The sequence below is a fragment of the Coregonus lavaretus genome (assembly GCF_964263955.1).
Source record: "Coregonus lavaretus genome assembly, chromosome: 26".
Lineage (NCBI taxonomy): Eukaryota > Metazoa > Chordata > Actinopteri > Salmoniformes > Salmonidae > Coregonus > Coregonus lavaretus.
Window position 1 is genome coordinate 1,422,989 of NC_140013.1, and position 219,054 is coordinate 1,642,042.

At 43.3% G+C, this 219,054-nt stretch overlaps 4 protein-coding genes across 7 annotated transcripts; all 4 read right to left on the bottom strand.

Annotated features, from left to right (window-relative positions):
• Window positions 1-21,068: 21,068 nt before the first annotated feature.
• On the bottom strand, window positions 21,069-21,786 carry LOC311101467 (uncharacterized protein; the record flags this gene model as incomplete). The annotated part of the gene is made up of 1 exon (XM_084142624.1): window positions 21,069-21,786. One exon carries the CDS (start codon window positions 21,784-21,786, stop codon window positions 21,175-21,177), a length of 612 nt encoding a protein of 203 aa, XP_083998750.1. The 3' UTR covers window positions 21,069-21,174.
• Window positions 21,787-24,747: 2,961 nt separating this feature from the next.
• Window positions 24,748-92,760, bottom strand: LOC311102176 (interleukin-1 receptor accessory protein-like). Of its 3 annotated transcripts, XM_084143424.1 has the most exons (14): window positions 92,398-92,749; window positions 92,068-92,171; window positions 85,061-85,155; window positions 63,457-63,560; window positions 45,297-45,391; window positions 32,492-32,780; window positions 31,997-32,192; window positions 30,214-30,376; window positions 29,944-30,015; window positions 28,066-28,192; window positions 27,718-27,866; window positions 26,280-26,423; window positions 25,877-26,020; window positions 24,748-25,399 (listed from the first exon to the last, which is right to left on the bottom strand). In XM_084143424.1, coding segments are annotated over exons 4-14 (1,740 nt in total). In that variant the 5' UTR covers window positions 63,459-63,560; window positions 85,061-85,155; window positions 92,068-92,171; window positions 92,398-92,749; the 3' UTR covers window positions 24,748-25,040. The 3 variants fall into 3 exon arrangements, with proteins under 3 accessions (XP_083999550.1, XP_083999551.1, XP_083999549.1); XM_084143425.1 differs by lacking the exon at window positions 63,457-63,560 and having other exon boundaries at window positions 92,398-92,760; XM_084143423.1 differs by lacking the exons at window positions 63,457-63,560; window positions 85,061-85,155; window positions 92,068-92,171; window positions 92,398-92,749 and adding an exon at window positions 45,468-45,783.
• A 25,168-nt stretch (window positions 92,761-117,928) lies between these two features.
• Window positions 117,929-119,010, bottom strand: LOC311102178 (uncharacterized protein). Its single transcript, XM_084143428.1, has one exon. It carries the CDS (start codon window positions 118,992-118,994, stop codon window positions 118,383-118,385), a length of 612 nt encoding a protein of 203 aa, XP_083999554.1. The 5' UTR covers window positions 118,995-119,010; the 3' UTR covers window positions 117,929-118,382.
• Window positions 119,011-121,956: 2,946 nt separating this feature from the next.
• LOC311102177 (interleukin-1 receptor accessory protein-like) lies at window positions 121,957-153,557 on the bottom strand. Of its 2 annotated transcripts, XM_084143427.1 has the most exons (12): window positions 153,209-153,557; window positions 152,879-152,982; window positions 145,920-146,014; window positions 131,341-131,629; window positions 130,864-131,059; window positions 129,084-129,249; window positions 128,814-128,885; window positions 126,936-127,062; window positions 126,588-126,736; window positions 123,489-123,632; window positions 123,086-123,229; window positions 121,957-122,608 (listed from the first exon to the last, which is right to left on the bottom strand). In XM_084143427.1, coding segments are annotated over exons 2-12 (1,743 nt in total). In that variant the 5' UTR covers window positions 152,881-152,982; window positions 153,209-153,557; the 3' UTR covers window positions 121,957-122,249. The 2 variants fall into 2 exon arrangements, with proteins under 2 accessions (XP_083999553.1, XP_083999552.1); XM_084143426.1 differs by having other exon boundaries at window positions 152,879-153,528.
• Between the last annotated feature and the right edge of the window lie 65,497 nt (window positions 153,558-219,054).

Here is a 219,054-nt window from a genome sequence, read left to right on the forward strand (position 1 = left end):
TTGCCCTTGCTGCTGTAAAACACTGTTAACCACAGAAAAGTAAAACACTGCCCAGTACCCTTCAGCTGCAGACACAGAACTGGAAAAACAGCCTTAAAGTAGCAGTGCAGTTTGGCAAAGAGGAAATAGTGCTGGTGATCCAATACAAGGCTTACTGCTCCAGACCCCTGATAGGTCACACTGCCTAGTGCCCTAAGCCTTGAGCAATTTGAAAACTTCACCTGTACTGTAGAAGAACAACACAAATGTACAGATAAGGCAGGTAAACAGGTTGTAAAATGTAGCCTGTGGAAGTTGATCAAATGTACCTCTAAGCTATAACAATGTTATTAATGAGACATAAGCTGCCTAACATAAGTGCCAGACAGAAGTCTACTGGTTTAATTTTAATGTGTAAATAATCCTACTACATATTAACCCTACTTTGAGTGTCAATGATGATATAGGGACCAGAGTTTTTCTTAGACAGTTCAAATGGTCAGGAAAAACTTATTCTACAAGCCTTATACAGACCAAAAACAGAGCCTGTCATCCAATCAGGGCTCAATCAAACCTGGCACAGTACCTGACCAGTACCCAAGGAAAAGCTCCCTAGATATACACCATAGATACACTACAGTGCCTTGCAAAAGTATTCATCCCCCTTGGCATTTTTAATATTTTGTTGCATTACAACCTTTAATTAAAATGGATTTTTATTTGGATTTCATGTAATGGACATACACAAAATAGTCCAAATTCTGAAATGAAAAAAAATACTTATTTCAATAAATTCAAAAAAATAAATAACGGAAAAGTGGTGCGTGCATATGTATTCACCCCCTTTGCTAGGAAGCCCCTAAATAAGATCTGGGCAAACCAATTACCTTCAGAAGTCACATAATTAGTTAAATAAAGTCCACCTGTGTGCAATCTAAGTGTCACATGATCTGTCACATGATCTCAGTATATATACACCTGTTCTGAAAGGCCCCAGAGTCTGCAACACCACTAAGCAAGGGGCACCACTAAGCAAGTGGCACCATGAAGACCAAGGAGCTCTCCAAACAGGTCAAGGACAAAGTTGTGGAGAAGTACAGATAAGGGTTGGGTTATAAAAAAATATCAGAAACTTTGAACATCCCACGGAGCACCATTAAATCCATTATTAAAAAATGTAAAGAATATGGCACCACAACAAACCTGCCAAGAGAGGGCCACCGACCAAAACTCATGGACCAAGCAAGGAGGGCATTAATCAGAGAGGCAACAAAGAGACCAAAGATAACCCTGAAGGAGCTGCAAAGCTCCACAGCGGAGATTGGAGTATCTGTCCATAGGACCACTTTAAGCCGTACTCTCCACAGAGCTGGGCTTTACGGAAGAGTGCCCAGAAAAAAGCCATTGCTTAAAGAAAAAAATATGCAAACCAGTTTGATGTTCACCAAAAGCCATGTGGGAGACTCCCCAAACATATGGAAGAAGGTACTCTGGTCAGATGAGACTAAAATTGAGCTTTTTGGGCATCAAGGAAAACGCTATGTCTGGCGCAAACCCAACACCTCTCATTACCCCGAGAATACCATCATAATGTGGGGATGTTTTTCATTGGCAGGGACTGGGAAACTGGTCAGAATTGAAGGAATGATGGATGGTGCTAAATACAGGGACATTCTTGAGGGAAACCTGTTTCAGTCTTCCAGAGATTTGAGACTGGGACGGAGGTTCACCTTCCAGCAGGACAATGACCCTAAGCATACTGCTAAAGCAACACTCGAGTGGTTTAAGGGGAAATATTTAAATGTCTTGGAATGGCCTAGTCAAAGCCCAGACCTCAATCCAATTGAGAATCTGTGGTATGACTTAAAGATTGCTGTCCACCAGCGGAACCCATCCAACTTGAAGGAGCTGGAGAAGTTTTGCCTTGAAGAATGGGCAAAAATCCCAGTGGCTAGATGTGCCAAGCTTATAGAGACATACCCCAAGAGACTTGCAGCTGTAATTGCTACAAAAGGTGGCTCTACAAAGTCTTGACTTTGGGGGGGTGAATAGTAATGCATGCTCAAGTTCTATTTTTTTATTTTCTTATTTCTTGTTTGTTTCACAACAAAACTAAATTTGCATCTTCAAGGTGGTAGGCATGTTGTGGAAATCAAATTATACAAACCCCCCAAAAATCGATTTTAATTCCAGGTTGTAAGGCAACAAAATAGGAAAAATGCAAGCCACTGTACATGACCAAAAGTATGTGGACACCTGCTCGTCGAACATTTCCTTCCAAAATCATGGGCATTAATATGGAGTTGATCCCCCTTTTGCGGCTATAACATCCTCCACTCTTCTGGGAAGGCTTTCCACTAGATGTTGGAACATTGCTGCAGGGACTTGCTTCCGTTCAGCCCAAAAGCATTAGTGAGGTCGGGCACTGATGTTGGGCGATTAGGCATGGCTCGCAGTCGGCGTTCCAATTCATCCCAAAGGTGTTCGATGGGGTTGAGGTCAGGGCTTTGGGCAGGCCGTCAAGTTCTTCCACACCAATCTCAACAAACCATTTCTGTATGGCCCTCGCTTTGTGCACTGGGACACTGTCATGCTTAAACAGGAAATAGCCTTCCCCAAACTGTTGCCACAAAATTGGAAGCACAGAATCGTCTAGAATGTCATTGTATGCTGTAGCGTTAAGATTTCCCTTCAATGGAACTAAGGGTCCTAGCCCGAACCATGAAAAACAGCCCCAGACTATTATTCCTCCTCCACTGAACTTTACATTTGGCACTGATTCATCCATCGGACTGCCAGATGGTGAAGCATGATTCATCACTCCAAAGAACGCGTTTCCACTGCTCCAGAGTTCAATGGCGGCAAGCTTTACACCACTCCAGCCGTGTCTTGGCATTGCACATGGTGAGCTTAGGCTTGTGTGCGGCTGTTTGGCCATGGAAACCCATTTCATGAAGCTCCTGACGAACAGTTATTGTGCTAATGTTGCTTCCAGAGGCAGTTTGGAACTTGGTAGTGAGTGTTGGAACCGTGGACAGACAATATTTTGCGTTACGCGCTTCAGCACTCGGCAGTCTCGTTTTGTGAGCTTGTGTGGCCTACCACTTCGCGGCAGAGTCGTTGTTACTCCTAGACGTTTCCACTTCACAATAACAGCACTTACAGTTGAACGGGGCAGATCTAACAGGGCAGAAATTTGACGAGCTGACTTGTTGGAAAGGTGGCATCCTATGACAGTGCCACGTTGAAAGTCACTGAGCTCTTCAGTAAGGCCATTCTACTGCCAATGTGTGTCTACGGAGATTGCATGGCTGTGTGCTCGATTTTATACACCTGTCAGCAACGGGTGTGGCTGAAATAGCCGAATCCACTAATTTGAAGGGGTGTCCACATATTTTTTGTATATATTGTGTATCTATACTGTATTTCTAGGGAGTTTTTCCTGGTGTGAGAAAAAAAACCTGGTCCTACTGAAAGCTACAAATACAGAGCATTTTACACACTGCCAACAAAAACTAGAGTAAAATGTGCCCTTCCAGTCACTACAAACCACTGCAATACACTGTCCCTTGATTTTAGATGTGAAACTGTACACAATGTGATTTCATGATTTTGTAAGTTGACCTGAGTTTGTGATCAAAAAAAGAAATACTGATTAGCAATTTTCTCTGTGAATTTTGTTCCAAATACTGTGACATAATCCATTTTAAAGCCAGTTCTATCACATTTCACACTTTTTTTGTCTCCCCTTATTATCCCATGATGGTGTTAGATTTAGTCACTGTCCCAGAGTGGTCTTCACAGGACCAGTAGAATCTGCATCTTTTCATTGCTCTACCACTTTACACATTTTTTGTGGATATGATTCCTGTTCTCTCTTTAACCTTTTTTCATATGTCTCAATGGCTAATTGTCATGTCTTGTAGGCAGTAGGTTTGTTTGAACTGCATCAACGCTGAACAAACTGAGTAAAAATGTTGTCCTAAGACTAGTTTGAGAACCAATAGATTGCCCCAAGACTAGTCATCTGAAACTCTATGGCATAAGGGTGGAACAAAGTCCTTGGACTTGAGATTTATATATCGTCGCACCAAGCCAACCGTTTTTTTGTAAAGGAGTGGGGCAGTCTCACTCACACATTTTTTGTTTATTGGATAGAACAGACATATAGAGGAACAATAGAGCAGAGATTGTGCTGAAATAGCAGTGGGCATGATTCAAACCCATGCTGCAGTGGTGTATCTGATCAGAAGGAGTCGGCATAGACAGCTAGACCACCCTAGGCCACACCCAGCCAACCTTGTTACAGGGATGACCTGCCATGCTACATTAACTAAGCTCACTACGGCACTTGTCTCTCCATACTTTCCAGGAGCTTTTTGTTCCCCTTTACTAAAAAAACAAAAGACGACCAGCAGCTCCCGGGAGAGATACCCACCCTGATCCGCCCACCAAGGTAACGATGGGCCGCATCCCATGGGGGGAAAAAGACGGGATACTCCCCCGCTCTTGGGCTCCCCTGAGAGCTTACGGAGGGAAAGTTCAGTCTCAGAGTTAGCCATGGTGAGCGAGTGGTCTATCCTTAATGACAAGGTAAAGCCTCTACAGATGTCCACCAGATTGGGTTGGTAAGATGTATGAAAGGTAGACAGACCCTGAGACAGGAGGCTTGGCTGTTGAACCCACGGTCGGTCCTCTATTTCCTGGCTAAGTGTTGGGGAGGCAAAGGGGTCATTAAGTGGGCCTACCCTGCTGAAACTCAATATGGCCCGAGTGTTTCTGAGGAGGGGGATCATGTTGTCAATTCTCACCCAGCTGACATCCTTGCTAACTATCATCATCGCTGGCATATATTACACGTCTAGGGGGAATGGAATGACTGACATTAGTTAGTCACGTATACGAATGTACCTATGGCAGGTGTTCTTAAATGGAGAGAATTAATTGAACAGTTTGGCCCTCTATTACCTAACAGTCCTTCGACAAGAACGTTGAGTTAGACACTGAGTGCCGGTTTCCCGGATACAGATTAAGCCTTGTCCTGGACTAAAATGTTACTTCAGTGGAAATCTCAGCTAACCCAGAACTAAAATTGTGCATAATTTGGTCAACTGCGCGATTAAGTTCTGGGTCTATACATGTTAGAATTGGAGAGTTCCAGTTTGCAAAGTCTCCACCCTCGCAAAAGGAAACTCTCAGGCAAAGCCCAAAGTGGGGAGGGACCTACCTGAATTTGTCCAATAAGAAACTCTGTTTTTGTTGGGAAAATGTTTTCCTACAATATGCACTAATGAATACACCCCAGGTTTCACAGTGCAACAACCAACACTAGCAGGGTAGGGTAGAGTATATGTGAATAAAAGAGGGAGCGCAGGGGAAGCGCAGGGGGAGCGCAGGGGATTAGGAATGGTGGTGAACTGGAAATAGGTGTCCGGATAGCAGGTGCAGGTGGCTGATATAGTGGAGTTGAGAGGGATGAATAAGGTTGTTTTATGGTAGGACTAATGTAACCTACATACTGTAACACAGGTGGTTTGGTGATCAAGTTCGCCTGATTCCTGATGAAAAGTTGCACTAGCTCCCCGAGGCAATTCCCTAAGATTTGGCTAAAGGGGCTAATATGCTCTTCTGGTGTGCAGGAGACCCAGGTTCAAACCCTATTGGTCACAATAGGTTAAGGCTTTTATGATATAACCGCACACTCCTCTGCACAGTCCTTTTCCTCCATCATATCCACAGGGGGCAGCAGTGAGTTCAGCCCGCTATCAAACCCAACCCACTCACTCCAGCAGAAACTGGATCTGCACTTGATCATGCTCCTTCTCAGTGGAAGTCCCATGGTACGTGGGCAGGGGTAGACTACTGAGGTTATATCTTTCTATGATTAGAATGCAGTCGTTTAGTATTACTGTTAAGGCCACTGCTGCATACTGCACACAGGAGTGATCCTTACTATCTGTGTGGTTTACTCAGTAGAAAAAGGTGAGTGTAACATTAACAATGGGCCCCCAGTGGCTCCAACCACAAACATACTGGCTCACTACTCATTAACCTTTAATGAGCTGTCAAAGTGGATCAGTCGTCCCCCTAGACACCACACACACACACACACACACACACACACACACACACACACACACCAGATCATACCACTATGCCATCAGCATCACCAGCAGTGGATAAGGCAGCCGCTATGGTCCACCATAGCTAAGAGCCTGAGTTTTTCCCTGACCATCATGTACATGAGCAGGAATGGCTTGGGGCCCCGGACATAGGCTATAGCAATAGGATCCTGATTATGGTGGTGCAGTGGAATGGCTAAGTTGCCTGAGTAGTCATTGTGGTCTAGGAAGAGTTGTCACACATTGCTACAGTGCATTCGGAAAGAATTCAGACCACTTGACTTTTTCTACATTTTGTTACGTTACAGCCTTATTCTAAAATGGATGAAATTGTTTTTTTCCCTCATGAATCTACATACAATACCCCATGATGACAAAGCAAAAACAGATTTTTAGAAATGTTTGCAAATGTATTTAAAAAAAACAGGACATATCATATTTACAGTATTCAGACCCTTTACTCAGTACTTTGTTGCAGCACCTTTGGCAGCGATTACGGGCTTGAGTCTTCTTGGGTATGACGCTACAAGCTGGGCACACCTGTATTTGGGGAGTTTCTACCATTCTTCTCTGCAGATCCTCTCAAGCTCTGTCAGGTTGGATGGGGAGCGTCGCTGCACAGCTATTTTCAGGTCTCTCCAGAGATGTTCGATCGGGTTCAAGTCCGGGCTCTGGCTGGGCCACTCAATGACATTCAGAGACTTGTCCCGAAGCCACTCCTGCTTTGTCTTGGCTGTGTGCTTAGGGTCGTTGTCCTGTTGGAAGGTGAATCTTCACCCCAGTCTGAGGTCATGAGTGCTCTGGAGCAGGTTTTCATCAAGGATCTCTCTGTACTTTGCTCCATTCATCTTGCTCTCGATCCTGACTAGTCTGCCGCTGAAAAACATCCCCACAGCATGATGCTGCCACCACCATGCTTCACCGTAGGGATGGACCCAGGTTTCCTCCAGACGTGACGCTTGGCATTCAGGCCAAAGAGTTCAATCTTGGTTTCATCAGACCAGAGAATCTTGTTTCTCATGGTCTGAGAGTCCTTTAGGTGCCTTTTGGCAAACTTCAAGCGGGCTGTCATGTGCCTTTTACCGAGGAGTGGCTTCCATCCAGCCACTCTACCAAAAAAAGCCTGATTGGTGGCGTGCTGCAGAGATGGTTGTCCTTCTGGAAGGTTCTCCCATCTCCACAGAGAAATGTTGGAGCACTGTCAGAGTGACCATCGGGTTCTTGGTCACCTCCCTGACCAAGGCCCTTCTACCCCGATTTCTCAGTTTGGCCGGGTTGCCAGCTCTAGGAAGAGACTTGGTGGTTCCAACTTCTTCCATTTAAGAATGATGGAGGCCACTGTGTTCTTGGGGACCTTCAATGCTGCAGAAATGTTTTGGTTCCCTTCCCCAGATCTAGTGACATAATCCTGTCTCGGAGCTCTATGGACAATTGCTTCGACCTCATGGCTTGGTTTTTGCTCTGATATGCACTGTCAACTGTGGGACCTTATATAGACAGGTGTGTGCCTTTTCAAAATCATGTCCAATCAATTGAATTTACCACAGGTGGACTCCAATCAAGTTGTAGAAACATATCAAGGGTGATCAATGGAAACAGGATGCACCTGAGCTCAATTTCGAGTTTCATAGCAAAGGGTCTGAATACTTATGTTAAGAAGATATTTCTGTTTTTTAATTTATTTATAAATTAGCATATTATGTCATTATGGGGTATTGTGTGTAGATTGATGAGGAGTTTTATTTATTTAATCCATTTTAGAATAAGGCTGTAACATAACAAAATGTGGAAAAAGGGAAGGGTTCTGAATACTTTCCGAATACACCATATATCAAGATTGATGTTTTCGACTTTTATTTCAGCTAGCTAATGCTTTGATGTTGTACATTTTCAGAAGTTGTTGAATACATTCATTCTGATATCCATCAATTCCAACACTTAATTATTTTTAGCTGCTTGATGAGCGGATCATCTTGACAGACACACACACACACACACCCACACACACCCGAATGAGTCACAGAGCCATGACTAAAACACCAAGTGGTGTTAAAGATTCACAAGGCAGAGAGTCGGTCTCCAATTAATAACAAGTAGTTGTCTCTGGAGGTTGATTGGATTTTGGTAATATATGATGTATAACCTCTGTAGTCACTGACCCTCCTGCCCTTGGGAAGAGGAAGGGTGTGGCCACTGGACAGACATTGAATGTGTCCCAAATGGCACCCTATTCCTTATTTATTTAGTACTTTTGACAAAATAGGGTATATATAGGGAATAGGGTGCCATTTGGGACACAAGCTAATGCTGGGATCACAGCATGATATTTTGTGTTTAAAATGCGTGCTGCTGGGGAGCATTGCGTCTCAGAAAAAGTATAATTATTTTCACATTGAGAAGCCCAGAGTGCAAGTGCTAAAAGATGTGAGGCGTAACGTTTCGGAGGAGACGAGTGCCAATAGCGACCACATCTTTGAAAACAATTGATAAGAAGACTCAGGTGCTTTGAAAAGTGTGTCCTGTCCTGTTTGATCCCACCCTACAGGAGTAGTGCAGTGTCCCCAATCATATGCCCGGATTCCTCACGGCTTAATGGTTAATGTGTTTTTATGGCATTCTGACTGTGATGAGTAACCACATACAAACCACTAAAGTCTCCATCAACCCAATTAAACTAAACACACACACACACACACATAACCGATTTGTGCTCACGGGGTTGGGGTTGCCAAGGAGACATAACGGTTTACCATGCTTATACGTAGTATATGATTTGTTTGCTTTTTCACCTTTGTGACACTGATTGTAATTCATGCAATAGTAACGTTTCTCAATAGACACACACACAGAGGGACAAGTTGTGGGGTTGAGTGCGTGTACAGGAGGTCCATAATGGTGGGCCCTGCTCCTGAAATAAACCTGTTAAAACGGTGTGGACCCTGGCTGCCACCCTGCCTGTCTGTCTCCGATAGGTAACGATCCTGATTCCAGCGATGCCGCTAGAATTATACAACCTTGTTGACACAATAGAACTGCTGGAACGGACATTCCTATTCAATGCAATGTTCTGTGATTGGTTGACACCTCCTGGCTGGTGGACTGGTGGCATATTAAGTCTGCCCATGAGTTTTCCAGTCATGTTGCCTTTGTCTGAGGGGATTTGTCCCATCTAGTTATTATATTTCTATGGTTGACACCTCCTGTCTGCTGCCACTCTGACAGACAAACTGGGCTTTCTGTCCTCAGGTGAGCACCATGCTTATCTCCTAATGAAAAGGATAGCGAGGTGCCAGAGTCTGGTCTAGTGGTTAGCCCATTTACACAGGCAGTCCAATTCTGATCTTTTTTTCACTAATTGGTCTTTTGACCAATCAGATCAGCTCTGAAAAAGAGCGGATGTGAAAAGATTTCATGTGATTGGTCAAAAGACCAATTAGTGGAAAAAATATATTTGGGCTGCCTGTGTAAACGCAGCCATATAACCCCTAGTGACAGGGGTTCATGCCTCATCTCGACCACCTACCCATCTGTGCCCCCCTACACTTACCCGCTGTTCTTTCATACTTAAGGTAGATTTGACCTCCTATCTCCTTAAACAAAAGGGACAGCACGCTTTTGGGAAATCTCTAATGCTCTGTGTAAAAGTGATGCACTAGCATAGGGAATAGGGTTTCATTTGAGAGGCACATTCTAACCCCCGATAGGTCAGAAAAGAACCAGAGTTTAGTACCCTAATTCGCGTACAGGAAGGATAGAGGAGGATGCGAGCGGAGTGTACCACTGTTTTCACTACTGAGGATTGACATATCACACTCACCGATATACATATAGTGGATGTGAAACTCGCCCGTAGCATGTTAGCTGGCCAGTACATGGTAACATCACCTTCCCTAAGATCTAAAAGGCAACTGTCGCTCATGGAGTGCTCTGTAGGCTGAGGTGGTTGGTTGGCTTTGAGTGGGGTGTGTTGTGTAGAGTTCAAATCCCACTTGGGACAGAAGGGAAATGCACTATTATACATAGTGAAGCAGATGGAGTGTTTTGACAGAGAAGATTGTCTACCGCACACAACCCATCTTTAGTTTTTTAAAATTCACAATCGTGCCCTACTGTCAATCTGTCTCAGATCTGAATGTCAGTATTCTGTACTTTTGATGCTGTGATAACAACCACTCGATGACATGCCTCAAGTGAAATTCAGCATTACAGCAAGATTGAAATTGAAAGGCAATGTTCCGGCGTTAGCGGAAATGATTATCAAGAGCGAGGCACTGTGCCATGGTGGTGGTGGTGATGCTTTCCCATGGAATACGCCACCTACTGGTAATAGAACACATCACATGCCAGTCACAAAACGTCAGTACTCATAAATACTTTGTGAAAAGGCTGCATACTTCTTAACAGTGAATGCAAAGTATATTAAACAACATTATGGAACTATAGTGTCAATGTTATGAAAACCTAATAGAAAGTCAGACAGTAGGGAAAAAAACATGTTTCTTTTTTATTTTACCTTTATTTCAACAGGGACATCCAATTGAGACCAATGTTTATTTTACAAGGGAGCCCTGCATTGTACAATTTAGATATTTTATAGAATACAAGCAACAGTTAAAATACACAAAAATCTAATATACAATCTTAGATAACATCTACAATCAATGGTATTCAATCAATACCCTAAACTGTATTTAATCAATACCCTAAAATAGAGTCAAAAAGACTGAGTTAAAATGTTGCACAGAGCACTGTTCCAGGAGAGGGATCAAATAGCCGTGGTCATGTGTTGCAAGTGTATGAGGAATGTGACATGACCACATACCCAACCTTCATCATGGCAGGGGCGCTTGTGGCCCATCACAAACACGTGTCCAGAAAACTGCCCTTTGACTGGCACCCAGCCTGAAACACGAGGACACAATTCCGGCACAGTCGGGGCAAAAGTATGTTTTAATGAGGATTTTGATCCAGGCAAAATAAATTATTTTGTAATCTTGTATTGTAATGCATGTGATCCCATAGTGTCACACTTTAAAGAAACTACAACTTTAAAAGGTTTTATAGGACATTCATAAACTATTCATAAGCACTACATAAATACTTCATTTATAAGGAAAATTACACTACCTAAAGGGGGACATAAAAGACTAGTCATTATATCTGGTGCTTTGCCAAATGTAGCATAACCCTTTTGCCACTCTTTGTAAACCATTACATTTGCTTACAAATGATTTCTGAAGCATCTGTAAGCCGTACAAGGGGTTTATGAAGGCTCCATTTGTAGTTTGTTTGAAATGAGAATACATTTTAATACAATGTTGTATTATATATATTTTTTAAATATGACTGTGTGACTCCATTTGCAGCACCACTATGAGATTAATTTGATAATGCCTCATTAAACAAACCCGGGAACATAACCTGTTCGGGGAATATATTTATTTCAGAAAAAAACACACAATGAGAATACTTGGTCAGATTAGTTCAATGGATTTAGTCTCCTATTTGGCAGGCATCCCACAAAGTGCAACTATAATGATGTAGTGTGGTACAGTGGAAGGGAGAGCGGGACAAACGTGAATCACTATTCTCCCCTGAGGGACACAATGTGGCGTCTGGTAAGTAATTGTCATTTGATTGGTCGCGTGGCCATATGGATCCAGGAAGAAGAGTTGTATTGATCATTGTACAGAGACAGGCGTCCATTTCTGTGGTCAGTCTCACATACTGTACAGCAAGGGTATTGAATTCTGGGCCTGGAGGCCCACAGCAATGCTTGTTTTCAATATTTCCTTCTAATAGGGATTGATTTAAACCTGGAAGCCAATTGTGAGAGGGCTCTCTGACCAATCAATGACATTAATTGATTAAGTACCAGAGAGAATATAGAAGCAGTGGAGGAATATTGAATAGCCCTGGAGTACATTGGGGGTATGGAGGTTAGAGAGGCAGGCCATTTACAAAAGGGTTGGTGGTTCAAATCTCAGGACTGATGGGTAGTAAGCTGGTAGAGCACGGCGCTTGTAACGCCAAGGTAGTGGGTTCGATCCCCGGCACCACCCATACACAAAAAAACAATTTTTGCACGCACGACTGTAAGTCGCTTTGGATAAAAGCGTCTGCTAAATGGCATATTATTATTATTATTATAACCAGCTGGTTGCTTGCATCAGAATCTCAGGTGCCACCTAGTTGTCACGGATTCCGCCGAGGCTGCTCCTCCTCCTTGTTCGGGCAGGCTTCGGCGTTCGTCGTCCCCGGAGTACTAGCTGCTACCGTTGGATGTTCTCTGTGTTTGTTTGGTTTTGTCTGTTTGGTGCAGCTGTGTCTTATCCTGTCCTGATTATGTCACCTATAAGTTTCCTTTGGTGTTGTTTGTAGTTGTGTGTTGTTGTACGCCTGTCCGTTGGGGTTTTGGATTTTGCATTCTTGTTATTAAGTGTATTGACGCACTGTTTGCGCATCGCTTATGTTTAGTGTTTTACGCATTGTTTTGCGTATCGCTCGCCTCCGTTGTTTGAGGCCCTTTATTTTGTATTTGTCATTTGCTGACAAGTAAAGTCTGTTTGGACTAAGCTTCTGTGTCCTGCGCCTGACTCCAACACCACATCCACCTCAAAACACTGACACTAGTACCATTGTGCCCTTGAGCAAGGCACTTAACCCCTAACCTGCTAAGGGCATTGCTCTGTCAACTGACACTATGTGATTCCAGCCTCTTGGGTGTGTTGTCTGGGGAGAACAGGAATTACAGAACAGACACAAAAAAGACACAGTGACTGACCTACCCCTTTTATGGATTTCCCTATCATAGACATTACAGCTGCAAAAATATGCACTGATATAAGTTACAGTATCTATGTATGTGTATATACAGTGCATTCGGAAAGTATTAAGACCCCTTGACTTTTTCCACATTTTGTTACGTTACAGCCTTATTCAAAAATTGATTAAATAGTTTTTTTTCCCCTCATCAATCTACATACAATACCCCATGATGACTAAGCAAAAACTGGTGTTCAGTCATTGTCATTTGACTGGTCGCGTAGCCATATGGATCCAGGAAGAAGAGTTGTATTGATCATTGTACAGAGACAGGCGTCCATTTCTGTGGTCACACATACTGTACAGCAAGGGTATTGAATTCTGGGCCTGGAGGCCCACAGCAATTCTTGTTTTCATTCTTTCCTTCTAATAGGGATTGATTTAAACCTGGAAGCCAATTGTGAGAGGGCTCTCTGACCAATCAATGACTTTAATTGATTAAGTACCAGAGAGAATATAGAAGCAGTGGAGGAATCTTGAATAGCCCTGGAGTACATGGGGGATATGGACTTGTTTGAGCTATTTTTGCCATAATATGAACTTGGTCACAACACAACTGATTGGCTCAAACGCATTAAGAAGGAAAGGAATTCCACAAATTAACTTTTAAGAAGGCACACCTGTTAATTGAAATGCATTCCAGGTGACTAACTCATGAAGCTGGTTGAGAAAATGCCACGAGTGTGCAAAGCTGTCATCAAGGCAAAGGGTGGCTATTTGAAGAATCTCAAATCTCAAATATATTTTGAATTTGTTTAACACTTTTTTGGTTACGACATGATTCCATGTGTTATTTCATAGTTTTGATGTCTTCACTATGTTTCTACAATGTAAAAAAATTGTAAAAATTAAAGAAAAAGCCTTGAATGAGTAGGTGTGTCCAAACGTTTGACTGGTACTGTATATACAGTGGGGAGAACAAGTATTTGATACACTGCCAATTTTGCAGGTTGTCCTACTTACAAAGCATGTAGAGAGGTCTGTCCTGTTTATCATAGGTACACTTCAACTGTGAGAGACAGAATCTAAAACAAAAATCCAGAAAATCACATTGTATGATTTTTAAGTAATTCATTTGCATTTTATTGCATGGCATAAGTATTTGATACATCAGAAAAGCAGAACTTAATATTTGGTACAGAAACCTTTGTTTGCAATTACAGAGATCATACGTTTCCTGTAGGTCTTGACCAGGTTTGCACACACTGCAGCAGGGATTTTGGCCCACTCCTCCATACAGACCTTCTCCAGATCCTTCAGGTTTCGGGGCTGTCGCTGGGCAATACAGACTTTCAGCTCCCTCCAAAGATTTTCTATTGGGTTCAGGTCTGGAGACTGCCTAGGCCACTCCAGGACCTTGAGATGCTTCTTACGGAGCCACTCCTTAGTTGCCCTGGCTGTGTGTTTCGGGTCGTTGTCATGCTGGAAGACCCAGCGACGACCCATCTTCAATGCTCATACTGAGGGAAGGAGGTTGTTGGCCAAGATCTCGCAATACATGGCCCCATCCATCCTCCCCTCAATACGGTGCAGTCGTCCTGTCCCCTTTGCAGAAAAGCATCCCCAAATAATGATGTTTCCACCTCCAAGCTTCACGGTTGGGATGGTGTTCTTGGGGTTGTACTCATCCTTCTTCTTCCTCCAAACACGGCGAGTGGAGTTTAGACCAAAAAGCTCTATTTTTGTCTCATCAGACCACATGACCTTCTCCCATTCCTCCTCTGGATCATCCAGATGGTAATCGGCAAACTTCAGACGGGCCTGGACATGCGCTGGCTTGAGCAGGGGGACCTTGCGTGCGCTGCAGGATTTTAATCCATGACGGCGTAGTGTGTTACTAATGGTTTTCTTTGAGACTGTGGTCCCAGCTCTCTTCAGGTCATTGACCAGGTCCTGCCGTGTAGTTCTGGGCTGATCCCTCACCTTCCTCATGATCATTGATGCCCCTTGAGGTGAGATCTTGCATGGAGCCCCAGACCGAGGGTGATTGACCGTTATCTTGAACTTCTTACATTTTCTAATAATTGCGTCAACAGTTGTTGCCTTCTCACCAAGCTGCTTGTCTATTGTCCTGTAGCCCATCCCAGCGTTGTGCAGGTCAACAATTTTATCCCTGATGTCCTTACACAGCTCTCTGGTCTTGGCCATTGTGGAGAGGTTGGAGTCTGTTTGATTGAGTGTGTGGACAGGTGTCTTTTATATAGGTAACGAGTTCAAACAGGTGCAGTTAATACAGGTAATACGTGGAGAACAGGAGGGCTTCTTAAAGAAAAACTAACAGGTCTGTGAGTGCCGGAATTCTTACTGGTTGGTAGGTGATCAAATACTTATGTCATGCAATAAAATGCAAATGAATTACTTAAAAATCATACAATGTGATTTTCTGGATTTTTGTTTTAGATTCCGTCTCTCACAGTTGAAGTGTACCTATGATAAAAATGACAGACCTCTACATGCTTTGTAAGTAGGAAAACCTGCAAAATCGGCAGTGTATCAAATACTTGTTCTCCCCACTGTATATGTGGGTGTGTGTGTTCGCACACAGTGTGTGCTGACATGCTCTATTTGCTTGTACAAATCAACACTTGTGTCAGATCTGCCCTGCAACTGATCAGTTATGACTATGATTATGACTGATAAACATATCATCAAACATATATATGAAATAACACAAGATACAGCTATTCACGTACAGTAGTTCAGGTATAGGCAGGTATGGAAACACACACACACACACTCTCACGGACACACTCAAGGACACGCACACATGGACAATCATGGAAAACCAGAAACAAACACACAGACACACACACAGACATGGTCACACACACACCGACACATGGCTTCAACTTTAATAAACATTCCTATCTCACCATCATTTCTTTAACAGCCCTTTCCTTTTAGCAGTGTCAGGAAGAGAGGATCAGGAAATGTGGATGTAAATGACTGGCCTGAGGAAAGTAAAGTTTTGAATAGAGAATCATTTTTACGGAGTTATGAAAAGACATGCAGATCATGCGTGTGTGAGGGTGAGAAAGGAAGAGAGAGAGACAAAGGGAGAGTTGAAAGCAGTACGATGACAAAGCATGGGTGAGAGAGAAATGGTGTACGTGCTAAAGATGTAGAAATACTGAAAAGAATTTTGAAATAAATTGACCCCAGATGTATCTGAGTATTATAGAAGCAAGAAAATGCTGACATGTAGCCCTTATACAGTGCCTGTTGACTTTTCCACATTTTGTTAGGTTACAGCCTTATTCTAAAATTGATTAAATTGTTTTTTCCCCCTCATCAATCTACACATAATGACAAAGCAAAAACAGGTTCTTAGAAATTTATTAAAAATAAGAAACTGAAATATATGACATTTACATAAGTATTCAGACCATTTACTCAGTACTTTGTTGAAGCACCTTTGGCAGCGATTACAGTCTTCTTAACTATGACGCTACAAGCTTGGCACACCTGTATTTGGGGAGTTTCTCCCATTCTTCTCTGCAGATCCTCTCAAGCTCTGTCAGGTTGGATGGGGAGCGTTGCTGCACAGCTATTTTCAGGTCTCTTCAGAGATGTTAGATTGGGTTCAATTCCGTGCTCTGGCTAGGCCACTCAAGGATATTGAGACTTGTCCCGAAGCCACTCCTGCGTTGGCTTGGCTGTGTGCTTAGGGTCGTTGTCCTGTTGGAGGGTGAACCTTCGCCACAGTCTGAGGTCTTGAGCGCTCTGTAGAAGGTTTTCATCAAGGAACTCTCTGTACTTTGCTCCGTTCATCTTTTGCTCGATCCTAACTAGTCTCCCAGTCCCAGCCACTGAAAAACATCCCCACAGCATGATGCTGCCACCACCATACTTCACCGTAGGGATGGTGCCAGGTTTCCTCCAGACGTGACGCTTGGCATTCAGGCCAAAGAGTTCAATCTTGGTTTCATCAGACCAGAGAATCTTGTTTCTCATGGTCTGAGAGTCTTTAGGTGCCTTTTGACAAACTCCAAGCGGGCTGTCATGTGCCTTTTTACTGAGGAGCGGCTTCCGTCTGGCCACTCTACCATAAAGGCCTGATTGGTAGAGTGCTGTAGAGATGGTTGTCCCTCTGGAAGGTTCTCCCATCTCCACAGAGGAACTCTAGCACTCTGTCAGTGACCATTCTGTTCTTGGTCACCTCCCTGACCAAGGCCCTTCTCCCCCAATTGCTCAGTTTGGCCGGGCAGCCAGCTCTAGGAAGAGTCTTGGTGGTTCCAAACGTCTTCCATTTAAGAATGATGGAGGCCAGTGTTCTTGGGGACCTTCAATGTAGCAGAATGTTTTTTGTTCCCTTCCCCAGATCTGTGCCTCGACACAGTCCTGTCTCAGAGCTCTATGGACAATTCCTTTGACCTCATGGCTTGGTTTTTACTCTGACTATCACTGTCTGCTGTGGTAGCTTATATAGACAGGTGTGTGCCTTTCCAAATCATGTCCAATTAATTGAATTTACGACAGGTGGACTCCAATAAAGTTGTAGAAACATCTCAAGGATGATCGACGGAAACAGGATGCACCTGAGCTCAATTTCGAGTCTCATGGCAAAGGGTCTGAATACTTATGGAAATAAGGAATTTCTGTTTTTTATTATTAATACATTTGCAAACATTTCTAAAAAACTATTTTCGAGTTGTCATTATGGGATATTGTGTAGATTGCTGAGGATTTATATTTATTTAATCAATTTTAGAATAAGGCTGTAACGTAACAAAATGTGGAAAGAGTCAAGGGGTCTGAATACTTTCCGAAAGTACTGTTTAGTTATAGCCTCCATAATAATTATAGTGCCAATTGGCATATGGCTAGCTGGTCTGCATAAACCAATAGGGTTTTACTGATATATATATACACATTATCGTTCCAAAGTTTGGGGTCACTTAGAAATGTCCTTGTTTTCAAAAGAAAATGATTTTTTTATCCATTAAAATAGCATCAAATTGATCAGAAATACAGTGTAGACATTGTTAATGTTGTAAATGGCTATTGTAGCTGGAAACGGCTGATATTTTATGGAATAACTACATAGGCGTACAGAGGCCCATTATCAGCAACCAATGTGTTCCAATGGCACGTTGTGTTTGCTAATCCAAGTTGATAATTATAAAAGGCTAATTGATCATTAGAAAACCTTTTTGCAATTATGTTAGCACGGCTGAAAACTGTTGTGCTGATTAAAGAAGCAATAAAACTGGCCTTGAGACTAGTTGAGTATCTGGAGCATCAGCAATTGTGGGTTCGATTACAGGCTCAAAATGGCCAGAAACAAAGAACTTTCTTCTGAAACTCGTCAGTCTATTCTTGTTGTGAGAGATTGTGTATGTGTGCCATTCAGAGGGTGAATGGGCAAGATAAACGATTGAAGTGCCTTTGAACAGGGTATGGTCATAGGTGCCAGGATGCAACTCAATATTAGGAAGGTGTTCCTAATGTTTGGTATACTCAGTGTATATATCACAGAAACGTCCACCAAAAGGAAATATAAGATTCTGTTTGACAGTGTGTGTACAGGTATGTGTGTGGGAGGTTGGTGGGGGTTGTCAGATTCTGTTTGACAGTGTGTGTACATGTATGTGTGTGGGAGGTTGGTGGGGGTTGTCAGCCCATCACCCAATATGTGGGCCACATCCCAAATGGAAACCTATTCCCTTTATAGTGCACTACTTTTGACCAGGGTCCATATGGCTCTGGTCAAAAGTAGCGCACTATGTAAGAGTTGTGGTAAACATCCTGGGAAGTTGTTAGGTTAGGTCTTCAGGTGTTCACCATGTCCCTGAGTCCAGATAGAGTGGGATGCACACCCCCCCCGGGCTTCCCACCGGCCCCCCAATGGCCTTTTTACTGGTCCATGGGAGCATGCAGTAGGTCGCCAATAACTCCATAAAGACAGATAACGGTCGAGCCCTGCATAAACATGCACTTTGTCACCTTCGACACTCGCACCTGTCCACGGGGTAGAAAGAGCAGGGAGTATACACCTGCTACACCAGGGGTGTGTGTGTGATGGTATCTGCACCTGTACGCTACTGTTATACCCCTCTTACCCTGACACAGACACACACACACACACACCTCCAATCACAGTCCTTATCTGGTCGACCTTTCAGAAGCCATAAAGAAGCCAGGAAGATGTCAGTACAGGGTGGGGACAGACGCGGTGACATCAGGGCCTTCCTGTTACCCCTGCCTGCCTGCCTGCATGCCCACATGCCCAGGGACAGTTTTGTAACCACTGTACTGTCCATGGAGCATCCTATGTAATAGAACATAGTAGCTGTGGCATGGCCACCACTCACTGTGTTGTTTTAACTCTCTCATCATGTCACCACATACAACAATAATGTTGGGAAACCTCTGCCATGTTTTGATAACCCTGTATAATTGATGGTCAGTGATAATAGTGATAGCTGCCTGTAGTAGTTCTCTCGTACTGTATATTGTGTTTGATGATCCATCAGCAGCTGTGTGGAAATATCATTCCCTCTACCAGAGCGGACTGAGTTGGCCAACAAAATGAAATCCTTTTCTAAATGACCCTGGTCATCTCAATAAACATTCAAAATTAGATATCCTTATTTATATCCTTGTGTAATACTAATGTGGTATAAATAATATTCTCGTCACCTCCTGTCAAATCATTTCCCCTAATATATAAATTGCCCATTTCTCTTACGATGGCATTTCTGGGTTACTTTCCAGGCCCCTCGGTGGCCTAAATAAACCTCAGTGATTTGTTTGTGTTACTGTATATTTCTAAACCAATTTACTGCCACTCAATCTGAGCCGCGATTTGGTTAATGTCCGCCTTGCTCATGCTCGAATTGTATCTCAGGTCCTAAGAGGTTGATCAAATCAATTTCCAGGACTATTGAACAAAAAAAACAAAATCTCTAGGAGACTTACCTGATTAAATAAGGTTAAACGAAATACGTTTTTTAAGTGTAATGACTAAAGAGGGACTGTCTTCTGCACTATTCAGGTGCAAGCTTAAACAATTCCCTTCAATGTGTGTGTGTAATTTGCCTCGATTGTTGAAATGAAATGAGCACCTTCACCGAAAGCAGCCGTTTAGAAAACAGACCCTCCCACCCAGCACAATTTTCTCTACTCTCTCTTTCTGCACTTCAGCATTGTGAATGTGCTTCATAACACAGTATGTAGTCATTGAATTTGCCTCAATCTATTATCCATATGGAATACGGTTTCAACTTTTGTGCCGATTGATAATACAACACATTCATTTCATAAGGAAATACACTATAATGACATGGTGTCAAGGTAATGGTTGCTGTAGAATTCTATTGAGTTCTATTGAATTGCACCTTCATTGAGACGGGAATTTGTTGTATAGCACATCAGAACCCAGTCTTTAAAAAACGTGCATTGGTAGAGCTGTATGGATTTCTGAACATATGGCATACATAAACCAAATTTAAGTACCATTTGTCATGGGCTCAAAGGACCACCAAAGAAGTAACATGGACAGTAGATAGTATATTACGATAACCTAGACACTCAGCACAGAGCAGTTTGCTTGGCCAGGTAGTTAGTATCTGTCAGTCAGTTCCAACAACCTCTAATCGTTTATGGTCCTCATTGTCCCAGAAGCCTGTCTGACTGGCTGCTACCCCCCCCCCCCAACCCCCCCCAACCCCCCCACACACACACAGATAAACAGATTGCAGACAAACCAACCCAGGCCAGTGAATGGTGAAAGGGTGACATCTAGTGACGTCTGACATAGGTCAGTGAAGAACCAAATGAGATACAGAACAGACAATCAATCACATAAACACCTGCCTTTAATATTTCACGTCAAATGTTTCTCACTACATACCCATAAAATTCATTTTCCAAATTTCTCCACTTCAGAAACAAAGTTGTCTCCTCTGCTATTTCAATGCGATGTGTCCTTGGCATTTTGCCAGCAAGTTGTAAGTCAAGTCTATTGCAGTTGCCCCTGTCTTCAGCCAGTGTTCTACAGTGCACAGCCATGCCTGATATTGTTGCTGTTATTGTTATCTAGGTCACACACACAGTTGTCAGAGTTCTGTGGTTGGCTAGGGGAAGGATGTGGTTGTTCTGCTTGAGTCTCAGTACTCTTAGGGTTAAGTCCTGCTTGGGACTTCGTGCTGCTTGGATGAAGTCCTGGTTGGGTCTCTGTTCTGTTTAGATTAAGTCCTGCTTGGGTCTTCGTGCTGCTTGGATGAAGTGCTGGTTGGGTCTCAGGTCAGTTACTGTTTACTACGGGTTGATGATGAAGCTGAGTCTTCGCCGACGCCCTACCCAAGACCCCGCGAGGCTCCCTAAAACTCACACACACACTACAGTTCTTACCGTGGCCAACCTCTTTAACCTTCGACATCTCTCCTCTGCTGCGCGCCCCCTGTATCCTCTGTATCCTCCACTTGCGCCCCCTGCCTCTGCCACCGATGCCTGCATCACCCTTCCCATCCCTCTGCGGCTCCACAGCATCCTGCTGCTGGCGCTGAAGGAACAATGAAGCGGCCAGGTCGGAGTGGGACGAGGTACTGTCGATGAGCCTCCTCCCCAGGGCCAGCGGCCTCACAGGCAGGGCCAGGCGCAGGCGCTTCCAGAAGCGAGAGGTGGGCGGCTCCGACTGGCGTCCCCTCCAGGTGATGGTGGCGGTACTGCGGCGTAGCTGCTGGGCCTCAGTGCAGGAGGCCAATAGTCTCGGGAGGGGGCCGTAAAGGATGGTGATGATGTGTGCATGGCTGGTTAGCTGGATGTAGAGGCCCAGGCGACACTCCAGCAGGCTGACGCTCTTCTCTGTCAGATAGTCAGGGCTAAGGACCAGCAGGATCCGGCAGCTTGACTGCATACACCTGAGGACAGCCTCCGACACATCTAGGGGAGGGACTCATCTTAGGAACCCACCAGGACAGGACAATGACACTATTGGCAACATTCAATCAAAACCGCATTGCGGTATTTAAAGATACACTACGTACGTTTAGTTGCCATATTTTGGCTAGAATGCATGTGCTAATATATACAGTTGAAGTCGGAAGTTTACATACACTTAGGTCGGAGACATCTGAAAATGATCGGAGAGGTTGAGGGTAGAGGAAGTTCAGGAGTAAAAACAAACAAAATATAATTATTGTAAAATGTACTGTGTCCATAACATTTATATAGTATGAATAAGCTGGAAGTAGAGGCCTAAGCATCGTTGTTCACTAGTTTACTCCAATTAGGGAAGGTGTGGTGGGGTTTGAAAGTAATAAAGGGAAATATATTTAAAGAAAGGATATGTATATATATGTATGTATATGTATTTACATGTATGTATGTGTATATGTACAGTTGAAGTTGGAAGTTTACATACACTTAGGTTGGAGTCATTAAAACTTGTTTTTCAACCACTCCACACATTTCTTGTTAACAAACTATAGTTTTGGCAAGTCGGTTAGGACATCTACTTTGTGCATGACACAAGTCATTTTTCCAACAATTGTTTACAGATTATTTCACTTATAATTCACTGTATCACAATTCCAGTGGGTCAGAAGTTTACATACATTAAGTTGACTGTGCCTTTAAACAGCTTGGAAAATTCCAGGAAATGATGTCAAGGCTTTTGAAGCTTCTGATAAGTTAATTGACATCATTTGAGTCAATGGTCCCATGTAGCTCAGTTGGTAGAGCATGGCGCTTGCAACAACAGGGTTGTGGGTTTGATTCCCACGGGGGGCCAGTATGAAAAATAAAAATAAATGTATGCACTCACTAACTAAGTCGCTCTGGACAAGTCTGGTTCATCCTTGGGAGCAATTTCCAAACGCCTGAAGGTACCATGTTCATCTGTATAAACAATAGTACGCAAGTATAAACACCATGGGACCACGCAGCCGTCATCCCGCTCAGGAAGGAGACGTGTTCTGTCTCCTAGAGATGAATGTACTTTGGTTGCGAAAAGTGCAAATCAATCCCAGAACAACAGCAAATGTGAAGATGCTGGAGGAAACAGGTACAAAAGTATCTGTAAAACAAGTCCTATATCGACATAACCTGAAAGGCCGCTCAGCAAGGAAGAAGCCACTGCTCCAAAACCGCCATAAAAAGGTCAGACTACGGTTTGCAACTGCACATGGGGACAAAGATCATACTTTTTGGAGAAATGTCCTCTGGTCTGATGAAACAAAAATATAACTGTTTGGCCATAATGACCATCGTTATGTTTGGAGGAAAAAGGGGGTGCCTTGCAAGCCGAAGAACACCATCCCAACCAAGAAGCACGGGGGTGGCAGCTTCATGCTGTTGGGGTGCTTTGCTGCAGGAGGGACTGGTGCACTTCACAAAATAGATGGCATCATGAGGAAGGAAAATTATGTGGATATATTGAAGCAACATCTCAAGACATCAGTCAGGAAGTTAAAGCTTGGTTGCAAATGAGTCTTCCAAATGGACAATGACCCCAAGCATACTTCCAAAGTTGTGGCAAAATGGCTTAAGGACAACAAAGTCAAGGTATTGGAGTGGCCATCACAAAGCCCTGACCTCAATCCTATAGAAATTTGTGGGCAGAACTGAAAAAGTGTGTGTGAGCAAGGAGGCCTACAAACCTGACTCAGTTACACCAGCTCTGTGGGAAGCTTGTGGAAGGCTACCCAAAACGTTTGACCCAAGTTAAACAATTTAAAGGCAACACTACCAAATACTAATTGAGTGTATGTAAACTTCTGACCCACTGGGAATGTGATGAAAGAAATAAAAGCTGAAATAAATCACTCTCTACTATCATTCTGACATTTCACATTCTTAAAATAAAGTGGTGATCCTAACTGACCTAACACAGGGAATTATTCCTTGGATTAAATGTCAGGAATTGTGAAAAGCTGAGTTTAAATGTATTTGGCTAAGGTGTATGTAAACTTCCAACTTCAACTGTACATTTCTTATCCCATTAAACCACACAAATCTTACATTTTAAGCTAACAAACATGTATGATTTTGCTCATGAATGTGGGGAGGAGAGGTAGGCTCATTTATAGATAATATTTCTGTCTATTTAGGGGACCCCTTTTGGCTGAAGTGCACCCCTACAGGCAAAAATTCTGCAAAGCTAGATTTTTTCTGTCACAGATTCAGCCGAGGCTGCTCCTCCTCCTTGCTCGGGCAGGCGTCGGCGTTCGTCGTCACTGGAGTACTAGCTGCTACCGATCTATGTTTCTGTGTTCTACTTGTCTTGTCTTTATTGTTCACACCTGGTTCACATTAGGTATTGATTACTTCCCTATTTAACCCTCTGGCTCCCACTGTATGTTGTGCGTGTTTGTTCATGTTTGGTTGTCGTCTGGTGAGCGGGTTTGTTTCCTCCCTGCGTGGTTATGTTATTTACGTTACCTACGAGTAAAGTACGTTTTCGATTAGCTCTGTGTCCTGCGCCTGACTTCGTCCTACCGCATCACACTGACACCCTGACATTTTCCTACGGTCAAATAAAGTTACAGAATAGTTTTGATGTACTGTAAAAAACGTACTAACCACTAACAAGTGGACTCACCTCACAACTGTGCACATTAATCACACTGATTAAACATTGCTATGGCAGGTTCCACTGAATTTCAGCCTATACATTTCCCACGATCAAAAACAATGACAAATGCACAATGTCAACATACTCATAGCTATCATAGATATCACCTTCCAGAAATATATTTCAACCAGGAACTCCAAACACACAGCCATGTGAAAGATAATAATATACCATATGCATAATATGACAAACTTTAATGAAAATGTGATGAAATTAAATGACATGACATGGATGAAACGGATATTGAGATGTAAAAAAATGAATTTATTCAGATAAACATTTACATAATATGAAAGAATTATACAAAACGATATAACATGTGGGACTCTTTCAAAAGAGCATTTAACAGAATGCAAAACAAATGGATGAATAGCTTGTCACTCACAAAAAGGAAACAAGACGACAGTGAAATGATGGAACAATGGTGTGTGTGTATGTGTGTGCGTCCGTATGTCACGTATATCCTATGCCATTCTGTATTCTAAGCGCGAGTTGCATCTCCCCTATGTTATTATGCACGCTGTTTGTGTCTATAGCTATATTCTGCAGTGGTATCGCGTTACTTGGCTCTGTAGCGGGTCTTCAATCCTTCTGACAGGCAGCTCCACACGCAGTCGCTTCCAGAACCTAGAGGACAGATCACTGGATTTGTCCCCTTGCCAACGGACCAGCGCCAGGGCCACCCTCGCCCGCCTCAGCTCGCGCACCCAGCCGTCCCGCCTCAGTGGCTTATACTGGACCAGGATGACCCGTAGATGCCCACCCCACGCCATGCTGTCCAGCCCTGCCTTGAGCTCCAGCAGGGCCTGGGTCCCCTGGAGGCCGTATCCTGGGCTGAGCACCACCAGGAGGCGGCGACTGCGGCCCACAAAGGTCAGCGTCTCGTCTGTGATGGCTGGGAAGGGGGAGGGGATCACACCATTCTCACTCAGTCACACAGTGTGTTCGAGGGGGTCGGCCTGAACAAGGTACTATGCAGATTCGCTAATCTTGATCACATAATGAGTAGTAATTTGGGATGCAAGATGACTTGTAGATCAGTGATTCAGAGCAGAGCCTTTGTTCAGGCCAATCCTCCGAAACCTCTAATGGTAATAGCATGTGTCATTGTTAGGGCCAGAGGAGGTTTGCTGACCATGTGACCTGACCAGGGAAAACTCCAGGCCCTAGTTGTAGGCTATTAGGGACTAGAGTTTTTCCTGGTCAGGTCATGTGGTCAGGAAAACCTCCTGACTCCTGGTTTACTCTTACATTCTGTTCCCCTTTCTCTCATACACTCCTCATCCCGCTGTTGGACTGTTCCATACTGATATCAGTGCCTGAAGATAGACTATACCATTCTGTCTAAGCAGGGGGGTTATCCCATACTCACTCCCTCCAGGAAGGCTGTCCCTGTCGAAGATGCAGACAGTATATCCCAGCTCGTTCTCCAGGACCCTGCGCAGTGTCAAGAGGACAAATTGCTCCTCGTCGCTATTCCTTGCATACGAGATGTAGATGTCATACTCCTTGTCGTCTGAATGAGAGAGGAAGCAGAAACTCAGTAAATATGTATTTCACAGATGTCATTAGTAAGGTCAGGAGTTTCCTGACCACATGACCTGACCAGGCAAAATTCAGGGTAACTAACTAAGGCCTGGAGTGCTTGGTGTTTTTCCTGGTCAGGTTTAATAAGTTGGAGCCACACTTTCTTGGTCAGGTCAGGTGGTCAGGAAAAACTCCTGGACCTAGTTGGTTATTCTTAGCGAGGGCTGTCTGTACAGTAGGTGTGGCACCTGTACAGCGTTCGTCAGTTCCGAACCAGGAGCGATAGAGCAGCAGCAGCTCCAGCCAGAAGATGTTATAGACCAGGAACAGCACCAGCATCAGGAACAGAGTCACGCCCAGGCCACAGCCCAGCTCCACGGATGGCAGGTACACTGAAAATACATTACAATAGAGAATTGGGTGCCTAGGGCTGGCATAGTGGGTAACACAGTCACCTGCAGGATATACTGTACCTGTATTCAGGGAGACATTTTCGCAGTGCAAAATAATTGTGTAAAGTATGAAAAATAGCATAAACCTATTTAGTCATATTAAGATGGTCATACTATGGATTATTAAGCTATTTCATTTAGAATTGTATGACCCATTTAGGTATAAAAACAATATGTAAAAATGTTTTTGATAATATATTGATTTTGGCCTTTACTACTAAAGCCCATAAAAACACATTGAATAACACATTCATAAATGACAAAGAGGACAGTCAAAAAATCTATCATAGGAAACAAGGTTTTTAAGTGTCTGTCCTAAATCTAGGAGATATAAAAAATTAAAAAACTCTGGAAATATATATTTATATATATTTTTTTTTTACACATTCTTAGCACCTTTTTTGAGTAGGCACAAAACTACCTTCATACTTCCACTTTTTTTTTTTTTTTTACCCGTACCGGTTACCTTCAGACTAGTCCCGTGACACTTGTGGGGGTCCTAGAGAAAAACGGAGACGACCATCGTGTTTGTGAGAATCTCCCCTTTCCACAGTGGGGGTCCCATTAGTTTAGTGGTTCGGACACTACCAAACAGAAGTTGGCACATCGACGGTACCGACTACCGACTTCAGATATCTCTAGCTTAAATTGACAGATTTTGATGGGGATTTTTTTGTTGTGTCATTTAGATTGACGCACCGGTGCGTCAATCGACTCTATGGGGTTAAGCACCTTTCACACGAGTCATTGCAGCCCAATATGCTTCACAAGTTATTGTTTGAAATAATAAAACATAGTCGTACACTAAAGAATGCAGCATGTAAAAATAAAACAAAAAAAGCCAAGTGATAAAACAGAGCAAGATCTAAAACAATGGTATAAAATAATACTAATATATACTAAGATAATTTATCAAATGTTAAAAGCAATAAAACTGAGAATAAAAGGAAAACTAGTTAAAAATCAAGATAATTAGAATATTTTAATCATGTTACAGTAAACAGTTCACATTTGATCTCTGCTGCTTACCCTCTGCAGAGGTGAATGAAATAAATATTTCACAACTATTTCCATTGAGTGTTTAAAAAAAAAAATCTATCATGGAAACCATCACATAACAGTCCACAACATCAACCACAGAGCACTAGCTACACACTACTTTCCCATAGTGACTAATACGACACTCAGCACATTCCCACACAAATGCTCTGTGATGTGCTAACTCATTCCTCACCCTCCTCTTCTAGCACTGCCCTGCGGGTGGCCATGCCTCGGTTATTGCGTCCAGAGCAGTTGTATTCTCTGGTCAGGTCCTCTGAGCTGAAGTCCTGGATGTGGAGCACATTCTCAACTGTCCAGTCCCCATAATAAACCAACACCACCCTGTAGGATAGCGAGATGAGGGGAGGAGAGAGGAGATGAGGGGAAGTAATACATTGGACAGGAGTGACAGAAGAACGAGAGGAGAGGATAGAAACAATCAAAAAGAACAGTATAGAATAAGTGTAGAGAAGAATAGAGATGAGAAGAGAAAGTAACAGAAGAGACGAGACAAGAAAATACTAAAGAGGATGAGACTTACCTAGAAGTGAATGAGATGCGGGGGTCAGCTAGCTGCTCTACAGTCTTCCCATTGATGGTCCACCAGGTCTCCCTGGGTCCATCCAGGTAGGGCAACGACACTTTGCATATGAGATTCACCTCTGACCCTGCAACAGTCACCACGGTGATCAATACTGCTGCATTACCATGGGAACAATGTCTACTGTGCTACTGTGTCACCATGACAATATGGTGAAAAAAGAAATATCAACAACTCACAAAAAAATGCAAGTAACATTCTGTGAAATGGTAGTGATTTTACTCGAGTTGCCAATGATGTCCTGTAAAATGTTATACAGCATGAAGTTTTTTAATTACATCAATTTAATGTGGAACTGTCACTTTGGTCTGTGATGGAAATATTATTATTGACACAACCAAAGAACAGCTAAACTTGTACAACACTCTACTCTAACTGGTGCAACAACTAATAACCTATAACAAAGCACGCTGGGAAATATGTTAATGAGGCCCAGAAGTCACAATACCATGCACCCATAAGTGGTCAATAGGTTGGAAATGTATTCTATGTGGTAATATTTCTGTAACACCTGAAATACAGATATTCTTTCCTCACCCATGACAATTTTCCCACAATGCAGTGTAATATTTTGTCAAACGTTTACAGTGCCTGTAGCCTTGCTGTTAGAAAACAAATCAAAGTATCCGACTTTCTGTTATCACATATGCATCTCCCCAAACGCACTCAATAATCATCGCCCATCTCAACTTTCAAATTAGTGACAGCCAACACATAAGATATGTTTAGCAAACTCAGTTAACTTCTAAGTTCTAAAACTGATCTCAAGTCAGTTACTAAAAAGTTGGAGATGGAAAGGCCTCAATGTGAGATTCACCTCTGACCCTGCAACAGTCACCAAGGCGATCAATAATGCGGCATTACAAAGGGAACAGTCTACTGTGCTAGATATTGTCACCATGACAATACCACCGCTACAGACATAATTACAACATTGTCACATTAAACATTTGTATAATATGAAAGAAGGAATAGCCACAACTCTGATGTTGATGATTCAATGTGTCAATGTTTAGTATAATTATTTTTCTATATTTATTGAGACAACTGTGTCACATCCATAGGCTTAGTATTCATTCTAATTCTATGATCACAACAGTGAGTAGTGGGATTAGTGGGAAGTGATGGTTTAATCTTGAACTGAATTGTATGACTTGTTATGGGGAAAGGTTTGAATTTGAGTTGAGTAAGTTGAACTTGATATATGTTGATATGCACTGAGTGTACAAAACATTAGGAACACCTTCCTAAATATTGAGTTGCTCCCCCTTTTGCCCTCAGAACAGCCTAAATTTGTCAGGGCATGGACTCTACAAGGTGTCCGAAAGCATTCCACAGGGATGCTGGCCCATGTTGACTCCAATGCTTCCCACAGTTGTGTCAAGTTGGCTGGATGTCCTTTGGGTGGTGGACCATTCTTGATACACACGGGAAACTGTTGAGCGTGAAAATCCCAGCAGCGTTGCAGTTCTTGACACACTCAAACCGGTGCGCCTGGCACCTACTACAATACCACGTTCAAAGACACTTAAATATTTTGTCTTTCCCATTCACCCTCTGAATGGCACACATACACAATCCATGTCTCAATTGTTTCAAGCATTATAACTCCTTCTTTAACCTGTCTCCTCCCCTTCATCTACACTGGTTGAAGTGGATTGAACAGGTGACATCAATAAGGGATCATAGCTTTCACCTGGATTCACCTGGTAAGTCCATGTCATGGAAAGAGCAGGAGTTCCTAATGTTTTGTACACTCAGTGTATATCTTATAATATATTGATATGCTGATGTATCTGATAGTCCTTCTCTACCTACCTTGTTTGACAGGATAGAGTTGCTCCTTGGCAGGGTTGAGTATATTGGGCTCTTTGGGTAAACCACTGGAAGCTGAGAGAAACACAAAGTAGAAAATACGCCCAACTTGATAAACGTTTTTCATAGTTATCCACAAAACCTAACCACAGGAAATACTCAAAAACATACATATCATTGAATTTATTTCATGGTCGCAAATGTTAACAAAAGGATGTACAGTGCAAGGTTCATAGTCTCAAAACATTCAGATAGTTGTAAAAAAGGCCTTACACACTGCAGTTACATTGACCACTCTAGTGAAGTTGATGACTCTTCCTTTGGTCTCATAAGTGACCACACAGTGGTACAGTCCTTGGTAGTGCTCGAACATTATATAGATGACCAGCTTGTCTTCTTTGAGCACACGATCAAAGTTCCTGAAGGCCTTACAATCCTGCTCAAGGTCAACACAGATGGGGGGGAGGGGGGGGGGCAGTTACCACTTGATGTGAACACAGATACTGTACAGTGACAGCATGAAGAGAAAATAAAACAGCTGTAATGAGTTGTACACAGGCTGATGGAACTGAGCACCGTTTAAGTAAGTCACTCGAAGGGTACAAAACCCTGTGGTGATATAGTCCATCTACATTACCTCTTTCTGAACAGGCCCTGTGTTTGGCAACAGTTGGGCTATGTTATGTTGTGTGTTATGTCTGGTTCCTTCCTTCAGCAAATTAAGGTTACATTCATAAAGTGGTGTATTATTAAGTGATATTGCCCAAGAGGGGGTCTAATCTGGCCCGCTGGTGGTTTGAGTAAATTTGTTTATAATAATTAATAATAATAAAAAATTGGAACGAACTCAATACACTTGACTAAAACCAAATTGAAACTGTGTAGAAATTATAACCGACCTACATTCATACAGTTTGACTGTATCCAGCTCGCTAATAATCACAGAAATGAAAGCTAGACAGTCAGGGAGCCTCATAAATTCCGATGGATAGAGGACACTTGTGACAGTGAGGAAACATTTTTTTTAAATCATTGCGGTTCCGGATCTAGTTGAAAACCGAATGCGTTTGACAGCCCTGGCATAGTAGCTATAGTTCAGCACATCAGAGCTTGCCGAACAGTCTGACAATTTGGATTTCATACAACCATGACAGCAAAAACTTAAGATATGTTCAGCAAACTCAAAACGTAAAAGGTTGATTTAACTTAGAAAGTTCTAAAACTTAAAATACAGTTACTAAAACATTGGAGAGGCCTCAAATTGTGTCATCAGTCATGAAATCAGTCAAACTTTATAAATCAGTCTTGAAATGGCACAACATGGGCATTCATTTAGAAAATAAAAGAACTTACTGTAATTTACTATCCGGTATCTTAGCTGAACATTTGTTGTTCATTTTACAGCTAACAAATGTAATAATTTGCTAGACCAGAATGCATTGTGGTCTACAGTAATATATTGTAAACTGGTGTAGCAGCACATTACTGTATGATTTACTGTAAAAATAAAAATACATAAATCCGTTACAGTGCTGGTTTTCTTGTTGAGAAGACAAAATATATCCAGATTACAATGAACTGGTCTTTGTTAAAAGCAGGTCAAGTCAACATTTTCATTATGTGATCAAGACATCATGTTTTCTGGTATATTAATATTGTGGCATCTCATTAAATATGCGCACATTTGCATATCCTTTTTGAAAATACTAATATTAATAGACCAAAATACCAACAAATCTCAAAATGTATAGGTAGATGCAAAAATGTCATTTTAGCCTGTGGTGCCTGGCCTTAACCAAATTATAACCAAAAACATGTTTACAAAACTTCCTTGTACAACTTAGTATACAATCTGACAACAATGTTTTCCCCCCTGGGGTTTATATTGATGATAGCAGTGCCTTTAAATAAGGAACCTATTTTGTAAATTGTATCAAGTAATACACCATCTTAGCTGCTATTGGTACTATGTACTGTATACAAGTGATAGTACTAGCCATTCTCTCATATTGTTAGTGAAATTAGTTGTACACAGACAGACCGAGGGTCACCTTACATGGTACCAGGTGACAGAGTGGCTAGAGTTAGGTCGCTTGATGTCCTCCAGGTCAGGGCAGGTTAGGGTCTTGCCCTCCTGTATTGGCGCGATGACTAAGGTGGGAGGCACAGCAGACTTCACCTCACAGTTAGGGTTCTGGCCACGTGGCACCACCACCAGGCGCACGGCAATCTTGGCACACAATGTCCTGTTTCTGAGAGGGGAAAGTACACACACACACACACACACACACACACACACACACACACACACACACACAGATCATGTGAATCAGACAAACTTTGACTGTCATCCTTCTAAAAAACAGATATTGTAGGTCAGGAAGTTTTGGCTCAGGATATGACACACTTCCTGACCGTCCAACAGATAATGGATGGGTTCAAAAGATTAAAAGAATGTCTAACTTTTTATACAAACATCTGCTCATAGACCGGTTTTCTTGGTCGCATGGGTCAAAACCCCTGGCCCTACCGAGCCCAATCTCCATCCTACCTCAGCATGCAGATGTACTGGCCCGTGTCCTGCATGGTGGTTGGCTGCAGCCACAGCTTCTCCCTCTCCTTGCTGAGCCTCTGGTCGAGGTGGTGGAAGTCGATGGGCTGTTCCAGGTCCTGACCTGCAGCCACGTGGTACCACACCAGGTTGAGGCCCGCTGCCTGGGTCGAGTTGTAGTTGTAGACAGTGGGGTGGGAGAAGAGAGGGCAGGACAGCCAGCCTGCCTCCCCCTCCATCACCCACACGGCTCCATTGTCTGACTCGCCCCAGTCGTGGCACTGGGACTCTGAGAGAGGGATAGAGGGATTACTCTAGTCAGACAAAAACTCTCTCTCTCTCGGTGTGTGTGAGACAGTGTCACAGAAAACACAACACACATCCACAGAACATCAAAGAAGATTATGGACAAAGCTATTACAGTGGATGAATGATGATCATGATTATTATTATATAACCATGTTAATAAAAGTGAATGCGTTACTTTACATTGTACCCCACTTCACATTGTATTTAGGCACATTGGGCTTGGAGAAGTGGGGTAGGGAGAGGGAGAAGATGGGGGGCCTGTACTACTGTAGTAGTCATCCTCATATGTTTCTGTAAAGGGGTGGAGGTGGGGGGCTATGCTAGGCTGCACGACAGTTTGACGGTAATTGCCCTGTCAGATTCACACAGAGAGAGTATTAGTCTTCCTATTAAAATCCCCCATATGGAACGTTACACATTTCTGGAACCATCCATTTCCAACAACACCTCCTCCACACTGACACTTAACACAGACCCCCCCCCCCCTTTCACCCACAACTGCGTGGGTTAGAACGACACCAACGCCATCATCAAGTTAGCTAATGACACCACGGTTGTAGGCCTGATAACCAACAACTACGAGTCAGCCTATAGAGAGGAGGTAAGTGAACTGGCATTGTGGTGCAAAGACAAAAACCTCTCCCTCAACGCCAGCAAAACAAAGGAGTTGATTGTTGACTTCAGGAAGCAGAGGAAAGAAACATGCCCCGATCCACATCAATGGGACTGCAGTAAAGAGTCAGCAGTTTTAAGTTCCTCGGCATCCACGTCACCGAAAACATGGACCAACAACAGCACCACTCTTGTCATGAGGGAGCAACAGTGTCTCTACTTCCTAAGGCAACTGAAGAAATTTGGCATATCACCCCTGGTCCTCGCCAAAAACGACCGCTGCACCATCGAGAGCGTCCTGACTGGTTGCATCACAGCCTGGTACGGGAATTGCTCCGTCCACAACCGCAAGGCCCTCTAGCGGGCAGACGGTATTGGAGCATGACATCTGATAGAAACTGTCTCTGAGTCATTTGGTATTTACATTTTCATACATGAATATTTGAACTGGACTGACCTCCTGCTCCGATTCTCCGCACCTTAGCACACACACATTCACAACTTCTGCTACAAGATTTATTTTTAGGGGTAGATTAGCTTTAATATTGCAGATAGATTGTGGCTTCAATGTAATTGTCTGCATCATTTCCAATCCCCCATAGAGTGAGGGAAAAAAAGTATTTGATCCCCTGCTGATTTTGTACGTTTGCCCACTGACAAAGAAATGATCAGTCTATAATTTTAATGGTAGGTTTATTTGAACAGTGAGAGACAGAATAACAACAAAAACATCCAGAAAAACACATGTCAAAAATGTTATAAATTGATTTGCATTTTAATGAGGGAAATAAGTATTTGACCCCCTCTCAATCAGAAAGATTTCTGGCTCCCAGGTGTCTTTTATACAGGTAACGAGCTGAGATTAGGAGCACACTCTTAAAGGGAGTGCTCCTAATCTCAGCTTGTTACCTGTATAAAAGACACCTGTCCACAGAAGCAATCAATCAGATTCCAAACTCTCCACCATGGCCAAGACCAAAGAGATCGATTGACTGACTTTTTAAACCACCCAGCAGTGCTATTTGCAGAGTTAGCTCCAGGTAAATGTTGCAATTCTTCAGCTATTCCTGAACCTGCGACCAAAAACAAGCTACATATGGACAGTCTCTTCGCAGCAAAATCTGCAGAGGTGGGATGGTTGTATCCCCCATATATATAACATTCTATTGGTTGCAAGATTTTTTTATAATAATTTAAATGAAAAAAACTCTAAGTTTGGAATCCATCTTCATTTTGTGTATCAGTTCATAAACCATGTGCCATGGAATCGGTACATCGAAAATCTCTTCCCAACTATTCTGCAATCTATTTGGCACAGCTGTCCATTTTTTGGTCCTTAAATTAAACTGGTATACTTTTTTATTTATCACAGTCTTTTAAAACCAATTTTGGTCTTTAATGCTGGGGCGACAGACAGGTTCCTTATTTTCTCCCCTATCCACTTGCCTCTTAATTTTTGCAGTAATGCTGCAATTAGTTGGTTATAATTTTGAGTAGAGCAAACATTTCCATATATTTTTGTTAGCTGCATGTCTGACATAACTCCACCAATCCTATTTATGATATCATTTACAAAGATTATACTTTTATTTATCTCCAAAAATATAGTTGTTTTTATCAATTAGTATATTTGAGTCTTTTCTAGTGGATTAAACTGAAATAGCAACCAACTTTCTATGGCTTGTTTTAAAAATAACAATATTTTGGAGATTGTTTTATTTTCAAATAACCGAAAGTGAGAGGTTTTAATCTGAATAAGGGGAAAAAGGCCATTCTTGAACATGGGGTGAGACATTCTTAACAATCTCCTGGAGAACCAGTTTGGATTTTGTATGACTGAAGCCTTTAGTGAGAGGTCTAATGCTTTAATATTTAATAATTTCTGCACTCCAAATTCATATTAATTATATAAATAGGCCCGTTTAATTTTGTCTTTTGCTCATATAATTTAAAAAAACAAGTTGCTAGGTGTAGGCCATAAGCAAATAGGTAAACTGGGATAATACTAAAGAGTTAAATCAGGGTGATTTTTCCACAAATAGACAGGTATTTTCCTTTCCATGGTAGCAAGATCTTATCTATTTTTGCTAACTTTCTATTAAAATGTATTGTAATGAGATAATTTATTTATTTTGTGATATGAACACAGAGTATGTCCACATAGCCGTCAGACCATTTAATTGGTAAACTATACAGTAATGTAAAATTTATATTTTTTTGTGATCCAATACGTAATATAGTGCATTTATCATAATTTGGTTGTAATCCAAAGAGGTTAGAAAAATTATCTAGATCCTCTATGAGGCTAGGGAGGGATCCAAATTGTGGATTTAAAAGAAAACAATCATCAGCGTACAATAACACCTTTGTTTTAAAGCCCTGGATTTCTAGCCGCTTGATATTATTGTTAGATCTGATTTTAATAGCTAACATTTCGATGGCTATAATAAATAGATATTCCGATAGTGGACAACCTTGTTTTACTCCTCTTGACAGTTTAATACTTTCTGAGAAGTATACATTATTTACTGTTTTACACCTAGCTACTATACATAACTTTAACCCATTGTATAAGAGATTCTCCAAAATTGAAATATTCCAGGCATTTATATATAATTCCAGTCGTACTTTATCAAAAGCCATTTCAAAGTCAGCTATGAATACCAGGCCTGGTTTCCCAGACTTTTCCCAGTCCATTTAAAAAACATGTCTGATTAGGATTAATAATATCCGAGAATACCTTTTTAATTCTATGCGCTATGCATTTTGCTATCATTTTTTCAGCAGTGTAAGGGGTCTCCAATTTGTTTAATGGACTGGATCTTTATATTTAACACTTGGGTCCTGTTTCAATAATAATAAAATCAGACCTTCTTGTTGAGTATATGATAATCTACCATTTTTATAGGAGCGGTTAAAACATGCTAATAACGGTGCTCTGAGTACATCAAAAAAGGTTTGGTATACCTCAACTGGTATGCCATCCAGCCCTGGAGTTTTCCCGGACTTACAGTGCCTTGCAAAAGTATTCATCCCCCTTGGTGTTTTTCCTATTTTGTTGCATTACAACCTGTAATTTAAATTGATTTTTATTTGGATTTCATGTAATGGACATACACAAAAAGGTCCAAATTGGTGAAGTGAAATGAAAAAAATAACTTGTTAAAAAAAAGTATAAAAAATAAATAACGGAAAAGTGGTGCGTGCATATGTGTTCACCCCCTTTGCTATGAAGCCCCTAAATAAGATCTGGTGCAACCAATTACCTTCAGAAGTCACATAATTAGTTAAATAAAGTCCACCTGTGTTCAATTTAAGTGTCACATGATCTGTCACATGATCTCAGTATATATACACCTGTTCTGAAAGGCCCCAGAGTCTGCAACACCACTAAGCAAGGGGCACCACCAAGCAAGCGGCACCATGAAGACCAAGGTCGTGGAGAAGTACAGATCAGGGTTGGGTTATAAAAAATATCAGAAACTTTGAACATTACATTTACATTTACGTCATTTAGCTGACGCTCTTATCCAGAGCGACTTACATTATTATTTTCATACTGGCCCCCCGTGGGAAACGAACCCACAACCCTGGCGTTGCAAACACCATGCTCTATCAACTGAGCTACCTCCCTGCCTGCCATTCCCTCCCCTACCCTGGACGACGCTGGGCCAATTGTGCGCCGCCCCATTGGTCTCCCGGTTGCGGCCGGCTACAGCAGAGCCTGGATTCGAACCAGGATCTCTAGTGGCACAGCTAGCACTGCGATGCAGTGCCTTAGACCACTGCGCCACTCGGCACCACTAAATCCATTATTTAAAAATGGAAAGAATATGGCACCACAAAAAACCAGCAAAGAGAGGGCCGCCCACCAAAACTCACGGACCAGGCAAGGAGGACATTCATCAGAGAGGCAACAAAGAGACCAAAGATAACCCTGAAGGAGCTGCAAAGCTCCACAGCGGAGATTGGAGTATCTGTCCATAGGACCATTTTAAGCCGTACACTCCACAGAGCTCGGTTTTACGGAAGGGTGGCCAGAAAAAGGCCATTGCTTAAAGAAAAAAATAAGCAAACACGTTTGGTGTTCACCAAAAGGCATGTGGGAGACTTCCCAAACATATGGAAGGAGGTACTCTAGTCAGATGAGACTAAAATTCTGCTTTTTGGCCATCAAGGAAAACGCTATGTCTGGCGCAAACCCAACACCTCTCATCACCCCGAGAACACCATCCCCACAGTGAAGCATGGTGGTGGCAGCATCATGCTGTGGGGATGTTTTTCCATCGGCAGGGACTGGGAAACTGGTCAGAATTGAAGGAATGATGGATGGCGCTAAATACAGGGAAATTCTTGAGGGAAACCTGTTTCAGTCTTCCAGAGCTTTGAGACTGGGACTGAGGTTCACCTTCCAGCAGGCCAATGACCCTAAGCATACTGCTAAAGCAACATTCGAGTGGTTTAAGGGGAAACATTTAAATGTCTTGGAATGTCCTAGTCAAAGCCCAGAACTCAATCCAATTGAGAATCTAAGGTATGACTTAAAGATTGCTGTACACCAGCGGAACCCATCCAACTTGAAGGAGCTGGAGCATTTTTGCCTTGAAGAATGGGCAAAAATCCAGTGGCTAGATGTGCCAAGCTGATAGAGACATACCCCAAGAGACTTGCAGCTGTAATTGTTGCATAAGGTGGCTCTACAAAGTATTGACTTTTGGGGGGGGGGGGGGGGGGGGGGTGAATAGTTATGCACGCTCCAGTTTCCTTGTTTGTTTCAAAAAATATTTAGCATCTTCAAAGTGGTAGGCATGTTGTGTAAATCAAATGATACAACCCCCCCCCCAAAATCCATTTTAATTCCAGGTTGTAAGGCAACAAAATAGGAAAAATGCCGGGGGGGGGGGGGGGGGGTGAATACTTTCGCAAGCCACTTTATTTAAAAGCTTTAATTAAAACAAGAAGTTCCTTCTCTGTAATTTGGCTTTCACATGAGTCTTTCTGTACAGCTGTTCATTTTACATTATTAATAGAAAAAATATCCTTATATTAACTTTGTTTAGTAGAGATGGAGACTGAAATGAAAACATATGCATAAAGTACCTTGCTTCCTCTTTCAAAATATTGTGAGGTGAATCACGGGTGACGCCGTCATTTGTAACAAGTTTCAGTAAATTATTTTTAGTAGCATTTCTATGTTGAAGATTAAAAAATAATTTGGTGCAATTTTCTCCATATTCCATCCTGTTCGCTTTATTTTTATAATATACAGTGCATTCGGAAAGTATTCAGACCCCTTGACTTTTTCCACATTTTGTACGTTACAGCCTTACTCTAAAATTGATTAAATTGTTTTTTCCCCCCTCAATCTACACACAATACCCCATAATGCAAAAGCTAAAACATGATTTATTTTATATAAAAACAAAACTGAAATATCACATTTACATAAGTATTCAGACCCTTTACTCAGTACTTTCTTGAAGCACCTTTGACAGCGATTACCGCCTCAAGTCTTCTTGGGTATAACGCCACAACCTTGGCACACCTGTATTTGGGGAGTTTCTCCCATTCTTCTCTGCAGATCCTCTCAAGCTCTGTCAGGTTGGATGGGGAGCGTCGCTAAACAGTTATTTTCAGGTCTCTCCAGAGATGTTAGATCTGGTTCAAGTCCGGGCTCTGGCTGGGCCACTCAAGGACATTCAGAGACTTGTCCCGAAGCCACTCCTGCTTTGTCTTGGCTGTGTGCTTATGGTCGTTGTCCTGTTGGAAGGTGAACCTTCGCACCAGTCTGAGGTCCTGAGCGCTCGAGCAGGTTTTCATCAAGGATCTCTCTGTACTTTGCTCCGTTCACCTTCCCCTCGACCCTGACTAGTCTACCAGTCCCTGCCGCTGAAAAACATTCCAGCAGCATGATGCTGCCACCACCATGCTTCAGCGTAGGGATGGTGCCAGGTTTCCTCCAGACGTGACACTTGGCATTCAGGCCAAAGAGTTCAATCTTGGTTTCATCAGAGCAGAGAATCTTGTTTCTCATGGTCTGAGAGTCCTTTAGGTGCCTTTTGACAAATTCCAAGTGGGCTGTCATGTGCCTTTTATTAAGGAGTTGCTTGATTCTGGCCACTCTACCATAAAGGCCTGATTGGTGGAGTGCTGCAGAGATGGTTGTTCTTCTGGAAGGTTCTCCCATCTCCACAGAGGAACTCTAGAGCTCTGTCAGAGTGACCATCTGGTTTTTGGTCACCTCCCTGACCAAGGCCCTTCTCCCCCGATTGCTCAGTTTGGCCGGGCGGCCAGCTCTAAGAAGAGTCTTGGTGGTTCTCAAACTTATTCCAATTCAGAATGATGGTGGCCACTGTGTTTTTGGGGACCTTCAATGCTACAGAAATGTTTTGGTACCCTTCCCCAGATCTGTGCCTCGACAAAATCCTGTCTCGGAGCACAAATTTCCTTTGACCTCATGGCTTGGTTTTTGCTCTGACATGCACTGTCAACTGTGGGACCAAATCATGTCCAATTAATTGAATTGACCACAAGTGGACTCCAATCAAGTTGTAGAAACATCTCAAGGATGATCAATGGAAACAGGATGCACCGGAGCTACATTTTGAGCCTCATAGCAAAGGGTCTTAATACTTAGGTCAATTCTGTGCTTCTATGGTACAGTTTTTACTGCTATCCATTTGGAATGTTAGTCCCTCTATTTCCTTTGTTAATATGAATTATTTTCACCTAAATTCCTTTTGCTTTAAAGATGAGTATTGAATTGCATGGCCTCTAAAGGCACATTTAAAAGTATCCCATACAATAAGGGGATCTGCTGTACCTATATTATGTCGGAAAAAGTAAGTTATAAATGATTCTGTCCTGGTTCAAAACAAGTTGTCATCCAATAGGCTTTGAGAAAATCTACTATATCCTCACCCATGTGGAAATTCTGTAAGAGTAATGTACAGTACCAGTCAAAAGTTTGGACACACCTACTCATTCAAGGGTTTTTCCTTTATTTTTACTATTTTCTACATTGTAGAATAATAGTGAAGACATCAAAACTATGAAATAACACATATGGTATCATGTAGTAACCAAAAAAGTATTAAACAAATCAAAATATATTTTATATTTGAGATTCTTCAAATAGTCACCCTTTGCATTGATGACAGCTTTGCACACTCTTGGCATTCTTTCAACCAGCTTCATGAGGTAGTCACCACAAGTGTGCCTTCTTAAAAGTTAATTAGTGTAAGACATGAAGGTCAGTTAATCCAGGAAATGTCAAGAACTTTGACAGTTTCTTCAAGTGCAGTCGCAATAACCATCAAGCGCTATGATGAAACTGGCTCTCATGAGGACGGCCACAGGAAAGGAAGACCCAGAGTTACCTTTGCTGCAGAGGATAAGTTCATTAGAGTTAACTGCACCTCAGATTGCAGCCCAACTAAAATGCTTCACAGAGTTCAAGTAACAGACACATCAACATCAACTGTTCAGAGGAGCCTGCGTGAATCAGGCCTTCATGGTCGAATTGCTAAAAAGAAACCATGACTAAAGGACACCAATAAGAAGAAGAGACTTGCTTGGGCCAAGAAACACGAGCAATGGACATTAGACCGGTGGAAATGTGTCCTTTGGTCTGATGAGTCCAAATTTGAGATTTTTGGTTCCAACCGCCGTGGCTTTGTGAGACGCAGAGTAGGTGAACGGATAATCTTTGCATGTGTGGTTCCCACCGTGAAGCACGGAGGAGGAGGTGGTGTGATGGTGCTTTGCTGGTGACACTGTCAGTGATTTATTTAGAATTCAAGGCACACTTAACCAGCATGACTACCACAGCACTCTGCAGCGGTACGCCATCTGTTTTGCACTTAGTGGGCCTATCATTTGTTTTTCAACAGGACAATGACCCAAAACACACCTCCAGGCTGTGTAAGGGCTATTTGACCAAGAAGGAGAGTGATGGAGTGCTGCATCAGATGACCTGGCCTCCAAAATCACCTGACCTCAACCCAATTGAGATGGTGTGGGATGAGTTGGACAGCAGAGTGAAGGAAAAGCAGCCAACAAGTGATCAGCATATGTGGGAACTCCTTCAAGACTGTTGGAAAAGCATTCCTCATGAAGCTGGTTGAGAGAATGCCAAGAGTGTGCAAAGCTGTCAAGGCAAAGGGTGTCTACTTTGAAGAATTTAAAATACAACTTTTTTGGTTACTACATGATTCCATGTGTTATTTCATGGTTTTGATGTCTTCACTATTATTCTACAATGTAGAAAATAGTAAAAATTAAGAAAACCCTTGAATGAGTAGGTGTGTCCAAACTTTTGACTGGTTCAGTATATATTGTGTATATTTGTGTTGTATTGTGCAGTGCACATTTGAAAAATATATGTATTCCCTGGTCAAATGAAGTTCCCTTCAGTTGCTATAGAATACATTATAATTCCATTTAATAACATTGTTTTGTTTACCTTCATTTGTTTCCTTTGTAAACGCCATGTGGTTGTTGCTGAGGATCATTACTAATGGTTGGTAATATACAAAGAAAAGCCACGTAGGCTAATTAAATCGTTATGGAGCGTAGCGCAGACCAAGCCGTACCAGGTTGAATCTGACTCATGGCGCAATACTTGGCTGTCTCATCACACAGTTCCATGGTTAGTGCAGGCAATAGACAAGGGTATAGCTTACTATTGTACACTTTTATAATTATATGTACACTAATCTTCCAACATTACCAAGGGTTAAAGAACTGAATGTGGCAATTTTCTGAATGATTCAACCCATCGTTTTCTTTCTTTCATGCGTAAAGGCTTTCCAAACCTGTTTATGATTCATATATAAATAAATAATCAAATCAATTTTAATTTGTCAAATGCTTCGTACAGAAGAGGTGTAGACTAACAGTGAATCGCTTACTTACAGGCCCTTCCCAAGGAGTAAAATAGAAAAATAATAGAAAGATAATAAGACAAGGAATAAATACACAATGAGTAACGATAACTTGGCTATATAAAGGGAGTACCAGTAGAGTCGATGTGCAGGGGTACGAGATAATTGAGGTAGGTATGTGCATATGGGTAGGGGTAAAGTGACTAGGAAACATGATAGATAAGAAGCAGTAGCAGCAGCGTATACAATCAGTGAAAATAGTTAGTGCAAAGGGAGGTCAAGCATTCGGAAAGTATTGAGACCCCTTGACTTTTTCAAAATGTTGTTACGTTACAGCCTTATTCTAAAATTGATTAAATCTTTTTTTTCCCTCAACAATCTACACACAATACCCCATAATGAAAAAGCAAAAATAGGTTTTAAGAAAAATAATTCTAAAAAGTATAAAAAAATTATAATATGAAATGTACATAAGTATTCACACCCTTTGCTCAGTACTTTGTTGAAGCACCTTTGGCAGCGATTACAGCCTCGAGTCTTCTTGGGTATGACGCTACAAGCTTGGCACACCTGTATTTGGAGAGTTTCTCCCATTCTTCTCTGCAGATCCTCTCAAGCTCTGTCAGGTTGGATGGGGATCGTCGCTAAACAGCTATTTTCAGGTCTCTTCTGAAACGTTCGATCGGGTTCAAGTCCGGTCTCTGACTGGGCCACTCAAAGACATTCAGACTTGTCCCAAAGCTACTCCTGTGTTGTCTTGGCTGTGTGCTTAGGGTCATTGTCCTGTTGGAAGGTGAACCATCGCCCCAGTCTGAGGTCCTGAGTGCTCTTGAGCAGGTTTTCGTCAAGGATCTCTCTGTACTTTGCTCCGTTCACCTTCCCCTCAACCCTGACTAGTCTACCAGTCCCTGCCGCTGAAAAACATTCCCGCAGCATGATGCTGCCACCACCATGCTTCACCGTAGGTATGGTGCCAGGTTTCCTCCAGATGTGACACTTAGCATTCAGTCCAAAGAGTTTAATCTTGGTTTCATCAGACCAGAATATCTTGTTTCTCATGGTCTGAGAGTCCTTTAGGTACCTTCTGGCAATCTCGAAGCGGGCTGTCATGTGGCTTTTATTGAGGAGTGTCTTCAGTCTGGCCACTCTACAATAAAGGCCTGATTGGTAGAGTGTTGCAGAAATGGTTGTCGTTCTGGAAGGTTCTCCCATCTCCACAGAGGACCTCTGGAGCTCTGTCAGAGTAACCATAGGGTTCTTGGTCACCACCCTGACCAAGGCCCTTCTCCCTCGATTGCTCAGATTGGCCGGGCGGCCAGCTCTAGGAAGAGCCTTGGTGGTTCCGAACTTCTTCTATTTAAAAATGATGGAGGCCACTGTGTTCTTGGGGACCTTAAATGCTGCAGACATTTTTTGGTACCCATCCCCAGCTCTGTGCCTCGACACGGGGTATTGATGAACAAAAACATTTTTGCAATCCATTTTAGAATAAGGCTGTAACGTAACAAAATGTGGAAAAAGGGAAGGGGTCTGAATACTTTCCGAATACACTGTATCACACGACACGAGTCACGACCCCACGATCGTTCAAATTATAATAAACATAACATTTATTAACATCATCCAGTAGAACTGTAAAAAGAGAGATATAATTTGAGCTTTGGAAACAAGTGCTTTCATTTATGATGCATGGCGTGGGCCTCATTTCACAGGAGCATTGTAAAATAAGCTTTCTCTCAATGAACCAGCCTTAACGAATTTCGTTTATATACATAGAGTTTAATTGTCCAACATCAGTTTTATAATTCCTTCATTTTGTGGCCGCCTAGAGTGTCCTCTTTCCACTGCTGTGGTGCTGAATAGCAGCGGGAATGGGGAGTGGGGCGGGCCGCCCTGGTGTTCCTAGACAGCCATGTTTTATTATTTATTAGACCTAATTAAAATGTTAATTCCCAGGCTAAATTAAATTAGAGAGGCCTAGATTGTATTTGAAAACAGCTGTGTTTTGTTATTTATTAAAATGTTAATACAAATAGCCTATAGGACACGTCGTTTGCAAATTATATTAAGTTGTGTAGGCTAAATGTTTTTTTCTTTTTTTTAAATGATATTAATTTATGATTTATAGCAGGGATGAAGATGCAACACAATGATTTGCTTTTCAATAAAACCTGTCATGTTGGTATAAGAACATCGTTTTACTTAATTTTATTACAACTTTACAGGCTAATTTAGATTCTGTTAATAAGAATTACAATAATCTAAAATGTGATTTTGAGCACCGTGGGTGGACGCCCTAATGCATTACGCACCCAATGCATATGGATATCTGGTAAATTTCTCAGATGTCCGGTAAATTTAAATCTTGGCGGTCAAGTTGTCCAGTGCCAAATTTACCCTGAACTAAATATAATACCCACTGCTAGTAGCCATGTACTCATCCAACAGTACATTTAAAGGTCCTAAAGAACTTTGCAGTTGTAGGCTACTACCCATGATACCTATAGGCCTATGCCCTCGCAACGGTCATTGTGCATTTTGCGTGCGCACCATTCCATATCTCAAAGCCATATCAAATATATTGGTTGTAAAATAGTTGCGATTGAGCTGAATATTGAGAGTTGAGAAACAGGCACAGGGGCAGGGCACACACTTTCATTAGAGGAATCATGAGGATAATGCACTTTACCATTTGACCAAATCTAGTAATGACCAAAACTACCTCCATACTTCCATTTGTTTGTATGGTTTGCATTCAGACAGGTCCCGTGACCCCATCGTGTTCGTGAGAGTCTCCCCTTTCCATAGAGTGGTCATAATAGTTTTGTAGGCCAAACCGTTTTTGTGAGAAGACCGATTTTTAGCAAAGCGGAGCTATTCTCATATTCACATCCAATCTTTTCTAATCTACATTAATTTGCTACGGAGGGGACTAGGGGTCATATTTGGAGTGGAGCATAATACTGACCAATCAAAACCTTGTCTGAACTGCCACTCACCTGAGTGGACACTGGATTGAGTGGCGGCTGGAGTAGCCCCTCCTACTCCCACCATGGCGACTGAGAGAGACAGGAGAGCTGTGGTGAAGAGAACCCTGGGGAGGAAGAGGGAAATCATTACAATACGTCTGCCTCAATCTCTACAATAACTCAGCTATTAATTATACATACATTGATTTAGCACTCGGTCAGTTGTCACACTTTGGAGGGGGTTGAGGTGAAAGAGACAAAATGATGGGACAGGGTCATAGGAGAGGCAGATGGAGAGAGAGAGAGGGAGAGAGAGTTGGAGGGACAGGGTCATAGGAGAGGCAGATGGAGAGAGAGAGAGGGAGAGAGAGTTGGAGGGACAGGGTCATAGGAGAGGCAGATGGAGAGAGAGAGAGGGAGAGAGAGTTGGAGGGACAGGGTCATAGGAGAGGCAGATGGAGAGAGAGAGAGGGAGAGAGAGTTGGAGGGACAGGGTCATAGGAGAGGCAGATGGAGAGAGAGAGAGGGAGAGAGAGTTGGAGGGACAGGGTCATAGGAGAGGCAGATGGAGAGAGAGAGAGAGGGAGAGAGAGTTGGAGAGTTGAAGGTAAAGAGATAAAGAGAGAGATAGGGGTAAGGAGAGAGAAAGAGAGAGACAGATGGAGAGAAGGAGACAGAAAGAAAGAGAGCTGGAGAGAAGGAGACGAGATAGGGAATGTGAGAGAGAAAGAGAGAAGTGGAGGGAAGGAGAGAGTAAAGAGCGAAGTGGAGGAAAGGAGAGAAGGGGGATACAAAATGATGGTGATTTGCCACGCATGAAAGGACTGAGGTAGGTAATGGCGGGTGGCGGCTCCCCGGAGGCACATGGATGCCTCCACCTCCACAACAACAACATCGATCACCGCTTTTTACTGCAAAAGCACAGAGGGAGATGAACAAGAGGCTGCTACCTTCTGCCCAAAGTCTCTGTGCCATACTATCACTGACTGAGGCACTCAGAAAACTTGGCTTGGCTTGGTGTTATGATGAGTTTCTCTGGTATTCAAGTAATCAAGGATGTAAGAATTTACTTAGACAATCTGTGGAGATCTTATACCAAGTATTTATTGGATCACGAGCTTGTGGGTTCATCTAACAAACGGACATAGCTCTGCCCTTTGTCAGTTGAACTGCCCACACACACAAATCTCACAGCTTTTATACTCTTGGTTATCCTTCCTTTCACATACATCTGGCAACCATCATAGGCACTCCCTTTCTCTGTTGTTATTACCCTTTACCCCAAGTCATTATATCCTGTCCATCAATCATACTACCCTAAACATCAGTAATCTCCTTTGACATAAGGAATGTAGACTCCATGGCCCCAAACCAATTATTTCGTAACTCTACCTCGGTCCTCACAATACAATGACATCATTACAATCCACTTTTTTTTTTTTTTTGTGGTAAGTGACATGACTTAACCCCCAACCATTTACATATAACTTCAATATTTCCAATCAGTAGTACATATATATATATATATATATATATATATATATATATATATATATATATATATATATATATATATATATATATATATATATATATATATATATATCTCTGACCAGATCCTAAACTATGCTAGATAACTGAGAATTGACCCCTTTCTACCTTTTATACCTGAATCCAACCTGATTCTCAATATATTTAATCAACAAAGGTATAAATTCTCAGTCATCTATCTTATGCGATATCAAACCTCTCAAACCTCTATAAACTCAGTCTGAGTAAAAGATAAACACATAATTAACTACTATATATTCATGCTAATAATCTATGTAGTCAAAACCTTATTTTTATATATAAGGATAAATCCCACATAGACATCCCCCATTTTAAAATGACCTTTTGTATACATCATTTTCAAATATACCAATTTCTTAGACATGCTACCAAGAAAACATTCATCAAAATAAATTGTAACCATCATGACATCATCCCCACAAATACAAAGATCCATGACACTTTGTAAGTTACATGGATATTACAATCTATACACATGAATATAAAAATAACAAAAACATCCGTCTTCATCATCCCTGCGCCGTCAGATGAACCCCAAGCTTTTCACTGGTCACAAGGGGCGCTATCTGATCTACTGAGATAGTCTTCTATCCACATCTTCAATCCTGTAAACCTTAAATTCCATGATATACATTTCCAACTTAACATTCCCATTTCTCAATCAACATTATCAATGGACTCTAAACTGGAATAACATATAGATTAATAATGTATCCTTTCTCTCCTTGCATTAATTGACTGATACATCTCTATTCATACTCCTAATACCTTCCTATAAGTCTCTAATATTTCCCATAGCTTTATTTAAATTACCAATACCTTCCTAATCTTACTATCCAACATGTATCCCCCATATAATCACATATATTCCCTCTATCTACTATAATAGCATCCAATCCTAAGTGATTATCACTTGCATAGTCTAATGAGTAACATCTCAGACCCAATTGCTTAACAACCCATGATTGTTAATATATACAATGTTAAACTCTGACTTTGTCCTCCTAAGATACCTAATATGATATACACATTATAACACTCTATTATCACTCCCTGTTACATCAACACATCCCTAAACTATTCCTGCTTTAATAATTCAACCAAATTCAGATCATATGAAAATATCATAACCCCATGACAATAACTAATTAAGTACTTGCCTATCAACATAGATATTTACCACTCTAAACATCCATATCAATATCACCCAATACTTCAAAATATATATAATGACTAATATGTTAATACGTTAACCCAATCAATCAACATATTCATGACTTCATTCACAATCCTCACCTTAACTTCCATGTTTAAAACAGTATGATTCAACAATGTCTACTCAAAATAAATCATATAAATGTATCCTAAGACATTACCATAATGTATCACTGTTTTAACCCATAATATCTATATAAAACATTTCTCAATTTAACAATCACTATCCTTCATTTAGAAAATAATTACACTAAAACATATTTATTAAATTTCTCATTAATGTTATAAATTATAACCAACCAAATTACTTAACTCAACCAAATTTAAAATGACGATGCTTATTGATTCACTTTATCCTCATCAATGAAAATTTAAACCCTCAACTTTATCACCCATTTCAACTGTCATAATGCACACTTACAGTGGGGAGAACAAGTATTTGATACACTGTCGATTTTGCAGGTTTTCCTACTTACAAAGCATGTAGAGGTCTGTAATTTTTATCATAGGTACACTTCAACGGTGAGAGACGGAATCTAAAACAAAAATCCAGAAAATCACATTGTATGATTTTTAAGTAATTAATTTGCATTTTATTGCATGACATAAGTATTTGATACATCAGAACAGCAGAACTTAATATTTGGTACAGAAACCTTTGTTTGCAATTACAGAGATCATACGTTTCCTGTAGGTCTTGACCAGGTTTGCACACACTGCAGCAGATATTTTGGCCCACTCCTCCATACAGACCTTCTCCAGATCCTTCAGGTTTCGGGGCTGTCGCTGGGCAATATAGACTTTCAGCTCCCTCCAAAGATGTTCTATTGGGTTCAGGTCTGGAGAATGGCTAGGCCACTCCAGGACCTTGAGATGCTTCTTACGGAGCCACTCCTTAGTTGCCCTGGCTGTGTGTTTCGGGTCGTTGTCATGCTGGAAGACCCAGCCATGACCCATCTTCAATGCTCTTACTGAGGGAAGGAGGTTGTTGGCCAAGATCTTGCGATACATGGCCCCATCCATCCTCCCCTCAATACGGTGCAGTCGCCCTGTCCCCTTTGCAGAAAAGCATCCCCAAAGAATGATGTTTCCACCTCCATGCTTCACGGTTGGGATGGTGTTCTTGGGGTTGTACTCATCCTTCTTCTTCCTCCAAACACGGCGAGTGGAGTTTAGACCAAAAAGCTCTATTTCTGTCTCATCAGACCACATGACCTTCTCCCATTCCTCCTCTGGATCATCCAGATGGTCATCAGCAAACTTCAGACAGGCCTGGAAATGCGCTGGCTTGAGCAGGGGGACCTTGCGTGCGCTGCAGGATTTTAGTCCATGACGGCGTAGTGTGTTACTAATGGTTTTCTTTGAGACTGTGGTCCCAGCTCTCTTCAGGTCATTGACCAGGTCCTGCAGTGTAGTTCTGGGCTGATCCCTCACCTTCCTCATGATCATTGATGCCCCACGAGGTGAGATCTTGCATGGAGCCCCAGACCGAGGGTGATTGACCGTTATTTTGAACTTCTTCCATTTTCTAATAATTGCGCCAACAGTTGTTGCCATCTCACCAACCTGCTTGCCTATTGTCCTGTAGCCCATCCCAGCCTTGTGCAGGTCTACAATTTTATCCCTGATGTCCTTACACAGCTCTCTGGTCTTGGCCATTGTGGAGAGGTGTGTGGACAGGTGTGGACAGGTGTCTTTTATACAGGTAACGAGTTCAAACAGGTTCAGTTAATACAGGTAATGAGTGGAGAACAGGAGGGCTTCTTAAAGAAAAACTAACAGGTCTGTGAGAGCCGGAATTCTTACTGGTTGGTAGGTGATCAAATACTTATGTCATGCAATAAAATGCAAATTAATTACTTAAAAATCATACAATGTGATTTTCTGGATTTTTGTTTTAGATTCCGCCTCTCAAAATGACTTTCCCATTACACCTTTGACCTGTTGAAAACCCCCTAAAATCAGAATAACAACCATTTATAAACATCATACTAGGTGTGTTGTGTTTTATATGAAAAACCCAATTGAAAACAACAAACAAAAATAGCCAGGCCTTACTTAATTTGGTAGCTCCCTTTTACGACCTAAAAATAAGACTACTTAATTTTACTAACTGTTCCACCCTAGCCCTGGGCAATATTCCAATGAGATAAGGTAATCCCCTTGCTCCTGGAATATAAATTATACATGTTGTTAACATTCATTTACAATCAGTAATCCAAAGATAGTAAGTACACACAAAACATGATACAAATATACACCCCTTCCTATCTCACATCACTAATCGTTTGTATCAATCTAATTCCTCATAACTACTCCATAAGAAGATTCCCTAAAATGTCTAAAAAGATGAAAACCACTCAATGTTCTCTGAGTTTGCGATCATAATTTTAAATTGATTACCTTTCAGACTTCATCCTCTGTAATTCTCACACTGATTATTCAACCCCTGAATCTGCTCCTTTTGATCCCATGTCAAATTATCCTAGTATCGTTACTAGATCAATCAACATAGGAAATATCTGTTTCACCTGATATTGTTCCTAACTTCCCTCTAAATGTCTAATTTCATATATTATCCAATACAATCACGTACTCCTCTTAAGTAAGACTAGATATCTTATCCCCGGCATCGATTTAAAAATGGTTTGATACGTAGTCTCCTACTTTACCCCTAACATAATACTATAGGAGACTTCCATCAATCCTGGAGAAAAAAACTCCCACTTAGAAGACACTAGATAATAACACGTTTCATTAAGTACACCACACCTTCTAATATAAACCTATAACCACTTTCTATTAATTTAATCCTCGCAACCTGTCGTATTGATGTTATAAAATATAAACCTATTGTTTAATAACTTCATAACTCACAAAAAATTTAATAATCCATCATCCTAATAGTAAAAACTATATCCCATTATTCAACATAGCATAAACAGATTATCATTATTTTTTTTAGAAGTAATGAACTGTCTGCTTAACTCCTTGTTGTTTAAACAAACTATATAATGTAATAATAATTCCCAATGATCAAATAACGTTCCATATTCAACTATCTAGACATGATCTTCATATCATCCCAATGAACCTACTTAACCTTCTTCAAACAATCCAATTCAACATTAATTCAACATGTCTCATCACCCAATGAACTTACTTACTTTGTAAACCCTCTACAATATCTATTATTCTCTATCGCTACCTTTCCATATAACGGTACCTCAACCAAATATAAATTATTGTGAAGTTATAGTCAAAATTAACAAAACATCTATTCACCGATATGCAACTTTAATTACTATGTTATACTATTCGCTATGTGTTGGTAAGACAATTCCTTTCACGTCATGTTATCAATTCATCTAGTAATCTAGGTCAACAGCATCAATGTAAAATATTTGCTTTCTGTCCCTTCCTGGGCTCGAACCAGGGACCCTCTACACATAGACAACATTTACCATCGAAACACCATTACCAGTCGCTCCACAAAATCAGCCATCCTTTCAAAGCAACTACTTCCAGTTCATAGAGGAAGTGACGTCATCAAATGAAACCCCACTAGCTCTCACCGCTAACTAGCTAGCCATTTCACACAGATAACATTCAACCCCCTATGACTTCCTTCTCCACAGCAACCACAGATCCCTGTACTCCTAATTTAACCCATAATGTCCCTTACAGCACTCTCACGTTTCAGCAAGACACAGTTGCTAACACCCGCAGACAAAACATGGAAACCCCTTCTTACTAGTATACCAAATAACATCCATGCTCAAACCGCGTTCTGCATTTACCTCTATCGTAGGTTTTAAAAACGAATGTAACAACATTAACCATCCTAAATTGCTGTAGTAACGTCATGTTGGGTCAGTTTATCTATTACGATAGTATGTCCATAATATTTCTAACAAAGCTACGTTATCCCTAGTGTTTGTTTAATATTCCCATTATTCTATATGTTCCCTTGCTTCACTTTTCATGAATATAAGACATTCACTTCTCCATGCGTCGTAAACTATATCCTATTTCCCTTGCCATCAACTAAGATTATAGTCACAGCTCATCTTAAAACAACACTCCTCCATTATCAGAATATAGCAGATGTAGGTAACTATCCTTTCTACGTAGGCTACAAGTAACACCAAACACTTGCTGTAGTTTACCATCATATGAATTACACTCCAAAACCCAGATTTTAGTCAGTACCATGGAACCCATGCCTTTTGAAAAGACAATAAGTCCCACAAATAGCCCAACTACAATGGTTTGTGGTCTTAACCTCTGGTACATAATAACGACACAATTACAAGAAAATAGCCTTAAAAAGTATTTCAAGTGTTTATTTGCAAAGATCTCACGTGCTCAAAATGAATAAATTAGCAGTCAACGAGTCAAATCCACATTCATTGATTTGGAAATAGATCTGGCGATTTTAATAAAACGTATTATGTTTCCCTTGCGACATAATGAAATTCCTTTATTACATCATATTCGCTCCATAATGAGTTTTATTTAGATGGAAACCCTAAATTGGCTTTGTACAATATTATAACTTGTCTTAAACCACTTTACTCACGGTCAGTTTATTCCTTAAATCTTATCTCGATCACATTATCCAGCTACGGTACAAACTTAGAAAACCCATATTAATTACTTTTCCACCCCCGACGTACGTCTACGTTGTGGGTGAGCAAGCCTATATATAATTATTATTCCAATTATTATTTTATGAAATCTCTAATAATCACCTACCCACACGTAAAATGGATCATATTTTCACATTTGTCACAAACTCCATATAGACCGTTAGAAACTTCTAGGTACTCACATCAAAGAATCCCTTCGTTAGTTTAACAATCCTCATTCAACCCAAATCAGCCTCTCATTCATTCTCCCAGCGGAACCAAAAAAACTGCCTGTAATTTCCAAGGACACTGCCATGCCTGTCCCAGAAAACACAGACTTTCCACTACTCTCTAAAATAACATCAAGCTCTATTTACCACTCCTTGGTACCTTATTATGTTATATATTGTAACTTCTTATCCAAACTTATATCAAATTATTATACCAATTTTTGAACTTATTTTGCAACCTTCAGATTCAAATTACCTTCTGCTCTTTGCTCATAAAATTGCCAATTTTGTCCCATTCAATTACTTAATTTTACATTACTTTTACAAAATACTTATTCTAACTGCGGATTTGCCTGTAATAATTTCGTCACTTCCTGTCTCTCTCTTCAAGTTAAATGAAGCTCTGCTTTACTCTTAATGGTGACTTTTTTTTATATATACCAGTGTACTAAGCTGGCCATTCATTACTGTTATTAGTACATGCAATTATTAGTAATTAAATACTTATATTAAAATCTCCATCCTGATATGTATTAAAATGTAGTTTTCCTTTAAATGTCATTTTGGTGCTATGATTCAATATGTTACATTTCATCGGCTCTCTCACCTGGCCGTTTTGAGTTTTGCATCATCTATTTCATTTTATGATGTCCTCCCACATCTACAAGGTCCGTAACCTATTTTTTTATAATGTCTTACACACTACGGGTCTAAAAACCCACTCTATTCCATTTTATTATGTATCCTAGCTCACATCCTAGCTCACATCAAGGGTTCCTTGCCCCCTCTTTATGACGTATCTAACATCAAGGGTTTACATTTACATTACATTTACATTTTAGTAATTTAGCTGACGCTCTTATCCAGAGCGACTTACAGTTAGTGAGTGCATACATTTTCATACTGGCCCCCCGTGGGAAACGAACCCACAACACTGGCCTGAGCCCACTAATTTTGTAATATACTGTTTATTTATTTATTTTTTATTTTTTTTAAAGTTTTTTTAGTTTTTATTTTTTCGGGGGGAATGGATCAGCTTAATATTGCAGATAGATTGTATCTTCTATCAATGTAATTGTCTGCATCACTTCCAATCCCCCATGTTTTATTTTTATATATATACTCCCCTTTATTACTTTTCAACCCCACCATCCTTTCCCTATTTGGAGTAAATTAGTGAACAACAATGCCCAGGCCTCTACTTCCGGTCTATACTTACTATCTACACCTTATGGACAGAGTTAATTTTACAATAATTCTATTATATATATATATTTTTAATTTTATTTAATTTTTTTGCTCCTGAACTTCTTCTACTCTCAACCTCTCCGATCATTTTCATGATGTCCATCCGGTTTGCTTCTATATGCCATATCTTTCTAACTGTGCTCTTTCCCAAAAGCTCCCAACATACAACCTATATACTTATTATGGACACAGTATGCTTACATTATTAGCTATCTTTGTTATTATTTGTTGTTATTTGTTATTAGTCCCATCCTTCAACTCTATTCAATACCTCCCATCTATCTCTTAACACCATCCATATAGGATTTCTATTTGCCATATATATTTCAACCGTACTGTGATGTTTTACAAAAGTTCTGAACCTTTCTATTCTCATTGCTTCTACAGATTGTGAATTAAAAATAAATGTTTTTGCTAAAAGTATTATTATATTATTGATTGATTGACTATGACTTTTCAGATCACCCAGTAATGCCATCTGCAAGGTTAGTTCCAGGTAAATATTGCAATCCTTTAGCCATTCCTGGACCTGTGTCCAAAAACAAGCTACAAATGGACAGAACCAAAACAAATGATCTAATGATTCTGTCTCTTCACAGCAAAATCTGCAGAGCTGGGAAGATTGTACCCCCATATAAATAACATTCTATTGGTAGCAAGAATTTTTGAATCCGGTGTCGTTTTGCGTGTCAGTTCATAAACACTATGCCATGGGGTCGGTACGTCAAAGATCTCTTCCTAACTATTTTGCAATCTATATGGGACGGCTGTCAATCCTTTGGTCCTTAAGTGAAACTGATATACTTTTTTTATTCATCACAGTTTTCCTTAACCAATTATGTTCTTTAATGCAAGGCCGACAGACAAGTTCCTTACTTTCTCCCCCTTCCACTTTCCTCTTCCACTTTTGCGGTAAGGCTGCAATTATTTGGTTGTAATTTTGGGTAGAGCAGACATTTCCATATGTTTTTGTTAGCTGCATGTGCGTCATAACTCCACCAGTCCTACCGATGATATCATTTATGAAGATTATACCTTTTTTAAACATTCTGTCAAAAAATAAAGGTTTTTTGTCAATTAGTATATTTGAATTTAACCACAATATTTGTTGCATTATTTGTTCTGTCGTTTCTGGAGGATTAAATTGAAATTGCAACCAACTTTCTATGGCTTGTTTTAGAAATAGTGACATTTGGGAGATTATTTCCTTTTCAAATAACTGAAAGTGAGAGGTTGTAATCTGAATAAAGGGAAAAAAGGCCTTTCTTGAACATTGGGTGAGACAATCTTACTAATTTGCTTGAGAACCAGTTCGGATTTAAGTATAACTTTTGTATGACTGAAGCTTTTAGTGATAGGTCTAATGCTTTAATATTTAATAATTTCTGTCCTCCGAATTCATATTCATTATATAAATATTATCTTTTAATTTTGTCTGGCTTGCCATTCCAAATAAAATTGAATATTTTTTTCTCATATAATTTAAAAAACTGTTCGCTAGGCGTAGGCAAGACCATAAGCAAATAGGTAAACTGGGATAATACTAAAGAGTTAATCAGGGTGATTTTTCCACAAATTGACAGGTATTTTCCTTTCCATGGTAGTAAGATCTTATCTATTTTTGCTAACTTTCTATTAATTTTTTTAAAAGTGAGATCATTTATTTCCTTTGGGATATGTATTCCGAGTATATCCACATCACCATCAGACCATTTTATTGGTAAACTACATGGTAATGTAAATTTTTTATTTTTTAGTGATCCAATACGTAATATAGTACATTTGTCATAATTTGGTTGTAATCCAGAGAGGTTAGAAAATGTATCTAGATCCTCTATGAGGCTGTGGAGGGATTCTAGTTGTTGATTTAAAAGAAAACATGAATCATCAGCGTACAATGACACCTTTGTTTTTAAGCCCTGTATTTCTAATCCTCTGATATTATTATTGGATCTGATTTTAATAGCTAACATCTCGATGGCCACAATAAATAGATATGCCGATAGTGGACAACCTTGTTTCACTCCTCTTGACAGTTTGAAACTTTCGGAGAAATAGCCATTATTTACTATTTTACACCTAGGGTTACTATACATGATTTTGGCCCATTTTATAAGAGATTCTCCAAAATTGAAATGCTCCAGGCATTTATATATAAACCCCAGTCGAACTTTATCAAATGCCTTTTCGAAGTCTGCTATGAATAGCAGGCCTGGTTTCCCATATTTTCCATAGTGTTCTATTGTTTCCAATACTTGCCTTATATTATCTCCAATGTATCTTCCATGTAAAAAACCTGTCTGATTAGAATGAATAATATCCGACAATACCTTTTTAATTCTATGCGCTATACATTTTGCTAGGATTTTTGCATCACAACACTGAAGTGTAAGGGGCCTCCAATTTTGTAAATGGACTGGATCTTTATATTTTCCACTTGTATCCTGTTTCAGTAATAATGAGATCAGACCTTCTTCTTGAGTGTCAGATAATCTACCATTTACATAGGAGTGGTTAAAACACGCTAATAACAGTCCTCTTAGTATATCAAAAAAGGTTTGGTATACCTCGACTGGTATGCCATCCAACCCTGGAGTTTTTCCGGACTTAAAGTCTTTAATTGCATCCAGAAGTTCCTCCTCTGTAATTTCACCTTCACATGAGTCTTTCTGTGTGGCTGTTAATTTGACATTATCAATAGAAAAAAAATCTCTACAATTAGCTTCAGTTAGAGGAGATGGAGGCGACTGAAAAGAAAACATATGCTTAAAGTACTTTGTTTCTTCCTTCAAAATATAATTTGGTGAATTATGGGTGACTCCGTCAATTGTAACCAGTTTCATTAAGTTCTTTTTGGTAGCATTCCTATGTTGAAGATTAAAAAAGAATTTTGTGCATTTTTCCCCATATTCCATCCAGTTTGCTTTATTTTTATAATATATTACACTTGATCTTTCTTGAATAAGTTTCTCCATTTCTTCTTCTTCCTCTAATTTATTCTGAGCCTCTATGTTACAGTTTTTATTGCCATCTATCTGTTCTGTTAGACTTTCTATTTCCTTTCTTAGTATAAACTCTTTTGACCTAAATTGCTTTTGTTTTCGAGATGAGTACTGAATTGCATGGCCTCTAAAGGCACATTTAAAGGTGTCCCATACAATAAGGGGATTCGCTGTACCTATGTTATGTTGGAAAAAGTCAGTTATAAATTCCTTTGTTCTAATTATAAATAAATGATCATCCAATAGGCTTTGATTACATTTCCAATATCCTCGCCCACGTGGAAATTCAGTAAGAGTAATGTATATGCCTATTATATGATGGTCCGACCGTACTGTTTTACATTAATGGATGAATCCACTCTCTCTACATGATGTACTTAACATCATAGATGCTCTGCGACTATTCGTTTGTCCACTTATTGCCTTTACTCAGTACTTTAAAACACACTATTTTTGAATCATAACACCATATCATAGTCCAATTTGATATTCTCCTTACATCCCTTACATAACTCAACACCACTCATCGTCCCCCTTTAAAATATAGAATTTTAAACGTTTGTTACAGTTCAGCTTTACCACAGATAAGCAGATTTTAACATTATAATAGAATGAAAGTCTGCTTACCTGTTAGCTAAGCTGTAGACTGTATCCTGTTCATGAAGACGGCAATCTGTTATGATGAGTTTCTCGCGTATTCAAGTAATCAAGAATGTAAGAATTTACTTAGACATTCTGTGGAGATTTTATACCAAGTATTTATTGGATCACGAGCTTGTGGGTTCATCTAACAAACGGACATAGCTCTGCCCTTTGTCAGTTGAACTGCCCACACACACAAATCTCACAGCTTTTATACTCTTGGTTATCCTTCCTTTCACATACATCTGGCAACCATCATAGGCACTCCCTTTCTCTGTTATTACCCTTTACCCCAAGTCATTATATCCTGTCCATCAATCATACTACCCTAAACATCAGTAATCTCCTTTGACATAAGGAATGTAGACTCCATGGCCCCAAACCAATTATCTCGTAACTCTACCTCGGTCCTCACAATACTATGACATGACATCATTACACTTGGCTTGGTCTGCCTGTCCAGATACACTGGCACTGAACAGAGATGTAGAATTAAACATAACTTGGAGACACTTAGGGCTCAATTCGATCAAACCCGCTTTGCAGTATTTAGAGCATAGCTCTTGATTCCCATAGTCAAATAAAATCAGATTTTTTTTCTAAGAGTATAAAACGAAGTGCTATCTAGAACCGAAAAGGGTTATTTGGCTGTCCCCATAGGATAACCCTTTGAATAACCCATTTTGGTTCCATGTAAAACCATTTCCACAGAGGGTTCTACATGGAACCCAAAATGGCTCTCCTATTGGGGACAGCCGAAGAACCCTTTTGGAACCATTTTTTCTAAAAGTGTACTTTAAAATCTACAACAACAACCAGGTAGACTACCCACATATAGTATAGATATTCATCAGAATAAAAAGTATGCATGCATGAGCATTAGTTTGTAATTAAAGAAACTGTTGAGGCGGTTTTGATTGAATTCCAGCCTGAGACACAGTGACATGTGGAATAGGTATATTAGAAACACAGAAATGAAGATGAGAGGACTCTATGACCAAGACTAGCTTTGCACTTGGCTAGCTAACAGTAGCTGCTAGGGGTAAGTCATAACCTACAGTTGTGTTTTGTTTTTTACATATTGGTAGCCCGAGTCGTTCAAGGAATTCGGGACATGGGTGACTAGTTAACGTTAGTTTGGCTCTCTCTGTGTGTTCGTGCAGTGAAAGGAGGGGTTCTTCTTTGTCTGAAAGCAATGGCTAGCTAGTTTGCTAACTATTCTAGCTAACTAACTGGCTGAATAAGTTGACGACGGACTCGCTCAAGCTGTCGGGACTAACCCACAACGTTAGACACAGACACGAACGATCTGCTTGCGTGTTGATACACTGGTGGTTTGTTGTGGCCGAGTATTGGCGCTAAACCGTGTTGTTGGAGTCCGGCATGCTAGCTGGCTGTGGCGTCTTATGACTAGGTGCCCGGGCGATTTTCACGGAATAATACTGTACCTAGTTAGCTAGCTGAATAAACTAAGTTAGTCTATTCCTAGAAAACATTGAACCGCTGTAGTTTACAACAATTATAGTTTCTGAGGTGGAAGTTGGGAGAGTTATATTTGGGAGTTGTGGTGAGGGAGGCCCCGCTCTCTCCTTTCCCAGATGTTTAGTTCATTTCATTCCGATCTCCTCTGCATTATTGTAGCCATTTGCTGCAGCCTGTCAACTATGCCTCTGCCTATCCCTGTTCTCTCCTCTCCGCACAGGCTATACAAACGCCTCACACCGCGTGGCTGCTGCCTCTCTAACCTGGTGGTCCCTGCACGCACCACCCAGGTGGAGTTCCAGGTCTCAGGCAGCCTCTGGAACTGCCGTTCTGCTGCCAACAAGGCAGACTTCATCTCAGCCTATGCTACCCTCCAGTCCCTCGACTTCTTGGCGCTGACGGAAACATGGATTACCACTGAAAACACTGCTACTCCTACTGCTCTCTCCTCGTCTGACCATGTGTTCTCGCATACCCCGAGAGCATCTGGTCAGTGGGGTGGTGGCACAGGAATCCTCACCTCAAGTGGACATTCTCAATTTTTCCCCTGACCCATCTGTCTATCTCCTCATTTGAATTCCATGCTGTCACAGTCACTAGCCCATTTAAGCTTAATATCCTTGTCATCTATCGCCCTCCAGGTTCCCTTGGAGAGTTCATCAATGAGCTTGACGCCTTGATAAGTTCCTTTCCTGAGGATGGCTCACCCCTCACAGTTCTGGGGGATTTCACACTACCTACGTCTACATTTGACTCATTTCTCTCTGCCTCCTTCTTTCCACTCCTCTCCTCTTTTGACCTCACCCTCTCACCGTCCCCCCCTACTCACAAGGCAGGCAATACGCTTGACCTCATCTTTACTAGATGCTGTTGTTCTACTAATCTCACTGCAACTCCCCTCCATGTCTCCGACCACTACTTTGTATCCTTTTCTCTCTCGCTCTCCTCCAACACTACTCACTCTGCCCCTACACAGATGGTAATGCGCCGTCGCAACCTTCGCTCTCTCTCTCCCGCTACTCTCTCCTCTTCCATCCTATCATCTCTTCCCTCTGCTCAATCCTTCTCCCTCCAATCTCCTGATTCTGCCTCCTCAACCCTCCTCTCCTCCCTTTCTGCATCCTTTGACTCTCTATGTCCCCTATCCTCCCGGCCGGCTCGGTCCTCCCCTCCAGCTCCGTGGCTTGATGACTCATTGCGAGCTCACAGAACAGAGCTCCGGGCAGCTGAGCGGAAATGGAAGAAAACTAGACTCCCTGCGGACCTGGCATCTTTTCACTCCCTCCTCTCTACATTTTCTTCATCTGTTTCTGCTGCTAAGGCCACTTTCTACCACTCTAAATTCCAAGCATCTGCCTCTAACCCTAGGAAGCTCTTTGCCACATTCTCCTCCCTGCTGAATCCACCCCCCCCCCCCCCCCTCTCTGTGGATGACTTCGTCAACCATTTTGAAAAGAAGGTTGACGACATCCGATCCTCGTTTGTTAAGTCAAATGACACTCCTGGTCCTGCTCACACTGCCCTACCCTATGCTTTGACTTCTGTCTCCCCTCTCTCTCCAGATAAAATCTTGCGACTTGTGACGGCAGGCCGCCCAACAACCTGCCCGCTTGACCCTATCCCCTCCTCTCTTCTCCAGACCATCTCCGGTGACTGATCAACTCATCCTTGACCGCTGGCTATGTCCCTTCCGTCTTCAAGAGAGCGAGAGTTGCACCCCTTCTCAAAAAACCAACACTCGATCCCTCTGATGTCAACAACTACAGACCAGTATCCCTTCTTTCTTTTCTCTCCAAAACTATTGAGCGTGCCGTCTTTAGCCAACTCTCTTGCTATCTCTCTCAGAATGACCTTCTTGATCCAAACCAGTCAGGTTTCAAGACTGGTCATTCAACTGAGACTGCTCTTCTCTGTGTCACGGAGGCTCTCCGCACTACTAAAGCTAACTCTCTCTCCTCTTGTCCTTCTAGACCTGTCTGCTGCCTTTGATACTGTGAACCATCAGATCCTCCTCTCCACCCTCTCCGAGCTGGGCATACATATCAGTATGGATGACGGATCACCACCTCAAGCTGAACCTTGGCAAGACGGAGCTGCTCTTCCTCCCGGGGAAGGACTGCCTGTTCCATGATCTCGCCATCACGGTTGACAACTCTGTTGTGTCCTCCTCCCTGAGTGCGAAGAGCCTTGGCGTGACCCTGGACAACACCCTGTCGTTCTCCGCTAACATCAAGGCGGTGACCCGATCCTGTAGGTTCATGCTCTACAACATTCGGAGAGTACAACCCTGCCATACACAGGAAGCGGCACAGGTCCTAATCCAGGCACTTGTCATCTCCCGTCTGGATTACTGCAACTCGCTGTTGGCTGGGCTCCCTGCCTGTGCCATTAAACCCCTACAACTCATCCAGAATGCTGCAGCCCGTCTGGTGTTCAACCTTCCCAAGTTCTCTCACGTCACCCCGCTCCTCCGCACACTCCACTGGCTTCCAGTTGAAGCTCGCATCTGCTACAAGACCATGGTGCTTGCCTACGAAGCTGTGAGGGGAACGGCACCTCTGTACCTTCAGGCTCTGATCAGTCCCTACACCCAAACGAGGGCATTGCGTTCATCCACCTCTGGCCTGCTGGCTCCCCTACCTCTGCAGAAGCATAGTTCCCACTCAGCCCAGTCAAAACTGTTCGCTGCTCTGGCACCCCAATGGTGGAACAAGCTCCCTCACGATGCCAGGACAGCGGAGTCACTCACCACCTTCCGGAGACATTTGAAACCCCACCTCTTTAAGGAATACCTGGGATAGGATAAATTAATCATTCTACCCCCCCCCCCCCTTACCCCAACCCCCCCCCCCCCAAAAAAAAAGAATGACAAAAAAAAACACAATAAAAGTATAAATATATATAAAAATAAAAATAAAAAAACAGAAGAAAAAAAAACATTGTAAAGTGGTTATCCCACTGGCTATAAGGTGAATGCACCAATTTGTAAGTCGCTCTGGATAAGAGTGTCTGCTAAATGACGTAAATGTAAATGTAAGGCACAAAACATGGTCAAATATAAACACAGATACACTGACGCTGTACGTAACATGAAAAACAAAAAGAACACTAAACTCACACAGATGTGTAATCTGAAAACAGATGTTTATCTTAAAGGGATAGTTCAACCAAATTACATATTGGTTTTCTTACCCTGTAAGCAGTCTATAAACAGGGTAAGGAAACCTATATGTAGGCCTCCTGTAGCTCAGTTGGTAGAGCATGGCGCTTGCAACGCCAGGGTTGTGGGTTCGATTCCCACGGGGGGCCAGTATGAAAAATGTATGCACTCATTAACTGTAAGTCGCTCTGAATAAGAGCGTCTGCTAAATGACTAAAATGTAATTTGGGTGAACCATCTCTTTCAACTCTCCCTTTATATTCACTTTAGTTTCTGCTCAAATGTAACATAAGCTGACTTGTGCAAAATAAAGTTAGGCTACTTAATTTGATGTACAATACAATATTGGACACAACAGCATTTTAATTTAAGGTTAGGCTACTTAGGCTAATTTAACTAAAAACCACTATCTTCTTTCTGCTTATCTGAGTGTCACAAATGACTGCTTTAGTAGCCAATTTTCTGGAAACATCGCTTATACTGCCTGAATTAGCCTTAGAATTTCTCATTATCATTCAACCACAGGATGATAGGGAGAAGTTTTCTAATGAATCACGAAATTACTTAAAACGGGACTTGCATCTATATCTTAAATTAATTGATTCTGCTTCCACAAAAGAGCACTCATGTCTGAAAGAAAATCTAATTATCTGCTATAATCGATATTGCACTCTTCCTGTGTCCTCTAGCAAGCTCAGACAACAGCGAGACAAACGCCAATGTCTCAGTCTGTCATTTGCTTAACCAGGTCCAATCACAATCTGATGGAGAAGAGGAGGGTCTTTCTGTCAAAACTGACAAACTGTATGAAAACGCATAAATTAATTACAATAGATGTATAGAGATTTCTCTGCTTGCACTGTATGGGAAAAGCATTATTGCTTGAATTGTTTGGATTATAGGCTGAGAGTGAATAAAAGGAAAGCTATTGTCTATACATGCAACTAGTACAGCAACAGTGCACAATAGGTAATAAACGGCAACAGAGCACAATGTGGTAATACTTACATCTCCACAAATCCACCGGTTCCCTCTGTAGCGCTGAAGACTGCGACCAGAGGTGACACGCCGTGTAGGGCAGAGTGGCTATTGTAGGGTGAGGTGACAGCCGGCTGCAGTTGAGTCAGACAAATTTATGATCAGAGAGGAACGAGGGACACGGCGGCCGTGCCAGTACCGGGCTTGATTTACTGGACCATTCAGCACGTGTCAGTAAATCATATGGAAAACGGCAACCACACGGTCTTGGGAATCCTTCCAATTAAAACACAGTCGAGCACCCTCAAGATTATCTAGGCAGTAGGCTACAGAGTATAGCCTATTACACATAAAACGTACCTGTCCGTTTGACAAATGACTGCCAGCCGTCGTAAACTACTTTGAGGTATCTTGATATGCAATTCACCGCGAGCCCCCCTTGCGATCTCCCAGGTACCACTGGTAATTTAAGTTAAATAACACTCCTCGCATTGTGTTGTTGGATTTAGGAGTAGATAAAGCCACCAAAGAAATACTTCTTTCAGCAGGCTATTCGATACCTCAATCAGACACCATTCTTTCTTCTAGACTTCAACATAAGCTGCATTATTGGCTTATAGGTACAGGCTAAGTGCTACGACAACATATTTAAATTTAAGGAAATAAATAATGCTCTGCGTACTGCCATGATGAAGGAAGTGAATCATGTACCAGAAAGTTCAACTCCTCCCCTCCACGGAAAACCCAAATTGCGAAATCTCCAAAATAGGGCGGGTTTTTTCTATTATGCGGTGACTGAAGTCTATGGGTATTTCTCAACTTTACTTGCAGCTTCAGCCTGGTATCAGCCGTTAACCGTAAATCAGGTATGGTGTTGCGAAAAGAGAGCCGTCACAATACATGATGCCTAAGTGAATACATTGCATTCAATGTGGGAAGATTACACACAATTGCTGCTTAGAGAAATGCTTCACATTTACATTTTACATTTACATTTTACATTTACGTCATTTAGCAGACGCTCTTATCCAGAGCGACTTACAAATAGGTGCATTCACCCTATAGCCAGTGGGATAACCACTTTACAATGTTTTTTTTTTTTTTTTTGGGGGGGGGGGGGGGGGGGGGGGGGTTGGAGTAAAGGGGGGGGGGGGATTACTTTATCCTATCCCAGGTATTCCTTAAAGAGGTGGGGTTTCAAATGTCTCCGGAAGGTGGTGAGTGACTCCGCTGTCCTGGCGTCGTGAGGGAGCTTGTTCCACCATTGGGGTGCCAGAGCAGCGAACAGTTTTGACTGGGCTGAGCGGGAACTATGCTTCCGCAGAGGTAGGGAAGCCAGCAGGCCAGAGGTGGATGAACGCAGTGCCCTCGTTTGGGTGTAGGGACTGATCAGAGCCTGAAGGTACGGAGGTGCCGTTCCCCTCACAGCTCCGTAGGCAAGCACCATGGTCTTGTAGCAGATGCGAGCTTCAACTGGAAGCCAGTGGAGTGTGCGGAGGAGCGGGGTGACGTGAGAGAACTTGGGAAGGTTGAACACCAGACGGGCTGCGGCATTCTGGATGAGTTGTAGGGGTTTAATGGCACAGGCAGGGAGCCCAGCCAACAGCGAGTTGCAGTAATCCAGACGGCATTTTACCTTTTTTGACTGTACCTGCATGACTAGAACAAGGGTGGCACAGGAGAAAAATATGTGCGCATTTATCTATATGCCAACAGTGAACAACAATGCCTAATGTATCATTACCATTACAGATAACAAATCCTAAATTGTTAAATTGCCTCATATACATTCAGTCAATAAAAAAACAAGGGCCATTTAAGATTAATTTATTGAAACTCTAATATCAACTGATTATATTATATCTTGGAACACAATCTTCAAAAAGGTAGTAACCTCATTAATGTGACGCTTGCTTGTATAAGCCTATGGCTGTGCAATGGCATAACCTTGTTTTGTTAATTTAGCAGACAAGACGCTCTTATTTCCAGAGCCCTTATCACATTCAAGACACCTAAACTGAACAAAAATATAAATGCAACATGTAAAGTGTTGGTCCCATGTTTCATGAGTTGAAATAGAAGATCCCAGAAATGTTCCATACGCACAACAAGCTTATTTCTCTCAAATGTTGTGCACAAATTTGTTTACATCCCTGTTAGTGAGCATTTTTCCTTTGCCAATATATTCCATCCACTTGACAGGTGTGGCATATCAAGAAGCTCATTGAATAGCATGATCAATATACAGGTGCACCTTGTGCTGGGGAGAATAAAAGGCTCATTTTCGTGCCATTCATCTGCCACCATTACCTAATGTTTCAGCATGATAAGGCACGGCCCCATGTCGCAAGGATCTGTATTCAATTCCTGGAAGCTGAAAATGTCCCAGTTCTTTCATGACCTGCATACTCACCAGAGATGTCACCCATTGAGCATGTTTGGGATGCTCTGGATCGACATGTACGACAGCGTGTTCCAGTTCCCGCCAATATCCAGCAACATTGCACAGCCATTGAAGAGGTTTGAGACAACATTCCACAGGCCACAATCAACAGTCTGATCAACTCTATGTGAAGGAGATGTGTTGTGCTGCATGACGCAAATGGTGGTCACGCCCCTACCTTTTTTTTAAGGTATCTGACCAAGTCATGTGAAATCCAGAGATTAGGGCCTAATTAATTTCAATTGACTGATTACCTTATATGAACTGTAACTCAGTAAAGTCTTTGAAATTGTTGCATGTTGCGTTTATATTTTTTGTTCAGTATATTTTATAGAAAAAATATAAAATATAACAGAATAGTGCGAAGTGATTTGCATTTGCATCTGGAACAGTTATTCTCAAAGAGCGATATTTTTCAAGGTTACAAACCGAAAGATGTCTTATTTTCGATGTACAGATGTTTGATTTAGTTAATTATGCGTGTTCCTTGGAATTTTCTAAATGGATTAACAATTCTACATTGAACACTGCATGGGGATGAATTATGGCCACGACATCTGTTTGGTGAGTAGGCCTAGGCTTAATGATTCTGATGAAAGTACGCTGTCAGCGTGGAACCTGTCTATGTTTAGGGGGGTAGTAGCCTAGGCTAACCAATTCTAAATGCCAACAGCAGTTCGCAAAGTCGGGTCGTCACTAACGTTAGTTACCACAGCCACAAAGCCATTAACCCTGCCTCTTTCTACAATTTCGCTTTTTAAAATCTGATTTCAAACCTAACCCTTAACGCTAACCTTAACCACACTGTTAATTTTATGCCTGATCCTAACCTTAAATTAAGACCAAAAAGCAAATAAATTAATAAAAACATGCATTTTTACGATATAGCCAATTTTGACTTTGTGGCTTTGGTAACTAGTGACAACTGCAAAGTAGCCTGTAAACGGTAAATTATGCAATTATTCCAAAACTGCAGCTCATTGTTGGAAAACATATTTCCCTACTTCAGTCAACCAGTCCATTTAGAATTTGTGATAAAACTGTCGTCATTTGGCAAGGAATGTAGCTTGTGTATCCCATCAGTTATAAATGTTTTTATAGGCAGAGGCCGGATCATTCTGGTGATTGTGATAGGGAGTTCAATGGTGAGGCATATATCTGTACCTGGGGCAAAGACTTTGTGTTTACCTGGGGCAAAAGTTCAGGATATCACCAGGTTGATTCCCAAGGCTGTGAGTCAGTCACCGGGGGCTGATACTTTCATGGTTCATGTGGGGTCAAATGACATAATGAAGGGCAGCTCAGAACACCTGAAGATTTATTTTAAAGAACTGATTGGGTCTCTACTTGACACCAACAAATGCCCCATAATATCTGACCCTCTGCCCTCCCTAAATCGTGGCATTGAACGGTTCAGCAGACTTTTAGCCCTCCATAACTGATCCTACAGCTATTGTATGCAGTACTTATATGCATATGAACCAGAGTAATACTGTTAGCACTGAGGTGGTGTGCCCTAGTAGGAGTCCACTGTGTGCAGCTCACCCTGCAATAAGAAAAATAACCAGAGTATGTCTACCTCTGCTAAGCTTCCCAGTAAAGCAAGAAAAATAATTAAGCATTCCAGAAAAGTGTTATAAATAACCCACGTTAACATATGTAGCTTAAGAAACAAGGTTCATGAAATCAATCATTTGCTAGTAACATATGACATTCATATTCTGACAATCTCTGAAACTCACTTAGAGAATACCATTGATGATACAGTGGTAGCAATACAAGGTTATAACATTTGCAGAAAATACAGAAATGACAACGGGGGCGGTGTTGCGGTCTATATTCAGAACCACATTCCTGTAAAACTTAGAGAGGATCTCAGGTTAAATACTGTTGAAGTAATATGGCTACAGGTTCATCTGCCTCACCTAAAGCCCATTCTGGTGGGAAGCTGCTATAGACCACCAAGTCAGTATCTGGATAACGTGTGAAATGCTTGATAAAATATGTGATATCAATAGAGAGGTATACTTTCTGGGTGATTTAAATATTGACTGGCTTTCATCAGGCTGTCCACTCAAGAGAAAGCTTCAAACTGTAACTAGTGACTGCAACCTGGTTCAGGTTATCAATCAACCTACCAGGGTAGTTACAAACAGTTCAGGAATGAAATCCTCAACATGTATTGATCATATCTTTACTAATGCTGCAGAAATTTGTTTGAAAGCAGTATCCAAATCCATAGGATGTAGTGATCACAATATAGTAGCCATATCTAGGAAAACCAAAGTTCCAAAGGCTGGTCCTAATATAGTGTATAAGAGGTCATACAATAAGTTTTGTAGTGATTCCTTTGTTGTTGATGTGAAGAATATTTGTTGTATGTAATGACGAGCAACCAGACGCTGCACTTGACACATTTAGGAAATTGCTTATGTGAGAGTTCAGTGACCAGCCGGAGGAAGACGACACGACAGCACCCTCCTCAGGGGATAGGTACTCAGTGTCAAGCCAATTAGTACACAGCTGGAGCCACTAATTGCTTTGTGTCTTACTCTATATAAGTGTGCCAGGAGAGGAGCTGAGGGGAGAATTGGGAGTAGAGACATGTTCATGTGAGGACGTCGGATTGCCTACCTCAGAGAAAGCGTCTTTGACTGGGGCACCCTGTCTCTTTGTTAACCAATTTAGGCTATAGGTAGAGAGAAGCATTCCTCCTGTAACTATAATGTGTAGACGATAGTCTAAAGATAGGATTAGCCGTTTTTTGTTTTGCTTTCCCTTTTTGGCCATGGCCTTTTGGTCAACGGCTTAGTTTATGTTTTTTTGTTTTGTTACGCTGGTGTCTCAGCGTTGGACATTACCCTGTACTGGAGTTATTTTGTTGGGCGAAAGAAGACCCGTTTGGTAAACAATACAAAAAGAAAAGGAACCAGCACCACTGCCTCTGGTCTGTTCATTTTATGCCTCCCGCCTGTGTTAGGGTGTTTCGGACAAGCTGATGCGTTCACACTAATAAGCATGCACCCATTAAGAAAATGACTGTAAAAACGGTTAAATCCCAGTGGACTGATGAGGAATTGAAAAAATGGTATGGTTGAGAGGGATGATGCAAATAGATTTGTTGAACATGCAGCTAATTGAGAAATCATGTGATTAAACTGAATAAAAAGAAGAAACTACACTATGAAACAAAGATGAATCACATAAAGAATGATTGTAAAAAGCTTTGGTGCACCTTAAATGACATTTTGGGCAAAAAGGTAAACCCCACTCCATCATACATTGAATCAAACTGCTCATTCATCACAAAACCCACTGATATTGCCAAATACTTTAATTATTTTTTCATTGGCAAGATTTGCAAACTTAGGCATAACATGCCAGCAACAAATGCTGACTCTACACATCCAAGTATATCTGACCAAATTATGAAAGACAAACATTGTAATTTTGAATTCCGTAAAGTAAGTGAGGAAGAGGTGAAAAAATATTATTGTCGATCAACAATGACAAGCCACCGGGGCCTGACAACTTGGATGGAAAATTACTGAGGATAATAGCGGACGATACAGCTACTCCTATTTGCAATATATTCGATTTAAGCTTACTAGAAAGTGTGTGTCCTCAGGCCTGGATGGAAACAAAAGTTATTCCCCTACCTAAGAATAGTAAAGCCCCCTTAACTGGCTCAAATAGCTGACCAATCAGCCTGTTACCAACCCTTAGTAAAGGTTTGAAAAAAATGGTGTTTGACCAGATAAAATGCTATTTTACAGTAAACAAATTGACAACAGACTTTCAGCACGCTTATAGGGAAGGACATTCAACAAGCACAGCACTGACACAAATTACTGATGATTGGCTGAGAGAAACTGATGAAAAAAACGATTGTGGGGGATGTTTTGTTACACTTCAGTGTGGCTTTTGAGATTATCGATCATAGTCTGTTGCTGAAAAAACGTATGTCTTATTTACATAAAAAAAAAAAAAAGTTTTAATCATTTAGCAGACACTCTTATCCAGAGCGACTTACAGTTAGTGAGTCTATACATTTTCATACTGGCCCCCGTGGGAATCGAACCCACAACCCTGGTGTTGCAAGCACCATGCTCTACCAACTGAGCTACCAGGGGGGCTTTACACCCCCTGCTATATTGTGGATGAAGAGTTACCTGTCTAACAGAACACAGAGGGCGTTCTTTAATGGAAGCCTCTCCAACAAAATCCAGGTAGAATCAGGAATTCCCTCGGCAGCTGTGTATGCCCCTTACTGTTTTCAATCTTTACTAACGACATGCCACTTGAGTAAAGCCAGTGTGTCTATGTATGACTCAACTCTGTACACGTCAGCTACCACACAGACTGAAATGACAGCAACACTTAACAAAGAGCTGCATTTAGTTTCAGAATGGGTGGCAAGGAATAAATTAGTCATAAATATTTCAAAAACTAAAAGCATTGTATTTGGGACAAATCATTTACTAAAACCTGAAATAAATATTTTTAATGAATAATGTGGAGATTGAGCAAGTTGAGGAGACTATAGTTAGCCATTTGATTAGCTGTTCAGGAGTCTTATGGCTTGGGGGTAGAAGCTGTTAAGAAGCCTTTTGGACTTAGACTTGGCACTCCAGTAGCGCTTGCCGTGCGGTAGCAGAGAGAACAGTCTATGACTAGGGTGGCTGGAGTCTTTGACAATTTTTAGGGCCTTCCTCTGACACTGCCTGTAATAGAGGTCCTGGATGGCAGGAAGCTTGGCCCCAGTGATGTACTGGGCCATACACACTACCCTCTGTAGTGCCTTGCGGTCAGAGGCCGAGGAGATGCCATACCAGGCAGTAAAGCAACCAGTCAGGATGCTCTCGATGGTGCAACTGTAGAAGTTTTTGAGGATCTGAGCACCCATGCCAAATCTATTCAGTCTCCTGAGGGGGAATAGGCTTTGTCATGACCTCTTCATGACTGTCTTGGTGTGTTTGGACCATGATAGTTTGTTGGTGATGTGGACACCAAGGAACTTGAAGCTCTCAACCTGCTCCACTACAGCCCAGTCGATGAGAATGGGGGTGTGCTCGGTCCTCCTTTTCCTGTAGTCCACAATCATCTCCTTTGTCTTGATCACGTTGAGGGAGAGGTTGTTCTCCTGGCACCGCACGGCCAGGTCTCTGACCTCCTCCATATAGGCTGTCTCATCATTGTCGGTGATCAGGCCGACCACTGTTGTGTCGTCTGCAAACGTAATGATGGTGTTGGAGTCATGCCTGGCCATGCAGTCATGGGTGAACAGGGAGTACAGGAGGGAACTGAGCCCGCACCCTTGAGTGGCCCCCATGTTGAGGATCATCGTGGCAGATGTGTTGTTACCTACCCTTACCACCTGGGGACGGCCCGTCAGGAAGTCCAGGATCCAGTTGCAGAGGTAGGTGTTTAGTCCCAGGGTCCTTAGCTTAGTGATGAGCTTTGAGAGCGCGATGGTATTGAACGCTGAGCTGTAGTCAATGTGTAGTGTCAGCGTTTGTTGCTGGCATGTCATGCCTAAGTTTGCTAATCTTGTCAATTAAAAAATAATTAAAGTAGTTTGCTATATCAGTGGGTTTTGTGATGAATGAGCCATCTGATTCAATGGAGTGGAGTTTGCCTTTTTGCCCAAAATGTCTCACGCAGGTGGGAAAGGGCAGTGTGGAGTGCAATAGAGATTACATCATCTGTGGATCTGTTGGGGCGGTATACAAATTGGAGTGGGTCTAGGGTTTCTGGGATAATGGTGTTGATATGAGCCATGACCAGCCTTTCAAAGCACTTCATGGCTACAGATGTTAATGCTACGGGTCTGTGTTCTTGGGCGCAGGGACTATGGTGGTCTGCTTGAAACATGTTGGTATTACAGACTCAGTCAGGGACAGGTTGAAAATGTCAGTGAAGACACTTGCAAGTTGGTCAGCACATGCTCGGAGTACACTCCTGGTAATCCGTCTGGCCTTGCGGCCTCACTACTTGTATTTGTGAGAGGTATTGACATGTTGAATGCACCAAGCTGTCTGTTTGAACTACTGGCACACAGCTAAGACACCCACAAGACATGCCACTCGAGGTTACGTCACAGTCCCCAAGTCAAGAACAGACTATGGGAGGTGCACAGTACTACATAGAGCCATGACTACATGGAACTCTATTCCAGATCAAGTAACTCATGCCAGCAGTAAAATTTGATTTAAAAAACAGATAGAAATACACATTATTGTCAGGTGTTGAGTGTGGATGCGGTGAGGAATCAAGCGCAGGAAACACGGGCGTTCGTCAACAGACTTTAGTAACCAAAAATGCAGCACCAAAACAGGCGAACAGCCAACCCAACCGGGAGTCAAAGTACAAAATTACGCACAACACACACAGTGCGTAAAAATGAATAAAGCGCACACAGTGCGGACTCTCGGTAAAACAACAAACACGAGAGTAAACAACAGAGCAACAGCTTGACAATGAACAATCACACAAAACACCTGACCCAACACACGATAACTAAATAGGAAACAAAATCAGACACTAACAAGGGACAGGTGTACAACTAGACAAAACCAAACAAACATGAAACATCGAACGGTGGTAGCTAGTACTCCGGGGACGACGACCGTCGAAGCCTGCCCGAACAAGGAGAAGGAGCAGCCTCGGCCGAAACCGTGACAGTACCCCCCCCTTGACGCGCGGCTCCAGCCGTGCGCCGATCCCGGCCTAGGGGACGACCAGGACGACGCGGAGCAGGGCGCGTAGGATGACCCCGATGGAACTCGGTCAGCAGGGACAGGTCTAATATGTCCCTCCTCGGCACCCAGCACCGCTCCTCCGGGCCGTACCCCTCCCACTCCACGAGATATTGGAGACCCCCCCATCCGGCGTCTCGAATCAAGGATGGACCTCACAGTGTACGCCGGAGCCCCCTCGATGTCCAACGGGGGCGGAGGAATCTCCTCTATCTCATAATCCTGGAGTGGACCAGCTACCACCGGCCTGAGGAGAGACACATGAAACGAGGGGTTAATATTCCTGTAATCAATAGGCAGTTCTAACCTGTAACACACCTCGTTCAACCTCCTCAGGACTTTAAATGGCCCCACAAACCGCCGACCCAGCTTCCGGCAGGGCAGGCGGAGGGGCAGGTTTCTGGTCGAGAGCCAGACTCGATCTCCAGGTGCGTACACAGGCCCCTCACTGCGGTGGAGATCGGCGCTCGTCTTATGCCGACGGATGGCCCGCTGCAGATGAACGTGGGCAGCGTTCCACGTCTCCTCCGAGCGCCGCACCCACTCATCCACCGCAGGGGCCTCGATCTGGCTCTCGTGCCAAGGTGCCAGAACCGGCTGGTACCCTAACACACACTGGAAAGGGGTTAGTTGGGTGGAGGAGTGGCGGAGAGAGTTCTGCGCCATCTCGGCCCACGGAACGTATCTCGCCCACTCCTCCGGCCGGCCCTGGCAATAAGACCTCAGAAACCTCCCCACATCCTGGTTGACACGTTCAACCTGCCCATTACTCTCCGGGTGGTAACCCGAGGTAAGGCTCACCGAAACCCCCAACCGTTCCATATACGCTCTCCACACTCTGGAGGTGAACTGGGGGCCTCGATCAGACACTATATCCTCGGGTACCCCGTAATGCCGGAAGACATGGGTAAACAGAGCCTCAGCGGTCTGTAGGGCAGTAGGTAGACCCGGCATGGGTAGGAGACGACAGGCCTTCGAGAACCGATCCACAACGACCAGGATGGTGGTATTCCCCTGTGAGAGGGGAAGGTCTGTAACAAAATCCACCGAGAGGTGGGACCAGGGTCGTTGTGGAACGGGCAGGGGTTGTAGCTTACCCCTGGGCAAATGTCTGGGCGCCTTACACTGGGCACACACCGAACAGGAGGAGACATAGATCCTCACATCCCTGGCTAACGTTGGCCACCAGTACTTAGTGCTAAGGCAGTGAACTGTCCGGCTGATACCTGGATGTCCAGAGGAGGGGGACGTATGAGCCCAATAAATGAGGCGATCGCGTACCTCGAGCGGAACGTACGTCCGACCCACAGGGCACTGGGGAGGACTTGGGTCGGTGCGTAACGCCCGCTCGATCTCGGCATCAACCTCCCATACCACCGGTGCAACCAGACACGACTTCGGTAGTATGGGAGTGGGCTCAACGGACCTCTCCTCCGTGTCATATCGCCGAGACAGGGCATCTGCCTTCCCGTTCTGGGACCCAGGGATGTAAGTGATTTTAAACACAAACCGGGCTAGAAACATAGTCCAGCGGGCCTGGCGAGGATTCAGTCTCCTAGCTGCCCGGATGTATTCCAGGTTACGGTGGTCAGTTAGAATGAGGAAAGGGTGTTGAGCCCCCTCAAGCCAATGCCTCCACACCTTTAGGGCCTGTACCACGGCTAACAGCTCCCTGTCCCCTACGTCATAATTCCGCTCCGCCGGACTGAGCTTCTTAGAATAAAAAAAGAACGGCCCCAATACCAGCCTCGGACGCGTCTACCTCTACCTGGAAAGGCAAAGCGGGATCCGGATGCGCCAACACCGGCGCCGAGGTAAACAGGTCCTTCAGTTTCCCAAAAGCCCTGTCCGCCTCAGCTGACCACTGCAAGCGCACCGGACCCCCCTTCAACAGAGACGTAATGGGAGCTGCCACCTGTCCAAAACCAAGATTTTTGTATAATAATTTAAATGAAAAAAACTCTAACTTTGGAATCCATCTTCATTTTGTGTATTAGTTCATAAACCATGTGCCATGGAATCGGTACATCGAAAATCTCTTCCCAACTATTCTGCAATCTATTTGGCACAGCTGTCCATTTTTTGGTCCTTAAATTAAACTGGTATACTTTTTTATTTATCACAGTCTTTTAAAACCAATTTTGGTCTTTAATGCTGGGGCGACAGACAGGTTCCTTATTTTCTCCCCTATCCACTTGCCTCTTCATTTTTGCAGTAATGCTGCAATTAGTTGGTTATAATTTTGAGTAGAGCAAACATTTCCATATATTTGTTAGCTGCATGTCTGACATAACTCCACTAATCCTATTTATGATATCATTTACAAAGATTATACTTTTATTTAATTTATCTCGAAAAATATAGTTGTTTTTATCAATTAATATATTTGAGTCTTTTCTAGTGGATTAAACTGAAATAGCAACCAACTTTCTATGGCTTGTTTTAAAAATAACAATATTTTGGAGATTGTTTTATTTTCAAATAACCGAAAGTGAGAGGTTTTAATCTGAATAAGGGGAAAATGGCAATTCTTGAACATGGGGTGAGACATTCTTAACAATCTCCTGGAGAATCAGTTTGGATTATGTATGACTGAAGCCTTTAGTGAGAGGTCTAATGCTTTAATATTTAATAATTTCTGCACTCCAAATTCATATTAATTATATAAATAGGCCCGTTTAATTTTGTCTGGTTCCAAATAAAATGTAATATTGTTTGCTCATATAATTTTTAAAAACAAGTTGCTAGGTGTAGGCCATAAGCAAATAGGTAAACTGGGATAATACTAAAGAGTTAATCAGGGTGATTTTTCCACAAATAGACAGGTATTTTCCTTTCCATGGTAGCAAGATCTTATCTATTTTTGCTAACTTTCTATTAAAATGTATTGTAATGAGATAATTTATTTATTTTGTGATATGAACACAGAGTATGTCCACATAGCCGTCAGACCATTTAATTGGTAAACTATACAGTAATGTAAAAATTGTATTTTTTTGTGATCCAATACGTAATATAGTGCATTTATCATAATTTGGTTGTAATCCAAAGAAGTTAGAAAAATTATCTAGATCCTCTATGAGGCTATGGAGGGATCCAAATTGTGGATTTAAAAGAAAACAATCATCAGCGTACAATAACACCTTTGTTTTAAAAGCCCTGGATTTCTAGCCGCTTGATATTATTGTTAGATCTGATTTTAATAGCTAACATTTCGATGGCTATAATAAATAGATATGCCGATAGTGGACAACATTGTTTTACTCCTCTTGACAGTTTAATACTTTCTGAGATGTAGACATTATTTACTGTTTTACACCTAGCTCCTATACATAACTTTAACCCATTGTATAAGAGATTCTCCAAAATTGAAATTTTCCAGGCATTTATATATAATTCCAGTCGTACTTTATCAAAAGCCATTTCAAAGTCAGCTATGAATACCAGGCCTGGTTTCCCAGACTTTTCCCAGTCCATTTAAAAAACATGTCTGATTAGGATTAATAATATCCGAGAATACCTTTTTAATTCTATGCGCTATACATTTTGCTATCATTTTTTCAGCAGTGTAAGGGGTCTCCAATTTTTTTGATGGACTGGATCTTTATATTTAACACTTGGGTCCTGTTTCAATAATAATAAAATCAGACCTTCTTGTTGAGTATATGATAATCTACCATTTTTATAGGAGTGGTTAAAACATGCTAATAACGGTCCTCTGAGTACATCAAAAAATGTTTGGTATACCTCAACTGGTATGCCATCCAGCCCTGGAGTTTTCCTGGACTTACAGTGCCTTGCAAAAGTATTCATCCCCCTTGGTGTTTTTCCTATTTTGTTGCATTACAACCTGTAAATTAAATAGATTTTTATTTGGATTTCATGTAATGGACATACACAAAATAGTCCAAATTGGTGAAGTGAAATTAAAAAAATAACTTGTTAAAAAAAAGTATAAAAAATAAATAACGGAAAAGTGGTGCGTGCATATGTGTTCACCCCCTTTGCTATGAAGCCCCTAAATAAGATCTGGTGCAACCAATTACCTTCAGAAGTCACATAATTAGTTAAATAAAGTCCACCAGTGTTCAATCTAAGTGTCACATGATCTGTCACATGATCTCAGTATATATACACCTGTTCTGAAAGGCCCCAGAGTCTGCAACACCACTAAGCAAGGGGCACCACCAAGCAAGCGGCACCATGAAGACCAAGGTCGTGGAGAAGTACAGATCAGGGTTGGGTTATAAAAAATATCAGAAACTTTGAACATCCCACAGAGCACCACTAAATCCATTATTTAAAAATGGAAAGAATATGGCACCACAAAAAAACAGCAAAGAGAGGGCCGCCCACCAAAACTCACGGACCAGGCAAGGAGGGCATTCATCAGAGAGGCAACAAAGAGACCAAAGATAACCCTGAAGGAGCTGCAAAGCTCCACAGCGGAGATTGGAGTATCTGTCCATAGGACCATTTTAAGCCGTACACTCCACAGAGCTCGGTTTTACGGAAGGGTGGCCAGAAAAAGGCCATTGCTTAAAGAAAAAAATAAGCAAACACGTTTGGTGTTCACCAAAAGGCATGTGGGAGACTCCCCAAACATATGGAAGGAGGTACTCTAGTCAGATGAGACTAAAATTCAGCTTTTTGGCCATCAAGGAAAACGCTATGTCTGGCGCAAACCCAACACCTCTCATCACCCCGAGAACACCATCCCCACAGTGAAGCATGGTGGTGGCAGCATCATGCTGTGATGATGTTTTTCATCGGCAGGGACTGGGAAACTGGTCAGAATTGAAGGAATGATGGATGGCGCTAAATACAGGGAAATTCTTGAGGGAAACCTGTTTCAGTCTTCCAGAGCTTTGAGACTGGGACTGAGGTTCACCTTCCAGCAGGCCAATGACCCTAAGCATACTGCTAAAGCAACACTCGAGTGGTTTAAGGGGAAACATTTAAATGTCTTGGAATGTCCTAGTCAAAGCCCAGAACTCAATCCAATTGAGAATCTGTGGTATGACTTAAAGATTGCTGTACACCAGCGGAACCCATCCAACTTGAAGGAGCTGGAGCATTTTTGCCTTGAAGAATGGGCAAAAATCCAGTGGCTAGATGTGCCAAGCTGATAGAGACATACCCCAAGAGACTTGCAGCTGTAATTGTTGCATAAGGTGGCTCTACAAAGTATTGACTTTGGGGGGGGGGGGGTGAATAGTTATGCACGCTCATGTTTTCTTGTTTGTTTCACCCAAAAAATATTTAGCATCTTCAAAGTGGTAGGCATGTTGTGTAAATCAAATTATACAACCCCCCCCCAAAATCCATTTTAATTCCAGGTTGTAAGGCAACAAAATAGGAAAAATGCCGGGGGGGGGGTGAATACTTTCGCAAGCCACTGTAAAGGCTTTAATTAAAACAAGAAGTTCCTTCTCTGTAATTTGGCTTTCACATGAGTCTTTCTGTACAGCTGTTCATTTTACATTATTAATAGAAAAAATATCCTTATATTAACTTTGTTTAGTAGAGATGGAGACTGAAATGAAAACATATGCATAAAGTACCTTGCTTCCTCTCTAAAAATATTGTGAGGTGAATCACGGGTGACGCCGTCATTTGTAACAAGTTTCAGTAAATTATTTTTAGTAGCATTTCTATGTTGAAGATTAAAAAAGAATTTGGTGCAATTCTCTCCATATTCCATCCTGTTCGCTTTATTTTTATAATATACAGTGCATTCGGAAAGTATTCAGACCCCTTGACTTTTTCCACATTTTGTACGTTACAGCCTTACTCTAAAATTGATTAAATTGTTTTTCCCCCCCCTCAATCTACACACAATACCCCATAATGCAAAAGCTAAAACATGATTTATTTTATTTTATATAAAAACAAAACTGAAATATCACATTTACATAAGTATTCAGACCCTTTACTCAGTACTTTCTTGAAGCACCTTTGACAGCGATTACCGCCTCAAGTCTTCTTGGGTATAACGCCACAAGCTTGTCACACCTGTATTTGGGGAGTTTCTCCCATTCTTCTCTGCAGATCCTCTCAAACTCTGTCAGGTTGGATGGGGAGCGTCGCTAAACAGCTATTTTCAGGTCTCTCCAGATATGTTCGATCGGGTTCAAGTCCGGGCTCTGGCTGGGCCACTCAAGGACATTCAGAGACTTGTCCCGAAGCCACTCCTGTGTTGTCTTGGCTGTGTGCTTATGGTCGTTGTCCTGTTGGAAGGTGAACCTTCGCCCCAGTCTGAGGTCCTGAGCGCTCGAGCAGATTTTCATCAAGGATCTCTCTGTACTTTGCTCCGTTCACCTTCCCCTCGACCCTGACTAGTCTACCAGTCCCTGCCGCTGAAAAACATTCCAGCAGCATGATGCTGCCACCACCATGCTTCAGCGTAGGGATGGTGCCAGGTTTCCTCCAGACGTGACACTTGGCATTCAGGCCAAAGAGTTCAATCTTGGTTTCATCAGAGCAGAGAATCTTGTTTCTCATGGTCTGAGAGTCCTTTAGGTGCCTTCTGGCAATCTCGAAGCGGGCTGTCATGTGGCTTTTATTGAGGAGTGTCTTCAGTCTGGCCACTCTACAATAAAGGCCTGATTGGTAGAGTGTTGCAGAGATGGTTGTCGTTCTGGAAGGTTCTCCCATCTCCACAGAGGACCTCTGGAGCTCTGTCAGAGTAACCATAGGGTTCTTGGTCACCACCCTGACCAAGGCCCTTCTCCCTCGATTGCTCAGATTGGCCGGGCGGCCAGCTCTAGGAAGAGCCTTGGTGGTTCCAAACTTCTTCTATTTAAAAATGATGGAGGCCACTGTGTTCTTGGGGACCTTAAATGCTGCAGACATTTTTTGGTACCCATCCCCAGCTCTGTGCCTCGACACAATCCTGTCTCGGAGCGCTATGGGCAATTCCTTCGACCTCATGGCTTGGTTTTTTTCTCTGACATGCACTGTCAACTGTGGGACCTTATATAGACAGGTGTGTGCCTTTCCAAATCATGTCCAGTCAATTGAATTTACCACAGGTGGACTCCAATCAAGTTGTAGAAACATCTCAAGGATGATCAATGGAAACAGGATGCACCTGAGCTCAATTTCGAGTCTCATAGCAAAGTGTTTGAATACTTACGTAAATAAGGTTTTTGTTTTTCATTTTTTTATACATTTGCAAAAAATCTAAAAACCTGTTTTTGCTTTGTCATTATGGGGTATTGATGAGCAAAAACATTTTTGCAATCCATTTTAGAATAAGGCTGTAACGTAACAAAATGTGGAAAAAGGGAAGGGGTCTGAATACTTTCCGAATACACTGTATCACACGACACATGACCCCACGATCGTTCAAATTATAATAAACATAACATTTATTAACATCATCCAGTAGAACTGTAAAAAGAGAGATATAATTTGAGCTTTGGAAACAAGTGCTTTCATTTATGATGCATGGCGTGGGCCTCGTTTCACAGGAGCATTGTAAAATAAGCTTTCTCTCAATGAACCAGCCTTAACGAATTTCGTTTATATACATAGAGTTTAATTGTCCAACATCAGTTTTATAATTTCTTCATTTTGTGGCCGCCTAGAGTGTCCTCTTTCCACTGCTGTGGTGCTGAATAGCAGTGGGAATGGGGAGTGGGGCGGGCCGCCCTGGTGTTCCTAGACAGCCATGTTTTATTATTTATTAGGCCTAATTAAAATGTTAATTCCCAGGCTAAATTTAATTAGAGAGGCCTAGATTGTATTTGAAAACAGCAGTGTTTTGTTATTTATTAAAATGTTAATACAAAATAGCCTATAGGACACGTCGTTTGCAAATTATATTAAGTTGTGTAGGCTAAATGTTTTTTTCTTTTTTTAAATGATATTAATTTATGATTTATAGCAGGGATGAAGATGCAACACAATGATTTGCTTTTCAATAAAACCTGTCATGTTGGTATAAGAACATCGTTTTACTTAATTTTATTACAACTTTACAGGCTAATTTAGATTCTGTTAATAAGAATTACAATAATCTAAAATGTGATTTTGAGCACCGTGGGTGGACGCCCTAATGCATTACGCACCCAATGCATATGGATGTCCGGTAAATTTAAATCTTGGCGGTCAAGTTGTCCAGTGCCAAATTTACCCTGAACTAAATATAATACCCACTGCTAGTAGCCATGTACTCATCCAACAGTACATTTAAATGTCCTAAAAAACGTTGCAGTTGTAGGCTACTACCCATGATACCTATAGGCCTATGCCCTCGCAACGGTCATTGTGCATTTTGCGTGCGCACCATTCCATATCTCAAAGCCATATCAAATATATTGGTTGTAAAATAGTTGCGATTGAGCTGAATATTGAGAGTTGAGAAACAGGCACAGGGGCAGGGCACACACTTTCATTAGAGGAATCATGAGGATAATGCACTTTACCATTTGACCAAATCTAGTAATGACCAAAACTACCTCCATACTTCCATTTGTTTGTATGGTTTGCATTCAGACAGGTCCCGTGACCCCATCGTGTTCGTGAGAGTCTCCCCTTTCCATAGAGTGGTCATAATAGTTTTGTAGGCCAAACCGTTTTTGTGAGAAGACCGATTTTCGGGATGTCTCATGGTCTGACAAATCTCTAGCTTAAATTGACGGATTTTGATGGGGATTTTATTATTATATTACTTAGATTGACACACAGGTGTGTCAATCGACTCTTAAGGATTAATGCGAAATTCCAGTAATGTTTTGAAGATTTCTCACAAAAACAAGCGTATCTCTATGAAATGTCAACGGAGCACTGAGAATACTGCAAGGTTTTTATTTTCAAACCCTTTTACATTTAATTCAGCTTGTGTCATGTTCATTTTGCGACTCGCGGATACAACTTTGCAGACGACCACCACAACATGAAAAATACTCAACAGTTGCAGCAAGAAAGTGGCACCGCTCTGTCAACAGAGCTCGGTGCTTATTATCAGATGTTTTAGGTTACGAAATCTGAACTTTTTTTATATAATGTTAATGATTTGTTAGAGAAAGATCACACTGAACGATTCAGAACATGAAAAATCATATTTGTCTTGGTAAAATGTTTTTTATAACATAAGGAAGTCACCAAAGCGAGTTTTCACCCACTCTTTTTGCAGCAGGCAGGTTACAACATGCTAAAACCAACTGATGAAATCACTGGTGACCAATATACTTGCACATATTTTGTGCAGGAGTAGAGAGATGTGGGTTTATTTTTACAACTTTCTCACTGCCTATCGGAGTATGCGTCTGTGTCATGCTACAACAATTTAATTACATTTTTATTCAACCTTTATTTAACTAGGCAAGTCAAGAAGACAGGTCACAGGAGACAATGTTCGCGAATGGATTTTGAAATTTGGAATATTGACAAGTGGCAGTTGGGACGTTGAGTGTGCATCTTGCAGACTCAAGTGATCACTACCGAACACAACAGCAAGTGGCCACTCGATAAAGGGCTTAGGGGCCAAGTGTTCGGTTTGAGATTCAGCCAGAGAATGTGCTAATTCAACCAGAAACATAAAGGGCCTGTCAACCTATTCTCGAATTCCCAATGCCAAGTCAACCCCAAGCTAGAGTCCTGCAAACATTTTAAATCAAGAAAATACACTTCCAAATACAAATTTCATTCTGTGAATGGCGAGGCAGACATAAGGCTACCAGCCACGCATGCATTGAGAGTGTGCGGAACCAGGAACTGTCCCTTACAGTGAGGGAAAAAAGTATTTGATCCCCTGCTGATTTTGTACGTTTGCCCACTGACAAAGAAATTATCAGTCTATAATTTTAAAACAAAAAAATCCTGAAAAACGCATGTCAAAAATGTTATAAATTGATTTGCATTTTAATGAGGGAATAAGTATTTGACCCCCTCTCAATCAGAAAGATTTCTGTCTCCCAGGTGTCTTTTATACAGGTAACGAGCTGAGATTAGGAGCACACTCTTAAAGGGAGTGCTCCTAATCTCAGTTTGTTACCTGTATAAAAAAAGACACCTGTCCACAGAAGCAATCAATTAATCAGATTCCAAACTCTCCACCATGGCCAAGACCTACACAAGGCTGGAATGGGCTACAAGACATCGGCAAGCAGCTTGGTGAGAAGGTGACAACAGTTGGTGCGATTATTCGCAAATGGAAGAAACACAAAATAACTGTCAATCTCCCTCGGCCTGGGGCTCCATGCAAGATCTCACCTCGTGGAGTTGCAATGATCATGAGAACGGTGAAGATTCAGCCCAGAACTACACGGGAGGATCTTGTCAATGATCTCAAGACAGCTGGGACCATAGTCACCAAGAAAACAATTGGTAACACGCTACGCCGTGAAGGACTGAAATCCTGCAGCGCCCGCAAGGTCCCCCTGCTCAAGATATCACATATACATGCCCGTCTGAAGTTTGCCAATGAACATCTGGGTGAAAGTGTTGTGGTCAGATGAGACCAAAATCGAGCTCTTTGGTATCAACTCAACTCGCCGTGTTTGGAGGAGGAGGAATGCTGCCTATGACCCCAAGAACACCATCCCCACCGTCAAACATGGAGGTGGAAACATTATGCTTTGGGGGTGTTTTTCTGGTAAGGGGACAGGACAACTTCACCGCATCAAAGGGACGATGGACGGGGCCATGTACCGTCAAATCTTGGGTGAGAACCTCCTTCCCTCTGCCAGGGCATTGAAAATCGGTCGTGGATGGGTATTCCACCATGACAATGACCCAAAACACATGGCCAAGGCAACATAGGAGTAGCTCAAGAAGAAGCACATTAAGGTCCTGGAGTGGCCTAGCCAGTCTCCAGACCTTAATCCCATAGAAAATCTGTGGAGGGAGATGAAGGTTCGAGTTGCCAAACGTCAGCCTCGAAACCTTAATGACTTGGAGAAGATCTGCAAAGAGGAGTGGGACAAAATCCCTCCTGAGATGTGTGCAAACCTGGTGGCCAACTACAAGAAACTTCTGACCTCTGTGATTGCCAACAAGGGTTTTGCCACCAAGTACTAAGTCATATTTTGCAGAGGGGTCAAATATATATTTCCCTCATTAAAATGCAAATCAATTCATAACATTTTTGACATGCGTTTTTCTGGATTTTTTTGTTGTTATTCTGTCTCTCACTGTTCAAATAAACCTACCATTAAAATTATAGACTGATCATTTCTTTGTCAGTGGGCAAACGTACAAAATCAGCAGGGGATCAAATACTTTTTTCCCTCACTGTATTTGTGTGGTGCTAAAACTTTCTAATTCGTCCACGCTCAGAGTTTATGTTCATTCTCCCCATGTGAGAATACGGCACGTTGCCAAGTTTACTTTTCTTGGATAGCCGAGCTCACTCAAAAATGGCTAACGTAGGCCTAACCGGAGAAATATAAAGAAAGGTTATGATAAGGGAATAGTGCTGCGCGAGTGAAATCCCCAGTTTGGAAGGTCAACAACGCGATAGATGGATACACAGCCTACACAAAGTACAAGCAGGTAGGCCTATTTGTTTTCGATAATTCTGTTAATTATCAGTTAATCATTACATGAATTCAGGCATACGCAGGCCATATGAAGTATTAACCGGTGGGGGTGATCAGATTTAGAGTAGCCTACTAAATAAATGTAGCCTATTTTTGCAGCCTATATTCTATCCTGGGAATGGTTTCTTTAAGTTTGAATTAGGCCTAAACTATTTGATTATCTAAACAATATTGAATGTAAAGGTATTGTTTTATTATGTCGGCTATAGGCTTTCATTAGGTAAGAAGGCTAATTAGAATCAGAATCACCTTTATTTGCCAAGGACATTTGCACATACTCAGAATTTTACTTGGTGATAGAAGGCAATGTTTCTTAAAGCGATTTGAGTGACGCATCACATTGTGAAAATAAAAACATATTGTTCTTAATTCATGGTATGGTTTCCTTTTATCCAAATGTTGAATAAGGGGACTAGTAATAATAGCCTAATAGTAATAATTATAATAAAGCCTACTACTCTGGATTCATTTTTTTTTTTAAATCATTAAATTAATGTCATATGGCGGGTAACGGATCAGCTCTCGGAACAATTCAATCCGGGTGGGTCGGGTTGTGGAGAAAAATCTGTCCTGGTGTCGGGTATCTGGTGGGGCTCGAAATTGATGTGGCTGGCGTGGGGCGGGTGTGGCTCAAAAAAACTGACCCGTGTAGGACTCTACCCCAAGCCCCTACACCCTAAACACGTAGATGTGGGACAGTTTGGGAAGGACTGGATAGGTGTAATAAATATGGTGTGAACTCCATTTAGCAAAGCGGAGCTATTCTCATATTCACATCCAATCTTTTCTAATCTACATTAATTTGCTACGGAGGGGACTAGGGGTCATATTTGGAGTGGAGCATAATACTGACCAATCAAAACCTTGTCTGAACTGCCACTCACCTGAGTGGACACTGGATTGAGTGGCGGCTGGAGTAGCCCCTCCTACTCCCACCATGGCGACTGAGAGAGACAGGAGAGCTGTGGTGAAGAGAACCCTGGGGAGGAAGAGGGAAATCATTACAATACGTCTGCCTCGATCTCTACAATAACTCAGCTATTAATTATACATACATTGATTTAGCACTCGGTCAGTTGTCACACTTTGCAGGGGGTTGAGGTGAAAGAGACTAAATGATGGGACAGGGTCATAGGAGAGGCAGATGGAGAGAGAGAGAGGGAGAGAGAGTTGGAGGGACAGGGTCATAGGAGAGGCAGATGGAGAGAGAGAGAGGGAGAGAGAGTTGGAGGGACAGGGTCATAGGAGAGGCAGATGGAGAGAGAGAGAGGGAGAGAGAGTTGGAGGGACAGGGTCATAGGAGAGGCAGATGGAGAGAGAGAGAGGGAGAGAGAGTTGGAGGGACAGGGTCATAGGAGAGGCAGATGGAGAGAGAGAGAGGGAGAGAGAGTTGGAGGGACAGGGTCATAGGAGAGGCAGATGGAGAGAGAGAGAGGGAGAGAGAGTTGGAGGGACAGGGTCATAGGAGAGGCAGATGGAGAGAGAGAGAGGGAGAGAGAGTTGGAGGGACAGGGTCATAGGAGAGGCAGATGGAGAGAGAGTTGATGAGTTGAAGGTAAAGAGATAAAGAGAGAGATAGGGGTAAGGAGAGAGAAAGAGAGAGACAGATGGAGGGAAGGAGACAGAAAGAAAGAGAGAGCTGGAGAGAAGGAGACGAGATCGGGAATGTGAGAGAGAAAGAGAGAAGTGGAGGGAAGGAGAGAGTAAAGAGAGAAGTGGAGGAAAGGAGAGAAGGGGGATACAAAATGATGGTGATTTGCCACGCATGAAAGGACTGAGGTAGGTAATGGCGGGTGGCGGCTCCCCGGAGGCACATGGATGCCTCCACCTCCACAACAACAACATCGATCACCGCTTTTTACTGCAAAAGCACAGAGGGAGATGAACAAGAGGCTGCTACCTTCTGCCCAAAGTCTCTGTGCCATACTATCACTGACTGAGGCACTCAGAAAACTTGGCTTGGTGTTATGATGAGTTTCTCTGGTATTCAAGTAATCAAGGATGTAAGAATTTACTTAGACATTCTGTGGAGATCTTATACCAAGTATTTATTGGATCACGAGCTTGTGGGTTCATCTAACAAACGGACATAGCTCTGCCCTTTGTCAGTTGAACTGCCCACACACACAAATCTCACAGCTTTTATACTCTTGGTTATCCTTCCTTTCACATACATCTGGCAACCATCATAGGCACTCCCTTTCTCTGTTGTTATTACCCTTTGCCCCAAGTCATTATATCCTGTCCATCAATCATACTACCCTAAACATCAGTAATCTCCTTTGACATAAGGAATGTAGACTCCATGGCCCCAAACCAATTATCTCGTAACTCTACCTCGGTCCTCACAATACTATGACATGACATCATTACACTTTGCTTGGTCTGCCTGTCCAGATACACTGGCACTGAACAGAGATGTAGAATTAAATATAACTTGGAGACACTTAGGGCTCAATTCGATCAAACCCGCTCTGCAGTATTTAGAGCATAGCTCTTGATTCCCATAGTCAAATAAAATCACAGATTTTTTTTCTAAGAGTATAAAACGAAGTGCTATCTAGAACCTAAAAGGGTTATTTGGCTGTCCCCATAGGATAACCCTTTGAATAACCCATTTTGGTTCCATGTAAAACCATTTCCACAGAGGGTTCTACATGGAACCCAAAATGGTTCTCCTATTGGGGACAGGCAAAGAACCCTTTTGGAACCATTTTTTCTAAAAGTGTACTGTAAAATCTACAACAACAACCAGGTAGACTACCCACATATAGTATAGATATTCATCAGAATAAAAAGTATGCATGCATGAGCATTAGTTTGTAATTAAAGAAACTGTTGAGGCGGTTTTGATTGAATTCCAGCCTGAGACACAGTGAAATGTGGAATAGGTATATTAGAAACACAGAAATGAAGATGAGAGGACTCTATGACCAAGACTAGCTTTGCACTTGGCTATCTAACAGTAGCTGCTAGGGGTAAATCATAACCTACAGTTGTGTTTTGTTTTTTACATATTGGTAGCCCGAGTCGTTCAAGGAATTCGGGACATGGGTGACTAGTTAACGTTAGTTTGGCTCTCTCTGTGTGTTCGTGCCGTGAAAGGAGGGGTTCTTCTTTGTCTGAAAGCAATGGCTAGCTAGTTTGCTAACTATTCTAGCTAACTAACTGGCTGAATAAGTTGACGACGGACTCGCTCAAGCTGTCGGGACTAACCCACAACGTTAGACACAGACACGAACGATCTGCTTGCGTGTTGATACACTGGTGGTTTGTTGTGGCCGAGTATTGGCGCTAAACCGTGTTGTTGGAGTCCGGCATGCTAGCTGGCTGTGGCGTCTTATGACTAGGTGCCCGGACGATTTTCACAGAATAATACTGTACCTAGTTAGCTAGCTGAATAAACTAAGTTAGTCTATTCCTAGAAAACATTGAACCGCTGTAGTTTACAACAATTATATAGTTTCTGAGGTGGAAGTTGTGAGAGTTATTTTTGGGAGTTGTGGTGAGGGAGGCCCCGCTCTCTCCTTTCCCAGATGTTTAGTTCATTTCATTCCGATCTCCTCTGCATTATTGTAGCCATTTGCTGCAGCCTGTCAACTATGCCTCTGCCTATCCCTGTTCTCTCCTCTCCACACAGGCTATACAAACGCCTCACACCGCGTGGCTGCTGCCTCTCTAACCTGGTGGTCCCTGCACGCACCACCCACGTGGAGTTCCAGGTCTCAGGCAGCCTCTGGAACTGCCGTTCTGCTGCCAACAAGGCAAAGTTCATCTCAGCCTATGCTACCCTCCAGTCCCTCGACTTCTTGGCGCTGACGGAAACATGGATTACCACTGAAAACACTGCTACTCCTACTGCTCTCTCTTCAACTGACCATGTGTTCTCGCATACCCCGAGAGCATCTGGTCAGCGGGGTGGTGGCACAGGAATCCTCATCTCTCCCAAGTGGACATTCTCAATTTTTCCCCTGACCCATCTGTCTATCTCCTCATTTGAATTCCATGCTGTCACAGTCACTAGCCCATTTAAGCTTAATATCCTTGTCATCTATCGCCCTCCAGGTTCCCTTGGAGAGTTCATCAATGAGCTTGACGCCTTGATAAGTTCCTTTCCTGAGGATGGCTCACCCCTCACAGTTCTGGGGGATTTCAACCTCCCTACGTCTACATTTGACTCATTTCTCTCTGCCTCCTTCTTTCCACTCCTCTCCTTTTTTGACCTCACCCTCTCACCGTCCCCCCCTACTCACAAGGCAGGCAATACGCTTGACCTCATCTTTACTAGATGCTGTTGTTCTACTAATCTCACTGCAACTCCCCTCCATGTCTCCGATCACTACTTTGTATCCTTTTCTCTCTCGCTCTCCTCCAACACTTCTCACTCTGCCCCTACACAGATGGTAATGCGCCGTCGCAACCTTCGCTCTCTCTCTCCCGCTACTCTCTCCTCTTCCATCCTATCATCTCTTCCCTCTGCTCAATCCTTCTCCCTCCAATCTCCTGATTCTGCCTCCTCAACCCTCCTCTCCTCCCTTTCTGTATCCTTTGACTCTCTATGTCCCCTATCCTCCCGGCCGGCTCGGTCCTCCCCTCCAGCTCCGTGGCTTGATGACTCATTGCGAGCTCACAGAACAGAGCTCCGGGCAGCTGAGCGGAAATGGAAGAAAACTAGACTCCCTGCGGACCTGGCATCTTTTCACTCCCTCCTCTCTACATTTTCTTCATCTGTTTCTGCTGCTAAGGCCACTTTCTACCACTCTAAATTCCAAGCATCTGCCTCTAACCCTAGGAAGCTCTTTGCCACATTCTCCTCCCTGCTGAATCCCCCCCCCCCCCCCCTCCTCCCTCTCTGTGGATGACTTCGTCAACCAATTTGAAAAGAAGGTTGACGACAACCGATCCTCGTTTGTTAAGTCAAATGACACTGCTGGTCCTGCTCACACTGCCCTACCCTATGCTTTGACTTCTTTCTCCCCTCTCTCTCCAGATAAAATCTTGCGACTTGTGACGGCAGGCCGCCCAACAACCTGCCCGCTTGAACCTATCCCCTCCTCTCTTCTCCAGACCATCTCCGGTGACCTTCTTCCTTACCTCACCGATCAACTCATCTTTGACCGCTGGCTATGTCCCTTCCGTCTTCAAGAGAGCGAGAGTTGCACCCCTTCTCAAAATACCAACACTCGATCCCTCTGATGTCAACAACTACAGACCAGTATCCCTTCTTTCTTTTCTCTCCAAAACTATTGAGCGTGCCGTCTTTAGCCAACTCTCTTGCTATCTCTCTCAGAATGACCTTCTTGATCCAAACCAGTCAGGTTTCAAGACTGGTCATTCAACTGAGACTGCTCTTCTCTGAGTCACGGAGGCTCTCCGCACTGCTAAAGCTAACTCTCTCTCCTCTGCTCTTGTCCTTCTAGACCTGTCTGCTGCATTTGATACTGTGAACCATCAGTTCCTCCTCTCCACCCTCTCCGAGCTGGGCATCTCCGGCGCGGCTCACTCTTGGATTGCATCCTACCTGACCAGTCGCTCCTACCAAGTGGCGTGGCGAGAAGCTGTCTCCGCACCACGTGCTCTCACCACTGGTGTCCCCCAGGGCTCAGTTTTAGGCCCTCTCCTATTCTCGCTATACACCAAGTCACTTGGCTCTGTCATATCCTCACATGGCCTCTCCTATCATTGCTACGCAGACGACACACAACTAATCTTCTCCTTTCCCCCTTCTGATAACCAGGTGGCGAATCGCATCTCTGCATGTCTGGCAGACATATCAGTATGGATGACGGATCACCACCTCAAGCTGAACCTTGGCAAGACGGAGCTGCTCTTCCTCCCGGGGAAGGACTGCCTGTTCCATGATCTCGCCATCACGGTTGACAACTCCGTTGTGTCCTCCTCCCAGAGTGCGAAGAGCCTTGGCGTGACCCTGGACAACACCCTGTCGTTCTCCGCTAACATCAAGGCGGTGACCCGATCCTGTAGGTTCATGCTCTACAACATTCGGAGAGTACGACCCTGCCTTACACAGGAAGCGGCACAGGTCCTAATCCAGGCACTTGTCATCTCCCGTCTGGATTACTGCAACTCGCTGTTGGCTGGGCTCCCTGCCTGTGCCATTAAACCCCTACAACTCATCCAGAATGCCGCAGCCCGTCTGGTGTTCAACCTTCCCAAGTTCTCTCACGTCACCCCGCTCCTCCGCACACTCCACTGGCTTCCAGTTGAAGCTCGCATCTGCTACAAGACCATGGTGCTTGCCTACGGAGCTGTGAGGGGAACGGCACCTCCATACCTTCAGGCTCTGATCAGTCCCTACACCCAAACGAGGGCATTGCGTTCATCCACCTCTGGCCTGCTGGCTCCCCTACCTCTGCGGAAGCATAGTTCCCGCTCAGCCCAGTCAAAACTGTTCGCTGCTCTGGCACCCCAATGGTGGAACAAGCTCCCTCACGACGCCAGGACAGCGGAGTCACTCACCACCTTCCGGAGACATTTGAAACCCCACCTCTTTAAGGAATACCTGGGATAGGATAAAGTAATCATTCTACCCACCCCCCTTACCCCAACCCCCCCCCCAAAAAAAAAAATTAATGAAAAGAAAAAAAGAAAAGAAAAGAAAAAATACAAAGATAAAAAAAAATTATAATAATAATTTATACAAAAAATTACATTGGAAAGTGGTTATCCCACTGGCTATAAGGTGAATGCACCAATTTGTAAGTCGCTCTGGATAAGAGCGTCTGCTAAATGACGTAAATGTAAGGCACAAAACATGGTCAAATATAAACACAGATACACTGACGCTGTACGTAACATGAAAAACAAAAAGAACACTAAACTCACACAGATGTGTAATCTGAAAACAGATGTTTATCTTAAAGGGATAGTTCAACCAAATTACATATTGGTTTTCTTACCCTGTAAGCAGTCTATAAACAGGGTAAGGAAACCTATATGTAGGCCTCCTGTAGCTCAGTTGGTAGAGCATGGCGCTTGCAAAGCCAGGGTTGTGGGTTCGATTCCCACGGGGGGCCAGTATGAAAAATGTATGCACTCATTAACTGTAAATCGCTCTGGATAAGAGCGTCTGCTAAATGACTAAAATGTAAATGTAATTTGGGTGAACCATCTCTTTCAACTCTCCCTTTATATTCACTTTAGTTTCTGCTCAAATGTAACATAAGCTGACTTGTGCAAAATAAAGTTAGGCTACTTCATTTGATGTACAATACAATATTGGACACAACAGCATTTTAATTTAAGGTTAGGCTACTTAGGCTAATTTAACTAAAAACCACTATCTTCTTTCTGCTTATCTGAGTGTCACAAATGACTGCTTTAGTAGCCAATTTTCTGGAAACATCGCCTATACTGCCTGAATTAGCCTTAGAATTTCTCATCATCATCAGGATGATAGGGAGAAGTTTTCTAATGAATCACGAAATTACTTAAAACGGACTTGCATCTATATCTTAAATTAATTGATTCTGCTTCCACAAAAGAGCACTCATGTCTGAAAGAAAATCTAATTATCTGCTATAATCGATATTGCACTCTTCCTGTGTCCTCTAGCAAGCTCAGACAACAGCGAGACAAACGCCAATGTCTCAGTCTGTCATTTGCTTAACCAGGTCCAATCACAATCTGATGGAGAAGAGGGTCTTTCTGTCAAAACTGACAAACTGTATGAAAACGCATAAATTAATTACAATAGATGTATAGAGATTTCTCTGCTTGCACTGTATGGGAAAAGCATTATTGCTTGAATTGTTTGGATTATAGGCTGAGAGTGAATAAAAGGAAAGCTATTGTCTATACATGCAACTAGTACAGCAACAGTGCACAATAGGTAATAAACGGCAACAGAGCACAATGTGGTAATACTTACATCTCCACAAATCCACCGGTTCCCTCTGTAGCGCTGAAGACTGCGACCAGAGGTGACACGCCGTGTAGGGCAGAGTGGCTATTGTAGGGTGAGGTGACAGCCGGCTGCAGTTGAGTCAGACAAATTTATGATCAGAGAGGAACGAGGGACACGGCGGCCGTGCCAGTACCGGGCTTGATTTACTGGACCATTCAGCACGTGTCAGTAAATCATATGGAAAACGGCAACCACACGGTCTTGGGAATCCTTCCAATTAAAACACAGTCGAGCACCCTCAAGATTATCTAGGCAGTAGGCTACAGAGTATAGCCTATTACACATAAAACGTACCTGTCCGTTTGACAAATGACTGCCAGCCGTCGTAAACTACTTTGAGGTATCTTGATATGCAATTCACCGCGAGCCCCCCTTGCGATCTCCCAGGTACCACTGGTAATTTAAGTTAAATAACACTCCTCGCATTGTGTTGTTGGATTTAGGAGTAGATAAAGCCACCAAAGAAATACTTCTTTCAGCAGGCTATTCGATACCTCAATCAGACACCATTCTTTCTTCTAGACTTCAACATAAGCTGCATTATTGGCTTATAGGTACAGGCTAAGTGCTACGACAACATATTTACATTTAAGGAAATAAATAATGCTCTGCGTACTGCCATGATGAAGGAAGTGAATCATGTACCAGAAAGTTCAACTCCTCCCCTCCACGGAAAACCCAAATTGCGAAATCTCCAAAATAGGGCGGGTTTTTTCTATTATGCGGTGACTGAAGTCTATGGGTATTTCTCAACTTTACTTGCAGCTTCAGCCTGGTATCAGCCGTTAACCGTAAATCAGGTATGGTGTTGCGAAAAGAGAGCCGTCACAATACATGATGCCTAAGTGAATACATTGCATTCAATGTGGGAAGATTACACACAATTGCTGCTTAGAGAAATGCTTCACGGATAGAGATGGGCATTTTACCTTTTTTGACTGTACTTGCATGACTAGAACAAGGGTGGCACAGGAGAAAAATATGTGCGCATTTATCTATATGCCAACAGTGAACAACAATGCCTAATGTATCATTACCATTACAGATAACAAATCCTAATTGTTAAATTGCCTCATATACATTCAGTCAATAAAAAAACAAGGGCCATTTAAGATTAATTTATTGAAACTGTAATATCAACTGATTATATTATATCTTGGAACACAATCTTCAAAAAGGTAGTAACCTCATTAATGTGGCGCTTGCTTGTATAAGTCTATGGCTGTGCAATGGCATAACCTTGTTTTGTTAATTTAGCAGACAAGACGCTCTTATTTCCAGAGCCCTTATCACAGTCAAGACACCTAAACTGAACAAAAATATAAATGCAACATGTAAAGTGTTGGTCCCATGTTTCATGAGTTGAAATAGAAGATCCCAGAAATGTTCCATACGCACAACAAGCTTATTTCTCTCAAATGTTGTGCACAAATTTGTTTACATCCCTGTTAGTGAGCATTTTTCCTTTGCCAATATATTCCATCCACTTGACAGGTGTGGCATATCAAGAAGCTCATTGAATAGCATGATCAATATACAGGTGCACCTTGTGCTGGGGAGAATAAAAGGCTCATTTTCGTGCCATTCATCTGCCACCATTACCTAATGTTTCAGCATAATAAGGCACGGCCCCATGTCACAAGGATCTGTATTCAATTCCTGGAAGCTGAAAATGTCCCAGTGCTTTCATGACCTGCATACTCACCAGAGATGTCACCCATTGAGCATATTTGGGATGCTCTGGATCGACATGTACGACAGCGTGTTCCAGTTCCCGCCAATATCCAGCAACATTGAACAGGCCACAATCAACAGTCTGATCAACTCTATGTGAAGGAGATGTGTTGTGCTGCATGACGCAAATGGTGGTCACGCCCCTACTTTTTTTTAAAGGTATCTGTGACCAAGTCATGTGAAATCCAGAGATTAGGGCCTAATTAATTTATTTCAATTGACTGATTACCTTATATGAACTGTAACTCAGTAAAATCTTTGAAATTGTTGGATGTTGCGTTTATATTTTTTGTTCAGTATATTTTATAGAAAAAATATAAAATATAACAGAATAGTGCGAAGTGATTTGCATTTGCATCTGGAACAGTTATTCTCAAAGAGAGATATTTTTCAAGGTTACAAACCGAAAGATGTCTTATTTTCGATGTACAGATGTTTGATTTAGTTAATTATGCGTGTTCCTTGGAATTTTCTAAATGGATTAACAATTCTACATTGAACACTGCATGGGGATGAATTATGGCCACGACATCTGTTTGGTGAGTAGGCCTAGGCTTAATGATTCTGATGAAAGTACGCTGTCAGCGTGGAACCTGTCTATGTTTAGGGGGGTAGTAGCCTAGGCTAACCAATTCTAAATGCCAACAGCAGTTCGCAAAGTCGGGTCGTCACTAACGTTAGTTACCACAGCCACAAAGCCATTAACCCTGCCTCTTTCTACAATTTCGCTTTTTAAAATCTGATTTCAAACCTAACCCTTAACGCTAACCTTAACCACACTGTTAATTATATGCCTGATCCTAACCTTAAATTAAGACCAAAAAGCAAATAAATTAATAAAAACATGTATTTTTACGATATAGCCAATTTTGACTTTGTGGCTTTGGTAACTAGTGACAACTGCAAAGTAGCCTGTAAACGGTAAATTATGCAATTATTCCAAAACTGCAGCTCATTGTTGGAAAACATATTTCCCTACTTCAGTCAACCAGTCCATTTAGAATTTGTGATAAAACTGTCGTCATTTGGCAAGGAATGTAGCTTGTGTATCCCATCAGTTATAAATGTTTTTATAGGCAGAGGCCGGATCATTCTGGTGATTGTGATAGGGAGTTCAATGGTGAGGCATATATCTGTACCTGGGGCAAATACTTTGTGTTTTCCTGGGGCAAAAGTTCAGGATATCACCAGGTTGATTCCCAAGGCTGTGAGTCAGTCACCGGGGGCTGATACTTTCATGGTTCATGTGGGGTCAAATGACATAATGAAGGGCAGCTCAGAACACCTGAATCTAAATCGTGGCATTGAACGGTTCAGCAGACTTTTAGCCCTCCATAACTGATCCTACAGCTATTGTATGCAGTACTTATATGCATATGAACCAGAGTAATACTGTTAGCACTGAGGTGGTGTGCCCTAGTAGGAGTCCACTGTGTGCAGCTCACCCTGCACTAAGAAAAATAACCAGAGTATGTCTACCTCTGCTAAGCTTCCCAGTAAAGCAAGAAAAATAATCAAGCATTCCAGAAAAGTGTTATAAATAACCCACGTTAACATATGTAGCTTAAGAAACAAGATTCATAAAATCAATCATTTGCTAGTAACATATGACATTCATATTCTGACAATCTCTGAAACTCACTTAGAGAATACCATTGATGATACAGTGGTAGCAATACAAGGTTATAACATTTGCAGAAAATACAGAAATGACAACGGGGGCGGTGTTGCGGTCTATATTCAGAACCACATTCCTGTAAAACTTAGAGAGGATCTCAGGTTAAATACTGTTGAAGTAATATGGCTACAGGTTCATCTGCCTCACCTAAAGCCCATTCTGGTGGGAAGCTGCTATAGACCACCAAGTCAGTATCTGGATAACGTGTGAAATGCTTGATAAAATATGTGATATCAATAGAGAGGTATACTTTCTGGGTGATTTAAATATTGACTGGCTTTCATCAGGCTGTCCACTCAAGAGAAAGCTTCAAACTGTAACTAGTGACTGCAACCTGGTTCAGGTTATCAATCAACCTACCAGGGTAGTTACAAACAGTTCAGGAATGAAATCCTCAACATGTATTGATCATATCTTTACTAATGCTGCAGAAATTTGTTTGAAAGCAGTATCCAAATCCATAGGATGTAGTGATCACAATATAGTAGCCATATCTAGGAAAACCAAAGTTCCAAAGGCTGGGCCTAATATAGTGTATAAGAGGTCATACAATAAGTTTTGTAGTGATTCCTTTGTTGTTGATGTGAAGAATATTTGTTGTATGTAATGACGAGCAACCAGACGCTGCACTTGACACATTTAGGAAATTGCTTATATGAGAGTTCAGTGACCAGCCGGAGGAAGACGACACGACAGCACCCTCCTCAGGGGATAGGTACCCAGGTGTAAAGCCAATTAGTACACAGCTGGAGCCACTAATTGCTTTGTGTCTTACTCTATATAATTGTGCCAGGAGAGGAGCTGAGGGGAGAATTGGGAGTAGAGACATGTTCATGTGAGGACGTCGGATTGCCTACCTCAGAGAAAGCGGCTTTGACTGGGGCACCCTGTCTCTTTGTTAACCAATGCAGGCTGTAGGTAGAGAGAAGCATTCCTCCTGTAACTATAATGTGTAGACGATAGTCTAAAGATAGGATTAGCCGTTTTTTGTTTTGCTTTCCCTTTTTGGCCATGGCCTTTTGGTCAACGGCTTAGTTTATGTTTATTTGTTTTGTTACGCTGGTGTCTCAGCGTTGGACATTACCCTGTACTGGAGTTATTTTGTTGGGCGAAAGAAGACCCGTTTGGTAAACAATACAAAAAGAAAAGGAACCAGCACCACTGCCTCTGGTCTGTTCATTTTATGCCTCCCGCCTCTGTTAGGGTGTTTCGGACAAGCTGATGCGTTCACACTAATAAGCATGCACCCATTAAGAAAATGACTGTAAAAACTGTTAAATCCCAGTGGACTGATGAGGAATTGAAAAATTGTATGGTTGAGAGGGATGATGCAAAATAAATGGCAAATAGATTTGTTGAACATGCAGCTAATTGAGAAATCATGTGACTAAACTGAATAAAAAGAAGAAGAAACTACACTATGAAACAAAGATGAATCACATAAAGAATGATTGTAAAAAGCTTTGGTGCACCTTAAATGACATTTTGGGCAAAAAGGTAAACCCCACTCCATCATACATTGAATCAAACTGCTCATTCATCACAAAACCCACTGATATTGCCAAATACTTTAATGATTTTTTCATTGGCAAGATTTGCAAACTTAGGCATGACATGCCAGCAACAAATGCTGACTCTACACATCCAAGTATATCTGACCAAATTATGAAAGACAAACATTGTAATTTTGAATTCCGTAAAGTAAGTGAGGAAGAGGTGAAAAAATATTATTGTCGATCAACAATGACAAGCCACCGGGGCCTGACAACTTGGATGGAAAATTACTGAGGATAATAGCGGACGATATAGCTACTCCTATTTGCAATATATTCGATTTAAGCTTACTAGAAAGTGTGTGCCCTCAGGCCTGGATGGAAGCAAAAGTTATTCCCCTACCTAAGAATAGTAAAGCCCCCTTAACTGGCTCAAATAGCTGACCAATCAGCCTGTTACCAACCCTTAGTAAAGGTTTGAAAAAAATGGTGTTTGACCAGATAAAATGCTATTTTACAGTAAACAAATTGACAACAGACTTTCAGCACGCTTATAGGGAAGGACATTCAACAAACACAGCACTGACACAAATTACTGATGATTGGCTGAGAGAAACTGATGAAAAAAAAACGATTGTGGGGGATGTTTTGTTACACTTCAGTGTGGCTTTTGAGATTATCGATCATAGTCTGTTGCTGAAAAAACGTATGTCTTATTTACATAAAAAAAATATATAACAGTTTTAGTCATTTAGCAGACGCTCTTATCCAGAGCGACTTACAGTTAGTGAGTGCATACATTTTCATACTGGCCCCCGTGGGAATCGAACCCACAACCCTGGTGTTGCAAGCACCATGCTCTACCAACTGAGCTACCAGGGGGGCTTTACACCCCCTGCTATATTGTGGATGAAGAGTTACCTGTCTAACAGAACACAGAGGGCATTCTTTAATGGAAGCCTCTCCAACAAAATCCAGGTAGAATCAGGAATTCCCTCGGCAGCTGTCTATGCCCCTTACTGTTTTCAATCTTTACTAACGACATGCCACTTGAGTAAAGCCAGTGTGTCTATGTATGACTCAACTCTGTACACGTCAGCTACCACACAGACTGAAATGACAGCAACACTTAACAAAGAGCTGCAGTTAGTTTCAGAATGGGTGGCAAGGAATAAATTAGTCATAAATATTTCAAAAACTAAAAGCATTGTATTTGGGACAAATCATTTACTAAAACCTGAACTAAATATTTTTAATGAATAATGTGGAGATTGAGCAAGTTGAGGAGACTATAGTTAGCCATTTGATTAGCTGTTCAGGAGTCTTATGGCTTGGGGGTAGAAGCTGTTAAGAAGCCTTTTGGACTTAGACTTGGCACTCCAGTAGCGCTTGCCGTGCGGTAGCAGAGAGAACAGTCTATGACTAGGGTGGCTGGAGTCTTTGACAATATTTAGGGCCTTCCTCTGACACTGCCTGTAATAGAGGTCCTGGATGGCAGGAAGCTTGGCCCCAGTGATGTGCTGGGCCATACACACTACCCTCTGTAGTGCCTTGCGGTCAGAGGCCGAGCAGTTGCCATACCAGGCAGTAAAGCAACCAGTCAGGATGCTCTCGGTGGTGCAACTCTAGAAGTTTTTGAGGATCTGAGCACCCATACCAAATCTTTTCAGTCTCCTGAGGGGGAATAGGCTTTGTCATGACCTCTTCATGACTGTCTTGGTGTGTTTGGACCATGATAGTTTGTTGGTGATGTGGACACCAAGGAACTTGAAGCTCTAAACCTGCTCCACTACAGCCCAGTCGATGAGAATGGGGGTGTGCTCGGTCCTCCTTTTCCTGTAGTCCACAATCATCTCCTTTGTCTTGATCACGTTGAGGGAGAGGTTGTTCCCCTGGCACCACACGGCCAGGTCTCTGACCTCCTCCATATAGGCTGTCTCATCATTGTCGGTGATCAGGCCGACCACTGTTGTGTCGTCTGCAAACGTAATGATGGTGTTGGAGTCATGCCTGGCCATGCAGTCATGGGTGAACAGGGAGTACAGGAGGGAACTGAGCCTGCACCCTTGAGTGGCCCCCATGTTGAGGATCATCGTGGCAGATGTGTTGTTACCTACCCTTACCACCTGGGGACGGCCCGTCAGGAAGTCCAGGATCCAGTTGCAGAGGTAGGTGTTTAGTCCCAGGGTCCTTAGCTTAGTGATGAGCTTTGAGAGCGCGATGGTACTGAACGCTGAGCTGTAGTCAATGTGTAGTGTCAGCGTTTGTTGCTGGCATGTCATGCCTAAGTTTGCTAATCTTGTCAATGAAAAAATAATTAAAGTAGTTTGCTATATCAGTGGGTTTTGTGATGAATGAGCCATCTGATTCAATGGAGTGGAGTTTGCCTTTTTGCCCAAAATGTCTCACGTAGGTGTTCCTTTTGTTCAGGTGGGAAAGGGCAGTGTGGAGTGCAATAGAGATTACATCATCTGTGGATCTGTTGGGGCGGTATGCAAATTGGAGTGGGTCTAGGGTTTCTGGGATAATGGTGTTGATATGAGCCATGACCAGCCTTTCAAAGCACTTCATGGCTACAGATGTTAATGCTACGGGTCTGTGTTCTTGGGCGCAGGGACTATGGTGGTCTGCTTGAAACATGTTGGTATTACAGACTCAGTCAGGGACAGGTTGAAAATGTCAGTGAAGACACTTGCAAGTTGGTCAGCACATGCTCGGAGTACACTCCTGGTAATCCGTCTGGCCCTGCGGCCTCACTACTTGTATTTGTGAGAGGTATTGACATGTTGAATGCACCAAGCTGTCTGTTTGAACTACTGGCACACAGCTAAGACACCCACAAGACATGCCATTCGAGGTTACGTCACAGTCCCCAAGTCAAGAACAGACTATGGGAGGTGCACAGTACTACATAGAGCCATGACTACATGGAACTCTATTCCACATCAAGTAACTCATGCCAGCAGTAAAATTTGATTTAAAAAAACAGATAGAAATACACATTATGGAACAGCGGGAGACTGTGAAGCAACACAAACATAGACACATGCATACAAACACACAGTAACATACTCACCATACACACATGTACACATGGATTTGCTGTCTTGGCAACAGCTTATGGGGATCCATAATAAATACAAATACAAATACAAATAGGCATTTATTTCTGTAGGTGCACACAGCACGGGTGTGTAGATGGAGCGGTCGGAATGCAATTGAGTGAGTGAGACATGCAGGGAAGGGAAATTTAAGGAGCAGAACTGTGATGCTTGGCTTGGTTTATTTTTTGTTGTGGCCCGCAAATGCACATGTACAAATTGAACAGTCAAAGCAAATTAACGTTGTCTTCTAGACAAAATTTAGACCAAATAGTTAAAAATATTACATGACATTTCATATCACTTTACCCGTTACATTTAGTGTGTTCCCTCAGGCCACTACTCCACAATCACATATTTACAATATCCATGTGTATGTGTGTGTAGAGTGCGTGCCTTATCGTGTGTATGTGTGTCTGTGCCTGTGTGTGTCTCTTCACAGTCCGTGCTGTTCCATAACGTGTATTTTTATCTGTTTTTGAAATCGGATTAAACTGCTTGCATCAGTTACCTGATCTGGAATAGAGTTCCATGTAGCCATGGCTCTATGTATTACCTCCCATAGTCTGTTCTTGACTTGGGGATTGTGAAGAGACCTTTGGTGGCATGTCTTGTGGGGTGTCTGAACTGTGTGCTAGTAGTTTAAACAGTCACCTCAGTGCATTCAGCCTGTCAACAATGTTAGCTCTCCATGTACATTTAAGGACCAGCCATGCTGCCCTGTTCTGAGCCCATTGTAATTTTCAGAGGTCCTTCTTTGTGGCACCTGACCACACGACTGAACAGTAGTCCAGGTGCGACAAAACAAGAGCCTGTAGGACCTGCCTTGTTGATAGTGTTGTTAAAAAGGCAGAGCAGTGCTTTATTATTATTATTATTTTTTTAATTATTTATTTCACCTTTATTTAACCAGGTAAGCCAGTTGAGAACAAGTTCTCATTTACAACTGCGACCTGGCCAAGATAAAGCAAAGTAGTGCAATAAAAACAACACAGAGTTACATATGGGGTAAAAAACATAAAGTCAGAAATACAACAGAAAATATATATACAGTGTGTGCAAATGTAGCAAGTTATGGAGGTAAGGCAATAAATAGGCTATAGTGCAGAATAATTACAATAGTATTAACACTGGAATGCTAGATGTGCAAAAGATTATGTGCAAATAGAGATACTGGGGTGCAAAAGAGCAAAATAAATAACAATATAGGGATGAGGTAGTTGGGTGGGCTAATTTCAGATGGGCTGTGTACAGGTGCAGTGATCGGTAAGGTGCTCTGACAACTGATGCTTAAAGTTATTGAGGGAGATAAGAGTCTCCAGCTTCAGAGATTTTTGCAATTCGTTCCAGTCATTGGCAGCAGAGAACTGGAAGGAATGGCGGCCAAAGGAGGTGTTGGCTTTGGGAATGACCAGTGAGATATACCTGCTGGAGCGCAGACTACGGGTGGGTGCTGCTATGGTGACCAATGAGCTAAGATAAGGCGGGGATTTGCCTAGCAGTGATTTATAGATGGCCTGGAGCCAGTGGGTTTGACGACGAACATGTAGTGAGGACCAGCCAACAAGAGCGTACAGGTCACAGTGGTGGGTAGTGTATGGGGCTTTGGAGACAAAACGGATGGCACTGTGATAGACTACATCCAATTTGCTGAGTAGTGTGTTGGAGGCTATTTTGTAAATTACATCGCCGAAGTCAAGGATCGGTAGGATAGTCAGTTTTACGAGGGCATGTTTGGCAGCATGAGTGAAGGAGGCTTTATTGCGAAATAGGAAGCCGATTCTAGATTTAACTTTGGATTGGAGATTCTTTATGTGAGTCTGGAAGTTGAGTTTACAGTCTAACCAGACACCTAGGTATTTGTAGTTGTCCACATACTCTAGGTCAGACCCGTCGAGAGTGGTGATTCTAGTCGGGTGGGCGGGTGCCAGCAGCGTTCGATTGAAAAGCATGCATTTAGTTTTACTAGTGTTTAAGAGCAGTTGGAGGCTACTGAAGGATTGTTGTATGGCATTGAAGCTCGTTTGGAGGTTTGTTAACACAGTGTCCAATGAAGGGCCAGATGTATACAAAATGGTGTCGTCTGCGTAGAGGTGGATCTGAGAGTCACCAGCAGCAAGAGCGACATCATTGATATACACGGAGAAAAGTGTCGGCCCAAGAATTGAACCCTGTGGCACCCCCATAGAGACTGCCATAGGTCCAGACAACAGGCCCTCCGATTTGACACACTGAACTCTATCTGAGAAGTAGTTGGTGAACCAGGCGAGGCAGTCATTTGAGAAACCAAGGCTATTTAGTCTGCCAATAAGAATGCGGTGGTTGACAGAGTCGAAAGCCTTGGCCAGGTCGATGAAGACGGCTGCACAGTACAGTCTATTATCAATCGCGGTTATAATATCGTTTAGGACCTTGAGCGTGGCTGAAGTGCACCCGTGACCAGCTCGGAAACCGGATTGCATAGCGGAGAAGGTACGGTGGTATTCGAAATGGTCGATGATCTGTTTGTTAACTTGGCTTTCGAATACTTTCGAAAGGCAGGGCAGGATGGATATAGGTCTGTAGCAGTTTGGATCTAGAGTGTCACCCCCTTTGAAGAGGGGGATGACCGCGGCAGCTTTCCAATCTCTGGGGATCTCAGACGTTATGAAAGAGAGGTTGAACAGACTAGTAATAGGGGTAGCGACAATTTTGGCGGCTAGTTTTAGAAAGAAAGGGTCCAGATTGTCTAGCCCAGCTGATTTGTAGGGGTCCAGATTTTGCAGCGCTTTCAAAACATCAGCTGTCTGAATTTGTGTGAAGGAGAAGCGGGGGGGGCATGGGCAAGTTGCAGCAGAGGGTGCAGAGTTGGTGGCCGGGTTAGTGGTAGCCAGATGGAAAGCATGGCCAGCTGTAGCAAAATGCTTGTTGAAATTCTCGATTATTGTAGATTTATCGGTGGTGATAGTGTTTCCTAGCCTCAGTGCAGTGGGCAGCTGGGAGGAAGTGCTCTTATTCTCCATGGACTTTACAGTGTCCCAAAACTTTTTGGAGTTAGTGCTACAGGATGCAAATTTCTGTTTGAAAAAGTTAGCCTTTGCTTTCCTGACTGCTTGTGTATATTGGTTCCTAACTTCCCTGAAAAGTTGCATATCGCGGGGGCTATTTGATGCTAATGCTGTACGCCACAGGATGTTTTTGTGCTGGTCAAGGGCAGTCAAGTCTGAGGAGAACCAGGGGCTATATCGGTTCTTAGTTCTGTATTTTTTGAATGGGGCATGTTTATTTAAGATTGAGAGGAAATTACTTTTAAGGAACAACCAGGCATCCTCTACTGACGGAATGAGATCTATATCCATCCAGGATACCTGGGCCAGGTCAATTAGGAAGGCCTCCTCGCTAAAGTGTTTTAGGGAGCGTTTGACAGTGATGAGGGGTGGTCGTTTGACCGCGGACCCGTTACGGACGCAGGCAATAAGGCAGTGATCGCTGAGATCCTGGTTGAAGACAGCTGAGGTGTATTTAGAGGGTATGTTAGTCAGGATGATATCTATGAGGGTACCCATGTTTACGGATTTAGGGTTGTACCTGGTAGGTTCGTTGATAATTTGCGTGAGGTTGAGGGCATCTAGCTTGGATTGTAGGATGGCTGGGGTATTAAGCATATCCCAATTTAGGTCACCAAGCAGTACAAACTCTGAGGATAAATGGGGGGCAATCAATTCACATATGGTGTCCAGGGCACAGCTGGGGGCTGAGGGGGGTCTGTAGCAAGCGGCAACAGTGAGAGACTTATTTCTGGAAAGGTGGATTTTTAGAAGTAGAAGCTCAAACTGTTTGGGCACAGACCTGGATAGTATGATAGAGCTCTGCAGGCTATCTCTACAGTAGATTGCAACTCCACCCCCTTTGGCAGTTCTATCTAGACGGAAAATGTTATAGTTGGGGATGGAAATTTCAGAATTTTTGGTGGCCTTCCTGAGCCAGGATTCAGACACTGCTAGAACATCAGGGTTGGCAGAGTGTGCTAACGCAGTGAATAACTCAAACTTAGGAAGTAGACTTCTGATATTTATGTGCAAGAAACCAAGACTTTTGCGATTACAGAAGTCATCAAATGATAGCGCCTGGGGAGTAGGAGTGATACTGAGGGCTGCAGGGCCTGGGTTAGCCTCTACATCACCAGAGGAACAGAGGAGGACTAGAATAAGGATACGGCTAAAGGCTTTAAGAACTGGTCTTCTAGTGCGTTGGGTACATAGAATAAAGGGGGCAGATTTCCGGGTGTTATAGAAAAGATTCAGGGCATTATGTACAGACAAGGATATGGAAGGATATGAGTAAAGTGGAGGTAAACCTAAGCGTTGGGTAACAATGAAAGAGATAGCATCGCTGGAGGCATCAATTGAGTCGGTCTCCGCGTGTATTGGGGGAGGGGCAAAGGAGCTATCTAAGGCAGGTTTAGCTAGGCTGGGGGGTCTACAGTGATATAGTACAATTAGAAATAACCGAAACAACAATAAACTAACCATGTTTGGGCTGAGGCTAAACATAAACAGGATGTAGTACCGTAAAAAGGAACAGTCCAGCAGATATCAGCTGTATAGCTGAGTTATCATAAGGTCCGGTGGTGAAGTACTAGTGAGTAAGAGGCCACGGCTAGCGTGTGCTAGCGGGCCAGGGCTAGCAGATGGATGGAATCTTCGTGGTTAACGTCGTAACCACATCAGACGATTTCTCGGCAGACCAGTCGTGTAGGATCGGCGGGGCTCCGTGTCAACACTAGGTGGTCCCGTCCGGTTGACAGAGAGGTAGATAGCCGGGAGATGGGCCTAGCTCAGGATGATTAGCCAGACCACAGCGTCCGTTTTGTTGTAGCTAGCTGGCAGGTTTAGCTAGGCTGGGGGGTCGTAAAAAGGAACAGTCCAGCAGATATCAGCTGTATAGCTGAGTTATCATAAGGTCCGGTGGTGAAGTACTAGTGACTAAGAGGCCACGGCTAGCGTGTGCTAGCGGGCCAGGGCTAGCAGATGGATGGAATCTTCGTGGTTAACGTCGTAACCACATCAGACGATTTCGTCGGCAGACCAGTCGTGTAGGATCGGCGGGGCTCCGTGTCAACACTAGGTGGTCCCGTCCGGTTGACAGAGAGGTAGATAGCCGGGAGATGGGCCTAGCTCAGGATGATTAGCCAGACCACAGCGTCCGTTTTGTTGTAGCTAGCTGGTAGCGACGAATCCGGAGTTAAAGGTCCAGTGATTCAGTGATTCCGGCGGAAAAACTGATATGTTCTGGGTCGATAACGCGCTGTGCAGACTGGCCGAATATCCGGTGATCAATGTCCAGTGATTAAAATTAATCCCGCAGAAAAAAATCCAATGTTCTGGGTGAAACACCACTAGCTGTGGCTAATAGCAAGTAGCTAGTTAGCTGGCTAGCTAGTTTCAACTGGAGATTCTAGATTCTAGATAAAGGTAAGTCAATAATAGAATCAGTTCCAAATTGAGTGAGGCGGGTTGCAGGAAAGTATATCTTGTAGAAGGATGAAAAGTCTGATAGGGAAATATGTACGAAAAATAGGGTATTTACAGGCTATTTACAGACATTTACAGACATACGATAAAAATTATGAACAGACTTCTCCCCATCTTAGCTACTGTTGTTTCCAAATGTTTAGACCATGACAGTATACAATCCAGGGTTACTCCAAGCAGTTTAGTCACCTCAGCATGCTCAATTTCCATATTATTTATTACAAGATTTAGTTGAGGTTTAGGGTTTATTGAATGATTTGTCCCAAATACAATGCTTTTAGTTTTTAAAATATTTAGGACTAATTTATTCCTTGCCATTCATTCTGAAACTAACTGTAGCTCTTTGTTAAGTATTGGAGTGATTTCACTCGCTGTAGTAGCTGACGTGTATAGTGTTGAGTCATCCGCTTACATAGACACACTGGCTTTACTCAAAGCCAGTGGCATGTCATTAGTTAAGATTGAAAAAAGTAAGGGGCCTTGACAGCTGCCCTGGGGAATTCCTGATTCTACCTGTTGGAGAGGCTTCCATTAAAGAACACCCTCTGTGTTCTGTTAGACAGGTAACTCTTTATCTACAATATAGCAGGGGGTGTAAAGCCATAACTCATACGTTTTTCCATCAGCAGACTGTGATTGATAATGTCAAAAGCCGCACTGAAGTCTAACAAAACAGCTCCCACAATATTTTTATCATCAATATCTCTCAGCTAATCATCAGTCATTTATGTTTGTGCCATGCTTGTTGACATCAGTTCTCAACTAAATTATTCATGGACATGACTCAGCCCCGAAACCTGAAGGATCTGGAGAAGGTCTGTTTGGAGGAGTGGGCCAAAATCCCTGCTGCAGTGTGTGCAAACCTGGTCAAGACCTACAGGAAACGTATGATCTCTGTAATTGCAAACAAAGGTATCTGTACCAAATATTAAGTTCTGCTTTAATTACTTAAAAATCATACAATGTGATTTTCTGGATTTTTGTTTTAGATTCCGTCTCTCACAGTTGACGTGTACCTATGATAAAAATTACAGACCTCTACATGCTTTGTAAGTAGGAAAACCTGCAAAATCGGCAGTGTATCAAATACTTGTTCTCCCCACTGTAAATGTCTTGGAATGGCCTAGTCAAAGCCCAGACCTCAATTCTGTTTTTTTGTCTTATTTCTTGTTTGTTTCACAATAAAAAATATTTTGCATCTTCAAAGTGGTAGGCATGTTGTGTAAATCAAATGATACAAACCCCCCCAAAATCAGTTTGTAAGACAACAAAATAGGAAAAATGCCAAGGGGGGTCAATACTTTCGCAAGCCACTGTACACCTTAGCCAAATACATTTAAATTCAGTTTTTCACAGTTCCTGACATTTAATCCTAGTAAAAATTCCCTGTCTTAGGTCAGTTAGGATCACCACTTTATTTTAAGAATGTGAAATGTCAGAATAATAGTATAGAGAATGATTTATTTCACCTTTTATTTATTTCATCACATTCCCAGTGGGTCAGAAGTTTACATACACTCAAGTAGTATTTGGTAGCATTGCCTTTAAATTGTTTAACTTGGGTCAAACGTTTCGGGTAGCCTTCCACAAGCTTCCCACAATAAGTTGGGTGAATTTTGGCCCATTCCTCCTGATAGAGCTGGTGTAACTGAGTCAGGTTTGTAGGCCTCCTTGCTCGCACACGCTTTTTCAGTTCTGCCCACAAATGTTCTATAGGATTGATGTCAGGGCTTTGTGATGGCCACTCCAATACCTTGACTTTGTTGTCCTTAAAACATTTTGCCACAACTTTGGAAATATGCTTGGGGTCATTGTCCATTTGCGACCAAGCTTTAACTTCCTGACTAATGTCTTGAGATGTTGTTTCAATATATCCACATAATTTTCCTTCCTCATGATGCCATCTATTTTGTGAAGTGCACCAGTCCCTCCTGCAGCAAAGCACCCCCACAGCATGATTCTGCCACCCCCATGCTTCACGGTTGGGATGGTGTTCTTCAGCTTGCAAGTACCCCCTTTTTCCTCCAAACATAATGATGGTCATTATGGCCAAACAGTTATATTTTTGTTTCATCAGACCAGAGGACATTTCTCCAAAAATTACAATCTTTGTCCCCATGTGCAGTTGCAAACCGTAGTCTGGCTTTTTTATGGCGGTTTTGGGGAAGTGGCTTCTTCCTTGCAGAGTGGCCTTTCAGGTTATGTCATTATAGGACTCGTTTTACTGTGGATATATACTTTCGTACCTGTTTCCTCCAGCATCTTCACAAGGTCCTTTGCTGTTGTTCTGGGATTGATTTGCACTTTTCGCACCAAAGTACGTTCATCTCTAGGAGACAGAATGCGTCTCCTTCCTGAGCAGTATGACGGCTGCGTTGTCCCATGGTGTTTATACTTGCGTACTATTGTTTGTACAGATGAATGTGGTACCTTCAGGCGTTTGGAAATTACTCCCAAGGATGAACCCGACATGTGGAGGTCTACAATTTATTTTCTGAGGTCTTGGCTGATTTCTTTTGATTTTCCCATGATGTCAAGCAAAGAGGCACTGAGTTTGAAGGTAGGCCTTGAAATACATCCACAGGTACACCTCCAATAGACTCAAATTATGTCAATTAGCCTATCAAAAGCTTCTAAAGCCATTACATAATTTTCCTGAATTTTCCAAGCTGTTTAAAGGCACAGTTAACTTAGTGTATGTAAACTTCTGACCCATTGGAATTGTGATACAGTGAATTCTAGGTGAAATAATCTGTCTGTAAACAATTTTTGGAAAATTTACTTGTGTCTTGCACAAAGTAGATGTCCTAACTGACTTGCAAAAACTATAGTTTGTTAACAAGAAATTTGTGGAGTGGTTGAAAAATGAGTTTTAATGACTCTAACCTAAGTGTATGTAAACTTCAGACTTCAACTGTAGATATACAAGCAGTCAATACATGGCATTCAAGGCAAAAAAGTTGGTGTTAAAGCTGCAATGGGTAAAATGGTGAAGTACTCAGACAGACAGACATATCCACTTACAGACACATACAGACATATACACAGACAGACAGACAGACATATCCACTCACAGACACATACAGACATATACACAGACAGACAGACAGACAGACAGACAGACAGACAGACAGACAGACAGACAGACAGACAGACAGACAGACAGACAGACAGACAGACAGAGACAGACATATCCACTCAAAGACAGACAGACACAAACAGTTTCAAGTTTCAAGTCAATCAAAAAAAATATCCTCTTCAGAATTCATTAGTTTCTAGAACTGCAAGACCAATGTGTCTAGTGAAGGTCAAAAATGCTTTTGGGTTTTTAACCCTTCGAAACTGCCCCTATGACCCCCAATTAAGTCACTTCCTGTAATCACAGGAAGCTGAAATTCAATGTACTTTTTAACAATGCCCTGAGTCTTTACATTACGAATTGACCGTTGTTCCATGGGATGGAAGACAGTGTTTTTGTGTAACTGCAGGGAGAGAATGAAGGACCATGTTGATGATTAATTAAGCCATTTTCTGTTGCCACAGGAAGCTTAATCTCAGCACAGGGCATCCCTATAAGGTCACGATGGGTTGTGTAAAGACGTTTAGCTAGCTCAATCACAGTCCACGGGAGCGTCATGGTTATGTAAGTAATGCTTTTCTATGGAAGAAAGTTTTCACTTTGAAAAGTTAATTTCACATGGTCAGGTGTAGGCTTGCGTTCATCGGGAGCGTCTGTTGAACGATACCATACTTACATTGTGTTTAAAGCCACAACCGTTCTGCCGATTTCACTCAAAAGCACATTAACTATAGTTTAGGCTTCAAGTGAGGCTTACTTTTCTGCCATGTAGTAGGGGGAAGGGTGAATTAATTAATTATTAATTGGATTAGGGTTAGGGTCATGTCTAGGGTTGAGGCTCTAACCCTAGCTTTCTGTCCACTCCCGGCTTAACCCTACACCTAACTCTAACCGTAACATGCTGACTAGACCAGGCACGCGCGTGTGTCCGCGTACGTCCGTGTGCGCCATCACACACATGTTGATTTTGTCCATCCACACCAGACGCGATCAGGACACACAGGTTGACATATCTAAACGAACTCTGAACCAACTATATTAATTTGGGGATTATGGATATTTTTTAGTGGACTATGAGATAAAACTGGGTTAATCATGAACATAGAGTTAGAATTCTTTGTTGCTGGGCCAGGAACTTAATTGGGTCATTTCACTGTGTGTGTGGGTAAAGTGGGAATCTGACCTACGGTCGAATTGCTCGCTCTTGCTTAAATTCATGGCTGTCCTACTTTATCAGAGACTGAAACCAGACTGTGGCCTTTTGCCTCTCTCCTCAAACAAAGTGGAAAGAGCGGCCAGGGTTGGACAGAGTTCAGGCTAAACCTTTGTCTCTCCTGGGCTATCTTCTTGATTGATTACGGCATGATGGGGTGGGGTTTGTGTATGTTTGAAAGATTTAAGTATGGACCTGACATGTTCAACAATCAGTCTTCAGGTCAAGCCCGGGAGAGCCGGGGTTGAACAGAGTTTAAACTAAACATAAGTGTTTTTGTAAGATAAGGAATTGATTGATTGTATTACTATTGATTCTGAACTGAATGAAAGTGGAATTTAACCGCCATCAGACAAAGGAAGTGGGCGGAGAAATAAAGAGCGGGAAACTGAAGAGGGAGGGGTTTTGAGTTAGAAGGGATGAGAATGGGACTATATAGATGGGGAGCAAAAAGAGAGAGGGGGCCTAATCTGCAGATTAGCCTGGCTTTGTTGAAATTGTAATAAAGTCATTCTTGATTCCACAAAAACTCTGGAAGAACTTTGATTTTTAATAAAGTATAGTGATTATTTTCCACAACAGGGACAGGTCGAAAAGCATGAAACATTCATAGCAATTTAATAAACATTGGGTTGTTATTTTACCTGAAATGCACAAGGTCCTCTACTCCGACAATTAATCCACAGATAAAAGGGTAAACCTAGTTCGTTTCTAGTAATCTCCTTCGTCTTCTTCTTCTTCTTCTTCTTTTGACTTTATATGGAGGTTGGCAACCATCTTTAAGGTGCATTATCACCACCAACTGGACTGGAGTGTGGCCCTCAGTTCATCTTTCAATCACCCAGGTGGGTATATGCTCCTAAAAACCAATGAGGAGATAGGAGAGGCGGGACTTACAGCGCGTCAAGTGTCAAAAATAGAACCAAGTTCTATTTTAGCGCCTGGCTACGCAGACGCTTGTTGACGCACACGAGCAGTTTGGATGAAATGATTGAATAACATATACAGTGGGGAGAACAAGTATTTGATACACTGCCGATTTTGCAGGTTTTCCTACTTACAAAGCAAAAATCCAGAAAATCACATTGTATGAATCATTTGCATTTTATTGCATGACATAATTATTTGATACATCAGAAAAGCAGAACTTAATATTTGGTACAGAAACCTTTGTTTGCAATTACAGAGATCATACGTTTCCTGTAGGTCTTGACCAGGTTTGCACATACTGCAGCAGGGATTTTGGCCCACTCCTCCATACAGACCTTCTCCAGATCCTTCAGGTTTTGGGGCTGTCGCTGGGCAATACGCACTTTCAGCTCCCTCCAAAGATGTTCTATTGGGTTCAGGTCTGGAGACTGGCTAGGCCACTCCAGGACCTTGAGATGCTTCTTACGGAGCCACTCCTTAGTTGCCCTGGCTGTGTGTTTCGGGTCGTTGTCATGCTGGAAGACCCAGCGACAACCCATCTTCAATGCTCTTACTGAGGGAAGGAGGTTGTTGGCCAAGATCTCGCAATACATGGCCCCATCCATCCTCCCCTCAATACGGTGCAGTCGTCCTGTCCCCTTTGCAGAAAAGCATCCCCAAATAATGATGTTTCCACCTCCAAGCTTCACGGTTGGGATGGTGTTCTTGGGGTTGTACTCATCCTTCTTCTTCCTCCAAACACGGCGAGTGGAGTTTAGACCAAAAAGCTCTATTTTTGTCTCATCAGACCACATGACCTTCTCCCATTCCTCCTCTGGATCATCCAGATGGTAATCGGCAAACTTCAGACGGGCCTGGACATGCGCTGGCTTGAGCAGGGGGACCTTGCGTGCGCTGCAGGATTTTAATCCATGACGGCGTAGTGTGTTACTAATGGTTTTCTTTGAGACTGTGGTCCCAGTTCTCTTCAGGTCATTGACCAGGTCCTGCCGTGTAGTTCTGGGCTGATCCCTCACCTTCCTCATGATCATTGATGCCCCTTGAGGTGAGATCTTGCATGGAGCCCCAGGCCGAGGGTGATTGACCGTTATCTTGAACTTCTTACATTTTCTAATAATTGCGTCAACAGTTGTTGCCTTCTCACCAAGCTGCTTGTCTATTGTCCTGTAGCCCATCCCAGCGTTGTGCAGGTCAACAATTTTATCCCTGATGTCCTTACACAGCTCTCTGGTCTTGGCCATTGTGGAGAGGTTGGAGTCTGTTTGATTGAGTGTGTGGACAGGTGTCTTTTATATAGGTAACGAGTTCAAACAGGTGCAGTTAATACAGGTAATAAGTGGAGAACAGGAGGGCTTCTTAAAGAAAAACTAACAGGTCTGTGAGTGCCGGAATTCTTACTGGTTGGTAGGTGATCAAATACTTATGTCATGCAATAAAATGCAAATGAATTACTTAAAAATCATACAATGTGATTTTCTGGATTTTTGTTTTAGATTCCGTCTCTCACAGTTGAAGTGTACCTATGATAAAAATGACAGACCTCTACATGCTTTGTAAGTAGGAAAACCTGCAAAATCGGCAGTGTATCAAATACTTGTTCTCCCCACTGTATATGTGGGTGTGTGTGTTCGCACACAGTGTGTGCTGACATGCTCTATTTGCTTGTACAAATCAACACTTGTGTCAGATCTGCCCTGCAACTGATCAGTTATGACTATGATTATGACTGATAAACATATCATCAAACATATATATGAAATAACACAAGATACAGCTATTCACGTACAGTAGTTCAGGTATAGGCAGGTATGGAAACACACACACACACACTCTCACGGACACACTCAAGGACACGCACACATGGACAATCATGGAAAACCAGAAACAAACACACAGACACACACACAGACATGGTCACACACACACCGACACATGGCTTCAACTTTAATAAACATTCCTATCTCACCATCATTTCTTTAACAGCCCTTTCCTTTTAGCAGTGTCAGGAAGAGAGGATCAGGAAATGTGGATGTAAATGACTGGCCTGAGGAAAGTAAAGTTTTGAATAGAGAATCATTTTTACGGAGTTATGAAAAGACATGCAGATCATGCGTGTGTGAGGGTGAGAAAGGAAGAGAGAGAGACAAAGGGAGAGTTGAAAGCAGTACGATGACAAAGCATGGGTGAGAGAGAAATGGTGTACGTGCTAAAGATGTAGAAATACTGAAAAGAATTTTGAAATAAATTGACCCCAGATGTATCTGAGTATTATAGAAGCAAGAAAATGCTGACATGTAGCCCTTATACAGTGCCTGTTGACTTTTCCACATTTTGTTAGGTTACAGCCTTATTCTAAAATTGATTAAATTGTTTTTTCCCCCTCATCAATCTACACATAATGACAAAGCAAAAACAGGTTCTTAGAAATTTATTAAAAATAAGAAACTGAAATATATGACATTTACATAAGTATTCAGACCATTTACTCAGTACTTTGTTGAAGCACCTTTGGCAGCGATTACAGTCTTCTTAACTATGACGCTACAAGCTTGGCACACCTGTATTTGGGGAGTTTCTCCCATTCTTCTCTGCAGATCCTCTCAAGCTCTGTCAGGTTGGATGGGGAGCGTTGCTGCACAGCTATTTTCAGGTCTCTTCAGAGATGTTAGATTGGGTTCAATTCCGTGCTCTGGCTAGGCCACTCAAGGATATTGAGACTTGTCCCGAAGCCACTCCTGCGTTGGCTTGGCTGTGTGCTTAGGGTCGTTGTCCTGTTGGAGGGTGAACCTTCGCCACAGTCTGAGGTCTTGAGCGCTCTGTAGAAGGTTTTCATCAAGGAACTCTCTGTACTTTGCTCCGTTCATCTTTTGCTCGATCCTAACTAGTCTCCCAGTCCCAGCCACTGAAAAACATCCCCACAGCATGATGCTGCCACCACCATACTTCACCGTAGGGATGGTGCCAGGTTTCCTCCAGACGTGACGCTTGGCATTCAGGCCAAAGAGTTCAATCTTGGTTTCATCAGACCAGAGAATCTTGTTTCTCATGGTCTGAGAGTCTTTAGGTGCCTTTTGACAAACTCCAAGCGGGCTGTCATGTGCCTTTTTACTGAGGAGCGGCTTCCGTCTGGCCACTCTACCATAAAGGCCTGATTGGTAGAGTGCTGTAGAGATGGTTGTCCCTCTGGAAGGTTCTCCCATCTCCACAGAGGAACTCTAGCACTCTGTCAGTGACCATTCTGTTCTTGGTCACCTCCCTGACCAAGGCCCTTCTCCCCCAATTGCTCAGTTTGGCCGGGCAGCCAGCTCTAGGAAGAGTCTTGGTGGTTCCAAACGTCTTCCATTTAAGAATGATGGAGGCCAGTGTTCTTGGGGACCTTCAATGTAGCAGAATGTTTTTTGTTCCCTTCCCCAGATCTGTGCCTCGACACAGTCCTGTCTCAGAGCTCTATGGACAATTCCTTTGACCTCATGGCTTGGTTTTTACTCTGACTATCACTGTCTGCTGTGGTAGCTTATATAGACAGGTGTGTGCCTTTCCAAATCATGTCCAATTAATTGAATTTACGACAGGTGGACTCCAATAAAGTTGTAGAAACATCTCAAGGATGATCGACGGAAACAGGATGCACCTGAGCTCAATTTCGAGTCTCATGGCAAAGGGTCTGAATACTTATGGAAATAAGGAATTTCTGTTTTTTATTATTAATACATTTGCAAACATTTCTAAAAAACTATTTTCGAGTTGTCATTATGGGATATTGTGTAGATTGCTGAGGATTTATATTTATTTAATCAATTTTAGAATAAGGCTGTAACGTAACAAAATGTGGAAAGAGTCAAGGGGTCTGAATACTTTCCGAAAGTACTGTTTAGTCTCAAGAAGGCCAGTTTTATTGCTTCTTTAATCAGCACAACAGTTTTCAGCTGCGCTAACATAATTGCAAAAGGGTTTTCTAATGATCAATTAGCCTTTTAAAATGATAAACTTGGACAAGCAAACACAATGTGCCATTGGAACACAGGACTGATGGTTGCTGATAATGGGCCTCTGTACGCCTATGTAGATATTCCATTAAAAATCAGCCGTTTCCAGCTACAATAGCCATTTACAACATTAACAATGTCTACACTGTATTTCTGATCAATTTGATGTTATTTTAATGGACCAAAAATTTGATTTTCTTTCGAAACAAGGACATTTCTAAGTGACCCCAAACCTTTGAACACACACACACACACACACACACACACACACACACACACACACACAGTACCAGTCAAAAGTTTGGACACACCTACTCATTAAAGGGTTTTTCCTTTATTTTTACTATTTTCTACATTGTAGAATAATAGTGAAGACATCAAAACTATGAAAGAACACATATGCAATCATGTAGTAACCAAAAAAGTTTAACAAATCAAAACATATTTTAGATTTTAGATTCTTCAAAACATTAAGAACACCTGTTCTTTCCATGACATCGAGTAACCAGGTTAATCCAGGTGAAAGCTATGATCCCTTATTGATGTCACTTGTTAAATCCACTTCAATTAGTGTAGATGAAGGGGAGTAGACAGGTTAAACAAAGATGTTTAAGCCTTTAGACTAATGAGACATGGATTGTGTATGTGTGCCATTCAGATGGTGAATGGGCAAGATAAACGATTGAAGTGCCTTTGAACAGGGTATGGTCGTAGGTGCCAGGATGCAACTCAATATTAGGAAGGTGTTCCTAATGTTTGGTATACTCAGTGTATATATCACAGAAACGTCCACCAAAAGGAAATATAAGATTCTGTTTGACAGTGTGTGTACAGGTATGTGTGTGGGAGGTTGGTGGGGGTTGTCAGATTCTGTTTGACAGTGTGTGTACATGTATGTGTGTGGGAGGTTGGTGGGGGTTGTCAGCCCATCACCCAATATGTGGGCCACATCCCAAATGGAAACCTATTCCCTTTATAGTGCACTACTTTTGACCAGGGTCCATATGGCTCTGGTCAAAAGTAGCGCACTATGTAAGAGTTGTGGTAAACATCCTGGGAAGTTGTTAGGTTAGGTCTTCAGGTGTTCACCATGTCCCTGAGTCCAGATAGAGTGGGATGCACACCCCCCCCGGGCTTCCCACCGGCCCCCCAATGGCCTTTTTACTGGTCCATGGGAGCATGCAGTAGGTCGCCAATAACTCCATAAAGACAGATAACGGTCGAGCCCTGCATAAACATGCACTTTGTCACCTTCGACACTCGCACCTGTCCACGGGGTAGAAAGAGCAGGGAGTATACACCTGCTACACCAGGGGTGTGTGTGTGATGGTATCTGCACCTGTACGCTACTGTTATACCCCTCTTACCCTGACACAGACACACACACACACACACCTCCAATCACAGTCCTTATCTGGTCGACCTTTCAGAAGCCATAAAGAAGCCAGGAAGATGTCAGTACAGGGTGGGGACAGACGCGGTGACATCAGGGCCTTCCTGTTACCCCTGCCTGCCTGCCTGCATGCCCACATGCCCAGGGACAGTTTTGTAACCACTGTACTGTCCATGGAGCATCCTATGTAATAGAACATAGTAGCTGTGGCATGGCCACCACTCACTGTGTTGTTTTAACTCTCTCATCATGTCACCACATACAACAATAATGTTGGGAAACCTCTGCCATGTTTTGATAACCCTGTATAATTGATGGTCAGTGATAATAGTGATAGCTGCCTGTAGTAGTTCTCTCGTACTGTATATTGTGTTTGATGATCCATCAGCAGCTGTGTGGAAATATCATTCCCTCTACCAGAGCGGACTGAGTTGGCCAACAAAATGAAATCCTTTTCTAAATGACCCTGGTCATCTCAATAAACATTCAAAATTAGATATCCTTATTTATATCCTTGTGTAATACTAATGTGGTATAAATAATATTCTCGTCACCTCCTGTCAAATCATTTCCCCTAATATATAAATTGCCCATTTCTCTTACGATGGCATTTCTGGGTTACTTTCCAGGCCCCTCGGTGGCCTAAATAAACCTCAGTGATTTGTTTGTGTTACTGTATACTTCTAAACCAATTTACTGCCACTCAATCTGAGCCGCGATTTGGTTAATGTCCGCCTTGCTCATGCTCGAATTGTATCTCAGGTCCTAAGAGGTTGATCAAATCAATTTCCAGGACTATTGAACAAAAAAAACAAAATCTCTAGGAGACTTACCTGATTAAATAAGGTTAAACGAAATACGTTTTTTAAGTGTAATGACTAAAGAGGGACTGTCTTCTGCACTATTCAGGTGCAAGCTTAAACAATTCCCTTCAATGTGTGTGTGTAATTTGCCTCGATTGTTGAAATGAAATGAGCACCTTCACCGAAAGCAGCCGTTTAGAAAACAGACCCTCCCACCCAGCACAATTTTCTCTACTCTCTCTTTCTGCACTTCAGCATTGTGAATGTGCTTCATAACACAGTATGTAGTCATTGAATTTGCCTCAATCTATTATCCATATGGAATACGGTTTCAACTTTTGTGCCGATTGATAATACAACACATTCATTTCATAAGGAAATACACTATAATGACATGGTGTCAAGGTAATGGTTGCTGTAGAATTCTATTGAGTTCTATTGAATTGCACCTTCATTGAGACGGGAATTTGTTGTATAGCACATCAGAACCCAGTCTATAAAAAACGTGCATTGGTAGAGCTGTATGGATTTCTGAACATATGGCATTCATAAACCAAATTTAAGTACCATTTGTCATGGGCTCAAAGGACCACCAAAGAAGTAACATGGACAGTAGATAGTATATTACGATAACCTAGACACTCAGCACAGAGCAGTTTGCTTGGCCAGGTAGTTAGTATCTGTCAGTCAGTTCCAACAACCTCTAATCGTTTATGGTCCTCATTGTCCCAGAAGCCTGTCTGACTGGCTGCTACCCCTCCCCAACCCCCCCACTCACACACACACAGATAAACAGATTGCAGACAAACCAACCCAGGCCAGTGAATGGTGAAAGGGTGACATCTAGTGACATCTGACATAGGTCAGTGAAGAACCAAATGAGATACAGAACAGACAATCAATCACATAAACACCTGCCTTTAATATTTCACGTCAAATGTTTCTCACTACATACCCATAAAATTCATTTTCCAAATTTCTCCACTTCAGAAACAAAGTTGTCTCCTCTGCTATTTCAATGCGATGTGTCCTTGGCATTTTGCCAGCAAGTTGTAAGTCAAGTCTATTGCAGTTGCCCCTGTCTTCAGCCAGTGTTCTACAGTGCACAGCCATGCCTGGTATTGTTGCTGTTATTGTTATCTAGGTCACACACACAGTTGTCAGAGTTCTGTGGTTGGCTAGGGGAAGGATGTGGTTGTTCTGCTTGAGTCTCAGTACTCTTAGGGTTAAGTCCTGCTTGGGTCTTCGTGCTGCTTGGATGAAGTCCTGGTTGGGTCTCTGTTCTGTTTAGATTAAGTCCTGCTTGGGTCTTCGTGCTGCTTGGATGAAGTCCTGGTTGGGACTGTTCAATCCTGGTCAGTTACTGTTTACTACGGGTTGATGATGAAGCTGAGTCTTCGCCGACGCCCTACCCAAGACCCCGCGAGGCTCCCTAAAACTCACACACACACTACAGTTCGTACCGTGGCCAACCTCTTTAACCTTCGACATCTCTCCTCTGCTGCGCGCCCCCTGTATCCTCTGTATCCTCCACTTGCGCCCCCTGCCTCTGCCACCGATGCCTGCATCACCCTTCCCATCCCTCTGCGGCTCCACAGCATCCTGCTGCTGGCGCTGAAGGAACAATGAAGCGGCCAGGTCGGAGTGGGACGAGGTACTGTCGATGAGCCTCCTCCCCAGGGCCAGCGGCCTCACAGGCAGGGCCAGGCGCAGGCGCTTCCAGAAGCGAGAGGTGGGCGGCTCCGACTGGCGTCCCCTCCAGGTGATGGTGTCGGTACTGCGGCGTAGCTGCTGGGCCTCAGTGCAGGAGGCCAATAGTCTCGGGAGGGGGCCGTAAAGGATGGTGATGATGTGTGCATGGCTGGTGAGCTGGATGTAGAGGCCCAGGCGACACTCCAGCAGGCTGACGCTCTTCTCTGTCAGATAGTCAGGGCTAAGGACCAGCAGGATCCGGCAGCTTGACTGCATACACCTGAGGACAGCCTCCGACACATCTAGGGGAGAGACTCATCTTAGGAACCCACCAGGACAGGACAATGACACTATTGGCAACATTCAATCAAAACCGCATTGCGGTATTTAAAGATACACTACGTACGTTTAGTTGCCATATTTTGGCTAGAATGCATGTGCTAATATATACAGTTGAAGTCGGAAGTTTACATACACTTAGGTCGGAGACATCTGAAAATGATCGGAGAGGTTGAGGGTAGAGGAAGTTCAGGAGTAAAAACAAACAAAATATAATTATTGTAAAATTGACTGTGTCCATAAAATGTATATAGTATGAATAAGCTGGAAGTAGAGGCCTAAGCATTGTTGTTCACTAGTTTACTCCAATTAGGGAAGGTGTGGTGGGGTTTGAAAGTAATAAAGGGAAATATATTTAAAGAAAGGATATGTATATATATGTATGTATATGTATTTACATGTATGTATGTGTATATGTACAGTTGAAGTCGGAAGTTTACATACACTTAGGTTGGAGTCATTAAAACTTGTTTTTCAACCACTCCACACATTTCTTGTTAACAAACTATAGTTTTGGCAAGTCGGTTAGGACATCTATTGACATGACACAAGTAATTTTTCCAACAATTGTTTACAGATTATTTCACTTATAATTCACTGTATCACAATTCCAGTGGGTCAGAAGTTTACATACATTAAGTTGACTGTGCCTTTAAACAGCTTGGAAAATTCCAGGAAATGATGTCAAGGCTTTTGAAGCTTCTGATAGGTTAATTGACATCATTTGAGTCAATGGTCCCATGTAGCTCAGTTGGTAGAGCATGGCGCTTGCAACAACAGGGTTGTGGGTTCGATTCCCACGGGGGGCCAGTATGAAAAATAAAAATAAATGTATGCACTCACTAACTAAGTCGCTCTGGACAAGTCTGGTTCATCCTTGGGAGCAATTTCCAAACGCCTGAAGGTACCACGTTCATCTGTACAAACAATAGTACGCAAGTATAAACACCATGGGACCACGCAGCCGTCATACCGCTCAGGAAGGAGACGTGTTCTGTCTCCTAGAGATGAATGTACTTTGGTTGCGAAAAGTGCAAATCAATCCCAGAACAACAGCAAATGTGAAGATGCTGGAGGAAACAGGTACAAAAGTATCTGTAAAACAAGTCCTATATCGACATAACCTGAAAGGCCGCTCAGCAAGGAAGAAGCCACTGCTCCAAAACCGCCATAAAAAGGTCAGACTACGGTTTGCAACTGCACATGGGGACAAAGATCATACTTTTTGGAGAAATGTCCTCTGGTCTGATGAAACAAAAATATAACTGTTTGGCCATAATGACCATCGTTATGTTTGGAGGAAAAAGGGGGTGCCTTGCAAGCCGAAGAACACCATCCCAACCAAGAAGCACGGGGGTGGCAGCTTCATGCTGTTGGGGTGCTTTGCTGCAGGAGGGACTGGTGCACTTCACAAAATAGATGGCATCATGAGGAAGGAAAATTATGTGGATATATTGAAGCAACATCTCAAGACATCAGTCAGGAAGTTAAAGCTTGGTTGCAAATGAGTCTTCCAAATGGACAATGACCCCAAGCATACTTCCAAATTTGTGGCAAAATGGCTTAAGGACAACAAAGTCAAGGTATTGGAGTGGCCATCACAAAGCCCTGACCTCAATCCTATAGAAAGTTTGTGGGCAGAACTGAAAAAGTGTGTGCGAGCAAGGAGGCCTACAAACCTGACTCAGTTACACCAGCTCTGTGGGAAGCTTGTGGAAGGCTACCCAAAACGTTTGACCCAAGTTAAACAATTTAAAGGCAACACTACCAAATACTAATTGAGTGTATGTAAACTTCTGACCCACTGGGAATGTGATGAAAGAAATAAAAGCTGAAATAAATCACTCTCTACTATCATTCTGACATTTCACATTCTTAAAATAAAGTGGTGATCCTAACTGACCTAAGACAGGGAATTATTCCTTGGATTAAATGTCAGGAATTGTGAAAAGCTGAGTTTAAATGTATTTGGCTAAGGTGTATGTAAACTTCCGACTTCAACTGTACATTTCTTATCCCATTAAACCACACAAATCTTACATTTTAAGCTAACAAACATGTATGATTTTGCTCATGAATGTGGGGAGGAGAGGTAGGCTCATTTATAGACAATATTTCTGTCTATTTAGGGGACCCCTTTTGGCTGAAGTGCACCCCTACAGGCAAAAATTCTGCAAAGCTAGATTTTTTCTGTCACAGATTCAGCCGAGGCTGCTCCTCCTCCTTGCTCGGGCAGGCTTCGGCGTTCGTCGTCACCGGAGTACTAGCTGCTACCGATCTATGTTTCTGTGTTCTACTTGTCTTGTCTTTATTGTTCACACCTGGTTCACATTAGGTATTGATTACTTCCCTATTTAACCCTCTGGCTCCCACTGTATGTTGTGCGTGTTTGTTCATGTTTGGTTGTCGTCTGGTGAGCGGGTTTGTTTCCTCCCTGCGTGGAGGTTATGTTATTTACGTTACCTACGAGTAAAGTAAGTTTTCGATTAGCTCTGTGTCCTGCGCCAGACTTCGTCCTACCGCATCACACTGACACCCTGACATTTTCCTACGGTCAAATAAAATTACAGAATAGTTTTGATGTACTGTAAAAAACGTACTAACCACTAACAAGTGGACTCACCTCACAACTGTGCACATTAATCACACTGATTAAACATTGCAATGGCAGGTTCCACTGAATTTCAGCCTATACATTTCCCACGATCAAAAACAATGACAAATGCACAATGTCAACATACTCATAGCTATCATAGATATCACCTTCCAGAAATATATTTCAACCAGGAACTCCAAACACACAGCCATGTGAAAGATAATAATATACCATATGCATAATATGACAAACTTTAATGAAAATGTGATGAAATTAAATGACATGACATGGATGAAACGGATATTGAGATGTAAAAAAATGAATTTATTCAGATAAACATTTACATAATATGAAAGAATTATACAAAACGATATAACATATGTGGGACTATTTCAAAAGAGCATTTAACAGAATGCAAAACAAATGGATGAATAGCTTGTCACTCACAAAAAGGAAACAAGACGACAGTGAAATGATGGAACAATGGTGTGTGTGTATGTGTGTGCGTCCGTATGTCACGTATATCCTATGCCATTCTGTATTCTAAGCGCGAGTTGCATCTCCCCTATGTTATTATGCACGCTGTGTGTCTATAGCTATATTCTGCAGTGGTATCGCGTTACTTGGCTCTGTAGCGGGTCTTCAATCCTTCTGACAGGCAGCTCCACACGCAGTCGCTTCCAGAACCTGGAGGACAGATCACTGGATTTGTCCCCTTGCCAACGGACCAGCGCCAGGGCCACCCTCGCCCGCCTCAGCTCGCGCACCCAGCCGTCCCGCCTCAGTGGCTTATACTGGACCAGGATGACTCGTAGATGCCCACCCCACGCCATGCTGTCCAGCCCTGCCTTGAGCTCCAGCAGGGCCTGGGTCCCCTGGAGGCCGTATCCTGGGCTGAGCACCACCAGGAGGCGGCGACTGCGGCCCACAAAGGTCAGCGTCTCGTCTGTGATGGCTGGGAAGGGAGAGGGGATCACACCATTCTCACTCAGTCACACAGTGTGTTCGAGGGGGTCGGCCTGAGCAAGGTACTATGCAGATTCGCTAATCTTGATCACATAATGAGTAGTAATTTGGGATGCAAAATGACTTGTAGATCAGTGATTCAGAGCAGAGCCTTTGTTCAGGCCAATCCTCCGAAACCTCTAATGGTAATAGCATGTGTCATTGTTAGGGCCAGAGGAGGTTTGCTGACCATGTGACCTGACCAGGGAAAACTCCAGGCCCTAGTTGTAGGCTATTAGGGACTAGAGTTTTTCCTGGTCAGGTCATGTGGTCAGGAAAACCTCCTGACTCCTGGTTTACTCTTACATTCTGTTCCCCTTTCTCTCATACACTCCTCATCCCGCTGTTGGACTGTTCCATACTGATATCAGTGCCTGAAGATAGACTATACCATTCTGTCTAAGCAGGGGGGTTATCCCATACTCACTCCCTCCAGGAAGGCTGTCCCTGTCGAAGATGCAGACAGTATATCCCAGCTCGTTCTCCAGGACCCTGCGCAGTGTCAAGAGGACAAATTGCTCCTCGTCGCTATTCCTTGCATACGAGATGTAGATGTCATACTCCTTGTCGTCTGAATGAGAGAGGAAGCAGAAACTCAGTAAATATGTATTTCACAGATGTCATTAGTAGGGTCAGGAGTTTCCTGACCACATGACCTGACCAGGCAAAATTCAGGGTAACTAACTAAGGCCTGGAGTGCTTGGTGTTTTTCCTGGTCAGGTTTAATAAGTTGGAGCCACACTTTCTTGGTCAGGTCAGGTGGTCAGGAAAAACTCCTGGACCTAGTTGGTTATTCTTAGCGAGGGCTGTCTGTACAGTAGGTGTGGCACCTGTACAGCGTTCGTCAGTTCCGAACCAGGAGCGATAGAGCAGCAGCAGCTCCAGCCAGAAGATGTTATAGACCAGGAACAGCACCAGCATCAGGAACAGAGTCACGCCCAGGCCACAACCCAGCTCCACGGATGGCAGGTACACTGAAAATACATTACAATAGAGAATTGGGTGCCTAGGGCTGGCCTAGTGGGTAACACAGTCACCTGCAGCATATACTGTACCTGTATTCAGGGAGACATTTTCGCAGTGCAAAATAATTGTGTAAAGTATGAAAAATAGCATAAACCTATTTAGTCATATTAAGATGGTCATACTATGGATTATTAAGCTATTTCATTTAGAATTTTATGACCCAACAATATGTAAAAATGTTTTTGATAATATATTGATTTTGGCCTTTACTACTAAAGCCCATAAAAACACATTGAATAACACATTCATAAATGACAAAGAGGACAGTCAAAAAATCTATCATAAGAAACAAGGTTTTTAAGTGTCTGTCCTAAATCTAGGAGATATAAAAAATAAAAAAACTCTGGAAATATATATTTATATGTCATAAGCCATCGTGGATGTGGTGGAGGAGTCAAGCGCAGGAAGCAGAGGTTAGTCCAACAAGACTTTTAATAGTGTCCAAAGCAAGTGTACAAGCCCCGACCTCGAAAACACGAAGAGGCGAGGAACATTACGCACACGCGTAAAACACTTCAACAAGGAAAAATGACACGGAAAAATAAACACGTATCATAACAACGTGGCAACGGACAACAACACACAAATACCCTAGATACAACATGGAACTTATAAGACACGTAATCAACTCTAAAACAAACACAGGTGTGACAGACAGACAAAAGCAATGGAACACAGAAACATAGAGCGGTGGCAGCTAGTACTCCGGGGACGGCGAACGCCGAAGCCTGCCCGAACCAGGAGGAGGAGCAGCCTCGGCCGAAACCGTGACAGTACCCCCCCCTTGACGCGCGCCGACCCCGGCCTCGGGGACGGCCAGGAGGACGCGGACCCGGGCGCGTGGGATGCCCATGGTGAAACTCAGTCAGGAGGGATGGATCTAGTATGTCCCTCCTGGGCACCCAGCACCGTTCCTCCGGACCGTACCCCTCCCACTCCACGAGATACTGGAGACCACTCATCCGGCGTCTCGAGTCCAAGATGGTCCGGACTCTGTACGCCGGGGCCCCCTCGATGTCCAAAGGGGGCGGAGGGGTCTCTCCTGTATCATCCTCCTGGAGTGGGCCAGCTACCACCGACCTGAGAAGAGACACATGGAACGAGGGGTTAATATTTTTATACTCTATAGGCAGTTGTAATCTGTAACACACCTCGTTCAATCTTCTCAGGACTTTGAAGGGCCCCACAAACCGCTGACCCAGCTTCCGGCAGGGCAGGCGGAGGGGCAGGTTTCGAGTCGAGAGCCAGACTCGATCTCCCGGTGCGTACACCGGTGCCTCACTGCGGTGACGGTCGGCGCTCGCCTTTTGGTGACGGATGGCACGCTGCAGATGGACATGGGCAGCGTCCCACGTCTCTTCCGAGTGCCGAATCCACTCGTCCACCGCAGGGGCCTCGATCTGGCTCTCGTGCCACGGAGCCAGGACCGGCTGATAACCTAAAACACACTGGAAAGGTGTTATAAGGGTCCTCAGAGTTCACCAAATGGCGCAGGGTGTTGGACACCTTGTCCATAGCGGTCCCGAGTTGCTGGATCATGGCGTCCTGGAAATTGATCCGGTCCAGCAGGGATTCGGGAGACGCCGCTGATCCTGCTGACTCCATGAAGGTGTGTTGTTCTGTCATAAGCCGTCGTGGATGTGGTGGAGGAGTCAAGCGCAGGAAGCAGAGGTTAGTCCAACAAGACTTTTAATAGTGTCCAAAGCAAGTGTACAAGCCCCGACCTCGAAAACACGAAGAGGCGAGGAACATTACGCACACGCGTAAAACACTTCAACAAGGAAAAATGACACGGAAAAATAAACACGTATCATAACAACGTGGCAACGGACAACAACACACAAATACCCTAGATACAACATGGAACTTATAAGACACGTAATCAACTCTAAAACAAACACAGGTGTGACAGACAGACAAAAGCAATGGAACACAGAAACATAGAGCGGTGGCAGCTAGTACTCCGGGGACGGCGAACGCCGAAGCCTGCCCGAACCAGGAGGAGGAGCAGCCTCGGCCGAAACCGTGACATTATATATATATATTTTTTTTTACACATTCTTAGCACCTTTTTTGAGTAGGCACAAAACTACCGTCATACATCCACTTTTTTTATTTTCTTACCCGTACCGGTTACCTTCAGACTAGTCCCGTGACACTTGTGGGGGTCCTAGAGAAAAACGGAGACGACCATAGTGTTTGTGAGAATCTCCCCTTTCCACAGTGGGGGTCCCATTAGTTTAGTGGTTCGGACGCTACCAAACAGAAGTTGGCACATCGACTGTACCGACTACCGACTTCAGATATCTCTAGCTTAAATTGACAGATTTTGATGGGGATTTTTTTGTTGTGTCATTTAGATTGACGCACCGGTGCGTCAATCGACTCTATGGGGTTAAGCACCTTTCACACGAGTCATTGCAGCCCAATATGCTTCACAAGTTATTGTTTGAAATAATAAAACATAGTCGTACACTAAAGAATGCAGCATGTAAAAATAAAACAAAAAAAGCCAAGTGATAAAACAGAGCAAGATCTAAAACAATGGTAAAAAATAATACTAATATATACTAAGATAATTTATCAAATGTTAAAAGCAATAAAACTGAGAATAAAAGGAAAACTAGTTAAAAATCAAGATAATTAGAATATTTTAATCATGTTACAGTAAACAGTTCACATTTGATCTCTGCTTCTTACCCTCTGCAGAGGTGAATGAAATAAATATTTCACAACTATTTCCATTGAGTGTTTTTTTTTTAATCTATCATGGAAACCATCACATAACAGTCCACAACATCAACCACAGAGCACTAGCTACACACTACCTTCCCATAGTGACTAATACGACACTCAGCACATTCCCACACAAATGCTCTGTGATGTGCTAACTCATTCCTCACCCTCCTCTTCTAGCATTGCCCTGCGGGTGGCATTGCCTCGGTTATTGCGTCCAGAGCAGTTGTATTCTCTGGTCAGGTCCTCTGAGCTGAAGTCCTGGATGTGGAGCACATTCTCAACTGTCCAGTCCCCAAAATAATCCAACACCACCCTGTAGGATAGCGAGATGAGGGGAGGAGAGAGGAGATGAGGGGAAGTAATACATTGGACAGGAGTGACAGAAGAACGAGAGGAGAGGATAGAAACAATCAAAAAGAACAGTATAGAAGAAGTGTAGAGAAGAATAGAGATGAGAAGAGAAAGTAACAGAAGAGACGAGACAAGAAAATACAAAAGAGGATGAGACTTACCTAGAAGTGAATGAGATGCGGGGGTCAGCTAGCTGCTCTACAGTCTTCCCATTGATGGTCCACCAGGTCTCCCTGGGTCCTTCCAGGTAGGGCAACGACACTTTGCATATGAGATTCACCTCTGACCCTGCAACAGTCACCACGGTGATCAATACTGCTGCATTACCATGGGAACAATGTCTACTGTGCTACTGTGTCACCATGACAATATGGTGAAAAAAGAAATATCAACAACTCACAAAAAAATGCAAGTAACATTCTGTGAAATGGTAGTGATTTTACTCGAGTTGCCAATGATGTCCTGTAAAATGTTATACAGCATGTAGTTTTTTAATTACATCAATTTAATGTGGAACTGTCACTTTGGTCGGTGATGGAAATATTATTATTGACACAACCAAAGAACAGCTAAACTTGTACAACACTCTACTCTAACTGGTGCAACAAATAATAACCTATAACAAAGCACGCTGGGAAATATGTTAATGAGGCCCAGAAGTCACAATACCATGCACCCATAAGTGGTCAATAGGTTGGAAATGTATTCTATGTGGTAATATTTCTGTAACACCTGAAATACAGATATTCTTTCCTCACCCATGACAATTTTCCCACAATGCAGTGTAATATTTTGTCAAACGTTTACAGTGCCTGTAGCCTTGCTGTTAGAAAACAAATCAAAGTATCCGACTTTCTGTTATCACATATGCATCTCCCCAAACGCACTCAATAATCATCGCCCATCTCAACTTTCAAATTAGTGACAGCCAACACATAAGATATGTTTAGCAAACTCAGTTAACTTCTAAGTTCTAAAACTGATCTCAAGTCAGTTACTAAAAAGTTGGAGATGGAAAGGCCTCAATGTGAGATTCACCTCTGACCCTGCAACAGTCACCAAGGCGATCAATAATGCGGCATTACAAAGGGAACAGTCTACTGTGCTAGATATTGTCACCATGACAATATCACCGCTACAGACATAATTACAACGTTGTCACATGAAACATTTGTATAATATGAAAGAAGGAATAGCCACAACTCTGATGTTGATGATTCAATGTGTCAATGTTTAGTATAATTATTTTTCTATATTTATTGAGACAACTGTGTCACATCCATAGGCTTAGTATTCATTCTAATTCTATGATCACAACAGTGAGTAGTGGGATTAGTGGGAAGTGATGGTTTAATCTTGAACTGAATTGTATGACTTGTTATGGGGAAAGGTTTGAATTTGAGTTGAGTAAGTTGAACTTGATATATGTTGATATGCACTGAGTGTACAAAACATTAGGAACACCTGCCTAAATATTGAGTTGCTCCCCCTTTTGCCCTCAGAACAGCCTAAATTTGTCAGGGCATGGACTCTACAAGGTGTCCGAAAGCGTTCCACAGGGATGCTGGCCCATGTTGACTCCAATGCTTCCCACAGTTGTGTCAAGTTGGCTGGATGTCCTTTGGGTGGTGGACCATTCTTGATACACACGGGAAACTGTTGAGCGTGAAAATCCCAGCAGCGTTGCAGTTCTTGACACACTCAAACCGGTGCGCCTGGCACCTACTACAATACCACGTTCAAAGACACTTAAATATTTTGTCTTTCCCATTCACCCTCTGAATGGCACACATACACAATCCATGTCTCAATTGTTTCAAGCATTAGAACTCCTTCTTTAACCTGTCTCCTCCCCTTCATCTACACTGGTTGAAGTGGATTGAACAGGTGACATCAATAAGGGATCATAGCTTTCACCTGGATTCACCTGGTAAGTCCATGTCATGGAAAGAGCAGGAGTTCCTAATGTTTTGTACACTCAGTGTATATCTTATAATATATTGATATGCTGATGTATCTGATAGTCCTTCTCTACCAACCTTGTTTGACAGGATAGAGTTGCTCCTTGGCAGGGTTGAGTATATTGGGCTCTTTGGGTAAACCACTGGAAGCTGAGAGAAACACAAAGCAGAAAATACGCCCAACTTGATAAACGTTTTTCATAGTTATCCACAAAACTTAACCACAGGAAATACTCAAAAACATACATATCATTGAATTTCTTTCATGGTCGCAAATGTTAACAAAAGGATGTACAGTGCAAGGTTCATAGTCTCAAAACATTCAGATAGTTGTAAAAAAGGCCTTACACACTGCAGTTACATTGACCACTCTGGTGAAGTTGATGACTCTTCCTTTGGTCTCATAAGTGACCACACAGTGGTACAGTCCTTGGTAGAACTCCAACATTATATAGATGACCAGCTTGTCTCCTTTGAGCACACGATCAAAGTTCCTGAAGGCCTTATTACAATCCTGCTCAAGGTCAACACAGATGGGGGGGGGGGGGGGGGGGGGGGGGCAGTTACCACTTGATGTGAACACAGATACTGTACAGTGACAGCATGAAGAGAAAATAAAACAGCTGTAATGAGTTGTACACAGGCTGATGGAACTGAGCACCGTTTAAGTAAGTCACTCGAAGGGTACAAAACCCTGTGGTGATATAGTCCATCTACATTACCTCTTTCTGAACAGGCCCTGTGTTTGGCAACAGTTGGGCTATGTTATGTTGTGTGTTATGTCTTGTTCCTTCCTTCAGCAAATGAAGGTTACATTCATAAAGTGGTGTATTATTAAGTGATATTGCCCGAGAGGTCCGGCCCGCTGGTGGTTTGAGTAAATTTGTTTATAATAATAATAAAAAATTGGAACGAACTCAATACACTTGACTAAAACCAAATTGAAACTGTGTAGAAATTATAACCGACCTACATTCATACAGTTTGACTGTATCCAGCTCGCTAATAATCACAGAAATGAAAGCTAGACAGTCAGGGAGCCTCATAAATTCCGATGGATAGAGGACACTTGTGACAGTGAGGAACATTTTTTTTTAAAATCATTGCGGCTCCGGATCTAGTTGAAAACCGAATGCGTTTGACAGCCCTGGCATAGTAGCTATAGTTCAGCACATCAGAGCTTGCCGAACAGTCTGACTATTTGGATTTCATACAACCATGACAGCAAAAACTTAAGATATGTTCAGCAAACTCAAAACGTAAAAGGTTGATTTAACTTAGAAAGTTCTAAAACTTAAAATACAGTTACTAAAACATTGGAGAGGCCTCAAATTGTGTCATCAGTCATGAAATCAGTCAAACTTTATAAATCAGTCTTGAAATGGCACAACATGGGCATTCATTTAGAAAATAAAAGAACTTACTGTAATTTACTATCCGGTATCTTAGCTGAACATTTGTTGTTCATTTTACAGCTAACAAATGTAATAATTTGCTAGACCAGAATGCATTGTGGTCTACAGTAATATATTGTAAACTGGTGTAGCAGCACATTACTGTATGATTTACTGTAAAAATAAAAATACAGAAATCCGTTACAGTGCTGGTTTTCTTGTTGAGAAGACAAATATATATCCAGATTACAATGAACTGGTCTTTGTTAAAAGCAGGTCAAGTCAACATTTTCATTATGTGATCAAGACATCATGTTTTCTGGTATATGAATATTGTGGCATCTCATTAAATATGCGCACATTTGCATATCCTTTTTGAAAATACTAATATTAATAGACCAAAATACCAACAAATCTCAAAATGTATAGGTAGATGCAAAAATGTCATTTTAGCCTGTGGTGCCTGGCCTTAACCAAATTATAACCAAAAACATGTTTACAAAACTTCCTTGTACAACTTAGTATACAATCTGACAACAATGTTTTCCCCCCTGGGGTTTATATTGATGATAGCAGTGCCTTTAAATAAGGAACCTATTTTGTAAATTGTATCAAGTAATACACCATCTTAGCTGATATTGGTACTATGTACTGCATACAAGTGATAGTACTAGCCATTCTCTCATATTGTTAGTGAAATTAGTTGTACACAGACAGACTGAGGGTCACCTTACATGGTACCAGGTGACAGAGTGGCTAGAGTTAGGTAGCTTGATGTCCTCCAGGTCAGGGCAGGTTAGGGTCTTGTCCTCCTGTATTGGCGCGATGACTAGGGTGGGAGGCACAGCAGACTTCACCTCACAGTTAGGGTTCTGGCCACGTGGCACCACCACCAGGCGCACGGCAATCTTGGCACACGATGTCCTGTTTCTGAGAGGGGAAAGTACACACACACACACACACACACACACACACACAGATCATGTGAATCAGACAAACTTTGACTGTCATCCTTCTAAAAAACAGATATTGTAGGTCAGGAAGTTTTGGCTCAGGATATGACACACTTCCTGACCGTCCAACAGATAATGGATGGGTTCAAAAGATTAAAAGAATGTCTAACTTTTTATACAAACATCTGCTCATAGACCGGTTTTCTTGGTCGCATGGGTCAAAACCCCTGGCCCTACCGAGCCCAATCTCCATCCTACCTCAGCATGCAGATGTACTGGCCCGTGTCCTGCATGGTGGTTGGCTGCAGCCACAGCCTCTCCCTCTCCTTGCTGAGCCTCTGGTCGGGGTGGTGGAAGTCGATGGGCTGTTCCAGGTCCTGACCTGCAGCCACGTGGTACCACACCAGGTTGAGGCCCGCTGCCTGGGCCGAGTTGTAGTTGTAGACAGTGGGGTGGGAGAAGAGAGGGCAGGACAGCCAGCCTGCCTCCCCCTCCATCACCCGCACGGCTCCATTGTCTGACTCGCCCCAGTCGTGGCACTGGGACACTGAGAGAGGGATAGAGGGATTACTCTAGACAGACAAAAACTCTCTCTCTCTCTGTGTGTGTGTGAGACAGTGTCACAGAAAACACAACACACATCCACAGAACATCAAAGAAGATTATGGACAAAGCTATTACAGTGGATGAATGATGATCATGATTATTATTATATAACCATGTTAATAAAAGTGAATGCGTTACTTTACATTGTACCCCACTTCACATTGTATTTAGGCACATTGGGCTTGGAGAAGTGGGGTAGGGAGAGGGAGAAGATGGGGGGCCTGTACTACTGTAGTAGTCATCCTCATATGTTTCTGTAAAGGGGTGGAGGTGGGGGGCTATGCTAGGCTGCACGACAGTTTGACGGTAATTGCCCTGTCAGATTCACACAGAGAGAGTATTAGTCTTCCTATTAAAATCCCCCATATGGAACGTTACAAATTTCTGGAACCATCCATTTCCAACAACACCTCCTCCACACTGACACTTAACACAGACCCCCCCCCCCCCCCTGTTCACCCACAACTGCATGGGTTAGAACGACACCAACGCCATCATCAAGTTAGCTAATGACACCACGGTTGTAGGCCTGATAACCAACAACTACGAGTCAGCCTATAGAGAGGAGGTAAGTGAACTGGCATTGTGGTGCAAAGACAAAAACCTCTCCCTCAACGCCAGCAAAACAAAGGAGTTGATTGTTGACTTCAGGAAGCAGAGGAAAGAAACATGCCCCGATCCACATCAATGGGACTGCAGTACAGAGAGTCAGCAGTTTTAAGTTCCTCGGCATCCACGTCACCGAGGACATGGACCAACAACAGCACCACTCATGTCAGGAGGGAGAAACAGTGTCTCTACTTCCTAAGGCAACTGAAGAAATTTGGCATATCACCCCTGGTCCTCGGCAAAAACGACCGCTGCACCATCGAGAGCGTTCTGACTGGTTGCATCACAGCCTGGTACGGGAATTGCTCCGTCCACAACCGCAAGGCCCTCTAGCGGGCAGATGGTATTGGAGCATGACATATGATAGAAACTGTCTCTGAGCCATTTGGTATATACATTTTCATACATGAAAATTTGAACTGGACTGACCACCTGCTCCGATTCTCCGCACCTTAGCACACACACACACACACACACACACACACACACACACACACACACACACACACACACACACACACACACACACACACACACACACACACACACACACACACACACACACACACACACACACACACACACACACACACACACACACACACACACACAAACTGCTGCTACAAGATGTATTTTTAGGGGTAGATTAGCTTAAATATTGCAGATAGATTGTGGCTTCCATCAATGTAATTGTCTGCATCATTTCCAATCCCCCATACAGTGAGGGAAAAAAAGTATTTGATCCCCTGCTGATTTTGTACGTTTGCCCACTGACAAAGAAATGATCAGTCTATAATTTTAATGGTAGGTTTATTTGAACAGTGAGAGACAGAATAACAACAAAAACATCCAGAAAAACACATGTCAAAAATTTTATTAATTGATTTGCATTTTAATGAGGGAAATAAGTATTTGACCCCCTCTCAATCAGAAAGATTTCTGGCTCCCAGGTGTCTTTTATACAGGTAACGAGCTGAGATTAGGAGCACACTCTTAAAGGGAGTGCTCCTAATCTCAGCTTGTTACCTGTATAAAAGACACCTGTCCACAGAAGCAATCAATCAATCAGATTCCAAACTCTCCACCATGGCCAAGACCAAAGAGCTCTCCAAGGATGTCAGGGACAGGATTGTAGACCTACACAAGGCTGGAATGGGCTACAAGACCATCGCCAAGCAGCTTGGTGAGAAGGTGACAACAGTTGGTGTGATTATTCGCAAATGGAAGAAACACAAAAGAACTGTCAATCTCACTCGGCCTGGGGCTCCATGCAAGATCTCACCTCACAATGATCATGAGAACGATGAGGAATCAGCCCAGAACTACACGGGAGGATCTTGTCAATGATCTCAAGGCAGCTGGGACCATAGTCACCAAGAAAACAATTGGTAACACACTACGCCGTGAAGGACTGAAATCCTACAGCGCCCGCAAGGTCCCCCTGCTCAAGAAAGCACATATACATGCCCATCTGAAGTTTGCCAATGAACATCTGAATGATTCAGAGGAGAACTGGGTGAACATGTTGTGGTCAGATGAGACCAAAATCGAGCTCTTTGGCATCAACTCAACTCGCCGTGTTTGGAGGAGGAGGAATGCTGCCTATGACCCCAAGAACACCATCCCCACCGTCAAACATTATGCTTTGGGGGTGTTTTTCTGCTAAGGGGACAGGACAACTTCACCGCATCAAAGGGACGATGGACGGCGCCATGTACCGTCAAATCTTGGATGAGAACCTCCTTCCCTCAGCCAGGGCATTGAAAATGGGTAGTGGATGGGTATTCCAGCATGACAAGGCAACAAAGGAGTGGCTCAAAAAGAAGCACATTAAGGTCCTGGAGTGGCCTAGCCAGTCTCCAGACCTTAATCCCATAGAAAATCTGTGGAGGGAGCTGAAGGTTCGAGTTGCCAAACGTCAGCCTCGAAACCTTAATGACTTGGAGAAGATCTGCAAAGAGGAGTGGAACAAAATCCCTCCTGAGATGTGTGCAAACCTGGTGGCCAATTACATGAAATGTCTGTCCTCTGTGATTGCCAACAAGGGTTTTGCCACCAAGTACTAAGTCATGTTTTGCAGAGGGGTCAAATACTTATTTCCCTCATTAAAATGCAAATCAATTGATAACATTTTTGACATGCGTTTTTCTGGATTTTCTTGTTGTTATTCTGTCTCTCACTGTTCAAATAAACCTACCATTAAAATTATAGACTGATCATTTCTTTGTCAGTGGGCAAACGTACAAAATCAGCAGGGGATCAAATACTTTTTTCTCTCACTGTATATATATATATTTTTTTTGTAAATATATTTTTTGTACATATATTATTTGTGTAATATATATATATATATATATATATAATTTTTTTAAAATGTATTTTTCCTTTATTATTTTCCCCTAACCCTACCACCCCTCCCCTAATTGGAGTAAACTAATGGACAACAACACTTAAGACTTCTACTTCCAGCTTATACATACTATATACATTTTACGGACACATTATATTTTACAATATTTATATTTTGTTTGTTTTTAGTCCCATCCTTCAGCTACCCTCAACCCCTCCCATCTATCTCTGAACACCATCCAGTTTTGATTTTTATTTGCCATATATTTTTCAACTGTGCTGTGATGTTTCACAAAAGTTCTGAACCTTTCTATTCTCATAGTTTCTACAGATTGTAAATTGATGATAAACATTTTTGCTTATTATATTATTGATCGATTGACTGACTTTTTAAACCACCCAGCAGTGCTATTTGCAGAGTTAGCTCCAGGTAAATGTTGCAATTCTTCAGCTATTCCTGAACCTGCGACCAAAAACAAGCTACATATGGACAGTCTCTTCGCAGCAAAATATGCAGAGGTGGGATGGTTGTATCCCCCATATATATAACATTCTATTGGTTGCAAGATTTTTGTATAATAATTTAAATGAAAAAAACTCTAAGTTTGGAATCCATCTTCATTTTGTGTATCAGTTCATAAACCATGTGCCATGGAATCGGTACATCGAAAATCTCTTCCCAACTATTCTGCAATCTATTTGGCACAGCTGTCCATTTTTTGGTCCTTAAATTAAACTGGTATACCTTTTTATTTATCACAGTCTTTTAAAACCAATTTTGGTCTTTAATGCTGGGGCGACAGACAGGTTCCTTATTTTCTCCCCTATCCACTTGCCTCTTAATTTTTGCAGTAATGCTGCAATTAGTTGGTTATAATTTTGAGTAGAGCAAACATTTCCATATATTTTTGTTAGCTGCATGTCTGACATAACTCCACCAATCCTATTTATGATATCATTTACAAAGATTATACTTTTATTTTATTTATCTCCAAAAATATAGTTGTTTTTATCAATTAGTATATTTGAGTCTTTTCTAGTGGATTAAACTGAAATAGCAACCAACTTTCTATGGCTTGTTTTAAAAATAACAATATTTTGGAGATTGTTTTATTTTCAAATAACCGAAAGTGAGAGGTTTTAATCTGAATAAGGGGAAAAAGGCCATTCTTGAACATGGGGTGAGACATTCTTAACAATCTCCCGGAGAACCAGTTTGGATTTTGTATGACTGAAGCCTTTAGTGAGAGGTCTAATGCTTTAATATTTAATAATTTCTGCACTCCAAATTCATATTAATTATATAAATAGGCCCGTTTAATTTTGCCTTTTGCTCATATAATTTTAAAAAAACAAGTTGCTAGGTGTAGGCCATAAGCAAATAGGTAAACTGGGATAATACTAAAGAGTTAATCAGGGTGATTTTTCCACAAATAGACAGGTATTTTCCTTTCCATGGTAGCAAGATCTTATCTATTTTTGCTAACTTTCTATTAAAATGTATTGTAATGAGATAATTTATTTATTTTGTGATATGAACACAGAGTATGTCCACATAGCCGTCAGACCATTTAATTGGTAAACTATACAGTAATGTAAATTTTTTATTTTTTTGTGATCCAATACGTAATATAGTGCATTTATCATAATTTGGTTGTAATCCAAAGAGGTTAGAAAAATTATCTAGATCCTCTATGAGGCTATGGGGGGATCCAAATTGTGGATTTAAAAGAAAACAATAATCAGCGTACAAAACACCTTTGTTTTAAAGCCCTGGATTTCTAGCCGCTTGATATTATTGTTTGATCTGATTTTAATAGCTAACATTTCAATGGCTATAATAAATAGATATGGCAATAGTGGACAACCTTGTTTTACTCCTCTTGACAGTTTAATACTTTCTGAGAAGTAGACATTATTTACTGTTTTACACCTAGCTACTATACATAACTTTAACCCATTGTATAAGAGATTCTCCAAAATTTAAATATTCCAGGCATTTATATATAATTCCAGTCGTACTTTATCAAAAGCCATTTCAAAGTCAGCTATGAATACCAGGCCTGGTTTCCCAGACTTTTCCCAGTCCATTTAAAAAACATGTCTGATTAGGATTAATAATATCCGAGAATACCTTTTTAATTCTATGCGCTATGCATTTTGCTATCATTTTTTCAGCAGTGTAAGGGGTCTCCAATTTTTTTAATGGACTGGATCTTTATATTTAACACTTGGGTCCTGTTTCAGTAATAATAAAATCAGACCTTCTTGTTGAGTATATGATAATCTACCATTTTTATAGGAGTGGTTAAAACATGCTAATAACGGTCCTCTGAGTACATCAAAAAAGGTTTGGTATACCTCAACTGGTATGCCATCCAGCCCTGGAGTTTTCCCGGACTTACAGTGCCTTGCAAAAGTATTCATCCCCCTTGGTGTTTTTCCTATTTTGTTGCATTACAACCTGTAATTTAAATTGATTTTTATTTGGATTTCATGTAATGGACATACACAAAATAGTCCAAATTGGTGAAGTGAAATGAAAGAAATAACTTGTTTAAAAAAATTCTAAAAAATAAATAACGGAAAAGTGGTGCGTGCATATGTGTTCACCCCCTTTGCTATGAAGCCCCTAAATAAGATCTGGTGCAACCAATTACCTTCAGAAGTCACATAATTAGTTAAATAAAGTCCACCTGTGTTCAATCTAAGTGTCACATGATCTGTCACATGATCTCAGTATATATACACCTGTTCTGAAAGGCCCCAGAGTCTGCAACACCACTAAGCAAGGGGCACCACCAAGCAAGCGGCACCATGAAGACCAAGGTCGTGGAGAAGTACAGATCAGGGTTGGGTTATAAAAAATATCAGAAACTTTGAACATCCCACGGAGCACCACTAAATCCATTATTTAAAAATGGAAAGAATATGGCACCACAAAAACCAGGAAAGAGAGGGCCGCCCACCAAAACTCACGGACCAGGCAAGGAGGGCATTCATCAGAGAGGCAACAAAGAGACCAAAGATAACCCTGAAGGAGCTGCAAAGCTCCACAGCAGAGATTGGAGTATCTGTCCATAGGACCATTTTAAGCCGTACACTCCACAGAGCTCGGCTTTACGGAAGGGTGGCCAGAAAAAGGCCATTGCTTAAAGAAAAAAATAAGCAAACACGTTTGGTGTTCACCAAAAGGCATGTGGGAGACTCCCCAACCATATGGAAGGAGGTACTCTAGTCAGATGAGACTAAAATTCAGCTTTTTGGCGATCAAGGAAAACGCTATGTCTGGCGCAAACCCAACACCTCTCATCACCCCGAGAACACCATCCCCACAGTGAAGCATGGTGGTGGCAGCATCATGCTGTGGTGATGTTTTTCATCGGCAGGGACTGGGAAACTGGTCAGAATTGAAGGAATGATGGATGGCGCTAAATACAGGGAAATTCTTGAGGGAAACCTGTTTCAGTCTTCCAGAGCTTTGAGACTGGGACTGAGGTTCACCTTCCAGCAGGCCAATGACCCTAAGCATACTGCTAAAGCAACACTCGAGTGGTTTAAGGGGAAACATTTAAAATGTCTTGGAATGTCCTAGTCAAAGCCCAGAACTCAATCCAATTGAGAATCTGTGGTATGACTTAAAGATTGCTGTACACCAGCGGAACCCATCCAACTTGAAGGTGCTGGAGCATTTTTGCCTTGAAGAATGGGCAAAAATCCAGTGGCTAGATGTGCCAAGCTGATAGAGACATACCCCAAGAGACTTGCAGCTGTAATTGTTGCATAAGGTGGCTCTACAAAGTATTGACTTTGGGTGAATAGTTATGCACGCTCAAGTTTTCTTGTTTGTTTCACCCAAAAAATATTTAGCATCTTCAAAGTGGTAGGCATGTTGTGTAAATCAAATGATACAACCCCCCCCCCAAAATCCATTTTAATTCCAGGTTGTAAGGCACACGTGTCAAACTCATTCCACGGAGGGCCGAGTGTCTGCGGGTTTTCGCTCCTCCCTTGGACTTGATTGATGAATTAAGGTCAGTAATTAGTAAATAACTCCCCTCACCTGGTTGTCTAGGTCTAAATTTACAGGAAAAACCAAAAACCAGCAGACACTAGGCCCTCCATGGAATGAGTTTGACACCCCTGTTGTAAGGCAACAAAATAGGAAAAATGCCGGGGGGGGGGTGAATACTTTCGCAAGCCACTGTAAAGGCTTTAATTAAAACAAGAAGTTCCTTCTCTGTAATTTGGCTTTCACATGAGTCTTTCTGTACAGCTGTTCATTTTACATTATTAATAGAAAAAATATCCTTATATTAACTTTGTTTAGTAGAGATGGAGACTGAAATGAAAACATATGCATAAAGTACCTTGCTTCCTCTTTCAAAATATTGTGAGGTGAATCACGGGTGACGCCGTCATTTGTAACAAGTTTCAGTAAATTATTTTTAGTAGCATTTCCATGTTGAAGATTAAAAAATAATTTGGTGCAATTTTCTCCATATTCCATCCTGTTCGCTTTATTTTTATAATATACAGTGCATTCGGAAAGTATTCAGACCCCTTGACTTTTTCCACATTTTGTACGTTACAGCCTTACTCTAAAATTGATTCAATTGTTTTTTTCCCCCCTCAATCTACACACAATACCCCATAATGCAAAAGCTAAAACATGATTTATTTTATTTTATATAAAAACAAAACTGAAATATCACATTTACATAAGTATTCAGACCCTTTACTCAGTACTTTGTTGAAGCACCTTTGGCAGCGATTACAGCCTCGAGTCTTCTTGGGAATGACGCTACAAGCTTGGCACACCTGTATTTGGAGAGTTTCTCCCATTCTTCTCTGCAGATCCTCTCACGCTCTGTCAGGTTGGATGGGGATCGTCGCTGCACAGCTATTTTCAGGTCTCTTCAGAAACGTTCGATCGGGTTCAAGTCCGGTCTCTGACTGGGCCACTCAAAGACATTCAGACTTGTCCCAAAGCTACTCCTGTGTTGTCTTGGCTGTGTGCTTAGGGTCTTTGTCCTGTTGGAAGGTGAACCTTCGCCCCAGTCTGAGGTCCTGAGTGCTCTTGAGCAGGTTTTCATCAAGGATCTCTCTGTACTTTGCTCCGTTCACCTTCCCCTCAACCCTGACTAGTCTACCAGTCCCTGCCGCTGAAAAACATTCCCGCAGCATGATGCTGCCACCACCATGCTTCACCGTAGGTATGGTGCCAGGTTTCCTCCAGATGTGACGCTTGGCATTCAGTCCAAAGAGTTTAATCTTGGTTTCATCAGACCAGAATATCTTGTTTCTCATCGTCTGAGAGTCCTTTAGGTACCTTCTGGCAATCTCGAAGCGGGCTGTCATGTGGCTTTTATTGAGGAGTGTCTTCAGTCTGGCCACTCTACAATAAAGGCCTGATTGGTAGAGTGTTGCAGAGATGGTTGTCGTTCTGGAAGGTTCTCCCATCTCCACAGAGGACCTCTGGAGCTCTGTCAGAGTAACCATAGGGTTCTTGGTCACCACCCTGACCAAGGCCCTTCTCCCTCGATTGCTCAGATTGGCCGGGCGGCCAGCTCTAGGAAGAGCCTTGGTGGTTCCAAACTTCTTCTATTTAAAAATGATGGAGGCCACTGTGTTCTTGGGGACCTTAAATGCTGCAGACATTTTTTGGTACCCATCCCCAGCTCTGTGCCTCGACACAATCCTGTCTCGGAGCGCAATGGGCAATTCCTTCGACCTCATGGCTTGGTTTTTTTCTCTGACATGCACTGTCAACTGTGGGACCTTATATAGACAGGTGTGTGCCTTTCCAAATCATGTCCAGTCAATTGAATTTACCACAGGTGGACTCCAATCAAGTTGTAGAAACATCTCAAGGATGATCAATGGAAACAGGATGCACCTGAGCTCAATTTCGAGTCTCATAGCAAAGTGTTTGAATACTTACGTAAATAAGGTTTTTATTTTTCATTTTTTAATACATTTGCAAAAAATCTAAAAACCTGTTTTTGCTTTGTCATTATGGGGTATTGATGAGCAAAAACATTTTTGCAATCCATTTTAGAATAAGGCTGTAATGTAACAAAATGTGGAAAAAGGGAAGGGGTCTGAATACTTTCCGAATACACTGTATCACACGACACGAGTCACGACCCCACGATCGTTCAAATTATAATAAACATAACATTTATTAACATCATCCAGTAGAACTGTAAAAAGAGAGATATAATTTGAGCTTTGGAAACAAGTGCTTTCATTTATGATGCATGGCGTGGGCCTCGTTTCACAGGAGCATTGTAAAATAAGCTTTCTCTCAATGAACCAGCCTTAACGAATTTCGTTTATATACATAGAGTTTAATTGTCCAACATCAGTTTTATAATTTCTTCATTTTGTGGACGCCTAGAGTGTCCTCTTTCCACTGCTGTGGTGCTGAATAGCAGCGGGAATGGGGAGTGGGGCGGGCCGCCCTGGTGTTCCTAGACAGCCATGTTTTATTATTTATTAGGCCTAATTAAAATGTTAATTCCCAGGCTAAATTAAATTAGAGAGGCCTAGATTGTATTTGAAAACAGCTGTGTTTTGTTATTTATTAAAATGTTAATACAAATAGCCTATAGGACACGTCGTTTGCAAATTATATTAAGTTGTGTAGGCTAAATGTTTTTTTCTTTTTTTAAATGATATTAATTTATGATTTATAGCAGGGATGAAGATGCAACACAATGATTTGCTTTTCAATAAAACCTGTCATGTTGGTATAAGAACATCGTTTTACTTAATTTTATTACAACTTTACAGGCTAATTTAGATTCTGTTAATAAGAATTACAATAATCTAAAATGTGATTTTGAGCACCGTGGGTGGACGCCCTAATGCATTACGCACCCAATGCATATGGATATCTGGTAAATTTCTCAGATGTCCGGTAAATTTAAATCTTGGCAGTCAAGTTGTCCAGTGCCAAATTTACCCTGAACTAAATATAATACCCACTGCTAGTAGCCATGTACTCATCCAACAGTACATTTAAATGTCCTAAAAAACGTTGCAGTTGTAGGCTACTACCCATGATACCTATAGGCCTATGCCCTCGCAACGGTCATTGTGCATTTTGCGTGCGCACCATTCCATATCTCAAAGCCATATCAAATATATTGGTTGTAAAATAGTTGCGATTGAGCTGAATATTGAGAGTTGAGAAACAGGCACAGGGGCAGGGCACACACTTTCATTAGAGGAATCATGAGGATAATGCACTTTACCATTTGACCAAATCTAGTAATGACCAAAACTACCTCCATACTTCCATTTGTTTGTATGGTTTGCATTCAGACAGGTCCCGTGACCCCATCGTGTTCGTGAGAGTCTCCCCTTTCCATAGAGTGGTCATAATAGTTTTGTAGGCCAAACCGTTTTTGTGAGAAGACCGATTTTCGGGATGTCTCATGGTCTGACAAATCTCTAGCTTAAATTGACGGATTTTGATGGGGATTTTATTATTATATTACTTAGATTGACACACAGGTGTGTCAATCGACTCTTAAGGATTAATGCGAAATTCCAGTAATGTTTTGAAGATTTCTCACAAAAACAAGCGTATCTCTATGAAATGTCAACGGAGCACTGAGAATACTGCAAGGTTTTTATTTTCAAACCCTTTTACATTTAATTCAGCTTGTGTCATGTTCATTTTGCGACTCGCGGATACAACTTTGCAGACGACCACCACAACATAAAAAATACTCAACAGTTGCAGCAAGAAAGTGGCACCGCTCTGTCAACAGAGCTCGGTGCTTATTATCAGATGTTTTAGGTTACGAAATCTGAACTTTTTTTATATAATGTTAATGATTTGTTAGAGAAAGATCACACTGAACGATTCAGAACTAAAATGTTTTTTATAACATAAGGAAGTGAAATGTCATCACCAAAGCGAGTTTTCACCCACTCTTTTTGCAGCAGGCAGGTTACAACATGCTAAAACCAACTGATGAAATCACTGGCGACCAATATACTTGCACATATTTTGTGCAGGAGTAGAGAGATGTGGGTTTATTTTTACAACTTTCTCACTGCCTATCGGAGTATGCTACAAGAATTTAATTAAATTTTTATTCAACCTTTATTTAACTAGGCAAGTCAAGAAGACAGGTCACATGAGACAATGTTCGCGAATGGATTTTGAAATTTGGAATATTGACAAGTGGCAGTTGGGACGTTGAGTGTGCATCTTGCAGACTCAAGTGATCACTACCGAACACAACAGCAAGTGGCCACTCGATAAAGGGCTTAGGGGCCAAGTGTTCGGTTTGAGATTCAGCCAGAGAATGTGCTAATTCAACCAGAAACATAAAGGGCCTGTCAACCTATTCTCGAATTCCCAATGCCAAGTCAACCCCAAGCTAGAGTCCTGCAAACATTTTAAATCAAGAAAATACACTTCCAAATACAAATTTCATTCTGTGAATGGCGAGGCAGACATAAGGCTACCAGCCACGCATGCATTGAGAGTGTGTGGAGCCAGGAACTGTCCCTTACAGTGAGGGAAAAAAGTATTTGATCCCCTGCTGATTTTGTACGTTTGCCCACTGACAAAGAAATTATCAGTCTATAATTTTAATGGTAGGTTTACTTGAACAGTGAGAGAGACAGAATAACAAAAAAAAATCCTGAAAAACGCATGTCAAAAATGTTATAAATTGATTTGCATTTTAATGAGGGAATAAGTATTTGACCCCCTCTCAATCAGAAAGATTTCCGTCTCCCAGGTGTCTTTTATACAGGTAACGAGCTGAGATTAGGAGCACACTCTTAAAAGGGAGTGCTCCTAATCTCAGTTTGTTACCTGTATAAAAAAGACACCTGTCCACAGAAGCAATCAATTAATCAGATTCCAAACTCTCCACCATGGCCAAGACCTACACAAGGCTGGAATGGCCTACAAGACATCGGCAAGCAGCTTGTTGAGAAGGTGACAACAGTTGGTGCGATTATTCGCAAATGGAAGAAACACAAAATAACTGTCAATCTCCCTCGGCCTGGGGCTCCATGCAAGATCTCACCTCGTGGAGTTGCAATGATCATGAGAACGGTGAAGATTCAGCCCAGAACTACACGGGAGGATCTTGTCAATGATCTCAAGACAGCTGGGACCATAGTCACCAAGAAAACAATTGGTAACACGCTACGCCGTGAAGGACTGAAATCCTGCAGCGCCCGCAAGGTCCCCCTGCTCAAGATAGCACATATACATGCTCGTCTGAAGTTTGCCAATGAACATCTGGGTGAAAGTGTTGTGGTCAGATGAGACCAAAATCGAGCTCTTTGGCATCAACTCAACTCGCCGTGTTTGGAGGAGGAGGAATGCTGCCTATGACCCCAAGAACACCATCCCCACCGTCAAACATGGAGGTGGAAACATTATGCTTTGGGGGTGTTTTTCTGGTAAGGGGACAGGACAACTTCACCGCATCAAAGGGACGATGGACGGGGCCATGTACCGTCAAATCTTGGGTGAGAACCTCCTTACCTCTGCCAGGGCATTGAAAATCGGTCGTGGATGGGTATTCCAGCATGACAATGACCCAAAACACATGGCCAAGGCAACATAGGAGTAGCTCAAGAAGAAGCACATTAAGGTCCTGGAGTGGCCTAGCCAGTCTCCAGACCTTAATCCCATAGAAAATCTGTGGAGGGAGATGAAGGTTCGAGTTGCCAAACGTCAGCCTCGAAACCTTAATGACTTGGAGAAGATCTGCAGAGAGGAGTGGGACAAAATCCATCCTGAGATGTGTGCAAACCTGGTGGCCAACTACAAGAAACTTCTGACCTCTGTGATTGCCAACAAGGGTTTTGCCACCAAGTACTAAGTCATATTTTGCAGAGGGGTCAAATATATATTTCCCTCATTAAAATGCAAATCAATTTATAACATTTTTGACATGCGTTTTTCTGGATTTTTTGGTTGTTATTCTGTCTCTCACTGTTCAAATAAACCTACCATTAAAATTATAGACTGATCATTTCTTTGTCAGTGGGCAAACGTACAAAATCAGCAGGGGATCAAATACTTTTTTCCCTCACTGTATTTGTGTGGTGCTAAAACTTTCTAATTCGTCCACGCTCAGAGCTTATGTTCATTCTCCCCATGTGAGAATACGGCACGTTGCCAAGTTTACTTTTCTTGGATAGCCGAGCTCACTCAAAAATGGCTAACGTAGGCCTAACCGGAGAAATATAAAGAAAGGTTATGATAAGGGAATAGTGCTGCGCGAGTGAAATCCCCAGTTTGGAAGGTCAACAACGCGATAGATGGATACACAGCCTACACAAAGTACAAGCAGGTAGGCCTATTTGTTTTCGATAATTCTGTTAATTATCAGTTAATCATTACATGAATTCAGGCATACGCAGGCCATATGAAGTATTAACCGGTGGGGGTGATAAGATTTAGAGTAGCCTACTAAATAAATGTAGCCTATTTTTGCAGCCTATATTCTATCCTGGGAACGGTTTCTTTAAGTTTGAATTAGGCCTAAACTATTTGATTATCTAAACAATATTGAATGTAAAGGTATTGTTTTATTATGTCGGCTATAGGCTTTCATTAGGTAAGAAGGCTAATTAGAATCAGAATCACCTTTATTTGCCAAGGACATTTGCACATACTCAGAATTTTACATGGTGATAGAAGGCAATGTTTCTTAAAGCGATTTGAGTGACGCATCACATTGTGAAAATAAAAACATATTGTTCTTAATTCATGGTATGGTTTCCTTTTATCCAAATGTTGAATAAGGGGACTAGTAATAATAGCCTAATAGTAATAATTATGATAAAGCCTACTACTCTGGATTCATTTTTTTTTTAAATCATTAAATTAATGTCATATGGCGGGTAACGGATCAGCTCTCGGAACAATTCAATCCGGGTGGGTTGGGTTGTGGAGAAAAATCTGTCCTGGTGTCGGGTATCTGGTGGGGCTCGAAATTGATGTGGCTGGCGTGGGGCGGGTGTGGCTCAAAAAAACTGACCCGTGTAGGACTCTACCCCAAGCCCCTACACCCTAAACACGTAGATGTGGGACAGTTTGGGAAGGACTGGATAGGTGTAATAAATATGGTGTGAACTCCATTTAGCAAAGCGGAGCTATTCTCATATTCACATCCAATCTTTTCTAATCTACATTAATTTGCTACGGAGGGGACTAGGGGTCATATTTGGAGTGGAGCATAATACTGACCAATCAAAACCTTGTCTGAACTGCCACTCACCTGAGTGGACACTGGATTGAGTGGCGGCTGGAGTAGCCCCTCCTACTCCCACCATGGCGACTGAGAGAGACAGGAGAGCTGTGGTGAAGAGAACCCTGGGGAGGAAGAGGGAAATCATTACAATACGTCTGCCTCGATCTCTACAATAACTCAGCTATTAATTATACATACATTGATTTAGCACTCGGTCAGTTGTCACACTTTGCAGGGGGTTGAGGTGAAAGAGACTAAATGATGGGACAGGGTCATAGGAGAGGCAGATGGAGAGAGAGAGAGGGAGAGAGAGTTGGAGGGACAGGGTCATAGGAGAGGCAGATGGAGAGAGAGAGAGGGAGAGAGAGTTGGAGGGACAGGGTCATAGGAGAGGCAGATGGAGAGAGAGAGAGGGAGAGAGAGTTGGAGGGACAGGGTCATAGGAGAGGCAGATGGAGAGAGAGAGAGGGAGAGAGAGTTGGAGGGACAGGGTCATAGGAGAGGCAGATGGAGAGAGAGAGAGGGAGAGAGAGTTGGAGGGACAGGGTCATAGGAGAGGCAGATGGAGAGAGAGAGAGGGAGAGAGAGTTGGAGGGACAGGGTCATAGGAGAGGCAGATGGAGAGAGAGAGAGGGAGAGAGAGTTGGAGAGTTGAAGGTAAAGAGATAAAGAGAGAGATGGGGGTAAGGAGAGAGAAAGAGAGAGACAGATGGAGAGAAGGAGACAGAAAGAAAGAGAGCTGGAGAGAAGGAGACGAGATAGGGAATGTGAGAGAGAAAGAGAGAAGTGGAGGGAAGGAGAGAGTAAAGAGAGAAGTGGAGGAAAGGAGAGAAGGGGGATACAAAATGATGGTGATTTGCCACGCATGAAAGGACTGAGGTAGGTAATGGCGGGTGGCGGCTCCCCGGAGGCACATGGATGCCTCCACCTCCACAACAACAACATCGATCACCGCTTTTTACTGCAAAAGCACAGAGGGAGATGAACAAGAGGCTGCTACCTTCTGCCCAAAGTCTCTGTGCCATACTATCACTGACTGAGGCACTCAGAAAACTTGGCTTGGTGTTATGATGAGTTTCTCTGGTATTCAAGTAATCAAGGATGTAAGAATTTACTTAGACATTCTGTGGAGATCTTATACCAAGTATTTATTGGATCACGAGCTTGTGGGTTCATCTAACAAACGGACATAGCTCTGCCCTTTGTCAGTTGAACTGCCCACACACACAAATCTCACAGCTTTTATACTCTTGGTTATCCTTCCTTTCACATACATCTGGCAACCATCATAGGCACTCCCTTTCTCTGTTGTTATTACCCTTTGCCCCAAGTCATTATATCCTGTCCATCAATCATACTACCCTAAACATCAGTAATCTCCTTTGACATAAGGAATGTAGACTCCATGGCCCCAAACCAATTATCTCGTAACTCTACCTCGGTCCTCACAATACTATGACATGACATCATTACACTTTGCTTGGTCTGCCTGTCCAGATACACTGGCACTGAACAGAGATGTAGAATTAAATATAACTTGGAGACACTTAGGGCTCAATTCGATCAAACCCGCTCTGCAGTATTTAGAGCATAGCTCTTGATTCCCATAGTCAAATAAAATCACAGATTTTTTTTCTAAGAGTATAAAACGAAGTGCTATCTAGAACCTAAAAGGGTTATTTGGCTGTCCCCATAGGATAACCCTTTGAATAACCCATTTTGGTTCCATGTAAAACCATTTCCACAGAGGGTTCTACATGGAACCCAAAATGGTTCTCCTATTGGGGACAGGCAAAGAACCCTTTTGGAACCATTTTTTCTAAAAGTGTACTGTAAAATCTACAACAACAACCAGGTAGACTACCCACATATAGTATAGATATTCATCAGAATAAAAAGTATGCATGCATGAGCATTAGTTTGTAATTAAAGAAACTGTTGAGGCGGTTTTGATTGAATTCCAGCCTGAGACACAGTGAAATGTGGAATAGGTATATTAGAAACACAGAAATGAAGATGAGAGGACTCTATGACCAAGACTAGCTTTGCACTTGGCTATCTAACAGTAGCTGCTAGGGGTAAATCATAACCTACAGTTGTGTTTTGTTTTTTACATATTGGTAGCCCGAGTCGTTCAAGGAATTCGGGACATGGGTGACTAGTTAACGTTAGTTTGGCTCTCTCTGTGTGTTCGTGCCGTGAAAGGAGGGGTTCTTCTTTGTCTGAAAGCAATGGCTAGCTAGTTTGCTAACTATTCTAGCTAACTAACTGGCTGAATAAGTTGACGACGGACTCGCTCAAGCTGTCGGGACTAACCCACAACGTTAGACACGGACACGAACGATCTGCTTGCGTGTTGATACACTGGTGGTTTGTTGTGGCCGAGTATTGGCGCTAAACCGTGTTGTTGGAGTCCGGCATGCTAGCTGGCTGTGGCGTCTTATGACTAGGTGCCCGGACGATTTTCACAGAATAATACTGTACCTAGTTAGCTAGCTGAATAAACTAAGTTAGTCTATTCCTAGAAAACATTGAACCGCTGTAGTTTACAACAATTATAGTTTCTGAGGTGGAAGTTGTGAGAGTTATTTTTGGGAGTTGTGGTGAGGGAGGCCCCGCTCTCTCCTTTCCCAGATGTTTAGTTCATTTCATTCCGATCTCCTCTGCATTATTGTAGCCATTTGCTGCAGCCTGTCAACTATGCCTCTGCCTATCCCTGTTCTCTCCTCTCCACACAGGCTATACAAACGCCTCACACCGCGTGGCTGCTGCCTCTCTAACCTGGTGGTCCCTGCACGCACCACCCACGTGGAGTTCCAGGTCTCAGGCAGCCTCTGGAACTGCCGTTCTGCTGCCAACAAGGCAAAGTTCATCTCAGCCTATGCTACCCTCCAGTCCCTCGACTTCTTGGCGCTGACGGAAACATGGATTACCACTGAAAACACTGCTACTCCTACTGCTCTCTCTTCGTCTGACCATGTGTTCTCGCATACCCCGAGAGCATCTGGTCAGCGGGGTGGTGGCACAGGAATCCTCATCTCTCCCAAGTGGACATTCTCAATTTTTCCCCTGACCCATCTGTCTATCTCCTCATTTGAATTCCATGCTGTCACAGTCACTAGCCCATTTAAGCTTAATATCCTTGTCATCTATCGCCCTCCAGGTTCCCTTGGAGAGTTCATCAATGAGCTTGACGCCTTGATAAGTTCCTTTCCTGAGGATGGCTCACCCCTCACAGTTCTGGGGGATTTCAACCTCCCTACGTCTACATTTGACTCATTTCTCTCTGCCTCCTTCTTTCCACTCCTCTCCTTTTTTGACCTCACCCTCTCACCGTCCCCCCCTACTCACAAGGCAGGCAATACGCTTGACCTCATCTTTACTAGATGCTGTTGTTCTACTAATCTCACTGCAACTCCCCTCCATGTCTCCGATCACTACTTTGTATCCTTTTCTCTCTCGCTCTCCTCCAACACTACTCACTCTGCCCCTACACAGATGGTAATGCGCCGTCGCAACCTTCGCTCTCTCTCTCCCGCTACTCTCTCCTCTTCCATCCTATCATCTCTTCCCTCTGCTCAATCCTTCTCCCTCCAATCTCCTGATTCTGCCTCCTCAACCCTCCTCTCCTCCCTTTCTGTATCCTTTGACTCTCTATGTCCCCTATCCTCCCGGCCGGCTCGGTCCTCCCCTCCAGCTCCGTGGCTTGATGACTCATTGCGAGCTCACAGAACAGAGCTCCGGGCAGCTGAGCGGAAATGGAAGAAAACTAGACTCCCTGCGGACCTGGCATCTTTTCACTCCCTCCTCTCTACATTTTCTTCATCTGTTTCTGCTGCTAAGGCCACTTTCTACCACTCTAAATTCCAAGCATCTGCCTCTAACCCTAGGAAGCTCTTTGCCACATTCTCCTCCCTGCTGAATCCCCCCCCCCCCCCTCCTCCCTCTCTGTGGATGACTTCGTCAACCAATTTGAAAAGAAGGTTGACGACAACCGATCCTCGTTTGTTAAGTCAAATGACACTGCTGGTCCTGCTCACACTGCCCTACCCTATGCTTTGACTTCTTTCTCCCCTCTCTCTCCAGATAAAATCTTGCGACTTGTGACGGCAGGCCGCCCAACAACCTGCCCGCTTGACCCTATCCCCTCCTCTCTTCTCCAGACCATCTCCGGTGACCTTCTTCCTTACCTCACCGATCAACTCATCTTTGACCGCTGGCTATGTCCCTTCCGTCTTCAAGAGAGCGAGAGTTGCACCCCTTCTCAAAATACCAACACTCGATCCCTCTGATGTCAACAACTACAGACCAGTATCCCTTCTTTCTTTTCTCTCCAAAACTATTGAGCGTGCCGTCTTTAGCCAACTCTCTTGCTATCTCTCTCAGAATGACCTTCTTGATCCAAACCAGTCAGGTTTCAAGACTGGTCATTCAACTGAGACTGCTCTTCTCTGAGTCACGGAGGCTCTCCGCACTGCTAAAGCTAACTCTCTCTCCTCTGCTCTTGTCCTTCTAGACCTGTCTGCTGCATTTGATACTGTGAACCATCAGTTCCTCCTCTCCACCCTCTCCGAGCTGGGCATCTCCGGCGCGGCTCACTCTTGGATTGCGTCCTACCTGACCAGTCGCTCCTACCAAGTGGCGTGGCGAGAAGCTGTCTCCGCACCACGTGCTCTCACCACTGGTGTCCCCCAGGGCTCAGTTTTAGGCCCTCTCCTATTCTCGCTATACACCAAGTCACTTGGCTCTGTCATATCCTCACATGGCCTCTCCTATCATTGCTACGCAGACGACACACAACTAATCTTCTCCTTTCCCCCTTCTGATAACCAGGTGGCGAATCGCATCTCTGCATGTCTGGCAGACATATCAGTATGGATGACGGATCACCACCTCAAGCTGAACCTTGGCAAGACGGAGCTGCTCTTCCTCCCGGGGAAGGACTGCCTGTTCCATGATCTCGCCATCACGGTTGACAACTCCGTTGTGTCCTCCTCCCAGAGTGCGAAGAGCCTTGGCGTGACCCTGGACAACACCCTGTCGTTCTCCGCTAACATCAAGGCGGTGACCCGATCCTGTAGGTTCATGCTCTACAACATTCGGAGAGTACGACCCTGCCTTACACAGGAAGCGGCACAGGTCCTAATCCAGGCACTTGTCATCTCCCGTCTGGATTACTGCAACTCGCTGTTGGCTGGGCTCCCTGCCTGTGCCATTAAACCCCTACAACTCATCCAGAATGCCGCAGCCCGTCTGGTGTTCAACCTTCCCAAGTTCTCTCACGTCACCCCGCTCCTCCGCACACTCCACTGGCTTCCAGTTGAAGCTCGCATCTGCTACAAGACCATGGTGCTTGCCTACGGAGCTGTGAGGGGAACGGCACCTCCATACCTTCAGGCTCTGATCAGTCCCTACACCCAAACGAGGGCATTGCGTTCATCCACCTCTGGCCTGCTGGCTCCCCTACCTCTGCGGAAGCATAGTTCCCGCTCAGCCCAGTCAAAACTGTTCGCTGCTCTGGCACCCCAATGGTGGAACAAGCTCCCTCACGACGCCAGGACAGCGGAGTCACTCACCACCTTCCGGAGACATTTGAAACCCCACCTCTTTAAGGAATACCTGGGATAGGATAAAGTAATCATTCTACCCACCCCCCTTACCCCAACCCCCCCCCCCCAAAAAAAAAATGAATGAAAAGAAAAAAAGAAAAGAAAAGAAAAAATACAAAGATAAAAAAAAATTATAATAATAATTTATACAAAAAATTACATTGGAAAGTGGTTATCCCACTGGCTATAAGGTGAATGCACCAATTTGTAAGTCGCTCTGGATAAGAGCGTCTGCTAAATGACGTAAATGTAAGGCACAAAACATGGTCAAATATAAACACAGATACACTGACGCTGTACGTAACATGAAAAACAAAAAGAACACTAAACTCACACAGATGTGTAATCTGAAAACAGATGTTTATCTTAAAGGGATAGTTCAACCAAATTACATATTGGTTTTCTTACCCTGTAAGCAGTCTATAAACAGGGTAAGGAAACCTATATGTAGGCCTCCTGTAGCTCAGTTGGTAGAGCATGGCGCTTGCAACGCCAGGGTTGTGGGTTCGATTCCCACGGGGGGCCAGTATGAAAAATGTATGCACTCATTAACTGTAAATCGCTCTGGATAAGAGCGTCTGCTAAATGACTAAAATGTAAATGTAATTTGGGTGAACCATCTCTTTCAACTCTCCCTTTATATTCACTTTAGTTTCTGCTCAAATGTAACATAAGCTGACTTGTGCAAAATAAAGTTAGGCTACTTCATTTGATGTACAATACAATATTGGACACAACAGCATTTTAATTTAAGGTTAGGCTAATTTAACTAAAAACCACTATCTTCTTTCTGCTTATCTGAGTGTCACAAATGACTGCTTTAGTAGCCAATTTTCTGGAAACATCGCCTATACTGCCTGAATTAGCCTTAGAATTTCTCATTATCATTCAACCACAGGATGATAGGGAGAAGTTTTCTAATGAATCACGAAATTACTTAAAACGGACTTGCATCTATATCTTAAATTAATTGATTCTGCTTCCACAAAAGAGCACTCATGTCTGAAAGAAAATCTAATTATCTGCTATAATCGATATTGCACTCTTCCTGTGTCCTCTAGCAAGCTCAGACAACAGCGAGACAAACGCCAATGTCTCAGTCTGTCATTTGCTTAACCAGGTCCAATCACAATCTGATGGAGAAGAGGGTCTTTCTGTCAAAACTGACAAACTGTATGAAAACGCATAAATTAATTACAATAGATGTATAGAGATTTCTCTGCTTGCACTGTATGGGAAAAGCATTATTGCTTGAATTGTTTGGATTATAGGCTGAGAGTGAATAAAAGGAAAGCTATTGTCTATACATGCAACTAGTACAGCAACAGTGCACAATAGGTAATAAACGGCAACAGAGCACAATGTGGTAATACTTACATCTCCACAAATCCACCGGTTCCCTCTGTAGCGCTGAAGACTGCGACCAGAGGTGACACGCCGTGTAGGGCAGAGTGGCTATTGTAGGGTGAGGTTACAGCCGGCTGCAGTTGAGTCAGACAAATTTATGATCAGAGAGGAACGAGGGACACGGCGGCCGTGCCAGTACCGGGCTTGATTTACTGGACCATTCAGCACGTGTCAGTAAATCATATGGAAAACGGCAACCACACGGTCTTGGGAATCCTTCCAATTAAAACACAGTCGAGCACCCTCAAGATTATCTAGGCAGTAGGCTACAGAGTATAGCCTATTACACATAAAACGTACCTGTCCGTTTGACAAATGACTGCCAGCCGTCGTAAACTACTTTGAGGTATCTTGATATGCAATTCACCGCGAGCCCCCCTTGCGATCTCCCAGGTACCACTGGTAATTTAAGTTAAATAACACTCCTCGCATTGTGTTGTTGGATTTAGGAGTAGATAAAGCCACCAAAGAAATACTTCTTTCAGCAGGCTATTCGATACCTCAATCAGACACCATTCTTTCTTCTAGACTTCAACATAAGCTGCATTATTGGCTTATAGGTACAGGCTAAGTGCTACGACAACATATTTACATTTAAGGAAATAAATAATGCTCTGCATACTGCCATGATGAAGGAAGTGAATCATGTACCAGAAAGTTCAACTCCTCCCCTCCACGGAAAACCCAAATTGCGAAATCTCCAAAATAGGGCGGGTTTTTTCTATTATGCGGTGACTGAAGTCTATGGGTATTTCTCAACTTTACTTGCAGCTTCAGCCTGGTATCAGCCGTTAACCGTAAATCAGGTATGGTGTTGCGAAAAGAGAGCCGTCACAATACATGATGCCTAAGTGAATACATTGCATTCAATGTGGGAAGATTACACACAATTGCTGCTTAGAGAAATGCTTCACGGATAGAGATGGGCATTTTACCTTTTTTGACTGTACTTGCATGACTAGAACAAGGGTGGCACAGGAGAAAAATATGTGCGCATTTATCTATATGCCAACAGTGAACAACAATGCCTAATGTATCATTACCATTACAGATAACAAATCCTAATTGTTAAATTGCCTCATATACATTCAGTCAATAAAAAAACAAGGGCCATTTAAGATTAATTTATTGAAACTGTAATATCAACTGATTATATTATATCTTGGAACACAATCTTCAAAAAGGTAGTAACCTCATTAATGTGGCGCTTGCTTGTATAAGTCTATGGCTGTGCAATGGCATAACCTTGTTTTGTTAATTTAGCAGACAAGACGCTCTTATTTCCAGAGCCCTTATCACAGTCAAGACACCTAAACTGAACAAAAATATAAATGCAACATGTAAAGTGTTGGTCCCATGTTTCATGAGTTGAAATAGAAGATCCCAGAAATGTTCCATACGCACAACAAGCTTATTTCTCTCAAATGTTGTGCACAAATTTGTTTACATCCCTGTTAGTGAGCATTTTTCCTTTGCCAATATATTCCATCCACTTGACAGGTGTGGCATATCAAGAAGCTCATTGAATAGCATGATCAATATACAGGTGCACCTTGTGCTGGGGAGAATAAAAGGCTCATTTTCGTGCCATTCATCTGCCACCATTACCTAATGTTTCAGCATGATAAGGCACGGCCCCATGTCGCAAGGATCTGTATTCAATTCCTGGAAGCTGAAAATGTCCCAGTTCTTTCATGACCTGCATACTCACCAGAGATGTCACCCATTGAGCATGTTTGGGATGCTCTGGATCGACATGTACGACAGCGTGTTCCAGTTCCCGCCAATATCCAGCAACATTGCACAGCCATTGAAGAGGTTTGAGACAACATTCCACAGGCCACAATCAACAGTCTGATCAACTCTATGTGAAGGAGATGTGTTGTGCTGCATGACGCAAATGGTGGTCACGCCCCTACCTTTTTTTTAAGGTATCTGACCAAGTCATGTGAAATCCAGAGATTAGGGCCTAATTAATTTCAATTGACTGATTACCTTATATGAACTGTAACTCAGTAAAGTCTTTGAAATTGTTGCATGTTGCGTTTATATTTTTTGTTCAGTATATTTTATAGAAAAAATATAAAATATAACAGAATAGTGCGAAGTGATTTGCATTTGCATTTGGAACAGTTATTCTCAAAGAGCGATATTTTTCAAGGTTACAAACCGAAAGATGTCTTATTTTCGATGTACAGATGTTTGATTTAGTTAATTATGCGTGTTCCTTGGAATTTTCTAAATGGATTAACAATTCTACATTGAACACTGCATGGGGATGAATTATGGCCACGACATCTGTTTGGTGAGTAGGCCTAGGCTTAATGATTCTGATGAAAGTACGCTGTCAGCGTGGAACCTGTCTATGTTTAGGGGGGTAGTAGCCTAGGCTAACCAATTCTAAATGCCAACAGCAGTTCGCAAAGTCGGGTCGTCACTAACGTTAGTTACCACAGCCACAAAGCCATTAACCCTGCCTCTTTCTACAATTTCGCTTTTTAAAATCTGATTTCAAACCTAACCCTTAACGCTAACCTTAACCACACTGTTAATTTTATGCCTGATCCTAACCTTAAATTAAGACCAAAAAGCAAATAAATTAATAAAAACATGCATTTTTACGATATAGCCAATTTTGACTTTGTGGCTTTGGTAACTAGTGACAACTGCAAAGTAGCCTGTAAACGGTAAATTATGCAATTATTCCAAAACTGCAGCTCATTGTTGGAAAACATATTTCCCTACTTCAGTCAACCAGTCCATTTAGAATTTGTGATAAAACTGTCGTCATTTGGCAAGGAATGTAGCTTGTGTATCCCATCAGTTATAAATGTTTTTATAGGCAGATGCCGGATCATTCTGGTGATTGTGATAGGGAGTTCAATGGTGAGGCATATATCTGTACCTGGGGCAAAGACTTTGTGTTTACCTGGGGCAAAAGTTCAGGATATCACCAGGTTGATTCCCAAGGCTGTGAGTCAGTCACCGGGGGCTGATACTTTCATGGTTCATGTGGGGTCAAATGACATAATGAAGGGCAGCTCAGAACACCTGAATCTAAATCGTGGCATTGAATGGTTCAGCAGACTTTTAGCCCTCCATAACTGATCCTACAGCTATTGTATGCAGTACTTATATGCATATGAACCAGAGTAATACTGTTAGCACTGAGGTGGTGTGCCCTAGTAGGAGTCCACTGTGTGCAGCTCACCCTGCACTAAGAAAAATAACCAGAGTATGTCTACCTCTGCTAAGCTTCCCAGTAAAGCAAGAAAAATAATCAAGCATTCCAGAAAAGTGTTATAAATAACCCACGTTAACATATGTAGCTTAAGAAACAAGGTTCATGAAATCAATCATTTGCTAGTAACATATGACATTCATATTCTGACAATCTCTGAAACTCACTTAGAGAATACCATTGATGATACAGTGGTAGCAATACAAGGTTATAACATTTGCAGAAAATACAGAAATGACAACGGGGGCGGTGTTGCGGTCTATATTCAGAACCACATTCCTGTAAAACTTAGAGAGGATCTCAGGTTAAATACTGTTGAAGTAATATGGCTACAGGTTCATCTGCCTCACCTAAAGCCCATTCTGGTGGGAAGCTGCTATAGACCACCAAGTCAGTATCTGGATAACGTGTGAAATGCTTGATAAAATATGTGATATCAATAGAGAGGTATACTTTCTGGGTGATTTAAATATTGACTGGCTTTCATCAGGCTGTCCACTCAAGAGAAAGCTTCAAACTGTAACTAGTGACTGCAACCTGGTTCAGGTTATCAATCAACCTACCAGGGTAGTTACAAACAGTTCAGTAATGAAATCCTCAACATGTATTGATCATATCTTTACTAATGCTGCAGAAATTTGTTTGAAAGCAGTATCCAAATCCATAGGATGTAGTGATCACAATATAGTAGCCATATCTAGGAAAACCAAAGTTCCAAAGGCTGGGCCTAATATAGTGTATAAGAGGTCATACAATAAGTTTTGTAGTGATTCCTTTGTTGTTGATGTGAAGAATATTTGTTGTATGTAATGACGAGCAACCAGACGCTGCACTTGACACATTTAGGAAATTGCTTATGTGAGAGTTCAGTGACCAGCCGGAGGAAGACGACACGACAGCACCCTCCTCAGGGGATAGGTACCCAGGTGTAAAGCCAATTAGTACACAGCTGGAGCCACTAATTGCTTTGTGTCTTACTCTATATAAGTGTGCCAGGAGAGGAGCTGAGGGGAGAATTGGGAGTAGAGACATGTTCATGTGAGGACGTTGGATTGCCTACCTCAGAGAAAGCGTCTTTGACTGGGGCACCCTGTCTCTTTGTTAACCAATGCAGGCTATAGGTAGAGAGAAGCATTCCTCCTGTAACTATAATGTGTAGATGATAGTCTAAAGATAGGATTAGCCGTTTTTTGTTTTACTTTCCCTTTTTGGCCATGGCCTTTTGGTCAACGGCTTAGTTTATGTTTATTTGTTTTGTTACGCTGGTGTCTCAGTGTTGGACATTACCCTGTACTGGAGTTATTTTGTTGGGCGAAAGAAGACCCGTTTGGTAAACAATACAAAAAGAAAAGGAACCAGCACCACTGCCTCTGGTCTGTTCATTTTATGCCTCCCGCCTGTGTTAGGGTGTTTCGGACAAGCTGATGCGTTCACACTAATAAGCATGCACCCATTAAGAAAATGACTGTAAAAACTGTTAAATCCCAGTGGACTGATGAGGAATTGAAAAATTGTATGGTTGAGAGGGATGATGCAAAATAAATGGCAAATAGATTTGTTGAACATGCAGCTAATTGAGAAATCATGTGACTAAACTGAATAAAAAGAAGAAGAAACTACACTATGAAACAAAGATGAATCACATAAAGAATGATTGTAAAAAGCTTTGGTGCACCTTAAATGACATTTTGGGCAAAAAGGTAAACCCCACTCCATCATACATTGAATCAAACGGCTCATTCATCACAAAACCCACTGATATTGCCAAATACTTTAATTATTTTTTCATTGGCAAGATTTGCAAACTTAGGCATGACATGCCAGCAACAAATGCTGACTCTACACATCCAAGTATATCTGACCAAATTATGAAAGACAAACATTGTAATTTTGAATTCCGTAAAGTAAGTGAGGAAGAGGTGAAAAAATATTATTGTCGATCAACAATGACAAGCCACCGGGGCCTGACAACTTGGATGGAAAATTACTGAGGATAATAGCGGACGATATAGCTACTCCTATTTGCAATATATTCGATTTAAGCTTACTAGAAAGTGTGTGTCCTCAGGCCTGGATGGAAACAAAAGTTATTCCCCTACCTAAGAATAGTAAAGCCCCCTTAACTGGCTCAAATAGCTGACCAATCAGCCTGTTACCAACCCTTAGTAAAGGTTTGAAAAAAATGGTGTTTGACCAGATAAAATGCTATTTTACAGTAAACAAATTGACAACAGACTTTCAGCACGCTTATAGGGAAGGACATTCAACAAGCACAGCACTGACACAAATTACTGATGATTGGCTGAGAGAAACTGATGAAAAAAACGATTGTGGGGGATGTTTTGTTACACTTCAGTGTGGCTTTTGAGATTATCGATCATAGTCTGTTGCTGAAAAAACGTATGTCTTATTTACATTAAAAAAAAAAAAAAGTTTTAGTCATTTAGCAGATGCTCTTATCCAGAGCGACTTACAGTTAGTGAGTGCATAAATTTTTATACTAGCCCCCGTGGGAATCGAACCCACAACCCTGGTGTTGCAAGCACCATGCTCTACCAACTGAGCTACCAGGGGGGCTTTACACCCCCTGCTATATTGTGGATGAAGAGTTACCTGTCTAACAGAACACAGAGGGCGTTCTTTAATGGAAGCCTCTCCAACAAAATCCAGGTAGAATCAGGAATTCCCTCGGCAGCTGTGTATGCCCCTTACTGTTTTCAATCTTTACTAACGACATGCCACTTGAGTAAAGCCAGTGTGTCTATGTATGACTCAACTCTGTACACGTCAGCTACCACACAGACTGAAATGACAGCAACACTTAACAAAGAGCTGCAGTTAGTTTCAGAATGGGTGGCAAGGAATAAATTAGTCATAAATATTTCAAACTAAAAGCATTGTATTTGGGACAAATCATTAACTAAAACCTGAACTAAATATTTTCAATGAATAATGTGGAGATTGAGCAAGTTGAGGAGACTATAGTTAGCCATTTGATTAGCTGTTCAGGAGTCTTATGGCTTTGGGGTAGAAGCTGTTAAGAAGCCTTTTGGACTTAGACTTGGCACTCCAGTAGCGCTTGCCGTGCGGTAGCAGAGAGAACAGTCTATGACTAGGGTGGCTGGAGTCTTTGACAATATTTAGGGCCTTCCTCTGACACTGCCTGTAATAGAGGTCCTGGATGGCAGGAAGCTTGGCCCCAGTGATGTGCTGGGCCATACACACTACCCTCTGTAGTGCCTTGCGGTCAGAGGCCGAGCAGTTGCCATACCAGGCAGTAAAGCAACCAGTCAGGATGCTCTCGATGGTGCAACTGTAGAAGTTTTTGAGGATCTGAGCACCCATGCCAAATCTTTTCAGTCTCCTGAGGGGGAATAGGCTTTGTCATGACCTCTTCATGACTGTCTTGGTGTGTTTGGACCATGATAGTTTGTTGGTGATGTGGACACCAAGGAACTTGAAGCTCTCAACCTGCTCCACTACAGCCCAGTAGATGAGAATGGGGGTGTGCTCGGTCCTCCTTTTCCTGTAGTCCACAATCATCTCCTTTGTCTTGATCACGTTGAGGGAGAGGTTGTTCTCCTGGCACCACACGGCCAGGTCTCTGACCTCCTCCATATAGGCTGTCTCATCATTGTCGGTGATCAGGCCGACCACTGTTGTGTCGTCTGCAAACGTAATGATGGTGTTGGAGTCATGCCTGGCCATGCAGTCATGGGTGAACAGGGAGTACAGGAGGGAACTGAGCCCGCACCCTTGAGTGGCCCCCATGTTGAGGATCATCGTGGCAGATGTGTTGTTACCTACCCTTACCACCTGGGGACGGCCCGTCAGGAAGTCCAGGATCCAGTTGCAGAGGTAGGTGTTTAGTCCCAGGGTCCTTAGCTTAGTGATGAGCTTTGAGAGCGCGATGGTATTGAACGCTGAGCTGTAGTCAATGTGTAGTGTCAGCGTTTGTTGCTGGCATGTCATGCCTAAGTTTGCTAATCTTGTCAATGAAAAAATAATTAAAATAGTTTGCTATATCAGTGGGTTTTGTGACGAATGAGCCATCTGATTCAATGGAGTGGAGTTTGCCTTTTTGCCCAAAATGTCTCACGTAGGTGTTCCTTTTGTTCAGGTGGGAAAGGGCAGTGTGGAGTGCAATAGAGATTACATCATCTGTGGATCTGTTAGGGCGGTATGCAAATTGGAGTGGGTCTAGGGTTTCTGGGATAATGGTGTTGATATGAGCCATGACCAGCCTTTCAAAGCACTTCATGGCTACAGATGTTAATGCTACGGGTCTGTGTTCTTGGGCGCAGGGACTATGGTGGTCTGCTTGAAACATGTTGGTATTACAGACTCAGTCAGGGACAGGTTGAAAATGTCAGTGAAGACACTTGCAAGTTGGTCAGCACATGCTCGGAGTACACTCCTGGTAATCCGTCTGGCCCTGCGGCCTCACTACTTGTATTTGTGAGAGGTATTGACATGTTGAATGCACCAAGCTGTCTGTTTGAACTACTGGCACACAGCTAAGACACCCACAAGACATGCCATTCGAAGTTACGTCACAGTCCCCAAGTCAAGAACAGACTATGGGAGGTGCACAGTACTACATAGAGCCATGACTACATGGAACTCTATTCCACATCAAGTAACTCATGCCAGCAGTAAAATTTGATTTGAAAAAACAGATAGAAATACACATTATGGAACAGCGGGAGACTGTGAAGCAACACAAACATAGACACATGCATACAAACACACAGTAACATACTCACCATACACACATGTACACATGGATTTGCTGTCTTGGCAGCAGCTTATGGGGATCCATAATAAATACAAATACAAATACAAATAGGCATTTATTTCTGTAGGTGCACACAGCACGGGTGTGTAGATGGAGCGGTCGGAATGCAATTGAGTGAGTGAGACATGGAGGGAAGGGAAATTTAAGGAGCAGAACTGTGATGCTTGGCTTGGTTTATTTTTTGTTGTGGCCCGCAAATGCACATGTACAAATTGAACAGTCAAAGCAAATTAACGTTGTCTTCTAGACAAAATTTAGACCAAATAGTTAAAAATATTACATGACATTTCATATCACTTTACCCGTTACATTTAGTGTGTTCCCTCAGGCCACTACTGCACAATCACATATTTACAATATCCATGTGTATGTGTGTGTAGAGTGCGTGCCTTATCGTGTGTATGTGTGTCTGTGCCTGTGTGTGTCTCTTCACAGTCCGTGCTGTTCCATAACGTGTATTTTTATCTGTTTTTTAAATCGGATTAAACTGCTTGCATCAGTTACCTGATCTGGAATAGAGTTCCATGTAGCCATGGCTCTATGAATTACCTCCCATAGTCTGTTCTTGACTTGGGGATTGTGAAGAGACCTTTGGTGGCATGTCTTGTGGGGTGTCTGAACTGTGTGCTAGTAGTTTAAACAGTCACCTCAGTGCATTCAGCCTGTCAACAATGTTAGCTCTCCATGTACATTTAAGGACCAGCCATGCTGCCCTGTTCTGAGCCCATTGTAATTTTCAGAGGTCCTTCTTTGTGGCACCTGACCACACGACTGAACAGTAGTCCAGGTGCGACAAAACAAGAGCCTGTAGGACCTGCCTTGTTGATAGTGTTGTTAAAAAGGCAGAGCAGTGCTTTATTATTATTATTATTATTTTTATTATTTATTTCACCTTTATTTAACCAGGTAAGCCAGTTGAGAACAGGTTCTCATTTACAACTGCGACCTGGCCAAGATAAAGCAAAGTAGTGCAATAAAAACAACACAGAGTTACATATGGGGTAAAAAACATAAAGTCAGAAATACAACAGAAAATATATATACAGTGTGTGCAAATGTAGCAAGTTATGGAGGTAAGGCAATAAATAGGCTATAGTGCAGAATAATTACAATAGTATTAACACTGGAATGCTAGATGTGCAAAAGATTATGTGCAAATAGAGATACTGGGGTGCAAAAGAGCAAAATAAATAACAATATAGGGATGAGGTAGTTGGGTGGGCTAATTTCAGATGGGCTGTGTACAGGTGCAGTGATCGGTAAGGTGCTCTGACAACTGATGCTTAAAGTTATTGAGGGAGATAAGAGTCTCCAGCTTCAGAGATTTTTGCAATTCGTTCCAGTCATTGGCAGCAGAGAACTGGAAGGAATGGCGGCCAAAGGAGGTGTTGGCTTTGGGAATGACCAGTGAGATATACCTGCTGGAGCGCAGACTACGGGTGGGTGCTGCTATGGTGACCAATGAGCTAAGATAAGGCGGGGATTTGCCTAGCAGTGATTTATAGATGGCCTGGAGCCAGTGGGTTTGACGACGAACATGTAGTGAGGACCAGCCAACAAGAGCGTACAGGTCACAGTGGTGGGTAGTGTATGGGGCTTTGGAGACAAAACGGATGGCACTGTGATAGACTACATCCAATTTGCTGAGTAGAGTGTTGGAGGCTATTTTGTAAATTACATCGCCGAAGTCAAGGATCGGTAGGATAGTCAGTTTTACGAGGGCATGTTTGGCAGCATGAGTGAAGGAGGCTTTATTGCGAAATAGGAAGCCGATTCTAGATTTAACTTTGGATTGGAGATTCTTTATGTGAGTCTGGAAGTTGAGTTTACAGTCTAACCAGACACCTAGGTATTTGTAGTTGTCCACATACTCTAGGTCAGACCCGTCGAGAGTGGTGATTCTAGTCGGGTGGGCGGGTGCCAGCAGCGTTCGATTGAAAAGCATGCATTTAGTTTTACTAGTGTTTAAGAGCAGTTGGAGGCTACTGAAGGATTGTTGTATGGCATTGAAGCTCGTTTGGAGGTTTGTTAACACAGTGTCCAATGAAGGGCCAGATGTATACAAAATGGTGTCGTCTGCGTAGAGGTGGATCTGAGAGTCACCAGCAGCAAGAGCGACATCATTGATATACACGGAGAAAAGTGTCGGCCCAAGAATTTAACCCTGTGGCACCCCCATAGAGACTGCCATAGGTCCAGACAACAGGCCCTCCGATTTGACACACTGAACTCTATCTGAGAAGTAGTTGGTGAACCAGGCGAGGCAGTCATTTGAGAAACCAAGGCTATTTAGTCTGCCAATAAGAATGCGGTGGTTGACAGAGTCGAAAGCCTTGGCCAGGTCGATGAAGACGGCTGCACAGTACAGTCTATTATCAATCGCGGTTATAATATCGTTTAGGACCTTGAGCGTGGCTGAAGTGCACCCGTGACCAGCTCGGAAACCGGATTGCATAGCGGAGAAGGTACGGTGGTATTCGAAATGGTCGATGATCTGTTTGTTAACTTGGCTTTCGAATACTTTCGAAAGGCAGGGCAGGATGGATATAGGTCTGTAGCAGTTTGGATCTAGAGTGTCACCCCCTTTGAAGAGGGGGATGACCGTGGCAGCTTTCCAATCTCTGGGGACCTCAGACGTTATGAAAGAGAGGTTGAACAGACTAGTAATAGGGGTAGCGACAATTTTGGCGGCTAGTTTTAGAAAGAAAGGGTCCAGATTGTCTAGCCCAGCTGATTTGTAGGGGTCCAGATTTTGCAGCGCTTTCAAAACATCAGCTGTCTGAATTTGTGTGAAGGAGAAGCGGGGGGGGGGGCATGGGCAAGTTGCAGCAGAGGGTGCAGAGTTGGTGGCCGGGTTAGTGGTAGCCAGATGGAAAGCATGGCCAGCTGTAGCAAAATGCTTGTTGAAATTCTCGATTATTGTAGATTTATCGGTGGTGATAGTGTTTCCTAGCCTCAGTGCAGTGGGCAGCTGGGAGGAAGTGCTCTTATTCTCCATGGACTTTACAGTGTCCCAAAACTTTTTGGAGTTAGTGCTACAGGATGCAAATTTCTGTTTGAAAAAGTTAGCCTTTGCTTTCCTGACTGCTTGTGTATATTGGTTCCTAACTTCCCTGAAAAGTTGCATATCGCGGGGGCTATTTGATGCTAATGCTGTACGCCACAGGATGTTTTTGTGCTGGTCAAGGGCAGTCAAGTCTGAGGAGAACCAGGGGCTATATCGGTTCTTAGTTCTGTATTTTTTGAATGGGGCATGTTTATTTAAGATTGAGAGGAAATTACTTTTAAGGAACAACCAGGCATCCTCTACTGACGGAATGAGATCTATATCCATCCAGGATACCTGGGCCAGGTCAATTAGGAAGGCCTCCTCGCTAAAGTGTTTTAGGGAGCGTTTGACAGTGATGAGGGGTGGTCGTTTGACCGCGGACCCGTTACGGACGCAGGCAATAAGGCAGTGATCGCTGAGATCCTGGTTGAAGACAGCTGAGGTGTATTTAGAGGGTATGTTAGTCAGGATGATATCTATGAGGGTACCCATGTTTACGGATTTAGGGTTGTACCTGGTAGGTTCGTTGATAATTTGCGTGAGGTTGAGGGCATCTAGCTTGGATTGTAGGATGGCTGGGGTATTAAGCATATCCCAATTTAGGTCACCAAGCAGTACAAACTCTGAGGATAAATGGGGGGCAATCAATCCACATATGGTGTCCAGGGCACAGCTGGGGGCTGAGGGGGGTCTGTAGCAAGCGGCAACAGTGAGAGACTTATTTCTGGAAAGGTGGATTTTTAGAAGTAGAAGCTCAAACTGTTTGGGCACAGACCTGGATAGTATGATAGAGCTCTGCAGGCTATCTCTACAGTAGATTGCAACTCCACCCCCTTTGGCAGTTCTATCTAGACGGAAAATGTTATAGTTGGGGATGGAAATTTCAGAATTTTTGGTGGCCTTCCTGAGCCAGGATTCAGACACTGCTAGAACATCAGGGTTGGCAGAGTGTGCTAACGCAGTGAATAACTCAAACTTAGGAAGTAGACTTCTGATATTTATGTGCAAGAAACCAAGACTTTTGCGATTACAGAAGTCATCAAATGATAGCGCCTGGGGAGTAGGAGTGATACTGAGGGCTGCAGGGCCTGGGTTAGCCTCTACATCACCAGAGGAACAGAGGAGGACTAGAATAAGGATACGGCTAAAGGCTTTAAGAACTGGTCTTCTAGTGCGTTGGGTACATAGAATAAAGGGGGCAGATTTCCGGGTGTTATAGAAAAGATTCAGGGCATTATGTACAGACAAGGATATGGAAGGATATGAGTAAAGTGGAGGTAAACCTAAGCGTTGGGTAACAATGAAAGAGATAGCATCGCTGGAGGCATCAATTGAGTCGGTCTCCGCGTGTATTGGGGGAGGGGCAAAGGAGCTATCTAAGGCAGGTTTAGCTAGGCTGGGGGGTCTACAGTGATATAGTACAATTAGAAATAACCGAAACAACAATAAACTAACCATGTTTGGGCTGAGGCTAAACATAAACAGGATGTAGTACCGTAAAAAGGAACAGTCCAGCAGATATCAGCTGTATAGCTGAGTTATCATAAGGTCCGGTGGTGAAGTACTAGTGAGTAAGAGGCCACGGCTAGCGTGTGCTAGCGGGCCAGGGCTAGCAGATGGATGGAATCTTCGTGGTTAACGTCGTAACCACATCAGACGATTTCGTCGGCAGACCAGTCGTGTAGGATCGGCGGGGCTCCGTGTCAACACTAGGTGGTCCCGTCCGGTTGACAGAGAGGTAGATAGCCGGGAGATGGGCCTAGCTCAGGATGATTAGCCAGACCACAGCGTCCGTTTTGTTGTAGCTAGCTGGCAGGTTTAGCTAGGCTGGGGGGTCGTAAAAAGGAACAGTCCAGCAGATATCAGCTGTATAGCTGAGTTATCATAAGGTCCGGTGGTGAAGTACTAGTGACTAAGAGGCCACGGCTAGCGTGTGCTAGCGGGCCAGGGCTAGCAGATGGATGGAATCTTCGTGGTTAACGTCGTAACCACATCAGACGATTTCGTCGGCAGACCAGTCGTGTAGGATCGGCGGGGCTCCGTGTCAACACTAGGTGGTCCCGTCCGGTTGACAGAGAGGTAGATAGCCGGGAGATGGGCCTAGCTCAGGATGATTAGCCAGACCACAGCGTCCGTTTTGTTGTAGCTAGCTGGTAGCGACGAATCCGGAGTTAAAGGTCCAGTGATTCAGTGATTCCGGCGGAAAAACTGATATGTTCTGGGTCGATAACGCGCTGTGCAGACTGGCCGAATATCCGGTGATCAATGTCCAGTGATTAAAATTAATCCCGCAGAAAAAAATCCAATGTTCTGGGTGAAACACCACTAGCTGTGGCTAATAGCAAGTAGCTAGTTAGCTGGCTAGCTAGTTTCAACTGGAGATTCTAGATTCTAGATAAAGGTAAGTCAATAATAGAATCCGTTCCACATTGAGTGAGGCGGGTTGCAGGAAAGTATATCTTGTAGAAGGATGAAAAGTCTGATAGGGAAATATGTACGAAAAATAGGGTATTTACAGGCTATTTACAGACATTTACAGACATACGATAAAAATTATGAACAGACTTCTCCCCATCTTAGCTACTGTTGTTTCCAAATGTTTAGACCATGACAGTATACAATCCAGGGTTACTCCAAGCAGTTTAGTCACCTCAGCATGCTCAATTTCCATATTATTTATTACAAGATTTAGTTGAGGTTTAGGGTTTATTGAATGATTTGTCCCAAATACAATGCTTTTAGTTTTTAAAATATTTAGGACTAATTTATTCCTTGCCATTCATTCTGAAACTAACTGTAGCTCTTTGTTAAGTATTGGAGTGATTTCACTCGCTGTAGTAGCTGACGTGTATAGTGTTGAGTCATCCGCTTACATAGACACACTGGCTTTACTCAAAGCCAGTGGCATGTCATTAGTTAAGATTGAAAAAAGTAAGGGGCCTTGACAGCTACCCTGGGGAATTCCTGATTCTACCTGTTGGAGAGGCTTCCATTAAAGAACACCCTCTGTGTTCTGTTAGACAGGTAACTCTTTATCTACAATATAGCAGGGGGTGTAAAGCCATAACTCATACGTTTTTCCATCAGCAGACTGTGATTGACAATGTCAAAAGCCGCACTGAAGTCTAAAAAAACAGCTCCCACAATATTTTTATCATCAATATCTCTCAGCTAATCATCAGTCATTTATGTTTGTGCCATGCTTGTTGACATCAGTTCTCAACTAAATTATTCATGGACATGACTCAGCCCCGAAACCTGAAGGATCTGGAGAAGGTCTGTTTGGAGGAGTGGGCCAAAATCCCTGCTGCAGTGTGTGCAAACCTGGTAAAGACCTACAGGAAACGTATGATCTCTGTAATTGCAAACAAAGGTATCTGTACCAAATATTAAGTTCTGCTTTAATTACTTAAAAATCATACAATGTGATTTTCTGGATTTTTGTTTTAGATTCCGTCTCTCACAGTTGACGTGTACCTATGATAAAAATTACAGACCTCTCATGCTTTGTAAGTAGGAAAACCTGCAAAATCGGCAGTGTATCAAATACTTGTTCTCCCCACTGTAAATGTCTTGGAATGGCCTAGTCAAAGCCCAGACCTCAATTCTGTTTTTTTGTCTTATTTCTTGTTTGTTTCACAATAAAAAATATTTTGCATCTTCAAAGTGGTAGGCATGTTGTGTAAATCAAATGATACAAACCCCCCCAAAATCAGTTTGTAAGACAACAAAATAGGAAAAATGCCAAGGGGGGTCAATACTTTCGCAAGCCACTGTACACCTTAGCCAAATACATTTAAATTCAGTTTTTCACAGTTCCTGACATTTAATCCTAGTAAAAATTCCCTGTCTTAGGTCAGTTAGGATCACCACTTTATTTTAAGAATGTGAAATGTCAGAATAATAGTATAGAGAATGATTTATTTCACCTTTTATTTATTTCATCACATTCCCAGTGGGTCAGAAGTTTACATACACTCAAGTAGTATTTGGTAGCATTGCCTTTAAATTGTTTAACTTGGGTCAAACATTTCGGGTAGCCTTCCACAAGCTTCCCACAATAAGTTGGGTGAATTTTGGCCCATTCCTCCTGATAGAGCTGGTGTAACAGATTCAGGTTTGTAGGCCTCCTTGCTCGCACACGCTTTTTCAGTTCTGCCCACAAATGTTCTATAGGATTGATGTCAGGGCTTTGTGATGGCCACTCCAATACCTTGACTTTGTTGTCCTTAAAACATTTTGCCACAACTTTGGAAATATGCTTGGGGTCATTGTCCATTTGCGACCAAGCTTTAACTTCCTGACTAATGTCTTGAGATGTTGTTTCAATATATCCACATAATTTTCCTTCCTCATGATGCCATCTATTTTGTGAAGTGCACCAGTCCCTCCTGCAGCAAAGCACCCCCACAGCATGATTCTGCCACCCCCATGCTTCACGGTTGGGATGGTGTTCTTCAGCTTGCAAGTACCCCCTTTTTCCTCCAAACATAATGATGGTCATTATGGCCAAACAGTTATATTTTTGTTTCATCAGACCAGAGGATATTTCTCCAAAAATTACAATCTTTGTCCCCATGTGCAGTTGCAAACCATAGTCTGGCTTTTTTATGGCGGTTTTGGGGAAGTGGCTTCTTCCTTGCAGAGCGGCCTTTCAGGTTATGTCATTATAGGACTCGTTTTACTGTGGATATATACTTTCGTACCTGTTTCCTCCAGCATCTTCACAAGGTCCTTTGCTGTTGTTCTGGGATTGATTTGCACTTTTCGCACCAAAGTACGTTCATCTCTAGGAGACAGAATGCGTCTCCTTCCTGAGCAGTATGACGGCTGCGTTGTCCCATGGTGTTTATACTTGCGTACTATTGTTTGTACAGATGAATGTGGTACCTTCAGGCGTTTGGCAATTACTCCCAAGGATGAACCCGACATGTGGAGGTCTACAATTTATTTTCTGAGGTCTTGGCTGATTTCTTTTGATTTTCCCATGATGTCAAGCAAAGAGGCACTGAGTTTGAAGGTAGGCCTTGAAATACATCCACAGGTACACCTCCAATAGACTCAAATTATGTCAATTAGCCTATCAAAAGCTTCTAAAGCCATTACATAATTTTCCTGAATTTTCCAAGCTGTTTAAAGGCACAGTTAACTTAGTGTATGTAAACTTCTGACCCATTGGAATTGTGATACAGTGAATTCTAGGTGAAATAATCTGTCTGTAAACAATTTTTGGAAAATTTACTTGTGTCTTGCACAAAGTAGATGTCCTAACTGACTTGCCAAAACTATAGTTTGTTAACAAGAAATTTGTGGAGTGGTTGAAAAATGAGTTTTAATGACTCTAACCTAAGTGTATGTAAACTTCCGACTTCAACTGTAGATATACAAGCAGTCAATACATGGCATTCAAGGCAAAAAAGTTGGTGTTAAAGCTGCAATGGGTAAAATGGTGAAGTACTCAGACAGACAGACATATCCACTCACAGACACATACAGACATATACACAGACAGACAGACAGACAGACAGACAGACAGACAGACAGACAGACAGACAGACAGACAGACAGACAGACAGACAGACAGACAGACAGACAGACAGACAGACAGACAGACAGACAGAGACAGACATATCCACTCAAAGACAGACAGACACAAACAGTTTCAAGTTTCAAGTCAATCAAAAAAAATATCCTCTTCAGAATTCATTAGTTTCTAGAACTGCAAGACCAATGTGTCTAGTGAAGGTCAAAAATGCTTTTGGGTTTTTAACCCTTCGAAACTGCCCCTATGACCCCCAATTAAGTCACTTCCTGTAATCACAGGAAGCTGAAATTCAATGTACTTTTTAACAATGCCCTGAGTCTTTACATTACGAATTGACCGTTGTTCCATGGGATGGAAGACAGTGTTTTTGTGTAACTGCAGGGAGAGAATGAAGGACCATGTTGATGATTAATTAAGCCATTTTCTGTTGCCACAGGAAGCTTAATCTCAGCACAGGGCATCCCTATAAGGTCACGATGGGTTGTGTAAAGACGTTTAGCTAGCTCAATCACAGTCCACGGGAGCGTCATGGTTATGTAAGTAATGCTTTTCTATGGAAGAAAGTTTTCACTTTGAAAAGTTAATTTCACATGGTCAGGTGTAGGCTTGCGTTCATCGGGAGCGTCTGTTGAACGATACCATACTTACATTGTGTTTAAAGCCACAACCGTTCTGCCGATTTCACTCAAAAGCACATTAACTATAGTTTAGGCTTCAAGTGAGGCTTACTTTTCTGCCATGTAGTCATTAACTATAGTTTAGGCTTCAAGTGAGGCTTACTTTTCTGCCATGTAGTAGGGGGAAGGGTGAATTAATTAATTATTAATTGGATTAGGGTTAGGGTCATGTCTAGGGTTGAGGCTCTAACCCTAGCTTTCTGTCCACTCCCGGCTTAACCCTACACCTAACTCTAACCGTAACATGCTGACTAGACCAGGCACGCGCGTGTGTCCGCGTACGTCCGTGTGCGCCATCACACACATGTTGATTTTGTCCATCCACACCAGACGCGATCAGGACACACAGGTTGACATATCTAAACGAACTCTGAACCAACTATATTAATTTGGGGATTATGGATATTTTTTAGTGGACTATGAGATAAAACTGGGTTAATCATGAACATAGAGTTAGAATTCTTTGTTGCTGGGCCAGGAACTTAATTGGGTCATTTCACTGTGTGTGTGGGTAAAGTGGGAATCTGACCTACGGTCGAATTGCTCGCTCTTGCTTAAATTCATGGCTGTCCTACTTTATCAGAGACTGAAATCAGACTGTGGCCTTTTGCCTCTCTCCTCAAACAAAGTGGAAAGAGCGGCCAGGGTTGGACAGAGTTCAGGCTAAACCTTTGTCTCTCCTGGGCTATCTTCTTGATTGATTACGGCATGATGGGGTGGGGTTTGTGTATGTTTGAAAGATTTAAGTATGGACCTGACATGTTCAACAATCAGTCTTCAGGTCAAGCCCGGGAGAGCCGGGGTTGAACAGAGTTTAAACTAAACATAAGTGTTTTTGTAAGATAAGGAATTGATTGATTGTATTACTATTGATTCTGAACTGAATGAAAGTGGAATTTAACCGCCATCAGACAAAGGAAGTGGGCGGAGAAATAAAGAGCGGGAAACTGAAGAGGGAGGGGTTTTGAGTTAGAAGGGATGAGAATGGGACTATATAGATGGGGAGCAAAAAGAGAGAGGGGGCCTAATCTGCAGATTAGCCTGGCTTTGTTGAAATTGTAATAAAGTCATTCTTGATTCCACAAAAACTCTGGAAGAACTTTGATTTTTAATAAAGTATAGTGATTATTTTCCACAACAGGGACAGGTCGAAAAGCATGAAACATTCATAGCAATTTAATAAACATTGGGTTGTTATTTTACCTGAAATGCACAAATGCACAAATTAATCCACAGATAAAAGGGTAAACCTAGTTCGTTTCTAGTAATCTCCTTCTTCTTCTTCTTCTTCTTCTTCTTTTGACTTTATGTGGAGGTTGGCAACCATCTTTAAGGTGCATTATCACCACCAACTGGACTGGAGTGTGGCCCTCAGTTCATCTTTCAATCACCCAGGTGGGTATATGCTCCTAAAAACCAATGAGGAGATAGGAGAGGCGGGACTTACAGCGCGTCAAGTGTCAAAAATAGAACCAAGTTCTATTTTAGCGCCTGGCTACGCAGACGCTTGTTGACGCACACGAGCAGTTTGGATGAAATGATTGAATAACATATACAGTGGGGAGAACAAGTATTTGATACACTGCCGATTTTGCAGGTTTTCCTACTTACAAAGCAAAAATCCAGAAAATCACATTGTATGAATCATTTGCATTTTATTGCATGACATAATTATTTGATACATCAGAAAAGCAGAACTTAATATTTGGTACAGAAACCTTTGTTTGCAATTACAGAGATCATACGTTTCCTGTAGGTCTTGACCAGGTTTGCACATACTGCAGCAGGGATTTTGGCCCACTCCTCCATACAGACCTTCTCCAGATCCTTCAGGTTTTGGGGCTGTCGCTGGGCAATACGCACTTTCAGCTCCCTCCAAAGATGTTCTATTGGGTTCAGGTCTGGAGACTGGCTAGGCCACTCCAGGACCTTGAGATGCTTCTTACGGAGCCACTCCTTAGTTGCCCTGGCTGTGTGTTTCGGGTCGTTGTCATGCTGGAAGACCCAGCCAAGACCCATCTTCAATGCTCTTACTGAGGGAAGGAGGTTGTTGGCCAAGATCTCGTGATACATGGCCCCATCCATCCTCCCCTCAATACGGTGCAGTCGTCCTGTCCCCTTTGCAGAAAAGCATCCCCAAAGAATTATGTTTCCACCTCCATGCTTCACGGTTGGGATGGTGTTCTTGGGGTTGTACTCATCCTTCTTCTTCCTCCAAACACAGCGAGTGGAGTTTAGACCAAAAAGCTATATTTTTGTCTCCTCAGACCACATGACCTTCTCCCATTCCTCCTCTGGATCATCCAGATGGTCATTGGCAAACTTGAGACGGCCCTGGACATGCGCTGGCTTGAGCAGGGGGACCTTGCGTGCGCTGCAGGATTTTAATCCATGACGGCGTAGTGTGTTACTAATGGTTTTCTTTGAGACTGTGGTCCCAGCTCTCTTCAGGTCATTGACCAGGTCCTGCCATGTAGTTCTGGGCTGATCCCTCACCTTCCTCATGATCATTGATGCCCCACGAGGTGAGATCTTGCATGGAGCCCCAGACCGAGGGTGATTGACCGTCATCTTGAACTTCTTCCATTTTCTAATAATTGCGCCAACAGTTGTTGCCTTCTCACTGCTTGCCTATTGTCCTGTAGCCCATCCCAGACTTGTGCAAGTCTACAATTGTATCCCTGATGTCCTTACACAGCTCTCTGGTCTTGGCCATTGTGGAGAGGTTGGAGTCTGTTTGATTGAGTGTGTGGACAGGTGTCTTTTATACAGGTAACGAGTTCAAACAGGTGCAGTTAATACAGGTAATGAGTGGAGAACAGGAGGGCTTCTTAAAGAAAAACTAACAGGTCTGTGAGAGCCGGAATTCTTACTGGTTGGTAGGTGATCAAATACTTATGTCATGCAATATAATGCTAATTAATTACTTAAAAATCATACAATGTGATTTTCTGGATTTTTGTTTTAGATTCCGTCTCTCACAGTTGAAGTGATAAAAATTACAGACCTCTACATTCTTTGTAAGTAGGAAAACCTGCAAAATCGGCAGTGTATCAAATACTTGTTCTCCCCACTGTATGTGTACATTTATTTTGCAACGCTCGCGCACGTAACGTATGCCGTGTGGTCAGCATGTAACCCAATCTAGCTTCATGTCCACATCTCTGCTAAACCCTGCCCGCCTGCCTGCCTGTCTGTCTCTCTGTTTGCGTCTTTTAGCAATTTACCCATTGCAGCTTTATAACAAACTTATTTGCCTTGAATGCAACGCACTGACTTATGTGTCAATGCTCTTGACACATACTGTATCTATGTGTCAAAATCCTGTCTGTGGAGGTGGGAGAGAGGAGAGAGATGTGGAGGTGGGAGAGAAGAGGGAGAGAGAGGAGGGTGAGAGAATGGAGGGGGGAGGAGAGAGAGAAGGGGGAGAGTGAGGGAGGTGGCGAGAGGGGAGATAGAGGCTGAAGGAGGGAGGGGGAGAGAGAGGAGGGAGGAAGAGAGAGATAGATGAGTGAGAGAGAGAGTCAACGGACAGATTATGTGTCAATATCCTGTAGAGATGGGAAAGAGGAGGGAGAGAGAGAGAATGGGGGGAGGAGGGAGAGAGAGAGAAGGGGGAGTGAGGGAAGGGGAGAGAGAGAGAGGGAGAAAGAGAGAAATATAAGAGATCGAAGGAGAGAGAGGAGGAGGGAGAGAGGGGAGAGGGTGGAGGGGTGATAGAAGGGGGAGGGAGAGAGAAGAGAAGGAGGGGGAATACATAGGAGGTAAAGAGAGACAGAGGAAGGCAGAGAGAGAAGGAGGGAAGGAGAGAGAGAGAGGAGAGAGAGAGAGAGAGAGAGAGAGAGAGAGAGAGAGAGAGAGAGAGAGAGAGAGAGAGAGAGAGAGAGAGAGAGAGAGAGAGAGAGAGAGAGAGAGAGAGAGAGAGAGAGAGAGAGAGAGAGAGAGAGAGAGAGAGAGAGAGAGAGAGAGAGAGAGAGAGAGAGAGAGAGAGAGAGAGAGAGAGAGAGAGAGAGAGAGAGGAGAGAGAGAGAGAGAAGAGAGAGAGAGAGAGAGAGAGAGAGAGAGAGAGAGAGAGAGAGAGAGAGAGAGAGGTCTGTGAGTTTATATAAATGTGTACCCTTTTATTATCTGTAATAATGATACTATTTCATCACCCAAGGTACACAATTGTCTCTTTTAAAGTACAAACTGTAAGAATACAATTATGTACATCTGACAAAAGGTACAATTGACATACATACCTGTCAGTGCCTACCACTCAGTGACAAGCAGGGGTACCACTCAAGTGACAATTCGGTACCAATTGATAATACCTTTTTTTTCCTGAGTGTTGGGTGAGCAAGCTGTGGGTGACATCTAGTGGACATACAGTAGTGTGTGTGTGCGTGTGTGTGCATGCCTGCATATGTGTGTGCGTCCATCTGACGCATGCCCCCCCCCCCCTTTTGCCCTCAGAACAGCCTCAATTCGTCAAGGTGCCGCAAGCGTTCCACAGGGATGCTGGCCCATGTTGACTCCAATGCTTCCCACAGTTGTGTCAAGTTAGCTGGATGTCCTTTGGGTGGTGGACAATTCTTGATACACACAGGAAACTGTTGAGCATGAAAACCCCAACAGCGTTGCAGTTCTTGACACAAACCGGTACGCCTGGCACTTACTACTTTACCCCGTTCAAAGGCACTTACATTTTTGGTCTTGCCCATTCATCCTCTGAATGGCACACATACACAATCCATGTCTCAATTGTCTCAAGGCTTAAAAATCCTTCTTTAACATGTCTCCTCCCATTCTACACTGGTTGAAGTGGATTTAACAAGTGACATCAATAAGGGATCAAAGCTTTCACCTGGATTCACCTGGTCACTCTATGTCATGGAAAGAGCAGGTGTTCTTAATGTTTTGTATACTCAGTGTAGACGGAATGCAAACTCAGGGTGAATATCCTAGATTCCTAGTGTCCTCTCTCCTCCTCTCCTTCTCAAAACATCAAGAGGGAAGGGGAGAAGATTATATAACTCCTGTCTGAACAGACTTGAATAAAATCATTCAAAAAACACAAGAGAGCATAATTTATCCACAGAGGATCAATAGCTTCTAAAAAATAGCTGTGGAGTTTTATCACAAGCATTTACAGTCAGGAAGGCTGCTATTTGGGCAGCACACGAGCCAAATATAGAACAGCTTGTTACTTTGTGGCCATAGACATATAATCCATAGAAGGGTTAGGGAATCTCTAACCCTGGCAAATCATGGGTACACTAGCAATGGCTGCCAGTCCTGACTTGAATGGGAACTGCTATCTATGGATTATATTCCTATGGCTGATTGCGGCTGTCAGTTTGCCTTTTGCAAATTTCAAAATACAATTGCGAGAAAAAAGTACAGTTTGGAAAGCAAATGCCTACTGCTGAAAAGAGAAGCCTAATCTGTCTTTAGAAGCAACAGTTTTGTGTTCTCAATAACTTTTGAGCAATTCTGAGCGAACAGCACTGTTTCTCAAAGTAGCTTATTTTGAAATAGGCTATTGGCACGAGCACATCGGCCATCACTGGTGAGTAGCCTACACTCTTAGAATAGAAAAAAGGTGCTATCTAGAACCTAAAAATGTTATTCGGCTGTCCCCATAGGAGAACCCTTTGAAGAACCCTTTTTGGTTCCAGGTTTCAAGAATTCAAGGCACACTTAACCAGCATGGCTACCACAGCATTCTGCAATGATACGCCATCCCATCTGGTTTGGGTTTAGTGGGACTATGATTTGTTTTTCAACACACCTCCAGGCTGTGTAACGGCTATTTTACCAAGAAGGAGAGTGATGGAGTGCTGCATCAGATGACCTGGCCTCCACAATCCCCCAACCTCAACCCAATTGAGATGGTATTGGATGAGTTGGACCGCAGAGTGAAGGAAAATCAGCCAACAAGTGCTCAGCATATGTGGGAACTCCTTCAAGACTGTTGGAAAAGCATTCCAGGTGAAGCTGGTTGAGAAAATGCCAAGAGTGTGCAAAGCTGTCATCAAGGCAAAGGGTGGCTATTTGAAGAATCTCAAATATAAAATATATTTTGATTTGTTTAACACTTTTATGGTTACTACATGATTCCATATGTGTTATTTCATAGTTTTGATGTCTTCACTATTATTCTACAATGTAGAAAATAGTAAAACAATTAATTGTGTTGAATGTATTGTTGGACATAAGACCGTAAAAACACTAGGAAAATCAGCTCCAAGTGATTTTATTTTAAGAAATATGTTCCTAATTATTCCCACGCATAATGGAGAGACGTGAATATATACAAATGTAAACAAGGTTTGAAATTATGTTTTAGTCAAACATTATACACTATATATACACAAAAATGTGGACACCCCTCAAATTAGCAGATTAGCTATTTCAGCCATATCCTTTGCTGACAGGTGTATAAAATCAAGTACACAGCCATGCAATCTCCATAGACAACTATTGGCAGTAGAATGGCCTTACTGAAGAGCTTAGTGACTTTTAATGTGGCAACATCATAGGATGCCACCTTTCCAACAAGTCAGTTCGTCTAATTTCTGCCCTGCTAGAGCTGCCCCGGTCAACTGTAAGTACTGTTATTGTGAAGTGGAAACGTCTAGGAGCAACAATGGCTTAGCCGCGATGTGGTAGGCCACACAAGAAAGAAAAACCCTTGAATGAGTAGGTGTGTCCAAACTTTTGACTGGTAGTGTATATATATATTCCTCCGTATATTGTACAATCTGTGTGTCCCTTCATTAGCCTGGGCTATTGTTTGCATTTGTCAATGGCTGAGGTGAATGTGGTGTGGGAGTCAGGCGCAGGACACCGAAGCTTAGTCCAACAAAGTTTACTAGTGCAACACAAGGCACAATAAAAATTAACGGCCTCAACACAAACCAGAGGCGAGCGATGACGCAAACTCTGCGTAAACTACAAAAACAATAAACAGAGAAAACGCGCAGCACTAACGGACAGGCGAATAACAACACACAAACTAACCAACACAAAACATGCAACTTATAGGACACATAATCAGACACAAACGGACACAGGTGCAATAGACAGACAAAAGCAATCAAACACTGAAACATCTAACGGTGGCAGCTAGTAGTCCGGGGACGGCGAACGCCGAAGCCTGCCCGAGCAAGGAGGAGGAGCAGCCTCGGCAGAATCCGTGACAGCATTCAAGACCATGTCGTTTTTATTGATCTCAGTTTGTCACTGTCAGTGTAGCCACTCATTTCAGTCATTTGTGTAGTATAAAAAAATACTCTGCTAATGTTTTCTATCATGTAAATGATGTAGAATTGCATGAAATGTGTTTATAAAAGGCATTTTCTTCCCAGACCCCAGCACCCCCAACTCAAAACATCTTCCCGCCTGTAGTGTATTGCGTAGTGAATACATAGGCATAGATTAATAGTGTTAGACATTGATTGACCTCTCTGATGATGTCATCATTATAATGTTTTATCTCTCAAGCTTTTACTTTTGACTAAACTCATTGAAATGGTACTCCTGCGTCCCGCTTGGTTATTTTGCCTTGTAAAAGTTAATCAACAAACACAACAGTGAGATGATTAAAAAGGACCTAAAACGACTCAACTAATGAGCAGAGTGGACGTTTCATCTCCCGAGAGAGGACAAGGTCGTGAAAGTGAACTTGCCGATGGTAGATGGAGATCATCTTCCTCCGAGGAGGAGGAGGAGAGAGAGAGAGAGGAAGAGGAAAACATGCTAGCAATGAACGTCGCGGCTATAGCGAGAAGACAATAAAAAAGAGCTATGGCTGGCTACATTGGGGAACATGTATGCATTTGATAGCACTATAAATTATTGGAATATGTACTGTGAACGGATTGAGCAATATGTTGATAGCGTGAGTGCAATCAGAATGAAGGAGAATCTATTGCAGCCTACGTAGCTGAGCTGAAGAAGTTGTAAAAACACTGCCAGTCTGGAAAGGGACTGAATGATGCATTGAAAGACCGTTTGGTATGTGGAATACTGAAAGAGAGTACCCAAAAGAGTCTGCTGACAGAGGCTGATCTCACTTTCAAGCGGGCAGTAGAAATCGCTGTAGCCATGGAAACAGCAGCCAGAGATGCTATAGAGCTACGGTCAGGAGTGAAAATACCTATGAACAAGATGACAGCGGTAAAACATGCCGGAAATGTAACAAAGTAGGGCACATTCAGAGAGTTTGTCATCCTGAGACAACTAAAAGTGCTAAAGACAGAGAAAGACATGTTTCAAGAGTAAGAAGTGCAGTGATGTGCATGCTGTTGATGAGGAATCAGACAAAGAGAGTGACAATGGATTAGCTAGCCTGGAGATCTGCAATGTGAAAAGTGACTTGAAACAAGCTATCTGGCTAACACCACAAGTGAATGAACAGTGAAAATGGAGTTACACACAGGCTCTGCTGTATCAGTGATGTCACAAAGTGAGTTCAAGAGGCATTTCAAGAATGCAAAGTTGAAGCCATCAACTGTACAACTGAGAGTGTACACAGGTGAGAAGATAGTTCCTCTCAGAGTGACGTCTGTGACCGTGAAGTACAACGACCAACAGTGCGAGTTGGGATCTGTACGTGGTCAAGTCCGGTGGCCCAGCGCTCTGGCGTCGTGACTGGCTGAGGAAGTTGCAGTTGGACTGGAGATCTATAAAGAGTTTGCATGCCACACCGTCTGCCCTGCAGTCTACTGAGAGGAAATTGGAAGGAGTTTTGGATGGTGCTGCAACTGTGTTCAAACCAGGCATTGGAACACTGAAACACATCAAAGGGAAAATAGTTCTCAACGACAATGCCACACCCAAGTTCCACAAGGCACGCCCAGTTCCATACGCTATCCGCCAGAAAGTGCAAACTGAGCTGGATAGGTTGGAAGCCGAAAGGATACTGTCCAAAGTGGACTGGAGCCCCTGGGCTTCTCCAGTTGTGCCTGTGGCAAAAAAGATGGAGCGATGAGACTGTGCAGTGATTTCAAAGTCACTGTCAACCCAATGCTGCAATCAGAGCAATATACACTACCGAGAATAGAGGATATCTTTGCAACACTCTCAGGGGGACAGCACTTCAGTAAGGTGGACCTGGCCAAAGCTTATCTACAGATGGAGATAGAGGAAAACTCCAAGGTGTTTCTGACTATTAACACACTCAAGGGGTTGTATTCGCTACAACAGGCTAGTCTTTGGCATTGTGTCCACACCAGCACTGTGGCAGAGAGCTATGGACCAGGTGTTACAAGGCTGTCCCAACACACAATGTTATCTGGATGACATTATAGTTACTGAGGGAAATGATGACATTCACCTGGAGAACCTCACATGGGTCTTGAAGAGACTGGAAGTTTTCACATACTGTGGACACACAATTCATGTGAGTGGACTGCACAAGTGTCAAGGGAAGATACAGGCCGTCGTAGAGGCTCCACGGCCGAAAGATGTGTTACAGTTCCTAAAATTTGTCAACTACTACAACAGGTTCTTACCAAACCTAGCCACAGTCCTCCACCCACTCAATGAGTGGCTACAAGCAGGAAGGAAGTGGATGTGGACAAAGCAATGTCAGCAAGCATTCCAAGATGCAAGAAGATGGTGATGTCAGACACAGTTTTGACCCACTTCAATCCACACAAACCTGTGAAGCTAGCATGTGATGCCTTACCAAATGGCGTCGGCGTCTCCAACATAATCCAGGTAGAATCAGGAATTCCCCAGGGCAGTTGTCTAGGACCATTACTTTTTTCAATCTTTCCTAATACTAACTGGCTCAGTTAGTTTCAGACTGGGTGGCAAGAAATACGTTAGTACTAAATATTTCTAAAACTAAAAGCATAGTATTTGGGACTAATCATTCACTTAACCCTAAACCTCAACTAAATCTTGTAATAAATAATGTGGAAGTTGAGCAAGTTGAGGTGACTAAACTGCTTGAAGTTACCCTGGATTGTAAACTTTCATGGTCAAAACATATTGATACAACAGTAGCTAAGATGGGGAGAAGTATGTCCATAATAAAGCACTGCTCTACCTTCTTAACAGCACTATCAACAAGGCAGGTCCTACAGGCCTAAGTTTTGTCACACCTGGACTACTGTTCAGTCGTGTGGTCAGGTGCCACAAAAAAGGACTTAGGAAAATTGCTATTCGCTCAGAACAGGGCAGCGCAGCTGGCCCTTGGATGTACACAGAGAGCTAATATTAATAATATGCATGTCGATCTCTCCTGGCTCAAAGTGGAGGAGAGATTGACATCATCACTACTTGTGTATATGAGAGGTGTTGACATGTGGGGTGCACCGAGCTGTCTGTTTGAGCTACTGGCGCACAGCTCAGTCACCCATGCATACCCCACAAGACGTGCCACCAGAGGTCTCTTCACAGTCCCCAAGTCCAGAACAGACTATGGGAGGTGCACCGTACTACATAGAACCATGACTACATGGAACTCTATTCCACATCAGGAAGCAGGCAGTAGAATCAGATTTTTAAAAAAACAGATACAAATATACGTTATGGAACAGCGGGGACTGTGAAGCAACACAAACATAGGCACAGACACATGTATACACACACATGATAACATACGCTCTATACACACACGTACACATGGATTTTGTGTTGTAGATATGTGGTAGTGGAGTAGGGGCCTGAGGGCACACATTTAGTGTGCTGTGAAATCTGTTATGAATGTATTGTAATGTTTTACATTTTGCTGGACCCCTTGGCAGCAGCTAATGGGGATCCATAATAAATACAAATGCAAATACAAATGTGGTGCTCAAGAGTCATCATTCCACCCAAATTGTGAACCGGGGGCCTTGGAAGAGCTCCATGTAGGGCACCTCGGATTCATGAAGAGGAAGTCACTCGTCAGAAGTTTCGCATGATGGCCAGGAATGCAGAGAGGAAATGACGGGTGTGGGTAGACTGTATGCAGATGTTCCTCTGCTGGAGGCCGGAGATTCATCTTATATGGCGACACCCCCGTCAAACTCAAGCCCTGGGTGTGAGCTGGTAGAGTTGCCTGATGGCACGTGTCCCATGAAGCAGATGACATCACGGATTGTCGTCACCTATAAAGGAATCAATGTGTTACCTGACATCACGTGTAAAGGAGACAATGTGTTATGTAACTTTGCTTAGATGTCACGTGTAAAGGGGAGGATGTGTTGTGTGGCTGTAGTCAAAAGAGGCATGGGTTTGGGCAAAAAAGTGTATAAAAACCAATGTAAAAGATAGGGAAAGTATGATTTGCTGGGGAAGACAGATCCGGAGCTGATTTATGTATTAGAAGTTAGAAGACTTTGGGGCAAGGTAAGAACAGAATATAATTGTTATTGTCAGAAGATACTGCATTATAATTGCGATATAAAAAAATCTATAAAATCCATAAGTTGTGAAGCTGTGGAACCAAAAGAGAACTGTTACTGTTTTTTCATTAACTAGTTAATTTATTTGTTGAATAAAGCGTTAAGAAGTAAAGTAACATTATAACAACTACAGACTGAAGGGGTTCACCTTAGGTGACCCGCGGCCAGACCATATTGTGGGCTCAAGCAGGAAACCAAGGGGAGCTCGAGGATAACTGTGTATTAGTCACACTAAAGGAGTTCCTGGTGTCTATAGTTTGTCCTCTCCCAAGATGAAGTGCCGAACCCCTGCTTTCAGTTAAGAATTAATTTTAAGTAATTTGTTTTAGCTGAAACCCTATACCCGGGTCTTAACGAGTGTGACTCACCTGTGAGGGTGTTGTCCGGTCAATTAGAAAGTGAAGACCAGCTGCTAGCAAGGTGCGACAGAGAAACTGTATTTGCCAAGCACTACAGAGGAAATCGCAAGTGGATACCTGCAAAGGTCAAAGAAAGAACTGGACCACTCTCCTACACATCTGGAGATGTCATATCGACCAGCTGAAAAGATCAGATGTTCCTCTGGATGATACTCTCCCATGTGTGACCTTCGCGCCTGCACCTGCTACACCTCCTGGATTACCTACTACTACTGTAAGTGAAGTGGAGGATCCGCAATTGGTTATAGCATCACCACAACGCCAAGCATTGTCAGTTCCTACTTCAACCTGTGAAGATAAACGTTATCCTACATGGACTCATATCCCACCACAGCGTCTGAATTTGTAAAGAAGAAACAGAAATGAAAGAACAGAACAGCACAAGAGCTATGAGGACTGTACAAAGTTATCTTACAAGAACAAGAGCTTAGTTATAAAAAAAAGGACTAAGCACTGTTATTCAAGCACATTAGAGTTCTTGAAGAGAGAACAGTTTATTTTGGGGACTTATCTAGTGGGGAGGAATTGTAGTGTATTGCATAGTGAATGCACAGGCATAGAATAAGAACTCTGTGTTAGACATCGATTGACCTCTCTGATGGCGTCATTATTATTATGTTGTGTATCTCGAGCTTTTACGTTTGACTAAATTCACCCTTAGACTGCGCTACAGCTTCCCAAATGCACCATCCACCCGCGACCAGCAGGTGGTGAGGAATGCCTATGATGAGACAACAACACAGGCTCTCCAGTTCTCCGATAATGGAAATACCATGCTGAGAAATCCCACCCATATCTTCAGAGCCTCTCTAAGAGTATGCCTTATGACACACATGTTTTAGCATCAAGCCTATACCTGTACTCCACCCAGGGTTGGGGTCAATTAAAATTGAAGTCAGTCAATTCAGGAAATAAACAGAAATTCCAGTTCAATAATTGAAAAGATGGCATCCATTTTCAATGATTTCTCAATATACTGAGAAGGAGTTTTTTATTTATTTTTTAATCCATTTTCGAATTTTACATTCAAATCACTTCCTGAATTGAGTGACTTCAATTCTAATTGACCCCAACCCTGACCAGAAAGTGATCGGCATCCTCCTAGGGTATGAAATCTAGCCAGATCTTAGATCTGTTTGTGCAGTGCAGTATAGCTTGGCTATAGCTTGGCTATACAGCACAAACAGATCTGGGTCCAGGCTATATAAAACCAGGGAGCTCACGTTATCATATTTGTGTTCTGCTGGATTAGATGGCAGTTGAACTTCAGGATTTCAATTTATGCTCAGTCTTACCGGAGGAGCTGCTGTGTTAAAGTGCAAGGGAATGTCATTGGGTGTTTGGCGGGGTCTCTATATCAGTTCAAGAGTCAATCGTCAGAGTACAACTACCTCTCTTTCTCAGATGGTAGAAAATAATGCTCCTCCTCAGCTCTAGTTTAGCAAGTGGGCCATGTCGCACAGTGTGCCTGTCTACAAGCAGTTTCCTATGACTCTTTTAATCCATGTCCATTGCTAGACTCTGGTATCCAATGGCAGAGGGCAGGGGCTGTGCTGAGTACACACCGCTGGTCCGTTATAAACCTTTTGGAACAAGGCCCAGTGAGAACAGAGATACAGAGGGCTCCCTTCAATCAAACACGCAACGTGCTGTTTACTCAGTGGCTTTTATCCATGGTCAATCTAAAGCACAGAAGAGAAAATCTATCACTACTGCTAGATAAACACTTTCCGCTTTGTAATAGGGGCAAGTATAGGCTATCATTATCATAGTGTAGTTAGAAAAGGGTTTATTATGACTTAATAAAAATTGATTTTGCCATAAAATAAAAGCATCTGTAACTTTTACTTTACTTTAATAGGTTCATTTGAAAGAGGTAATGCACATAGAACAATATTTCCATGTGCCAGATTTGCCAAAAATGTGAAAGTAAGTTTGTAGAACTAAAAAGATGCAGGTTGTTGGGACAAGGTTTTTCTCTGAGGGAGGTTCTCTATTTCACAGTACAAAGGCTTTTTGGATGTCATCACATAATGCAAGCTGGCAGATCAACCCTCCTACTCCAGGCATTTATACAAATTTACTTTGCATTTCAAACACATCTCTATTTTTGGCACGTTTATTGACACTGATTGTATATTTTGTTTCTTGTCCTCCAGGGAAATTCTATTTAAATCGTGGCTGTAGCTGAGTCTTTCTTTCTGCCGTTTGTACCGTTAGACTTGACAGACCCCTTGAAAATGTACAGTACATACAAATAATTGGGGCCAGGAGTTTTGTTGTTGTTGATCCAAGCAGGGAAAACTCTGGACCCTAATTATAGGCTTTGGGTCAGGTCTTATTATCAGAAAAAACTCTTAGCATTGCCTATTGTGAATCACATAGTCTAACATACAAGATGTTTATGTGTATCAAATAATATTCCCTGGGACCTTTTAAAAGCATTCATGGGATGTTGTCATGCTAACGTTAGCCGTAAACCAAATTAACCCATTGTCAAGGCTCAGAGTTTTTATCAACAAATAGAAAAGGACATTTCCTGAAGAAGATTTGATGTGCTTGCTCCTCTTTAAGTGTTTTTCATGGTAATTACAGAAGTTGTAGCAGTAGTGGTGGTGACGGCAATAATAATGGTAGCAGTAGTAGTAATAGGGTTTTCATAGGCTATGGGTTAGTTATAGTGACCAATAGGGTAGTTTGTAGGTGTGGAGTTGTTATACTGGGTTATAGTGGGCTAGTAGTAATGGTAGTGGTAGTAGTGGTGACTGTGGCAGTAGTGGTGGAGGTGGTAGTAGTAGTAGTAGTGGAAGTTACTTCAATAGTAGTGGTATTAGTAGTGACTATGGTAAAATATAGCATAAAGCTTTATTGAACAATCAAAGTTGAGTCAGTCTGTACGCCCTGGACCAGAGCTAGTTAATGCAGACCAGAGGTAGAGCAATGCTACTAGTTACGCCCAGGACCAGAGCTAGATCAGTGCTAATGCGAACCATTGCTAGCTAGCTACAAGTGCAGTCCAGAGCTAGTAAGGACCAGATTCAGCCACTGATAGCTATGCGCTCGACCTGGGCTAGTTAGTGTGGACCAGAGCTATTCAACGGCTAAGACATGAGACGTATCTGGCAGGGTCTACAGACAATCACGGACTACAAAAAGAAAACCAGCCACGTCGCCGACACCGACGTCTAGCTTCCAGACAAGCTAAACACCTTCTTCGCCCGCTTTGAGGATAACACAGTGCCACTGACGAGGTCCACTACCAAGGACTGTGGCCTTTCCTTCTCAATGGCCGACGTAATTGGTCAGTGGCACTGTGTTATCCTCAAAGCGGGCGAAGAAGGTGTTTAGCTTGTCTGGAAGCTAGACGTCGGTGTCGGCGACGTGGCTGGTTTTCTTTTTGTAGTCCGTGATTGTCTGTAGACCCTGGGACTCTAACCCGGACGCTTATAAGAAATCCCGCTATGACCTCCGACAAACCATCAAACAGGCAAAGAGTCAACACAGGTCTAAGATTGAATCGTACTACACTGGCTCTGACGCTCGTCGGATGTGGCAGGGCTTGAAAACTATTACAGACTACAAAGGGAAGCACAGCCGCGAGCTGCCCAGTGACACAAGCCTACCAGACGAGCTAAACCACTTCTATGCTCGCTTCGAGGCAAGCAACACTGAAGCATGCATGAGAGCACCAGCTGTTCCGGATGACTATGTGATCACGCTCTCCGTAGCCGATGTGAGTAAGACTTTTAAGCAGGTCAACATTCACAAGGCCGCAGGGCCAGACGGATTACCAGGACGTGTACTCCGAGCATGTGCTGACCAACTGGCAAGTGTCTTCACTGACATTTTCAACATGTCCCTGACTGAGTCTGTAATACCAACATGTTTCAAGCAGACCACCATAGTCCCCGTGCCCAAGGACTCTAAGATAACCTGCCTAAATGACTACCGACCCGTAGCACTGACGTCTGTAGCCATGAAGTGCTTTGAAAGGCTGGTCATGGCTCACATCAACAGCATTATCCCAGAAACCCTAGACCCCACTCCAATTTGCATACCGCCCCAACAGATCCACAGATGATGCAATCTCTATTGCACTCCACACTGCTCTTTCCCACCTGGACAAGAGGAACACCTACGTGAGAATGCTATTCATTGACTACAGCTCAGCATTCAACACCATAGTGCCCTCTAAGCTCATCACTAAGCTAAGGATCCTGGGACTAAACACCTCCCTCTGCAACTGGATCCTGGACTTCCTGACGGGCCGCCCCCAGGTGGTAAGGGTAGGTAACAACACATCTGCCACACTGATCCTCAACACGGGGGCCCCTCAGGGGTGCGTGCTCAGTCCCCTCCTGTACTCTCTGTTCACCCATGACTGCATGACCAGGCACGACTCCAACACCATCATTAAGTTTGCCGACGACACAACAGTGGTAGGCCTGATCACCGACAACGATGAGACAGCCTATAGGGAGGAGGTCAGAGATCTGGCCGTGTGGTGCCAGGACAACAACCTCTCCCTCAACGTGACCAAGACAAAGGAGATGATTGTGGACTACAGGAAAAAAAAGAGGACTGAGCACGGCCCCATTCTCATCGACGGGGCTGTAGTGGAACAGGTTGAGAGCTTCAAGTTCCTTGGTGTCCACATCACCAACGAACTATCATGGTCCAAACACACCAAGACAGTCGTGAAGAGGGCACGACAAAGCCTATTCCCCCTCAGGAGACTAAAAAGATTTGGCATGGGTCCTCAGATCCTCAAAAAATTCTACAGCTGCACCATCGAGAGCATCCTGACTGGTTGCATCACCGCCTGGTATGGCAACTGCTTGGCCTCCGACCGCAAGGCACTACAGAGGGTAGTGCGTACGGCCCAGTACATCACTGGGGCAAAGCTTCCTGCCATCCAGGACCTCTATACCAGGCGGTGTCAGAGGAAGGCCCTCAAAATTGTCAAAGACTCCAGCCACCCTAGTCATAGACTGTTCTCTCTGCTACCGCACGGCAAGCGGTACCGGAGTGCCAAGTCTAGGTCCAAAAGACTTTTCAACAACTTCTACCCCCAAGCCATAATCATGGCTACCCGGACTATTTGCACTGCCCCCCCACCCCATCCTTTTTACGCTGCTGCTACTCTGTTAAGTATTTATGCATAGTCACTTTAACTCTACCCACATGTACATATTACCTCAACTACCTCAACTAGCCGGTGCCCCCGCACATTGACTCTGCAACGGTACCCCCCTGTATATATAGCCTCCCTACTGTCACTTTATTTTACTTCTACTCTTTTTTTTCACAACACTTTTTTTGTTGTTGTTTTATTTTTACTTTTTTGTTTAAAATAAATGCACTGTTGGTTAAGGGCTGTAAGTAAGCATTTCACTGTAATGTCTGCACCTGTTGTATTCGGCGCATGTGACCAATAAAATTTGATTTGATTTGATTTGACCAGCCCAGATGGCATCCCTAGCCGCGTCCTCAGAGCATGCGCAAACCAGCTGGCTGGTGTGTTCATGGACATATTCAATCTCTCCCTTTCCCAGTCTGCTGTTCCCACATTTCAAGAGGACCACCATTGTTCATGTACCCAAGAAAGCAAAGGTAACTGAACTAAATGACTATCGCCCTGTAGCACTCACCTCTGTCATCATGAAGTGCTTTGAGAGACTAGTCAAGGATCATATCACCTCTACCTTACCTGTCACCCTAGACCCACTTCAATTTGCTTACCGCCCCAATAGATCCACAGACGATGCAATTGCCATCACACTGCATACTGTCCTATCCCATCTGGACAAGAGGAATACCTACAGTGGGGAAAGAAAGTATTTAGTCAGCCACCAATTGTGCAAGTTCTCCCACTTAAAAAGATGAGAGAGGCCTGTAATTTTCATCATAGGTACACGTCAACTATGACAGACAAATTGAGAATTTCTTTCCCAGAAAATCACATTGTAGGATTTTTAATGAATTTATTTGCAAATTATGGTGGAAAATAAGTATTTGGTCACCTACAAACAAGCAAGATTTCTTGCTCTCACAGACCTGTAACTTCTTCTTTGAGAGGCTCCTCTGTCCTCCACTCGTTACCTGTATTAATGGCACCTGTTTGAACTTGTTATCAGTATAAAAGACACCTGTCCACAACCTCAAACAGTCACACTCCAAACTCCACTATGGCCAAGACCAAAGAGCTGTGGAAGACTGAATCTGCAATAGGTAAGCAGCTTGGTTTGAAGAAATCAACTGTGGGAGCAATTATTAGGAAATGGAAGACATACAAGACCACTGATAATCTCCCTCGATCTGGGACTCCACGCAAGATCTCACCCCGTGGGGTCAAAATGATCACAAGAATGGTGAGAAAAAATCCCAGAACCACACGGGGGGACCTAGTGAATGACCTGCAGAGAGCTGGGACAAAAGTAACAAAGCCTACCATCAGTAACACACTACGCCGCCAGGGACTCAAATCCTGCAGTACCAGACGTGTCCCCCTGCTTAAGCCAGTACATGTCCAGGCCCGTCTGAAGTTTGCTAGAGTGCATTTGGATGATCCAGAAGAGGATTGGGAGAATGTCATATGGTCAGATGAAACCAAAATATAACTTTTTGGTAAAAACTCAACTCGTCGTGTTTGGAGGACAAAGAATGCTGAGTTGCATCCAAAGAACACCATACCTACTGTGAAGCATGGGGGTGGAAACAAGCATGGGGATGAAACGTGACTGGGTCTTTCAGCATGACAATGATCCCAAACACAACGCCCGGGAACGAAGGAGTGGCTTCGTAAGAAGCATTTCAAGGTCCTGCAGTGGCCTAGCCAGTCTCCAGATCTCAACCCCATAGAAAATCTTTGGAGGGAGTTGAAAGTCCGTGTTGCCCAGCGACAGCCCCAAAACATCACTGCTCTAGAGGAGATCTTCATGGAGGAATGGGCCAAAATACCAGCAACAGTGTGTGAAAACTTTGTGAAGACTTACAGAAAACGTTTGACCTGTGTCATTGCCAACAAAGGGTATATAACAAAGTATTGAGAAACTTTTGCTATTGACCAAATACTTATTTTCCACCATAATTTGCAAATAAATTCATTAAAAATCCTACAATGTGATTTTCTGGATTTTTTTTCTCATTTTGTCTGTCATAGTTGACGTGTACCTATGATTAAAATTACAGGCCTCTCTCATCTTTTTAAGTGGGAGAACTTGCACAATTGGTGGCTGACTAAATACTTTTTTTCCCCACTGTAAGTAAGAATGCTGTTCATTGACTATAGCTCAGCATTCAACACCATAGTACCCTCCAAGCTCATCATTAAGCTCGAGGCCCTGGGTCTGAACCCCACCCTGTGCAACTGGGTCCTGGACTTCCTGACGGGCCGCCACCAGGTGGTGAAGGTAGGAAACAACATCTCCACTTCGCTGATCCTCAACACTAGGGCCCCACAAGGGTGCGTGCTCAGCCCCCTCCTGTACTCCCTGTTCACCCATGACTGCGTGGCCAAGCACGCCTCCAACTCAATCATCAAGTTTGCAGATGACACAACAGTAGTAGGCTTGATTACCAACAATGATGAGACCACCTACAGGGAGGAGGTGAGGGCTCTGGGAGTGTGGTGCCAGGAAAATAACCTCTCACTCAACATCAACAAAACAAAGGAGATGATCGTGGACTTCAGGAAACAGCAGAGGGTACACCCCACTATCCACATCGACAGGACCACAGTGGAGATGGTGGAAAGCTTCAAGTTCCTTGGCGTACACATCACCGACAAACTGAAATGGTCCACCCACGCAGACAGTGTGGTGAAGAAGGCGCAACAGAGCCTCTTCAACCTCAGGAGGCTGAAGAAATGTGGCTTAGCACCTAAAGCCCTCACAAACTTCTACAGATGCATAATTGAGCGCATCCTGTCGTGCTGTATCACCGCCTGGTACGGCAACTGCATCGCCCACAACCGCAGGGCTCTCCAGAGGGTGGTGCGGTCTGCCGAACGCATTACCGGGGGCAAACTACCCGCCCTCCAAGACACATACAGCACCCGATGTTCAAGGACGTCAACCACCCGAGTCACTGCCTGTTCACCCCACTATCATCATAGGCTGCTGCTGCCTATTGAAATCACTGGCCACTTTAAGGAATGGAACACTAGTCACTTTAATAATGTTTACATATCTTGCACTACTCATCTCATATGTATATACTGCATTCTATTCTATAATATTCTTCTGTATCTTAGTCCATGCCGCTCTGTCATTGCTTGTCCATATATGTATATATTCTTAAATCCTATTCCTTACTTTTTTGTGTGTATTGGGTATATGTTGTGAAATTGTTAGATATTACTGCACTGTCGGAGCTAGAAGCACAAGCATTTCGCTACACCCGCTATAACATCTGCTAAAATTTTATTTGATTTGAGCAAGACCAGAGCTAGTGCGGACCAGAGATAGCTAGCTACAGTACTAGCTACGCCCTGGACCTGAGCTGGCCCAGAGCTGGTGTGGTCCACTGCTAGACCACAGCAAGTGTGGACCAGAGCTAGCTAGCTAGCTACTAGGTACGCCTTGGACCAGAGCTAGTTAGTGCAGACCAGTAGAGTCATAGCTAGAAAGGGGGGATGGGGGTGGAGGGGGGGGTCCAGGTGAGGAGGAGGATTATTTAAGATACTGTTTGAAGAAGTAGGTTTTCAGATGTTTTCGGAAGATGGGCAGGGACTCTGCTGTCCTAGCTTCAGGGGGAAGGTGGTTCCACCATTGGAGTGCCAGGACAGAGTAGAGCTTGGACTGGGCTGAGCGGAAGCTGCCCTCCCGTAGGGGAGGGAGGGCCAAGAGACCTGAGGTGGCAGAATGGAGTGCTCGGGTTGGGGTGTAGGGTTTGAACATAGCCTGAAGGTAGGGAGGGGCAGTTCCACTTGCTGTTCCGTAGGTAAGCACCATGGTCTTGTAGTGGATGTGAGCTTCGACTGGAAGCCAGTGGAGTGTGCGGAGGAGCGGGGTGACATGAGAGAACTTGGGAAGGTTGAAAACCAGACGGGCTGAAGCGTTCTGGATAAGTTGCAGGGGTTTGATGGCACAAGCGGGGAGCCCAGCCAACAGCGGGTTGTAGTAGTCCAGATGGGAGAGGACAAGTGCCTGGATTAGGACCTGCGCCTCTTCCTGTGTGAGGTAGGGTCGTACTGTATGGATTTTTTTTTGCTCTTCCTGGCGTCCAAACACATTAAGGCACTTACATCACATACAAAACAAAAGATAAAACAGTACATCATATAACATTACTACACCACTACATATCTACAATACAAAAATGTATAATACCACCATACAACAATATTGCAATGTACATTTGTGTAGAGTGCGTGTGCTAGCGTGCGTTTGCGTGTGTCTGTTCCTGTGTGTATGTATCTCTTCACAGTCGGCGCTGTTCCATATTTTTATCAGTTTTTTAAAACTCTGATTCTACTGCTTGCATCAGTTACCTGACTTGGAACAGAGTTCCATGTAGTCATGGTGCTATGTAGTACTGTGTGCCTCCCATAGTCTGTTCTTGACTTGGGGATTGTGAAGAGACCTCTGGAGGCATGTCTTGTGGGGTATGTATGGTGTCTGAGCTGTGTGCTAGTAGTTTAAACAGACACCCCGGTGCATTCAGCATGTCAACACTTCTTAAAAAACAAGTAGTGATGAAGTCAATCTCTCCTCTACTTTGAACCATGAGAGATTGACATGCATATTATCAACATTAGCTCTCCGTGTACATTTAAGGGCCAGCTGTGCTGCCCTGTTCTGAGCCAATTGTAATTTTACGAGGTCCCACTTTGTGGCACCTGACCACACGACTGAGCAGTAGGCAGAGTAGTGCTTTATTATGGACAGACTTTTCCCCATCTTAGCTACTGTTGTATCAACATGTTTTCACCATGACAGTTTACACTCCAGGGTTACTCCAATCAGTTTAGTCTCCTCAACTTGCTCAATTTCCACATTATTTATTACAAGATTTAGTTGAGGTTTAGCGTTTAGTGAATTATTTGTCCAAAATACAATGCTTTTAGTTTTTTTGATATTTAGGACTAATTTATTCCTTGCCACTCATTCTGAAACTGCAACTTTTGTAAAGTGTTGCAGTCATTTCACTCACTGTAGTAGCTGACATGCATAGTGTTGAGTCATCCGCATAGTAAGGAATGGGATTTAGGAATATATACATACAGTGGGGAAAAAAAGTATTTAGTCAGCCACCAATTGTGCAAGTTCTCCCACTTAAAAAGATGAGAGAGGCCTGTAATTTTCATCATAGGTACACGTCAACTATGACAGACAAAATGAGGGGAAAAAATCCATAAAATCACATTTTAGGATTTTTAATGAATTTATTTGCAAATTATGGTGGAAAATAAGTATTTGGTCAATATCAAAAGTTTCTAAATACTTTGTTATATACCCTTTGTTGGCAATGACACAGGTCAAACGTTTCTGTAAGTCTTCACAAGGTTTTCACACACTGTTGCTGGTATTTTGGCCCATTCCTCCATGCAGATCTCCTCTAGAGCAGCGATGTTTTGGGGCTGTCGCTGGGCAACACAGACTTTCAACTCCCTCCACAGATTTTCTATGGGGTTGAGATCTGGAGACTGGCTAGGCCACTCCAGGACCTTGAAATGCTTCTTACGAAGCCACTCCTTCGTTGCCCGGGCGGTGTGTTTGGGATCATTGTCATGCTGAAAGACCCAGCCACGTTTCATCTTCAATGCCCTTGCTGATGGAAGGAGGTTTTCACTCAAAATCTCACGATACATGGCCCCATTCATTCTTTCCTTTACACGGATCAGTCGTCCTGGTCCCTTTGCAGAAAAACAGCCCCAAAGCATGATGTTTCCACCCCCATGCTTCACAGTAGGTATGGTGTTCTTTGGATGCAACTCAGCATTCTTTGTCCTCCAAACACGACGAGTTGAGTTTTTACCAAAAAGTTATATTTTGGTTTCATCTGACCATATGACATTCTCCCAATCCTCTTCTGGATCATCCAAATGCACTCTAGCAAACTTCAGACGGGCCTGGACATGTACTGGCTTAAGCAGGAGCACACGTCTGGCACTGCAGGATTTGAGTCCCTGGCGGCGTAGTGTGTTAATGATGGTAGGCTTTGTTACTTTGGTCCCAGCTCTCTGCAGGTCATTCACTAGGTCCCCCCGTGTGGTTCTGGGATTTTTGCTCACCGTTCTTGTGATCATTTTGACCCCACGGCGTGAGATCTTGCGTGGAGCCCCAGATCGAGGGAGATTATCAGTGGTCTTGTATCTCTTCCATTTCTTAATAATTGCTCCCACAGTTGATTTCTTCAAACCAAGCTGCTTACCTATTGCAGATTCAGTCTTCCCAGCCTGGTGCAGGTCTACAATTGTGTTTCTTGTGTCCTTTGACAGCTCTTTGGTCTTGGCCATAGTGGAGTTTGGAGTGTGACTGTTTGAGGTTGTGGACAGGTGTCTTTTATACTGATAACAAGTTCAAACAGGTGCCATTAATACAGGTAACGAGTGGAGGACAGAGGAGCCTCTTAAAGAAGAAGTTACAGGTCTGTGAGAGCCAGAAATATTGCTTGTTTGTAGTTGACCAAATACTTATTTTCCACCATAATTTGCAAATAAATTCATAAAAAATCAGATAATGTGATTTTCTGGAAAAAAAATTCTCAATTTGTCTGTCATAGTTGATGTGTACCTATGATGAAAATTACAGGCCTCTCTCATCTTTTTAAGTGGGAAAACATGCACAATTGGTGGCTAACTAAATACTTTTTTTCCCCACTGTATATGAACAAGCAATGACAGAGCGGCATGGACTAAGAGTATGACAGAGCGGCATGGACTCTACAGAATATTATAGAATAGAATGCAGTATATACATATGAGATGAGTAGTGCAAGATATGTAAACATTATTAAAGTGACTAGTGTTCCATTTCTTAAAGTGGCCAGTGATTTCAATAGGCAGCAGCAGCCTCTAATGTGATAGTGATGGCTATTTAACAGTCTGATGGCCTTGAGATAGAAGCTGTTTTTCATTCTCTCGGTTCCAGCTTTGATGCACCTGTACTCGCCTTCTGGATGATAGTGGGGTGAACAGGCAGTGGCTCGGGTGGTTGATGTCCTTGATTATCTTTTTGGCCTTCCTGTGACATCGGGTGCTGTATGTGTCTTGGAGGGCGGGTAGTTTGCCCCCGGTAATGCGTTCGGCAGACCGCACCACCCTCTGGAGAGCCCTGTGGTTGTGGGCGGTGCAGTTGCTGTACCAGGCGGTGATACAGCCAGACAGGATGCTCTCAATTGTACATCTGTAAAAGTTTGTGAGGGTTTTAGGTGCTAAGCCACATTTCTTCAGCCTCCTGACGTTGAAGAGGCTCTGTTGCGCCTTCTTCACCACACTGTCTGCGTGTGTGGACCAATTAAGTGTGTCGGTGATGTGTACGCCAAGGAACTTGAAGCTTTCTACCTTCTCCACTGCGGTCCCGTCGATGTGGATAGGGGGGTGCACCCTCTGCTGTTTCCTGAAGTCCACGATCATCTCCTTTGTTTTGTTGATGTTGAGTGAGAGGTTATTTTCCTGGCACCACACTCCCAGAGCCCTCACCTCCTCCCTGTAGGCGGTCTCGTCATTGTTGGTAATCAAGCCTACTACTGTTGTGTCGTCTGCAAACTTGATGATTGAGTTGGAGGTGTGCTTGGCCACGCAGTCATGGGTGAACAGGGAGTACAGGAGGGGGCTGAGCACGCACCCTTGTGGGGTCCCAGTGTTGAGAATCAGCGAAGTGGAGATGTTGTTTCCTACCTTCACCACCTGGTGGCGGCCCGTCAGGAAGTCCAGGACCCAGTTGCACAGGGCGGAGTTCAGACCCAGGGCCTCGAGCTTAATGATGAGCTTGGAGGGTACTATGGTGTTGAATGCTGAGCTATAGTCAATGAACAGCATTCTTACATAGGTATAACAACACATCTGCCACACTGATCCTCAACACGGGGGCCCCTCAGGGGTGCGTGCTCAGTCCCCTCCTGTACTCTCTGTTCACCCATGACTGCATGGCCAGGCACGACTCCAACACCATCATTAAGTTTGCCGACGACACAACAGTGGTAGGCCTGATCACCGACAACGATGAGACAGCCTATAGGGAGGAGGTCAGAGATCTGGCCGTATGGTGCCAGGACAACAACCTCTCCCTCAACGTGACCAAGACAAAGGAGATGATTGTGGACTACAGGAAAAAAAAGAGGACTGAGCACGCCCCCATTCTCATCGACGGGGCTGTAGTGGAACAGGTTGAGAGCTTCAAGTTCCTTGGTGTCCACATCACCAACGAACTATCATGGTCCAAACACACCAAGACAGTCGTGAAGAGGGCACGACAAAGCCTATTCCCCCTCAGGAGACTAAAAAGATTTGGCATGGGTCCTCAGATCCTCAAAAAATTCTACAGCTGCACCATCGAGAGCATCCTGACTGGTTGCATCACCGCCTGGTATGGCAACTGCTTGGCCTCTGACCGCAAGGCACTACAGAGGGTAGTGCGTACGGCCCAGTACATCACTGGGGCAAAGCTCCCTGCCATCCAGGACCTCTATACCAGGCGGTGTCAGAGGAAGGCCCTCAAAATTGTCAAAGACTCCAGCCACCCTAGTCATAGATTGTTCTCTCTGCTACTGCACGGCAAGCGGTACCGGAGTGCCAAGTCTAGGTCCAAAAGACTTCTCAACAGCTTCTACCCCCAAGCCATAAGACTCCTGAACAGCTAATCATGGCTACCCGGACTATTTGCACTGCCCCCCCACCCCATCCTTTTTACGCTGCTGCTACTCTGTTAAGTATTTATGCATAGTCACTTTAACTCTACCCACATGTACATATTACCTCAACTACCTCAACTAGCCGGTGCCCCCGCACATTGACTCTGCAACGGTACCCCCCTGTATATATAGCCTCCCTACTGTCACTTTATTTTACTGTATATATAGCCTCCCTACTGTCACTTTATTTTACTTCTGCTCTTTTTTTCTCAACACTTTTTTTGTTGTTGTCTTATTCTTACTTTTTTTGTTTAAAATAAATGCACTGTTGGTTAAGGGCTGTAAGTAAGCATTTCACTGTAATGTCTGCACCTGTTGTATTCGGCGCATGTGACCAATAAAATTTGATTTGATTTGATTCCTCTGGTCCAGATGGGATAGGGCAGTGTGCAGTGTGATGGCAATTGCATCGTATGTGGATCTATTAGGGCGGTAAGCAAATTGAAGTGGGTCTAGGGTGACAGGTAAGGTAGAGGTGATATGATCCTTGACTAGTCTCTCAAAGCACTTCATGATGACAGAGGTGAGTGCTACAGGGCGATAGTCATTTAGTTCAGTTACCTTTGCTTTCTTGGGTACAGGAACAATGGTGGCCATCTTGAAGCATGTGGGAACAGCAGACTTGGAAAGGGAGAGATTGAATATGTCCATAAACACACCAGCCAGCTTGTCTGCGCATGCTCTGAGGACGCGGCTAGGGATGCCGTCTGGGCCGGCAGCCTTGCGGGGGTTAACATGCTTAAATGTCTTAATCACGTCGGCCATGGAGAAGGAGAGGCCACAGTCCTTGTTAGTGGGCCTCATCAGTGGCACTGTGTTATCCTCAAAGCGGGCGAAGAAGGTGTTTAGCTTGTCTGGAAGCGAGATGTCGGTGTCGGCGTCGTGGCTGGTTTTCCTTTTGTGGTCCGTGATTGTCTGTAGACCCTGCCACATATGTCTCATGTCTGAGCCGTTGAATTGCGACTCCACTTTGTCTCTATACTGATGTTTTGCCAGTTTAATTGCCTTGCGGAGTGAGTAGCTACACTGTTAGTATTCTGCCATATTCCCAATCACCTTGCCATGGTTGAATGCGGTGGTTCGTGCTTTCAGATTTGTGCGAATGCTGCCATCTATCCACAGTTTCTGGTTAGGGTAGGTTTAAATAGTCACAGTGGGCACAACATCACCTATACACTTCCTGATAAACCCTGTCACCGTTTCAGTGTATACGTCTAAATTATTTTCAGAAGCTACCCGGAACATATCCCAGTCCGCGTGATCAAAACAATCTTGAAGCGTGGATTCCGATTGGTCAGACCAGCGTTGAATAGTCCTTAGCACGGGTACTTCCTGTTTGAGTTTCTGCCTATAGGAAGGGAGAAGCAAAATGGAGTCGTGGTCAGATTTGCCGAAAGGAGGGCGGGGGAGGGCCTTGTAACCATCCCGGAAGTTTGAAAAGCAATGGGCGAGGATTTTAGCAGCACGAGTACTGTAGTCGATATGTTGATAGAACTTCGGCAGCCTAGTCCTCAAATTTGCTTTTTTTAAATCCCTGGCTACAATAAATGCAGCCTCAGGATATGTGGTTTAAGGTCCAGTGAAGTTCTTTGAGGGCCGTCGTGGTATCGGCTTGAGGGGGGATATACACGGCCGTGACTATAACCAAAGAAAATTGGGAGATAATACCGTCGGCATTTGATTGTGAGCTATTCTAGGTCGGGTGAACAGAGGACTCGAGTTCCTGTATGTTACTACAATTACACCATGAGTCGTTAGTCATGAAACATACACCTCTGCCCTTCTGCTTCCCAGAGAGATATTTATTCCTGTCTGCATGATGAACTGAGAACCCATCTGGCTGGACCGATTCCGACAGAATATCCAGAGAGAGACATGTTTCTGTGAAACAGAGTAGGTTACAGGCCTTCTTGTCTCTCTGGAAAGAAATCCTTGCCCGTAGTTCGCCGACCTTGTTAACCAAAGAGTGAACATTAGCGAGTAGAATACTTGGAAGCGGTGGGTGGTGTGCGCACCTCCTAAGTCGAACCAGCAGGCCGCTCCGAGTGCCTCTCCTCCTCCTGCGATGTTTTGGGTCAACTGCTGGAATCAGTTCAGTTGCCCTGGGGAGAGCAAACAAAGGATCTGTTTCGGGAGAGTCGTATTCCTGGTCGTAATGCTGGTGAGTTACCACCGCTCTGATATCCAATAGATTTTCCCGGCTGTATGTAATAATGCAAAACAAAAATAATACATAAAAAAAAAGAAATACTGCAAAGTTTCCTAAGAGCTAGTCGCGAGGCCGCCATCTTCGTCGGCGCCAGGTTTGAAAATAATGTCAAAAGCTGCACTTAAGTCTAACAAAACAGCTCCCACAATCTTTTATCATCAATTTCTCTCAGCCAATCATCATCAGTCATTTGTGTAAGTGCCATACTTGTTGAATGTCCTTCCCTATAAGCGTACTGAAAGTCTGTTGTCAATTTGTTTACTGTGAAATAGTTGTATCTGGTCAAACACAATTATTTCGAAAAGTTTACTAAGGGTTTGTAACAGGCTGATTGGTCAGTTATTTGAGCCAGTAAAGGGGGCTTTACTATTCCCCCTTCTGATAACCAGGTGGCGAATCGCTTCTCTGCATGTCTGGCAGATATCAGTGTGGATGTCGGATCACCACCTCAAGCTGAACCTCGGCAAGACGGAGCTGCTCTTCCTCCCGGGGAAGAACTACCCGCTCCATGATCTCGCCATCACAGTTGACAACTCCATTGTGTCCTCCTCCCAGAGTGCAAAGAACCTTGGCGTGACCCTGGACAACACCCTGTCGTTCTCTGCTAATATCAAAGCGGTGACCCGATCCTGCAGGTTCATGCTCTACAACATTCGCAGAGTACGACCCTACCTTACACAGAAAGCGGCACAGGTCCTAATCCAGGCACTTGTCATCTCCCGTCTGGATTACTGCAACTCGCTGTTGGCTGGGCTCCCTGCCTGTGCCATTAAACCCCTACAACTTATCCAGAACGCTGCAGCCCGTCTGGTGTTCAACCTTCCCAAGTTCTCTCATGTCAACCCGCTCCTCCGCACACTCCACTGGCTTCCAGTTGAAGCTCGCATCTACTACAAAACCATGGTGTTTGCCTACGGAGCTGTGAGGGGAACGGCACCTCCTTACCTTCAGGCTCTGATCAGACCCTACACCCAAACGAGAGCACTACGTTCATCCACCTCTGGCCTGCTAGCCCCCCTACCTCTACGGAAGCACAGTTCCCGCTCAGCCCAGTCAAAACTATTCGCTGCTCTGGCACCCCAATGGTGGAAAAAGCTCCCCCACGATGCCAGGACAGCGGAGTCACTGACCACCTTCCGGAGACACTTGAAACCCTACCGTTTTAAGGAATACCTGTAATAGTATAAAAGTAATCCTTCTACCCCCCCTCCCCCACCTCCCCATAAAAATAAAAATAAATAGGGTGGTTGTCCCACTGGCTATCATAAGTTGAATGCACCAATTTGTAAGTCGCTCTGGATGAGAGCGTCTACTAAATGACGTAAATGTAAATGTAAAAATGTAAATGTAGTGAAATTACTTTTGGGTAGCCATTTCATTAGATGTTCAGGAGTCTTATGGCTTGAGAGTAGAAGCAGTTTAGAAGCCTCTTGGACCTAGACTTGGCGCTCCGGTACCGCTTGCCGTGCGGTAGCAGAGAGAACAGTCTATGACTAGGGTGGCTGGAGTCTTTGACAATTTTTAGGACCTTACTCTGATACCGCCTGGTATAGAGGTCCTGGATGGCAGGAAGCTTGGTCCCAGTGATGTACTGGGCCGTACGCACTACCCTCTATAGTGCCTTGCGGTCTGAGGCCGAGCAGCTGCCATACCAGGCAGTGATGCAACCAGTCAGGATGCTCTCGATGGTGCAGCTGTAGAACCTTTTGCCAGTGGTGCGTGTTCCCAGTCCGGCACAGCCCGTAACTGCTCCTCGCACCAAACCAGTGGTGCGTGTCTCCAGTCCGGCACGACCCGTGTCTGCTCCTCGCACCAAACCAGTGGTGCGTGTCGCCAGCCCGGTATGCCCCGTGCCTGCTCCTCGCACCAAACCAGTGGTGCGCGTATCCGGTACGGCCTGTACCTGCTCCCCGCACCAAACCAGTGGTGCGTGTATCCAGTCCAGTACGGCCCGTACCTGCCTGCCGCACCAAACCAGTGGTGCGCGTATCCAGTCCAGTACGGCCCGTACCTGCTCAAGGCACCAAACCAGTGGTGCGTGTCGCCAGCCCGGTACGCCCCGTACCTGCTCCCCGCACCAAACCAGTGGTGCGCGTATCCAGCCCGGTACGCCCCGTACCTGCTCCCCGCACCAAACCAGTGGTGCGCGTATCCAGCCCAGTACGGCCCGTACCTGCTCCCCGCACCAAACCAGTGGTGCGTGTCGCCAGCCCGGTACGCCTCGTACCTGCTCCCCGCACCAAACCAGTGGTGCGGGTATCCAGTCCAGTACGGCCCGTACCTACTCCCCGCACCAAACCAGTGGTGCGTGTCGCCAGCCCGGTACGCCTCGTACCTGCTCCCCGCACCAAACCAATGGTGCGGGTATCCAGTCCAGTACGGCCTGTACCTGCTCCCCGCACCAAACCAGTGGTGCGTGTCACCAGCCCGGTAGGCACCGTTCCTGCTCCCCGCACCAAACCAGGGGTGCGCGTATCCAGTCCGATACGGCCCGTACCTGCTCCCCGCACCAAACCAGTGGTGCGTGTCGCTCCACCGGTGCCCAGTCCAGCTCCGGTCAGTGGATCCACTCCGGAGCCGGAGTGGTCCGCTCCACCGGTGCCCAGTCCAGCTCCGGTCAGCGGTTCCACTCCGGAGCAAGAGCAGTCCGCTCCACCGGGGTCCAGTTCAGCTCCGGTTAGCGGATCCACTCCAGACCCAGAAGTCAGCCCCTCTCCAGGGTCGGGGCCTCCCACACCAGGGTACAGACAGGGTTTGGTGCATCGCGGGAGGATTGCTGATCCAGGCCCAGATGTCAGCCCCTCTCCAGGTTTGGGGTCTCCCACACCAGGGTCCAGACAGGGCTTGGTGCATCGTGGGAGGAAGGAGAGGGGAAGCATCGCGCCGAGGTCCAGACCAGACCAGGGGTGCAACGGGGAGGCAGAGAGGGAGAGGGCGTCACGCCCGGAGCCGGAGCCGCCTCCGAGGCTGAATGCCCACCCGGACCCTCCCCTAATGAGTCAGGTTGGTGCGGCCGGAGTACGCACCTTTGGGGGGGGGGGGTACTGTCACGCCCTGACCTAGAGAACTCTTGTTGGTTGGGTCAGGGTGTGAGTTTCTGTTGAGATCTATGTTATTGTATTTCTATGTTGTAGATGTAGGTTGATATTTCTCTGTTTGGCCGGGTGTGATTCCCAATCAGAGGCAGCTGTCGCTCGTTGTCTCTGATTGGGGATCATACTTAGGTAGCTTGGTTGCCTACCTTGGTTGTGGGATCTTGTTTGTGTTCCTGTCAGGCTGAATGTGTGTATAGCCCATAGGACTTCACGTTTTCGTTGTTTTGTTATTTTGTCAAGTGTTTATTCGTCTTAATAAACATGTACGCATACCACGCTGCACCTTGGTCTGACCAGTCTCTCAACGATCGTGACAGAATGTCATCTGTTACTAGCAAGTTATTGATTTCATGAACATTGTTTCTTAAGCTACATATGTTAATGTGGGCTATTTTTAGCACTTTTCTGGGATGCTTAATTGTTTTCATTGCTTTACTGGGAAGCTTAGCAGAAGTAGACATGCTCATGTTATTTATGTTAGTGCAGGGTGAGCTGCACACAGTGGACTTCCTACTAGGGCACACCGCCTCAGTGCTAATAGTATAACTCTGGTTCATAGGCACATGATTACTGCATACAATAGCTGTAGGATCAGCAGAGGCATTCAGGACAGTTAGAGGGACATAAATTAGGTTACTTACATTGTGTCTGCCAACGCCCCTGGGATAATGTACATTTGCTGAAGCATTAATGGTAGGGATTAACTGAGCTGGACTTGGGTCATTGATAAGTCATATGATGGGTATTTTATTAATGTCTAGTAGAGAATCAATCTTTAAAATTAAATTTCAACTGTTCAGAGCTGCCCTTCATAATGTCATTAAAACCCACATGGACTATGATAGAATTGATTTCCATGTCTTGGCGTAGAACATTCGGGAGCAGCTTAGTAATTTAATTTACTCGAGCTCCGGGATAGCACAGTGTTTTTACACCAGGAACAGTGACATTTCTTACCATGGAGCTGCTCAAAATCACGGCTGGCGAGAAGGACGAGGAGAACCCTCTAAGGACAGGCGAGAGGCAGGATAACTTGAGCCCGTAGCTCCCAGTGTCTGTTGCAGGCCTCTGACAGATGGAGAAGCCCCGCTCGATTCAGAGCAGGGACGGAAGGTTGCCGACGTCAACTTCGAAATCATGGGGGAAGGAATAGGCACAGCGGCCGCTGACACAGGTACCCCCAACAACGAAGATGCAGGAAAATCAGGCTCCAGGGAAGTAAAACTATTTGTTGTCTGTATCCACTCTGGGCTTCTCGTTGGGAGTGTAGCCTGCTTTGTAGGAGGCTGCTGTCTTCGGCTTCCACGGCTCGTGACATGCGACCATCGTTGATTGGCATGCTCCTCTTGCTCCTTCAACTCCGCTATCAGATGGGGGAGGAGAGGAAGGAAATGGCTCTCCTGGCGAACAAACTCCGGGCAACACTGGCAATGACAAACCACAAGGCGGAGATGCATCCACCAAGCCTGAAAGCCGTCCAGCCACCGGCGTAGAAAAGGTAAATATTCCATTCTGCGTTTTCAACAGTTTATTATGTAGATTGGCGACCTGCTTGATCAAGGAAGCCACTTCAATCCTATAGTCCTCGGCAAGCAAACAATTGCCGCATTGGAACTCCAAGTGATCCAGCTTGTCCCGAAACAAAGCGTAGTAGATACAGCTCTTACAGTGCTGGAACCGTTCATTTACTTCTCCAGACAATAAGGGCTCCATTGCAAGAGCATTAACCTGCAGGAGCGAATCACTGCTTTGATGTTTGCAGAGAACAACAGGGTGTTGTCCAGGGTCACGCCAAAGTTCTTTGCACTCTGGGAGGGAGTTGGCAACCGTGATGGAGAGGTATTTGAGCGGGCAGGCCTTCCCCAGATGGAAGAGCAGCTCCGTCGGGGCATTCCCGTTAGATCTCTTATGTACTGCTTACACAGACAAGTTACATAGGCATGGTTCATAGGGTTGGTTCCTTCATGTGTCTGGCACCGTCTCCTATCTTAACTTATAGAACATATTCTGGGCTTTCTGCCAGATGGTTCTAAGGAGGGGGTCATGACGCCCCCCTCATATCTTTACCAAGCACAGGCAGGAACCAAGGATTATTTATGACACGAAAGACAAGATTAACATTTTCAAGGCTGTCTCTTCACACGATAACATTTCCTACAGATGCAATCCAAGTGTGCAGAGCCTGTGACGCCCAGCCCTGAGAGGGTGGAGAGGAGGATCTGATGGTTCACGTTGTCGAAGGCATCGGATAGATCTAGGAGGATGAGAACAGAGAAGAGAGAGTGAGCTTTGCGGAGAGCCTCCATGACACAGAGAAGAGCAGTCTCGGTTGAGTGACCTGTCTTGAAGCTTGACTGGTTAGAGTCAAGATCGTTCTGAGAGAGATTACAAGAAAGTTGATCAGAGACAGCACACTCAAGTGTTTTGGAAAGAAAAGAAAGGGATACAGGTCTATATTTTGTGACGTCAGATGAGTTGAGTGTTGGTTTCTTGAGGGGAGCGACTCGGGCCAGAAGGGACTCAGCCAGTGGTCAGGGATGAGTTGATGAGGGAAGTGAGGAATGGGAGAAGGTCTTCAAAGATGGTGTGGAGAAGGGAGGAGGGGATGGGGTCGAGCGGGCAGGTTGTCCAGCAGCCAGACCTCACTAGTCGCAGGATTTCATCTGGAGAGAGAGGTGAGAAAGAGGTCAAAGTGTAAGGTAGAAAATCGTTTTTTACATTAGAACTTGAAAAAACATTGGAAGCTCCAACTTCCCCTCCACATGTGAGTGAGACCAGTGGACTCAATAGGCTGAGTGAATGAGTAGTGGATTTCGTCAACTTTCTTTTCAAAGTGGTTGACAAAGTTGTCCACAGAGAGGAGGGGGAGGGGGTGGAGGATTAAGGAGGAAGAGAAGGTGGAAAATAGTTTCCTAGGGTTAGAGGCAGACACTTGAAATTTAGAGTGGTAGAAAGTGGCTGGAAGCAGCTTGTTTTGGTGTTAGTAGCTTTTACGGTCTTGGCGCTACAGGGGGCAGCAGAAGGTGAATAAGAATAAGTATGAACAGTTTTTAAAGTTGTTCTTGGCTTTCAGCAAGCACACCTAAGAAATTGTTTAAATGGCAAAATTATTGAACAGTGCACCAGGGGTACTTGCAACTGTGATTCCTGAAATACAGAGCCTGTTGATGGAGTATTTTTTAGAATCCTAAATTTATATTTTTGTTACCTTGTTTACTCGCAGGTGATCTAGCTCTCATTGACCACCATCGAAAACACTGCTAATGCTAGCTAGGTAGCCAGTTAATATAACTTGTTTTCTCCAAATGTATGTTAGCTAGCTAACTTATCTATATTATGAATAGAACTCTCATCTGCTGTCGGCCTCAGGATACGATGTGAGAGTGAACGAAGTTAGCTCCAAAAGTGGTTGCCTTGACTGTATGCCGACAGTGCATTAGCCATCCAGTGTCCACAGTACAAACTTCATTTTAGCAAGTTGTAATGACAGCATACCTGAAAGTCTCCTGAGTAGCAAGAGGTATGTGTTTTTTATTATTTTTTATTTCACCTTTATTTAACCAGGTAAGCCACTTGAGAACAAGTTCTCATTTACAACTGCGACCTGGCCAAGATAAAGCAAAGCAGTGCGATTAAAACAACAACAACACAGAGTTACAGTTGAAGTCGGAAGTTTTCATACACCTTAGCCAAATACATTTAAACTCAGTTTTTCACAATTCCTGACATTTAATCCTAGTAGAAATTCCCTGTTAAATTGTTTCACTTGGGTCAAACATTTCGGGTAGCCTTCCACAAGCTTCCCACAATAAGTTTGGTGAATTTTGGCCCATTCCTCCTGACAGAGCTGCAGTGATCGGTAAGCTGCTCTGACAACTGATGCTTAAAGTTAGTGAGGGAGATAAGAGTCTCCAGCTTCAGAGATTTTTGCAGTTCGTTCCAGTCATTTGCAGCAGAGAACTGGAAGGAATTGCGGCCAAAGGAGGTGTTGGCTTTGGGGATGACCAGTGAGATATACCTGCTGGAACGCATACTACGGGTGGGTGTTACTATGGTGACCAATGAGCTAAGATAAGGCAGGGATTTGCCTAGAAGTGATTTATAGATGACCTAGAGCCAGTGGGTTTGGCGACGAATATGTAGTGAGGGCCAGCCAACGAGAGCGTACAGTTCACAATGGTGGGTAGTATATGGGGCTTTGGTGACAAAACGGATGGCACTGTGATAGACTACATCCAATTTGCTGAGTAGAGTGTTGGAAGCTATTTTGTAAATGACATCGCCGAAGTCAAGGATTGGTAGGGTAGTCAGTTTTATGAGGGCATGTTTAGCAGCATGAGTGAAGGAGGCTTTGTTGCGAAATAGGAAGCCGATTCTAGATTTAACTTTTGATTGGAGATGCTTAATGTGAGTCTGGAAGGAGAGTTGACGGTCTAACCAGACACCTAGGTATTTGTAGTTGTCTACATATTCTAAGTCAGACCCGCCGAGAGTAGTGATTCTAGCCGGGTGGGTGCAAGCAGCATTCGATTGAAGAGCATACATTTAGTTTTACTAGCGTTTAAGAGCAGTTGGAGGCCACGGAAGGAGTGTTGTATGGCATTTATTTTATTTTATTTTTTTACCTTTATTTAACTAGGCAAGTCAGTTAAGAACAAATTCTTATTTATAATGACGGCCTACACCGGCCAAACCCGGACGACGCTGGGCCTCCCAATCACGGCCGGTTGTGATACAGCCTGGAATCGAACCAGGGGGTCTGTAGTGACGCCTCAAGCACTGAGATGCAGTGCCTTAGACCGCTGCGCCACTCGGGAGCCCAAGCATTGAAGCTCGTTTGGAGGTTTGTTAACACAGTGTCCAATGAAGGGCCAGATGTATGCAAAATGGTGTTGTCTGCGTAGAGGTGGATCTGAGAGACACCAGCAGCAAGAGCGACATCATTGATATACACAGAGAATAGAGTCGGCCCGAGAATTGAACCCTGTGGCACCCCCATTGAGACTGCCAGAGGTCCAGACAACAGGCCCTCCAATTTGACAAATTGAACTCTATCTGAGAAGTAGTTGGTGAACCAGGCGAGGCAGTCATTTGAGACTGTTTAGTCTGCCAAATGGCCAAGGCTATTTTGTCTGCCAATAAGAATGTGGTGGTTGACAGAGTCAAAAGCCTTGGCCAGGTCGATGAAGACGGCTGCACAGTACTGTCTTTTATCGATCGCGGTTATTATATCGTTTAGGACCTTGAGCGTGGCTGAAGTGCACCCATGACCAGCTCGGAAACCAGATTGCATAGCGGAGAAGGTACGGTGGGATTCGAAATGGTCGTTGATCTGTTTGTTAACTTGGCTTTCAAATACATTCGAAAGGCAGGGCAGGATGGATATAGGTCTGTAACAGTTTGGATCTAGGGTGTCACCCCCTTTGAAGAGGGGGATGACCGCGGCAGTTTTCCAATCTCTGGGGATGTCAGACGATACGAAAGAGAGGTTGAACAGGCTAGTAATAGGGGTTGCGACAATATTGGCGGCTAATTTTAGAAAGAAAGGGTCCAGATTGTCTAGTCCAGCTGATTTGTAGGGGTCCAGATTTTGCAGCTCTTTCAGGACATCAGCTATCTGAATTTGGGTGAAGGAGAAGGGGGGGGAGGGCATGGGCAAGTTGGAGCGGAGGGTGCAGAGCTGGTGGCCGGGGTAGGGGTAGCCAGGTGGAAAGCATGGCCAGCCGTAGCAAAATGCTTATTGAAATTCTTGATTATCATAGATTTATCGGTGGTGACAGTGTTTCCTAGCCTCAGTGCAGTGGGTAGCTGGGAGGAGGTGCTCTTATTCTCCATGGACTTTACAGTGTCCCAAAACGTTTTGGAGTTAGTGCTACAGGATGCAAATTTATGTTTGAAAAAGCTAGCCTTTGCTTTCCTAACTGATTGTGTATATTGGTTCCTGACTTCCCTGAAAAGTTGCATATCGCGGGGTCTGTTTGATGCTAAAGCAGTATGCCACAGGATGTTTTGTGCTGGTCAAGGTTAGTCAAGTCTGGGGTGAACCAGGGGCTTTATTTGTTCTTAGTTCTGAATTTTTTGAATGGGGCATGCTTATTTAAGATGGAGAGGAAAGCACTTTTGAAGAACATCCAGGCATCCTCTACTGACGAAATGAGGTCATTATCCATCCAGGATACCCGGGCCAGGTCAATTAGAAAGGCCTGCTCGCTGAAGTGTTTTAGGGAGCGTTTGACAGTGATGAGGGGTGGTCGTTTGACCGCAGACCCATTACGGACGCATGCAATGATTACTGAGATCCTGGTTGAAGACAGTGGAGGTGTATTTAGAGGGTAAATTAGTCAGGATGATATCTATGAGGGTGCCCATGTTTACGGATTTAGGGTTGCACCTGGTAGGTTCCTTGATATTTTGTGTGAGATTGAGGGTATCTAGTTTAGATTGTAGGACGGCCGGGGTGTTAAGCATATCCCTGTTTAGGTCACCAAGCAGTACGAACTCTGAGGATAGATGGGGGGCAAGCAATTCAAATATGGTGTCCCGGGCACAACTGGGGGCTGAGGGGGGTCTGTGGCAAGCAGCAACAGTGAGAGACTTATTTCTGGAAAGGTGGATTTTTAGAAGTAGAAGCTCAAACTGTTTGGGCACAGACCTGGATAGTATGATAGAGCTCTGCAGGCTATCTCTACAGTAGATTGCAACTCCGCCCCCTTTGGCAGTTCTATCTAGACGGAAAATGTTGTGGTTCGGCCTGGACATTTCTGAATTTTTGGTGTCCTTCCTAAGCCAGGATTCAGACACTGCTAGAACATCAGGGTTGGCAGAGTGTGCTAACGCAGTGAATAACTCAAACTTGGGGAGGAGGCTTCTGATGTTGACATGCAAGAAACCAAGGCTTTTACGGTCAACAAATGATAGCGCCTGGGGAGTAGGAGTGATACTGGGGGCTACAGGGCCTGAGTTAGCCTCTACATCACCAGAGGAACAGAGGAGGAATAGAATAAGGATATGGCTAAAGGCTTTAAGAACTGGTCTTCTAGTGCGTTGGGTACAGAGAATAAAAGGGGCAGATTTCCCGGGTGTTGTAGAATAGATTCAGGGCATTATGTACAGACAAGGATATGGAAGGATATGAGTACAGTGGAGATACACCTAAGCATTGGGTAACGATGAAAGAGATAGCATCACTGGATGGGGGGTGGGACAAAGGAGCTGTCTGAGGCAGGTTGAGCGGGACTGGGGGCTCTACAGTGAAATAATACAATAAGAACTGACCCAGACAGCAATAGGCTAGGCATATTGACATGGGAGAGAGGCATAACACAATCACAGGTGTTATTCGATAGGGCTAAGACAACAACTGGTAATGGTGACGAAAGTTTGAGCTGAGGCTAAACAGATTAACAGGATGGGGTACCGTGTAAAGGAACAGTCCAGCAGGCATCAGCTGTGTAGCTGAGTGATCATAAGGTCCAGTGAACAGCAATAGGTAAGTCCGGGAGCAGTTCGTAGGCTGCTACAGCACAGGCGAGCAGGAAGCACGGCTGTTGATTGCGCGTGCTAGCGGGCCAGGGCTAGCACACAGATCTTCGTGGTCGTCGCAACCGGAAGCCTGTTGAAACCACATCAGACGATTACGTCGGCAGACCAGTCGTGATGGATCGGCGGGGCTCTGTGTCGACACTAGGAGGTCCCGTCCGGTTGACAGAGAGGCAGATAGCCGGGAGATGGGCCTAGCTCGAGGCTAGCTCAAGGCTAACTGGTGCGTCGGGACAGTGGTGAATTAGCCAACAACAGCCATTCGGTTGCAGCTAGCTAGTTGCGATGATCCGGTGTTAAGGTCCATTGATTCCGGCAGAAAATCCGATATGCTCTGGGTCGATAGCACGCTGTGGAGACTGGCCGATAATTGTCCAGGCTAGAGCTGGCTGGAAGGTAGTGCAGGGCACGGACAGTGGTGAAGACCGCTAACGGTGGTTAATAGCAAGTAGCTAGTTAGCTGGCTAGCTGGCTAGTTTCAGCCGTAGGTTCTTGATCAAAATAAATTAATAATAGAATCCGTTCCACATTGGGTGAGGCGGGTTGCAAGAAAGTATATTTAGTTAAAGGATGGAAAGTGAGATAGAGAAATATATACGAAAAAAGGCAAAAAACAAATAAACAGGCTATTTACACGAGGACACAACAGAACACACGACCGCACTGCTACGCCATCTTGGTAGTTTACTTTCATTGTGTATTAAAAACAGAGTTTGGGATCATTGTGAGAGGTTTTCTCCATTGGTTTGAATGGGGAATTGGACTTCTTGGAAAAATGTTGACCTGAATAGTAACAAGAGGAGGGCTGGGCTTGACAATGGGTCAATTGGGACTCCGTTGGAACGTAACCTAACGTTATAGGAACGTTCACTGTTTGCTGTGACAGTAGCAAGTCATGGAGAGTGTGAAGAAATTGGTATTATCATTTTTAACAGCTCTGTGAAACTTAGCGTTTCTTAGTTAGTGTCCATCTGTTAAAAATGGTCTTATAAATAACTGCTCAGAGATATAATAGAGTCAGAGTGTTCTTTTTTCCTGAAAAACGTTTTGGTGGAGAGCGCCTTGTCAACCGTTGTGTAAAACTCTTGTCGTTTTGATGTGGAGTCTTGTTTTATCTGTCACACAGCGTGAAGAAGAGCTGTATTTGTATTGGCCTTCATACATCTTTCATAACCATCTCCTGCTATTAAGACAGCAAAATATTGAAGGAACAGGGCCCTAAAGTGAATCTTTAAAGAAGGGTTTATTTATACCTACTTCCAAGCCTGTACTGTATCAGACTGGTTGTGCTCTGCACTTTTAGGAGGTCTGGGAGAATGTGAAACATTTTGTTAATACAGCAGAAGGGAGAGAGTATGAGCGAGTATCTACAGTGTAGAATAGATGTTTGTGAGTGACTGCCCGTGTGTATGCATGCATATGTGTGTCTGTGTGTGTGTGTGTGTGTGTGTGTGTGTGTGTGTGTGTGTGTGTGTGTGTGTATGTGTGTGTGACTCTAGGAAAGTGAGCAGTTGCACATGACAAGATGGGCAATCCATCATAGATTATGAGATTTGCACAACAGTCCTCTGTCTCAGTATGTACCTTGTATGATACGATGGATGGATTATATGCAATGAAAATTATTGTGTTGTTATTGTGTTACCTAAATGAACACTAGGTAGTAACAAAATGTAGATGGTGGTGGTGGTGAATAAAGTTTTTATCTGAAGAGTTTTTATCTTTAGACTATTAAAACAACACTTGGTGGAAAATATGTTGAGTGGTCAATATACACTGAGTGTAGAAAACATTAGGAACACCTGCTCTTTCCATGACATAGACTGACCAGGTAAATCCAGGTGAAAGATATGATCCCTTATTGATGTCACTTGTTAAATCCACTTCAATCAGTGTAGATGAAGGGGAGAAGACAGGTTAAAGAAACATGGGCCAGCATCCCTGTGGAATGCTTTTGACACCTTGTAGAGTCCATGTCCCGACGAATTGAGGCTGTTCTGAGGGCAAAAGGGGGAGCAACTCAATATTAGGAAGGTGTTCCTAATGTTTTGTACACTCAAAGTACGTCTAGTATTTTACAGTTCTTTCCAGTTCCTCTATGAACTAATTACAAACAAATAGTATTGAAGCACCACCATCCGCCCCATTCCTTGCATTATCTCACTCTTTCTTAAAACACCTAAAAGTCTAATCCTTTGGGAATTGCTTTAAGATGGTCATACGATGTACCATTTATCTATTTGATTTTGAATTTTAGGACCCATGTATGTATAAAAAAAAAATATTGTGGAGGGCGGATAAAATATTGCATTTGTTATTTACTACTGTAAGGATGAGAATCAGATTGATTGAGATGGTGGTTGCTTCAAGAGAAGAAAGACGCATTATACATAGCTCCCGTGTGCTGCCTGACATTCCACTCTCCGAACCCTCTAAACTTTACACTACTATAGCCCATAGAAACGCATAAATGGCAAAAAAAGACAGTCAAAAAAGAAATCATAAGGAATGAGGTCCTAGATCTAGGAGACATTTCAGGAAATATTTTTGTTTTTTTGGACGCATATTTAACCCCTTTTTTTTGTTGGCACAAAACTACAGTGCCTACAGAAAGTATTTACACTCCTTTACTTTTTTCCACTTTTTGTTGCGTTACAGCCTGAAATTAAAATAAATGACATTTATATATTTTTTTGTCACTGGCCTACACACAATACCCCATTGTGTCAAAGTGGAATTATGTTTTTCAATTTCTTTAACAAATTAATTAAAAGTGAAAAGATGAAATGTCTTGAGTCAATAAGTATTCAACCCCTCTGTTATGGCAAGCTTAAATAAGTTCAGGATTTTTTTCTTGCTTAACAAGTCACATAATAAATCGCATGGCCTTACTTTGTGTGCAATAATAGTGTTTAACATGATTTTTTAATGACTACCTGTCACGTTGTATAATGATTAGAAGACAGGCGAAGGAATACGTGTTAGGGGTTTTGTTTCCTCCACCCAACACAAGGTACAGTTGAAGTCAGAATTTTACATACCACTTAGCCAAATACATTTAAACTCAGTTTTTCACAATTTCTGACATTTAAACTTCCCTGTCTTAGGTCAGTTAGGATCACCACTTTATTTTAAGAATGTGAAATGTCAGAATAATAGTATAGAGAACGATTTATTTCACCTTTTATTTCTTTCATCACATTCAAAGTGTGTCAGAAGTTTACATACACTCAATTAGTATTTGGTAGCATTGCCTTTAAATTGTTTAACTTGGGTCGCCTTCCACAAGTTTCCCACAATAAGTTGGGTGAATTTTGGCCCATTCCTCCTGACAGAGCTGGTGTAACTGAGTCAGGTTTGTAGGCCTCCTTGCTCGCACACACTTTTTCAGTTATGCCCACACATTTTCTATAGGATTGAGGTCTGGGCTTTGTGATGGCCACTCCAATACCTTGACTTTGTTGTCCTTAAGCCATTTTGCCACAACTTTGGAAGTGTGCTTGGGGTCATTGTCCATTTGGAAGACCCATTTGCGACCAAGTTTTAACCTCCTGACTGATGTCTTGAGATGTTGCTTCAATATATCCACATAATTTTCCTTCCTCATGATGCCATCTATTTTGTGAAGTGCACCAGTCCCTCTTGCAGCAAAGCACCCCCACAGCATGATGCTGCCACCCCCGTTCTTCACGGTTGGGATGGTGTTCTTGCAAGCCGCCCCCTTCTCCTCCAAACATAACGATGGTCATTATGGCCAAACAGTTCTATTTTTGTTTCATCAGACCAGAGGACATTTCTACAAAAAGTACGATCTTTGTTGTGCAGTGCAAACCGTAGTCTGGCTTATTTATGGCGGTTTTGGAGCTGTGGCTTCTTCCTTGCTGAGCAGCCTTTCAGGTTATGTCAATATAGGACTCGTTTTGCTGTGGATGTAGATACTTTTGTACCTGTTTCCTCCAGCATCTTCACAAGGTCCTTTGCTGTTGTTCTGGGGTTGATTTGCACTTTTCGCACCAAAGTACGTTCATCTCTAGGAGACAGAACGCGTCTCCTTCCTGAGCGGTATGACGGCTGCGTGGTCCCATGGTGTTTATACACTGCTCAAAAAAATAAAGGGAACACTTAAACAACACATCCTAGATCTGAATGAATGAAATAATCTTATTAAATACTTTTTTTTTTACATAGTTGAATGTGCTGACAACAAAACACACAAAAATTATCAATGGAAATCAAATGTATCAACCCATGGAGGTCTGGATTTGGAGTCACCCTCAAAATTAAAGTGGAAAACCACACTACAGGCTGATCCAACTTTGATGTAATGTCCTTAAAACAAGTCAAAATGAGGCTCAGTAGTGTGTGTGGCCTCCACGTGCCTGTATGAACTCCCTACAACGCCTGGGCATGCTCCTGAGTAGGTGGCGGATGGTCTCCTGAGGGATCTCCTCCCAGACCTGGACTAAAGCATCCGCCAACTCCTGGACAGTCTGTGGTGCAACGTGGCGTTGGTGGATGGAGCGAGACATGATGTCCCAGATGTGCTCAATTGGATTCAGGTCTGGGGAACGGGCGGGCCAGTCCATAGCATCAATGCCTTCCTCTTGCAGGAACTGCTGACACACTCCAGCCACATGAGGTCTAGCATTGTCTTGCATTAGGAGGAACCCAGGGCCAACCGCACCAGCATATGGTCTCACAAGGAGTCTGAGGATCTCATCTCGGTACCTAATGGCAGTCAGGCTACCTCTGGCGAGCACATGGAGGGCTGTGCGGCCCCCCAAAGAAATGCCACCCCACACCATGACTGACCCACCGCCAAACCGGTCATGCTAGAGGATGTTGCAGGCAGCAGAACGTTCTCCACGGCGTCTCCAGACTCTGTCACATCTGTCACATGTGCTCAGTGTGAACCTGCTTTCATCTGTGAAGAGCACAGGGCGCCAGTGGCGAATTTGCCAATCTTGGTGTTCTCTTGCAAATGCCAAACGTCCTGCACGGTGTTGGGCTGTAAGCACAACCCCCACCAGTGGACGTCGGGCCCTCATACCACCCTCATGGAGTCTGTTTCTGACCGTTTGAGCAGACACATGCACATTTGTGGCCTGCTGGAGGTAATTTTGCAGGGCTCTGGCAGTGCTCCTCCTGCTCCTCCTTGCACAAAGGCGGAGGTAGCGGTCCTGCTGCTGGGTTGTTGCCCTCCTACGGCCTCCTCCACGTCTCCTGATGTATTGGCCTGTCTCCTGGTAGCGCCTCCATGCTCTGGACACTACGCTGACAGACACAGCAAATATTCTTGCCACAGCTCGCATTGATGTGCCATCCTGGATGAGCTGCACTACCTGAGCCACTTGTGTGGGTTGTAGACTCCGTCTCATGCTACCACTAGAGTGAAAGCACCGGCAGCATTCAAAAGTGACCAAAACATCAGCCAGGAAGCATAGGAACTTAGAAGTGGTCTGTGGTCACCACCTGCAGAACCACTTCTTTATTGGGGGTGTCTTGCTAATTGCCTATAATTTCCACCTGTTGTCTATTCCATGCACCAGGCACCACTGGCCTGAGGAGAGACACATGAAAAGTTGGGTTAATGCGGTAATCAGCAGGAAGTTGCAAACGGTACGTTACCTCAATAACCCTCCTCGGGACTGTAAACTGCCCCACAAACTGGGGGCTCAGCTTCCGGCAGGGCAAGCGGAGGGGCAGGTTCCGGGTGGAAAGCCAGACCCGGTCGCCTGGAGAGAAACAGGCGCCTCACTGCGGTGGAGGTCGGCCTGTTCCTTGTGCCGACGCACGGCCTGCTAGAGACGAGTGTACGCAGCATTCCAGATCTCCTCAGCACGCCGAAACCACTCGTCCACCGGATGCCAAGGTGCCAGGGCCGGCTGATACCCCAACACGCACTGGAAAGGAGTGAGGTTAGTGGAGGAGTGGCGGAGGGAATTCTGCGTGTACTCAGCCCAAGGTAGAAAATCCACACACTCCCCCGGCCGGTCCTGATAGTAACACCTCAGGAACCTGCCCACTTCCTGATTGACCCTCTCCATCTGCCCATTAGCTTGAGGATGGTACCCGGAGGTGAGACTGACCGTGACCCCCAGGCGTTCCATGAACGCTTTCCATATGCGTGAGGTGAACTGAGGACCCCGATCTGACACAATGTACTCCGGGATCCCGTAGTGCTGGAAGACGTGCGTAAAAAGAGTCTCCGTGGTTTGCATGTCCGACTTGAGAGGAATGAGGCGACAAGCTTTGGAAAACCGGTCCACAACGATGAGAACGGTGGTGTTCCCCTGGGAGGGTGGCAGGTCAGTGACAAAGTCCACCGAGAGGTGAGACCAGGATTGTTGTGGAACCGGCAGGGGAAGGAGCTTTCCATAAGGGAGCTGTCTGGGTGTCTTAGACGGAGCACAGATGGAGCAGGAAGAGACGTAAACCCGGACGTCACTAGCCAAGGTGGGCCACCGGTACTTCTCAGTCAGGCAGGCGATGATACGGCCTATCCCAGGATGACCCGACACAGGCGGCGTGTGCGCCCAGGAAAGGAGGCAGTCCCGCACACCCGTGGGCACGTAGGTACAGTTCTCCGGGCACTGTGCAGGTGCGGGTTCCATACGCAGGGCCTGCCGTATGTTGGCGTCCACGTCCCACACCACTGGCGCGATGATATGTAACGGAGGGATGATGGAGATCTCCTCTCCCTGCCTCTCGTCTGCCTCATAGAGGCGAGACAGGGCATGCGCCTTCACTTTCCTCAAGCCTGGCCTGTCACCTCCTCGCCTATTAGTGGATAGAGGGCAGGTCGGGGAGAAATGACCCCTTTCTCCACCATAGGAGCAGAGGCCCAGATTCCTCCTTCTCCTACGCTCTGCCTCATGCAAATGTGCAGAGCCCACCTCCATCGGCTCTGGCCACGAAGCAGGAGGTTGTCCAACCAGATCGCCATGCTGATGAGCTGGTCGAGTGACAGGTTATCATCATGGCAGGCTAACTCCATCTGTACCTCCTCCTGCAGCCTGCTGCGGAAAACGGTGACCAGAGCCGACTCGTTCCATCCGGTGGAGGCTGCGATGGTCCGGAACTCCAGGGCGAATTCCGAGGGCGGGCCTAGATCCCTGGCGTAGTCAGAGTAGACGCTCACCCCCCTCTCGGCCCTCCACAGGATGATCAAACACAGAGCGGAAGAGGAGGGTGAAGCGCTCGTAGGACTCGACCTCGGGTACGCCCGTCTCCCAGACCGCGGCACCCTCAGTGTCGAGATGACTGTGGCAACCCTGTCTCTGCCGGAGACAGCCTCAGCGTAGCGAACAAGGTACAGGTCGCATTGCTGAAGGCAATCCCTTGCATCTCGCTGGCGTGCCGTCAAAGCGCTCCGGTAGGGACAGGGGTATTCCGCAGACCGGCTCGGATGGGACGGAGGCAGGTAGTGATGGTGTGGGAACTGGTGTCGGAACCAGTGCTGGAGACTGGAGGGACTGCACTTTCCCCTCCAACTGCAGGATGGTTGCCAGCACGCTGTCCATGGCGCTGCCGAGTCTGGAGAGACAGTCCTCGTGATGCTGGACTGTCTCTACGATGGTCGCCAGCTCGGCCTTTCTCGCTGTCTCCATTTTTAGAGGTTGATTATTCTGTCAGGCGCAGGAATGCGTATTAGGGGTTTTATTTACTCCACCCAACATAAGGTACGTCATAAAAAATTAAGCCCAAAACAAACACGTATATATATATATATAACAAAGGGATGTAACCCAAACAAAAGAGCGAGGTGTAACCTCTACACAATACACGGGACGAGACCAGTATTAACAAGAGCACAATACACTGTACTCACGAGAGCAACGGACATGGGACAATAATCGACAAGGACAATGGGGAACAGATGGCACATATATACACATACTAATCAGGGGTAATGGGAATCAGGTGTGCGTAATGAGACAAGACAGTCTGGGATTGGTGGTATTGAACCAGGTCAGTGACGCCTAGAAGGCCGGTGACGTAGACCTCTGGAGCTTGTGAACAGAATGAGCAGCAGTACCGGGGGGATCCGTGACACTACCTCATCTTTGTACACCACACACACTGTAAAGTCCCTCAGTCGAGCAGTGAATTTCAAACACAGATTCAACCTCAAAGACCAGGGAGGTTTTCCAATGCCTCACAAAGAAGGGCACATATTGGTAGATTTAAAAAAAAGCAGACATTGAATATCCCTTTGAGCATGGTGAAATTATTATTTACACTTTAGATGGTGCGTCAATAAACCCCAGTCACTGCAAAGATACAGGCGTCCTTCCTAACTCAGTTGCCGGAGAGGAAGGAAACCACTCAGGGATTTCACTATGAGGCCAATGGTGACTTTAAAACTGTTAAAGGCGAAAACTGAGGATGTATCAACAACATTGTAGTTACTCCACAATACTAACCCAATTGACAGAGTGAAAAGAAGGAAACCTATACAGAATACAAATATGCATCCTGTTTGCAACAAAGCACTAAAGTAATACTGTGGCAAAGCAATTATCTTTTTGTCCTGAATACAAAGTGTTATGTTTGGGGCAAATCCAATACCACGCATTACTGAGTACCACTCTTTATATTTTCAAGCATAGTGGTGGCTGCATCATGTTATGGATATGCTTGTAATCGTTAACAACTGGGGAGTTTTTCAGGATAAAAAATACATGGAATGGAGCTAAGCACAGGCAAAATCATCCAGAAAATCCACCAGACACTGGAAGATGAATTCACCTTTCAGCAGGACAATATCCTAAAACACAAGGCCAATTCTACACAGGAGTTGCTTACCAAGAAGACAGTGAATGTTCCTGAGCAGCTGAGTTTCAGTTTTGACTTAAATCTACTTGGAAATCTATGGCAAGACCTAAAAATGGTTGTCTAGCAATGATCAACAACCAATTTGACAGAGCTTGAAGAATTTTGAAAATAATAATGGGCAAAAGCTCTTAGAGACTTACTCAGAAAGACTCACAGCTGTAATCGCAGATCCTCAGGCAACCGAGATAGAGGGTGTGTCCCAAATGGCACCCTATTCCCTATATTGTGCACTACTTTTGACTACGGCCTGTCGGGCTCTGGTCAAAAGTAGTGCACTATACAGGGAATAGGGTTCTAATTGGGACAGAGGCAGAGCTTCAGTCTATATCACACGTTCTGTCTCCAACCCAAGTAGTGTTGACCAATAGATTATGCTTAAAGCTGCAATCAGCAGTAGAAACAATAACAAAGCAGCTCCCCGCCCTTGTTTCGGTAAAAAGCTGAGGGATGAGGCTGGAGAAATGTACCACTCTCAAATTCATAGACAGAGCTATGGATACAAGGACTGACCATCCATGATAACCATGTTTTTAGGCTGTACAGTATTTGTTTACATTTACTTTGTTTACAAACATTGGAGTAAAACAAGCTCATATTTTGGGTTCTGATGGGGTACGACAGTTGAACTAAGTTCATGAGGCATTTATATGTTATATTCTCCTAGAATCAATGGGTACATATCAAGTCCAAAAATGGATGTAGCAAGCGCTGATTTCTCCTGTAAACATTCCATTGGTAGACATATCATTAAATTGGCCTTTAAGAGAGACATATTGATTTTGTTTAAATCGGTCATCCTGCGGATCTGAAAACAATTGGCCTGGGACATGGACTTATCTCAACAAAACACCACTTTTGAGGTCTGAAATCATTTTACAAACTTTGGAGTATAATATTAAAGAAGCTACACAGAACTTTTGCCTCTTGGTGTGCTCTTGAGCCAAAATTAGTCCCCTAATATTGTAGTGCCTCATTTGAGCCCCCGAAGTGACTCTTATCAACTGTATGCAAGGATTTCCTTTGTGTTGTCTTAGGATTTCAACATTCTCTGTGTTATCTTGCCAACCCCCTCTCGTCACACTTCTGGGTAGCAGAAGTCTATACAGGTCTGTAGTTCTGATATCTGATTGGAGGTTAACTTTACAGTAATGCTATTTGTCAAAAACTCAAGATTTGGAATCCAATCAGCTCAGATGTTATAAAGAGTCTTATATTCATTGTCTTGTTCTCTTTTTTGTTCCTGACCTGCACTGGTGAGATACCTACACTCTCTTTCTCTCTCCCTCTCAAGCCATGGTTTCTTTGTCTCTCTCTCTCCCTCTCTGATCATGCTTAGAATAATGCCTTTTAATGCTTGTTAATGCCTTGTAACTTAAGCTTTGTGCCTTGTATGTGAATCCATTCATTTTGTAATTTAATTAAATATCTGCCTTTGATATAGACAATCCTCATGACGATTCCTTGATCTTAGTCAGCCAAACGCATAATACTTGAT

What these genes read in the sequence shown, in the direction of transcription:
- LOC311102178 (XM_084143428.1), bottom strand. Translation starts at nt 118,994, where the DNA reads ATGCAGTCAAGCTGCCGGATCCTGCTGGTCCTTAGCCCTGACTATCTG.
- LOC311102176 (XM_084143424.1), bottom strand. An exon ending in TCAATCCAGTGTCCACTCAG is followed by an intron (nt 32,781 to 45,296) that starts GTGAGTGGCAGT and finishes TCCCTCTCTCAG; the next exon opens with AGTCCCAGTGCCACGACTGG. An exon ending in GGCAGTGCTAGAAGAGGAGG is followed by an intron (nt 26,424 to 27,717) that starts GTGAGGAATGAG and finishes ATGTATTTTCAG; the next exon opens with TGTACCTGCCATCCGTGGAG.
- LOC311102177 (XM_084143427.1), bottom strand. An exon ending in CGCATCTCATTCACTTCTAG is followed by an intron (nt 126,737 to 126,935) that starts GTAAGTCTCATC and finishes GCTATCCTACAG; the next exon opens with GGTGGTGTTGGATTATTTTG. An exon ending in GGACAGCCTTCCTGGAGGGA is followed by an intron (nt 122,609 to 123,085) that starts GTGAGTATGGGA and finishes CTCCCTTCCCAG; the next exon opens with CCATCACAGACGAGACGCTG.